Source organism: Plectropomus leopardus, chromosome 20, assembly GCF_026936395.1.
Source record: "Plectropomus leopardus strain MGB_pleo_1.0 chromosome 20, ASM2693639v1, whole genome shotgun sequence".
NCBI lineage: Eukaryota > Metazoa > Chordata > Actinopteri > Perciformes > Serranidae > Plectropomus > Plectropomus leopardus.
Window position 1 is genome coordinate 7,536,787 of NC_142195.1, and position 288,358 is coordinate 7,825,144.

At 39.0% G+C, this 288,358-nt stretch overlaps 1 protein-coding gene across 3 annotated transcripts; it reads right to left on the bottom strand.

Annotated features, from left to right (window-relative positions):
- Positions 1-2,199: 2,199 nt before the first annotated feature.
- Positions 2,200-151,355, bottom strand: fibcd1b (fibrinogen C domain containing 1b). Of its 3 annotated transcripts, none has more exons than XM_042509842.2 (8): positions 151,270-151,355; positions 113,306-113,389; positions 106,494-106,973; positions 92,147-92,306; positions 80,187-80,323; positions 49,543-49,639; positions 10,294-10,473; positions 2,200-5,826 (listed from the first exon to the last, which is right to left on the bottom strand). In XM_042509842.2, exons 3-8 carry the CDS (start codon positions 106,968-106,970, stop codon positions 5,561-5,563), a joined length of 1,317 nt encoding a protein of 438 aa, XP_042365776.1. In that variant the 5' UTR covers positions 106,971-106,973; positions 113,306-113,389; positions 151,270-151,355; the 3' UTR covers positions 2,200-5,560. The 3 variants fall into 3 exon arrangements, with proteins under 3 accessions (XP_042365776.1, XP_042365774.1, XP_042365775.1); XM_042509840.2 differs by lacking the exon at positions 151,270-151,355 and adding an exon at positions 148,969-149,914; XM_042509841.2 differs by lacking the exons at positions 113,306-113,389; positions 151,270-151,355 and adding an exon at positions 148,969-149,914.
- Positions 151,356-288,358: the final 137,003 nt, after the last annotated feature.

The following is a 288,358-nucleotide window of genomic DNA, read 5'->3' on the forward strand; positions in this document are numbered from 1 at the left end:
AGATGACGTATGTGACAAGTATGTGCAGGAGTTCACTTTGTTCCTTTGAAATTTGATCTTTTCGGGAGATAGATTTCCTGCTCCACAAAGGAGACAGAGCAAGTGTCGCCTTCTACTAATCTTGAAAGAATTGCAGATAAATTTACATCCAACAATTCATTGCATTCAATATTTTATCCACTATTATTTTTATAATTGACAGACTACCTGCTGTTTTTTTAGGAACCCTGTTTTCAGCCCGATCGAGTAAAGAAAGAGATTCAAACATTTTTAGATTTAAAATTAAGGAATAAAAAAAAAACTTCTTTCACTCCTAAAAACATCACATTCCTAACAAGCCTTTGTGTTTGCTATTTCAGTTGAAGATCAATGTTCTGAAGTCAATTATATTAATATAAGTTGCTTGGATCAATAATCAAATCAAGTATAAGCTCATTCAGTGCTATGATTTATAACTTCTACCAATTGCCTCAGTTTTTAATAAAAAACCCCATAAAAAACCTTAGATTTGCTGTTATGCAGACATTGAATATGCAAGGAGTGCTTTCACACAAATATAAATATCAATCAAAACTTACCCAGATCTGCATTTCAAAAAGCAGCAATAGAAGAAGCTGTATCCATGTCGCTACACATCAGCAGGGCCAAGGCACATTATCTGTGGAAATTAAGATAGAACATGATTTAAGAGAAAGCTAATTAAAAGTTAATTAATTTCCTCTGATATCTCTACCTTATTTTATTTTTATTCAAATAAACTGCCGATTTCTCAGTATACAGTAGTGCTGTGTAATCAAGTTCTTGCTGATAAAAGCTCCAAAGCAAAAGAAAATTCCAAATTATATATATATATATTTTTAGAGTAAATCAGAGAAAACTCAACAGTTCTGTGGGAGATCCAAAGTAACTGGGACATTGCTTGTGCAGGGACATGTTACTGCTGAGTTTATTTCTTTCAAATTGTAATTTGTTTCAATGAAATTCTTTGGCGCCATAAATAAAATTCAGTTGACCTCTACTGAGCTCTGTTGGCAGCAGAAACCATGTTTTGTACATTCTGAGTCTGTTTACCTTTTACTCTAAGCTGCATATTCTATTCATAGACTCTGTGAAAAGAGATGTCCTCCACCAAAACACAAAATTAACCACCCATATTCAATTTTTTCTGTTGTTGTTGCTGATAGGCAGCGAGCTCAAGTGGCCATGTATTTCAGAAATCAGGCGACGTAGTGTAACAAGTGAGACAGTCAGCTTAGGGTGAGAGGCAGGGGATGTATATGGGTCAAACAAACACAGGACTTCAATCTAGGAGATCAGTGGTTATGTCCTGTGTGCAACCAAAAGTCAATGTGGAATATTTTAACAACCGAATATAGAATGTTGATGTCACTTCTTGTCACATATGTCAAATAAAATATGCTAACAAACCTACTTATTTTTTGGCTAAACAAAAATTTCTAAACTTAACTTTCTAAATGTAGCCACGTAGTTTAGGTGCAGCTGCGTTTGTTTCACAACATCACAAGTGTTTAAAACTGTGACTGTTTATGGTCATACAAGGTATTCAATTCAGGACATACAACTTATGCATTTGTATGGGCTGAAGGACTTGTTGTATAAAAATAATGGTGGCAGCCAGTGTGACTTCTGTTTTGAAGCCTCAAGTTCAGCATTTTGGCCATTGCCATATTGCTTTTTTGTAGCCAGAAGTGACCATTTTTGGATGACAGGATGGAGCTATGGAGATGAGAGGGGTGACTTTGACTGACTGAGAGCCTGAGGACACTATCATCATAAATTATGTAGAACTTTAAGCGTTAATAAAATGTTAACTGGTGAGTTATATAAAAAAATTATCCCTCACACGGTTGTCATGCATGTTCAAATTAGCTATAGAGACTTAAACAGTTTTTGACTGAAAAATGTTTATTTCTGCTGTAAAGTTGGGTATTTTAACGTGTGGGTCTATGAGGATGTACTCACTCTTGGAGCCAGCCTCAAGTGGCCATTAGAGGAACTGCAATTGGTCATAATTCAGTGTTGGCTCCATTTTTTCAGCATTGGTGGCTTCAGCTATTGAATCATTACTTATTTTAATTCTGTCTGATCAAATCCGATTAAAACATAAAATCACAATTACCACCCACACTGCTACAAGCATGCACAGATGCACCGAGAAAACCCCGACACACTTCCGGGTGTTCCCCATTTATAAAATGTGAATGTTTATTAAATGTTGACAAGAACATTAAAACACAGTATCAAGATTCAGCAAAACAATCTATAGTACTTCACCAAAAAGAAAAGAAAAAAGAAAACAGAGTTAGTTCTGCGCTGGGACTGAAGGAACGGGAGAACTGAGGGCCGGGGCAGAGCAGAGTGGGGCAAAAAGCAGAGCAATAAAGAGGCAAGGAGTCGGGGGCCGGGGAAGAGAAGAGAGGAGAATTTAGGAGCTATGGAGTGAGAGGGAATTGGCAGCAGAGGCTAAGGCAATTAAGGAGGTACACAGTAAGAAAGATAGAAGGTTTGGGGACCTGGGGGATCGATCAGGGGGTTGCTGATGCACTGTAATGAGCGGGATAACTGGGAATGATTAGAACCTCTGATTTCACTCTTTTATCATCTCTTCCATTGGAGACTTAGCAAGCTGCAGCAGAGAGAGTGACTATAAAGGCATTCACTCAACAAAAACACAGAAAGGGGGGCATGGCAAATAATACTTTACATTTTAATAACAAGGGGCGACATAGCATTAACATATACAGTGAGCACAACGTCGTGTCGAGGCGAAGGTAGAAGATTTTCGGGTTCTCGGGGAGGTGGGGGGGGGTTAAGGGTACGAGCGCAGTTTCAACACAGTACCAGAAGGTGGTGTCCACTCTCATGGGTTCACAATCACAATAAGTAATAGTTCGTTATAATTATGTAAATCTCTCTGTTATCGACACAAATAGCAGGGGGAGGCGAGTTGTACATAAGCATCACATTACTTCAAAATTCCACAGAGACGCACTCCCGCTCTGTCGTCTGGCTCATGCACATGGGCATGTACAAACCGAAGCATGTGCATATACACACAGAGACACCGTAGACGCGCACACACACACACACACGCACACACACACCCTCTGTCTAGCACAGAGACACACATTTGCATACGTTCTCGCACGCCAGTCCCTTCTCCTTGAGTCACCTCTTTCCAACTTATTTTATCCTCTGACATTATCAAACCTCAAACTCTGTGCCATTGTAACATCACTTGTAACACGTGTCTGTGCTTTGATGCTGAAGAGAGGTGGCAGCAGTCCGCCGAGACATGACGTATAGCTGCAGAGATAGCAAAGGGAGATCCTTCCCTTTGACAGAAAAACTCACAGCTGTTCCAGTGTCAGAGGTATCCGGTGCAACGTTTGCTGAGTGCTGCACGTTAACCCTCTGTAAGCTGGGGCAACACCCTCCAGCACACTTTCCATACTGTCTCCCAGTGCCACGGGGCTTTCCAAAGCCGAGAAAGATCACATATGTCCAGCGAAGGCAGCTAAAGAGGTTTCAAATCTTTCTCATATTTTTGTGCCTTCATAAAAAGATTTATATTTGTGCTGCAGATTTGAACGGGCATGTGCTTTTAGGGGTAATCACATTCTTCCCCTCGTAGCCGACTTCCGGAGCAGCACTCCGGCTTTTTGTTCAAGCAGAGGAGGGGAAAAAGTTCTGTAAATACTTTTTTTTTCTTGTCATTTTAAATCGGTGGATTTTGTGAAGTCCATGTGCTTGAGTACTCTTTGTGTTTTAGCATAGTAAGAAAACAGCTTCACATGCTCTAAAAGTCATACACACTGTACAATAAAATCTACAGATCATTTTTTAAAGCTTTTAGTACATCCAAACAAACTCGGTGAAAAGGGAGAAAAGTTCACCGATAAATAAAATAAAATAAAATAAAAAAGAAAAAATTAGGATTGCACTATAATCTGCCCACAGTTTGCCTTTGTGTTTTTTCTTCATCACATTTTTTTTCTTTTTTTGTTATTCTTTTTTTTTGTTTTGCTTTAGGCAATTTAGTTTTTGCCATAACATGTTGCAGAATTCCTACTCAGGAGAAAAAAAGACAGTGGTTGAGAGTGTCAGATCTTACTTCACAGCTCCCTTTGCATGACGAGGAACCGTGTCACACGAACAAATCCACCTAGGAGAAAAAAACAAACAAAACAAGAGACAAACCAAAGAGGTGGGAATGTTGGGGGGCAAAAATGTAGCATTTCCTCAACAGGTCTGAGAACACAAGATCAACAAGGAAAGGCATGACAGTCTGATTCCTCTTTAATCCTGTGATCCCGTCGGTCTCCTTAATTTCCTTTAACGTCTTTTTCTTCCTGTCACATGTACATACATTACAGGCTTTGTTATTGATGTTAACTTCCTAAATGGAGAGTGAAAGGTACGCCAGCCATGCATCACGTCTGCGCTAAACATTGTAGTAGGTCGAGACGCTCTACTGAACTCATGACAGGAAATTGATAATGTTAGAGAACTCTGACTGTCTCTCTCTGCCTTCAACACACACACATACACACACACGCACATACACACAAAGTGCTGGGTTACCATCTGTGAGTGCTGCATCAGTTGGCCAGTACTCAGCTGGCAGGCAGATCAGACAAAGTGCCCAATATGCTCCCTAATGGCCCAAGTCAGATGAATGAGATCCTCCGTTGTCTCTTTCTTTTTCCCATTTCTCTTTCTCATCCTTTTTGCACCTCCTCTCCTTGCACTTCCTCTCTCACCTTTGATCCACCCCGCCCCTCCTTTTTTCCTTTCGACTAATTTAACTCTTGTCAAATTGTTTCCCTGTTCTCTCCGTCTCTGTTTCCGTCCAATTATCTGAGGCCCGACACTTCTCGCCACTACCCTGCTGGGTCTCATTCACACAGATCAAGGATGTAAATGTGACATAGTGTACCACTGCGCTCTCCCTTCTCACTGCTGGACTTCCTTTGCAGATGGGGAAAAAGAAGGATTTCTAGCTCCTTTTCATATTTTTTGCAAAGAGTTTGTCTGTTTCTATTATATTTAACTTCTTCACTCACAGATTTTACAGCAATGGGCAGTGAGACTGAACCACAATCAAAGTGCCATGTCAGCACAGATGGGAGGTCAGAGTTACATGTCAGGGACGAATTACTGGTGTGTGATCCTGCAGGCGATGCTTGGCCCACCATGTCAGATTGAGTAAAGCTAGCGCAGTGGGCTGTGAGCTCTGGTATGTGTGATCTGAATGATCAAAAATATGCATGATGATGGTTACTTTTTGTTTTCAAGAAAGGGACCGAGGGGAATGGTAGCTGGCATGGCACGAGCAGCTGAGTGATGGAGAAGGGGAGCAAAAAGGGAGTGAGACATCGGGAGGCAAACAGCAGAGTCAACTAAACTCAAAGAGGTATGTTTTTTTTTTTTTTTAGTGAATAAACAATATCAAGACAAGTAACTCCGCCTAACTGTCAGAAACAGTGGTTTGTAATGTTTCAAAAAACTTTTGTCGCCTTTTTTTCTTTTGTCTTTCTCATTTATTCTCGGGGTCGCGGGTAGGTCGGATCTTCATCTCGGAGAACTTGAGGGAGTACTGCCAGCCAGTCCACGAGGACCACTCGATGCCATCGGCGTAGGAGGTGTGCTGGCCGCGCAGGTACTGGCCGTTAAGGTTGGAGGTGTGGCAGTTGCGGTACCACCAGGCACCGTGGTAGAAGGAGGCGCAGTTGTTCTCTGAGTGGTCGTTGTCCCGGTCTTTGGTGGTGAACTTCATCCCGTTGTGCTTCAGCAGAGAGTCACCTAGGGCATTAAAGATGTCAAAATTTGAATGTGTTAGTACATACAGTAGATAAAAATGCAACATGCTCCATCCCAAGTTGTCACATATTACCGCTTTGCAGTGGAGTTCTGCACCTACATACTAAGCCCTAGGTGTCCGTCTATGCCTGCTGTTCAAGTTCTGGGTTGCTGCTACCGTGATTTCAAAACAAGCACATGGTGGGATGACGCGGCATGTGGTTATGTTTAGGCAATAACAACAGCACATGGCCAGGGACATCAGCAAATGCACATGCTGGCACAGATGGTCAGGATTAGGGGAAGAAGGCAAATGGTAAGGTGTAGAAAAAAAACATCCCATTTAGTCAGGAAGCGAACACTGGACTTCCGCATAAATGTCAAGGGTTTGTTGGACCCATCCACTGCCCCTCGCATTCCTTATATTACATTGTTGGCACAGTGTTTTAACCTGAGGGCGTCCTGCTGTGTTAGGATAAAGAAGCACATTTTTGCTACCAACTTGTCAAATGCCGATGTTTGGTCTGCAGCTGTACACATCAAACTACGATGCTCTGTAGCCCTCTAGCATCAATTTTGGACACTCGGGGACAGCATATCAATTTACGCTCGTTACATGTAATTGGTCTTTTTTAAAATAAACTTTGATTTTCACAGGTAATGTCCAGTTTCCACAAATGCATAGTCTTCTTTAAAAAAACATCTTAGAACCTGGTGAAAACTTTTGCTTTTGGGTTTACTTCCTCTGCCTGTCGCAACACTGCATTCCCATATGAAGCCATCTAGTGACAGCAAAAGCACATTACACCAATGCATGTAAAAACAAAAGAGTGTCCATCACTGCAAGGTCAGCCTACAGCTGATGCTGACACAAAAGGTACAAAAAGAGTTTCTTTGTGATTAATAACATCTGCAGTTTGGTATTAAATATGCATTTGACCAATTTTAGCAATAGTAATGATATAAAATGCTGTAAGTGAAGAAGTACTTATTTAAAGACTTTAAAGACTTAGGATTTTATTCACAAATTATCGCAGAATTTCACACAGCACACTGCATTATTGTTAAAATCACTAAAATCACTTTTAAGTTCAACTGTTAAGTTTTGTTTTTACATGGAGCATGAATAGTGGTCTCCAGAGTGAAAGTCCAGGGTTTGTTTAACCCACCCACCTTCCCTCCCAATTGCACTCTGCGGACTTTCTTGCTCTTTACACTACAGCAGTGGCTGCTAGCATCAAAATGCTGCCACTTGGTGCGTCTCACACTGCAGCTAAAGGGTGCCTCCCTGCGTTGGTATCTCACACCGACTGACCCCTGACCAAACATCTGTATTTGACGAGTTGGACTGGATAAAGATATAGATTTATTCAAAAAAATAATGAAACAAGTTCTCATAAACAAGAGGAGCCTGGAGATAAAAAAAAACACATCTTTTTTCTTTCTTTCTTCTTACAGCAACAGCTATTGCATCTCCTTTGTAGCTTACCCCAAAATATTCTTGGATCTGAAACCAATAATTAGACACATCCACATGAGATTAACTTCAAAATAGTAGAGGACCTTTCAATTAATCATTTCTATGAACAGCGGTGGATGATAGAATCAAAAATAAAGCTCCACAGCTCTCCAGAGTATTGCTTCTCATTATCTGAAGCAGGAGGTCAGACAGCTTCGTAGCCAATTTATCAAAGGCACCGTGGTGACCTTTTTATCTTCCTCTTTTTAATAACACACCCCCAAAGGTTTGTCAATCAGTGGGCAGAAGACAGAGTTGACGGACTTCACCACACACATACATATGTCAGTCTTCACTCTTTCTTGTTACATCAGTGTTAATCCTGTGGGTATTTTTATCACTGCAACTTATTTCTTGAAACGCATACATCGTCAACGAGGGGGCAATATTTCCTGCAACCTGTGATCGTGAGTATGATAATGATGCACTATGTGGCACAGGCAAGTTAAATCACCAAAGTGCCCTTAATCATGCTCTCCATTTTAAGTTTGATCTGCACGATTAAATTACTGAGCTAAAAACACCTACTCACAATATAAATATGTCGATAATTGCTTTTCAAGCCATTGCTCGAAGAGGCTTACAAGTAAAATGAAAGCAATGTTCTGGCAGAAACCGCGCCAGACAAAAAGTTTTCAGCAAATGGATGTTCAAACAGATCGTAATGTTCAATAAACTCCCCCCCAGCTCCCCTGCGCTCCCTGTCCTCTTCCTTTCTCTCCAAAGCAAGCTTCACACTGTGACCAGAAGTGGATAGAAGGATAAAGCCGAGAGCGGAATGAAAGACCGCTCACCAGTCATCAGGTGATGGCTAACAGCTCGTCAGGGCATCAAACAACCCTTAATTGCTCAGAATGTGGCCGCCTGGCTCCTTACCCTCACACTGTGTCCCACTCTCTCCATTTTGATATTACCATGGTAACCAGTCAGCTGGAAAAATAATCTGACAGGCATGTCTGGTATTCATGTTGTGTGCTGCTCGACATTAGCAGGAAAAAGACAGTGGGGAAGAAAAAGAAGCAGCTCGATGGCGTCGACGATGGGATGATGTCCAGGGGATGTAGTAAAGAGGAGAGAGGGGGAGAAAAAATAAAACAAAACAGAAGCACTTAAAGGCTCATTTGCAAGGCACTTGATGTCACCTTGGTGGCTGGGGGCCGGCAGCCTCCTTTGATGCCCATTAAGATCCAGCTGCTCACAGCCCAAATGAGCACCTGTCAGCTGATCGGAGAGCAGCCACAGCAGAGCAAAATACTCCTAATAATAATAACAGTGGCAGCCTAGAGGGAGGTGAGTGTCCTGGGAGAGTTTGAGTACGCTTAATTTGACCGGATTCAAATGACCAACAGGCGGATGAGTTCAAGGTCAGGCCGTGCTGAGGAAAAGTCAGGTGCATTACAAATCTGGGGAAAAAGCTGTTTCATAAACAAGACTTTTTTGGGCTGCTCCTTGAAAGTAAAAGATTTGAGTCATCAGTTGGAGACCCCTCAGCCGACTGAGATTTCATCAATTAGAGCATTTGTTGGGTTATTTTTGCTTGTAAGTGTGCTGTGCAATGTACCTTTGGGGACGTTTTGGTCCCCAAAATTTTGCTGCACAGTGAGTGCTCTTGACTTTCATACTACTCTTTGATACAAGCAGTTGCGGACATGCAGGCAACACCACGGAGGGAGAGAGCATAGATGTATTAAGAAAACCTGGATACAGTGGCGGTGGGGCCCTATTTATTCCTATGAGAGCTGTTCAATAGTGCATGAAGCAAAAAACCTGCTATTTCCGGGGTATGAAAGTACCTGCAATTTCTGTATTTTGGGGCCCATAGTACATGAGCATAGAAACTTGGCAGCTAAGTGTGCCCAAGCGGATAACTTCCGCTGGCAGAGTGACTGACTTCCAGCGCAACGCTTCGCTAGCTCGAATAGCGATCAAATAATTTAAGCTTGCCGCTCTCTTTTTGGCATTCCAAATGAACTGAATGGATTAAATCTAGATATTAATACAAGTCATTTTGTAGGGGTTTTGACGCTCACCAAAATATATTGACTGATTGATGGAAGTCTCTTTCCCAATGTAAGTCAAAAGTCTTTCTGGGCCCTATGGCATCACGTGATGGACTCAGATGGTGTAATTGTACTTCTGGCCACTATGTAAAATTTGCTTCAAAGCCTGGTGCTGTTTCTGAGGGCGAAGGAAAGAGAGAAAGCAACATGGGGGGGGGGATGAATTTACAGCTAATAGCAACTTAATATGATACAGTCTCAGGCTTTTGTTTGATATCTGGTGCAAAAATGTTGTTGTACATTTGCAAATAGGTGCTGAGCCCGTTTATATTTTAAAACTTTATAAAACAAACTGTCTAATATTTGTATTGAACTGCTGAATTTGATTTGGCTCACATAATTCTGAATTGGCTACAGCCCTATTTTTTTTTACTCCTCTGTCCCTTAGATACCTCTATCCTCATTTTTATTTACCTTTCTTCCTTTTCTTCTTTTGCACCTGTCTCCTTCGTTCCTCCATCCCAGTTTCTTCCAGCCCTCCTTCCTTTCTTGCCCCTTCTTTTTCCTTGCTCCATCTCTCATATCTGTCCTCATTCTCTCCTGTGTTCTTGGAGCAGCGCTCCCCAAAGGTTCTTTAAATTGCTTCTTCATTTCAACGGCGGGGTTTTTGTTTACGCTGCAGGTCAAGCAGTGCAATTAATTGGCAGTAATTTAATCAAGGTGACAGGTAGCTGGCTTGGATCTGATGGTTGGGGAGCAGAGGCGCAGACACTAGCTGTCCCTCTCCATGTGCAACTGCCTTAACAAGTGGACACACCTACTGCACTGTAAAAAAATAATATTATTTCAAGGCAGCGTGCACTTGAAAATAAAAAATAGTGTGTACCAATCAGAATACAAGCACAGCAAATAGTGCAACCAAAGTCTAAGTAGTTCACTGAGCATACGCACCTGCATTGCCAGAATAGTCTCCCACAGTCAAAGGATATCCATCATCATCAGGGTCGACTGAGAAGAGGCCTACTCCAAAGGTTCCATACTGGGCATAAGCGGTGCTATTTTCAAAGTCCTCCAAGTCAATACGTAGCTCATAGTTCCCCTGGATGGACAGGGCATGGATCTGCTTCAGCCCTGCAGGGAAAAAGAGCGAGACACAGACCAAAACAATCCATTACAAAGTACTATCGTTGTTCTCAGCAAACAGTTTAAAGCTATTTCAGAAGCCTCTCAAGGCCGAACATTTTCTGGAAATAAGATGTAACATGGTTTTTGTGCCATTTAGTTTCCTTGTGCATGTGTAGGATTTCTTTCCAAAATCAGATTAAGAGTTTCTTTTCAAAAGTGCCAAAAGTGTCTGCTTCTCACAGAACTGTTTGCAGTGAAGACGGTGAGACCAGCTAAAAAACAATATATGGGATATTAAATGAAGTAATGACTATGAGCGAAGCATCACACAATGGGTTTCTGGGCACAGATACACATCACGATCAACAGGTTAACGCTGACAGCCCTAATTTAAAGATATTGAACATTTTATAAAATATGGTTCAGGAGTGGAAATGTAAGTAAAATGCACATGTAACAACAGTGATTAGTAGACTGACTGAGTTTAAGGCATGTTGTTGAAATTATTTTTTTTTTAAAGCAATCTCATCATCTATTTTGTAGACTGGTGAATGATTTAAAAAATACATTTGACAAATACATTTTGGAGGTGTTGTTATCTATAGGTTATTATGCAGTGGTTTTATTGGCCTCGGCCCACTTGGGATCAAATTGTATGTAGCCTCATGAACTGATACGACAACGCCTGCATTAGAGCATCAACACTGTAACACAACTGTTGGATATCAACTATGTTTGGCATGTTTTAAAGATATTATTTTATTTAAATCTGGCAGAAATAACCTCTCCTCTCTCGCCCGTCTTGGCCTCAGTACTACTGGGTTACAGCTCATGCATAACCAACCCTGACTGTAAAAGATTGTAAATTTGACTGTAATTGCTTTGGACTCTTCATGACAAGGTGGAGTGTCCTGAATAAAGGAGATGGTGTAAAATTATTGAATCTGTCCATGCACTACATGAGAGGTGGACAAAAAACAAAACATGTTTGTTTTATATATATATATATATATATATATATATATATATATATATATATATATATATATATACAGAAGTTAGAAAAAAAATATGAAAAGAACAAGTTCAAAAGGAATTTCTGGACTATTCCTTCAGAGACTTAAGTATTTCTTTAACTAGAAAAGCTGAATTTTCTATTGTGACATACAATATAAAGCCTCACAGACCTATCCATGAAGGTGAATTGCTTTTTTGAATCAACTCATTCTCATTCATTCAAATGAAAAGGCATCTATTACTATAATGCAAAATCAACATCAATTCCCCACTCTGTCTCAAATCATGAAAGACAGTCCTCCAACACCTCGAGGATATTGGTCTCAATACAAAAGTTAGTTTTAATATCAAAAACTGAGCAAGGTCAACAGCATCACGCTGCCTCGTGGTAATGGAAAAATGCACAGTATTTTGAAGTCAAGTGTAGTCTGAACTCTGTAAATTGTGTGTTTTAAATGGACTTGAGCTGCATTCAAAAACACACTGATAAAAGTGTTTCAGCTCTCACTACAGTATTAATGCGATCTTTTAATTTGCCTTCAAGCTGCTGTGCTCTCATGCTGTATATTTTATGCTGTTCATGCTGTATTGTATATTATAACAGCCAGATAAAGGCTAAATAGGCTAATTTGATATACTGCCAGAGCAGGCGTTACCAAAAAAACAGGTGTAACATGTCATTGGTACAATTGTGCAGGAAAAGGTGTGTGACCTTGTTCAAGAGTGTTCTAGTTTTTAAGGTAAAAATAATACATTTCCCATCTAAGTCCCCTCTAAGTCTTCATTAACTTTGGATTTTGCACATGTGATTAAGCATTCCAGCTAATTAATGTGTTTTATTTGCCACAAATAAAAATGTAAATTTATTATATTAGCATCACTACTTTTACCATAAAAGGCCAACTCATACAGGTGCTTGAGACAGTGAAAGAATCAAACTTGCAATTTTTTTTTGATTAAATCTACTACTAATACTTTTAACATCACAATTTATAACAAAAGTTAAATACGTTTTCAGGCTAAATATTGTGCCAGAGTGCATAAAGAAGAAAGAGCTTTGTCCATTGAAATGGAGAACTACACCAGCCTACTGAGGCCGAGGCTAAACCCCCAAAATCCTCATATCCTAGAAATGCTCCTGATTACTTGTGACAAAGTCCCTTCTGAAGACCATTTTATAAATGAAGACACATCACATCCACCTGTCTCAGCTATTTCAGATTCAAACCTGCCATCACTTCATCAGATGCCCCCAAACTGATCTTTTTAATTGTTGCTCAATCCTTCGGAGAGAGTGTGCAAGACAGAAAGTGCCAGGAGGAAAAAAGGGTTTCCATCCCTTCTTCCTTGCCCCCTCCTGCCCTATATTTCCCCCTGCTGTGTTGGAGTGATGGCGCATCCCAGGGCAAGTTTTCCTCTGAGTTGATCAAAGGTACGAGAGGAACAGCGTGTCAGGCGGAGAGAGGCAGGAGGAACGCAACTTGGGTCCCTTGAACGCAAAATTCAAGGTAGGAAGACAAACAAAAGTGAACTCAAGAACTCCGTTAAACAGCCTTCCTCCTTGCATATAAATGCAGTCTATGCACTGTTTATTCAGGAGGCAAATAAGAAAATGAAATAACATTGGAAAGATGATGGAGAAGCTTCAAAGGTTCCGTGGTTAAGACTGAGGGTCGGATTTCAAGCATGTAGAGGAAGCTGCAGGCTGCAATTGCCGGTTGAAGGTTTGTGTCTTCCATAATGTGACTCACCATTAAAAGCAGCGGCGCCACAGGAAGGAAGATGTTTTCATGAACTCGGAAAGCCGTCATTTTACCTCCTACTGCAATCATCGCCCTTGCAAATGAAGCTCATTCTCCCCTTTTTAAAGCTTACAAACCTCAAACTGACTTTGCCTAATTTGAATTCCGTCGTTGTCAAGAATTGCACTCTGAGAGCGCCTCGTCTGAAGTAGAGGGCTAATTTGATGACAAACACAGCTGAAAGAACCCATTATTATTCAGAGACAGAAGCTTGCAGTCTGGGCCCAGGCACTTAGTTTGGATTTAATCTTGCCCAATGGGAGGTTGATCCCGCTCTTTTCGTTTTCACAGTGGATCAGAAATTTGGAGGTGGAGAATCAGTCATTAATATGTCCATGGGCAGGTAACTCCGAGCATATCAGTTTCCTGTTAATTCTCACACAAGTACGCATGGTGGAAACACACACAAAATGCAACACATTTTCACATTCAGAGAAACAAAAAAAAAAAAATCTCATTTGCAGAAATAAGTTTTCATGTCGTAGCCCCTTTGAGAAAAAGTATCAATCCACACAAACACCTAAGGGAATAGCACCCTGAGGCGATTTGACAAACTTCAAAAGAAAGACTTAGGATGTTTTCTCTTTCAGAAAAAAAGAAAATAAAATACCAGATGCAACACAACTCTATTTAAAGACTCTGCGGCTTCCAACTGTATTTACATAACTTTAATTCAGTCCCTAATTAAAGCCCCAGAGAATCTCAGCGAGACTCTAATTCAGAATAATTAAAGAGGAAGACAAGTGAAATAACAACAGAGACTCCTTTGGTTCAAATCTAAATGCTCAGGTGTAACTCTCTGTTAATTAAATGCTATTGTTAGGTTATTCAAAATGGGCTCTAAAATACAAGGGAGAACTTTGAGGTGTTTTGCTTCAGTATTAACATGCTGATTGCTCCACTGAGGAGAGACTCTTCTCTCTTCTCACTGATTTGCCATTTAAGGGGAGTTTAGCAGAGAGTAAAAAAAAAAAGAAAAAAAAAGAAAAAAAAAAAAAACTTCTGTCCCCCCGTTGGCTTTAGATGGGCAATTAGGTTATGCTTTCTTTATTCTCTGTGTTCTGACTGGTTTAAATTTGGGCCATATTTAGGTACATTATTCTTTAATTGTGTTTGTTTGTATTGTCTACTTTGTTTTTTACTCTGAAGGACAAAATAATAATAATCATTACTAGTATTATTACTGTTTCATTTTTTCTGAAAGTGAAAATAATAAAGTCTTTTTTTTGAAGTTTGTCACAACCCTCCAGGGGACTATTCCCTCAGGCATTCATGTGGATCGGTACGTTTTCTCAAAGGACTACAACACGAAAGTTATTTCTGCAAATGAGTCATTTTTGTTTCTCTGTATGCATGTGAAAGGTAGTTGCACTTGTGCTTATCTCAGTGTGTGTCTGTTTCCTGCATATGTAACAAGACCAATAGTCTGCAGCGTTGCAAGTGGCTCTGGGTGTCTGTAGGCTGCTTGGGCACAGTGTCTCTTTGAGCTAAATGCTAAATATAGCATGCCAGTGTACTGACAGTAACAGTGTCAACACGCTGATGCTCAGCAAGTTCAACATTTACATTTGTCACCATCTTAGTCCAGCATGTTAGTATGCCAACACCGGCATTAAACACAAAATACAGCTAGGGTTGTTGTCATTAACTTAATGCTTATTTAGTAGGGGTTTATTCCTTTGAAACTTGAGGAAATTGGCTTGATTTCACTCAAAAACATGAAAAGACGGCAACAGAAGAAGAAATTACCCAAAAATGAGTAAGAATTAGTGAAAACGTCCAAGAAAATTACCTCAAAATTAGGAAATGACCTGGGGAAAGTGCTTAAAAATACAATTTAATTTCTAACCTAGTTTCATTAGTAACTATTATTATTATTATTATTAAGAATACAGTTTTTCCCTAGCTTTTTTCTTTTTACCCTAGACATTTTTTTCCTTTAAAAAATGATTTTCGAAATCTACTAGTTTCTTGTAATTTGCGGAACTTTGACCCACCAGTTTGTTCAGAGGTTAAAGGTTTAAATACGTGTGATAGGGAACTGAAACCAGCACTGGAAAAGTTATGTCGCTCCAGGTTTTAAAGGCTTGAATCACAAGTTTCATCACAATATGATGGCATACTGAATTGTTGGGCAACGATACAGTACTTGCGGATATGACAAAATCTGCCATAATACGACTGGATTCAATTCAGGTGCCAGAGACTGATATGAGAAAATATCAGTAAATATTAAGGCAGCCTCTGAAAGCTGAAGAAGTCGGAAACTCAGCAGCAGAGATTCCTTAAGTCAAAGTAAAAAACGTTGTTGCATACGTTCAATTGTTAGCAAAGTCAGCATGCATAAGCTCAGAGAGCTAACTTTGTTACATTAACACAAACGTCCTAAAAATGTCAATAAAGGAACAAACAGCCAAGTCTGAGTCAAATACAGCACTTAATATCCTCATTTTACTTTTTCATTCTTGCTGCCTAGCACTGGCTGGCTAGCACTATTTAAATGTTTAGGGAACGATGTTTGCTTAATTGTTAATGGTGCCACAGACCTGCCGTGGGAATTTCAAAATAAAGGCATATCTTAAAAATAATGTCATAGATCAATGTTTTCTCTTTGCATGAAAATATTGGATTTTTGATGATTGAATCAATATCAAAGACTGCATAAATAATGGATGTAGTGTAACAGCTGTGACGTCACCCACTGGTTAGTGGACTGGCATTTTGAAGCCTCGAGTCTTACCAAAGATCCTCATTTGGCCATTGCCGTCTTGTATTTCTCAATGTCACTCAGTTGGCTCCAACTTTAAAGTTGCCTAATTTTGGGCCCTAATAACATGTAAACAAATGAGTTCCTCACAGTTGGAAGTAATGTTGAAATTAACTATAAAAAAAACCCAACATGTTTCTGCTGTAACGGGCAACTTTTGGCACTTGGCTTCTGCATTGGCTTAATTTCTCAGCCTTTGAGGTTGCAACTCAATATATTGATCCAATTTTGTTCATTTCAGCCCTAGTATTAAGTCATAAACCAATATTGGACAAGTTACAAATTTGACCATATAACAACACTAGATTAAAAGTCAGGGAATCACCAAAAAAGATCCACAGCTTATTGCCCCCCCCCATACTATCCAACACGTTAAATACATTATGAATGGATAGCAATCTTCTTTAAACTTCTTTTGACGGATAAATCTCCATATTACACAAGCAGCACTATACAGGAATAATTACTCAATGTCATCTACAAAGAAGATAAATAATGCTGGCAAAATCAGCATCTCATTTTCAACAATCAATGTGTTTACTGATAAGGAATCTCATTTGGAGTGTGCCTGATTAACAAAAACGTCGATGGGACAAAAATCTTTAAGCGTTCTTTGGCATTAAATCATCCATGTCATTAGTCTCCTTTACAACGTCTGCTACAGTAACACCAGAGCACAGAGCTGAGAGGCTATAAAGTGCAGGACCTTCCATGGTGTCCACTGAGGGCTAAATATTATCTCCGTTATGTCCATTGTTATGAATATTGGTGGCAAAAATACATAAAAATCCCTCTTCTCCATATGGAAAACAGGCCAATTTTAAATTTAGAACTCACTAATACATGTGGGAGCCAACTATTGGTCATTTTCTATAACAAATCTATGAAAAATGACAATAAAAATGATATATATCTGCAATTACCTCATTAAACTGGGTCATGGTAATCCATAACTCATTTTCCCATCTCTGAGGTTTATGGGAAAGAGGATAAATTTAGCTTGTTTAGAACATGAAGACAGTAATTTGTCATTTTTATCTTTTATTCATTCTGAGAGGGCATGCTGTGCTCTCCAAAAACTAGAGAAGAAACAAAGTTTAAGCTCCTCCTGACATTGATTAAACCGTTACCACCAGAGATTCCAGCTCCTTAAACGTGATTTTACAGTTAATGAGACTGACATCAATGACTTGATTAAAAATGTAGCAGACCTCCGTGAGATGTCTCCGTGATTCTGCTAAAAGGCCCAAATATTAATGATTTATTTGCTTTTATTTGAAAAGTATGTAGGGGGGGATGTATTGGATGCTTTTAGGGGACGGGGTTACAGTCTCAGCGTAGTGCAGCACTACAGGGCATGAAGGAAAAAGAATAAAAAACAGATCTCTAAACCCAACAGAGAAATGATTACACTTCTCTGTGCCGCTTGTGACATTTCTCAAAGTTAATTATTCATCATGCTTTTCTCCCTCTGTTGCTGGGGGGCAGCTCCTGAGACTGTTTCGGCTGAAAAGGAGAAAAGGAGCAGCACTCTTCCGTCTCCTCCTCCCCCGCTTCCTCCCATCATAACTCAACCCCTCCTTCGTTTTGTCTCTCTTTTTCTGTTTTTTTCTCCATCTCTCCCTCTTGCTTAATATCCCTGTCAAGCTGTTTTACTCTGCACAGATTGTGGATGGGGAGGAGTTAGAAGCGGACGGGCTATTTCCATCGCTGCGAGGACACACGCCGTGCCCTTTAGCCTCGGGGGCTCGGCTAGTTGAAGGGGGCCTGTGAACATGCGTCTGCTGAAAAGCTTGCTGTCGCCCGCTCTTAGGGAATAGAGAAAGGTCCGCCATCGTCGGCTTTCCCCTTGTCATCAAAAGAAAGGAGCGCCGGGAGAAAAACAGGGACAGGTGTGCGCTGAACTCTTGCCGCTCCCCCTGGAGCCCACGGTGACATTTGGTGGGACAGAAAGCAAAAAATAATTTAAAGATTAACTGTCACACCTCTGACACATCTACGGCTGTTTGCACGTTTCCTCTTCCTAAGAACTGTATGTTATGTATCATATACTCTTAGACAGAAAGGGTTCCAAAAATATTCTACCAAAAGGACTGAGGTTCTACCCAGAACCCTTTGCTTCTGGAGAATGACTACGGATTCCATTGAGAACCAATTTTCATTCAAAAACCTCTTTTTGGAAGAAAGAGTTTTTCAAGGAGCGCTGAAAGTATGGGTGTTAAAAAATCCCCACTCTCAAATATTCCAATGTATCCTATGAATTAGCAGCCCACTATCGATGTCCGTCCTTCATGTAAAGTTACATAATTAACATAAAGTTATGGAAGTTAGGTTTAGGAATTAGAATTAAAGTTTCTGTGACTGGGTTTAGGAAGAGCAATATGGTGAGGACGAACCTTAAAATCCCTCAAAGTTCACACAGTCCCCAACACGTGTCTTCATGGGAAAGTTGTAAGGCAGAAACAGTGCAAAAAAAACCAGAACCCAAAAAAGTTGGTTCTCAGCTGTAAACAAAAGATAACAGGTTTTCCTTGACCTGACAGCGTGAACTGTGACAACATCAGTGGGCGTATCAGCCCATTCTACACGGTGGAAAGAGGGTTGAGATGCCGACAGTGGAGAAATCAACAGAACATTTGTCAGACAAAAAAGAGCATGCAAACGTCTAATTAATAGTTGGCTCAAGATTGTCTTTTGGGTAAAAACAAATATCTGTAACAACAGAACAAAAGTTTAGAGGAAATCATGTAATCTGCACTTTTTCTTCCACTGTTTACTTCTTTTGAGCATTGTGTAATGCCCTCCGTTTATTACACATCCTTGATTACTATGATTCCAGGCAAAACTGGTGGAAATACAGGCTGATTTGCAAGATGGGAACAAGGTTCCAAGATTTTTGAATGGAACCGGTTCAAGAACCAGAGCTAATTTGAAGGAAAATAGGTAAAAGGAGGTCTGGGGTGGAACCTTTTACAGATGGTTCTGCGTATAAGCCCTTATGTCAGGTACTTGGCAGAACCATTTGAAAGGGTTCCAGGGAACTAAAGAGGGCTCTGCAAAAGGGATAAGCCAAAGAACCTTGTATGATTCTAGTAAGCGCCTTCATTTCTAAGAGTGTAAAGAGGAAGATACTATATGTATGATTTTTAATCCCTGGTGACAGACTTTGATTTCTAATGTTGGCTATAGGGAGGGATATACTACTTTTAATATGTTTTCTGCTGTATGCTTTGAAGTATAAGCTGCTGATCCCCCTCGTACAAATATACAAAACTTGGAAAGTGCAAATCCTTTAACCCTTCCCACTCACTTTTCACTTTGAATGGTGAATGTTCAGACTGGCTGTAGATCAAACCAGATATGGTCCAAATTTTTTCATGCTTGTTGAGGAATAGAAAAGGAGTGTGGGGGCTGCACTTTCTGGCGTGCTTGGTTACACTCATGCACACACAAGCGCCCTCCGTTTGGCAGACAGAAGCAGTGCATAAGAGGCTGATTCCACTATATTCAAAAGCATTTCTAGACTGAATATTCTTTAACTGAATGAACATTTTGGCGGTACTATTTGTTCAGCGGCAAACACACGGTGCTGTTCCCCAGGCTGAGTCTAACTTGGGAATAATGATCTTGGGAGTGTTTGTTCACTTTGCCCACAGCGCCCTCATTACTGCTCTCAGGAGTCACTTGCTTCATCTTTGAAGATAGATACATTTAGCAATATATTATTAATACATATTGTTTCCTTTGAATCCTTGTGGGTTTCTGAGCAGACAAAAGCTTGCTCAGTCGCATTTTTCAGACCTGCAGCATTTTCACTAAATTAAATCCATCGTCTTTAATGGCAGTTACCCTTACAGTGCCATCGATGGAGGCGACTCAGCATGACTGCAGGTGTGAAGATGCTCCTCCGTAGATCCGATGAAAGAGTGTAGGATGACAACATGAAGGAGGAATTATACGACAAATCTGTGACTCCTCTTTCATTTTGCAAACCCACCACACACAAAAATGTTAATACTGTAATCATGCGAGCAGTATGACATATCTAAATCAAATTCTAAGCTTGGGCTGTTGTTTGTTATTATTTCATAGTCAAAAGTCATATTTAAGTGGCCAGTGTGTGCACACAAAGCTATAGAGGTTCACAAAGGCAAACAGTGACTGAAAGCAAAGCTGTTTTTGTAGCAATCCAGTGGAGCTTTTAAATGACAGAGAGCCAGAGAGAAAGTTATTATGCTGCTGTTCTAATGTAAGGTATAATTAAATGTTAATCCAGCATAAAACACGTGTACACTGCACTTTAAAATTCTGTTTCTCCATCAGGGACAGCTCCAACTGCAATAAAATGATTTTAAGTAGCAGACGTATTTTGGTGTTTTTTTTATTGGCTTAAAGCAACAAAATACCATATTTTAGCTGCCTCACTGCAGTGAGTGAAGGCCATGTAAATCAGAAGGGGTCTGGAGGCTGTAGTGATCAATATCAGTAGAGCCAATATTAGGCTATCTCAATGATTTTTAAGCTTTCAGGTCTTCTTAAATGTCCATATTGGTAGGAATGCCCTTTAACACTTCCAAACTCAGCCCCTGAGCTAGCCGCTCATACAGGTGGTTGTAAAAGCAAAGAGTTTCATACAAGTGAGCAATATAAAATATTATGTTCAAAACTTTTGTACTAATAATATATCAATATTTAGCCATTTGTCCATTGCATGTTTTTCAACAATTTACTTTCAGCAAACTTTTTCCACCAACTCTATGTTAGCTTTTTCAGCATTTTGTAATTAGGCCTAACTTTAAACTAGCCAACTATTTTAACTCTGAAGTTAAGTTTTGCTAGGCTTTATTTTAAACACGTATCAAGGCTGATTAGCTATCTAAAATCGTTTACCTGACAGGTGTGGCATATCAAGATGCTAAATAAACAGTATGATTACAGCAGGTTCAAGGTTGCCTTCATATGTAGTTTGATCACACAACACAATGCTATAGATGCCACAGGTTTGAGTGTGTTATTGGCATGCTGACTGCTGGCTAAACTTTCATTTCACGACCATAAGACATCTCCATTCTTATTCCCCTGAAATTGGCAGTATATCCAATCAGCCGAATAACCACATAAGTTGGTTCCGATGTCAAACTAACAGATCAAGAACCTAATAACAACGATTGGTATGTGGAAGAGCTTCGCTGAGACAGTTTCTGGAGGTTTGTGCAGAAATTCTTCAGTTGTGAAATCCAACTGTTGCATCAGCTGTTCGGCTGACTGGGATATGGTTGGATGTACTGCCAAATTAACAGAAGCAACACTGGAGACTGCTTATGGTTGTGAAATGCATGACTGCAGGAATTTAGATGAACTTTGGCAATATGTTATGTGATCAAACTTTGCATTTTAGAGTGGCCTTTAATCATGACAGGCACACCTGTGTAGAAGTATATCTATTGAGTACATGAAATAGTCTATGATCTTTAACTTAAACCTGTAAAGAAAAAAACAAAAGTGTTGTGCTTAATTTTTTGTTTAGGATATTTCAACAGTTTGTCCATTACTTTTTAACTTCTTCAACCATTCGTTGTCATATATTTACATAGCTTTTAATTTAACTCATTATTTGCAGCTGTCTTTCAGCCGTTTATTCATTACTTCCAGCCAGTTGTTTAGTATCCCATAATTGAGAACTAAAAGACATGTTCAGTGTTGAACTCATACAGAATGTATTTTGTCATGAATTTTTGAGAATCAGTTCAGTGCAAATCTATGGGATAGAAATATTAAAAGATTAGACTATAAAGACAGGGTGATTTGTTTCCCCCTGATCTGTCATCCCTCAGCCTGCCTGTCACTTTAGTTCTACTACTCAAACGTCCCTATGATACGCAGAAAATGTAACCAATGGCAACATATCAGCTTTGTCTACCAGGGGGTAAAAATATAAAAAGATTGAAGAAAAACAGAGGCAGAATTTAGTCATATGGTCCAATAACCCCAACCCCCAACTCCCACCTAAGCCTTGAGGTTTTATGTCTAAAACGATCAGTCGCGTAACATTCAGTTTACATAAATACTAAAGTCCTGGGAGATGTAGTTGGTTTGTCTCAGTCACTCACAGGTCAATATTAGCCTTGATCCTGTAGATTAGATGGAGCTGTGGGCTGTGGCTAACCATGTACTTAGACCAACAGTGACTTTGTGGGTGTGTACAACTAGAAAGTTGTGCATATCTGTAATATCTGAGAAAGTACAGTAACCATAGCAGTTACAGCACTGCTAAATTGAGAATCTAAAGATGTTTTCATGTTTTTTTCTATGATCTTTGCAGATAATGAGGTGTCTGTGACTACACCTTGTCTCTGCTCATTTAAAATTGAACCTGCTTGGCTTGCTGCTGTCGCCGAATCACTGAAATATCTCAGCCAGCTGTCACTCCCTTCTCTGTAGCACCACGTCTCCCAACACTCATTTGAAATGAATGAGTGCCGGTCACTTTGTCTGTTGTTGCTGCTGCCAGTGAGAGCTCACAGCGAGACGCGGAGGAGGTGACAAGTTCGCTCATGTTGCTTGTAATGTAGCTTGAACAATTTAATCTCATGTTTGCACTGGATGGTGAGCTAGTGAGCTTGATCTCCTTCAACACAGGCCCTTATCTGTTTAAAAACCTCTCCATCCCCCTTCTTGCATTTTTCTGTCATGATTATTATTAATGAGCAGGTATGTTATGTCAAAAGATCTGGACAGACAGTGGTTGTCATGACAGAAATTGCAAAGCTAATTGGTAGGTTTCATTGATGTATAGTAGTGATGATTAAAACTATTGCATTAACCCCTCCAACTAACATTTCTACCACAGTTTAATTGTTCAGATTTTTAGAAATTGTGTCATATAGGTTAGACTACTTATAGTCTGTGTATTACATCAGGCTGTTCTCACAAACTGTTTGTACATTTTCCAACAAAAGTAATAGGCCCAAATTTGTACATATGCCAAGTATTTTGAAATATTTGAAATTTGAAATGTGCTGATGGGAGTAAACAAGGAAGCAGTCCCAAGCCGTCTCGTAAGAGAGAAGGTTGTTGTTGTGGATGGGTCGAAAAATCTGGACTTTTTTCCCTGGGACTGTGCTGTTAAAATGCGCGTTCATAACTGAGCAAACTTTGAATGAAATTTGAGTCATCTTAAGGTACGTCCTCTTCATGTTTCTTTTCCTAAACCTAACCCTAGTAACTTTACATGCCAAAACCTTAAGACACCCAACTACGTTTTTTTCCTTAACCTAAACATTGTAAGTATACTTGCCTTGAGCTCTCCTCCACAGACTTATGTTAATTATGTAACTATATGGTAAGGATATAATGTCATTTGTGGGCCACTGATTCAAAGGATATCATACAAACTGTTGTATGTACACCTTCATAGGATACCGTGCGAACCGTTCCATGAGGATACATTGACACAGCAGATTTGTGTCAGAATGCCCCTAGTTCAAAGAAGGAACAGGAGTGCTGACACAGACGTATTAGCCACAAAAAAAAAGAAATCCCACCCCAAAAAGTCTGTAACAATGTATGCTATATTGATAGTATTTTCATTGCTTGCTTTTAGGTGGGACTTTTTTCAGTGGCTAAAATAACATTTTTTCTGTAGCACCCGTCCACAGATGCAGATTGCTAAGCTCCAAACCAGGGGCAATGCTGACCGCAGTCTACTGTATGTAATTCACTGACTATGGATAAGCATCTAACACAACCCCACTTCAAAACATCCAAACTATCCCTTTAAAAACGCAACCACTGCTACCAATAATACATCAAGAACACACACTTATTTCACTTCAACGCTGACTCCCTCCATGTTTATTTCCTTCTCATCATTTGAGCATTTCACCGGTAAGATCCACGTGGAATTTCCTCGTGTATCGAGGTCCTGTTATGATATATTATGCATAAAACATTGCCTTTGCTCTAAGAATAATTCATGCAGACATAATTGAGCACAGAGGAGGAAGTCCAAATGTCTGCTATGACTATGCAGGCGACAGTGATTACGAATGGTTATTATATTGCACGTGCAGGTTGGGTTCACATGTTGACAAATGAGTAGGAGAATGAATATTGCCTGTAAAGGCATGCATAATTTTTTTTTTTTTTTTTTTTATATATATGTAGCTGGCTCTTTTCTATACTGATTTTAATAAGACAATCATTGAAAAGTACACTGCACTTCCTTGCAGTTGTGTTGTCTGTTTAAGCCCTGGAGCGACATCACTTTCTTTTCTGCTTTAAGATGCATTTCACAAGTATTTAAACCTTTGATGTCATTTAAAAACCTGTTAAGAAAAGTTCCACAAATTGCACAGCATTAGTAGATCAAGCAAATTATTATTAAGTATCTAGGGAGAATGGAAAAAAAGAGAAAGCTAGGTAAAATCTACATTTATATTATCATCATGACATATTTAAAATTATGCTCTAAAACAATTACATTTTAGGCACCTTCTCCAGGAAGCTTTTCTTTTCTATTGCTATTATTATTTTTTTTTCATTTTTTCTTATTCTTTTTATTATTTTTTGGATAAATTCCTTGGGTCATTTCTTATTTTGTTGCTCATTGCCTTCTTCCCATATTTTTGAGAGAAATCAAGCCACTTTGTTCAGGTTTCAAAGGGTCAAACATTTTGTATCAGCTTTGATTTCTCAGAGCGCTTCACGAGTGCACCTCATCATTTGGATAACACCATGTGTGGGCAAGTGGGCCAGATGTCATCCTACTGGTCCACTCCAGACGCTCTTCAAAAGCAGCAATGTGCCGAAGTCAGAAATCATTGAAACTGCTGCTGAAGTCTGAGATATAGCCAAACCAGCTCGCTCGTTAATCCTGATCACCCAGGATTCATTTGTTAGTGATAACAAGGACACGTAAGACTCAGCACACAGCAAATTTAAATCCCCGAGGTCATGCAGATTCCAATGTTGGCTAACATCACATAAGATTAATCTATGGGATGCCAGACGGCTCAGATTGATGTCAGTATTAGATTTCAGGTTAGCTTTCAACCTCTCGCCTTTGTGAAACTAAAAGCTTCCAAATGCCATCCACCGGGCAAAATAAAGGAAGGGATTTTGCTCAAGTGGCAGGATTTGAGTCATAAAATCGTGAGAGAGAAGAATGAGAGCCAACAAGCCATCACATCTGATATCATCAGAAATTAACCTTCGGGGTGGAAAGACTGAGCCAAGAGTGGCGATGGGAGATACAGAGAGAGAAAGAGAGAGGCAGGTACAAATGCTGAGGGAGTTGGCAGGCCTGTGAGGCTGTAATTCAGGGAGAAGACCACATTAATATTTAGAGGCGCTCTCAGGTAAAACAAAATGAGCAGAGCAGGCCCAGCTTGACAGGAAGGACTGGCAATAGTCAGGGCATAAAGATCCACTGTGCAGCAGTTACACACAGACACATAGCTTCAAGGTCTAGCAGTAGAAGACAATTGTCTCAGACAGTAAGTACATTTACATCAAAAAATGGGAACTTAACAATAACAGGCCATAGCACATCCACAAAGGAGGTCTTCACAGCTCTAAAATTTTGAACCTGATCTGAAACACACCCTTCGAAACCAATCTGGACCCAAATGCGCTTAAATAATATGCATAAAAACCCCAAAACAGTAAGAACTGATCCAAAATAGACCACAATTAATCCAAAAAACTGTCGACCCAAAAAGACCAAAATAAAGAGAGAACACAAACAGTGGTAGCAGTATGACATTAATTAACTACCAGCTATGGTTAAAAAAAAAGTAGCAATGCATGTCATTTTTTAGGCGACCAATTGGTGTGCCACTTCAGTTCAGACTGAAATATCTCTGCAAGGATTGCCATGGAAATTTGTACAGACATTGCTGGTCTGAGAGGATAAATCTTACTGACTTTGGTGGTCCTCTGACTTTTTGTCCCCAAGGTTGACATTTGTGGTACTGGGTAAAATTTCTTGACAACTATTGGATTGATTGCTATGAAAGTTTGTGCACAAAATCATGTTGCCCTCAGGATGAATTATAAAAAGTTTGGTAACCCTAGGACTTTTTATCTAGAGCTATCAACAGCTCCAAACTTTAGCCTATGACCAAATACATGTAAAACTTATGACTTTCCCATCAGTCTCAGTTGTCTGTTGTATGTCATTTGATAATGGCTAAATGGGGGGGGGCACTCATTGCCCCAGGCCCCTATGGGAGGGGGGCACAAGAAAAGTTTGAAATGAAAAGCTTTGCTTGCATTTTTTATTTCTAAGTAAACTGACACAAAACTGTATTCAAATTGGCTGATTGAGGGACTGAAACACTAAACTTTGAATAAAAAAGGCTCCTCTCACACCTTAAAGGCACACAGCTATCTATCGTGACATCAGACCCCCTTCTTAAAGCACCAAATTAATAATGGAAATGATCAAAAAAATGAACACTTGAACAGACATCAGCATGATAAAAACTACCTCACTGATACAAACAATCTTTGGGAAATAATTTACCTGACATGTACTTTGATGTTTTAGTTTGGCCCATGTCCTATCTGCCATCATGTTAGGGGCAAGGGTTTTGACCCTCTGCCAATCCATAAAGAGAAACAGTAAAAGCCTCTACCATATTCCTTTTAATCTTCCCTGATGGGAAGAGTCATTGAAGGTGTAAAATGGTAAAAATGTGAAATGCATTAAAAGGATTGCTGAGCAGCAAATCTAACTGAGCAGAGAGAATGTGAAGTGTGAGAAAGAGAGACACAGAGAGAGGGAGAAAAGGATGACAGCATCGACATTGTGCAAGGCATGATGAGCATGGAGTAGAACATAGAAACAGCGCAAAGACTTTGATCACGGGCACATGACACCATTAAAGCTGGGCAAGGACAGTGTGATGGTCTTGCTAAGCCCCTCCTCCTATTCCAGGGTCAAAGTAATGAGGGGCTTGAGAGACAGAGAGAGACAGAGAGAGTCTCCGAGGGGATACACATCTTCAAACCCTTTGGCATTGTTTGCCTGTAATGAGGTTGCTGAGAGTTCAGCGCTAATTAAGCGTCATCAGGATTCTCTGACTTTCTTTAAAAAGTCATGACACTCTACTTCAAATATTAATATGATCAACAGAAACGCTTTATCTGACCAGTTAGTTTACTAAACATATCATTTTGACATTCTGACATTTCGAATGAATTGAGAATGAAATAAAAGCCAGGTTGCAGTATTTAAAAAGAGGAAAAAGACATTGGATAATAGCATGGCCTAAGGAACAACAGTGTTATGGGTACACAAATGTTCCCAAGACTGTGCTCAAGCGTGGAATGAGGATAAAATTCTCATCATGAGCTTCCCAAAGAGGTAGTAACACTTACAATGTTAAATTGCACTGGGGTAAGAGAAGTCTGACAAACATGCTTTTGACTGTGACCTCGCCTTACCCCTGTGCTCATGTTAGCGCAGAGGAGTTGAGACAGCCTTAGAAATGATGAATTGTTAAATTATGTTGTTCTTCTGTTGTCTAATGTCTGACCAAGCATGAACAATGTGGCAAAGCACTGAAAAAGTGATGTGTATCTGTTAATTAAAGGCCCTTGAAAGGACTTCTTTGCTAATTTTCAACCAGCTCTATGTTGCTCAATGTAAGGAGTGTGTACAGATGAATGGATTTAAGACACCCCCATGCTGACAACTTCCCAAACTCCATGCCCATGCGCCAACCAAAAACTGGCACAAAATGGCACTTTTTGCCTCACCTGACAATCTTTTTTTCAAGACACAAGCATGAAGTTGCTTCTAAAGTCAGAGGACAAATTGTTCATCTGCACAAACTCGCCACACCACAGTTACACAGAGCTGGTTGAAAATCTGCAAAGTTTCCACCTGACAGGTATACCATGCAGGATTTTCCTAAAAGAACATTGTACAGACTCAAACAAAAGTACTCGCTCTCAATCATCACTTATGACCAACTAAAAGTGTGTAATTATCTCCAGAGACTCAGCCCAATGCGTGTATTTTGGGACTTTCCTGGGCACAATGCACAGGGATTTCATAAAATGGTAGCAAACAGGTGCCAGATTGTAAGCAGCACATATCTAAGAGAAGCTACAAAAATTGTGAAAACAGCCCTGAAAAAACACAATTACACTGAGGCAAAATGCCAGGTGGACAAAGCTTGTTCCACTCTCACTTTTACCGTCAATATTGTTTACAAAGTGTAACCGACAATTCCTTTATAGTATACCTTTAAGAAATCCCAGATGAGTGATGAAATGGATCATTAAGTGAAACAATATAGAAAGGGAATTATGTGGCGAGAAGCTGGGTCTTTGACATAAGGACTTTTCTGCCACTGTCATTGGGAGATCTGTTCAATCATTCTTCAATCAAATTTTCAATCACCCCATCTGTGCTCGTTCAACATTCTTTTATGAGAAGATTCTGCTCATAAACTTTAACATCTTCAGGAAAATAAAATCCCTTCGCCTTTTAAAGAGCCTTTTCTCCAGCATGAGAACAAACCAGACTTTGGGGCTTGCACAAGTAGAGAGATGTAGGAATATACCTGTAGGCTGGTGATGAGAGGCATCAAATAAAGTACCCGGGCCTTGTGGAGAGGGCTTCGAATTGCTCTGGTCCTCATACATATCGAAATTACTGGCAGAATTGCTGCAAATTGCAGCTATCTCCACTCCAGCAGTGCAATCTAGTGCAGATGGAGTGTCTGCCAGGCTAGAGCCACACCAATCAGAGACAGCATACCCTCCTGAAGGAAACAGGGGCTGAGCCGAGGGCTGAGGCATCATTGTGTCAGCATCAGGGCCTGATTGGCAAGACCTCAGCTGGCTGGCTGACTGGATCCCTGGACAGCCAGCATCAGTGTGTCAGACTGACTGAGGAGGAATCACACTGCTGAATAATTGAGTGGATATGAATGCAGTATTGGAGGAGCTTTAACTGAAAACACTTACATGTGTTCTAAATAATTGATTGCAGGGGATTCAAGTCCTGGGAGGTATTGTAGTTGATATTTCTCTTTGTCCTGCAGGATATGGTATCATATCATATGTTCTTGTATTCCCTGGCAGCTGAGTTGGACTCTCGTCTAAATAAGTTCCCCTGACATATTTTGATTTGCACTCTGGAGCTGGTACTTTAATCAGCATATTAGGTGCATTTGAAGGTTCAGGATTTACGGGAATATAATGGCCGAAATAAAATATATTAAAATAAATTTTAATTTTTTCTTATGTGTATTATCAACTGAAATTAAGAATCATTCAGTTGTCGTTGCCTTAGAATGAGATCTTTATATGACCATGTTTCTACAATACCACTCGCTTTTTTACTTCAGCCAACGTAGTTAGCGGCCCATCCAGGGCAAGCAGTCTTGGTAAAACATTATTTTCTAACATAAAACTGCACTGTTCTATGTTTTTACTGACTTAAATCACATGGTCCAATTATTTTTGGAGTGGTGGAGACAGTGATAATTTGAAATTCTGGATCTTAAGCTATCACAGAAAAAAGTTGAGCACACTTTAACAGGTGTTGGGCTAGAGGCCCGTCTGTGACAAGGTGAACAGCATTGGAGAAACACTTGTAACGTGAGACTGCTTAATTTAGGGTTTTTACCAGTTTAAATCACCTGGTCCATTTGTTTCAAAGATGAAGATACTCCGGGTGATAATTCAGCTCCTGGTTAAAACCTCCTGAATAATGAACGCTGAAGGAATTCTAATTAGGAGAAGTTTCAGCTCATTGCAATCTGCAGTCCTCATCACTAGATGCCACAAAATCTCCCCAAATCTTACACACTGGACCTTTAATGCATATGCTCACATGTAATTGCATCTAAATTCTATAAACTGTGGTAGTTAGTGTGTGTGTTGTGGATACATGTAACACAGCATGGAGAAAATCACATTTCACAGAACTTTTGACCAAATACTATATTGATTTCAATATTGTGATAATCATTGTGGTGCTGACTATTGGTACTTTCTGGAAATATTTTCACAATAACATTTTTGACAAATAATCTCTCATGCAGAAATAATAACTTAGTGGGAAAAACTCTATTGTTGCTTTGCAAATACAACAGCTAAACTCTCTAGTAAGATCAGAAAATTAAATCACTTCACTAACTTATGCAGAGAGATATTATGTTTTGATGTTTGTAGGGAAAAATGATCAGTCATAAATATGATTATGAATTGGTTCAGTGAGAAGCGGGAGGCTACAATGACAATGCATAACACCCACTCACCCACACTGAGAGACACTTGTCACTGACCTCAGAGAGACATCATTTATCTTCTATATGCATTGATAATGCAGAGCATTATACTTTTCTTAGAATTTTGCTAACTAATAACTAAGTAGTCAGGGACAAATGCAATACAGAAATTTCATGAAACCCTTTTCATGTGGAGTCAGTTATTATTGCAATTGTATGAACAACTCACTGTCATAGTGAGGAATTAAACACAGTGTTAGCAAACTGCTGTGGTTGTACTACCCCATGAAATGGTTTTCTGGGTTATAATTATCTGTGGGTACGGCTGGAGGGAAATCTGCAGGGTAGAGAGCCAACAGGCAGTATGAGCCACATGGGTACAGTGCGTGGGCACACAGCAACTGTAAAGAGCTGCACAAGGCACTAAAAAAACAATTGTTTCCCTGATGTTAGGGTCATCTCTAGGTGATCACAATAAGCATTGTTTTGCTTTAGTGCAATATGTTGTAATTTTGTTGTGAAAGGTTCGATGCATTATGGAATGATACTAAAAAAAGGGGCATTTTTCACAGTGGCTGCACGTTGGATTATAGATATAGTATAATTGTGGACTGAGCAGGGAAATACAATGAATACATTATAGTCCTGGCTGTAAAATGAAGTGGCTTGGACAATAATTTGTCAGTGCAACTGTTGGCAGTATGCACAGAATTCTCCAAGTCAATTAAATGATGTACTTAGTATTTTGCCAAAATAATGACTGATTTACTGTCATGCTAATTTTTATGTTGACTGAATTTGAGAAGACAAGTTGAGTCCTCACAAAATAACCACCTCTATAATGCAGTCAACTTAAATTTTAAGGCAGCTCAGACACTAGCTTTTTGTAGTTAAAACAATTGGTTTCTTTTTACACTGACAAATAGTCTTCAAAACACACTGTAAAAAAGGTTTTATTTTAACTTTGAAAGTAAATGTCCAGGCTGCCCTAATATTTGAAGTTGACTGAATGTGAGAAGATAAGCTGAATCATCGTAAAATTGCCTCAGCTTTTCTTCTCAAATTCAGACAACTTAAAATGTAAAGGCAGCCTGGACACTAACTTTGTAAGTAAAAATACACACTTTGTTCCAACAGTGGAAACATTTCTTGTGAAAAATATTTGATTTTGGTACGAGCTGTCTCTTTAAAGCACAACCAAGCGCCATAAGGCATGGCCTTAAATTGAACAATGGACAAACGACAACTAACATTGTGAGAGCCAGTTAAAAAGCCCAATAATTCTTTCAATGTGGTCATGGGGACTATTGTGAGGCGCAGACAGAATTAAAGGTTTTAACAGCAATGTGATAGGATGGGAAACAATGGAAGCGACACACAGGGATGGATGGTGAGCACCTGGCGGAATAATGAGGCTATTTATTCCCCCTAACAGGAATGGAGGGAGTTCAGGGGAGACTGTGTCGAGCCTCGTGGAGAGTTTCTGTGAGCTGTGACCTTCCTGCAAGGTAGCAGCCTTTACTGACTCTACACCAAATCAGCCCCTTATGCACATTGTGGCTGTGCATGTATATAAGCTTGTGCATACTTGGACTTGGTGAATGTATCTTATACAAAAGTCCTAGCAGGAATATCCATTCATGCAGTTTTGTAATTGAAAAATACCATTTATGAAGTCCTAAAAAATATGCGGTAGTTTCATAAACTTGTTATGAATGAAAATATAGAATATACCTATTACCATATTTCCGCTTCTCTTCCTTCCTAACAACCTATTGGATTTTTTTCCCTACCTAAACACCACTTCTCCCTCTCTTACGCCATCTTAAGCACTAACAAATCCTTGCTAAAGTTGCACATCTATTTCCTTCCAGTTTCCAGCGACCTCACCAATTTTTCTGCACTCATCATCTCTCCCACTTTTTCAGCTGTCCTCTCTGTCTAACAGTCTTTATGTCTCGATATATAATGCATTTCCACAAGCCGTACGGACATTGGCAAGCTGTGCGGATGCCTTTAAATGAGGCAGGAGCATCACCCATCTATTAGAGACTGGAGTAATAAATCTCCCAGAGAACAATCGATGAGCACTCCATCCCCCTCTTTTCACTAACCTGTAAGGGCTGAGAGGCCTGACCCTTGACCTCGCTGCTGCTGTCAGTGATGCCGCTGCCAAGCTGGGAGAAGACGCAGCAACACATGATTGGAGCACTTGGCAGATTTTCACAGATAAACCATTGACAGGGTCAAGGCTTGTCCGGCACAATTGTTTTAGCAGCGTGCTGTTACTCCTCTATCTCTCGGAACAGATATGCTTTCAGAGTAATCAGTGCCGCTGTCTGGCACGGACACCTCTGAAGGTTTGTGACGCAATTCCATCTTCGACTTCAGGTTTATGACAGGTGAAGAAGAGGGGGGAAGCTTATGAATGGTCCCAATGAGTATGATCAAATGTTTATTCAAACCCTTCTCCCTTCCTCTCCTGGCTATGCCGACCTTCTTATTTCAACTGCACAAAATTTAAGTGTCCACAGACGGGATAATTGAAAAAAAAAGAAAAAAAGAAAAAAAGGAACTCAAAGAAAGGCGAAATGGGCCGTCATTCTCACAGGAATTGTGATGTTCTTTGATTTGTGCTCTCTTTTGTAGATACAGTCCTCTTTAGATTTCTCCGCTGCGTGACAAGAGTACAAATACAAGCCTCAGGATGCTGCATTGTGGTGGAGGCAAGCTGCGAAGGATAAATGTGTGTAAGGACGTGTTTATGCATGTGTCCCTGGGAAAGAAAAAGATTAGGAGGAATGGGGAAAGAAATAAAGAAATAGCTGCATAAGGTAAACATGTGGAGTGACTGTTCAGTACGTCTACATTGCTACATTTAAATGTATGAATCAGGAGACGCTCTTGCTGTTCTCGGATGCTGGCGAGTGGCGTGTCTGTAAATGCCTTGTTCTGTTTAGGTGCTGTTTGTCCTTAAGAGCCCTTCATAATAGGGAATGTGGTTGTGTGCCGTGCAGTGTGGTCGAAGTCAAACAAGAATCAACAGCCTTGACATTGGTGGCTTGAAGAACCTCTAGCAATGGCAGCAAAATGGCTGCATTATTCTGATTTTTTTTGATGGTTCATATGGTTCAACAACACAAGGCTGGAACCCTTCAATGCCCTGCTTCTCTTTTTCTCACGATTCAACAGAAAAACATTAATCAACAGAGTACATTTGCATCTATGCAGAGAACATTATATTGATAAAAGAATAAATGTGCTCTTTTAGAAGTAGTGTGTAGCATTTAGTGGCATCTAACAGTGAGGACTGCAACCTGCAACCAGCTGAAACTTCTGAAACGTGCCATGTGTGAACTCCTGGTTAGGATTCTTCCAGTGTTCAGTGCGGAGATTTTTACTGGTAGCCATATTATTCGCTATCTGTCCAAAAACAAACCATGTGATTAAAACCAGTAAAATACTGTAGGAAAGAAAGCAGCTTCACTTTGTAAATCAGAGTTTTTCCAATTCTGTCTCGCTTGTCACAAATGGACAAATAGCTCAGCACCTGCTAATATGTGCTCACTTTCTTTCTCTGGTAACTCAGGATCCAGGAGGTTTTTACTAAGAGCCGAATTACACACAGAAGTTTTACTCCCTAAAACAAACAGAGCTGGTGATTTAAACTTGTAAAAACACACCAAAAAAAGCAGTTTAAAAGTAAAAATCTGTGTTTTTCCAAAGCAAGCCCAGCACCTGATCCTGCCTGCTCACCTATTTTCTCTAATAACTAAAGTTCAAAACCTTCAGGAGGTTTTCACTGAGAGCTGGATTGTCTACAGAGGTCTCTCACTATTTATAACAAATGGACCCTGCGATTTAAACATGTAGAAATATAAAATAAAGCATCACGATAAAAAAAAACAGGGCTTTTCTGTCATTCTTCGACATTCCCTGATGGACTGCTAGCCAAGCACTCATTTTTTTTCTAATAACTTAAGCCAAACAGAGCAGATTATCTGCAGAGGTCTCTTCCTCTCCAAAACAAATTGACCCAGTGATTTAAACTGGTAAAAAACCTGAATAAAGTAATTTCACGTGAAAAATCAGTGTGTTTCAGTGTGCTCACCTTTGTTCTCTGATAACTTCAGAGCCAGACTTTCAGGAGGTTTTTGCGGGGGAGCTGAATTATCTGCAGGAGCTCTCCCTCTCCAGAACAAACAGACCAGGTGGATTTAAACTGATAAAAACCTTGACTAGAGCGGTTTTACATGTTTTTTTCAATGCTATTTGGCTTGTTGTGAAGGGGCTGCTAACTACAATAGCCAATGCAAAAACTTGAATGGCTCTATTTAGAGAGTTTGACCCCTCTGGGCTACCAAGCAGCAACCTCCAGGACTGAAAAATTAAACCAACATGGATGTGCTAAAAACAACACAAACAAACATGTTTACAACCTGGTACAAAAAACAATTTTGGTCTCTATAGCTAATTTCTCCTGTTCATGACAACTGTAGGGAGGGAACTTTTATTCAACTGACTGGTTACATTTTGTCAAGGCTTAAAGCAACGCATTATTAAGGGCAGGACTGTTGATAGTGTCCTTGGCTTCACAATCAGAACCATGCCTTGCTGTTCCGTAGAGCCAGCACTGAAATATTGTCACCTCTAGCTCTAAATAACTAAAATGGCGATGGCCAAACTGCCAAACTTGAGGCTTCAGAATAGTCAACAAACCAATGAGTGATGTCCATGAGCCCTTTATTTTCACAGTCAATCTGGGATACTGTAGAAAAATTGAGGTGCAACATGGTGAACTCCATGGATGAGCACCCACCTCCTATCTACTGTAGCTACAATGACTCATTCTAAGGTAACAAAAATACTATGATTCTTTTTTTTTCCAGGTGATTTTACACAACAGAAAACATTTTATAGTATATTCCATTTCTACCAATATATCCCTCTAAATCTTTCACACTGGACCTTGAAGCATTTTCTTTTCATCACATCTATTCTTTTGGCCCTATTGTATGTGTGTACGGACAGCATGTTCTCTCCAGACTGAAGATGAATGGGCTCCCCTGCTGTGTGTGGCTCCTCTGCTTCTCTAAGCTCTGAGTAGTTCTACAGGCTGGGAGTTAATTGCCACAGACTCTGTGCTGTTTCACACTGATCTGAGAAACATGGGTAAATTTCCTTCCAGAAAAAGGAGACAAAGATACCAAGGATGGGAGAGAGATGAAGGGAATTAAAGTCAGACATTTTTTGGCAATTACACAGTATACCTATTGGTTTACCATGTGTATTTGTGTCAGTGCAGATGGGCGTGGGTGTGTTTGTCGCTGTATTTCATGGTGTCTCTTCCATCATTGTTACTCAGTGAGCATCAGTGAAGATGTGGTTAAATTTTTTTTTGTGTACGCTTTGCTTTAACGTTTCCTGACAATTTCTATACACTGATTTCTCTCCTCTTTGACTCCTCTGACTACCCTTACGATGTGAAGTGGACCTCTCTCGCTGAGGACTGAAACAGACAGCCAAGTCCGTCAAACGCCCATCTCCAAATTATAGTCATCCCCCCGCCTGGCTCCCATCTGCACCCTCACTTTGGCATAAACACACACAAAACACGACAAATGTCTTATTCTTTGTAGCTCACCTCCCTATAATCACAAGAGCTTACAATACTCAGGTCGGGTTAAGAGCTCAATTACAGCACTCATGCATGCCCCACTCATTAAAGGTGAGCGGTATGTAAAGTGGTTAGCACCGCAATTTTCTGCAGAATTTTGTGCAATTTCACTGACAGGCGGGAGAAAAGACTGTTGAGGAGGAAAACAAGGGTTTGCTTTTCTATTTCTTCTCAGTGGCAGCTGTAAGTGTATCTTTAATGAGGCAGTGAGCCGAGGAGCGTTAGATCACGGCGAGGCACTCGTCAGATAGAGGACAACTTCCAGGCACAGCAGTCAAGACACATGGGTCTTATTACACTGTTCCCTCTCTCATACTGCTGGGAACCATCACAAAAAAAGATGATGATATGACATGCTCTGAGCATCCTTGGTAAAAAGAGAATCACTAAATACTTGAAGGGAAAAATGATGCTGTCATATATTGTTAGGTGCTGAAATGTTATAATAGAGAAATAATGTCAGTTGCTTTAGTTAGTTTATGTTACATTTTTATATTACTATGTAGCGGATTCATTAAACTTTAAATATCACAATGCTGTGTTAAACATGTGGTTAAGTTTAGGCACAAAAAACACTTGGTCATGGTTAGGGGTTAAGGGTTAGGGGTTGTGCCACTTTCCCAGCATGAAACGCAGCAATGTCTCGACAGAAAACAACACCTTTTTGCTGCATAATCCTGCCAGGACACGCAGCATTGTATTAAAAAAAAAAAACAACAACTTTTTCAACACTTTCCCTGCAGAAAATGCAGCAATGCCTTAGTAAAAAACAACCGCTTTTAATGGCAATTTCTCTGCAGCAAATGCAGCAATGTCTTAGTGAAAATCAACCGCTTTTTGTCGCATTATCCCTAGGTAAAAAAAAAAAATATTCTTGGCATTATTTTGGCAGGAAAAACAGAAATGTCTGGCCAAAAAATGACCACTTTTTGCCAAACCATCCTGGCAGGAATGCAAGAATGTCAGAGGGAAGACAACTGCTTTTCTTGTCACTGTTTTGGCAGGAATGGCAGCAATGTCTCGGTAAACAACCACTTTTGCTTGCACTATCACGCTAGGAAACGCATCAATGTCTCTGTAAAAAACAACCATTGCTCTGCACTATCCTGACAGGAAATGCAGTGATGGTAGTCTTGGTATAAAAACAACCACTTTTCATGGCACTATCCTTGGTAGTAAAACTTGCTAAAAACCCCCAACATGTTTGCTACATTAGAAGCCACTGGAAAAATGGCAATGACTCACTAAAACCCAGTCAGTTTGATGGTCTACAGCTTCACAGTTGTCTCATCTAGGTGACCTGCCATCCACCTTCCCCTCCACCTACCCTCTGATGACAAAATCTGCTCATATATCATGTACTACAACTTTAGAAATGATGATGTGATATAATGAAACATGCAAGTGTAACTTATTCATTGTTTGCAGAAACGTACAAAGGCAACAGACTGAGCTGAACACATATAGGGTTACGTAAACTGTAAATACAGACTCTGGTCTCGTATTGTACATACAGGAAGTATGAGTGCAAAAGGGGTCTAAATAAATAATAACATGTAATCAATAATGTGACTGTGCTGTGTTTTGTATGCCGCTGTAAGCGTAGAACAATGGCTTAGTGCTGCAAAGCAAGTTGGGTGTTATGTGCAGAGTGGATGGCACCGCACAGCTATTGAGCAGATATTGTTATGAGACATCATGTGGCTGAGTTATCTGTTCATTACTGTAAAAACACCTGGAAAGAAATTGTGTTGGTGCCTGTTTGTTTCAGTGCACGGTGATGTGAATTAGTGGAGCTGCAACAGAAACACGAGCAGATCTGTTTACCCAGTCATCATTATGAGCGCTGGATGAAAGTCCATACATGGAAATATGAGAGCATCCAAACATGGCACCAAATGGAGTTTCGGCTCAGTTTCTCTGTTGTTCACCTCGCTTTCCCTTGCTCATTCCGTACAGAAGTTATGCATTTGGATTCATACATTTTGTGCAGACATCAGTAAGCCTAAGCCAAATCTGATCTGAAACAATAACACTGCCACTGCTGTTCTGAAGTCTCACATTAGAGCATCTGGTTTGCCTCTCACGCTATGGGAAATGACAAACTGTCAGAGAAACAAGGACACAGTCCATAACATTTTTATCCACTTTTTGTCCCTATTGCCTCAGGCTAAATTTTTTTTTTTTTAAAAGAAATTTAATTAGGCTTATTCTCAGTTCACGTCTCCTACAGCTGGCTTATTAAACAGTTGAGTAACTGTATTAGCATTTTTTGTTTTTAGATTAAAAAACAATCCATAATGGCTACACTTGGATTATGTTTCCCACAGTAGAGTACAGACAGATTTTCAACAGAATATATAGGAATGTGGGCGACAAAAATCAGGATCACATGAACTTGCCAGCAGGTTGGAGTTTAATAAGTCCAGGCAAGGGTTAAGGGGGTCTGCAAAACTTTTGCTGACTCAGGTGGTGTACAAGTCCTTGAGGGCAGGCAGGTTGGTGCCAATGATCATTTCATCAGTTTGGACCATCTGCTTTGGCCTGTTGTTTTCCTATTTTGTGGCCAAACCAAAGTACACAGCCAAAACACCCAACCTAAGTGTGTGTAATTAAAGTAACTGCAACTTTCAGCTGGCATAGGAAGAATACTCTAGTCTGGGCCTTTTCACAAAGCTTGGTGTAAATCTGAAAACTTCCCTGGCATCCTTGATGTGAGTATGGTGAGGGAGGTGGTGTGCGGAGTAGAGTGTCAGATAAGGGTATCCCAGGTAGCCAAAAGTACCTGGCCCAGGATTGGCCCAGCATTGGCCCAAACTTGGTGCACTGGAAGAAATAAATTGGGCTGCGTCCTCTTGGCCAACTCAGCTTAGACTCGGAATAAATGATGCCCCGGAATTGGGCCAAATAAAGTGACCCCATACTGGCTACCGACACTGCTTCCACTGGGCCGTTATTAAAACTGACCTGGCCTAACTTGGCATGCCAGGAGAAATAAATTGGGTCGTATCTGGTTGCCAAACTAGGCTGAGACGTGAGATGTCTGACGTCCAAGAAGTGAGTGAAATAGACTGGCCTGATTTGGGCTGCTGACACTGCCATCCCTTGACTGTTATCAAGAATGACCTGGTCGTGGCACCCACTTGCTTACACCTGGCAGAGCAGGCGCCCCATGTTCAAAGGCTGTGTTCTTGCCATAGCAGCTGCAGGTTCTATTCCACCCTTGCCCCTTTGCTGCATGTCAACCCCCCCCCTTTAATACAATAACTGTACTGTCTAACAAAGGCCAACAATGTCTAAAAAAAAACTTAAAAAAGACCTGGCAAAGCACTGGCCCAAACTCACTGGAAGAAATTAGTTTGACCACATTGGTTGCTGAACTTGAGAGATTGAGCATAGATAATGCTCATAAAATGGGCCAAATAAACTGACCCGATTAAGTCTGCTGACATTGTCAACACTGGACCATTATCAAAAATTACCTTGCCCAGCACTGGCCCAAACTCAGCATGCTAGAAGAAATAAATTGGGCTGCATCCAGTTGCCCAACAAGGCTGCAATTCGGGATGAATGATGCTCCAGAATCAGGCAATCAAATAAGCCTGATTCTAGCTGCTGACATTGCCATCAGTGGGCCATTATCAAATATGACCTGACCCAGCATTGGCCCAAAAAAGCATGCCAAAGAAGAAAGTCAGCCCACATGCTTGACTCGGCTCAGACTCAGGATGAATAACACCCCAGAATCAGCCACATAAACTGGCCCGATTCTGGCTGCCAACACTGCCATCACTGGGCTGTGTTCAAGTCTCCCCATTTTCTCCTGTTGCTTTCTATCCTCCAGGAAGCTGGTGATTCACTGGTAGAAGTCCATTACTGCATTTGAGTTAAGTGAGTGAGTTTTCAGCCGAGGAGTTCCAGGACAAGAACAAAGATCCTTGCATGCGGTAACTCTCCATTAAAGATGTTTCAGTGTAGCGTGCAGTGCCATAATGACTGCTTCATTAACCAACGTGTTTGCCTGGTAGGCAAACTGCAGGGAATCCAGCAGGGGGCCTGTGATGTGCTTCAGGTGGGCCAAAGCTAGTTTTTCAAAGAACTTTTGTGATCACAGATGTGAAGAAAATCATGCCTGTAGTCATTGTTCCCGTCATGCAAGCTTTATGGGGAGAACACGAGCATTTGAAACAGGAGGGACGCAAGTTGAGTGATCTGCTTAAGATCTGTGTGAAGACAGGAGCCAGTTGGTCACCACAGGCCATCAGAAAGAAGTGTTAGACGCCATCTGGGCCTGGGGCTTTCCCCGTCTTTTGTCTGTGAAGTTGCAAGACATGCAGGTTGGATGGCAGAAGAGAAGGGTGATGGGAAATCAATTGGAATTTTAGGCTGTGGAGTAAAGGGGTTGAGGCTTTGTTTTTTAGCTTTTCAGTGTTGCCTCTTTCCTCTGCTTTCAATTTCTTTGCCACTGCTCTGGCAGGGGTGTGTCTGGCGGGTGGCCTAAGGTGGCACGGGCCATCCCTGTAATCTGATCGTCCCCCCAAGGTGGCACCCCATTATGATTGGCTATCTGCCCAGTCAGTTTGAACAGTTTGAAAAGTAAACTGAATTTTTGTTTACAGGTAAAATTCAGCGTTAAACCTGAGAGCCAGTAATGTGCCACAGCAGTGTCTAATCATGTAATTTCACAGATAAATTGATACAACTGTTAAAAGGTATGTTCAAGCAGTTATTTCTGGACACTTAAAATTTGTCTGCTCTTTATACTTGCTATTTACTTTCGGAGGAACCATTTATTTAATCAAATATGGACGCTTTATTTTACATTTGTGCGGTGTCACTGTGTTGTAATTGGTAGGTCATTTTGTCTTTTAGACTAAACTATAAAAAGGAATGTAAGTCACTGCAACGTTAGTAACTGTAAATTACCACTATTCCAACACATTTTCCCGCAGCAGTGTTTGTACCTCCTGCCGCCCCTGCATAAGTCAGTTTCCCACTCGGGCCCCCCAGTAAAAAGTCTGGACATGTCACTGAGCTTGGGACCTCACTGTTGGCCTGACAAAGCTGCCTGAATTTGGCAATAAAACTATTTTAATTGCTTTATTTTAAGCAAATTTTGGTGAACATGTGTTCAGTCCATCTGCACTGACACCTAACAGTATTGCAGTTATATCAGCTCATCTTTCAACAATATCTACCACAGGCTTTCAGATTTTGTAGAAGATGAGTGATCAGAGGGCCCAAAAGCTGCATGAGGGCCACAAAAGTAAGCATCCTTTAATACAGTGTGACAGTGTGTTTTTATTCCTGGTGGGATGCTTAATATACTTTCCATATTTGTGCAGTTCATGGCTGAGGTTTTGTCAAAATCCCCCCAGAATAATGAGATGGGACTCTGGGTGTTCTTGCTCCATACTGGTTATCTGGTTAGCCAAGCATTGCGGCGCCTCGCTCACACAGGCTCGAGGCGGGATGTAAACACTGGCCAGAATAAAGGAGGAAAACTCCTGTGGTGAATAAAACGGCTTACGGTTAATGAAAGGAGCTTGAAGGTGAGGGCAACAGATTTTCTTTAGCACCGTGACATCAATACACCAACCGTCCCTGATATAAAAGCAGATTCTGCCTCCCCTAATTTTCCCTGATACACCGGCTCTGATGTGAGGTCCAGTCTTCAGAGTGGAAAAACAGGCAGATATAATGCGATGTCCTGGGTGGATTCACCTCGCCAGGTTTACGTGACTCAAAGTGCAACAGAGAGGGAGCAGTGCTTGCTGTAACAGTTTGTCTATCTTATTGCCCAGAGAGCAAAGAGTCATCAGACGTGCACTCGTGAGCAGACTCTGAAAACACCATCTCTGGAGCTTTAGCAGTACTATCATGTTTTCTCTGCTGCTGCTCAAACAAGAACAGCAATAAAACTTGCTATGTGAGAGAAAAATTAATATTGGAATGATAAGGTTTTTTCCCTTAATGCTTCAAAAATTAGAGTGCAGTGTCTGTTGCTCATTTTGCTGAAAAAAAGATGAGGAAATTGACTTTACCTCTAAGTTTGGGTTTTTCTCTGTTAGATTATTCACACAATTCTTGCACATGTATATTGATTACATTAAAAAAATCACTGCAAACTGACTGCAATATGAATAAAATGCAAAAAACTGAGGAGGACAGCATTTTCCCCCCTGTTGCAAGTAAATAAATGGATGACAGGAGTCCAATGCAGCACTTTGTATGACAAAAAAAATCATATTAATTCCTAATATTCAGAGCTACCAGAAAACAAAAATTCAATTTAGAGGTATTGATTAAGCTGTTAATGCTCCACTGATTAACAAAATTAAGTACTGCTGAAGAATATTAAGTTTTTCTGTTTTTCACATAGAAAAGGAAGCAAAAACACTTCTTCGATTTAGAATAAATCTGACTTTAAAACTTGAGTCTTTTAGTTTATTTTAAAGGAACAGGTTAGCCAAAATGTAAATATTTTTTCCTTTTACCTGTTGTTCTATTTATCAATCCAAATTCTAGGTCCTCAAGTGTAGGTCTGCCTCCTCTATGGGGTCCTCAGAGTTATTGCAGGGGGGTCATCAGTTTTTTATGTTTTTAATCAGGACTGTCTGAATATACACATTAACATAAATCCAACAGTCTCTCAGCAAAGATAAGTTTGTCAATTCATGACCTAACTTGTTTAATTTTGTACAAAACCTTTATTATAGAATAACTTTTACCCAAGTCTCCTGGTACAATCATGTGAGCAATCTAATGCTAATAAAAATGACTTTGCATTCTCCTTTTTTTTCCAGATATCTTTCCACAGCCTACAAACTGCATCACCATGCAGTAGGAGGAATGCATCTATTGCTAGCTCACCTAGCATCACTAAGCAAGAAAAAAAATATGCATTTCGATTTGGAGAGAACCAGCCCTTTAAGTTAATCAGTTAGAGGTTGTGTCTTTGCCGCAGCAGCTGTGTGCTTGATTCTGGCCTCGGCCCACATGTCGCCTCCCCCCTCTCTCCCCCTTTCACACTCAAAACTGTCCTGTCAAATAAAGGCAATAAAAGCCAAAAATATAATCTTAAAGTTAATCCGTTGGACTTATGTTGAAACAATAAGTGTGCAATTCCAAAAGTGCGTCCTCAGGGTTTTTTCTACAGTCATACCTTCATACAGCAGCCAGCATGAGCTAAAACTACCACTAAACTAAGAGCAAAACTTTCAGGCTTCAAAACACTTTGGAAACATTTCTGCTGAATGTCACTCCCCTGATGATGGGTTTCACTAAAAGAGAAGACAAAATGTCACAGGAAATTGGTTGCAGCAACTTTAGGCTGGGATCCAATAATTCTACAATACATACTAGCTAAAGTGACAGCTTTGACTTTTTGTTATAATATTTTGTTTACACAAGTATAAATTATAGCGGCAGTTTAAAGACGAGGAGCCTGGAGAGAGGACATGAATATGACAATAGACAATTTGTCTCTCCCTTTTCTGCTGGATTTAAGTGCTGCTTTCTACACTTATACAGACCGAGGTACGTTATTGTAATAGGCCATCTGGAAAACTAGGTTACTCTCTTTGGGACTGCATTAAACTGTTTCAGGACCTACATTACAGGTAGACAAGTCTACATCAGCCTCAGAGACCAGGTGTCTAATAGATTTGATGGCAACAATGGAATTGCCTTGACCCAGTTTCATCGTCCTTTGGGAGAGATTATTCAGCAATATGTTAGTTTTTACAGTTACACACAGCATGCAGAAATTATAACAGAGCCATAGGCCCGGAATTCGATTTACTGTCTTTTTTGGCATAAACTGTACCCAAACAACTGCAGATGTGTGATGCATGATGTCCTTTAAGTTAAAGGAGAGAACTAGAATTACTCAGAATTACTCACAGCTGTATGCCTCTGCAAACAGTTTACAACCGTGTCTGGGAAAACATGAATGCTACACACACATCTTAAACTAGCAGCACAGAGGATCTATACAATCGGCACAATTCCAAGGTGTACATTTAAGATTAGTTTCACCAATTCAGTATGTAACCAAATGTCTGGAATTTTTGCCATAATGGCGTATGGATTCTTGAGTTATGGTCAAAAACATGTGTGAGGTCACAGTGACCTTGAGCTTTGACCATCAAATTGTAATCAGTTCATTCTTCAGTCCAAGTCGATGTTTGTGTCAAATTTGAAGAAATTCCCTTCAAGCCCTTCCTCAGATACTGTGTTAATAAGAGTGACACATATATAAGGTCATGGTGAACTTTACCTTTGACCACCAAATTCTTATCAGTTCAGCGTTGAGTCTAAGTGGATGTTTGTGCTATATATGGAGAAATTTCTTTACCATTTATATGATATCACATTCACAATAATGAGACAGGTGAGATCAAAGTGACCCTGGCCCTTGAATTATGACCACCAAAATCTGGAGTACATCATTGAGGTCGGGGAGGGCATCTGTGCCAAATGTGAAGAAATTCTCTCAAGGTTATCTTGAGATATCGCATTCAAGAGAATGGCACAGATGGAGGACAAATAGACGGACACACAGTTTGAGAACATAATGCCTCCTGCCAAGGCTATTGCCAGCGCGGAGGCATAAAAATAGGTCCCAAATCAAAGACTCCTGCTTTACATCAAAGCAGGCAACCTTTTGCAAATAAATGAAAACTGCTGTTGCTGACCAAATCATTCCCTTCACCATTAACAACAAATTCAGACTGTCTTAAATCAAAGTGACACCCTACTGTGGCAGTTTTGTAATAAAAATAAGTAAAACAAATCCTTTTCTAAGTGGGAAAGATTATTGCAAGAATTCTCAACAAGAATTGACATCCCAGTTAAATCCATGGTCATTCCAACCAATTGACACCTAAACTGCCAAACTGTCAAATGATCAAATGTCAAATATTTCCTGTTTGATTTATCCAGAACAAGTGGTGCTAAAATGAGTTTAGATCAATTATCACCTGCATGTGGTAGCAACCAAAAGTGCCAGAATCTTCTCACAAGTGTGACTGTGTCATCCTGCACACACACAACTCTAGATGAGTGAAGGGGGCCACTTTCAAAAATAACCACTGAATGCACAATATGTTAACTCTGACTGGCTGTCTTACTCTTCAATAAATGTAGCGAAATTTCTAAATTAAATCAGAAACTTGCTGCATATTACGATATTGTGAAATGTACAGATCTTCAGAGATGGAGGGGGGCAATAGTGAGCAATATTTTCTGGTGTTGGTAACTGCAATGAATTTCTTTCTATAGGCTGCAGGCAAGCATGAATCCATTTTTCATTTTTTGCCCTGAGGGTAATCGATGATGGGGGTGACGAGACAACAGCACACCCTGAATGAGCAAGGGTACTCTGAAAGGTTCAAAGTAGCCTGCTGGGCTCATTGAAATTCAGCCTGCTAAATCCTGAGCTTTCCATATTCTCACCATGCTCCTACAGTGTACCATAGGGAGATCTAGCTGGCACTCTAACCACGTTTTTTTTATTAAGGCCTGCACTCTGTAATGGCCTCGGGTCAGCAAAGAGACCTAGATCTCCATTAATTCACATAAACTCTGCAAACGCTACAGTATATACAAGCACTCCTATGTCCAGCAAGGACTCGGAGTGGTGAAGGTGGCGAAGAAATCGAAACCATGCAGATCCACCTAATATTATACAATTAGAGAGCAGCAGACCCAGATGTTTGAGATATGCTGATCTGGGCCTATAGTCCAACTTATTTACATATTGTGAATTACTAATTACTGATGCTCATTACTGATGGACAGGTGCCGGAAATAGTTTTGTGTTAATTTTCTGATCTATAAATTATTTAATTTGTGGGAAATATTAGTTGAACAACACTACCAAACTCATAAAAGAGCAGCTACATAAAAACAATAACTGCGGCTGTGCTACTCTTTGCCTGCAGGTGGCACTAGTGTTAAATTTGGCACAGCTTTGCAGAAATGCTATCTGCAACGCAGTGGCAATTTTCTTTTCTACTATCACCAACATTAAATGTTTTCTTAATCTGATTGTAACAAACGTGAGCCATCAAATCAAACAAATCCTTTACCGTATAGAATATTTGCCCCATCAAGTAACTTCTTTTTTTTTAAATTAATTTTCTCAAAATTCAAGTTTTAATTATTAAAAATGACAAAGTAAATACTGTAATGCATTTCAAATATTCAGTTTTTTAAGTCTGGAGGTAAGAAAGGCATGCAGGGATACTGCCACAGAGGCTTAGCAATGACCTGCTGTGCATGGGGCAGAAGCAATATGTATTCTAGCTACCTAAAGAGAGGTCCCACCTAAACAAGACAAAAAAGGAGAACATTTTCACCACCTTACCTTGCTACCAGATAGCACTTTTCAATGGGAAATTGCTCTTTTCCAAGCCATTAGACCCCATTGACAAAAACAGCAATTTTACCTCTCATCTGAACACAGGAGTGTCTGGTCCACAGCTGCCTTGATCAGTGGTTTGTTTGTGGTACTTTGGTTAATCCAAACCAACTATTAAAAACACTATAGTCACACAATAACACAAACATTTTTTTTGGTAAATAGACTCTGGTTTTGAAGAAAGCATGTAGATAAGTATCACTTTCACTACAGTTACCTGTGGGAAAGGGCTGTGCAATGAAAAAAGTAGTGAAAATATCCTTAATATAGTATACACTTGACTGACAGATGTTTTTTTTAGATAGGACTTTTTTTTGGGTTGCTAAAATACTTTTTTGGTGTTGACCCCAATCCACAGCAGTACATCGCTTAGCTTCCACGTGGTGCTCCTACCTGCCTCTCTAAACTCATGGCATGCTGACCGCCACAGACTGTAGGTAACACACTGATTTTAAATAAGAACCTCATATAACCCCGCTTCAAAAAAGTCTGAACTATCCCTTTAATGTCCACAGTATCACTCCTAAAGTGAATGTGTGTGAGAGCGTTTTAATCAGTAGTGCTGATTAGAGAGTATCTCAGCTGTGGTATGGCACGTCCATAACCTTGACCATGACCAAGTGTGTGTTTTTACAGAAATAGACCTCTTTAAGCTCCACTTACTCCACCAGTCTGATCTCTTACACACTGTGATGAGGGCTTTTAAAGACACATGCAGACGAACCATGGTGATAGCTCATTAACACTGCGGCTCAATCCAAATTTCCTCAGGAAAAAACATTTCTGCAAATGCTTCGCGCTTTTGGGATTGGTGATTTTGTGTAAGCAGACCAGATATGGTGATTAGTAATGCACCCACAAGAACACGAAAAACAGCTTACTATCCCAATATTTTCCCCATGAATGCTGATTGGGCAGTGAACTGTCTTGTTTAATGACAGGTTAGATTGAGTTTATAAGTTGTTTTCACATCACCTTTGTTTGATGTGATGAATCATCACTGGTGGGCATCTGGCCAGCGCTGTAGTGTTGCCACCATCACAGTTTCAGTTTTCAGTTAGGCATGAATCACAGTGCAGTCACAGTATGTAGGACATGTGGTAAGTGGGAGAACAGTAAAGCCCTGAAGGTTCTGGAGTCAGGACTAAAAGAGTGAGTCCTTGAATGATGGCTAATGGTTAAAAAAAAGCAGCACTCAAGTACAGGCCCACCCAAGGTCATGCTCTCAACAACAGCATTTAAAGGTCAAGCGTGTAGGATTCAGGGGGATACATTGGTAGAAATTGAAAATAACACAATAAGTATGACTTTTAGTGTATTATCACCCAGAAATAGGAATTTTTGTGTTTCTGCTACCTTAGGCTAGTGGTCAGTCTTCAATATGCCAAACAGCATAAGAAAAACATTGATTTTATAATGTGCCAGTACTTTATTCAGTGTTTTTAAAGGTTTAAACTACCAAATCCATTTTTTTGGAAAGGAGGGTACCTCTCCAAATAATTCGGCTCCCCATAAAAAAAAACGCCTGAGTATCTTGAGCTTAGGCAATCAGAGAAAAAAAGTGAGAGCACACATCAGCAGGTGCTGGGCTAGAGTCCTGTCTCCAAAATGCCAAACCGCATTGGAAAAACGATGATTTGTAACATGAAACTGTTTTATTCAGTGTTTTCACCCGTTTTAATCACCTGCTTCATTTGTTTTGGAGATTTAGAGACTTCTGTGGATAATTCGGCTTCCAGTTAAAAAATCTTGAACATTGAACACTGAAGGAATCCTATCAGGAGAAGTTCAGTCTGCAATCCTCACGCTGTGCCACGAAATCTTACACACTGGTTCTTTAAAGAACGGAGGTCTCTCACCTATGAAGGACCTCCTTTCACGGTTCTCGCTGGTTTTATTTTTCTGTTGCATGTTAATGGCACTACACAGTTTATCTCTACATGTAGACCGTAGGTGTTAAACATAAAATAACAACATAGCATTGAGGCATGGTGGTTGACATTATGTAGTGATTAGACACCCAGAGAGATGCTGATTGGATGTTGCTACAGTTTTCCACTCTGCAGCTGCAGTTGTTTATAGTTAAGTCACATGTCTTGTATCCACCCTCACGTGAGCCTTATTTGGTTGTCAATTATCATGCTTAACAACTGATGTGAGAAACTTTCTTTAATGCTCTGTCTCGTGCTTTCCCGCTACCTGAAGAAATGTCAGGCCAATTAAAAAGAAGCTACAAAGGCCACTCTGTGATGGAAAGAACTGGCTGTCTATTTCTTTACCCTATCGAGCCTCTATGAGGTGTATTTTTTTTACATGTTAGAGTATGAATGTAAACAAATGTTTGAGGCCACAAGAATGGCCACGACGGAGCTGAAGAGTATCCCTCCAAGACGAAATATTTTGGTACGTTTAATGACAAGTGGTGTGAAGACGAGAGGGAACTTGGCTTCGGAAAAGTTGATAATTTCACAGTTGAATTCATTCTTCGCTGGCATTCTTCTCCCTGTCAAATTTGAGGGGAGGCATGGGCTAATGTGTCACGCTGCCAGCAAGAAATAAAAAGGATTTGGACAAGCACGCTCTGTAAAATACAAATTCGAAGCAGAAGGCGACCGTCGAAAAGCTGCAAGGTTAAAAAAACAATGAAATTATACTGTTGTTGTGTTTGTCAAGTGAGAATAAAAAATATTGTAATTGAATCGCTGGTCTTTTGGCTTGTGTTGTGGTGCTGAACAGACCATGAAGTGCACTTTACGCGTCTTGTAATTCGCTGCGATAGTCTTTGTTGCAGCCACTGAAGTGGCTTTCATTACTGAACTCTTATGATATGAAGGGCCAAAGTCGTCTAATCTCTCGCTGTCTGCCTCTCTTTGGGTGTCTTTTTATCTTGCTCCATGACTGACTGCAAGTGAGTTTCTTTCTTCTTCATGCTTTGAGTTCAAGTACTTCATCTCATAGTGGCTGTCATTGTGTTGTTGATATGGTGATAGTTTTATGGAGTAATCAAGATAATACCACCGAGGTTGTATAAAAATCTACTTTCCATTTGGCTTGGCATGACAAAGCAGGCCACAATCCACATATGCATGAGTCAGACATTGCCAAACACACACACTCACACCTGAGCCACTTACCGAGCCAGTGTTCACCAGTGATCTTGCCAAATCCCTCACGATATGACTCCCATGCTCTGAAGAAGTTGACTGAGCCGTCCTCCCTGCGCTGGATCACCTACACAGCCGAGACAGCGAGACGACAGGTTAGGGAGGTCAGATGAGATTCATCTCGCACAGTGTCTCATCCTCCTCCTGTGATGAGTCATTCCAAGTCCCACAGTTGGTCGCTAAGCTCATCTCGAAACTAAACTAAATGAACTCACAAATGCTCGGCTCTTTCACAAATGAATAATGCAAACGCTCTTCCCTCTAAAAAGGCAATTTGTCGGGAGCTAATAAAAGGAATCCATTAAATCTTGACTGACTTTGACTCAAATCGCTATGGAATCTGCATCCTTAATTGAAATCCCAGGAAAGAGATGATATTCATAAAACAATAATCCTAAATACACGGAGAGATATTTCTCCTCTTCCTCTGTACCATGAATCATGAAATTCTATGAAGCATTGCGTGTGGAGAAATTATGTGGTGGCAACCCTTACAATACGAGAAACAAAGGAAATATTGGCAAATAGCAGATGATAGCTTTGTGTGTGTGTGCATCTGTGTCATCCTACGAAATACGCTATGCATTAAAAATGCTGACATTCCAAGTGCCAGGTTGAGAATGAACGGAAATTGGAAATCTGCTCCCGAAGAGGAAATGCATGCAGATGGAAAATGCAGCTGGAAGCCTATGTTAGTGTTGAAATGACAAAAGGAAATTCCTTGAGACAGTTTATGTTCAGCGTGACTAATCCCCTAATATACCATAAGGTACCAGATGGCACCAACAGCTATATTTGCTTTTAACATCAATGCAGACAAAGAACAAAATCTTGCAGAGCAACGGCAAAATCTTCATCCTAATCATTTTCATCCTCATAATAGTCTTCATTGTAATCGTCTTAATCATGATTACTGTATAATCATTGCTTATCAGCAGCATCTAAGCATTGTAGGGATTCTCTCTACATCCTTAAAGAAATGCGCTGCCTCATCTCCTCATTCAGAGTGCTCTGTATTCCTCTAATATAAATCCAGAGATTGATTTCCTCCCTCATTCCAGAGATATGATCATCAAACCCAGATTTTTTTGTCAGATTCCAGGTCCTTTCTCTCATCAGTTCTCTCAGCAGTGTTCTTTCTATAGGAACTTCAAATGTCCTGCATTTCCAAAGTAAAAGTTTCCAAAGATACCAGGCCTGTTGCATAAGACTAGTCCCTTGCAGTCATTATATCCAAGTTAGACAGGACAGCAGCAAAAACTCCTTTAATGATAAGTCTGGTCATTTCAAATATTTTCAGACTGTAAGCTATAGCCCAACCATAAGCTGTATGATCAGCAACATGTTCTCATCCCAAGCTGTCACATATTTCCGCTTTGCAGTGGACTTCTGTGTCTACATATTATGTTCCAGGTATCCTTTTGCATCTTCTCTTTACGTTCCGGGATGCCGCTGCTGTGATGTCAACACAAGCACATCGCTTCATGTGGTTATGCTTAGGCAACAACAGCAAAAGTCAACCAATGCCAAGATGTCAACAAATGCACATGCTTGCACAGATGGTTAGGATTAGGCAACAAAGTAACAAATTATTAGGATAAGGGAAAGGAGGCACATGGCAAGGGGTAGAAAACGACATCACATTCAGACTGGAAGCAAATACCAGACTCCCGTGCAAAAGTCCGAGGTTTGCTGGACCCACCCACCACCCCTCCTGCCTGCCCTATAGGCCCCCTCGTGCTGCTTACATTTCGTGGTAACTGGCAGTGTTTCAATGTGACGCAGCAGGTGCTTTCAAGCCATATGACAGCGTATAATAACCGCGATTATGCCTGGCCATTTTCTCACCTGACGCTGTCCAGTGCCACTTCATGCGGTTACACAAGGTGGCTTTTGGAGTTGTGCTCTTACGCCAAAAGCACTGCCAGAGCGGAAGTTCAGAATGAGAGTGGGCTGAATAAATTGAGTAACATGACAGTTCTCCAAAAGTGAAGCCATTTCTCCCTGGTGGCTGGATGCAGTACAGGTCATAAACCCCGCCCGCTTTTTGATGTTGAAGGTGACATGGGGCAGTAAAAAAAACAAAACAAAACACAGAAACAAAGTATACATCAAATGCATCTGATGTTTTTTTTCTCATTTTAGGTAGTTGTTATCACTCTGCTGTATGTTAATATATTTATTTTGTGATAAGTTTGGGTTCAATTACTTATGTGATGCTATAAAAAGTGGGGTTGACATCATGACTGATTGTGTGCCAATTAATGTACTCACGTTCAATGGCGCTGCTCAGGATTGGTCAGAGGGGTGTATGGGCAGAAAGTCAATACCCCAAAGATCACTATTATGCAGGCTCTTGCTCCAAATAACATCAATAATGCAAGGTGACAGTGGCCGCATCTCGGATATTTTAGATTAATTTTTGCACCGTGGGAGGAACTGAAGACCTGTCATCCATCTTTATATACAGTCTATTAGCTTGACCAATACAGAATATTTGAGGCCAATACAAATATTGACACTTAGGAGTTCTAGACATTGAACATATATTGGCCATAGGGCTGGGTGATAAGGAGTTAATCAAATATCACTATATTTTTCCACTAATAATCTTGACAGAGGTCCAGAGGGATCGAAATGTTAGTACAATCAATAAACTGTGATGCTGAGTGCGAGCAATATGTGGGATATTCTTTGATCATTAAATACCTTGAAATTAATATTGCAAACATATAAAAGGTTGACTACTGGTGCTGTTACATTATATTTACAGTATTCGATTTTTGATAAATTATCATTAGTAACGTTGATACAAAGTGGGTAGAGGCAAATAATAGAACAGTTAAGACAGTCTGGTAAGTTCAGAAAATGACATGACTTTTCTTCATTGCAGCCTTTGAATCCGGAAAGACATTTCCTGTAAACTGTGACCAAGATACATACTGAGCAGAACATTTTACAGGGTAAAAATCAAAATGCCAACACCCTGTGGTGGACAAACAATGAAATTATGACATTGTTTGCGAATAACTGCAAACCTATTTTGCCATTTCTGTACTGCAGTTTACTATGTACTGTATATCAAGATAAAAATGACTTAAAAATAAATATGAAAAATACACTTTAAAAAAGGTTAAATAATTGCCAAAACAGTTGAGGACTGTAGTTTTTAGCAAATGTTACTCAAACAGGAGTAAATAATGCATTCATTGGTATCTGTTTTCAGCTATTTCCACATTATTCCCATATACGCAGTCCTGCTGTTGTAAATACTCGAGTGGCTTTGTTTGTCAGTAATAACAGAACATGCCAGCCATGTAACAGAGTAGCTCAATTATGTGTTTTGGACAACAATGGCACAGAGTGACAAGATATATACAGCACTGGTTACACAGGCAATACTTGTCTTTTCATTTGATGACTGACAATAACAAATATATAACATCACCTCATCTGTTTACCTCATTACAGTCTCTTAAGTGAAACCAAACACACGTTTGAAAATTATGTCTTCTGCTTCTGAACACCCCATGCATGTACTGTAACCCTATGGCATTCTTATTTCAATGAGACCTGAGAGGTCATAGCTTGTCAAGTGCTGCGTGAAGCTGTCAGCTAAACATAACGAAACAAAGGGATTTGTATCAGCTGTTGCATAAGATCCTCACAAGCTTTGCCTCAGTCACGCTGCATTAGTGTGGTGTCCCAGTTATCTGGAGTGATGACACTGATTATACTTCTTAACTTCCTTTAGCTGCCACGGAAATCTAATTCGACAGTTCAACAGAACTTGACTCCTTGTATTCAATCTAAATCAGAGGCCAAACCAAATAATGTGACTGTTATCAGCATGAGTAATAGTTTACTATAGTGCTGTGTTACTCATTTACAAATGATTTTACAAGAAACTGTATCCCCCGGTTACAGATTTGACACTGCAGCACAACATATATATTTTTCTATCTGTATCTGTCTATTGGGTAGATGTTTATTGCTGCAGACTTCAATATTAATGGATGATATAAAGTCTATATAAATAATGCAATAATTCATTCATAAATAGGGCTGGAGGGTAGCTCATTTTCACATTCCAAGTGTAATGCTACAGAACAGCTTAACGCACAGATGGAGTGGTGTCAACTTCACAGTAATTCAATTAATAATACAGTATAGAAATATTTCATGTGTGTCAGAGTGTTATTGTACTTAACACAAGGCGTCAATTGTTCTCACTGAAAGTGGTATGACAGCTGAAGAGGATACACACAATGAAAAAAGATATTAGAGATTCCAGGGATATTTTAGACATACATATTGTGATTTGTTTTTTGAGTTAGAAAATACACATAAATAATAATAAAACAATGAATAACTGTGTTTTAGAGGCTGTAGTGACTGAGGTGTAAAGCTAGAGTGATGACACTGATAGCATATGAAACCAGAAGACCTAAGAAATCCAGTGGTACCAAACATGTGATTTCACTATCAGCAAGTGGGCTAAATTATGCTTTAAAGTTAGGTTAAATTTAGGCAAGAGGAAACTGGCACAGCCATTTTCAGAGGTCCTTTGACCTCTCACCTCAGGATAACTTCATGAAAGTATGTTGCATTGATACCCACAAGTTTGCCTTTTACAGATAAGCCCACCTTATGCTCGTTTCATGCAGGACTTAAACCATGCAGGTTTTTTTTCATGCGGTGAATGTGTTATTTTTGCCTATTGTATTTGAATATTTCTGCATACGGAGGTATTCAAACATCTGAGATTCTTATGGATTCAATGTGCCAAGTTGTATTCATGTTTGATGATGTTAGCACCCACAGTAGCCATTTCTTTGTAGTGATACCATTTCTTTGAATATTGTAAAAAATGACCTTTTGTGACCTCTAGGATAATCACAGCCCCATGAACCTTTACATCACAAGTAGAGGCCTCAGTTGATGTATGGCTACAATAGTTACATTGGTGATGAGGGGGTTTCCAAAACAGGTGCTTACCATCGAATCACCGAAAAACGCAATTCTTTGAAAATTCTCCAGATGTGAGTGTGTGTGTTTATTCAGTCATTACACATAATACAATAGTATGTAAGCTTTAACAATACAAATAGTATACACAAAATCAACAGACTGTGTTTAAAGCAGTGACTGAAAAGGCTCAGGCCGAAGCAAAAGCTTACATAAGCCTGTCCTTAATTCTGAACAATTAAAGCTAGCCTCCAAGAATAATAATAATAATAATAATTTTTAAAAAAAAATCACCCTGACATGTCAAAAGTTTTTTATACCAAATCATAGTATGGATTTTTTTTACGATGTTTCTTAGTGTCTGGGTGTCTTCATGTGGTATTTTGGAGGATTTTTGACCATTTTTATCAATTCTTGAATGGTAAAACTTGAGCACCAATACTGTCTAACAAATAGTATCAAACCAAAACTTACTGCAACAGCTCACGAGACATAACTGAGCATGGGAATGGCCATCATATACTTCCATCATAATGTTCTAAGCCTCTATACACTCGAAACTTCGAAAGTTTGATTGGGCACCTAACCAAAACACAATGCTGTTACAGATTTATGAAAAAGAAAAACTTGACACACAGTGCTGAGCTGCAGCTTAAATGAATCTTCATGTTCCCTGTATCCAGATGATGTATACCACTTCACTGTGCCATACTGTTGACCTTATCTACCCCTAAAGACGTCCTGCCCCTCTCAAACAGTAAAACAATGGCTCTATTTGGGTCTCAGAGGGTTATTTATCTATAGTATGAGTATTTTGTTGAGAGCCCTTCTTACTTTCTTTCTGTGCTCCAGTGTTCACTAATGCCTGAGTGATTTTACATTTTCATCCAATGGTTGACACACTAGCTCATAATAAAATATGAACTCTGGAAAAAGGATGTAGTTTACCTCAATGAAATCTTTTCATGGTCATATTAAATGATATTATGTGTGACTCACAGGGGCCAATAACCTGTTAATAAGGCTATTACTGCAATGATGTCCTGATTAGACTAATCAAAAGCCCTTGGAAAAAGGCTTTGGCATTTGACAGTGCAAACAATGCACCGTCATCATGTTACTGATATGTCGGCAGGGCACTCAAGGACTGTGAGGGAGCCGGCCCCTGTTGTGTTTTCCACTGATTGCCTGGGGTAACTGGTGAGATTTATGTCAACGGTTTGTGCGAAAACCAACTCTCTGGTCAAGGCACTGCAGAAAAGCACTGCTGGCTTGAATGTGGAGGCCAACTGCTGGTTGGAAAAAAAATGACACCGTTCATGTCACTAAATCCTCCTTGAAATAATGACCTTCCAGCTTTCTTATCTCACTCCCTCCTTCCTCTTACCCCTCCTCGTCCCTACATCCAAATTAGCTGAAATAGAGAAGACTCCAAATTGATAACGCGGTTAAAAATGAGGTAGAGGTTTTCCTTTTCATCCATCCCTAATTGTATTTTTTCTCTCCCCTGGCACTCACAGAGTTAGCAGCACTTGAGGAGGAAAGAAAATTGCAAAAAGTGCCCCTCAACTCAATATATCACAAGAAACTTCAGAAAAAAAATCCCAAAACCAAAGAATGTCAAACTGATATGTTGGACTACAGTCAGTCTTTTTGAATAGATTTAGGCTATGATATCTCAAACCCCTAATTTCTATTCAAATTGTCCATGGCCTTTTAGAAAAATGTATTGTTCGTATTATCACAGCTCTGAAAAAAATCAAAGCCTGTCTGGCTGCATACGTACTGTAGAGCCACCTGACAAAGACACATGACAAAGATGTCTGATAAAATGAAGATGGAAATAATAGCATGATTATCGCTATGCTCTCATATTAGCTTTGTTCCAGTGACACAGATAAATCCCAACCACAAGCACAACTAGGAGACAATGCATTTTAGATTAAAGGGGAACTATTAAGCTCAATTACAGGGTTCACATTTGTATTTAGGTTTTCACTACAGCAGGTTAAAATGCTTTTATTTAAAAAAAAAAACCAAAACTTTATTACCCCCATACTGTCTGGACTGGGACACCTATATTCACCCTCTGGCTGAGACACTCTGCTTAAGCACCTGTTTTTTTAAAGGTCCTCATCCAGAAAAAAGTCCAGTCTGCTCTGACTGGCCAGCATTTCCAAGTATTCCACATTTTGGCATCTCTGCATCCTCATTGCAGCTGGTGAATAGCAGCATTTTCTACTGTGAAAAAATCACAAGTAAAAGCTTCTAAACCACTCACAAACGCACATGTTCCAGCAGGAATATGATGTGAAATTTGGGAGAAATGAACAACATCAACATGGCATTTGCATGTACCTACATGTAGCTCTGTACTCAATGACTGCAAGCATAGCTACACATTCTACTCAAAAAAATTACATATATGTGTATAGTGCTAAATCACAAGGTCTGGACCATGTCTTTATTCAATTAAATAAATGAAATATGCCTATATTATTCATCTAATTTAAGTGTCAGTCTCTACTGCATCACTTACTGAGTATACTGGCACTTTCGCTGGGCAAAATCACCAATAACATTTTCGAAACCAAAATCCTCACAGTTTGACATATTTCAGCAAGAATATAATCCAAAATCGAACAGAAATTAACAACTTCAGCAACCAAAAATACATGCTCAGCTTGAAGCTACATGCAGCCAGGAAATGACTGTTAATGAGTAGCAGCATTTTCTTCCCTGAAAAATGATCAGTAAAAGCTTCTTAACCGATATCTTCACAAAGGGACGAGCTTTAGTGGAAATATCATCCAAAATCACGCAACAAAAAGAGATAAAATTGTCAACCAACTTAATAAATTAACTTGACATCAGCTTGTATTTATACGTAGCAGTGAACTTGCAACCAGGGAATGACTGTGACAGAGTATAGTCGCACTTTCCAAAATGAAAAATCTCATTTATAAGACTCTAACCATAATCAGACATGATTCAGCAGGAATAAGAATCAAAATGACACGTTTACGTGACTTAAGCATGTAGCTACATGTAGAAGTGTGGACTGCATGTAATTACTTGCAGTAGTGTGCCTGAAGCAGAAGGCCGTCAAGAAATCTGAAAAAAGAGGTAACTTTGGAAACTTGGGCCACATCTAATATGAACTTCTGACATTGTAACATTGGTTTATATACGTAACAGAATTCTTTTTAAAAAGCACAATTAAATCCCTTTAAATTCAGGTTTAGTGTTCAGTCTGGTAGCTGTGGTATTTTAGGTCAGCAGACATCCTTGAAGCTGGCTTTCGTGACACACCTGACATCTCTCCCTAATGCTGCTCTGATAGAAAACCCGAGACACCGGAGCACCTGCAGTACCTGCTACTGTGAATCACTGCGGCGGTGAGAAACTGGCCAATGGTCACATGAAGCGGCACTCTACAGCAGCAGGTTAACCAGCACGCAATTCAGTTCAGATTAGGGTTAACACTCTTGTCTTTCTGGCTCTGCCTCCTTCCACGTCTAGCATCCTTGTAAGACTGGAGAGCTCCTCTGAGGTTTAATTACATGTTGACCCTAAAGGTCAGTATCTCTGCGCGCGTTCCCTGGAGACATGGAGCTCACAGAGACTCCAATCATTTTCTTTCACATTTCAAGAGGGAGAAGTGGTCGTCAAAAGCGGAAGGTGGAGGGACGGTTAAGTTGTTGACGAAATGCGTGCGATACATACAAGCGTTTCTATACATTGCTTGTGTGTATGTGCTCAGTTATGTGCATTCTTGTATATGTTTGCATGTGTTTGTGCAAAAAGCCAGAAACTTCATATTCACTTAAATTCCCGCATGTGCACTTCTCAACTGTTGGTATGTATTTTTATGATTACGCATCCTCCATAGTTAGTTTGAGACTCTATGTCTACCTCAAGGAAGACCTACCTATATATGGTGAAGTGTGCCTGCAAGTTGACCATGGATACCTGAGCTGGACCAGTAAATTTAGCAACACAAATAAATGCCTCATTCACGCTTGTCTTTGTTGTACTTGTCCTCATTTGTAGTCTTCGTTTTAGTTTGTCATTGTACTCATCTTCATTTATGTTGTACTCGTTTATTGTACTCATATTTGTTGTGATTGTATACTAATACTTTTACTCATATTAAACATGTGCTGACTGAAGCTTCAACAGGTGTCTCCATCCTTCAGAAGTCATGATAGAAAACTCATACTATCACAAACCTGTGCACTATACCTGTGTGTGTGTGTGTGTGTGTGTGTGTGTAACTGTATATTGGTACTGAACATGCAGTGTTGTATAAGTGTGTGGGTGTAAAATATTAATGTTGAAGTTTGTGGGCACCATAACAAAGTTCTGTTGCTTCTGGCTTTTTATCACTGATAACATGTGAGTGAAAATCATGCAGAAATATGCAGCCGAAAGGCAGATAAGCACACAGTACGATCTGCTCTGTATCTTACATTATGCTTTCTCGTAAAGGACTCCCAACACTGGTCAGCACACGGGCAGAAGAGACAGGGTAAAAAGGATTTTAGAAGACTGCATAACAACAGCTTTTCAATTTCACCTTTAAAGAAACAAAAGTCAACAGCCCATTTCAGAGCGTATTTGCCTATAAATGTGAATGAATGCCCTTTTACAGTTGCACATGTTTATAGTGTGGATCAAATGCTTGTGTTTTATAGAGCCTCGACTACTGTGTCACCTCACCACACCCCCCACACACAGACACAAACACAGTTTCCACTGGGACGCAGCTTAACATCCCGACTGACAAATCCTCACACACAATGTCTGGCTAGAGGGCAGTGCCTGACATCAAAGATGTTTCTGCCAAGGTCAGAAGCTGACAGAATTGTTGCATTTGGGTGTGGGGGCAGGTGATGCTCTTGCCATACACACACTGGGAACTGCAGTTGAGATGCGGCAGACATTTTATTGAAGGGTCGAGCTATGTCTCTTTGTTTCATAACATAAAGTACACAATGATCCAAAAACTGACTGACAAAATCAATCCTAAATGCAACCTGTTTCCACATTAGTATATTGGCAGCAAACACAATAATAATAGCTAATGGAACCCTGTGCAGTCATACTTATTGAGTTCTAGACATTGCAAATGTATTTTTTTTTCTGGAAAAAAAACCAACTCTCCATTAGGTGTATCTGCATTCCACTGCACATGCAAGTGGAAATTGTGTCCAAGTGAAATAATTATTTGGGAACACTAGTGAGTGACTCTGAGTTGTGACAGTGACAGTGAGCAAAATGCACTGAGCTAAGCTACGATGCAAATAGGGCTGTCCCGAATGCATTTTTTTGGCTCTGGAGCTTCAGTAGCCAGAGGGTGGGGGCATTGGGAGGACAGCTACACGTTTCTCCATTCTCCGCTGAGATGGACAACTCAGCACTGCAATATGTCTTTTTTTTTTTTTTTTTTTTTCCATTTTGATCAAAAACATTAATATTTAGGGATCATGTTATTCTACAGAATTGTTTGTATTTTTTGTTAATAGAAACACTGAAAAGCTTTGGGGTCTTATTTGCATGTTTTTAATTCCAAGGGGTTTGTTTGAACGAGGTTTATATCTATGCACTTTTTGTGGCATCATCACAGCTTCTGACAGTTTTTCTTATCGTGGATAAATTATAAACCTACAAAAATTATTCTAATTTTAGGCTCTGAATCCAAGACAATGCCTGACAAAACAGAAGTGCAGAAACAAAATACTAGCTCAGGCTTTTAACATGCACTGTTTTTAGGTTTTTACACACTAAAATGTGTACATTTTTACATTTGAACAGTCATTTGTGTGTAACCCTGGTATTTAGGAAGGCTGGGATCATGTGACACATGTGCTGATGGGAATAAAGAAGGAAGTACACTGCATATGAAGGCAGGTTGAGGTGGTGGATGGGTCACAAAACACAGGACTTTCAACAGGAGACTGGTGTTTGGAATCATGTGTACTTTGAGCATTTGTTATCATGTGTTTACAGTGATCCGAACACAAGAACACAAGAGTGGCGAACGATAGTCATTTGTTGCGTTCCACCTCACAGCATGCCGCATAGATGCAAAACAAAACCGGCTCAATAAAGTTCATGTGTTGTAATGATGAGAGTTTGCAGTGAAGTCGGCTTATTTCAGTGGCTTGACCTCATTTACCGCATTCACCCTGGGACTTTTGTCCTTACATAAATGATGTATTTTGGGTTCAAAACAGCGATTTTCGCCAAAGACAAGTTTGCACCCATGACAATGGATGGTCATGCAAAACTTTGCATCTAATATGACAAAAAAATGGGTCAGTTATAGAGCATCTTCAAAACAACCGCTGCGTCAGTACTGATGACAATCCCTGCTGGAGAGGCATCAGGACACAATAGCATTTACATTACAAAAGAAACATGGTCAAAGGCATCCCAGACTACTTCGCCAACTGGTTTGAGTGATCAGCTCACAATGCATCATAGTAGTCGTTTACATCTGTATTTAGCGCTGTTCACTTGCGTTCAGGTGTAAACAGGACCTCTGAGTCATTTTCAGGTACATCATCAACATTTTTATTTTCCTAAACCTAACCACAGTAACTTTACTTCCCCAAACCGAAAGATGCTCAACCATATTTCTCCTTGTACCCTAACCACAGTAACTTTACTTGCCTGAACCTAACCTCCATTACTTTACTGGAAATGTTATCTTAAGTACGCAAGAACCATTGTATGAGGACACGCTGACTAACTCAATTATATTGTAAATATTCATTTACAATTTATTTGTTTTCATTAAGAAAAAAATCTGAATCCAAAATTAAAAAAACAGAACAACTAACACCAACCCAACAAACAAATTTTCAGGTCCAGCCTTCCAAAGAATTACTTGCAAAGAGCAGTGTAGAAAACATGCAGCTGCAAACTGTTGCTTTCACCTAAGCAGTTGATTCTCCCAGTCACATTTCAACTTATATCTTATCAATAATTTAAGCTTCAAAATAATCTCTAGTGTTTTGATCAAATACTGTACAAGAAAAATAAGGTGTATAAGAGAAAGAACTCTACAGTTGTTGTTTCAGCCAGTCAGATACATTTTTAATCAACAGGCCAGAAAAAAAAAAAAACAAAACTTGATGTGGACATTTAATACCCACAGAATTTAATCAACACTTTTCTTGTTTTATTTCTAGTGTATTGTATTGCAAAACATTTTTTGTGTGTGTGTTCTCCATCTCTACAGCGAAATAAAGAATGATTCTGGGACGGTTATACTTTCAGCTTGTTCTCATCTTGTCGCTCTGGCACTCTCCATCAGTCTTTCTCCATATTGCAGTGTTTTTTACTTTATCCCTTCTCCTTGCAGCTCTTAGGTAATTAATTCTTTATACACGCTGATCTACATGCTCCACAAAGCCCAAACAACTCATCTCTCAGAGGAAACTTTTTTTCAGAATTACCACTGCCATTTCTGCAGCAGCAGATATTTACTGCAAGAAAATGCATCAGAGAAAACATTGGACACAGGGAATTTGTTCAAATGCGGTAACTCACAATATGGTGGCTGTTGTTTATGAGTTAGACAAGAAATCAATCTACAAGAAGCAGCTGGCAAGCCAGAAATTACTAAAAATATCCTATACTTTTGCCTTGTTTATCTTTCACTTCAATAACTACCTTTTCTTTACCTAAACATTTAAAAGTCAGCACAGACATTATAGTAAACATCCTCCTTTTGGGGTTCAACAGATGCAGAAAATTATCTTCATTGGAAGAAAATATGAAATTTTGAATGTGAAAAAAAAAACAACAAAATTTCTCTTACTGTTCCCACTGAATCTAAAAGTTGCCAAGTTGTACAGCTAAAGTTGATCACACAGCTTTGTTTCTTCGAACAATTTTTCATTTCTGATGCAGCACAGTACAGCACAAAAACAGACAGGCCGTACAGTTGAAGGAAAGTACCTTTGAGGGGAAGAGCGGCTGCTGTAACATGTTATGTCAGAGTGTCTGTGTCAGCAATGCGCCATAAACTAAGTATTGGCAGTTAAAGCCTCATGTACTCTTCCTTCCCAGTCAAGGGAACTCTGTGACAGTTCGCCTAAAAGAGTGAGACCCATGTTCCAAAACTGCAACCCCAGTGCAGCCTGTCAGGAAGAAAAAAAAAAACAAAACAGAAAAAACCTCAATTGTATGCAGTAAAGAATCAGAAAAACAGCCTGCCATATAAATGTATGTATAAATAAAAGCACTCACCATACACCAGTGCTGTACCTAACACATTTTGTGCCCTAGGCAAACTTCCCCTGCTTCAAGGTACATGTGTGAAAAGTAGCTAATAAACAAAAGTAATAAATAACAAACAATAAGAAAACACGCTATGTGCAAATTTGTCTTACTGTTTTGTTTTGTGCCCTGGGTGGCGTAAAAGATACAAATTAAATTAAATTAAATTAAATGAATGTTGGTAGTAGTCATCTGCTTTAGGCCTGCTACTGCAAGTGTTTACATTATGTAGCCTAGAGTGCTATGTGTAGCTCGATGCTAATTTGAGGTAAACTATAATCTGCAGATCTGAAACATGTTGTTGTCCCCAGTTTCAGATTATATTTCTGCTGGAACATGTCCGGTTGTTTTTTAAAAACTTCTATTGATTATTTTTGACTGTGAGAAATGCTGCTATACTCTGTTTGCCATGATCATGACACTGTTAAAGTCAATCTCTGGCTGCAAGTACAATGGTACATGTAGCTACATGCTAATGTCAAGTGAACATATTATCTTGGTTGCTAAATTGTTAACTTCTCCCCAACTTTGGTTCATACTTCCGTTGAAACATGTTCGGTTGTGAAGATTTCAGTCGAAAAAAACTTCAACTGGTAATTGTTCACAATAGAAAGTGCCACTATACTCTGTATCAGTCATTCCATGGTTGCAAGTACAATGCTACATCTCACATCAGCTTGTGGTAGATTTCTATATTGTTATCTGATCCAAGTGCATAACTGCAAGTGTTTCCATTTTGCTGCTACATGTTCAGGAAAACATCTCAGATAATATTTCTGCTGGAACATGTCCAATTGTTTTAAAGCTTTTACTGGTGATTTTTCACAATAGAAAGTGCTGCTATACTCTGGTAATCTTGGTTGCCAATATTGTTCGTGTCTTTCTGGGTCATATTGCTGCTGAAACATACAGTTATAAAGATTTTGATTTAGAAGCTTTTACTGGTGATTGAAGTGCCACTGTACTCCAAAACAGTTTTTCCTAAGCTGTAGATACTGCTACATGTAGCTACGAGCTAAGAACAGGCAAACAATCTTGTTTGCTGATGCTGTTAGTTTCTCCCCATTTTTAAAACCATCTACCTGCTGAAACATGTCTTGTTGTAAGGATTTTGTTTTCAAAGCTTCTACTAGTGATTTTTCATCGTAGAAAGTGCCACGATACTCTATAACAGCCGTTCCTTGGCTGCGGGTACACTGTTAAATTTAGCTATAGGCTAATAACAAGTAAAGATGTAATATTGATTGCTGATGTTGTTAGTTTCTCCCCGGTTTTGGAGCATATTTCTGCTGAAACATGTATTGTCTTAAAGATTTTGATTTCAAAGCTTTTACCGTTGATTTTTCCCAGTAGAAAGTGCTGCTATAAACAGTTAGTCTTCCCCCCAGCTACCATGAAGACCCAGAAACGCTGACCAATTAGAGCAGCCTCGGCTTTTTCGGGAGGGGGGACTTACAGAGACTGTTGCTTAAGCACAGCATGTCACACAGAGGGTGAATACAGGTATTCCAGCACAGACAGTATAAGTAAAATGAAGTTTGTTTTTTTATATTAAAGAATTTAAACATGTTCTAGTAGAAACTGTATTGCAGCACACCAAAGTGCAGCTATTCAACCCACAAACAATAACGCCAGGTAAAATAGCCAAATAGAGTTAACAAGAAAATCTCTGATCCTTCACCATCTCACCCAGCACTTGCCAAAGGGCTAGCATTGGCATGATCACATTAAACTCCCTGTAATCTCTGCAGTAGATGAAGGCTACTTAACAAGCTGCCTTAAGCTCTTCAGCAAGCTTTCTGTCAACTACTGGGAGCCCACAGCGTGCACAGACGGACACCCTGACTGACAGACCAGAACACAGCGAAGAATAAACAGAGGCACTCTGAAGCTGATTGCGGGAGATTTACAATCTGGCATGTGACTGGGTGGAACATCGGAACTGTGCCAATAGCTTGTTAGCTGCTGGCATGTACACACTGTGCACACTCTATGTTTATATGTTTGGTGCTTTGGCAGCAGATGTCACTTGGTACCGCTGCTCTATACTGACTAACCGAAGATAATTTGTAACATCTTCAGAGAGTGATTAATGAGAGATAGTATTACACAGAGAGAAAAATACTTGAATAAATATAGAAATAAAGAAAAAACGTGCGTTGAGGCTAATAGAATCCGCCCTGAAAGCCGCCTCCTTTCATAGATTTAAGATAGATTAAAACAGACAGGCGGAGGAATTGCTAACAATTTTCATTACATTGTTAAGAATATTGATGATATGGTGACAAATTCAGTACTGTCTGATGAAAGCACTCATAAATCCACAGCAGTCTGCGGAATTGCTATCTTCAAAGGGGACTGCAAACATCTGTTGGTGAATGTTTTATAATCCTATCAGAAAGACAGATGTGTTCTGGACACAGCAGCAGCAAACAAGAACAGAAGGAGAAACACAGCCATCCACAAACACTCTTTCTCTCTCTCTCACACACACACTCCCTCTCACACATGTAAACACAATTTCTGCATTTACATGTACTTAAGTAAAAAGATTATTCCTGGCTTTCAGCAGTAACCTGATTTTTCATACACCATAGAAAACAAGAAACCAGGTTTTCCTTATTGGGTTACAGGATTTAGGGAAGCCAGATTAACACAGGTAGATTTCTGCTAAAGCTTTTTAAACATTTTTTAAAAACCTGCCACGGGAATGACAAAGACCCAGTGCAGGGGAAGACTTAGTATCACACTGGTAGCAGTGTGGCAGGACAAAAGAAAAGATCACAACTGATAGGCATAATTAGAATTATATTAATCACATGAAACTCCAACTGAAACTAAATTTAACCACTAAATCATTAATCTCATTAACTGATTGCAGGTTGGTAAAATTTAAAATTTAACTAATGCATAGGATTTAGTAGCATTTAGGGGTGAGGTTGCAGAACTGAAACTTCTCTCATGTGCTATATGTGTAACTACAGTGGTCAAAATGAAAACATAAAAATAAAAGTAGCCCTAGGCTGTCCACTCTGGGCTACACAACATGGCAGACTCCATGGGAGAGGACCAGCTCCTAAGGTAACACAAACACAACAGATCTTATTTTCAGGCGATAATAAACTAATTAAAGCACAGTTACACTGTAAAAAGAAACTTTTTGTTATATCTTGAAACAGTCAGTATCTGGTCTGCCTTAAAATTTTTAAACTGACTGAATTTGAAAAAACAAGTTGAATCAATAAAAAATTATCTCAACTTGTCTTCTCAAATTCAGTCAACTTAAAATTTAAGGTAGCATTGACACAAACCTTTTTGAAGTCAAAACAAATATTTCTTTATATATACAATTGCTACGTATAGATGCCCCCAAATCCTTCACACTGGATCTTTAAGAGAGATTCTCCAGCCATGCTAGCAGCTCTGTGACACAGTAGTTCTTTGAGTTAAATACTTATGCCAACACGCTAAAAAGATCACATTGACAAAGCTAATATGCTGATGTTTAGCAATGTGACTTGGTTTGGAGAGGTACTTGTCTATACTTTGTAGAACTCTTAGAGTCCTTAGCTCAAGATCAGGGTGAAGATCATGGAGAGGTGTGGCATCACTGTTGACTGTAGACTTGTGACAAACGTTTTGCTCAAAAAGCATCTCATCCTTCTGAGATGGCAAGTCTATGTCAAGACATTGCTGAACCATGTCTCTGGAGGTTTCAGCACCACTATAAGCAGAGGCATGAGTACTGGGGCCAGAGCAAATTACTAATAGTAATTTGTACTCATATGGTTTCTCATCCAAAGTTGGGGTAGAGCACCAGTCTTCAGACTCACTTTCCAAAGCCACTGGCTGTTTTTTTTCCACTTATATCACCACCATCTTAGTTTAGCATGTTAGCATGCTAATGTTTGCTAATTAGCACAGCTGAAACTGATGGCTGATCTCATTATGAAAGCTAGGAAAGTAAACGGAGTATTAATTATAATTACCAAAGATGTAAATGTCTGTAACACATTTTATAGCAATTTTTATACCAATAATTGTCAAAACATTCACTCAAAAATACAGATATAAGCCTCATTGTGGAACTACAAGATAAGTCAGGGGATGACCAAAGTCAGTAGGCATCTTTTTTGGGGGACCATATATGAAATTTGGTACAATCCATCCAGTGTATGTTGAGATATTTCCCTGGATAAGCAAAATTTTGACTGGCTAGTGGTGCTAGAGGAAAAATTAACGGCTCAAAAAAGGCATTTGGGTTCATCCCCTGGGCAACATGATTGTCCCTACACAACCTCATGGAAATTTCTTCACCAGGAGCTGAGATAGGTCAGTCAGGACTGAAGTTGGGAAACGGCCATCTGATATTGTCATACCTATAGCTAAGCTAGCAAAATAAATAAATAAAAACACTAAAAATGTCAATTCTAAACCAAATATCTGATTAAAAAATGTGGTCGCTAGCAGAGCAGAAATTGGAGTATTTACTATCTGCATGTAAAATGGGGCTTAGGCAGAATTGCACCAATTTAGCACTTACAATATATTGTAAAAACCTGAGTTGTCATAGTAACAGGGATTCTTTGGCATGCCAATATAATGACTTAAACTGCTTAATCTTTTACTAGGCAACATATAATGGGATATAATAACCCAAACATAAATATGGGCCCAACCGCAGTGACATTAGTGGGAGTCCTATTAGTGTGCTTACACATGAACCAGAGACTAAATCAGTAAATCCTAGAAGTAGCCGCCACACAGCTGTAACCTTTCCTTACATAAAATCCGCCTAATGCCTTTAATATCCTAAAGGACATGTCTGACACTACCTGTCATAATGCTACTGATAGACAGTCATGCTGTCTCTCTGCAATAATATGGCTCCTTATATCAGTCAATGAGACCACAAATGGACCTTCTAGTCCAGACAGTGAATTAAAAAGTTACAAAAAAAATAACTAAAAAAAACCAAAAAAAAACATCCACACAATACACTGAATCTAAACATTATAAAAACAATTATGTTCTGAACAAAACTTAGATTGGTCTCTGAAGTTTTCAATTTCCCTGCCTTACAAAACATTTACAGATAAGATGCAACTGCAAAAACAGCCATTCTGAATTTCTTTTTTTTTTCCAAACCAATAAACTAACAGAGATAAAATATTGAAGAGCCTGTGGGCCAGATAGAGATACTGAAAAGCCCATACCCATACACTCTGAAATGCTCAAAAGGCACTCTGAGCCTCTAAAGGAGGAATACAACATGCACACAATCGTACATTCAATCTAAAACTTTTACATTTCAGTTCTTAGCTGAATTGAATATTTGAGAGTGATTGCAGTACTCCCTATAAAAGCACCATTTGATAATGCAGCCCCACACTGCACTCTGATCTACTTTCATTCATTATTTATGTCATGGTCATTTTTAGTCCCTTCCTTTTAACAAATAAAATAGTAATAATAGAAGACATTACCAAAAGCCGTGAGGCTGTGTTTAAATGGCATTGGAAATCTCCCTTTGCCAAAACAGGTAGGCCACACGCCCCCCCCCAACGGATTACTTTATCTGAGTGAGGGGTTCGTGTGTGTATACATATTTTAGTATGTGTGTGTGATTGAGTGGGTCTGTAAAGCACATATGAACACATATTTACTGTGTGTAGACATGTATGCTTCAACTTTATCGATTTTTTTTCATGCTACAGTCCTATACTCTTCTCCGTTTGTGTTTTGTTTGTATGTGTGTTTAGAAAGGGCTTGGGGCCTTGTAATGACAGCTTTTTTTTCTTTTATTTCCTATCTGCCATCATCCCTCCTACCTCTGTGGTCACACAGGGCGTGAGTTATGGCCGTGGAGAAATACTGACCAATTTCCTCTTACAACCATCCACATCAACCTGTACTAATGTATCCTGTCTTCTCTCCGCTTCCTGTTTGTTCTTCAAATAGACTCTAAAGGACATATTATTGTAGTGGCTTAGACTGTATTGAAGTGAAAAGAATGCCCCCATCCTCTTTCACAAAATGCATAGCTTTTATATATATGTATACAGTACTGTGCAAATGTTTTTGTCAGGTGTGAACAAATGCTGTAAACTAAACATGCTTTCAAAAATGTAAATAATAATTGTTTATTTTTATCAATTTACAAAATGCAAAGTGAGCGAACAAAAGAAAAATCTAAATCAAATCAATATTTGGTCTTACTACGCTTTGCCTTCAAACCAGCATCAATTCTCATAGGTACACTTGCACAGAGTCAGGGATTTTGAAGGATTATAGTCAGGTGTATGATCAACCAATTATACCAAACAGGTGCTAATGATCATCAATTTCACTTGTAGGTTGAAAACAGTCAATAACTGAAACAGACACAGCTGTGTAGGAGGCTTAAAACTGGGTGAGAAACAGCCAAACTCTGCTCCCAAGGTGAGGTTGTGGATGACAGTTTCATGTCACAGGTCATACACCATGGCAGGACTGAGCACAGCAAGACACAAGGTAGTTATACTGCATCAGCAAGGTCTCTCCCAGACAAAAATTTCAAAGTTTCAAGATGTGCTGTTCAAGCACAAAGAGACGGGCAATGTTGAGGATCGTAGATGCAGTGGTTGGCTAAGGAAACAGCAGATGAAAAACACATCTGCAAGCTTAACTCCCTTCGAAATCGGAAGATGTCCAGCAGTGCCATCAGCTCAGAACTGGCAGAAACCAGTGGGACCCAGGTACATCCATCTACTGTCCGGAGAAGTCTGGCCAGAAGTGGTCTTCATGGAAGAGTTGCAGCCAGAAAGCCATACCTCTGACATGGAAACAAGGCCAAGCGACTCAACTATGCACAAAAACATAGGACCTGGGCTGCAGAAAACTGCCAGCAGGTGCTTTGGACTGATGAGTCAAAATTTTAAATATTTGGCTGTAGCAGAAGGCAATTTGTTTGCCGAAGGGCTGGAGAGTGGTAGAGTAATGAGTGTCTGCAGGCAACAGTGAAGCATGGTGGAGGTTCCTTGCAAATTTAGGGCTGCATTTCTGCAAATGGAGTTGGAGATTTGGTCAGGATTAATGGTGTCCTCGAAATACAGGCACATACTTATCTATCATGCAATACCATTTGGGAGGCGTATGATTGGCACAAAATTGAATCTGCAGCAGGAAAACGAACCCAAACATACCGCCAATGTCATTAAGAACTATCTTCAGCGTAAAGAAGAACAAGAAGTCCTGGAAGTGATGGTATGGCCCCCACAGAGCCCTGATCTTAACATAATCGAGTCTGTCTGGTATTATATGAAAAGACAGAAGGATTTGAGGAAGCCTACATCCACAGGAGATCTTCGGTTAGTTCTCCAAGATGTTTGGGACAACCTTTCAGCTGAGTTCCTTCAAAAACTGTGTGCAAGTGTACCTAGAAGAATTGGTGCTGTTTTGAAGGCAAAGTGTGGTCACACCAAATAATGATTTGATTTAGATTTCACTTCTGTTCATTCACTGTATTTTGTTAATTAATGAAAATAAACAATTAACACTTACATTTTTGAAAGCATTCTCAGTTTACAGCATTTTTTCACACCTGCCTAAAACTTTTGCACAGTACTGCATATATATATATATATATATATATATATATATATATATATATATATATATATATATATATATATATATATATATAAACATGTATAAATGGGGTTTATCATGCTACAGCTATTGTTTTATCAATTAAATTGTGATAACATAACCATACTGTATTTCACTACATTTGAATACTCATTTGACACTTTATTACAATTGAGAAAACAACTGCCTCACATGAGATAACACTTCAGTTAAAAACAAAAAATTCAAAAAAAAATCCCAAAGGTTCCTAAGAACAACAATTTCAAATGTTACAGGTTTCCATACAACCTCACTCTCCTCTATGTCTGCGCAGATAATTTTACCTTGTGGGACTGCATGATTCATAAAATCACGCGAGAATCGAAAAATCACGTGAGAATACAGCCCTACACAGTTTTCCCCAGGCCCCCAAGGAAGGGTGCTGGGCTTTTAAGTAAAGTTTTGTCGTGGCCAAACAGTGGAATTACAACTCTGGAGTTTAACGTAGTTTAGAGGAGATTTTAAAATAACGAAATATATAATGTATACGATTAAGCCTAAAAAAAAAAAAATCATGATATTGTTTTAAAGCCACGTCACACAGCCCTAATTACATGACCCACTGAGCAACTTTCATAAGAACGAGCAGGGTCCCACCTATAACGCTGTATCCAGGTGTCTTAATACATCCATGAGTCCCCAAAAGGTTCCCTGAAATGCACATTTCTATTTCTTAAGATAGTGAAGGCATGACTCGCCTCCACTCTCTCTGATTGGCTAGAACTTGTTGGTTGGGTTGGTTAGGTTCAGGCCAGAGGTGTTGAGGTATGATATAGGGGTGTTGGTTAGGGTTAGGGTAAGAATATCGAAGTAAGCCAACCAAAGGCAGAGTAGGGAAACTGAATAGTTCCCTCCAGTAGAAATGCTATCGCCAAATCTCAACCAGTGGACACATTTCTTCCATCACACAACATATACTGTCACTGAATGCACTCACTAATGTCAGTTACATAGCACCCATCTAAATAAGCTAACATTACTCACCAGTCATACCAGATCAAGGAAAGCTGCAGTGGCAAAACACCTGAGAGCACTGAATTGAGAAATGATGCATTTTAATGCTAATGAATTCAGCTTTTATTTAAATGAAGGAGATTGTCTTATTTCTTCATCCGAAAGTTACACAGTCTCGCTTTGAGGAGGGTTTTTGTTAAGGGTCATGTTTGCTTTGATTGACAGGATGGTGATTACAGCTCACTCCACCCACCAAACTCTACTCAGGATGCACAGCTGTGCCCGCATTTGAATTTCCTGACTCCCAACAGCTGACAAAATGACTGTGAGCTTAAATTCAATCTCCATATTTTACTATATGCCATGGTATTTGTTGTCTCTGTGCTTGGCTGGCTCCATAAAGCAAACGCTGTGCACGAAGCAAAATGTATGATCTGGCACACCTTATGGGCCCATAATAAACACCTGGCACTGTGTTTGAAGAAGTTAGAGCTAGGAAAAAAATAGCCAAAGAGTTTCTTAGAAACCTCTACTGTGTCCTCTCGTTTATCTTCACATGAAAAAGGGAAAAAATAGACACACATTTATATATGATCTATGAGTCATTATGCCCTGGAGGAAGTACTTCCCTATGTTCCTGTGACTTCTTTGATGTCAGCGGCACCTACATCACCAGTATACGTATCCCTACAGCCAAGAAAAGTCAGGTAGCACACGAAACTCATTACTGCAGATTTGTCTTTGTTATCCCCTTACTCTACAACATACAAGCATGCATTTACCTCACACTGTATTTTTCTTTCTCTCTATGAAGGAACCTTAATTATTACCTTCTGAACCCAGGGAGAAACAGTTCTATCTTTAAATCATTCAGCAAAAACTATTGATGAGGAACCGCTATCATTTGTGCAGAAATATGGCATTGAGTAATTTATAGAATGGATAGTCGCATGAGATAGCTACTACTTCGGCTTTATTATTCAGTGTGTAGTTTTTTACTCAAATCGCCTGGTTTTAAAAGCTAATTTCTTATTCATAAACTTAGAAACTGTGCCATTTGTGGGAGGCCGGGTTGGGTTGGTTTATACTGTTTGATTATGCATCATGTAGAGCATCATGGAGAATAGTTTCTTTGATAACAGAAAATGGATGCCTTTTTTTAAATAGCAGATTAACTCTGATGGATTTTTTAGAGGTAAAGTAAATCTTGTTGTTAAAATGAAACATAAACCCTGTATATGAATCCATACATTAACACACCCACATATGCAAAACAAAAGTCCAGTGAGCACCAGTGGATTTGGATACTGTATAAAGACGTGGACCATGCGATTTCATGCAGATCATTATATGAGGTTACTTTGCCTAATGATACACTAACATCCTCTAAGGAATAAACGTAGTTATGTAAACCAAAAATTTCATCTGTACTGAACCTGAAAAAGTAGTTTTTGGTGCAAGCCTAAACCCAACTGTGCCACACTATTCCTAACAAACATAATAATAAAATAAAATATTTTTTTAGCAGGAAAGCACAATCTTTTCCAAACTTAACGGAGCAGTTTTGGTGCCTATATGCATAAGAAGACCTTGCAGCCACTAACATTACAAGTGTAGTCATTAAGACAGAGAAACAGTTTTTTCTTAACATAAAGGAATTTTGGTGCCCAAACCCAACTGCCACTTGCATATAACAAAAGGATTTTTATTTTATTTTTTTTTTAGCCTAAAACACAATCTTTTACTAAACTTAATCAAGCAATTTTGGTGCCTAAATGCCTAAACCCAACTGTGCCGCCTCAAACTTAACAAATGTTGTTATTTCGACCAACAATCTTCTTCTTAACTTAACCGAGCAGTTTGGTGCCTCAATGCCTAAACCCAATCATGCGACCACATATGTAACAAAAGTAGTTATTTTAACTAAAAAACACAATCTTTTACTGAATTTAACCAAGCAGTTTGGGTGCTTAAAGACCTAAACCCAATTGTGCCAACCTGTATGTCAAAAACATAGTTATTTTAACTGAAAACACAATCTTTTTAAACCTAAACCCAACAGTGCCCATACCATGTAATGTGGTGTTCAGAGGTCATGACCATGACCATTTCATGTATTTCTGTGAGATTACGCTGATGTAGACATATGAAAAGATATATATAAACACAACATCCTCCTAAAGGTCATCACTGACCGATGCTACAGTTCTGCTGATGGACATCTTAATCTATCTGTCTCCTCCTGTCACCATTACTTTAGATGTCTGCATTATCCCAGAGGCTTCCTGAGGGCTACCTTTTCACTGCAAATACAATAGAACACAAAGATGTAATCACAGCCCATATCTGAATTAATCCATTTCAGAGTATGGGAGGAAAAAAGAAAATTGCTGTTCCCCTATTGTGTCTTTTATCTATAGGGCATGTCTCATTCCCTCTCTCTCCACATCTAATGTTTTCACTGGGCACTCTCTCTTCTTTGTCTCCTCGGAGTCCCACTCTCTCCTCCCCTCTGTTCTCCTCCCCTCTTCTGAGTAACCCGCTCATCTCTCAGTCTGTCTGCAGCAGCCTCTGCAACAGTGCTACGGTATGTCAAAGTATGCTAATGAGGTGGCGGCATATGGCTCATTCCTTATTTAAGCTCAGCCGTCAGACAGACAGTAAGCCACTCAACTCACCAGGCATTTCGTCTCCCTACCTGTCCCTGCTGGATCACACCACGCTGATCTCTTAATGAGGCTCAAGCGTTATCGCAATCAGCTCAACACACCAGGCAGGATCAGTAACTGCTGCATTATCACTCCAATCTGAGCTGCTATGTAAATCCTTTTATAGGACAATATGCAAAGAGCCGTTACTTAACACTTGTGCGTCGCGTGAAAAGGGAACGCGGCTTGGATATAAAAGCATGCTCGCACTCAGAAGCTATTTCTGTATAGGTGCACGCACTTTGGCACACACACACACACACACACACATACAAACACACACACAAGCATTTACCCACTGACAGTCTGGTATGTAGCTCTGTTCCATCATGCTGTGCTAAGCACTCTGTCACTCTGACAGTCTCGTTTTATTTGATGATAGGAGGGTACGACCTTGCCTATCTCACACAGTTAGTCACCGATTTACAAGTGCACACACATACACACACACAACTCACTGTCATGACTTGAGTTAAAGTTTGATATGTGCGTTAGAAGTGGAGGTGCAATATAAAGTGGGCAGAATCAGGACATTTTTTGCCTTTTTTGCCTCTTTCTAGATAAATGATTATACTTGACAATACCTTTTATAGAAGCATGAATGGTAGCACAACGGTGTTAAAAGTCCAGAACAGTAGAGCGCACACACAAATACATTTGCATGTGTTTTGCAGACAAAGATTGCTTGCAAAGCTGTTTACAGATTTGAGAAATCATTGTCATTGAAAATATGGAGATGTTTTTTACACCTTTCCAGCATTTTCACACATTCAAGGGAGGAAGCCTTTAAACGGCCATCCAGAGTAGGTTTAAAATATCCATGAAAATGATGTCAAAACCACAGCATCACACACTCAAGATGAAAGAAGATAGCAGATTTTATTTTATAACTATATGAAGTTGGTTTACTTATTCCCTTAACCCTTTGAACTCTATAATAGAAATGGTGCACCAGTGCCTACAATGGTATTTTTGCTTACTGTGATGTAATTTCTTGGAGTTCAATGTTTCCTACAAAAGGACAGTGTAAGTGTGGCAGCAGCAGACAACTTTTTATTTTCTTTTTTAAAATCATTATCATATAATCATATTATTCTGTGTTTTCACTCTATAATCTGACATCTTTGCGGGTTAGTGAACACAGCATTACAGGCAGAGTTTTCATGGATTCTTTTTTTCCCTCTGCAGCAGTTTTTCACTCATGGATAATTGATCTTTTGATCTGTTCACATCTGATCTCATCAATAGACAAGAGGAGCTATTTTGCAGCTGTTTGTGAAGTGAGGGCAAAGTTTTAGACTAAGCAGAATTAACAGTTAAGTTATATTTTCTATGCCCCTACCATAAAAGGTGGCTTTTGGCGTCGGTACATTACACCAAAATCACTAACAAAGTGGCGCTGTTCGAATACTTTGGAAGTAGAATAACGATTGATAAAAGCACTGAAATTGTGTCTGAGGCTTTACAAAATAAAAACATAAAACATATTAATCTAAAAGACTTTTAAAATGTTGAAACATAATAACAAATAAAATATTTCTTCACACTCAATATGTTATTTGAACTATATACAATTTTTAGTTTTAGAGATAATTTTAGGAGGAGAGTGCAAAAGCATTGTGACTGATTCATTATTCATTCCTCTGGCGCCACTGCGCGTTTTTGAACCACACATAACATAGCCCATTGGCGTCATTATGAGTGTACAGCACAATGTCACCGAAAAACAGAAGCCTGTAGTAAAAGAATGAATGCTCTAGCTGTTATGGTTTTTATGTGATATCGATATATATAGGGTTATGCAAACAGTGATCTCCTGCAGCCATTGCAGGGACCTTCCTGGGGAAATTCTGATTATTGTGAAATACTACTCACTAGCACTGCAGGTGCTAATGAAGTAGCAGGTAACATTGTGTAATGACCTACAGTGAAGATAGACGCCTTGGCTTTCTGCTGAAAAAAAAGGAAATCGGCGAAAATGAATTTTAGCTAATATGGTTTTTATTTTAGATTGATGTGTATACAGGTTTATGCAAACAATGATCACCTGCGGCCATTACTGGCATAATCATGGCAAAATACACCATTTTATTGCCATATAAGGTAAGTTAACTTAAGGTCATCACATGGTGGCAGCAGAGACAGGAGCTTTCTGCTGCAAAAAGAATGAATGCTCTTGCTATTATGGTTCTCATTTTAGATGTATTCAAACAGAATCATGCAGCTAATGTTTTTAAAGGATTAAAGCATGATTTCGTGCAGCTTGTATCACTTTGCATGACTTTAAAAGAAACAGAGAAGATTCCCAAAACAGTTCACTGTACAGAACTTGCAAATCAATCCCTGAATACGCTTGGACAGATGCCAAAATCAGCCCCTAGATACTAAAATGCATCACAACCTGTAAATAAATAAATAAATAAAATAGCTGTGATGGATCCATGTAGCTGAAATTTCAAACTGCTTAAGAGTTACAAGGCCTTCTCTATTAAGAATCGCTCCTCTCTCCCAGAGGACTGCTACAGTATACTTCACAACAAAGGGAAATAAATGGCTCTAACCAGTAAGATGATGTGTGCGTATATGTGTCTGTGTGTGTGTGTGTGCACTCTCACAGTAAAATACATCTAAACCACACTTCCAAATATAACTTCAAACAGCTCCATGTCAATGTTTGTTCACCTCGCTGTCTCTCACTCCCAAAAGACACAGCGCTTCCAGTATACAGTCTCACTTAAACAACTATGTTTGCTTTAGCAAGGCCAGACAACTGACAGATGTTTGATCAAGGGGAAAAAAACCCCACAAACACTTTAAGCAACTCTAACTATCTCTTTCCGTTTTGCCTTTTTCAAGAATCCAAAATCCTCTCAAAATCATATTACACAAAAGAGATTTACAAAGGCAAAATATAAACAGCTCAGACATTTGCAAACTATAATGAAAACACTTTTTTCTTGAGTTTGAAGCACGATGACAACTTGGTTTGTACGCAAAATGCAAGCTGTCTATCTATGAGCTGCCTGTACGGTTTGAATTTGCCTAAAAAGTGCTGTGATTCATCCAATCGCTATATCAGGAAAGACATCTCAGCATCAGCACTTAAATTAGATTTCCATTATTTAGTTATGCGATGCCATCAGTTGTCACCGTAAAAGCTTAACACTGGATTCTCCACCTTTGTGATTAGGGCATCATTTTTGCTTGATATCAGACAATAATGTCAACTCGTTACTCTGTGTCCATCTTCAGTCTGATATTGCATTCACTTTCACTGATTTACATTCATTAGAGACCATATCTGCCTGCATTTAACGTTTAAGTCCACACTGATCTGTAGCCATGCAAACATACTGGTTTTGCTGGGGTTTTAGAGTGGAGCTGAGAGAAGTAAATCAAACTACAGAGTCGGGAGATATTGAAAAGATATGTAGATTAAGACTAGCCTTGATTGCAGCATATTTCATATCTGCAGTGGTCACCATCATGGTTTACAATTGCCAGCACTGGTAGTTGTCCAGCATATGGAAATATCAATGGCCAAAATGCCTGATGGGTGTTATGCCAAATAATAAATAGCTTATTAAATAGTTTAATTGTGTCACATGTAAGAAATATGGCCAAGATTACTTATTATGTACTTATTCAGAACTAATGCAGACCATATTTTAAGATTTTAATCACGGTGGATATTAATCCGCTGAAGCCATACAAAGTGCCTCTTTAGAGCACGCGCCACATCCGTGGCAGTCACTGGGTGCATTCTGATTCGCATACTTTATGGCTGCCCTGGCAAAGTATGTACTGCTGCATGCAGTATGTACACAATCAGGACATACTACTTCTTCATTACACTGCACCCTGAACTTTGACCTTCTTTCTCATATAACTGTTACCATGGAGATAAAACAAATTGCCATTCGCCAAACTCAACAGAGACGGTTGGTTAACCCGGAGAGCTCTGCTATAATTACTTAACAATGTTTAACTTTTGTATTATAACTGCATACATTGTGGATTGTAACATTATATATTCATTTTATTAGCCTGTATATGCATTCCTCTGTCATTATTTCCATTTATTTTTGTTGGTGGTTATCTGTATGATTTATCCTGTCACTTAAACAATATATATTGCTATTATTACCATGTGACTGGTCATCGGTCCTTTGATTGCACTGTCATTCAGTCAGCTGTCACCCAGCTGTCAAGATGTAACAAAGCTGCAGCTGCGCAGAGGATTGTGGGTAAGAATAGCCATAAAAGCAAGCTGGCTTGCATACTGCAAAACTTCAGTTTTCTGCCCAAAACTAACCAATCCAACTAATGAAGGCAACAAGCACTAGCCAATCACAGGGAGAGTAGGGCGGGTCATCCCTTCCTATCCTGGGGTTTGCAAATTTGCCTCCAGGAAAACCTTCAACACATGCAGGTCTCACCATAGATCAGACCGGAAGATTCGTTTCACTCTACCACAGCAACCAGACAGCTGATAGCGGGCTTGGTGATTTCCTGGATACATTTGTTGGGAACTTCACAGTGACGCTTGAGTTCTTTTCCTCTGAGAACAAACCTCTGCTTAGTGATCCTGATAAATAATATTCATTTAACTTTTTTTCAAGTTCTTAAATTTGAAGTTTCTTTTTATTTCCGTCTAAATGCAGGCTCTTACACGGCTATTTAAATCTTATGTCTGGTATTTGTTCTATATGGCTGGAATTCTTGAATATTAATAGCCATATTGGCCTTAGAAAAAAAAGTCTAACATGATCACTGTACTGCATTCAGCCCTGATAAAACTGAACAAATTTAAACAGAAACAGTGGTGCGCCAAAAGCCCTGTTGTGTTATTCAGGAGCACTGCCTTTTAATACGGCAGGGTTGAATTCACTTTAATTCAAAGGGGCTTTGGCCAGAGGAACATACAGTGCATTGCCAAAGTAAGTGAATTAAAAACGAGATCTATGTAAAATTATTAAAAATCAACCAGAATGTATTTGATAAACTTACCGCTGCTGATTGAGTTCACTTCTGACACCGAACAAGAGAAAACGCACTTTGCCTCAAGCCTGTTGCATACTATTACACCATTTTCAAGAAACATGTCAATTTATCAGGAAAACACAGCGATAAGGTGCACTCTGTTTTGAGACTGAACTAGCTTCTCGTCACCATTTTTGTTATCACTCCTCATAGTTTCCGGCACGCTGCTCGACAACAGTGTTATTCCAGCCTGCGGCATTAATTGGCTGATAGTGCCCCCGCAGCGCCCATTGGCTGTTTTTCCATTTCAACCAAGAAACTGATTTTTCATGTCATAATGCCAGACAAATCGGCCATTATGAACTCAGAGGTGTAGGCGAATCCAAAGGTCTGGACCCAGGCAAACACCATTCAATTAGCCTACTTAACAAATCACCATTCATTCCAAACACTTCAGTTTTGTTGCATCTCTCGCTGCTCTGTTTCATTAGCTTTCTTTGCCTGGCTCCTTTTCATTCATTTTCCTTTCAGCACAACCTGATGATATTCTCACTTAGATGTAACTAATTAGGATTGCAAAATGGAAAAAAAAGAAGGAAAAAAAAACAGTGGAGTGTTTTCAAACGGGTCCACTTGAAACTTGTGCTTAAGATCTTCCTTGCCGTTCTCTGATAAAACTTTGATGAGACCTTTTCAGATTGATACATGAGATTCCTAAGGCGGTACAACTGTAATCACAGCAGGCGCCTAGAAAAACAGTATAGGACCTCTTGTACCGCACGACTGTGATTTGAATGGAACCGATGCTGCAGTTAGAGAGATTCATGCTCAGTGATTCCTTTCTTTCAGTTGAGGTTATTTAGTAAATAAAAGCAGATTTGTAAAAAGCAGATAGTGAAAAGGCCTTTAGCTCCCTTTCATTCGCGCTTTCATTTTCATCTTGATTATAACCCTGGGTGAATGTTTCTATTTTAGGGTAGATGCAGCTTATGTGCTTTATGTGTGTGTTTAAATGCATGTGTGTTTTATCCTCTGACTCACCGTCCAGCCTCCTCCGTCTGTGGTCATGTCGCAGTAGACCTGGAAGCCTGAGGGGTGGTGAATAGGGAACACGGAGTAGATCCCGTCCTCTCTCTGACCACTGGCATACAGATCACCGCAGTCACGGGGACGTGAGCCTAGGGAGAGGTGAAAGTAGGGAGACATGAAATAAATTAGCTCCAATATAGCAAAGGGAAAGACTGCTTGGAGCGGTAAATCAGCAATAAAGAGAAGATGAGGAAAAACATGAGATAACTGTCTGCAGACAGGCGGAGAGGCAAAGAAAAGAACAGCGAACATGAAGGAGCAGCCCTGGTACTATGTTGTGAAGTCATCCTGTCAAAGTGAGACCTCAAAGTGTTGGCTTACCCAATTATTTTCGAAAAGGATGGCTCTTGAAAAGGACAGATAGAGCTATGAGGAGGTAGCGAATGGCTGTGTGGAGAGGGAGGACACAAAAAAGATAGATGGTGAGATGGATGGGGCGGGTGATAGATGACACAGTGGGACAACGGAGTCTTAAGTGCGGCAGAGATAAAAACGTGAAAAAAGACGAGCAGGTCGGAATGAAGACAGAAAGACACAAGGGTGGAGCGCGGACGTGATGCTACGAAGGAGACGCAGATATATGGCACACAGATTTGAGATAACACAAGTTGGCACAAGAAAAAAACAAAAGAATTTATCCCTTTAAAAGCCTCACTGATAAAACAGCAATGGAATTTTCAAATTTCTTTGGGGTTATAAAAGAAAATATCAACTTTTTTTTTAACAGACCCTATAGGTTTTTTTTTAGATACAGGCCTCTACCTGATGATTAATGGTAATGTACCAAGTCTAAACATACCAACATATATCAATTGTGACCATAGAATTAGTAGTATTATTAGTACACATGATTTCCATGTATTTATTCTAGATATTTACTAGAACTTATTACTAGTTACTTATTACACTACTTTGAAAATGTCTCAGACATGGTAAAAAAATCATATTGTTCTTCTTTCATCAAATATATAATAAAATATCATTAAATAAATGGTATTACAACAGCAAATATTCATCCTTTTTTATTTCCTAAAGAAATGTGAATTTATTATCTAAGCATCACTACCATGACCATAAAAGGCCAATTCAATGACTAAAACATTGCTGTAAACAGTGAAAAAAAAACATGCATACTAAATTATTTCACCATAAATATCACGGATAACACTGTATAATTTAAGTAATGATCAGTAGATGTTTTTTTTTTATATTTCTTAGCAAATAGTCAAATTTAATGGCATTAGTTTCACCTCACTGCTTTTACCGACAGAACAAAATGACAGAACAATTAAGCTGTTTGGTAAATGACCAAAAAAATTACCTTAATAAATAGATTAAATCAATTAAAAGAAATCAAACTAATTCTCTCTGGTTTCAGAGTTTTAAATGCTTGTTTGTATGCATGACTAAAAAAACTGTCAATCCAGGTGTGAAAGGGTTAAATTCAACACATTTTTAATTAACATATAGTGACTCAAAACATGCTCTTCATAAGAGCTGGGCAGGATGTTGAGGGGGGAGAATGAAGAAGTGTGGCTTAGTGATGAGATATACGCTGTACATTTGAGCGAAACAGACAAAGAGACAGGAAGAGTGGAGAATATAACAGAGAGACAGAAAGGGAATTCAGGAGAAAAAGTTAGTGCAGAGACAGAAGAGACAGCGACGGGAGCTTGTAAGCTACAGCAGAGCAGAACAGGAGCACCCTTGAGAAACCCGCTTTTACACAGGGGATACAAAATCTATTCCCCAGGAAGCAGGAGAGGAACTCTGTGATGAGGACGGTCATAGATTATGCATGCCAGCCTTCACTGGGTCAGACCCCGAAGTTTAAAACAGCCAGGAGAGTTCTTGAAAAGGCCATACAAGATTTTTTCGCAGTCCCTACATGATACGGAATGTTTGGTCTCCCTGAAGCTTTTCCGTTTCTTCGTGTAAGCCTTGACTGCTGAGCTCCGGCTTTCATCATCATCACACATAAATGGTAACATTTCCCAGTTCTTCTTTTCATTACAGGAAGACGAAGCTGTCTGGGTTCCATGGGACATTAAAAAAAGAGACTCATCATTATTTAAGAATTTGGTGCTCTGTTACAAGAGCTTTCAAAGTTTTTCGGTTTAATGATCCCTTACAGCGCAGAATTTTTTATTCCAAGGACCCCCCTCACTTTGGTGCTAATACTCCAGGTCCACTTCAACTTCACAACTTGGGCACACATAATTAAACACAGATGTAGAATTTTTGGTTGTCTATTGTGTGCATATTATTTCACAATCCACACATTTCTCATCCAGTTACATGTAACCTGGCAATTTAACTGACATGACGTGTCACAAAAAGTTTATTTTCAAGGAAACAACCAGTTGGGGGATTGTCTTTCCCTTTTTATTTCCTGTCTGTGTGTCATTGTATATGAGTGTGTCCGCTGGCTATATTTGGAGGTATTTGTTTGTCCATGAATGCAGTGCAGGCAGAGCTCTTCTTTATTTCCCTCTGTAGCATTCTGTGGTGTTTTGAGTCAACCCAATCAGAGCTGGATGAGACCAATCGATGGATGAGGGAAGCAGTGTTTGTGAGTGAATGTATACTATCAGACCCAGCAGAATGAATGCTTAAGTTGAACTTTTATTGCACAAGACGTTCTGCTGCTGTCTGTACCCAGAGTGCTCCACACTCTGAGAATGCCATGCAATGAATAGAGTGCCCCAACAAAAAACCAATGGGAATTTTCCATTGGATTTTGGATTATTGTAGAAAATAAGCTCTGTAGTTAACAAAAGTTTATGATACTTACACCTTTTGTTCAGCAACATAATCTTCACTAATAAACACCATTTTCAGGATTTTTGAAGCCAAAATGTATTCACCAGAAGTAAAAAGCTTTTGACTGGCTAACACAAATTACACTTCAGTTGCAGCTCCACCGCTCAAGGCTGTAAAGCCAGGTTTGGCATGGTTGATGAGTTCTGTAGTTTCATTTAGCCACTTGTAAGCAATCACCATGATAAAGACACAAAAAAAGGTTCACAGTTTAGAGTGGGGTATTTACTGACATAATGTTGACAGAAAATGAATGTCCCTTGAGCTTGTGTTTACTACAGAACTTACTTCAGACTTCCTACCAAAATAAGCCATTTAAAAACCCTTTGACGGTAAGATGAGGGAACCAGAGGTGCTGAAATTCTAATGGATTTCTGGGTTTTAAGACTCATTACTGGGGTTGTCTTTAACCGAACGGTATACATATACTTATATATATTCCAACAGCGCACCTAATGAATAAATAGAAAATCAAAACCTAGCAGCAGATATTTTAATTGTGGCAGGCTGCCACAAATAAATAAATATGTGGGAAACCCTGGACCAATACAAAAATATTGATACTTACTACACAATACTATATTTTTGTTTTGAAGACTGATTCCACATGTTATGAATGAAGTGTTGTGTGTACTCAAAAAACATATGGGTGTGCAATACATGGTCACACGCACCTTAACTAGTTTAATCAGACTCATAATTGCAGTGATGGCTGAACAAAAGAGGAAAAAACCTTGACAAAGAGAACTTGGAGCTCTAACAGAAAAGAAGGGAGGAGGAGAAAATGCCTCAGCCTCCAGATGGCTGACACAGAGACAATGAGAGACAATGTTCACTGGCAGGCACTTTTCAGAGAGGAAGAATCTAGGAATATCCAGGTTGCAGAGAAATTCTTTTAGTCAAACCGGATCTTCAGCAGTGGTTAATATTACATTTCCAGGGTACCATTACTAACAAGTAAATGCTAGAGACAGATCATTAGCTGTCAAGGTGATAATGTGGGTATTGCTGGCTATAATGCAAATGAAAACCTAGCTTGCTAACAAATGCAGGAAAATATGATGTTATTTGTACATTTTCCATTTCTTACATTCCGTGCCTGTCTACCAACTCAATCTCTGATGAAAGGGCAGTTTGTATTTTTCATTGCCAATAGAGTGTCTCAGGGATGTAGTTTTTTCCGAAGGCCATCACAGAAGTTGCCGTTGCCCTGGTTTCCCTGTCAAAAAGCCTACGGCATTTTTCTACTTCATTTTGAATCGTTGTCGAAAATAAGCTCTGTGGCAAACAACAGTTTATCATACTTACACGTTTTGTTCAGCAGGGTAGGGATAAGTAAAAAGCTTACGTTTGGCTATAAAAAAACCTCACCATGGTTGCATGACTTAACGTAACAACCACAATAAGGATATAAAGCCGGATTTGGTGTAATGACATTCTATAGTCTTATTGAACCACTTGCTAGCAACTTCCATTTTTAAGACATGTAAAAGCTTCAAAATTCATGAGTGGGGTATTTATGTACGCATTTTATGTCATAGAACAAGATGTAAAAGTCTCTTTAGCTTGTGTTAATCCTGGACAATATTTCAAGCATCTAACCAAAAACAAATTTACCTTGAGACGAGTGAATTGGAAGTGCCAAAATGCTAACTCATTTCCAGGTTTTAGAAGTCATCCCTGGGGCACTTTATATCATAAAACATCAACTGGTTTGACTAGGCAACAATGTTTCCAACACACAAACTCAGTTGCTATTGATTGAGGCTGTGACCTCGCTAGTCAAAAGTTTACCCAAATTGAACTTCGTAGGATGCAAAAACACACATTTGTGATGAAGGTTTTTCTCCCCCCCTTTGCTTGTAATGATTGGAAGTGAACAGAGCCGACTATTTGCGAAAGTTAATTTTGTTCACGAGTGACTGTACCCTAAAATTGTAATTGGTCATCATTAGCTGCCACTGTAGAAGACTGATTATTCAAGTTTATACACTGCTCTCCCAAATATGAAAGTACATAAGCCACCTTTAGTCATAACAAGGTAATGTGATTGGTATCTGTGATTCTGGCCTTGTATTACTTGATAACGGATCGAAACCAAATTTTAGGCTGGTCAAATCCACAATTCATATCGTCCTCAAGCTGATTTTCTGCAGACTTAGCTTGGGGTGCAGACTTCACCTGACTGATTTAACTACCCACGGTGCTTTGCAACACAGAAGTGATGTTGTAAATGTCCCAATTTGCATACTAAAATAAAATAAATAAGAAACAAACTTATTACGAATGTGTAAAACTGTACTAAAAGTTACTGGAATCATGTAGACCACAAAAATATTCAACCACATCACGTCTTCTGTAGAATATAGACTATAGAGGTATGTAAAATGCCTATTATAATTAAAGCCTACCCCATATAAGCTGTGCGGCATAATATAGTCTAAATATAGAGTAAGGACAGTGATTACACAGGCAAATCCTGCAGCAATCACCATGTTCATGATTGTAGTTGTTGCTCGGTTTCCACATTAACAGGTGTAACAGACTTGAGGCTGGCCAAATAGTGACTGTTTTACATTCTCATCCCCTTGCAGACTAAAACTGGTGACTGTAAACATGTTGCAGTACATAGACCAAACACCGCTGGGGCTCAGTGTGCAATTTCAGAGGGTTGACATCTGGATTAAATTCCCAATCTCACCTGTGCACCGCTTACCAGTCCCCAATGCAGCTTCTGCTTATTGCTGCATGTCTATTATAACCATTGTGGATTTTATGGTCAAATTTATTCTAGAATTTTCTTACTGTCAAAAACCAAGCCAACAATGTGCCCTTCTCTCAATACTTCCTGGCATTCTGAATGTTTTGGCTTCTACTGAAATTTAATTTCTTTCAAAAAAGAAGAAATGAACCAAAAAAGAGCAAGGAATTAGTATGAAGTATAAGTAAATTGCCTGAAAATGAGTTTAACCCTAAGTTTAACCCCTAAGCAACAGTGGAAGTCAATGGAATTCCAAGCTATCAGGCTTTGGATTCACAAACAATAATTGGCAATAAGATCATTCATTGATGGCTTTTGTCTTTTCATTTGATGACAGTAAAAAAGTGTAGAACCAGAACTTATCCTTTCAAGGAGACATTTAGTTTCTAATGATGTGTGTTTGGTGTGGTTGGCGCGTGTGTTAGTGCCAGGATGGGACCTTTGAGGAGCGTATCTGTTCTGAATCTCATCTGTTTGGCGGCAAAATCCGTAGTCGCATAAACCCTTCAAAGTAAATCACTCTGACATTGCCGGCACCGCACAGTAGGAGCTGAACTCATTTAAATGCACCCTGTCCTCACATCTCCAGCTAACACTGCTCATCTGTGGCAGCCATTATAGTCGTTCCCGACCATGCACGTCTCCAATCTAACTTTTCCTATTTATGTTCTGTCTTTCTCTTTTGTTTTAAAATGCAATATCCATACAGCTGAATAATTAATGTGGCAGGAAAAAAATTAATAAAGAAATCTTACAAATGCCAAGCCAATGCTTGCATATTTTCTGTGGTAAAGCCACTGTGCAACAAAGTCAGGCAGACCACGAACTGAAAAGTAGGACTTCTACAGTGGTTTTGCACAGCTCCTGCTACCGTCTGAGCTGAGAGGGGCTTTACTGCTGTCAGGTTTGGATTCATACAACTTTGAAAATCTAATATGCTCTTATGGGAATCCAATGCAAACAGTATAGAGATGAATACTTCAAATATCCACAGGCACAGTGGGACAGACAGCCAGTCAAAGATATTCACGGTGGTGCCCCAGACTTAAACATATATGCACAAAGTTGTGACAGAGCCAGACATAAAATATTGAAAACTAACTGTTGCGCATATGTGCATACAATTTTTTTAAAAATTTATTTATCTATCATTGTGCCTTAGTAAGACCACTTATACAAAAGATGTTCAGTGTCTGCAACACATGCCAGAAGTCACACAGAATTACAAATAGATACAAAAGTGTTAGTGGCATTTATTATTAATTAGACTTGTATATACATCAACTATCTTTACACCACACTGCTAATAATAAGAGCTGTGCTTTCTAAACACATATACAGAAAGCCAAAAGCAATATAGCCACACAAAAGAGCCATAAGAACAAAAACAAGCATAAATTGCATAATCAATAAAAATGGGCATATAGAGACGATGTATATGTCGTGCAGCAGTTTTGAACAGAATTGATGTTTTTGTTGTTTTTCTAGCTGTTTTCTACTTCAATGTAGATGTCTTTGATGAAATGTCAAGACTGCGCTCCACAAAAACACTGACTTGCCCCTGGGTGCTTGGTTGTAGTTTGTTCTGACTGTGGCTCTGAGGAGCAGACAGAATGGAAACCATCACGGAACTACAAGAAGGTTTGGGTGGACTTCATTTGGAGTGTATATATTTGTGCAATAACATTATTAAATACTTGACTTTTTTTGCTTTGTGTGTTAAGCCAAAATATATTACTTATTTAAAAAAAGTCTTTTTTACATTTGCTATCACATAGTACAGTATTTTACAGCAATACAGGGTGCTTTAAAGAATCTTCAAGCAGAGAATATATAAGGCGCTATCCATGCTGTTGAACCTTAGTGCTGAACCTTTTAGTCTGACTGTTGTACAGCTTTGCTCTTGACATTTAGGTAGCTTTAGGATATCTAGGCTTTAAATGGGTCAGTGCAAAGCACTCTTTAGACACTAACATGAAACACACCAGAGTTTAATTTGCCGATCCATTATAAATCAAACAGAGAAACGTTTCCTGAAACCTTATTGGTGTCGTCACTGCAAAATAGTTATCACAGCCTAATCTATTCTAATACGCTAACTCCTGGCTCCATTTAAACAGCAAAAGCTACAAATTGAGCCACAAAAGGGGAGTAGGGTAATATTTCCTTCTACGACAGTATTGGCCTATTGTCAGGTCAGGTACATCTGCTGTAAACTTTGTTGTAGTCAAGACCACTTCAACTAAGACCAAGTCATGACCAAGACTAAAGTGTCTCGAGACTGAGTTGAGACACGACCGGTGCAAGGTCCCACACTGTAGGTCAAACTTAATTAAATGTAGAACATGCAAGCCACAGGCACTCCTAAAATTGACACAGAAACTAAATGAGGATTCCTATCCATTCAATTTTATAATATATACTGTATATAATATAATAATATACTGTCTGTGTGTTTGTATAAGTGCATTATGAAAAGGTGTATTGATAAAATAAGGTAACGGCAGTACAGAGATGAATTGTATGTGTGGGGATTTAACCTTTTGTTTTGTTTTTAACACTAAGGAGCTTATCCATCTTTTTTCCAACACTCCCATTTTTGCACAAGCAATTTAGTGATTTTCCCTCAGTGTAGGACCTGATTGGTTTTTGACTAAAATCCTGAATCATTTGGACTGAGACCAAGACAAGACCAAGTAAAAATGTGGACTCGAGTCCTCCAACACTGGCTAGGATGACAGGGTTGGGTAAAAATGTTGCTTGACAGATTCAGCTCTATGGAAAGGGTGAACATATGAAATGAATGCTAAATTTGGTTTTAAGTTCTTTCTGTATGTTGTCTGCCCTTGAAGAGAACATACAGAAATACAGGTAATTCTCTAGCTGCTCACATTAAATGAAAAATAGAGTAAACTCTCCTCAATTCTCTCATTGTAGTGTTTCTGTACTTTTGGGTGTCACAAAGTAAAGTTAATTCAAGCCTTTAGCATGAAGTGCATCCCAAAGTCCAGTGTGCTGCTGCTAAATCTGCTTTGTATAGTCGCTAATGAATAGGTCTGCATATTTCAGTAATCCCAAATTCCCCAAAAGCAAAAGAAAATTGTTTTTACTCACTAATTTGTGAACATTTCATTTTCTTTCAAACTTTAAAACTAGCTAAAAATGAACTTTTAAAAATACATCAGTTTTAGTGAAACTCTTCATCTAGAAACATGACTCATAATGAGCTGAAATCTCTGAAAGACAGCTGACTGAACTGGACACCTGTTTCCAAGATGGTCACTATGAAATAATGAGAGCAGAAGCTGATTATGAGCCAAACTCCTGCAGAAACAACAGGGCAGATGTAATCATCGTTACAACCTTGTTCTGGCTGCTGACTTTACCATGTTGTGCAGGAATGGATTTTGTAAATACACAGAGCTCATACATAATTATTCCTTATTATGAACACTTTAGAAGACATTTTCCCAAATAGCATTACAACACAAACACATGTATAATCTAATGCAATGCAAAACAATAGCTTTGCATTAAATATTACCTCATAAAATTCATTCTCTTTGGAGTTTTTGAGAACAGTGATGTTGCTTCACATCAGGTTGCATCACATTGTAATTGTGTTCTCCCCATACAAGTGCATGCAGCGGGGGATGCTATGCAGCTCATAAATTGACTAATGATTGCCTTAGCAATGGGAGACAATGTTGTTTCTGTCTCTGTCGCTGTTACCATTAATATACTGTAGAGCCAGGAGACAACAAATTAAAATAAAGCTCCAAGAAATTATTCCACAATTGAGTTATAAAACCTGCTGTGAGATAACATTTCTGCTAAGATCTGAGGGATCATTTCTCTAACAATTAATTCATACTTTATTGCCACCCAGGATTCTGCGGTGTTTGTCCTAACTGTTTACTGATTGCCTCAGATAATCTGGTTTAGGCAGGAAAATTCTGGAAGGTTTTTTCAGGCATGACACTGTGTGAAACAGATGGCTGAACCTGCAGTGCAAAAGTTCAGCACCACGGACAGAGCTTCAGCCACAATTGTCAATTTTTCTAATTTAAGTCACATTTTAAATCACATTGGAAATACATGGTTTCTGTTGGACAATTTGCTATATTAATTGTTGGTGTAAATGTTTGGTTGGTCTTGATCCATCTTTAAGTGTACTGTGCATTATATAGTATTAGTGTAAATTAGTGCTGGGCAGTATGACCAAAAGTTTGCATCACAATATTTTTTCAGATTCTGACAGTTTAATATATATCGCGGTATGTATTTATTATTTTGTAAACATTGAATAAATAAATGAATAAATAATGACATCATACAAGGGGGTCACAATTCTCTAAATACATGATTTGATTAGACTTTAGATCTTTAGGTAACCATTCAGTTTGATTTAATTTTGATCAATTTTTTAAAAATTTTTTTTATGTAAAAAACAAATTTCAGCACAGATCACTTGTTTCATGTCCTGAAAACTGTCACTTACGCCCGAAAGATATTATATAAAAAATAGGCAACACGTTATCAAGTTTGATATAACTGCTATATTTTTGTGGGAGAATGTAATAAAATGTAAAAATAAAATGTAATAAATAACAATAACTTATCCCACCAGTCTTGAACAAACTGTGAGACATCAAAAGAAAAACCACTGCGATATGGCAAAAGGTGACAACATCACCAGCTTGAATTTCCTCTTAGCACAGCTTGCAGACTGTAGTTTTTCTGTCAACAACGCATTCGTTGTTTACATAACTCACGGAGTAGGCAACATGTAGCCACACCGCTGACCTCAAGGACGCAAGAGAATTTTCCACATCTGTTGTTTCTCTGTCACCACTGCAATCTCTATCTATTTCTAATAAAGTGCACCTGCCTTGTAATGTTGCCAGTAAACTAAGCCGGATTTTTAAAACCAAAAAGTCTTCCACAGAGCAGACACAGCTCCTCTTGTCTGCGAGTGCCTCTCCGCTCTCTTTCTTAATCTTCCATCTGTGTTTTCTAATCTCAGATCTACTGTAGCAATGGAGCCTCTCACAGCTGTTATGCTAACACTAGCTAATACTAATACTAGCTTGCAGACTGACCCAGCGTGTCATTCAGCGGTTTAAGTTTGTAAATATACAATTATTTTTGTTACAAACTGGTTGTGTGTCACACATTGGTTGTGTGCCTGGGTGTTGCCGAGTTGGAGAGTTAGTTGTGACATATTAGTTATAAAGTTAGTAAGAGGGAGGGTGTGCAGTGACATGTAATGTGGGTCCCTGAGCTATACACTCTTTGCAGCTTGCCCCCACTATAGTGCTATTTGCAGAGAACACTGTAATATATTTTGCTGTCTGTTGAACCGTTGCAGCTATGCTCCAGCTATGCACCGGTATGACCGTGTATGAAAAATTCATATTGTACAGTAATTAAAAAGCAGTATTGCAAATTCAAGAATTTCTATACTGTAATATAAAGCATATAATAAGAACATTGGCTACATCTAAATTTGAAAGCGTGGTTCAGTTTGAAAATGTGGTTATTAATGCAGCTAAAATTAGAGGATTCAATAATTCTTATTACTATATTAAATGAATGACAACAAAACAGACAGAGGCACATTGAAGCTAATTGCTCAGTTAAATCTATTAAGCTGATGATGTCACAAGCTTAAACTGTTTGTAAGGTTGGATATTAATTGATAGAACACCCACTGTGTCATGTGAAGCGCTCCAGTTCCTGAGAGCAAAAGTTAAAGCACATGCCTGTGCCCTCATGTTTGCAAATTTATGAGCCGTCTTCCACATTCTCAAGCCGTGCTGCTCACACAGGAGGAACGTGAACACTGCAAGGCGAATCCAACAAGGGAATGCCACTGGGTATACTGTGCCTGTTTGAAAGCCTTCCAATGGGATGATGCCTCGGGCCCTTCACTGCCTCTCAGCAACACAGCCCAGTGGACATGCTAGTCATTTCTCATGTACAGTAAAAAAATCCACATCTCTACCAAGGCCACTGGATAATGTGGATGAGATGTAGCCCAGGGAAACATACTGGTATCACCGGGAGAGGTTGACTTGAATGAATATGTGGTGAGATGGATGACAGATCACACTGGAATATCATTTCACAAAATAGTGGAGTCGGGCTGACAGGGGGATGAGATCACGACACGGCGCAGAAGGTCAAACGTATAGGTAGCCAGAGATGTGTGAATAATATATACAGAGACAGAGGGATAAATTGAATATCAGACAGACAAATGCACAAAGAAAGGATCCAATCTCACCAGGCAGGTACAGATAGTCAAGCCACGCCTCATTTCTCTTACCATTGGCGCAGCCCTTGAAACGGGCCCCTCTGACTGGCGCCCTCTGCAAGTCGGCCTTGACACGCGCCTTCAGGCCCACGTTCTCCTTTTGCATGGCGTTGAGTGCATCGCTCACTGAGTTCACTACCTTCACCATGTTGATCTGGCTGTCCGACAGCAGCTGTAAAACACACACAAATACACAATAATAATACACATTACGCTTACATTTATTCATTAAAGATAGTAATACAAGCTGTATATATTACCTCTAAAAGGGTTTTTACAACCTTCCAGGAAGTCTGTAATTTCCATTTATGTCACTTCATTATAGAAATTATCTATGAGACGTGTTAAATGCTCTAAGAGTAATAGTCACTAACATATCGATTATATTAAACCTCATTTTCGATAACTATTTATGGCTAGCTTTTATTCCACTGTAGGCATTAACCATTTGACCTCCTCAATAGAAATGTCCCACCAGTGCCTTCATTGGTGTTTTTGCTTTTTGTGATGTCATTTCTTAGAGTATCTTCAACAGCTATAAACGCCTAAAATCTGCAAAACCTAGGCTAAACCGCTATGTGAGTCAATAAAACTTAATAATTGATAAATTATTAAGTTTTATTTAAATTATTAAAACTGCTGTTGTTTTTTTTTAATCAGATTTCAGAAAATAAAAGCACAAAAGATATTGATCCACTAGGGAGACACTAGGGATGCATGTGTTCATTTCTATTTATCTATCTATATCTATCCATCCATACAGACAGACAGAGAGATACTGATATATGGATAGAAATTGACAGATATCAACAGAGGTCATAAACCTGATAACAGGAAAGACTGAAGTCTAGCTTTCTGTTGCCAAGACAATTAATGTTTTAGCTATTGTGCCTTTTATTTTAAGTTGATATATACAGGATTATGCAAACAACAGTCTCCCAAGGCCATTATGTGAAGGGCCATTACAGGCAAACACTGGCGTAATTGCTGAGAAATACCATATTTACACGGCATGTAAGGTAATGTAACGTCAGGTCATAATGTGATGACAGGGAAGACAAAAGCCCTTGCTTTTTCCTGCAAAACAGAATGAATGTTCTAGCTACAATGGTTCTTATTTTGATTGATATGTTCGTGGTTATGCAAGCAGCAATGTCCTACAGCCATTACATGGAAATGCTGGTGTAATTGTGGCAAAATGCCACATTTAACGGCATGTGAGACATCGTGAGCAGATGCAGATGTGAATTAGCTCTTAGCTATAATCTGGTACAGTGTATCAAATGGTTACATTTACGTATTTAAACTGTACATGGTCCCTTGTAAATAAAACATATAAATAGTGGCGATGACATAATTACAGGCAAGACAAAAGCCTTATTTTTCTGCTGCAAAGCAATGAATCCTCTTGCTATCGTGGTTCTTATTTCAGAACGATTAATTAAGAATAATGTAAACAATAATCCCCCAAAGTCATTATGGGGAAATACCGGTGTAATTACAGAAAAATACCATGTTTTCAGTGCACATAAGGTAATGTAACTTGATAATGGTGCAAAAGCCTTATCTTTCTGCTGCAAAAAGAATGCATGCTCGAGCTATTGTGGTTCTTATTTTAGATCTATTTAAACAGGATCAAAAAAGCAATGGTCTCCCCAGTCATGGAGGATCATTTTCTAAGGGTTAAAATTCATAGTCTACTCTCCATGCATTTGTCTGGAGTTTGATTTAAGGAAAATGAAGCAAGCATGTACTATACAAAAAAAATGTCATTTTTGCATTACTCATTTAATGATGAAATTTGGATTAGTAGTATAGTCAGTCCCATGCATTTTGAATTGGAAAGATTTCTGGATCTGTAGCAACAAAGATAGACATAATAATCAATAATAATTTTTATTATGACCGATCAGCTAAGGAAATACTTTGCTAGTGTTCCTCACTTGTATTTCTTTACATTTCTTTTCCCCCAGTCATTTGGAACGGACTGTTTGGGATTTGTATTGTTAAGAACTACTTAGCGTTATCACCAGTAAGCACAGGTGCAGCCAAATCAACCAGAACTGGAAGCTTACGGATTATGACTTTAAGATAAGCAATCCAAAAACACTTTTTTTGCCTTTGATTTTGTCAGAGTTACATCACATAGTGATGCACCTGCAAGAAGAGACTTAAAACTCCCTCCTCTGTAGAGTGCTCAAGGATGATCCTCCATCTGACGTTTTAGAGCACGGTGACAAATCTTTATAATAGAAGACAAATTCACTTGATCTGTTTCACAACGTAATGTTTGTCTCCTGGGTTTGAGTTCATGTTCATAGCTTGCGGATGCTGCACTCAGATGTCAGAGCATCCTTGAACATACCAGCAAGGACAGCTTGCAGAGTGGCTTCAATTGCATGTGATGACAATGTGACTTTGAAAAAAATAAATTGAAGGGAGGGACAAAGTTGTGCATATTGACTCTCTGAAAAGCTTTTTCGGAAAATGAATGTACTCAATTTGTAGTTAATCATACAGTCACTCACCTATATAACCACTGCTACAATAATGTCCTTAAGGAGTTTCCACAAAGACACAAGTACAAAGACTAGCTTGTGCAGCAAAGCACCACATGATACCCTATCCCATAATGCACCCTGGTGAGTGCTGTGAGATTCAAAGCGCCCAGTGGGAAGGTTGGTGATGAATGTATGTGCCGGGCGTGGCAGGGACCACGGTAACCTCTCTGATCTGCTCCAGTCACAATCTTACCCGCAGCCCTTTATACACTGTTCATTGCCAAAAGGTCGTTTTAACATTTTGGCCTAGTTAGCCAAGACTTAAGCCCAGCCAGGTGTTCGGGCCTCATATGTGTGTGTGTATATATATATATATACACACACACACACACACACACACACACACACACACACACACACACACACACACTATACTTTTGCAGCTCATTTTAAAAAACTAGTTTCTGGGCTGCCGAACAATTTTAATATGACTAAACTTTGGAAGACAAGTTGAGGTAATTTTGTTATGATTCAACTTGTCAACTTAAAAATTTGAGGTCACCCATACACTAACTCTTCTTGCTCTTCCTTAACCCTATGAAACCTGGATCAACATGAGTTTTCTTGTGCTGTATTCAAATACTTTTCACAAGCTATTTAAATGTATTAAACATGAGGGAAAAGGCAATGACCAACTTGGCAAGAAATGTCCCACAAATTACAAGAAATTGGTAAAAGGTGACCTAAAAACATTTTAAAAAACAGGAGATGATTACTAGGAAATTATCCCAAAAAATAATAGGGAAAAATATCCAGAAAATTATCTTTATAATTATAATTTCATATTAAAATGTATGTGATATAAGAAATAATAAAATGAACACAAACAACTATTTGAAGGTCATTTTCTTTTTATCTTTTATTTTCAGGTAGTTTTTTTGCTTTTTGCTTACTTTTAGATCATGTCTTGTCAAGTTGCTTGTTGCCTTTCCCCCGTGTTTTCAAAAGAAATCAAACCAGTTAAGAACTAATTGTTTTAACCTAAAAAAAAACCCCCAACCAACTGGTGTCTAAGTTGCCTTAAAACTTTAAATTGACTGAATTTGAGAGGACAAGTTAGGACAGTGTATTCTTGCTCTTCATTACACTCCCAGACTAACACTAAAAAGAAGCTAATTGTTCAACTTAACAAACTTAAAAAAGCTAGTGTCTGCACTGCCTTAAAAATTTAAGTTGACTGAATTTGAGAGGACAGGTTGAAGTAATGTTGTAAGGATTCAACTTCTAAAGTTCTAAAATTCAGTGGTTTGAAAAATTCAAGGCAGCACGTACACTAACTTTGACTTTAAAACAAATAGTTTATTTTACAGTCTCTCTCTCTCTCCTTTTTTCCTCCAGTTTGTCCATCATCCACACACACAAACACACAGAAAGACCTGCAGTGCTGAAAGTCATATATATAAGGGCGTCAGAGTCTTCTATCAAAGGTGTGTGTGTGCAGCTACTTTCAGGTGTTAAAACTGCATTAGACAGAAACCCCCATTGGCCTTTCCCTGGCCTCAATAACTATGCAACACACCTCTGAGGCACAGCGAGCAGCATTGCAATCATATTACATGGGCACTGGGGCTTTAACCCACACACACATTCATAACCAACAACAGCACATTTACGTACCCACATGCAAGTACAAAGGAAACCACACGCGCATGCACACTCTACAGTGATGACCCATTGTACAGCTGGGCAGAATGCAGCAAAGACGAGTGGGTTATCTGCTTTGTGAATGTACAACTGTTCACTTTGAGTGTGTGTGTGTATGTGTGCTGGTGGAGGGAAAATGTTGCTTTTTTACAGGTTTTAAAATTACAGAAAAAAACAGCTCACCTGGGATCAGATTAAGAGGTGCTATACACTGGATGAAGAAAAAAGCATTTGCACACTTGAAAGTGCAAAAAAACTTTTTAATTAGCAAGCTTTTGGTCAGAGACCTTCCTCATCGCATGAGCGGGTAGCAAGTGAATGAAGCAGTAGAAATGGTAAAAGAACATCACTTGATTAGCCTTAATGCAAAACACTTGTACGTATCAATCAGTTGAACCTGTGTGGCTAAACATCAAGCCCTGAGTACAGTTGTGCAGGAAACGTTTTTAAATTTATTTGATAAATGAGTTTTTGCCTGAAAGTGTAGTGTACTCCCAGTTTTGTAATATTATTTTAGTATACACTGACTGCATGTTCTGTTTTTGTGTCTGTTCAAGGGGAGAGACAAAAGCAGAGGAGTGCCTGCAGTCTTCATTTTAAGCTTTGACTGACACATCAATTAGGATCATGATGTAATTATCTCTCATTAGGCAGCCTTTCCATTGGCTCGCACAATCAGTCACACCACAGCACTTAACACAGGGAGCTTGTTTTTGTGTGTCGAGCTTTAAACACAAGCAAATGGGGTCTTTTTTCTTCTTGTATTCACATCTGTGGCGGACTCATCAAAGGGGTTAAATTATTTTTTTCAAAAGAGGTCCTTTTTAAATCTCAACATGATTTGCACGATAATGTGGGGCCTGCCTTCAAAATCAAGCTTTTTGATTGTTTGAATCCAGTTTTGTTCAGAGTGTGACCCGTGGGCCAGAGAAACATTTTGTGTGTGCCCTCGCACATGACGTGAGATGCTTGTGTTAATCATCCACAGTCAGGGCTTTTACTTTCAATATCTTTCCTTTAACACACTTCTTGGCTACTGCGTTAGACTGCACCCCCCTGACAGGCGTCTGTTAGGTTAGGAGCGACAACTTGTATTGAGCTGCTGGTGGCTTAGTAACTAGTGGCACCCTGTGAGTGTCACAAGAACTACATTTGGCCATCAGTGCTAGAGCTGTAAACTAAAGTGAGATGGAAAAGCCACCAGAGAAAAAACTCCTGCATTGTTGAGGAGAAAAAGGAGTTTCAGGAACTAGAATTAGTGCCTTGGGATTGTAGGCCTCCACACACCAGTCAAGTTGCACTTGCAGTTCCAGTTCCCCTTGGCAGCACAGAAGATCTATACAATCAGCACAGTTTCAAGGTGGACACCCAAAATTAGTGCCACCAATTTAGCACCTGACCAAATGCCTTCACCTCTGTTCATGACATTTGACATTGAAAAATGGACAGAAAAGTGTTTTTTTTCCACACAGTATTGTAATATCAGGGTTCCCAGTAGCTCAGTTGGTAGAGCGGGCGCCCCATATACAAAGGCTGCATCATTGCCACAGCGGCAGGACTCCAACTTGCGGTCCTTTGCTGCATGTCATCCCCACTCTCCCTCTTTCACACTTACCCTGCCCTATCAAATAAAGAGAAAACCCCAAAAACAATAATGAAAATACATTACTGTTATAATGTCACAGTGAACAGTTGACCTTTGACCTTTGACCTTTTGGATATAAGATGTCATCACTTGATCATTTTATCGTGTTAGACATTTGTGTAAGATGTTATGATAATTAGCATAAACATTCTTGAGTTACTGCCCAAAACATGTTTTGTGCGGTCACTGACCTTCACCTTTGACCTCTGATTACCAAATTCTAATCAGTTCATACTTTACTACAAGTGGACATTTGTGCCAAATTTGGGGAAAGTCCCTCAAGGCCTTCTTGAGACATGCAAGGTCACACTGACCTTGATTTCTGACCACTAAAATCTAAACAGTTTATCAATGAGTCAAAGTGGATGTTTGTGCAAAATTGAAAAAAAATCCCTCAAGGCCTTCTTGAAATGTCGCATTCACAAGAATGAGACGAACGTAAGGTCACAGTGACCTTGACCTTCAACTACCAAAAGTCTTACTTGTTTATTGTTGAGTCCAAGCGAACGTTTGTGCTAAATTTGAAGTAAAATTCCATTCATGGGAATGGGACAGATGGATGAATGGAAACCACAAAAACACAATGTCTTGATTCATTCTTAATCGATTGGACCTCGGGGGAAAGATGAATTGATTTTTTTTTTCAGCAAACAGTTGAATTTGGCGCTAAAGGAGTTTATTATTAAAAGCCGTTTTCAGACCAATCGCATATCCTACGACAAATTCATGGATGAAGAGTGCAAGGTTTAACATTTCAAACAAGATTTATCTGACCAATATTCAGTCTTTACAAATCTTGTGAAAAGGATTAAATGTGTTACACAGGTGAGCTATGAGGTGGCTCACTAAAAATACTATGCTAGAGAGTTTGTGTGGGACTGCTTATCGAAAGTGACCAACATTGTATGTCCTAAACCTATGTGGTCCATCAATCATATGCTGGTTACTGAAATTGGCATTCAGTTACCAAAACTTTGAGCACCTCTGGTTAAACTTTAATGTTTGTCTGATTTGTTCAAATTTGACTGCACGGAACATAATTGCATTGTTATTGCTAAAATATACAACAAAGATACGCTTTTGTTGGCCTTAATCAGATGTTCCATATGGCGAGACATATTCTCTGTGGGGCGAAGTCACAGAGAGGAGTTTCAAGACTGGAACAGGCGAGTTTAAAAAAAGTAATTCAGACACCATCTGCCTAATACTACGTCTTCACCTCACAGACAGCAGCTGTCCAGTCAACTGGAGCCTGGAGGAGCAAATGGGAGAAGTGAGAGGAGCCATCAAAAAGTCGCCCACTCTTTCCTACTCAACTGGTGTAGCCGTTGCAAGTTCAAAATAATTTAAACCCGCCGGCACATTCCATGACTTCACTTATAAACCCAAGTAACCAATAGGTTTGAAATGTAATGAGAAAAACTTCAAACAACTGTACTTTGCTGGACCCCTAGCAATCAGTGCTTTGAGAGGACGAGTAAACATACCTTAAAATGATGCTTTGTGAATTCTAAATGATGTGTGGTTCTTATTTCTTTAGAAATATCCCTCGACTGAAAAGTTATCAAAGAGCACAGAGTGTAATTTCAATATTGTAAAATTTATTCTCAGAGACTCAGAGGCATCCCACTGGAGCTGAAACAATTGGGCAATTGATGGATTAGTCCATCGACAGAAAAAGTAATCTACAGCTATTATTATAATTTGACGTAATTACAGTATGTAGTAATGATTTCTTGTTTCAGTCATTTTTAAGCTTTGACAGCTTTTCCAGTGTGAGAATTTACTGTTCACTTCTGTTCTATATCATTATAAAGTGAACATCTTGTGGTTTTGGTCGGGACGCATGATATTGGATTTTTTGCCGATATCTGATATGCTGATATATAACAACTCAATTAGCTGATAACCAATGCCAGTATCGGTATGTACTTTTTCCCCCACCTAATTTTGGTGTTCATTGATTATCCTCTGCGGTGGAAATAACATAATATTATGCATAATGTTACCCTGATGGCACAACAGCAGATGAAGACATAAAATACAATATTTTTCAATGTATGTAATATTAATTATTGTGCTAACTATGTAAAATACTTCAATTTAGGGTTGATGTTTTGTAAATGTTAACTTAATCAGTGAAAAAGAAAACTAAAAAATCGGCAGAAATCTGCACGTTGTCTGATGCCAATATTTCATTGTAAAGGCAAAATCTGCTGCTACCAATGTCGTGCTGGTATTATCGTGCATTCCTGGACAAAAAAAATATATATTGACACTATCTTTGGTCAATTTATAAACTAAAATAAAATCAAAATACTGAGCAGATTAATCGATGATGAAAACATTCATGCAGCCGTGCATCCTACAAAAGCAAAGAGAGGCAACAAAGAGCAGATAGTGGAAATAAATCCTGCCAAATGCTGAGTTTGTAAAACATATTCATGAAGTTGATACCACATCAGATGCCCACAGGGTACAGTCAAAAGCGAATTGTTAACCCCAGCCTTTGTTAGTGCATTGCACTTTGCCAGCCGTGTAGCTCTGAGCCACCTTTCTGCTCAAATGTTGCTACGTGCTTCATGTTAGAGAACTCCCCATCTTTTTCATCTTTTGGCAGCTTTGTTCCATCCGACTCCACCTCCTCCTCGAGAGCATCTGGGTGGCTAATTGTTTTCTCTGTGCGTTGTTTTTCTGATGCCAATAAGCTGCAGCCGGAGTTTTTCTTTTTTCAAAGAAAATACATGTTTTGAATCTAAAAAGTAAAGAATGGATACTATCCTGGATTAACAAGACAAAATGCTATGCATGTTCTACACTAACATGCATTATGTTCTTTATGTCCTACCCTACAAGATGTGCATGTTATTGACTATCAATACAATACACTATCAAACTCTGCCTCACTCACTGTATCCTCCTGACTAAACAGTAATCAGAAATCCTAGACATATCAGAGGCCTTTAAAGCAGAGAAACAATGAATAAAAGATTACCTGAATGATGGACAGAACTTTCACACATAAAGGGAATGTTTTCATAGCAAATATGACTCATATCATACAGAGAGTCTCTGCTTTTTGATCAGGCTTTTGATATAATCCATGTGTGGTTTGGTGTAGAGGTGGGTGGCCAATGAGCCCAGCTGTGCAATTTAATCATTATTAATGAAATAAAGTTGAGAGATGCCAGTTTAAAGGAATACCTTACCCTCAAAATGGTCTTTTGTGTATTAATTATTCAACCCATGTTAGGTTGAATTCATGAAGAAAATGTTTTTCTCGCATGCCCCAAATGAAGAATCCCAAATTGGAAGACAATCCTTGATGAATTAGAGTAAAAGGGGTGCACAGCATAACTATATTGAAACTCTCACACAACTCGAGCAGTGTAATACAAGTCTATACTTTTGCATACAAGTATGCAATTTAAATACTTGTGCTTGCTTAGGCATGCTGGTCACCCATGTGTAAACCTGTTTATGCAGAACTATTTTAAACAGTAACGTTTTAGTGAAAATGTGCGAGTTTGTGAAGTGCTGAGCATATATAAATGAGATATGGCTTATATTGCATGGGTTGTGTAAGAGTTTTTAAACAGATGCTTTAATATAGTTGTACTGTTTTTTTGACGCAGCTCCCTATGACTTCAATTCATCAAGAATTTACTTGTGTCTGAATGATTAATTCACCACTGAAGCAAACGAGAAAAATGTTTTCTTCACAAATTCAGTATAACAGCGTAATTAAATTAATTCAAAAATGTGAATGCCATGGGTGTAGTATCACTTTAAAGTGTAACTTCACCCCAGGTCTGAGCCTAAATCCAGCCACTGCATTATTCTGACAAATGCAAAAAAATGTGAGTAATAGACTTAGAGGTGGGAGGGGAGAGGGGCATGGAAGTTGGAGACAGTTGGTTTGGAAATAATACTAGTACTGGTAATGATACCAATTCAATAGTAACAATCTGCTATATATTGGCATACTAACATGTTAGAAACATTATAACAGTTTTTTCTTTCTGTTTTACTGTTACCATGAAGGGCCTTCTCAACCATTTGGTAGAGGCCTATATTTACAAAACTATGGGGTCTGTTAAAAAAAAACATTGATTTTTGTTATTAGACGCCCAAAGGAAATAAAAAACGCAAAGAAAAAAAATGTGCTTCTTTCTTAGTGAGGATTTTACAGGGATATGTCTCTCTTGAGCAAAACTGCCCCATTTATATGACATTTTTTGTCTCACAAAGTGCTGCCACAGTTTTGACAAATGTATGTAATTGTACCACTTGCTGTTTACATCTTGTTTATTTCCAATGCATCATTAAATGAAACAAAAACAATATTCATTTTCTCCTTTTTATATTGCTTTAGTCTCTAAAGCATATTGTTCATGGTTTGGGCAAATAGCTTACTGATTTTTTTCCCCTGTAATTATAATATCACATGTTTGGGGTGTTTTTAAGTGCCTTTGCATTAAAAAAATGCTGCATCCATTACATGGACATTGGTTTGTCTGATAACACTGATTTTTTGACTCTCTTAAAACCGTTTGCTAACCATCTGCTTAATTAAATTCAAATTGCACAATTTATACGACTTTTATCACTGTCCAGTCTCACTAAGGCTTTGAAGTTAGTTGTATCACACCCCTGGCTGAAATGCTGCAACAAGAACTCTGAATTTTACTTTTTCATGTCCTCAAAGGACTTTGTGTCGAGCAGAATGAACATCTTGAGGCAGCGTGGTTCTCTATTCTGCAGCAGCAGAGGTTTGCTCCAAGATCCTAACCAAAGGTTGTGGGTGTCACTTGTCCAAAACATTAATATTCCGCAGGCATAGAATTCATTTTAAACTGTGACCTGAGGTTCAAGGAAAGCACTAAGTCATGCTCTTTCTCGCAGCCTTGCAGTCTTTTTTGCAGTCAGAAAATGTGCAAAACTGAATGTCAAGCCAGTTGAATATGTGAACTACATTATATGTCAGTTGGACTTCTGCTATGGGAAATCTAGGCCTTCCATTTTTTTGGTGAAGGGTTGTATGAGTGCAGGTCACAAAACCTCCAGCTAGTGACCAGCAGCGGCCATTAAACATGGCTGCCTAAATTGTGTCTGCATGCGGCTGCCACTGCTGGTCAGAGCTAAAACAATTGGCTTGATTTCTTTCTCAAATAATTAAAGAAGTCAACAAGCAACTTAACAAGAAATTCCAAAAAAAAATAGCAAGAAATTAGTACAAAGTTGCAAGAATATTACCAAGAAACAGACAAACAAATATACATGTTTTTCTGTATCCTAATTTTAAATATATAATCATAACAATTATATAGTTTTCCTGATATTTCTTCCAAGTTAATGATTCTTTCTCTCACTCTCTCTTTCTCTCTGTCTTTCTCTCATTATTATTATTATTACCATTATTATTATTATTATTATTTAGATAAGTTTCAGGTTATTTTCTTGTCACTTTTTACTTTGCTTTTGAAAAAAATTGCTTAAGTTTCAACGGTTTAAATACTTGTGAACGGCATCTGAATGCTGTACAAGGAAAGCATTTTAGCTAAAGGTTTCAAAGGGTTAAAAACTTTTATTGACACAAGTTTGCACTTGTAACCATAAGAGAGATCAATGTAGCCAGCAGCATGAGGGCCATTGAGGAAACTGTACTAAGACAGTTTCTTTAGATTTAGAGGTGTTCAAAGAAAGAAAGAAATGTTAGACTTTAAGTACTTTGGGACTTGTGTAATTTTGTGTTGGAAATTTTGCTTGAATTTACATAAACTTTGATCCTGACATCGTGTTCTTCTTTGTAAACAGAGCGGCACCGTTCTGTTACTGTCAACAAGAGCAAAGAAAACAGCCCACTCTTCATTTTTTTAGACTTTGGCAGACAACTCTGTCAGTGAGCAAGGCGGAGACAGGCTAATATTTGGGTTTTGCTTCATTAGTTTTCTAGTTTTCCAAAGGGGATAACTATCAACAACAACTTTTTCTAAAAGTTTCTAGTTTTCTAAAGGGGATAACTATCATCAACATCTTTTGCTACTTTAAATCAATTGTTTTAAATGCTTACATGTGGTAGGCACACACCATCATGGCGCACAAGCTTTCCAAAGCGCCTGTTTTTCAGGGCACAGCAGCTATGCCCTGAGATAAACAAAGTTCAACTTTTGAAAGGCAGCAGCTCACAAGACCTGTCACGTGGCATAAAAAAACAACAATCAAAATTTTCCTTTCGTCCATAAATATTAGTCTATGATAAACATGCAGAAGTTCGAGCTTTTGAAACATGAGCAAATTGGTTTGAGTTCTTTAAAAAGCATGGGAAGAAGGAAATGAGCGACTTAACAAGATATTGCAAAAAATTAGCAAGAAATTAGTAAAGAGTTACAAGAAAAGTAAAAAAACAAAAAACAAAAAATGTGCAGAAAATTAAAAAAGTATATATGTATTTTTTTCTTTAAAATAATATTAAACATAGAATTGTGATTCAAAATATAGTTTTTGAAAATTTTCCGTAATTTTATCTTTGACAAATTTCTTGCAATTTGTAGGACATTTCTTGCCAAGCTGGTCATTGCATTTTTCCCAATGTTTTTGAAATCAAACCAATTTGCTGAGGTTTCCAAGAGTTAAATAGCTTAAATAAGGTATCTGAATGCAGCACAAGAAAACTGATATCAGACCAAGAACATCTGTATTTTTGACAATATTGAAAAAACATAGCATAAAATCTTGATCTGCCTAATTGCCTTTATCATATGGAAGTTTTGACTTAGAGCAAACACTAGCAACATGCTGCCTCCTGTCCATCATTCTGAGGCCTAACCATTAGTTTAATGTATGTTTATCTTCCTATTTTTCGCTAGTCCCATCAGTGTGATTTTTTGGGATGCAAAAGTGTACCTTTCTATTTCAGTCTGTAAGCAGCCACTGTGAAAAATGTGCATGTTGTCTTGAGAAAAATCAAAACAAATTGCTCCTAAGCCCACTGCAATCAGATTCTCCTGCTTATCTCCTCGGGGGCATGTGAAAGGGTTTCTCACTATATGGCAGGGTGAAACTGTTCTTCAGGGGGCTGCAGTGCACACAGAGCCATTACTAACACTGGCACAGTCAGCTTTGTGTCATCGTATAAATCAGAAGTCCTGGCCACAGGTGGCCCATAGATCACACAGTCACACCATGGTGTCAGGCAGAAACAGCGGATGTGCACACCACATGCCTTGCCTCCAAAGAGGAAATCAATCACCTGGAGTGTCTGGGATGCCAGCACCACCTCCACTTAGCCCCAGTGTCCAGCGCGCTGTGCCACCTACACCACATCAACAGCAGCAGGGACGAGCCCTCACTATGCCTCTATTGTACTACCAATCAGCACCCATGGTTTCTCAGCCCACGGAGGCAAAGCAAACCAATCCAGTGAGTTTTTGAGTGATTTCAAAACAATGCTGAACCCTGAGCTAAAGAGAGCTGGCTTAAAGAAAGGATTGGCAGAAGCAGAAAGCATTCAGTTGTTTGAGCTGTGTGGCTGGCAGCTATGAAATCTATTTACTGCAGAATAGAGAGACGGAGTCTGATGGGCCAAAATTATAAGAGCATGTGGTGTGAAGATTTTCCACGCACATTTAGGAAATGCATCGTCAATAAATCAATGTGGACAGTGCGAGACTAAAGGGGGTCTAATCATGTTTTCATCCAATGTGGAGTCTGTCCTACACATCTAGGGGAAACATTTTGTTATCTTATTGAATTAATGTGCAACTTGCTCTGTTTCTTGAAACATGATGGACATTTCTTCCCCTATGACCTCATCCTCAAACACTACACTGAGCTGGTTCTATTCAGAGGAGCATGAACCCTATTTGCACTTTAATTTAGCTGTTATTGGGCTTGCTTACTGTAAAGAGAAATTAAAATAGTCCAGTTGGCATTGGCTTAGTGAATGATGGTATTTTGATTTTTGCAGTCAGGAAAAGGAAGGGACTAAATGAGACCAACTGCAAGTCCAATTAGCTGTCACACATCTTAAGGTGGTTTCACAATCAATATATATTGATAGGTGTTTCACAATCCAGTCCTTGAGCGCCTCTGTACAGTACTTAAAGTCATGACTCCAGTAGTGAGTCTGGCACACTGGATTTAGTTCATCTATTTACTGCTCAACCAATCAGCTTCTTGTTCAACCATAAATGCAAAAAAAAAAAAAAAAGCAAAAAAAGCACTTGGCTTTTGTATGTTTAATACGTTTAATTTTCTAAAATCATAGAAGTACCACCTTTAATTTTTTTCAGTATTCGCAATTTCAGTCCTATTCATTTACTTTTGGCATTTCATCTGTAATAGATATTGTTTTTTTGAAAGCTATGATTGAGATTTTATTATTACTGTTTCTTTTTGTGTTATATTGTGCCTCAATCACTACTCTAACCTGGATGGGGTTCTGTTTGACCTTACAAGAACTTGTAATGTGTCTTTGTGTGTATGTGTGTTTGTATGTGTGTCTCACCTGTATGAGGCGTCCCTGCTCTGTCTGCAGTGTGTTGAGGTCTTGCCCCAGGCTGCCTTGCCCCCTGCGCAAGGATTCATAGTCCATCTTCAGTTGCCCTGCGTGGGCTGACAGCTTAGCTACCTCCTCCGCCAGACTGACAAGAAGAGCCCGATCCTGGCCTTTCACTGACTTCAGGTCCGAGTCATGGTCGGTTAGCGAGTGGAGCAGGGACGTCTGCACGCCCTCGAGGCGCAAAAAGTTACTGTTGTAGTCGGGACAATTGGGGTCGATGAAGATGTTGATTCGAGAGCCGTCGCCTCTCTCGACAGTGACCAGGGCGTTGGCTTCATCTTGATTGGTGGAGATGTGTGGCAGGCCATCGGACATGGGCGGGGCCTGGTAGTGATTCATAAAAAGGATGGTGCCAGTTACAGTGACAGCCAGCAATACAGCCACGAAGAGAAGGATAGTGCAGAGCAGGTAGCTGCAGCTCATCCTCTGTAGGTAGGAAGGAAGGAGGGGACAGGGAGGAGAGAAAAAGTAGGTGTTAGGATCAAAGTTGCTAGAACACAAAAACTTATGGCAAATTAGAATTACTGCCGTACGGTCGTATGCCTCCTCACGCCAGTCAAGTTGCACTTCCAGTTTACATTCATGTCTGTAAAAACATGTATGCGTCACATAAATCTTCACCAGTTCGTTAGTGTCACCAGTTCAGCATCTGACCAAAAGTCTCTCCCTCTGTTTCTGAGATATTATGTCGAGCAATGGCCGAAAAATTTTTTGCAGCACATTATGACGTCACACTAAAGTTGACCTTTGACCTTGTCAGCACAATATATAATATAAATAATATAAAATTTTATCCTCTTACACGTGTGTGAAATTTTAGTATATGAATTCCTGATGGCTAAAAAACATGTTTTATGAGGTCACAGTGACCTTGGCCTTTGACCACCAAATTCTCTCTATCAGTTCATTCTTGAGTCCAAGTAGATGTCTGTGCCATATTTGAGCAAACTTCCTCTTAGTCTTATTAAGATATTGTATTCACGAGAATGAGACGTCTGCATAGTCACATTGACATTTGACAACCAAAATCCAATCAGTTCATCCAGTCCAAGTGGGCTCCCTCATGAGAATGAGATGGACAATGTCACAGTGACCTTGACCTTTGACCACCAAATTTTCATAAATTCATTGTTAAGACCACGTGGACATTTGTGCCACATTTGAAAAAAATCCCTTAAGACATTCTTGAAACAACATGTTGATGAGAATGAGACAGACAAGGTCACAGTGACATTGACCTCTGACCAACAAAATCTGAGATTGAGATTTAGTTGACAATAAAGGGATGTACCACAAGTACATACAAATGGACAGATGAACCGACAACCTGGACACATATTGCCTCGGGCCATGACTATCGCCCGTGCAGAGGCATAAATTGTGTTTTTCAAAAAGAAATGACTTTTATCCATCACTGGGGATATTTTGAATGCCAGATGCTCAATATTCAGTACTATAAACACATTCCCATCTGTCAGAATGTAGTTTTGAATGATTTATGTTGCAACATAATGTAGATTCCTTCGACTGCCAGTACTTTTGAAAATCAAAATCCTGTAACATCCCTTAAATGTCAAAGTGGTGCAGTAAAGGGAGGACGCTAGTCTGAGACACCTCTGGTCAATGCACCAACTTTCCATTTTAGAGGCAGGAAAGAAAACAATAAAAACTCGAAACAACGATCACCAGGAAGAGAAAGTAAAACAAAAAGAGACTCAGACAGCCTATAGAATTTAAATGAATGAACAGAGAATAGAATCCTCTTAGAGGAAAAAGCCAGACCCCTACCAGTAACATGGTCTCCATTAACTGGACTATAAAAGGCCAGTATGATGGCCCCTTTATGATCCGGCTACATTTTTCCACTCAGGTCAAGAGAACTAGCAATAGGAGCGAGCAATATGGCCCACCTATGCATGATTATTGATGCCTGACTCCCAAATATCTTCCTCCAAATGAATCAGCGTATGATCTCTTTACTGATTTTTGCACTGGAGAATGTTCTCTTGGTGAGAATATGTGGGCAGGTGTATGAGCGTGTGTTTGTATGTGGACGTGTCAGTGAGCGCAAGCTCATTAATATGTAAATTGCCTGCACAAGCAAAGTGAAGCACACTAATAGACAGCTAATGGTCTGCTTTACGAGGAAGGTTTATGGTTTCTTTAATGTGAAGAAAATCAATTGTGTTGTGCAGGAAATACTCCTATCTGCCGCGTTTACCAACAATAAAAGAAGTTGTAACTCCTCCGACAACTTGTCCAACCAAAATATGGGCTCTGTGGGTGGCAGGTGGCAACCATGTGAGCTTTTAATTATTATCCCACATAGTATTGACACAAAAAAGGTGTCCTATTTGAGGTCTGAGGATGTTTTTTCTCATGGGCCACAATTGTAGCCTTCCTTGGTCCAATCATGAGCCAAAGTAAATGCACACAAAAGGGGTTGATGCGGTGCCTGAGGATGGTTTTTTCGCATGGGTCCCATTTGTAACCCCCTGGCTTCATTCACAACTCACATGGGCAGACACATATGGGGCCCGGAGCCAGTGAGCACATTTTGCTGGGCCTGGCGAGTCCCTCCTGGATGCTTCTGTGCTTCACAAAAAATATATTTTAGCTTTGATTTTAAAAATCTATCCCTCAACACAAACATCAAGCAAACATGGACTTGGTGAATAGCACAAAAGATGAGTTTGGTAGGTAATTGCATTTAAAAAAAGAACTGTATTGGGGCAAAATTGGAGAGGACAAGCTGTTTCACCAATGAGGGTGTGATTGGAAAATGACTACTTTTGTCACGTGTTGCATGTTTTATTGATTTGTTATTTTTACTCATGTAATACAAAAATCCATTTGGTAGATACACACTGAGAACATTGATTAAATTAATGCATAATAGTTTTTCTGCAGAGGCCAACTAGCACCGCTAGCATCTATAGAAACACTAACTACCCCTAGGCTCTATTTGTCCAAATGGGTTGGAAACAGTGCACACATGCATGCGCAAAACACACATAATTTGCACAGAGCACATTCTACCAAATACTTGAAGACAGGCAAGCACATGCACATATTGCACATTAATAAAAACTGGATTACTTTGTCAGAACCTTCCCACTTCTTCCTGTTTTTTCACCCCAAATGCATCATCACAGAAAAGAGCTCCGGGAAAGCATTGCCGCACATAACATTTTTTTTGTCTAATTTAACATGTAGACCCTGACTGCATGATGAAATCTCTCTTTGCATGTCAAATAGTTTTTTTTCCCTCCCCTGTGTGTTTGAGTGCAGGTGCAGCTGAGCGATTATGACCGTGCTTGGCTCAGTGTGTATGTGTGTGTGTGTGTGTGTCAGGGTGTCGTCTGTGCTGTACATGATGTGTATAATGGCCTCACGCTGCAGAATGGCTGCAGTGTAACACTAGAACAGTTTCACTGAGCTCTATCGCCAGCGGGCCAAAACATCAGTGGAAACCATCATGGCCACTGCACTAAATATTCATTGCTGGCATACTGATTGTTAACTTAACATCCAGGAGATATATGATGGCCCCCATTACAATGACGGCGAGTCACACACAGCTGACAGACAACTATAAAAACACATTTACAGCAGCAGTGCATGTTAAGAACCTCTTTTGCAGATATATCGTAACAGGCACATAATGATAACCCCATTTGTTTACCTTTTAGGCACCTAGGTATAAAGTAGCTTCAGAGTTTAAATCTATACAAATCATTCCACTGGAACTGAAAGTAAATAGAAGTCAATTAACAGCCAAGTCACCAGAAGAAAATATTCTTAAAAAAATTGCATACCGTGGATACGTTTCGTACGTATCATTTTAGTGTTTCTAAAGTGACGTAATAACATGAGCGAATTTTCTCATCTGAAGGTGGTGGCAAAGGTGAATGGCTTGACAGGTAGTAGAGATGACTTCAAAGGTGCAGACCAGCCTGTTCTCAATCTGAAGTCACCAAATACTGTTACTTTGTCAGTGATTTTGGCTTCATCTACAACACAAGCCACCTTTCATGGCGGTATCATAAACAGGCGGACGGCATCAGTGTATATTGCTGCTGGTAGCATCCTTTGGCAGTATGATACACCGGAAAGCAATGATCGCGGCCATATGATATGTCTGCTACATACCACAGTAAAAACATAATGTATCCAGATTTTGCGGACACACACAAAGCCAACATTTATTCTGGCAATCGTGCTGTAGTTAAGGTACCACATTGATTCTAGCACCTAAACTAGCACAGGAGTAAAAGCAAGCTGCTGGATTATACTATTTCTAGGAAGGGGAAGGTTTCACACTGACCCAGCAACAAGCTTAATACAATTATACACCGCTTGATCTGAGGTCAGACTCAGATGAAGTCAGAGGAAATGGCTTTAAGGTAGAAAAAGTCAGCATGATAATGACATGCTACGAGGTTCTGCTACTGCCTGTTTTTTTCCCCAGTGGTCAATAAAAAATAAAAGAGCAACCTGCTTCATGTCCCAACGGAATATATGGTTTTTAAACTCAGCTCAAGAGTAGAGGGAGGGCAATGACACTGAGAATGGTGCGCAAGCAGCCTCTAAACGCTGTTTTTTCGTTGGTTTTTTTTGTAAATGATTCTCTCAATCTCACAGCAGGAGCTCTCTTTGTGATTAGTAACTGACTTTGGGATCCTCTCCTGTCTCCACTCATGCCACACCATGGGATTAGAGAGGAAAACAGTGGAATTCTGATGGAGGGACAGAAAAGGAGAGGCAACAAATGAGAGAGAATTCTTCTCTATGAAAATGATGTTGTCCTCCCACACAGGAACATTGGCAGACAGTTCTTGGACGAAAGGCTTTGTCTGCTCATTAGATAAGCAGGAAACCAGCAGGAGTCTTGCATGCTCTCTCCCTCTCACTTTCTGTCTCCCCTTCAAATACACACATACATACACACATACATACTGATGCATACAAGGGAAGAATTTCACATTGAAGCAACCAGCTCACACAGAAAGGAACAAACACCTCTAAGTGCTCAACTGGCACAGGTATGCATAGCAATTTTTAATAGAGGATTTTCACATCTTCCATTCCATTCACATTCACCTGAATCTTGAATGACACTTTCACATCAGTATTCAGCTCATACCCTCTTTCTGAAATTCTACCATGCAATCAAGCTCCTTTTCCTGGTGCAGCCATGATCACTACGCCGAGTTCAAAGCATCCGCAGGGCCCGATCCTGTATAATACTTGTGTGTTTGGTATTTGAGCTGAGGCTGTGGCACCGCTGCTGCGCGGTGGCAAAATGTAACGTGTAATGTGTAATAATCCTTCGCACTGCCATCACCAAAGCAGGGAGAAAGCGGATTGTGATGAAAAGTGTCGTCAATGACACCTAATCCCCTCCGCAGGTGAGCAAGTCACTATTCACAGTGTGCCCTGGTTTTCACCGGAACGTAGATGTTGGAATATATGCAAGAGGATATACAGTGTATACATAAAGCAGTAAAGGGATTTTTTTTATAGAAGCCATTGCTTTTCTTACTTTGAATCATTCACGTCTATCTTGTTCAATGTTTATCCTGTACCAAGTCACAATACGCAGTTTGACACCTTCAGAAATTTAAAGTCAGATTTAGTGCTGACACAATGAGCCAATTAATTGACCAATTAATCACTGCTTCTATCAGTGTTTATGTAAAGCATGTCCCCTAATGATGACGCAAATGCCAGCTTCAGGCGATTACATTTGGTATTGCATGACTCCTTGTTTACATTTCTTGGTCTTAGGGCCAAAGTGTGGGCTCACTTTAAAAAAGATACAGCTAAATTCAATACATGTAAAAAAAAAAGTAGTTGCATGTAAAAGGGTGAAACAACGAACACCATGTAGTGACGGCTTTGATAGCTTCGTTTTTTTGGCTGAGCTCGACCAAAAAGATTTGGTTGAAACAGACCGCTAATGCTGTTTTGCCCTTGTTGTTCTCCGTTTAGTTTGCTCCCTGTGCGTTTTTTGTGGAGCAGGGCTTTGCACCAGACCCTGTTTTAAAAAATAGCCATGTGTATGCTACACTCCTATAAGCAACCAGTCACACAGTAACTTAGGAGGCAATTTGACCCTGTGTGCTCTGAATAATTCGGTATGCGCTTAACACTTAATTAACTTAATAATTTTGTTTGAATGAAAACTCAACTCCTGGCTTTTTTCTGATCTTCTTCACCATTGGAGTAAATAACGGGAGTAACAGGCGAACCGGCTTTTCATAAGTGCTGTGTGGGGAATCTAATTTACACCAATATGCAATATGAGTTGTTCATGTGGATTTTGAAAAGGGCCTGATATATACTTGAGAAAAAATAACTTAGAGAGAGACTTTTAAAAAGTGTTAAATTGAGAATGGAATTAGGTGTGGTGGTTGGCCTGGACAATTATTGGGAAAGCACTTGCATAAGTCAGACACCCAAGTTCAAACCAAAAAATAACTGTTGAACCTTTTAATCTTTTAACATTTTTTCAATTCAGGTCCTTATTTGTTTTGCACCAAATAATGGAGAGTAGTATCACTACAAATAATGATAAGTACTGTTATCATAAACATTATGATTATCACTACCGGTTTCAATAAATGCCAATGATACCCGACCCTAATTATAATCTCAAACAACCCATTAAGAAAAAAGCATTTGCTGGTGTGCTTGTGCATGTCTATCTGCCCGCGTGTGCATGTACACAGTCTGTTGTGGTGACAGGGCCTTACCTTGGCCGGGGTCTCCCTGGCAGTTTCTGAGTCTGACCAGCGATGTTTGAGCTGGGAGGAGCTGGGCACACACTCACAGAACGTCTGCATGGGACAAACAGACAGGGCCACCAGTGTTGGCGTTTGTTCAAGTCACATGTGCAATCAAGCATGCAAGCACATGGGCGCAAACACGCACACACACGAGCATGCACACACATATACTGCACAGAGGGTTTTGGATCTGTATTTAAATAACATAAAAATCTAAATAGTGGGCGCACATTTCCAAGCCAAAGCTCTCAAATCTAATATAAAATCATTGTTAAGAGATAAATGGTGCTGGCGCTGATAAACTACAACCACCTACACACATAACTGCACACTGACATAGACAGATCCAAACAGGCATCTGTACATCTCAAAGGTATGCCTGAATTCAATAGTTTATGACAGGCTCTATGCGTCTTCCCTGGGATGGCTTTGCAAGATTCTCAGTACACAGTTTCCTCCTACTCCAGATACTAAAGATAAAGAATGAAAAGGAGAATTTCATTGAGTGCAAGTGGGTACAGAGTGTATGCAGAAGGACGCTTTCACATATGCAGGTGAACGTGGGTGTTTGTATACAATATCTGAACATAACATGCTTCAGCGTATGTGCCGCTTGTGCTTGTGTGCATCTGGGAGTAGTTGTAGCTGCTGCACAGATAAAAGCAGAGTAATTATGAAAGTGGGGGCTTTCTAACTGCTCCAGGAGAGCACGTTGTTCCGTGACCGTAAACCCCGTTGATCCCACTGTGGAATTGCTCAATTACTCTAGGACAATAACACCGACACAAAAACACACACACACGTGGGCACACATGCACACACAAATGCCTACTTAAGAACGGATGAAGCAAACATTAGCAATTAATGTCTCAGAATGTTTTCTCCATCCAAGCACAATGTTTTAAGACTGTATGTGTGTGTGTGAGTTTAAATGTACGTGACTGAGACTAAATGTGCTCTTTACACTTGTTATGACACTGTATGTTTTAATAACATCAGCAGCAGCATAACAGAACTACATTAAAGCTGATCTCATCCATTTTAAACCACTAGGGGGAAGAAAAACACAAAAACAAGCTTGATTTGCAGAAACTAACATTAGTTTGGTTAGCAATTTAGCAAAAAAAAAAAAACTACTTTCACACATAGCTGACATCAAGCAACTTTGGGCTGGGCAATATATTAATACTATATTGATACATTGACTCGATATTGCCATTGAAAAAAAAAGAAAATAAAACATTGCATTAAGATCTTTTTTTAAATTTAAATATTAAAGTGGCAATATGAATTAAAAATTCTAGTGGGTATGGTCATTTCTGCATATGATTTTCACTGAAAAAATATGTTAAAAGGACTGTGATTTTTGCTGGGGTCTAAGCAAGCAGCCTAGCCTGACGTCTAGAATTTGATATACAGGCCAGGGCATCTCTGTACCACGCTTCATTTAAAGTAGCATACTGGGACTATGGTTGTCACCATACTAGAATTTCTAGCCAACTCCCAGAAAAACACTCAATGCCCGATACCATTTTCAATACCACAAGGAGAAAAAAAAGTCAAAATTATATTTTATATCGTTATATATTATGATATATTTATCGTTCATTTAATTGACCAATGATCAATTAAGGAAAGTGCTTTCAATGTGTAACCCTAATTCCTGGTAAAATAAGTACAACAGAAACAGTTATCTAACAGGCCTGCTGTGATATTTGATTTTCTCAATTTCGCCCAGCCCTAGAGCAACTTCAGCATTTCTTTGGAGCTGTGTTGATGTCTACCTGACGAAATCCAAGTTCAATATTCACTCTCCTTTTACCTCTCTTTCCAACTCTGACAACGCTTGAGAAAAATATGCTTTTTTTTTGCAGGTAATTGCTCAGCTTTCTTCACCCAGTTAGCCACTTTTGTCTGACTGCCATTGGTTGTCTTTGTGTGTGTTTTGGCAGTTGTCAGTAAGTGTGAATTGCTGTGTATGCAGCTCACAGAAACATTGTTATGATGGCTGACCAATAGTTCACCTCTAAGCTCTAAGCATTCTCTTCCAATGTGTACTACAGCGAGAGAGAAGGGGGAAAAAGATGGCAGAAATACAGAAAAAAAGTAAAGCGGGTGGTTGTGTGTGTGTGTGTGTGTGTGTGTGTGAGGGGGGTGGGGGTTGGGGGGGGTGGAGGGAGATTTGGGAGAGGTGTGCTGAATTCTAATGAGCAGCCTTAGGGTCAGCGATAGAAATCTGTCTGTTCTGCCTAAAACATTGCAGCTGTCTGTGCTCGCCGTACACAGAGGAGCTACAGAGCTACCATTACTAAATAAACACTGACTCCACAGTGATGCGGCTAAACAAACTAACAAGTCAGCTACACAGTAAAGTAAATTGGAATGAATTCCTATGTTAAAAAACCCACAAATAAAAATAGACGCCAATGCAGAAGTTCACAGGTGCGCGTGTGCACCAACAGATGCAAAGGCGTGCTCTCGCTTCGTTGCAGACGGGCCATGAGAGAGAGAAAACCACGTATGAACACACGAAAACAGAACAAAGGTTGTGTGTTGCAGCTGCAACCCACTCAGATCCCTGACACAGTCTTCCCATTACTCTGAGCAGCACGTATCAGAGCTTTAGTTTGTTCATCCCCCTGCCTGCTAATGCTCACATCGGGGTTCTTTGCTGCCTGCGCACACAAACACGCACACGCGGTGACACGGCAATATCTGTGGGGCTTCTTGTTGGCAGTGGTCCCGGTGTGGGCACGCCTGCTTGGCAGTGTTTGTCTAGTCCTAATCTGACTCCACAAGCTCCACCAGCGGAGAGGATTTACACTTAATAGAATATTTGGGCTTTTTATTGGTTGGACCTTACATGCTGAATCCTATCTGATGGGCCGCGTCTTAGAAGACAGGAAGGGCTCAGACTTATCCTGCGTGTGACTGGAAGTGTACGTGCTGTCTTTTAGAATGAGCGCGCCTACGTGTTTGCATGAGTGTATGTGAGGACATATATCTTCAAGACCAGAGTCCCTGCAACTATCTAAGAATTGTTTGGATGTGTTGTTCTTGGAATGTACTTGCTCACTCTGCAGAATACCTTTACTTGTGCGTGCGTGCGTGCATGCGTGTGTGTGTAAGAGAGAAACAGGGACTTTTGCAAGGTGTGTTTAAACCTCACTGCTCGCTAAGCCGATGGAGTGGAAGAGGCTTTGCATATATTCACTTGTGGGCTTACTAATCATTTAACGGGACTTGCAGACTGCTAAATGAAGGGACTGAGACTGACAGAATGATGTGGGAAAAAGGAGGAGTGGAAAAAAAGGGGGAGCAGGAAGCAGAATTAAAAGCACATTGTGTGCACAGTTCGTCAGTGGTAGCCTACATATAGGAGATTATCTTCTAAACTATGTATTATCCATAGCCATGAAGAAAGAGAAGGTGAATGAATGGATGAATGAATTAAACTGTGACACCCTGAATAAAATTTGGGAACAAATGCTGAGGATTTCTCACCTGCCTTTAGAAATTAAGAAGATAAATGATGGAACATACACACACGATGAAGCTTTATCTTACCCTTACGTCGCATTTTGATAACTTAACACAGAATTAAAAAAAAAAATATATATATATGTATATATATATATATAGTTCTTCTGCAAAAGATCCAACCAATTGCCTTTGAAATGCATACATACAGTACAACATAATCATTCAAACTCTTGGATGATGATTCCGCTAATGCAGAGCAAATAACCATTTAGAAGTGGGCGTTAATGTAAATGCACATTGAATTTGACAGTTAAAATCTTTTCCTGAGCATTCTGTCTCTGGTACATTATTCATGAACTAATGAACTACTGTATAATGATGCATTAAATCCTGAACTAATGACGTACTCCCAACAAAAAGTCAGTACCTACTTGTAAGTTGAGTCGGATGATGTGCTATTTCACTCGAGGAGACACAACTGATAGTTAATCTGGAATGATTAGACTCACAGATATTTGGAAACTAGATCTTTAAACTCATTAGATCCTGGATCATTGGCATAATGCTCCAGTATCTTGTCATCATCATTATAGTCTTTAACTCAGAGTTATTCAAGAGCTGCTTATTTGCTACGTATTGATTAGCAGTTAGTCTCTGGCGTTTTTCTTACTTGATAATTACTCAGGATTTTGTGACGCTTATTGGAGAGTTTGTGTTGTGTGTTTAGTCAAGGAAAGAAAGTAAAATGTTATTTCAAAAAACACTGTTTGTCCACCACACACAAACATACACACACACAAACACAAACACACACTCACTCGAGCTGCAACGATTATGCAATTAATTGACTAGCAGATCACAAAAGATTGATTGGCAACTGTTTTGATAATCAAATAATCATTTTAGGGATTTTTAAGCAGAGAAGCCAAACATTTTCTGGTTTCGTAGTTCATAAATGTGAGAATTTGTTGCTTTTCTACGTGATAATGAACTGAACAGATTTGGATTTTTGGACTGTTGGTGGGATAAAACAAACTGATGGAAGATGTCATTACCCCTGGGTAATGACACGGTGCATTTTTTAATATTTTTTTGACATTTTATTGACAAAACAATTAATTGATTAAATGGCTAAATAATGGGCAGATGAATCGATAAAAATAACCGTTTCATCCCTAAAACACATGCGCTGACTGTAGAGCAGTGCGCCCCAACTGGTCCAGTCATGAGGTCTAAATTTCTCCTTAGTTCAAGGTACACACATTATAAATGACCAAATATTCAATTTTGTCTCACAAAATATAAATATGTTGGCTTAGAACACAGAAATAAAACATGTTGCAAGAATAAACAGAAACTATGCTTCAAAAATAAAAACTTTGTCCCAGAAATTCACTGTATTTCAAAATAAAGTAAAATAAAGTTTTGTTTTGTTTTTTTACAAACTTGACACGATCACGAGTCACTTGCGGCCCATTCAGAATGTACCCTTGACCCACTTTTGATACACAACCCACCAGTTGGGAACAACTGCTGTAGGGAAAGGAGGCTTGAGGAACCTTGGAGACCTTCTTAGTGTCCTATCCAATCTGCTAACCCAACAAAATTTCTTTCAAAACTTATTTTTATACATCTGATGTACAATATTTTAAGCATTGAAATATAGCAGTTTTGTTCCTATTTCAGAAAAAGTATTGCTAATCGCAAACTACTTTGCAAAAGAGCAGTTATATGGCTCGGTGTAAAGTTTGGATGGTAGCTGGTAGATTATCATTATCAGTGCCAATACTCATACTTCCACACTATTTTGTACACCAGAAATTTAGTATGTCCCATTACAAAGTATGTCAAAAGTAGTATACCAAAGATACCAGGATGTTCAAATGCATCTGGTCACATTTTATACAATGCAAGTTAACATTCTTTTCATGGCTATTCAATTCTCTGTCAAGCAAAAGATCCGTCACATTAACTGAGCTGCAGACAGTTGAGAGCAATGTGTGCAGGTATAACTTAAAAGGAGAAACTACTACATTGTAAAGTAACAGCAGAAAATCTCCAGGTTGACCTTTGTCTCTGAAGAGCTCGACAATTGGTGTTTTGTTGTATCTCCAAGGTAACATCAAGTGATAATGTTGAGATCCGCTGCATTCCAAATCGAATACTTTTTCTTTGGATTTCAAACTTTGTGCGGCAAATGTGCGACAGATATATGAGCAAGAGGGCCAAAGTTCAAGGCGCAATCTTTTGACGAAGTAGTATGTCCCATTTGTATGCATACTCCAGATTCTTTGTAAGGCCAGCTGCAGTATGTGCTGAATGTAAAAAGTGGTTTGGAACATAGTCCCTGGCCTTTACCAAAAAAAGAAAAAGTTATAAAGAAAAAGAATTGATTTGCACTAGATATGGTTTGCAAAAAACTGATGACACATTTATGCACACACATTTTAGACAAAATATTGTTCTAACCTTCCCTGCCTCCTGCATAAAACAAACTGGAATCCAGTCGCAACCAGAAGACCGTTGCATGGACTGCTGAATATGATGAGAAAGGTGTTTACCTTGCCAGCCTATATACTGTTCTGCAGACTACAGAGATTTGGGTCTGGATATTTTAGAGGACACTGCCACAGTGGATGTGATGGGCGGCATAGCAGCTTTTACAGACTTCAAAGGGACTATTCCCTGTACAGCTGATGGCTGATGACAGTGCTGGACACTTTTTGGGATTACTTTGCCACTGGCATATAAATAATGGTTATACGGGGGACCAGGAGGGACACTGCTGTGATTTGGTAGCAATTCTAAGTATATGAGGCAATATGAGACATACTACAGCATAAAAGCAGGTCAGTCATTGGTCCATTTTTCATGCCTTCAGTCCAAATTATACTCATACTGACTTTTCAGCAGATTTTTAGCTTAATAGCAAATTACTATGGAAGAGCTGTCTGTGAGTGTTTTTATGAGGCTGTTTTTGCCCGTTTCTACATTCAGAAGATTTCTTCCTCCTTTGCTGATTGGTTGCATCTGCTCAGAGATTAGCTTTTTCAGAGGTGTAAACAAAATATTCTTTCAACACACCTAACAAGACTGCCCTCTGGCCAAAAGACAACAAACACATCTAAACACACCACAGTTAGAACAAACAGACAGCTGAGAGACCCACATCAGAGAGAGATGCACTTAGTGAGCTGATGCTTAATGTTTGTGTTGTAAACTAGAGTCCTATTGCTTTTAATAGAGAGTTCTGTGTTTATGTTAAATAATCAAAAATCCAAGAAGATATATACACTAAAAGTACACTTCATTAGGCACACTTGTGCAATCCATAGTCATGCAATACAAAAGCTTCTGCAAAAATAATAATGCAGTTTTGAAGGGCACTTTTAGAGAGATATTGATTTAACTACATGTTTATTGTTAAGGCTGTAGTTTGCAGTGGTGCTGAACTGGGCTGCATTATATCAAGAGGTGTTTCAAATTTTTTGCCCACGCCATTTGCACACAAGAGTCAGTAATATTAGTGACACCTTTCAGTATAATGCAATCCAGTACGACACAAACACCCACTGTGACCTCAGTAATAAACATAAAGTAGAATTATTACCTTTTCAACAGAGTCATCAAAAGCTGGAAAATTTAATCTTTGCAAAAGTAGAAATCATGGCAGATCTTTTGTATTGGATTGCATTACATTGTGGTACAGGTGTAACTAATGAGGTGGTCGATTGGTCTATATACACTAAGTGGCACTGTATTTGTACTATACTCTCTGCTCCATTGGCCAAAATAACTCAAGGGAAATTCATGGATTTTATTTTCTCGCTTTTTTTTATAGGGGTGTAAAAACCCATCCACCCGGGTCAATATATCATTTTAGTGATCAACAATCCAATATCATCGACGTAAGAGTGATTCATTTCATCATCTTTAAGATAAAACTTAAATTGGAATTTCTGTATCACTGTCAAACAGTGTTAGCTCTCGGCAGATAATGACAAAGCAGACAAAAAAAAAGACGATAAGGATATTTACTGCACTTCCGGGAATGAATCAACGGTTTGGAAATGTTTTGGATTTTTGAGAAAATATGGGTCATCAGACAAAGAATGTGCCACGGGCAAAGTATGTCCTTGTGAGATAAAAATTCTCTGGTAACATGACAAACCAGGTCACTTGGCTATAACTTGTTGCTCTTAGTAGTGCGTAGTCGCACTGCTGAAAAAAAGTGCATACAGGCTGATATTCAACCATATTGCTCTGTCTGGAAATGCAGTGACTTAAATAAATGGTGAGTAGCAAAAATTATGAGTTCTACATGTAATATGCTAAGCTATGTGTAGGGGAAAACTCTAGCCTCTACTTTAATATATATAATACAAAATGCTATAACCTTAATCTAATAATAGAGCCTCAACAGTTATTACTGAGCCAAATTTTGTACCTGTGTTAAATGTTAAGTTTATGCTTTAGTGGAGTCATTTTAAAGTCTACCGCACAATTACTTGCAATAAGTTATTGGGATTTTCTTTGTTTTTATATTCAAGAAAGAAAGGGATGGCAGCTTCTTTGTGTAAAGAGATTTATGCTATAGTCTCATTCCAATCGCATGCCCCTGAATTGATCCAAATTGCAGTCGTATCGTGGCAGACTTTGTGATATCAGTAAATATCGTATTGTCATCCAAAGAATTGACCTAATATTGTATTGTGCTGACACAATCTATATGACACAATCATGAATCTGTATGTCTTCTCTGTGTATAAACGTGTCCTCGAGTACGAACTGCACTGTGCAAGTTCACAAAACATAATCAACTGCATCAGCTAAAACAGATGCATGCAAACACTGAGAGAAATGCTCTTCACCTTCAAAATAAGACAGCATGCAGAGACAGAAGAGGGAGCAGAGGCCTGCGGGAGACCAGGGAGATGAGTTCAATCCTAAGAGACAAATCACCCGCTCTACCCTCCACTGCTTGTCCTTGGCGCTCGCGCCGCAATCGGCCACACACAGGGAGTGAGTCTGTCACCCACTGTCCCCGAGGCGCACGCACACACTGGAATGCAAAAACATATCACCGCAGCCGCTATTATAAAGCACACAATCAATGTGAGGTCAGAACGGCTGCTTTGTGAGCGTGAAGTGAAACGGCGAGATTGAAAGAGGGCTTTCAATTTCGTATGGGTGTTATGGCTTATATTGTTAGCTTTTTTCTCTCAGGACACAGATGATCTGAGACTGCTTTTGCTTGTGCTCCCTTGTCTGCTAGTTCATTTATTAAGAACCCAAATACATGTGAAAGTTCAACCATCCAACCATCTGCATATTTCTTGTAATTGTTACAACTTCAAGTTTTAATTTTCTTTAAGGCGGATGCTATTTACACCAAAGTGTATGCGGCTGGTAATGCTTTCTGCACCCACTGTAGGATAGCCAACTTGGCTAGTTACACCCATAGTATGTTCCTGAGTTTTGTCGCAAGGTCCAAATATGACGATAAAATGAAGGGATCTATTCAGCTATTCCTTGAAAGTTTAGTGTTTGGAAAAAATATAGGTCATCCGAAAAAGCATGTGCCATGTGCAAATAACGCTGTTACAACATAAAATTTTCAGGAAACAAGACAAACCCAACAATTTCGCTAACTTGTTACTCTTAACAAGGCAACATTAGCAGCTGTTTTATTTAAAGGCTAAAAAAATCCAGTAAATACTACTAATAAAGTCTAGAAACCCCCTCACAATTGAATCATTTTATCCCTGTTTAAGTTAATGGAGCACTAAACCAGCAGTAGCTGGCTCTATTAGCCGCACAGTATGAAGCAGTACAGATCATCTGGGTAGTTTTATACATGGGGCAGTTGAAGTATTTTGGCTTCTTGTGTCACTGAGCAACTCTCAAAGGAATGAAAAGGCACCACCTCCAGTGATGTATCCATTTCTTTTTATATATCCAAGGTCTTCATAGGGCTTGAACGGTTGCTTCTGTGGGATGGATGACTCCTTTACACATTAAATGTGAGATTGGGCTATACTGATAGACTTGAAGTTGCAAAATTTCATCATGACTGCAGACAACACCACATGACTCAGAAGTGTTGAGACATGCATCACTCCTGCCACAGTAAAAACATTATTAATACACAGCGAGGGTACTCATCAGCAGAACGGCCGCCTTGCTGATGCAGCTTCAACACAAAAGCCCAGAGATATCTGCTTTAAAGCAACACTGTCATTCTTACAGGACACAGCAAGGAGGTAATTATGATGCCATGCGCTTTACCTTTGTCGGGAATAATCAAAATGTTTCTCATCAAGGACGCCTCACATTTTAACTTTACTGGCTCACATCTCTTTCTACCTCCTTTCCAGTTCCCACTTCAATTTCTCTTTTTTGAAATTGCAGGCCACTTACAGTCCTGATTGCGGTTGCAAGCACAGCTAAGTGCACCGGCACAATCACACATGCACACGAACCACACATGCCTGGGTGCGCAAACACATTCAAACACCCTTATGCGCACACACGCACTGATGCCATTAAAAGAAAAGATGGATCTCCGCCCCACAGCCTTGCTATTTTAATAGCAGAGGTGATAAGAAGGCAGGCACTTCTTCTAACAGGCAGAAATGAAGAGCCGCCTTTCCTTAATGTATACATTTGCATACATCGCCATGTGCAAACCGAACAAGCGCTCATAAATAATACATGCATGTTATGGATACTGGTGTCGACACTTCATGGTACAGCTACCTTGCAGGATGACTTATGGTTGTAGCTCAAGTGGTACATCATGGTGTTGTGTGCGCCACTATCTGTCTGTCTCCTCTTGTCAGTCTATCTTTTTGTGTATGTCTATGTCTGTGACTGTGTTTATTTGCTCGGGATACCCTAAATCTTGACGGTTTGACCTTGGCAAAGAGCTCAGATTTGGATGCTGATGGTGCGAGACGAATGTGGTGTTTGCTCCTTTACTCACACTGTTGGTAGATATATGTGTGTGTGTGTGCAGTACTTCATTTATGTGATAAACTGCAGGTATTTGTATTAGTGTGTGTATGTGCGTGCATGTGTGTTGCACTGCGTGACTAAAGGATATGTTGGGTGAGTGCTATCGGGTGGTAAGTGCTGCCTGTTCATTCTCTCCCTAAGGGGAGGTCGTGCCGCAGTGGATATTGGTCTTCTAAAGTCATGGGTTTCTATACGAAATCAACTTTCCTATCATGCACCCAAGTTACGGTATGACAAACAAACAAACACTTCCCTTAACCTGTCAAGTGCAATATCTACCCTCTCAATGCGGAGGAAGATGGAGCATGACACAAAAAATGAAGAAAAAGAAATAGAATAACCTTGTTCTCCCTACTCAGCAGGGTCAGAAGACTAACAAGGTTTTGTTCATTAAGGTCAATGGGTGGCATTTTCCTTCTACAAGTCCTTAACCTGACTTCCTGCACTTAAAAGTGAATGTGACAGTATTGTTTCTGGTTAGCCAGCGGTTGCAAAGGTACCAAGCGTGCCAGCAGTGCAGTGCTACTACTTGTAGTGGCACTACTCATAAATACAAAAGCAATTTTCTCAAAAGGGAACTTCACTATGATGAAAGCATTCTAAATTTCTGTGCAGAATAACCCTTCAAAGGCAATGGTCAATGAGTGCAGCACATACTGCAGAATGGGGGTATGAGCGCATCATGAAGGGGCCTCTCGATGCAGAGTGTGAGGGTTTGATCGCTGCCTTTTCGAGAGGCAGAATCAGCAACAGGGAAATGTTTATGAAATTGTTGAAAATGAGAGTCCCAATGTGAGTGTGATTGTATGTTTAGTATTTAATTTATAAGAATAATAGACACACGGATATAGACAACAACTCTTACTACATTTACATAGTAAAGCCATGCCTGAGCAAGCGGTCAAAACTAAGAACGTAAAAAAGAGAGAGGAGGTTATGCATATGACATTGATAATACCACTAATAGAAATAAGTAAATAAAAGATCCTTGAAAGTTACATGCACTGCTTTCCATTCCATCAGGAAGCGGCAACGCAAAACCACCTTTGAGGAAACTATTATTGCCAAAAGTGTGAAATTAAGTACCAGGCAGGGCAAGTACACACACTTAAGGAATGTTTCATGCAGAATGAATAATCTTTTCTATTCTTTTCACATTCTTTTAAATATTATTTTTTTGCTTTTCCCTTACAAGGGGCGCTAATTAAAATAATTATGTACTTTTTTTCAGGTCAACGCTTTGCTATCTTTTTTAATTTCGAGCTTTTTGTTTGTTTTTTCTTTGTAGGGGGGTTGCTAATTTTCAAGTAGTTTTTTTGTACTTTTTATTAATTTCTTGCTCATTTCTGGGTAATCTTCTTAAGTTGCTTAGTGTCTTCTTCCCGCATTTTTCAAAGAAATCAAGCCAATTGGCCCAGGTTTCAAAGGGTTTAAGTATCCAAAATCAAGTGTTTCATGCCAATGCCAACTTGACAGAAAATAACAACATTTAGTCAAAATCTATGGAGAACAAAACCCAATGTGTGGAAAGGCTATAATGAACTCAAAATGTGAAATTCTAATGTGGTTAGACATTAAAAATGCTGTTAACCCGATTTTCATTCCAACCAAAATTTACTGTGTGTCTGATGTGACACTGATGTTCGATGCCAGCTGGGTCTGGGCCCAGATAGACACATAAACACCTGACAAAGTGCTCAAAACTGCTTCTGTGGTAGTTCCCGCTACAGAGGGTTTCACCAGGACCACATTTTGCCAATATAACACACACAGAGACTCACAAATTTAAAACTATCTCAGCTGTTACAGTGTTGTGGCTGCTGGTAATAATGTGGTCCTTGTATATAAAGAAAAGTTTTTCATTTACTAAATAGGGGCACATCCAGTTAATGTACCTTCCAAACGTGGCGTCATTCCGACCTGTGGCTGACGAGACGATTGTTTCACCCTTTTTTCCTGCAGTTGTTCAGATCATGAATTTAATGAGTTCTGGTGGCAAAAAGTCTTTAGTTTGTTCCGACACATGCAAGCTTCACATTTTCTCACCCTTGTTGAATGGAACATTGTGGTTACAATATCCAGAAATGATGCAGCAATTTCATACAGCTATTCTTACATTTCAACAGACTGGGAGAGATAATGTAGCATATTTCTTTTCGAAAAGCTGCGACATTAACAACAGACGAAGACAGAGTTAATGCAGTCCAGATTGTAACCTTGCATAAAGCATCATACTTCACTTGAACGCTATTGTCCAAAATAAGAAAAGAACCCTGCCAGCTTTATTGAAACACAAGAGGAGTGTAGGAGTGAGATGTAAAACGGAGGTACACTGTATTCTGAAAAGCTAAAATCTTAAGTCAACAGCCTGAATCCTCAGGACTCAGGAGCTGGTAAATATGAGAGCAGAAGCAGTGGCTTGCTCTCTGGCTGTTCGTAAAAGGAACTGCCACAACTGTCATTTTCCCATGAATGCCGTAGAGCAATGTCAAAGAAAATGTAATCCAAATGAACACTCTGAGGAAGGCGACGACTAAATCAAAGTGAAGTGACTGCATAAATAGACCAGTTGAGTGTGGTTAGCCGGTGCTAAACATCAGTCACGCTCTGGAAGTAACAGACAAGCTATTCACTATATTTACCCAACTGAAACTATAAATTAACTCAAACTCACTTCATGACTGACAGGTTTTCACACCAACTTGTCACAATGTTTAGGTTCAATAAGCTAGGGGTCAAAATAAGAGTGTGTTATGATTTTTCTGCATTAAAATGACAACATCCGATGAGCAGATCAGTAAGACGTGGCTTAGATTAAATATGGTGACAGATGAGCTTGTCCCAATTGGTGATCGGATCTCTATCGACTGTTTTTTCCAAAGGCAATTTTGACTAACCTACTTTCAGAACTCAGATGTTATAGAAATGAATCTCGAAAATCTGCACCCCACTGTGAATTTACACATGTTTATGGTGGAACGGCATGTCCGCCAGCTGAACCCCGCTTATCAGCACAAGTCACAAGTACATTTTAAAGCCTTCATTACAAACCAATTTAAGCTGAGGATAACCAGTTTACATTGTGAATATGATTTGGATTAACGATAAGATTACAATGTTAAACGCAGCAGGGTGCTGTAATATTGTTGCACCAAGCACTGATACATGAACTTTTAAAAGTCAAGTTTTGTTTAAATCGAGACAACATTGCTATTTAAATGTTTTTTCTTTTTAAACGGTTAAATATTTTAATAAGAATTTTTCACAGATGTTGCATTTTTCAGTGACCCTAAGTCTTATTCAGACTGCAGGCACATCCTACTTGTCTCTCAAATCAGGTTCTTGAGACAGACTGTGTGCTTTGTTATTTGCCAGTAATCAGATCAGATTTGTCTGTCCAGTTTGCGCCAACTAGCCTGCATGGGTTGCTGTAGTATGACAAAGGTGTCAGTAACTGTCTAGCTCACTTGTTACTGACTTTCCAAAGCAGAAACATGAGAAATGAAGGCCAAGACCATGACTGTTTTCTACACAGAAAAATGGATAAATCATCACATAGAACACCATTATGGATTCAATTCAATTCAATTCAATTTTATTTATAAAGCCCATTATCACAAAACTCAATTTGCCCCAGAGGGCTTAACAACATATGACATCCCTCCATCCTTAGACCCTCACATCGCCTAAGGAAAAACTCCCCCCACCCCCCCACCCCCCAAAAAAAACCTGTAACAGGGAGAAAAAAAAGGAAGAAACCTCAAGAAGAGTGGCTGAGGAGGGATCCCTCTTCCAAGATGGACAGACGTGCAATAGATGTTGTAAATAACAATTACAAAGACTCCAAGAAGACACGGCAGTTCAAGACTGGACTTCAAAGCTTCTGATAGGGATATGATTTTACCGGAGCCTTTTTTCAAACAGGTGGACAGCTAATATTAGTTTAGCATGCAGTGTTCCACAAATATTTTATGATATCAACTTTATGTCACATAGGACATCGTCAACTCCTTTAACCCCTGTAGCCCCTGTAGTTAACTTCTACAGTGTCTAGTATGTCAATTGTTTCTCATTTCAGTGTCCCATTCAACACTTAGTGGTAAGACAGATCAGCACATTCACAAATTTAGCAATATGGTGTTTATTTTCAGATGTAGTTTTATTTTGCATCACATTTCCTTTTCACTTGTGTAATAAGCCAACTGTACGAGGTACTCCACTTGCCCAAAAACCAAGTTGACTTGCCTTATAGGCGTTGAAATCACAGCACTCTGCTAGCAGCAGCACAGATTTAAGATTTGATGTTGTTGTTGTATGTTGCGTCACGTCGGACTAAAAAGTCTTTGAAATCAGATATGAGCAGCAAGAGTGTCTGGACTGAGTCACATCTATAAAAAATCTGATTGGATTAGAATAACATTTCACTCCACCTTCAAATGTTATTTGGATTTGATATGTCAAAATTGTTTTTTTATGCACTTTATCTGCTGTCCAGACTTTTCAAAATCAATGTGGGTATAATTTGAATATACCAAAAAAATGAATTTGGGCTAAACAAGGCAAAAATCGTCCATGCTCGCATTTCATTAGCATGCTGTGACATAACTTCCCCCACCCCTTTCTACCTCCACAGCCCCCTGGAGATCTCGAGTAAGCACGACTGGACGACACGAAAATAGAAACAACTGCCCAACCATAGTGACAAACTAGATTTGTGTCGATTCACAGAGTTGGTTAAAGTTGCAAACTGGAAATCAATCAAATGACAAACTGCATTTGTTTCATTTTGACTAATCAACACGTTTCCCCCAGAACACATGCGAATCAAAGCACCGTGCCAATTCTACATGAGTCACGAAGCAACAGTGAGTGATGCCAAACATGTTTATATGGTTAGGGCCCATTCTGAAAATGTGGGAACTTTAAAACAAATGCGCACAAGAACTTAATTAATGCAGTCCTCTGCAGACAGTTCCTCTGGAGTTACGAGATTAAACCACTTCATTAGTGTCTAGAGAGACAACAGACAAGAGATGAGAAAGGCAGAGCTTGGGGAGAGAGGGATGGGGAGCCGGAGAAAGAGTAAGAGCCTGCTTTGTTAGTGTTCGAAAGAGACACTTTCAAGGCAGTAATTATGACGCAGAAAGAATGTAATTATTTTCCCAGAATGCCAGAGGGCTCCGAGTGTCTCCTGATAGTGATGGGTGACAATCTAATAGACCATAGATGTAAGTGGTGCATGGGGCTTAATTGGTGTTTAAACGCAAGTAGCTTGTCTGAACACATCCAGGCTCATTCCTAAACGTGTCGGCGGTGCCTCCACCCTGTGATCCTGCCTGGCATGATGTGACAAATTTGATCAGAGAAAAGCGGTGTCACCGTGCATCTCACACAATCTGACAGCTTGCAGTAATAAGCCTGAGGTGTCGGGAGTATTTTAAAACTGTCACGTTTCGCACTTCCCCAGGACCCTCAAACTGTTTCATACCAAATCCGCAATTAGAGGGAGAGACTCCATCTGAATAAAGATTGCCATGGGTGACTTGAGGATGCTTGGATGCAGACTGCACCACTACACTATGGGGATGAGTACAAAGTAAGAAAACAGTACAATCACAGCTGTTTTACTTGACATTATTCGGCTGAGTAACTTTTCCAAATTAATCAACGGTGATTTTGAGAGATGGTTTTGGTACTTCTGCTTTACAAGACGGTAAACAGCGTGGAGAGGGATCTCACTCAAAATGACTTTTCTCACATGGGCAAAAGTGACAGAATAAATTATCCACCATAATGGAGAAACCACTTTGCACCTTGTTGCAGCTTTTCCCATGGTACCAGTGTGAACACGACTTTATGGGAAATGAAACATTCTCTGTATAACTCCTGCGGGAGAGCTGATGAGTTAAAACGTCTGGACTCCTAATGGAAGGCTCGGTCGTGAGAACAAACCACAAAGGTTTTTTCTTTTCTTTTTTTGCCTCTGTCAGCTCACATTTGCGCACTCTCCTCACACAGTCATTTCCTCTCCTCGCCACTCAGCCAAAAAAAGTCAATTCAAGAAGCTTAGCGTTCTGATTGAAATCATAAATCCATTTTATTCATTTCTAGATTTTTCATTTTGTAAGATCTATTATTAAAGAGAAAAAAAAGGCTATTGAAAGCTCAATACGCACAGCTTGCGTTGACATTTCCAGTAAGTCACGGCAACAAAGTGATGGAGCTGGTAGCATCAGATGTCTGAGCGCAGGTTGTGTGACTAATGTGACAGATAAGCAAGCTGAACTTTATTCTAATGAACGGGGGTTACGTTTGTAACCACCCCCAATGCTCTGATCAGTGTTTGACCGTTGACCCAGCTCACAGCCAACTTCTAATTGTGACAAGGCACATATGGCGGATAATTATTCTGAATAATCTGTTGCCATGGCAATGGCTGACCCTGATTGCTGGTGATGCACCCTCTTCATGTCCAGCTCTGTGGTTGGAGGCAGTTTTGCCTCTTTGCCCTCTTAAAGTGCTGGGGATTAGAGATGTACATTATCACTTTAATCTCCTCTTTAACCCCTTCAATCAGCCTTGCGGCCCCCGCTGAGAGAGGGGCCACAGCTGCTCTGCTGAGCTGCATTATAGTCGCCGACAGACGTATGTTTTACTGCTCGTGTATGTTATGAAAGCCTAATATAAATAAGATTTCATTCTCTCAGTGGCGCTGCCCTATCTCCGTAATCCACTTCAATCCTCATCTCCATCAGCCCCCTTCAGTATCTCTAACTGTATGCCCATGATATAAATACACAAAGCTACCACTGAGCGCTTACTTACTCTGTGTCCCCTTCTGACAGCCATCTTCTCCAAAACGGATAAACAAGCCTTTCACTCTCGAGATGTAGGAAATAGAAAACAAAATTTACTGGCGATGCAGCCCTCCAGATATCCCCCCTGAGCTGTGTGAGCATGAAATATGAAATTGCTCTGAGTCATAATTGAGTGGCAACGGCAAGATAATTTGTTTTGAGTTAAAAAAAATGTTAAGATTGAAAGTGACTCAAATAAATAACAACAGTCAAAAAGCCATTACAAAATGCATTAGGTACAAATTACCACTTTAATATGGTAATCATTTAGTTCAGAAAACAGCAGGCATTTTTTTAAAGATATGCCACGTTTTAACAGTGATACTGACACCCATGAATCATAGGCACAGTTAAAAAGTGGAAAGTCAAAATTTGAAGTAGATTACAGCACAAAGGTGAGTCACACATACCAGTTAGGGATGGGATGACATAGGATTTTATCGAAGATCACAATATAAAACACAATGATTCTGGTGAATTTCTATTATCGAGATATTCATGAATATCATGTCTAGTAGCCCCCAAAGACACTGCAGGGCAACCAACAATAAATGAGACTGCTAAAACAAGCTATATGCACCAACCTCGATCAACCCAAAATATCCTACTCAGTGTTTCAAACTGAAAAATATGCCCTTTGAAATAGTTGAAAAGCCTGGCTTTTTGAAGGGATACTTGGCCAATTTCTACCAGCTTTGTGTCATAACAATGCAGATAGTATGTGTGCATGAACTGTAGTAACCTTCCCTACATCTTCCCAACAGCTTCCAGATCTCCCGGCTCATTTGCAAGCCAAAATCTGCCAGATTATTGCTCAAACACACTAAAGAATAGAACAGTGGATCAAAAGAGAGACCAGAACAATCTCCAATCAAATAATAAAACTAGGTAGTACTGATTAGAAGTACAACTAAGATTATGTTACTGTATTGCCTTTTTACTAAAATGTTTTCAAAAATATATTTTAGAATGTAATACTAATAATATTACCTGTAATATGAGAGTGTCTGAACAAGAGAGCACCATACTGTGAAGAGGCTGAAAAACCTCAGATCAAATGTTAAAAAACTAAGCAGCGCTGATCAAATATAAACCAAGATTCTGTTAATGTGTTTCCTATTATTTCATACCAATTGACTGTAATATGCGATTGTTTGTTACCAATCAGCTGCCATATTGTTTCCTTGTGAAAAACCCATGAGCGAGAACGTTTTTTGGTCTGGTGCAGCACAGTGCATTGTGGTAGTAGGAAAAGCGAAAGCCACAGTGCTTTTTTCTTATTTTCTCTAGTCATGTAGCACCAATTTTCGAAAGTATTTGCCTCTAAGTCGTCTTAAATACTCTGAATCCTAATTTTTTAAGCCTGGATATTGAAATTTTCATATCATCCCATGCCTATTAGCAGTGGTTTCAACACACAAAATAGGACAACATAAAATACACATAAGTAAGTAATACAAGTACGTTGTCTTTCTGTTAGTAAGGTTGGTGTAGTGATAGCATCGAATGGGAATCCAAGCTGCCACCATCTCTGTAACCCCTGACCCCTCCCTGCACAGGGGCTGACAGCAGCTGTCATGCTCCACGTACTGGAAAACCACTGCACACAGCAAACACATCACAGCCATCTAAAACATAAAACACATTATCATCATTTTCTCTGCCCGGCTGTCTGATGATAGACAGTGCGTTGACCCCTAGGTGAACAATGTCAGCCTATCAAAACAAAGGTCAGCCAACCAAGATCCCTCCTCTTTCCTCGCCCCTCCTCTAATCCAAGACCTGTCACCGTGTCCTCATCCCCTCTCATCCACTCCCCTTGACCACCCTGCCCCACAGTGCTAAAGAGTTTCTCTCTTCATCTTCAACACATTTGCAATAAATCAATGTGAGCTGAGGGGCTGTAGAAATACTGTGAGTCTGATTGATTTCTTATGTTAGCACATTACTGAAGCCTGTGAGGAGGCTGCCAGATTCCATTCCCAGAGTGAGAGAAGCTGAGAGAGAGAGCATGAGTTTAACATGCCGGTACGATTAAAAACAGACACTGTATGAACCAAAACAATGCATAAGAACAATTTTCAAGATATGTCTACGATTATGTGACAACTACTCTTTCCGTCTCATCACAAATCCAGTTTTGGAGAAGAAAAAAAAAGGAGCAGCTCAGTTTTATTTTTTAACTTTTATCTACAAGATACTCCAAGACATACTGCTCTCAAAAATCTCTGGACATCACACATTCTTTTTTCAAATAAGTTCTCTCACACTCTCTGTAGTCCATCCCCCATCTCCTGCAAACTTCATCTATTAGTCATTCCATCTGTAAGGGAGATTTGACTAAAGGTGGCAGACAAATGGCTGAGGCTGTGCTGTGCTGACAGGCTCTATAAGGGCTTTTTACAATACCAGACTAACTTAGTCTGGAACTACAAGTACCTGATTATCTGACAGTGTAGCCAGTCAATTTTCCATTTAAGATTTTCAATAGAAAGTGAGGATGAAAGTGAAGTGTTGTATTGCGGAAGAAAAGGTTTTTTAAGGCTATATTTTAACTGTTGCTCTCAGTGTGCATTCACAGGATTTTACATAATATCTCACCAACTGATAAAATATTCCAAAAACACAAGGATGCACAGATGGAGGAAAAATAATGACTCTGATTTTAACAGCATGAATGGGTGTCCTGATTGGCAAAGCATGCTATGCTTTAATAATCTCCTTATTGTCTGGGTGAGGCTGTATATATTGATGATATATATAACTATGAATGTTGCAATTATGACTGTATTGTGATCAAATCAATAATACTGTTTTTTTCCCCCTTTAAATGCCTAGAACAACACTGGGTAAAATGGTGGTTTCTTGGGGGTGCTAACTGTGTCCTTGTACCTCAAAACTTACCTATAATGTTTATACTTAATGCTTATTTATACTCCGCTGTATACTGAAACTTGGCAATCCACTTCCAATACTGCAGGTCATTGTTTCAAAAGCTGTTCCCGAACTGCGTATCTTTGCCAAGATTTAATGGAACTTGTACATTTCCAGACAGATCTTATATGACACCTCAATGTTTTGAACAAGTTTGTCCAAAAAGAGAATATACGAGTGAACAGGAAACACTGGAACTGGACAAGCTGTACTGTACCTTGCTTTTGATAAATGATACAGACACCACACTTGATCTTCTTACTTTTATTTTTACACCCCTAAAGCTACCTTGTTTTAGCAAATATGATATAAAGTTTTAGAACTGTAACGTTATCCTGACAGTAGTACATGAGGCTGAGGCCTCCTCATAGTGCTATTAATGGCATTTTCAACAATCACAAAAACAACCAATCAGAGCCAACGAAATTCTAACACAGCTGTCAATCCTGTAAATCACTGCTCATCAACTGCAGTCAAACTAGGCTGATCAAATGCAAATCAAGACTCTGTTACTGCATTGCTATTTCTCACCTCAAATGTTTTCAGGAACATTATTTAGTGTACTGTAGTGTACTGGCAGTCGAGTCACATAGTTTCTCATTTTACAGTTAAACTGTACACTAAAATATGTTTCTGAAACCTTTTGGGGTGAGAAATAGGCAATATAGTGACAGAATCTTGATTCATATTCAATCAGTGCTGACAAGTTTGACAGTTTGACTGCAGTTCATGAGCAGTGATTGACATAACTGACAACTACTCTCTCTCTAAAAATGCTCTATGATTAGTGTATCACATCACAAGCTAGATTTTCCAAAGCCTGAAAACAGCCAAGTCGAGTGTTGTGTCAGACCTCTTGAAATACAATATGCTCAACATTTAAAATGGGATTTCAGCCCAATGATGCCACAATCATTGGAAACTGCCAACCAAAGCTTTTATATAAAGCATGGGCTTGGAGAACACAGACGTTTGCTGAATGTTTGGGATTTTTGACAGCAAGATACTTAAAAAACAGAAGACAACCAGTAAGTCTGACTTTTATTATCGGCCAAAGTTTCAGAGGTTTTGAGAGACTTGAGCTTCCATTTTGCAATTTATTGGATACCATTGCATTGTACTGATCTAATTGCAGCACTTGACGATACAATGGACAATAAGCCAAGTGACTGAAAACTGCAGTGTTTGTGCAATATGTAAGCCAAGTCCTGGGATTAAATGACACAAACAATTGCAGTCAAATCAACATCATATGAGGCTTTAACAAATTCTATAGAGTTAAATAGGTACTCCCCAGACACTATCTTAACAAAACATTAACAGGCTTAATGTATGACAACTGCTGACACTTCTTACCACTATGTAAAATAAAGTACACTACATATTGTATTATACAGGTAGTTATTATGCCTGCATCAACTTTAAGCTAAACAGCATTTCAAAAAAAAAAAAATAGTGCTGACATTTCACTAACCAACACTGTCAACTGCTCTATTTATTGTGTTTGTACTGTCTTACTCGTTTAACCACAATACCGCTTATGGGACAGCAGTGTCCACAGTCAGTCCACCACTATAGTCCAATATTTCAACAACTCTTGGATGGAAACCAATTAACTGGTAGATTTCACAACAGAAAACCTTTATTTAAAGCATTTATTAGTGAAATGCAATGATGCATACAAAGCATTCAGCATTCTACAAACCCCAAAGCCTCTAAGACTGAAATGTATACATTTTTTTATCATCTGAACTGTGCAGTGACCAGCAGCACATGTGATGGTGATGTATACTACATTGGAAGTGGTTATGTCATTAGGAGATGTTTGTCATATTTAATGCTCACTGAATTATTATAGGCCTCATGGAGTTATTGGCAACACTTATTAATATGGTCATGTGGAGTTTGATTGTGCATAGGTGAAAGTCACGCTGTGTACAGATTAATGTCAATTGTTGTATGTTTCAGTGTCATATTGTTTGTGCTGTTAAGTCTGGTGCAGGGACTGTGGAGCATGCACAGAAGGCTTAAGCTACTTCAGGTCCAATTGAGGTATATAGATAAAAGAGTAAATTGGCCCCCAACTGCATTATCTAGATGGGTTAGTCCTACTTTAAAAAATTTGACTTAGTACAATTTCAGTCGGACTAATATGTTTACATGTATTTTAAAAGTCAAGTGTTAGTCGGATTAACACATGACTTTCTCTAACATCATGTAATCGTGCTATGTGTGGTGCAATAAATAAATGAGTGGTGTATATATTCCAACAGCACTCCTAATGAACGGTCCAGCTTAAAAAATTAAATAATTAATTTGTGGCAGCAGATGTTTTGATCATCTTGGCTGCCACAAAAAAAATAAATATGAGGGAACCCCTGTAACGTTAAGCTCTTTGGTTAAAGCCTTACAGAGCCACTAAGTGTGACTGCAGACTCTACCATCACACTTGTTATTACTGTTCATCATATCATTGCACAACTACACAGTTCAAAAATCCCTACCACGCTTTAAATATGTACTTTTTTACTGTGGTTGCTTTTTCTGTAATGTACTCCATTTACTGACGAGTATATGTGTGCATGTGTCATGTGTCAGGTTTCATGTGTCTGCTTTGCACAGAGGTGTCTGTACACCCGAGTGTGTGTTTCTCTAAGGAATATGTCCTGTTCTCCATGCTGCCAAGTTCCACAACATCAGCAGAAACTACTGGTCTGCAGTACTCTACATTTCCATATCCAATCTCATTCAGACTTAGGTACTGCCGAGAGGTGCAGAATTTCACCAGAGGAAACAAGGCAAACCAAATGTAGTAAATATGAGCTTGTCTACTGCAGACATAGCAGGGGGTCAGAAACGCCGCTGAAATGAGATGCAAGTTGAAATGTGCAGAAAACATAATGTCTCCTCTCCTGCTAATGAAAAACACGAGCCAGATGGTGTTCGACAGAGCCACTTCCAACACATTTGATAAGTTCGATTCTATTTTAAATGGGCCAAGAACAATTAAATGTTTCTTCCCAAGGATATAATAAATCCAGCGATGTGAGTTAGCGAAGGGAATTTTTTCCCAATATCAATCCATCTCCTGAATTTTTTTGATTGATTTAACATTTGAATAATTTAAAGGGAGGGTTTTTTGGAACAACAAGCCATGGGAGTGAGTCATACAATTCCTCATTTATTCAAATGTGCCACTTTCCCCCAGCACATCTGAATAATGGCACACAGTCTGCCAGATTGAATTTTTGATGATGAATAAATAATGGATGTTGGTGGATAAGTCTGTTAATATATTAGCCATGAGTTTGTCATAACTGTTTAATGGGATAGCTGCAATAAATACATCTCTGCATCTCTTTGTGCCTCCTTCTCTATCTGTCTCGTTGCGAATATTTTTCATGCATCATTCAATTTTTTATCTCTCCTAAAACTATCCTCACTCCAAATGCTTTTCTCATCCTCATATCAGTCGCGTGGAGTTTTCGTCTCACTTGGCTTATCACGGATGCAAAAACAAATCAAATTTTTGTTTCAGCTGAGTGAACATACTGTTTGCTGCATTTATTTATACTGCATTTATGATGACCAAAAGCTATATCTTGTGGTCAGTATCGCCCTTACAGACAATGTTACATAGTCTGAAAAGAAGGAATTTTAGGGGAGAACGGGGTTGGTTGTCCCATGGGCAGGTTGTCACATTGGATGTTGCTCCATAGTGGGTGCCTTTAAATTATGTTGGTACTGAAATTAATAAAATAAAATTAATTAAATAAATAAATAAATAAATAAATAAAAAGTAGGGACCACCAAAGAAAAGAAAAGATGGTCTTTTCATGAAACTCAGCTATCTATTCAGTAGAAAGATGCAAATACTTTTGAAATTGGTGCAAAATAAACAGAGAAAAGGGACTGTAGCATTTTCTTTTTCTCAAAAGGTAGAGAACCTAACTACCAGAATGCACTGTACCCCCATGGATAAATGCACATGCTGTTAGGTGGTATAATGAGAACTGGCAACAATCTCGTATTACAGATAAAAAGTACGCCAAAACATTTTTTCTGAAAACATATGACGCAAGAAATAGGCAATATTGTCACAGAATCTTGGTTTATGTTACACAAGCACTGGTTAGTTTTACCATTTGATCTCTGTTTTAACTGTACAGCAAACAATATGGCGCCCACCTCTTGGTCACAAAACTCTTGCTATTACAGCCAAACAGGGCACTAAAACACTTTTCTGAAAACATTTTAGGCAAGAAACAGGCAGTGAAGGGAGACCTAGGCACTGTTTAGATGGAGGGAAGTTTACCAGAGTTAATTTACACGTACTACCAGCATCACAGCATACCAGGGTATTTTGCAGTCCCGAAAGCATGTTTTTCAAGTCATTGTATGTAGTGCAAAGCATGCACCATAATGGCTCAGTCTCCAGTCTATACTGGTGGAACAGGACTGAAAGACATCGTGACACCTAGTTGTGGAGGGACTCTAAACAGCTGGTGGCCAGTATAATCAGCGAGGGACCATGGAGAATAACCGCACACCACTGCACACTTATACCATCACATGCCGTATACCCTGGTGAAATCTTAGGAAGGTATTTAATATAAAATATTACATATTACATACTGCCGAGCCTAATATAAAGCTCACTCCATTCCTACCTGACACTGTAGGCTTCCATTACACATTAAAAGTCAACCAACCCTGTTCTCCCCCCCATTTCTTTCCCTTTTTTGGTGCAGGATCTCATCAATTCACATTCCATGTTTGGCTTATTAAAAGCAAAGCCCCTGCCCGTGAACCTGAAAATATATATGTGAAAATGATGCAGTCGCTGAGGGTTTTCTGGCATCAGATAACGAGGCAATCTTTCAATTTTTTGCCTGCAATCCACTGATGACAAATACTACTTAATGGGGACAGCAAGGATCCCTCAGCCTTCATCCTTTTACTCAATTAATGCTGCTATTAACCTTGAGACACCTGATGGTGCCTGGCCCATAATGATGCTATTATGTTTTCAACATTAGCTTAAGCAAGTCGTTAGCAGGTAAATATATGAAGTCAGTTTGCTAAGGAAATGACTCCATTTGGCTCAGAGGAGATCCAATAATGTGATTTCAGAGTATGAGAGAGCTAGAGAGCAACATAGCTCAATCACTTGCACGTTGGCAGTTTAACACCAAGATAAAAAGCTAGCAGTCAAAACAGATGCCGCACTCCAATATCACTATTTTAACAACCATCTCTGGCAAGCTGCCAGGCATTCTCTGCATTCAAGCAGTTTTAACTGATTGTGTATAACTGGCTTAGTCGAAAATGTATTCTCATCCTCGTCCTTCTCTCCTGTGATATTCTTCTGCTCCAGATGCAGTGGCCAGAGTAGATTGATTGCTTGATTAAACTTTTCCATTTATCATAAATTATTCACTGGATTTTCAGAGTCTAATTAATTCCCTTATTATTTACTGTTCCATCTGCATTCTTAGTCAGACACGTAACCCATCACATAAGGGACTTGCGAGTGTACGTGATTTGTCGTGCTTGCGCGCTCGCATGCATGAGCATTGATTAATGACAAACCGAGGGAACAAAAAGGGGGAAAAATAGCCATTATGTTGTAGGAAGTATGTTCCCTTTAAAGCAGGACTCTAATCTCACATCTGTATTTGACCAGCGTCACATGAACGGAGCTCTTTAACTCTTAGATTGAGATCGCCAGGAGGAAATTGGACACTTCCCACTGCAAATATGGAGATGGAGTCCAATCTGTCAGTGGAATGGGCCTGGCTAGTTGTCCATCAAGATGAGTGAACTCTATAACACGTGCACACACTGAGTCTCTCTCATCCCTCACTCCACCACTCTGCCTCATTTCCAGCCCACTCTTTTCCCTCCACCTGCACACCTCTCATCTGCCTCTCACTGGTGATTTCCAATGCATTTTTAATGATGATTTAGCAGGGAAGTGAATGATAAATTTCAGAATGGCGATATTAGAGTCTCCCAGAGTAAAATAATGGGGTGAATATACGCATTTATCTTTCTTTCGAAGTGTTTTTTTCTCCCCACCTTAATGACCCTTCTTGGCACACACACGCAAACATGCACTAGGGGCTGAATCGTGCAGATGGAAATCTAATGCCGTAGCCTGCCCTGTCTCCTTCTCTCTTTCACTCTCTCTCACTCTTTTAGCTCTTCTACTGTGAAACCCTTCCCATCAGGTCAGCTTGCTGACACATCTGTCAATACATGCTCTGGGAGGTAGAGTATAACCTTGCCCTGCGGTACCTTCCTAATGTTTCCTACTCAGCATTGCTTTCTTCACATCCATTCAAAGGCACAAAGACAAGGAAGGAAACCTTTAAAATGACCGAGTGCATTATGCTCTCCAAGGGCACTCCCAAGAGGGGGCCATGGCCACAATTTAGAAAACATGGACAGAATGGAGGAATTTGACAATACAAATATGATCAGTTGTAAAATGCATAAAATTGGAATTTGCCAAAATGTGGATGTCTTTCACTCTGCTCTGCCTCATTCTGTCGGATGGTTTGACAAAACAAATACTAGAGACAGCTAACATTAGCTTGACTGCAGATCATTTTTCTGTCAGCCATGTTCGGAACCAAACCTCCTGTGCCTCTCTAGTGGAGAAGCAGCAGCAATGTTTCTGCATCAAGCCAGCAATCACTCACATCTTCATGTTTAAACTACCTGTAAATGCACTGAAATGTTCCAGGATACACTTAGGACTATGTCCGCTTTTCTAAATAAGAAAATAAGTTTAATTAGAATCTGCTTGCAGGAAGTTAAAACACATTACCTGCATTCCTTAGAAATTACTAAATCCCATTGCAATATGAGGGAAATCACTTAATTCCTGTGGAATTTGTCTCTAACTGCTAACTTTAGAGCAGAGCAATGTGAAGCTCAGATGTGAAGCAAATTATTTTACAAAAGGATGGAATATTTCATTTTAAAACTATACTGAAGCACTTTCTTTCATTTAAAAAAATAGTGCAATGTTTTATTGCACCAACTTCATTGGTACTCATTTAATTGGAAAGTTATTATTTAAGTGATGCAATTGTATTTACAATGAATCGCCTAACAGAAGCAGATACATTAAAATAGGATTATTGTGGAACTCAAAATACTAACTGTTCCAATATTAGTCCTTCGTACATCAGATAATTAGTAATATTACCTGTCAAAAAAAAATAAATAAATATATCGGAATATGCTTCCTTAACTCTAACACTGACACTATCCTATACACTTTTAACAACATAAAGGACTTCCTGAAATTCAGTCATGGCTTTGGTTTTTGTGTGCCACCCCAAGATTTTAAGTGGCCCCCATCTGGCCAACCCTACAAAAAAAATGCCTGGGAGTGCCACCATTGCTTGCCCACACACACATGCTGACATGTAGATACATGCGTGCGCGCGCACACACACACACACACACACACAAAGCATGTGTACTGTACAGAATCAACACAATTACCGAGAATCACCAATGAATTAGGCACAATTACTTTCTATTGCAGCTGTTGAGTTGGATGCAAGCGAGCCCTCGGTGATGCTTTGGGGCTTCCGTGATGAGCCCTGTAACTGATCCAGGAGACGAGCAGGAAAAAAAACAAAAAAGACTGTCTCTCCTCCAACAGTGTGTGGTATATCTGATAACAGCCCTTTGTTGGAGGTATGTGGGATTTTGAGCAGCTGGAATATATCTGCGTCATCTCACAGAAGGTACATGTGCCCCAAGCTAGCCTGCTCAACGCTGACTGGGACCGACTGTGATTCATACTTTCCAACCCTCCTGTGTCCTTTTTACTCTACTCTGGGTTACTCTTTTGGTTCTCTACTCCGGCTCTTATTTTTCTTCTTCTTATGCTTTTATCAACTCCTGTTTTCATTCTGTCCTTCCTTGCCTTACCCTCTTTTTCCCTCTTAAGGCCTCCTGGCCACCTTGCAGCACTTGAAATCTGATATTGAAATGTCCCGTCCCTTTATGTCAGCAAGAGATATAGAAAGGGGGAAAATGAGAAAAAGACATTGAAGGGTCAGATAACAAAGGCGGATAGAGGAAGGCCATAAGCACATGGGACAGCTGCCGTCATTTATAACCTTCAGACGAGCAAAGCCCTCGGTTTCATGAGACTACTGTACATGTTACCCAAAATGGCTCCATCTGTCTGCAGCAGAAACCTAAACAAACGCCGCTCCATTAAGGCATTAAATCAGTTCCTATGCAAGAAGCACTCTTCACTTACGTAACGACTTGACAGTAATGGCTCGTTACCGCTTTGATCCACCAACACACACTCCTCTCACACATTCATACCTTTATTCTAACAATAGGCCCACACTCCTGCAAAACCACTTAGGTTTTGATCCCACAATTCAACTATGGGTTTCAACTATACAAAGCCTGTACAGTATAAATGTGTCCGAAGCTAAAGAGAAAATTATGTTATCATTACAATGATTTAAAAAAAAAGAGAGAGATCCAAAATGAAGAGAAAGGATTGAGGAGAACATGCATACTGGAAGGAGAAAAATACACTGCAACATTAAGGCACTGAAATTCATTATAGTTCATGCCAATAGAAAGGCGGCATTGTTATGAAGAGCAGTACCAAAGTGAAATCAATGACACCGAGGGATTGTTTTTTCTTGATAAATTGAATAGCTCTCCCTCTGCTCACACCCCCATACTTTTGTTTAAAAAAGAACAATGGATTGATGTGAGCACGTGATCACACAAGTACAGCTTGAGCAGACCCACGCAAATCAAGCTGCCTTTTTTTTTAAATAAATACACAACTGTTAAATACATACAGCAGCAAACACACAGACTGACATGACCCAATTTGATCAATCTCTCCTCGGAGATAATTAACTTCTTCCAGCAGGGATCTATGTATAGCTGGATGTGCAAATAAAAAGCAATATGTGCACACACTTGCCAAACAGAAATGCTTTGCAATCGTGTCAAACCGTCACATTACACGTGTTAAAAAAAAACCCTCTTGCAGTCCCTTTTGTGAGAGTTTGTACAGACAAAGGCATACATAAACCGACAGTAAAAAAACAAAAAAAGACACTGTACAAAGAGTTTAAATGCCCCAATTTCCACATGCTGAACTTGTCTGAGTGCACAATTTGTACATATCAATGTGCCTGCCGTCTGCTGTGTGTTCTGGTGTGTGATCTGACAAATGGATGAAATACTTTTGGGGGCCTTGAAAACTTTTGCTGGCAGGCGTTTCCTCGAAGCCACCCTGAGCGGGGCGGGACGAGACAGAAGCCGAGGTTGTTAGAGTTGCACCGCTGCCATAGCGGGACCCCCCACAGGGAAATCACAGGCCCACTGAACCAGGGAACTCTCTCTGCTTTGCTCTGCTCCACTCCACACTGCCTCCTATACCTCCAGCCAGCTCAGCAGGTTCATTAGTTCGACAAGGATACCCTGAAAACCAGCCAGCCCATCATCTCACACAGCTCAAAGCTCGTGTCCACCTCTTCTCTTTTGATTGAAAAGTCACTCCTCATTTTAGCTGTACCTAACAACAAGAAACACACACTTTTTTTTTTAGTTCTAATCGTGCAGAGGTATATATTTAACATGTATCACGCTTATAACCGCAATTCAAAAGGTTGCAATTTACAAATCGCAAGAGCTGCCATTTTATTTCAAATTTACATAACTGTGTCTTAACGAGCAGCAGCCAGCGCAAGTTGAGGCCGGCAGCTGTTGATTTCATCAGTTATAATGACAACATGCAAATTTAGTCAGTTATAATTAATTAACGTTAATTCTTTGAGTTGGCATAACAACAAAAAAAGCAGTCTTGGCTGTTGTGTGGTAAATATGCTCGCTCTTGGCATGCTGGTGTCTGTAAATTTAAACTTGGCCACAGATGCTTTTTAGGAAGAAGGAGCACCACTCTGTATCTTTTTTTTATGTTTGAGAAAAATAAAGAGTGGCCTGTGTTTTTATTGTCTATAAAATAAAATAAAAAATCTATAAATCTGGACCTCCAGGGTTCAGAGCTTCAGTCTGTGAAGCTAATGTTAGCTTAACCAGAGTGCAGTGCTGAAACATTTTGCATGTCAGTCTGATAAAGTCACTTGCAAATTCCCAACAGTTTGTCTTTTTCAACCATGCAGCTGTTACCAATAAATGTGATTTCACTTTGAATTTCTGAATTATCCTGTAGTTGGTAACTTTCAGGAAAATAACTGTCATTATATCCTCACAGTAGTACATGAGACAGATAATCTGTAAAAAAAAAAAAGAAAAAAAATCATATTCCTCTGTCTCCTCGTAATACTTCTAATGGCATTTGCTAGAATCTAACACAGCCGTTGGTAAACAACCAATCAGAGCACAGGAGTCTCTGACACAGCTGTCAATCATGTAAATCACTGCTCGTGAACTTTGGTCAAACTCTCCAGATAGGCTGCACTTATCAAATATGAATCAAGATTGTGTTACTGCATTGCCAGTTTCTCACATTAAATGTTTTTGTAAACACATTTTAGTGTACTCTTTAGCTGTAAAATGAGAACATTTGCTCTGGCCGGTGGGCGGTGCTTGGTTTCGCTCTACTGCTGTTAACATGGCGGCAGGGTCTGAAACTTTCATTTCATTTTGCAGCTTTACAGTACAATAAAATATGTTTACAAAAATGTTTGGTACATGTCTCGTGAACTACTATCAGGATATAGTGACAGTTCCAGCAAATATAATTAAAAGTTAATTTTATAAAAGTTACCAACTCCAGCTTTAACAAAGAATACTTGGTAAGTGTTGACATAGACAATCAGGCAAGTTTACTTGTCTGACTGGTTTGTAGAAAAACAACATCCTCAACATCAAACAACTGCGTTATCCTATGGGATTCTATTAATGTAAAAACAAGATGAGCTTGTGATTATGTTTGGTACCATCTTGTTTACTTTAAAGAAGATAATCCAAATTTACATGGCAATACTGGTCAGGAAAATTCCAATTAGACATTTTTCACAAACTTTTCAGTCCTAATAATAAAGATATGCAGAGAGATGCATACATGAAGGATGGTCAAGCCTTTGGGGTTCTGTCTGATGTGCCACAGTAACCACATGTGGGGGCGAGGAGTATTAAAGTGAGTTAGTGCAGACTGATAAATCCTGGCACAGACTTTAGTGTGTGTGTGGCATGGCTGTCATGCAAGCCTGATATAATTTCTGAGCTGGGCTGCTGCCGAGTGTGTTTTTGATAGATGTGGGCCTGCAGTGTGTGTGCTGTCAAGGCAAACCTTCCTCCTCTTTACAGCTTTGTCGCCAATGTGTCGGAGATACATAAACATGCTATCTATAGTTTGGTGATTTGCTAACTTATTGATGTGATTCCGTGACTTTGAAGTGTTCGTGTTGGTTCATGGTTTGAAAGTAAAGCTCAGGCTGTAAGAATCCAACACGTCTATAAAATATATATATATGTCTTTTAGTGCAATGTGTGTGTATGTGCATGTCAATGTGTGAGCTGGCAAGGTACAGCTGTACTCTGTGGTATTCTACTCATATACAAACAGTCCTCTCAGTGCTTTGGAAAGTTTGGACTTCTCAGAGTGTTATTGATTGCCGACAGTCCGAGTGGGCAACCCCATTGGGCCTCACAGACTTCTCAGCTATACTTTGTGTATGTTTGTGTGTCTATGCATGGGCCATGTGATGTAAAAAAAAAAAAAAAAAAGAGAGAGAACGAAACAGACTGTAGAGCTGTGAAATGTGTGCATGCATGCATATATCACATCTAGGATTTTGCATTAGGACCAAGACAAGTTCCTCAAACTGCAGCTCACGGATGATGTAAGAATGATGCCATGGAAACAGCTATAGCAAACGGCCCTAAAAGAACTCTAGCTAGCGTTCCCCGAAAATCAATATTGGTGTTTTTACAGCACAATATTACATCCCTTGATGTTTGTTTCTTGTGTGGAATTACATTTTTCTTCCAGAGCAATTTTGGAGAGAAAAAAAGCATTTTCTATATGAACTTTAACACAATTTTACACCCTTCAGTTCAGAGGTTATAGCAACCTTGACTCATCTCAGCTTTCTTTCCATTTCATTACAAAAATATACATGATAGTTCACTGTTGTCTCTACTCATGATATTGTAACTCATGGAAGCCATTTTGTATCTTTCAAATGTCTTAATTTTAAAAAACACAAGTTGATAGTGTTTCATCATGTATAACATCTGCCTCTGCCACGTATTACCCAGCATGTTAGATCTCAAGGCTGATTTTAAGCTGCACTCGAATCCGCGTTTTACTCTAACCGGCCTCCATCTGTTGCAAAAGGGCACGGGTGACAGCTCACCTACAGCAACAAATCAAATATGCAGAGTTACCAGACAAATACTGGGGCCACATTTTGTAATATCAAAACAAACACAGACCACAAGAGATCTCTATTACCCGATCCCTCCCCCCACTGGGTCTGAAATGACTGTGTCAATAGCACCAAGGCTGGAGATAAAGGTTTGGTGTTGCCGCTCAAGATTACAGAGAGAGACAGGCCGACACGCAGAGAGAGAGAGAGAGAGAGAGAGAGAGAGAGAGAGAGAGAGAGAGAGAGAGAGAGAGTATTTATGTGTGTCTGCGTGTGATAGCGAAATAACAAGCACAGAAGAAGGAGACAGATAGATGTAGGGAGGAGAAAGACAGATAGCAGCATTAGCCATCCCCATTTCCCACAACCTCTCATCTCATCCAACACCCCCCCTTTCCCCCCTGATGCTGTCTGATCCGGGGCGAGTGTTGGGGTTGTGGGACATGCTTTGCCTTTTCATCCTCTAGGCTTACAACTTGGCATATCAGAGCTTCATTTAGTCACTTAGATTTCTTTCTCCACAAACACAGAAATTAATAAGACTCAAAAATTTTATATAATTTTCCTTGCACAGAATCTTTTGTTTTTACTGGCCAGTTTACTGATCTGAGACAGATTCTGGTATTTTATCATCATATTAAAACCAGGCATATTTGCTATTTGCATGACTTTTAAGTGGATATTAAAGAGGCACTGGTCATAAACTCTTAGTCACTGATCTTCTCCACCTCAGAAGTTCAGAGGTTACATCAGCAAACTGTGTAAAAAATGAAACGCAGGCTTTTATTAATGGATGCTGCTAATGTAATTATACAGTAGAGGCCCAGTCCAGAGCGTCACCATGTAAATGACTCAGCCTGAGCCATGAAATCTACTGAGGCACAACACAGGAAGACACTTATCATCTGACTGCCAAGCTTTGTCAATTACAAGAAATGTGCCACAAGCATGCTTCCGTCAAACTAATAGCTTTGGAATGACACATCCCACGTATTTGATATTAGTTTAAAGCAAAGGAACAACTAACAGCAAAGACGTGTGTTTAAGTGAGCCGTTTCGCTGGAGTACACAAGGTGATGAACACTGTAAAATCCGACAAGTGAATCCTACTTAAAAACAGCTAGGAAGCCGGCTGCCTTGAGAAATGTAAGTAAATATAACTTTTAGTCTTAACTTGTGTTGAATTTATATCTAATTGTTAAATTTACTTAAAATGTAGTGATATTTACTTAATTTTGTGAAGTTGCTGCAATTTAAAAATGACAAGTCTAATTAAATATTTTTAGGTTTTAGCGACATACCAATTTTACTGTGCTTATATGTCTGTATTTTGCTGGTTGCAAACTAGTCAGTCATATTTGTATTTTCTTAAACATGTTGACAAAACAGAACTCCTAGATCTCTAATATTCATCAATGGCAAAATCCTCTTTGTTATAATCAAGTTAAGTCAGACTAACCTTGGTTTCCTGCTAACACTTAGGTAGAACAATGTAATTTCACTTGTCATTTTTAAGTTGCAACAACTTCACAAAATGTAGTAAATGCAGCTACATTTTCATTAAAGTTAACAGTTAGATATATAGTAAACATAAATAAAGATTAATAGCTATATTCACTTTCCTTTCACAAAATCGTTCACAAAAATTATTTTAAGTAAGAGCAACTTGTCAGATTTAACAGTGGAGGGGCGGGAAAGCGAACAACTTTTCTTTTAATAGGAAGTATAGAGTATGAGGAGATTTATGTTCCATGCTGCTACCTTTTTTAATATCAGGTATATGAATTGGTCATAGGTGTAGATTTTGGGGCGGGGAAGCAGGGAACACATTTGCCCCAGTAAAAACAAGGAAGCAAAGGACTTTCATTTTGACACAGCTAAAGACATTTACACCTTAAATTGATGCAGAACAGGTACAAATTGGTGCCTGAAACTTCACCAGATTGCAGGAAATTATTTTTTTAATGCTTAACATTTTCTGTTACAGCAATGCCCCCCCCCCCCTTAAACTCCACCCTCAGTGCTGAAACGAAACCCACGCCCTTGTAATTTGTACATTACAGCAAATGAACCTGCTCACTCATTAAAAAGTGTAAGTTACAAAAATGCAACATCCTTGATTATTTCCCCATGTGTCAAAATATTGTGCAATTGCTCTGATGAAGTTTTCACATCCTTTCATTTTTCACTGATGTCGCATAATAACCAAATCCATCCTCACAGGTAAGAGGATAAGAAGGCTAATTCACTGTGTGTGTTTCCAAAGGCGCCAAGCCTTCTCGCTGCCCCGAAATCCGATTCTGTGTGTTCCTGGGGAGCCCTCTCCCTCATGGGCTGTCAATAGCCCTCCACTGACCTTGTGAAACATTGACTATTCCCCAAAGTGAGCTTGCCTGGCTGCAACACAACGCACGTCCGCTCCCGTCTCAATTCATCCGACTGGCCTAAAGAGCTCTGGAGTGTTAACAGCTATTGGAGAATGTCTGCGTGCCATGTTTGAACACTCTAAACAACACAAATGAGATTTACAGACATTTAACTCAAGCACAGCCCAGACCTATGGGAGGGAAATTTAAGAATTTCTCGGGAAGGTGCTGCTCAGATGCGCAACTATCAGCCTTCTCACACTCCTGTCGTGATTTCGCCAATATTCCCGTCATTTCTATCCCAAAGAAACTAACACATTGAAGCCGTCCTGTCATGCTAAACACAAGTCGCCACGGGGACTGTGTGATCTGCGGGTGGGTTCAGACATTATGACAGGAACAGAAGTGCCAGTGCCCGGGGAGACGGAGAGAAAAAGCTCATGTGCAGCGACTGTCTCTACAGTGCAGAGATTCGCCCGAGAGCCACATTATCAAACTCGGCGTGGTAACACTGCGCCAAGCAGATGCACCACTCCTCATAAACCCGATGCAATGTGTGAACATACCTGGTTTTTATGCCGAGTCCCATCTTCGAGTTCAGAAGAGCTGTTCATGATTCCCCATTGGTCATTTACCATCCTACGGAGAATCTGCGCATCAGATCCGCCTGTTTGTTCCAGGCGACAAAGAATAAACCCACTCCTTTTTTGAAAAAAATAAGTCTTTTTCCTATGATATAGCCTACTCCATTGGGAAAAAACGGGGTATTTAACGTAAGAAGAGAAGGGAGGCACAACTACTTCTGCGGCTCGGCAACCGCACACACCGCACAAATTACGCACCAAAATTCCTCCCGAGAGTCTCCTGATTATCTCCCGGTTATTCCACTTAAAAAGAATAAAAAAGCAGTGTCTACAGGCTCCAAGGTCTGTAACTTGACTCACAAACGCGTCACAATTATGTTGGATCTCACGAAATAAAAAATAACCCCCAAATAGGATCCCGAAAGCAACCGGCGCAGTCCTTTTACTCCATAAAAAGAGACCGACAAAATCTTCTTTGGCTCAGATTGCAAAGTGCAACCTGACCTTTTTGTCCATCCGCTATCGCGTCCAGGATACTTTGAGACGCCAGGTTAGCCAACACTGTGTCCAGTTTTCACCGAACAGGTAAAGACGGGATGGGATAGTGTGCAGAACAGCCGCGTTCCTTTTTTTTTCTCGTTTATTCGGCGACAAGACTCCAAAACACCGAGCCCAGGGGATGGATACAGCCTCCTTTATCTGCGCCAGGCTGATCTGGCTGGTATTTCACAGAGATGCCTTTCACAAGACGGGTACGGGGAGATTAGCGTGCTCCGCTTGTGTGCCGCACGAGGCGCTCCGTGCCTCCGACTGTCAATCAACGCGTCCCCTCGGTACGCACGCCGCGCTCCAAGGCAGCGTTGCTTCCCTGTGCCGCCCTGCCCTCGACTGCTGTGCCTGTGCCACCCCGCCTGCTACTTCACATCCACCGCACCGTGGACCCTCCTATTCCACCGCAACACAAACAGCAGCAGATTGTGGCAAATTTAGACTACATACTGTGTAATGGGTTAATGTAACATAATCCCGTATGCCAGACTGCTCAGAAAATCCTCCTGCAGGAACAAAAACGTGTGTAAATCAACTACAGACTGCAAGAAACTGTAAAGATCTCCTTGTTACAGTGTGTACACACAGGTGATTATCTTTGAGTCTTAATGACTGGGTGTAATCAAGGCTGTGTCTGAACATTTAACAGCCCTCAGCAGCACCATACAAGGGCCCCCCCAAACCCAAACCACCACCATCACGGGCGTAGACACCATTTCAGAAGTGAGGGGGGCAGCTGACTTTTATTGAATGATTTATCATCCTCTGACATTCAATTGCGCCTCTCCTTAGCGGCTAAAAAAAACAAATAACCACAAAAAGCCACAGTATGGCACCCGAGGACCAACTCAAGTTCTTTAAAATGATCAAAATCATATACTATCAAAATCAAAAGTTTGAGCTGCCCAGCTCTGGTTGTGTTTACACCTGTGTCAACTCAACCAGAGCTTGGGATTCTGTAGAATGACCCTTAAGCATCTACAAGCTAAGTAGCCAGATAATTAAGTGCCAAGTGACAACACTGCACATGACAAGTTCAGTAATAAGTCAGAGTCACTCTTATCGTATAGACATGTCTTTAGACAGTTATAATCTCTCCTCACCTGTGAAGCCTCAGGCTGATGGTCAGTGCTGCAGCCTGCTCTCTGTCCTGACTGCTGCCTGCTGCTTTCTATCTACTGCAAAAATACAGATTTAAAAAAATATGTGCAAACTGCAAAGCAAATATTTTAAATATAAATGAGAATAGTAGTTGTGAGATGGCTGAGGAAATTAATCTCAAAGTCACTCTTATGCTATAGATTTATTTCTGCAACCAGTTATAATCTCTCCTCACCCGTGAAGCCTCTCCAAGACTGTCAGTGCAGCAGCCTGCTTTCTGTCCTGACCACTGCCTGCTGCCTTCTCCCTGCTCTGTCTATTGCAATAATACAATGAAAAACAAATAAGAATAGTAGTTGTTCATGACCGTCAGTGTTGCCTTCTGCTCCACTTCCTCCCTCCTGCTCTTTCTATTGTAGCAACAAACATTTTTGAAAAAAGTGCTGAACAACAGTGAGCACAAATTCTGCGCAGAAATTAATGCTTGCTGGCTAGCTAGCTTCATGCTATTCCCGGCATGAAGCTAGCTAGCCAGCCAAAGGTAACAATGACGTTGATATTCTTGTTCGCATCTAATTAATTTGACATCATTTAGCTCACATTATCGTCAGGCAACAGCTTTACTCAACTTACACGGTGTATTTTGAAGGAGTGCAGGGTTTTTTTTGCCTCTTGTTGGTGGGTTTGCCATACATTGTTTGCGGTACTTTGGTTAAAACTGACAGTTGTGGGCGGGTGCTGCCCGCGCACGTCCTTAACGTGTCACGTGACCACAACAAGCCGGCGTGTGTACGCAATGGTGTGTTTCAAGACCGCTCGGAAAAACGACATAAGACATGTTACAAATGAATTGAATGGTTGTAAAAAGTGCAGGGGACAGAGGGCACAGATGCGGAAAGTGCAGGGGACGTGTTCCATGTGTACCCCACGTCCACCACGCGCCTGACCACCACCCCTCAGTCTACAGCCTCATTATAACAGGGGTGTTTCTAGGATTTGAGGACATGGGGGGTTCTAAGTATCTTAAGTAACATAAAACGGCGGACCATGACGAGGGAATGTTCTTGTGGCAAGAAAATTAAGCAAAGCGTTCTGGCATATTGAAATGAAGAAGATGATAGGAAACGACGTGTAAGGTAAGACACCTTTATATATTTAATTTTACAGTGTATTTGTATTCTCAAATTGCCTTCTACTGGTACTATACATAGCTATATACTACTATATATATAGCTTACAAACGCTACTATAGCATTGCTGTACCAACACATAATGTTAAGTAAATTCTTCCATTCTTTATATTTCATAAAAATATTTTGCTGTCATGCTTTTAGATTTATTAATAATCGAATTTCTCAAATCTTGGTGAAGCCGGGCTAGATTTTCTTCTCCGACTCTCTGAGTCGGAGCTCTGACTTCAGTGGCCGTTCCAGTGCACTTTTTCAACTCGGGAGTCGGATCTTTCCGACTTCCGAGTTGACTGGAACACAGCATTAGCCCAGACCTCTGTAGGGTGGTCCAGGGTGATCATCCCTCAGAATTTGTTATTATAAACAAGCCCTATTTGATGCTTTTTATGCACTCTGGCACATTATTTACCCTTAAAACACTTTTTTTCTTTCCAAACAATTAGGACTTTTGATGTTAAAAATATTAATCACTGAGTAACTGAGTAAAAGTGGAATACTTCACAATCACCAACCGAGCCCCCTGTTACCGTAGGCCGCCGCTCTCTCACCAACTGACAACTTTGTTTGTCTGTGGCAGGGAGGTACTGTGGATCGGAAACACCATTAGGTGACTGGGCGTGTCTTAGCCTCCCTCCTAGCCCTGCCCATTTGAGACTTTTTTTCATACACATTCCAGGGAGGCCTATTCTTATTTTTAAAACATATATATATGCCACATATCTGAGGGTACTTATAAAACATCTTGGGCTGAAGCCCTTGGATGTCCAGGCCTAATTAGACAATTTAATATCAGTGGCTGAAAATGAATGACTATGCATACTTTATTATTAATAAAGAGTTAAATTAACAAATAAAGCACAATCTTTATTCATGAGGACGGACAAGAAAAAATTTAAGAAAAGAAAACTGCACAAACAATAGTTAATTAGAAGGATGTGAAATGGCCCTCTGTGTGACTTCACCCATCCTTTCTAATTTGAGTGACGGCCTTTAGAAGTCAGACTGCTTGTTTAAAGCAGAGGAACCTCACTATAGTAGAAAAAAAGATGAAACGGAATATTAAACCCCTTTATTTTTTATCTACCCTTCATTTTGGAATTTATTGCACGGAAGTCAGATTTTAAACCAGAGTCCTTTCCTAGATGTACAAAAGTTTATCTGAGTTGAGCCCTGACATTATTGGACATTGTGTAAAATAAAACATCAAGAATTAATGTGAAAGGACATCGCAAGATATACAGTGAACATTTACTAAACCATAATCTAAGCAAGGCAAAGCAGAATAACTAAATGAGCTAAGACTGAAAAAAACAAGGAATAGCAGTGTTAGAAAATGCACCATGCTGTTGTGTTTTTTTTTTTTGTTTTTTTTTTTTACAAGTTTGTGTCTCAGAAGACTTCTCAATCAGGAAGTGCTGTCAACCACTGATTATTACAATTTTCAGTGTACTCCGTTCCCCTTGACAGGCAGCACAGCAGCACACAAAGACCCCCCCCCCACACACACACACACACACACACCTTTCTCTTAAACACAGAGTCATTACTGTCAATAATGTGGTCCACAAGAGTGGTCATGTTTTTGCTTAGTAAAGGTAGTTTGATAGACAGATGATCAGAGGTGTAATCAGTGGCGCAGGGACCAAGACACGAGTGAGATTACTCATCCCTGTGATGAACCTACACTCACACAGGGGGAGGGGTAATGCAAAATAGGGTCACTGCGACACAATGTGTGTTGTCAGCAGGTCTTGCATCCACCAGTGGATTGAGGGTATGTTGTTAAGGTGGAATAGTTTTTCATGGATGACAGCCCATAGAGGCACAAAAATAATTAAATGTTATGACATACAGTGTCAAACTTATTTGAAAATTTTGTGATTTGGTATCTCTCTGGTATCTCTTTGGTTCAGCACACAGGGTCTTGATGAGAGAGACTTAGTGTTACCATGCAGATTTTCACCTGCTAAATTATGCACTTCAGCGATAATAATACTGCACAAGTATTCTTTAAAACACCCGAAAACCTGATTTCAAATTGTAAGAATTTCTCAATATTGTTCAAGTTTTGCAGAAAAACAACTGTTTGCTATTATTCTCTGTCCCCTCTCTGAATTTGGAGGTTTTTATAAGTCCATGAATAAAGCACAGGCAGAGCTCTCCATGAGTTCTTTGTTTTTCCTCAGCAGCAGTTTGTGACTTGCAGGGTGGACAATTGATCTGTCGATCTGTTCATGGCTGATGAGATCAGATCAATGGATGAGAGGAGCAGCTGCTGTGAGTGAAAGGCATTTAGACCCAGCAGAATGACTGGTTAAGTTTCAATGTGCCTGCTGTTCGGCTGCCGTGTGCTCTGCGCTCCGACAATGTGGTGACATAAATAACAAAATGGTATATATATTTCAATAGCATTCCTAATGAATGGTTTAGTTTCAAAAATAGAAAATCTTATATGGCAGCAAATGTTTTAATCGTAGCGGGCCGCCACAAATAAAGTAAAGTGTGGGTAACCCTGCACATGTGTATCTTACTGGCAGCTCACTGGCACCTCTGCACTGCACTTACACAACAGTTAACGCTGACATTGAGATAGCGTCATTGCGGAAATTTAGTGCCCTTCCAGTGACCCACTGGTCACCACCGTTATCTCTTTTAGCACTGTTGCTGATGTTCAGCGCTGTTTATAGAGTTAGCACCATGAGTTGCTAGCTGCTGGCTCAGCCACTTACATGTGGAGGACAGTGTCCAGATAACTTGTGCACTCTGAATTTTCCATCAAGCCCCTTTTAGGATCAAGGATCAAAGTTTAAAAAATGAACAATAAATCTACCTTACCTTACCTTTAAGCTTCAATACATTAATAAACTGCGTATGACTACAACCTGCGCATTAAACAAACATTGATGCTTAATCCTGATTGGATCAGGAAAGTATGTGACATCACCTGAGTCCATTTTAAACTAGGGTGGCACAGTAAAAATATCTCTCATTGGAAATAACTTAAACATTTGTTACTCTGCTCATATAGGAGGCATTGCTCAACATAAAAAACTGACTGAAAATAGGTTTTCAGGGCCTTTAAGATTGGCTTTATTAGTCACTGATGTGGGATTGAGTTTTCCATTAACAAATTATCTTAAAAAGCCATTGTGCTGACCCAGTTTCATGAAAGTTTTGTTGAGAATAATTATCAGTGGCACACATTCCTTCCTTCAACATAAGGCATCATAGGTTGATGAAAGGAATCAATATCCTGACCTGAGAACATAAGAAGTCAACTAAAGATTACCAAAAAGGGCTGGAAAGAAAAGATATGCAGCTTGTCATTGATGTTATACAATGTATACAACTTATACTGTACTGTGTGTGTACAAGTGTATATGCAATATTTCTTTGATGTGATTTATGTGCATATTCACACTTTTTTGCACATATATATTAACATTTTTCATAGATTAGTTTGTCTTTCACGTTTTGTTGCTTTGCCTCCCTCATTGTAAAAAGTTCTCTTGACATGCAAATTATAGAGACCTGTCATGTCTGCTAAATCACCAATTTTTAGGGATTTATATTTGTATGAATTATACTTGTAGTGAATCAGACAAAGTTGATATATGAATTCATTTGCAGAAGTTCATCAAAACTTCTAACTGATCACATATCATATGTGAAAATAGACACACTGACTTTTGCTTGCTTGAACAAAAGGCAGTTAACACCAAATGTCTTTATGCCCCGAGGTCGTAGTTGGTGTTTGATGAAAAAGGAGAAATGTGCAAACATTGCACATTTGAGACAAACTGCAGGCGTATTGAATTTAGTCAATATCCTTCCAGGCATTTGAAAATATTGTAATAATAAAGTGATTTCCTTCACAATGAATGAGCCATAACTTCAATATCAAAGGAGTAGGTAAAAGAAAGCACTGCCAAATATAAAGCAAGGCAAACCATTGTAGGTGAAACCTTGTCTTTTGTCTGGTTGCTTGCAGGTGTGTGTGCACACATTCTGGCTCCATCTTTGAATGTCACTGAAACCTGATCAGCCAAAGACATTCAGAGAAAAGGGAGAAGTCTCCCAGGAAGAGCTGTTTATCTCTACAATTAACCCAAACAATACAGCCTTTTATTGGATTTGCTGTTTTATATGTCCTCATATCCAAACAAGCGTGTGTGTGTGTTTTGTGTGACACTCAAGCTCTGTTCTTGGTTCAGTGTTGCTCTCTGAGATTTTTTCCCCTTGGCTGTGTTTTTCGGGGAGAATTTTCATGCATGGAGTGGCAGTAGGACAAATGCATAGAACTGTGAAGAACCAACAGGGTGAACTGCCCTTCCCAAAATGCCAAGCCTGTAATTTGCAAAATCACAAAGTTGCAAAAAAAAGGAAGAAAGAAAAGAAAAGACAAGAAAGGAGGAAAGAAGAAAAATATCCAAATGAAGTATGGTAAAGAATATGAGTAAGAACAGTCCAGAATGCCATTGAGTTTGTTATGTTATAATATATTGTCAGAGAGGTCTACTTTAGGCTCGTACTTGTGACAGCGTGAGTTGTAAACATTAATAGCATTTTAGGTATCCTTCTGCATCTGCTGTATACACACGTTAGGATGCCGCTACCATGATGTCTCTACCGTGATCAAGAAATGCACATGCTGGCATAGATGGTTAGGTTTAGGGGAAAAGTCACATGGTAAGGTGGAGAAAAAAAACATCACATTCAGACAGAAAGTGAACACTGATTCTCTGTTGTTTGTGGGACCCATCCAGCATCCCTCATTGCTTCCCTATATTAAATTGTTATTGGCAACATTTCAACCTGACGCTGTCCTGCTGCACACATGACAGATTTTGTTGGGCTGCATTCTGTATTAATGTAGCCTGTGTGCGTATCACTTGTATGCAACAGGTCCCGTCTGGCCATCCACCAGTGTATAATTACAATGCAACTGGTTCTGTCTGGCCGCATTCTCACCTTAAGCTGTCCAGTGGCATCATGCACTTACGCCAAAAGCACTGACTAAGCGGCACTATTTTAAGAGTTCGGAATGAGAACGGGCTGCTTCAAAACAAGGTCTGTAATTTCTCTTGAGTAACTCGGCCATGATTTCTCAAAAGAGACATTGCTGTTTAGGTTTTCATATTTCTCAGGACCCTTTAACCACAAGCCGAATGCTACTTGGTTCCATTATTTTTGAGAGATAGCAGATGCATCAATGGTCAGTAACTCCAACACCAAGCAATTTACACTAAAACAATCCAGACTGATAAACAGCACAAGTAAGAGGAAAACATTTTGATTTGAGGGTGAACTGTCCCTTTAAATCTAGTGAGTGACATTATGCACATTTACAGTAGATACACACTGTGCAAAAGTAAATCTATTCTACATTGGCACACATCCACACACCCACGTGCACGCCCAAACCCACACCGAATAACGGTAAACGTAATCAAAGTGTCAGTCCCTATACTCTCATCAAAAGAATTCAGCAAAAAATCAATAGGGGACACAAACAGAGGCTGTGCTGGCTAAGGGAGAAGTCTCTGGTGTTATTAATGTATAATGATGGTCTTTCTCAAGAATCTCCAGAGGAGGGGCAAAGCGCTTGCACCTCTGAAGTGCAAAGTCAAAGGCAGTGTTGCATCTCTCCCCGGCTGCTCTGTTAATTCCCTAACTTAGCCCGAGGTTAGCCATAGGTGTGGGACATGATTGAGGTTACTGATACATCAGATTCTTTGCAGAGCTCTTCGCTCTGCCCTCTCCCTTTTTCAGTTAGAATATCAACCCTGTGGGGCAAAGCTATTTCATCAAACACTGCACACATTCTTGCAAACACACATTCTTGAGCGGCGAGGGTGCAGTGAGTACACTGAGTCTGCTTGCACACTCACAGAGGTGACATTTACTAATGAGAGTAATTAGACATACAGTAAATCTGGGAGATGGAATTCTGTAAGTGATGGTGGGGCTGATGATGATCACAAAAGTGATTGTAATGATTATGAGCTTGAAAATATGGTGGGTGTTTCAAACACTTTATGACCAGCATACCCTCTTCTTTACTGTCTTCATTACTGTCTTCCAGCTACTAAGTATGATTATGTTCTCTGTCTGTGATAGTTAACAGCATTTATAGGATGGATTATATTCTGAGCTCGTCTGCTGTCGTCTCCTTTCCTCAGTGAGTCAGGTGTTTCTTTGTTGCCTTTGCAACCCCGATCCGTGTTTCCAATCTGATGTTGCATGACTCATGTACTCCCATGTTTTGTCGTCTCCGTCTCGTTACAGTTCTATTTGCCTCTTGGCTCACCGTCAGGATGTCTCCGTGAGCCGCCGAGCTGTGTTTGTCGAATGGTTTGTAATTATCCGCGGGCCTCCCTCGGGCAATGCTCCTGGGCTCCTCTGCAAGTATATACTGTAGTGCTCCACCCCCAATGAACCCTTTCTTACGGCGCTATGAGAGCAGCAGGAGGACTAGGAATGCATGCATCATAAAATAAAGGTGCAAGTCAGTAGACGAGGCTTAAAAAAACATGCAAGCAGTGGAAACCTGCAACCTCATCTTCCTCTACAACCGTCACTCTGTTTCACTCATTTCTTCCTAAGTTTGTCAGAAAATTTCACTATGCTTGAGTATCTCGATATTATGTTTTGCGATAGTGTGTCAGTTTTTCACAAATTGTTTCCATGCAAAGATTTGTGGCAGTGTTCCAGTATGTGTTGTGTTGAAACCTCACCAGATTCTTCAGTGTTGTAATCTGTCGTCAGTCATTTGACTCTCAAACATGACAAAAAATCGCTAGTGTTAACACAAAGAACACAGCTCTACGAAACAGGCAGGGTCATTAATCATGCACTGCTAGCATTAAAAGTTTTCCTAAAATTGTTATTTTTTTTTAAATTGCAATATATCACCTTGCTTGTATTATCCAACCCATCTCGTTCCCCGTTCATTAAATATGGATGCCTTGTCACGCCCCTCAGCGTCTCATTGCGATGCATGGGGCACCCTTTAGCCTATCTATGTAATGCACTGAAATACGTTTTAAATGTTAATTGTGTGAAATAGTTGCAGTTTGCTTTAGTCATCCAAACTGCTTTATTACTTTACATTTGTTACATAACATAACGGGACGTAATCCATCATGTAACTTTTCATGATAACCATAGTTCAATTGTGTATTGTAACATTAAAACAACATTGACTTTTGGTTTCATATGAAAAGTAGGCATGTAAGTAAAATAATGTTACATTTAAACTACATTGTCTGTTGGTTACACATAGGACATAGGTACCTCGGTACGTAAGTGGCATAACATTATGTTAAAACAACAGTGACGTTTGGTTCCCCATGCTGCATACATACATAAGTCCGAAAGTAACATAATGTTACGTTTAAACAACATCGACTTTTGGTTTCCCATGCTGCATACGTACACAAGTGAGATAACATTATGTTAATACAACACTGACTTGGGGTGGCTTAGTTTACTGCGTTTGTGCTCCCTATATAGGCTGCGTCCTGTCATGTCAACTAATTCTCTCTCTCTCTCTCTCTCTCTCTCTGTCCCCTTTCCTGTCACACTTAAGCTGCTGTAACACAGAGGCCATGAAAGCCCCCCACAATGATAATAATAATAATAATAATGATAATGATAATGATAATAATAATAATAATAATGATAATGATAATAATAATAATAATAATAATAATAATAATATAACATCATTGACTTTTGGTTTTACACAGGACACAAACTCTGGTCTCCTGGGTGAAAATCCAGTTTCGTTTCACATTCACCTCCTCACCTGCCCACGCTATATGAACTTTAACATTATTAATACCATGGCAGTTTCTCTCAGTGTCAAGTATTACTGCAGATGAGTTAGAGTTAGCTGGCAGTCCTGCATATCTCATGAAGAAGTTTTATTGTGCCTATGGCATTAATATCTCACACTAAGGGGCTTGACAAAATGTCAGTTTTTTATACCCTGGAAATGAGAACGGGCTGCATTAACGCAATATATTTAATAGTAACCACTGTATCATGATACGTATCGAATCATCAGATTTTTGCCAATACACAACCCTTTCTTTCAGTTGCACAGCATGGCATTGAACAAGCTTGCCTGTCAGTAACCCACAAGTATGTCATCCTACTGCACTCTAAAGGAATATAAAGTCTTAAATGCAGTATTTCATGTAGGGCTGCACCCCCACGGTGATTTAAATCCAATCTATACCTCTTTGGTGGATTGGGAATTAAGTAGGAAGGCGGTAATCCAAAAATACTTGTTCTTGTAATGTCTTATAATTCCATTAAGACTCTTTACCCCCTACTGGGACATTCCTGTACCTGTGGTGTAGCCCAACCCTTTTCATTAAATCTCCTTGCAGCTCCAAACCACACATATTTGTCAGTTCTCCTCTTTGGCCTTGACTATATACACGATCAGACTTTTTTTTTCAATGGAAAACCTTGCAAATCCGTCTCCTACTTCCCTCTTATGGTGACATGTTACACATACAATTGAAGCTTGATGTTTATTTACATCTTGCAATAGTGAAAGGACACCTCATCTTACACTGCATACAAGGCACGTCATAGCTCCTGGGTAAGAGAGCATGACTCACTAAGTTTTTATTCTCTGAACTCCACAGAGAGTGTAACCTGCACAAAGTGAAAGATGCACAAAATGGTGCAAGTGTTTTCTCAATGCTGAAGGGTCATTATGTTCTGAAAGATAATGTTTCCCTTTTAAATAACAAATAAGTGTTTTACAGGAAGAGGAATATGTAGAGCTTCACACTGTGTGCTTTAGCTTGTGGCTTGAATCAAGGTATAATGAAAACATTGTCTAGGTAACCATCAACACTTCAGTGATGTAAACAGCTAGCATGTACCAGCCAGTGACAGTCCTGTCAGCGCATTCTTTACACCTGTGGACCACATACGCTATAAAGTGTGTGAGCTGGTCGCAAAAAGATATTCAGTTGCCTGCCTTCCACTCTCTCATAATCAGCCTTCAAATCATGGAGGAGGAACGTAATGTGTACATAATTTGTGTCTCCAGCATGTAATCTGCATTTGAAAGTTTGTGATCATTTCACAGAATTTTACGGGACTGCACAGTGTGACCCCCGAGCTCTGGAAAAAGATCAGTTGGGAGTATGCGAGACAGAGGGAGAGAGTGTCTCCTGTGGTGCCATGCAGTAATGTGTGTGAAAATACCAAAGACGGGGAGATGAAATTCAACTCCCGTGTCGGTGCACTTTCAGGTGAAACCGAGGAGACGGAACCAAAGAGAAGAATGAAAATGATATGTAATAATCATAATATCACAGTCTTGCAGCTTGAAATAACGCAGCTATTGGAGTCGATGGCGCATAGGCAGGACAGATGTCGAGATATTGAATCCATTCCTGGCTAGACAGTAAGGTAAAAACGTATCTTGATAGAAGGGGAATGTGTAGGTTGAGTGGACATGGATGAAAGAGACTCCAACTCTTTCATCTTTGTTTCTAGTTTTAAAAAAGAGAGAGACGAAAAAAGAAATCAATCAGTGTACAAATACCGTAAATTATTGAGTTGGGGAGCAGGCCAAAGGTGAAAGGATCTGCTCTCCAAAAAGCATTGACTCCCCTCAATATATCTGGCCTTCTATTTTGAACCTTTTTCTAACAACAATGCCAACAAAGGATATACAACTGTTGAATAATTGATGCTAGGCTAAACAGACTGGATAATATTTGTTTGTAGTTTAGCCTTGCCATAAATCAGTGACTACTACTCTCTAAATTTGGAGCCATTGTTTCTCCTAAGAATTCTGCTCAAATGTGACTGATTTGCGTGAGCTCAATACCTTATGTTCGGGGAGTGGGAACATAAAACTGCCAAGATCAGCAATATGGTCTTATTAAACATATCTGAAAATGGTATGTTTATGTAGGTTTTCCATTGAATGAATCTGCAAAATGTTCACTTTTATTCAAAAAGTTCATTTTTTCTCAGTATCCAGCCCACTAATTTTGAACTTTTTTTCCCTACACCTCAAGATGTGCCTCCATCTTCACCTAATCATAACCATCACCTTTGGTGCCTAGTCCTAACCATCTGTGCCAGTATGTGCATTTGTTGTTGTCCCAGCATTGGTTTCTATGTGCTGTTGTTGTTGCCCAAACATAACCATGTGCAGTGTAATCCCACCATGTGCTTAAGTTGACACCACTGCAGCAGCATCCCGTAATGTAAAGAGCAGACACAGAGGGATACATGAGACTTATATATGTAGATGCAGAAGGTGACTGCAAAGCAATGTCTGCAAACCCATGTATTTTTAGGTCATTCTCACTCCGAACTCGTCAAATAGCACTGCTCTATTAGTGCTTTCGGCCTATAAGCATGACGCCAAAAGCTGCCTTCAGCATCCAACCAGAATGCGGCAAGACGGTGTCAGATGAGAACACACTTGGACAGAACTGGGGGCATTTCTGTCATACGCTGACAGACGACTGGATGGCACCAGGCGTGTCCATATGCAACATGCACATTAGAACGCGGGCGCATGCGTAGGAAACGCTGAAGGACATTGCAGGTAATAACGCTTCCAGTAACATCGCAATATAAAGAGCACAAGTGCTCTTATCAGACAGATGGGTGGTGGATGGGTCCCACAAACAAACGACTTTCGTGCAGGAGTCTGGAATTCACTTCCTGTGTGCTTCCATGTGCCTCTCTTGCGTCAACCTAACTATCTGTGATTTTGTTGCCTGATCACAACCATTGTGACAGTCTTCACAGTTGTGTAAACATAAGAACCATGCTGCATCATCCCATCATGTGCATTTGTTGACATCACAGTAACGGCATCCCGGAGGGTAGGTCCCACCATGGGACAAGTTGGGGGGAGAACGTGTTGGTATTTTGGAAGGCTGCGTACATGTGACCAATGTTCTGACAGCAGTAAAGAAGGAAGTGATTCAGAATGGTCTAGTTATAAGAAAGGCTGGGGCAGTGGATGGGTCACAAAACACAGGACTTTCCCCAGGAGGCCGGTGTTCAGAACTGTGTGAACTTTGAGTAAACTTTAAGATATGTCATTTTAAGATACGTCATCATAATAATTCCTTTACTAAACATAACCACAGTAACTTAACTTGTTCAAACCTAAAGACACCCAACCATGTTTCTTCCCGAAGCCTAACCACAGTAACTTTTATTGCCTAAACACAACCCTAAACTTTACGTTAATTTTGTAACTTTATGTTAAAGACGTAACATAATTTTTGGGGTGCTAATTTGTATGATATACAAACCATTGTATAAGGATAAAGTGAAGTAAAATAAACGTAATGATGGTCATATTTATGGAACTAAAGCACGTGGTTAGGACAAACATCATGAAGAAATAAGGAGATGCAATACTTGTAAGCATATATAGAAAAATATAGCTCTATTCATTTATTAAACATGACGTTTCAGCCAAGGGCCTTCGTAATTCATATAGTCGTACCAAAAAAACATTAAGTACTATTGTAACAGCTAAAAATGTATTCTGTTTGATTGAAAAGGACTTCCTGATTGCAAATGCATTAGGATGAAGGAATTTTCATAATTTAAGAAGGGGCATAAGGTAGTAACAGGTAGAGTCTACAATAACCATCCAAGGCTTCGGCCTATTCAAGAAAGAAAGGATTGATATAAACCAGGATCAACAAAAGGGCATCACTGCAAGAAATGTAACATTAACAGCCCATGATTAGGGCTATGGAAATAAAATAGGTCAGTGGTCCTGTAGCTATGAATAAGTATATCTGAATGTGTGAAAACATTTTGTACATTCGAATGTGTGAATGTGTTCAAAAAATTTTAATTAAATTAATTTAAATGTCTGAATGTGTAAAAAATTATCTGAACAAAAGAAGTAATATTTGAGGAGATCTACAGCTGTGTATTGTGCACAAATGAATGAAATGTTGAACGCATTCACACGTTCAGATAAGGTGATATACAGCTAAATACTTTTGACGCTTTGTTTCCATAAAACTAGCTATAGGCTATTATCAAAACATTTAATCTATCACTATGCGTACTAAATGACTTTATAATGCCAATGTTTTGACCACATTTGGTCCTTCTCACAATCATGCACAATAGCAGGGCTGACACATAGTTTAGAATTGTGAAAAGTTGAAGTTATATGTTTAAAAACAAAAAAAAAGTCACAACAAAAGCTGTGTCAAAAACAAAAGATTTCAATTAGGCTTATCTATTGGCAACAAAAAAAAAAGAAAGTTTCCTCACATCCAATTTTGACTCCTTAGGAATCAATGTGCAAAGGCACAATAAAGATACAGGAATGCAACACTGGCTATGAGCCAGCTCTTGGCAGTCATCCAATTAACGCCTTAGTCTGGGTTAATTTATTGTCATGCCCCTTTGACAACCTGCAATTGAGGATTGTTGTTGCAGTGACTACACCAATAAACACAACGCTCCTTTGTACAAAATAAAAAGAACACCCCTCTTCCTGAAGCTGATATCATGTTATGTTCTTAGGATGTAATGATGTTCATTTAGTGCACCTATTTTAAATGACATTCTTTTACACTTCATCATGCTTTGAAGTGTAAACACACGCCATTATTAAGAAGACAGAGTTGAATAGTGGGGATGAATTGCTTTTCTAAACTGACATCATGCCCATTACCTCCTGCTGGACTACACCACTAGCCCTTGGGTGTTTTTTAAAAGTAATTTAAAAAAGTAAAAAATAGAAATGCATAAATGAATTACAGTGGAATTTCTGCAATTATTGGATTTGCTTGCTGGGTTGAATAAATCTGTGCATATTTTTCATGTCCAGTTTGGTGACCTGTGAATTTGCATGATTGATTTGCATGATTGACAAATTGACAAAATATGTTTGTTTGAATGCTCAAAAAAGAACTGAGCCAAATTTAATTTAAGATACTGTAAACAAAATGAGGTAATATCGACTTAAGGATTCATACTGTCTATGAAGCCAGAAAGGACAAGGGACAAGCGTTGTTCCTTGTCACCGATTCTGTTAATGATATTCATGGACATGATCTCAAGGTGCAGCCATGGGGCAGAAGGGGTCCAATTTGAGGACCTCAGAATTGCATCTCTGCTATTTGCAGATGATGTGGTTCTGTTGGCTTGTGACCTCCAGCATGCACTGAGGCGGTTTGCAGCCGAGAGTGAAGCAGTCAGGATGAGAGTCAGCACATCCGAGTCTGAGGCCATGGCCCTCTGCTGGAAAATGGTGGATTGCTCTCCGGATTGAGAGAGAGTTACTGCCCCAAGTGAAAAAGTATCTCGGGCGATTGTTCATGACTGAGGGTAGAATGGAGCCTGAGATGGACAGGCGATTTGATGTGGCGTCAGCAGTAATGCGGGAGTTGAAAGGGACCATAGTGGTTAAGAGGGAGCTGAGTCAGAAGGCAGACTCCCAACCCTCAGAGAGATTGCATATACAAATGGCCAAAATTAGTTACCTCCGTAGGGTAACTGGGCTCAATCATAGAGATAGGGTGAGGAGCTCAGACATCCAGAGGTAGCTTGGAGTAGAGCTGCTGCTCCTTTGCATCTAGAGTTGAGTTACTCTGGGCATCTGATCAGGATGCCTTCTGGTCACCTCCCATAAAAGGTTTTCCATGCATGTCCAACTGGTAGAAGGGCCTGGGGTAGTACCAGAACACATTATAGGGATTATATATCTTATCTGGCCTGGGAACACACAGGGGCCCTCCAGGAGGAGCTGGAAAGTGTTTCTGGGGAGAGGGATATCCGGAGTGCCTTGCTAAGCCTGCTGGCCTCGTGACCAGACACTCGATAAGCAGATGAAATGGATGAATGGATGAATGGATAAATGTATGGTGCTAGAACATATGGTGCACTGCTTCATCCTGGATTAGCAAATCAGTCTTCAAATTGGGTTGCTTTTAATTAGCTGAATGAGAATAAATTGGATTATTTGCTCATAGTTCTTCCAGCATCTATCCAAAGTCTACAATCCTTTGTCTTTTTCACAATGACCTGAGTATGGTTCACAACACATCGCTCAACCAAGCTGTCCACCAGGTCCCTGTATGCAGACTCCTGCTCAGCTCTGACACAACTGCAGAGTCATCTGAGGCTTTCTGACAAAGACATGATGACTCCAGGTTGTATTTGAAGTCTGCAGTGTACAGTGCAAACATGAAAGGAGACAGCACTGTTCCCCGTGGGGCTGCAGAACTACATACCAGCTGTTCGGGTGCACAGTGCCACAGCTGCAGAAACCAGGATCTGCCAGTTAGTTAGGTATTATTATTGTGTTACTGGACCTATGGGGATAAAATTATTTTAATCTAAACTGAATATGTGCAATAAACCTGTGGAGGAAGTGAGAAATATTTTCCATGATACAATGTGTCTTAATAATAAGAGTTGTCAGTCAATGCAGGTGAAAATATACCTGTGTATAGTCCCTGAGCTGAAGTGTTTGACAGGATTTAAATAAAATGACCACAGTATGGGTGTGATTACTGTCAATGAAATTACAGCAACTGCACGTACCGGAGGCTACATTAATTAATTTATTATACTCAGTTTTATATATTTATTCAAGTTCTTTAATGTGTTTTGAGTGAAAATATGCAGTCATCTGATTAAACAAAGTGGTGATGGAAAATTGAAAATGAATTACAGGAGACTGTGCAAAAGAAGAAAAAAAAATCTAAAAATAGTGGTGATTATGATGCTTGGGGAGGATAAAAGATCCATTTCAACTGTTAAGAGCAGATTTGGGAGGGGGGGCTTTCATAAACTGTCATTTGCCAGAGCTCATTTTATCACAGGTAAAGTTACAAACAGCTCTGTCCTCTTGTTAAATGCTTTTTCAGAAGGACAGAATGAGCACACGCTGTCTTGTATCATCTGTATTTTGCTTTCTTACTTCTTTTTTTTTCTCGTGAGAGCAAATTAAAGCAAAATGGTCTCTCTCCAGTCACGGACATAAGCCCGAGAAGACCGGATGACAGATGAAAACCACAATATCCACTGCAATTGTTTTTGCTTGATCAGTCAGCCCTCCTTAATGTGTGCCAGAGCTGTACTTTGCTGGCTGGAAAGATGTCTGATATGTGTAAGACAGCAGCCAGTAACTAAGATGATGGTTTTTTTTCCCAGCAATCTCGACATCCATCATGACAACATGATTTAAATAAGTATGAGCTACAGGGGTGTAATATGTGTGCACTCCATATAAAGAGAGTTTAATTGTGTAGTCAAAGTAGCTTATTTTTCCTGTACAGTTTTACTTAGATTTTAAGTAAACTACCTTACTACCTTACTTTGTAAGCCTTATGTTGTAATTTGTAGGGGCATCATATTTTTGAGCCTAAATCGAGACTTGATTGAAATTACATGAACATTTCCATCAGCAAAATCAAGACATGGAAAGTCGTACACATGAACTAATGAACTCGGAGGGCTCAAAAAATTTAGACTTACAATGTCATGAATACCTCACTAGGGGGGGCCAGACTGTAAACATGTTTATTTCTGCTGTAGAGTTGGGCATTCTAACATGTTGGATCCATGGCAATTGACTCTGTTCTGTAGTCAGCCTCAAGTGGCTATCAGAGGAACTGTAGTTTTTAGCACTTCTGGATTGGCTTAGTTTTTTAGTCTTGGAGGTGCTGCCTGGTTAGGAAAAATTTGCATGTATCAAACATATTTGATTGGAAAAAGAACACTGATGCAATAGTTGTTGTACCCAACTAACTGGGGATAAAAGTTTATATCGTTACATTTTAAATAAATTGCTTAAATTTAATCAGATGGCATTACTGTAGCATGTTCCAAAAATAATGCAGTTATATCAAACTTAAAACATGTGGAATATATGTATATGTTTTTATTTTACTGTTTATATATATATATATATATATATATATATATATATATATATATATATATATATTTTAATTAAATTATATAAATATTTTTAATATCTGTGTATGTAGCGTGGAGGAAGTTACAGCTCCTTCTAGGAGGACACTTTAAATGCCTTAAGAGATGCAAATGAATGCAAAGAGAAACAAAATAACAAAACTACCACAAATTACTAAAAGGGGAAAAATATCTCAAAAAGACACAATAACCACATGCAAGACTACCACAAAGCGGAAAGCACAAATAACCAAACAACAAAAAGATGAATAATGAGTATAAACAGACATTAAATAATTAAATTATAGAGAACAACACAGAAAGTCTTTGTGTCTTGCTCTTATGCAGGGAAGCTTATGGGGCCTTTTCCATATCTGTGCCCAGGGGACCATTATCTCATATTCCGCCCATGGAAGTGTTGCATGAGAGCCTGTGAAAAGTGTCAGTTACATGGCGGCTGGCAGCCTTGCAATTAGAACTGGGGACACTTCAGGGGACAGCATTAGCTGGGGACAGGCCACCAAAAACGGAGACTATCCCTGGAAAACATTTATGTTTGGTCATTTGATATATTGTGCGAGAGTCATCTTAAAGATGGATATAAAATTAACTTTTATTAACTAATGTTACCTGAATTGTTTAAACTTTTAACAGTTACTGAACTGACTGATGTTACTATGCCAATTGCCCTGCTGCATTATTTTGTGAAAAAATACTTTCATTTTTAGGTCAGTGATACTTATAGCTGTTTAAAGTCTAGTTCTTGGCAAATAGATGGTCTGTAGTTTACCAGTGACCAGATAAAGTTGGGAGTTGATTAGCTAAGTATTTTCAGCCTTGTGGTTGACCAGCTGCACAGAGGTAAGTTTTTTTTTCCTCACACACCAGCAGCTAATTATGAGTGATTAGAGGGGGAGCAGTGAACCAAGTGACAGTGAACAAATAGTAAAGCCCAGACAATGAGCTGAAAGACACTGCGCAGCTCCACAGAGCTGCAAAATTATCTGTGGGTTATTAGTGTGTGTCACTACAAGTGACAGCTTCTGCATTATTATTTTTGCCAATATTATAATATTATTAAAATATTGATTACAGCTGGTTCAATATTTTGGATTGGAGAAGGTGATACAGGATGTCTAACCTTGACACTTTGTATGGATAACACTGCCTTGCCCAGAATCAACACTATAGACAGAAAAATCTTAATCCCTGTGTATGCAAATTTGAGGTACTTGAGGTAAACAGAATGCCAAACTGTATGCTCCTGTTCTCTCACTTTTTATCCAATTCACTCCACAGTGGGGAGGAGAGGTGAGGGAGTGCAGGAGCTGATGGTCTACTGCTGACAAGGCTGTTGCACAGCCAAATTGCTGTAATGTACCATCAGTCTGACAAAAAGGGAAGTGAAATTAAAGAACATAAAGAATAACTTTGCAGAGACAAATATTCTTGGGCAGCCAAGTATCTGAACACACCATGAAGACTTTGACAACAGAGTAACGAAACAACAATTATCCAACTTTTACATTCATCTGCTTAAAGTTAAATGAACTAAACCGGCCACAAAACAACCACACATTTCAAAAATGTGTTTCTACACGGATTATAGATATCAGCATTACAGTATAAGAGAACTGGCAGAAAAAAATGGGGAGACAAACATCACAAAAATGTTGGTCACATCTTGGCCTTTCTAGACTTTGATTTTTAATGAGGAGAGAATTATTGCAGGCACTAGTTTGTAGGGTCATGAGTTATGCCCCCCTGATTTTTTAAAATCCAAATAATCATCTAATATTATAACCACCATTAAAATATATATAAAAATTGCAAAACTGACCAAAAACGTTTGGAAAATCACACTTTTATGATTTTTACCAGTGCCTTATATGATTCACACAATTATAATTGGAGAGAATTTGACTGTCATCAGTGTATAAGCATGCTTGTCCCATCCCATTTAATGGCAGGTCTTCCTCATTATCCCAAACTAATTTGTATCTAAACTGAATTGCACCAACAGTCCATCCCCTGTCACTCTGCTGAGAGGTTTTCAATGAGTACAGCACAAGCACGAGTGCCAGTTTGTGAAAATGATTCTGTCAGCACAGAATTAGAAACCTATTACTCTGCCAGATATTGTTTCCAATATTTTAAAAGTATAGACCTAATACCCATCTAACTCCTCCAACTAAGAATAATTTCTGAAAACACAGAGATGTCGTTGCCCCCAAGGAAGGGACCATAGCCTCTGATACAGCTGCTGACAGCTGCTATTTTGGAACATTTGTAAGATATTAGGACATTTCTAGACTTTAAGGGCTTTTTATGAGGGATTTTAGGATGTGTCTCAGATTTTAAAACATCTAAAGGATTTTAGGACATTTCCATCATTTTTGGACAAATTCTAGGATTTTAGGATATTTCAAGGACTTCTAGATGTTTCTAGGATTTTAGTACATTTCTAGGATTTTAGGACATTAGGGGCTTGGCTAGGATCTCTGTCTGGGGGTGCGAGGGATCCTCGACTCGCCATTTTTTTTTTTTAGAAAATCAAGCTCTTTTTGATGCTGTGTTATGCACTATGTGACCTTGAAATGTGAAGTGACCTTGAAATGAAAAGTACAAAACAATTCCCAGTGTGAATCACTTGATTTTTATTGTGAGTTAGAAAATGGTTGCAGGGGTCACCCAGAACACTATCAGGGGCCAGATTTGGCCTGCATGCCTTAAGATGAAAATCAATGTCTTATTGGTTAAAACTGCTCAAATGAATCAGCAAGAAGCCATGTAAAAATATAGTTTTGGTAATTCATTTAAAGTCTGCTTGCATTATTCCAAATTGGATCATACAGTGTAGAATATGTAGGAATTTTTCTACGGGGACAAAACAAACAACGCCTACATGAACAAGGATTTCATTATCATTTCATTGTACAGCAGTCTGATATGAGGAATGTTACTTTGTAAGCAGTCTACCCACCAATTACTGTAAATTAAACATCTTTGAAGAGAAGTTACAGGAGCCCGTTTGAAACCTAAGTGGATATAACAAAAACTGCCCACGTACAGGCAGTTTTTGCACAGCCCCCATCAAGGCCCGAATCGCATCATCAAATCAAAGAAAACAGGCAGAAAACAATCTTGCACCCAAACAAGCAGTCCAGTAAATAAAATAGTCTGACGCATGGAATGAGCTGCCTTGGGACGGTGAAAATCAATTAAGTCAGGGGTCCGCTGGGTGTTTGGGGGGTATGTCAGCTGTTCCTTCCTGATAAGAACATTTCTGTGCTTGATTTGGTTATGCCAAGAGAAGATTATCGCCTGGCAGGAGCAGCAGTAGGCCTTACTCATTAAGTGGTGGGTTACTGCCAGTCCTTCAACACCAGAGCCAAGGTTTTAGTACATTGTAATAGGGGCTGGGTAAACACTCAAACACGCTGGGAATCTTGTCCTGCTTTAGTTTTGCAAAACTAAATTGCCTGTTTTGTAAGGGATTAGTTATTAACCTTGATCTTATTTGAATGGCAGAGGTACTTCTTTGGACGTGCAGTGCCTGGACATGTGGTGATGCTGCAGTGAAGGTATGGATTTTACAAAAGAGTGAAAAGAGGCATCTGTTCATCCTGTAAAAAGAAGGAGACATGGGTCATTACATTGGCTTCCCTGCTGCTGTTAGCTATTGTATCCTTTAAAATGATTTGTGGGATTTGGGGATTTTTTTTTGTTTGAATCAGCAGAGAACTCATGGATGAATTGCAACACCAAACAAGCTGCCCATTTGTGGTTCAAGATGATAATTGGTCTCACATGAGGCAACAGTAGCTGAGTGATACTTTTCTGTGAATTATATCATTTCATGTTAACACATTTTGGCCTTAGTGTGCTGTAAAAATATACTCTGAGGGACAAATTGAGGAGAGAGTGGCTGTGAAACAGACTTTTGCAAACTTTCACGAAAGCCCCAAAACTAAAACTTGAAGGCATAGTCCGGATTTTCTAAAGTGCGTTGTATGAGGCACTTATTCATATTCAACGTGTTGAATTCAGTCGATGTCACTCGGGACATCTGCAGTTTTGAGAAGCAGGCTGCAGTCAAACACAGAAGCTAAGTAAGTAATGCATTGCTGTAGATGGGGTTCAGCAACAAACATATTTTAGCCACCCAGTTCAGTTCAACACAAAATAGTCAAAATTAGTTTGATGAAGTGGCATCACCTTTTTTGCTGGTTTTGTATGCCTTTTACAGGTATTTAAACCTTGAAACAAATTGGTGTGATTTCCTGTAAAAACACGGGGAAAAGGCAATGAGCAACTTCCACAACGTGCATCAAATTAGGAGTTTTAGAAAATTATTTTTAAAAAGCTAGGGTAAAATGTTTAGGGAAAAAGGAAAAAAACAGGGAAAAATAATTTAGAGCTAACTTTTATCAGTGCATATATAAAATGATGTTACAGAATTATTATATTATGTAATTTTTCCACTTCCTTTCCTCATTTATATATTCATTATTCTACTAGTGTTTACGCACTTTTCTTGTCCTTTTTCACCATTTTCTTGCAAATTTTTGAGTAATTTCTCCTTGTCATTGCTAATTGCCTTCCTCCTATGTTTTTGTAGGAAAATGAGCCCATTTGTTCAGATTTCAAAGAGTTAAATATGTGCTACATTGACAGTTTATTTTTTTGCTTTTTCGTTTGGTTAGTTTGTGTTATTGTGACTTTGGTGAATCCAAACAAACCTGTTAAAACACAAAAAATCACACAATAACACAAACCATCAGACTGATTGAGGCCGCTGCTGTATTAAGTAATAATATCATAAATCATTGTTTTTCTCAATGGAATCTGTCTATACCAGCTTTATTTTCCACTTGGAAATGACTGTCCGACAGCAGGTTAAAGCAATGAAAATATTCTAAATAAAGCGTACACTTAAACTGATTCTGATGCTCTTAGGTGGGAATTTATTAGATGGCTAAAATATATTTTTTGCTGACCCCATCAGTAAGTTGCTTAGCTTCAATGTCAGATTCCCATCAGCTTCTCCAAACTGTATGAAATATAGTGCCCCATGCAACCCCACTTCAAACAATTTGGACTATCCCTTTAACTCCAAACTCCAATGTAATCGAGTTATTGCAACAACAAAAACTTTTGGGCTTCATTAAGGGAATATTTACCTGAAACCCCATAGGTATGTTGCTGGTTTGCCCTTGAACATGTTTGGTAGAGAGCTTTCAATAACGATACAACCGCACCACCCAAGGTCCCAGAAATGAAAAAAGCCTGTCATGTGTAATTGGTGTGTGTAGCATTGTGCTGAGCCACTGGGACCCAGAGTAAATATAACCTGACAGTGTGAAAAAAAGCGAGAGAAAAGGCTCTTTTGATCCCTTATTCATCTCTCCCCTGTCACTGATAAGGCTTGCGGGGTTGGACGATGGAAGGATGATTTTCCCCGAGGAGAGCACGAGGCTCCACTACAGTGTCATAATACAGACTTGCAGAGGCAGAGACAGACGCGCAAGGGGTGGATGGCGGGGGGGCTGAAATCGAAGAATGACGCTAAATATGAGCGATTATAAAAGCATTTTCCTGTGGAAACGGAGGGCAAAGTAAGAGAGGATGAACTATCTCTCCTATTGAATTCACACGCTGGATATATGTGTGAGGGGCCTCTGCAGTTTTTGTTCTCTTCCCTCATCTGACTGAGGCGTATAAAATAAATACTCTAAATCTCAAAATTTGACAGTAATGCTTTCTTCTTTTCTCATATGTGCCCCAACGGTGCTGAATGTATTTAATGTGCAAACAGCTTTCTGGAAATGAAAATTGGAAGAAGTGAGAGTGTGTGTATGTGTGTGTGTTAAGATAGAAAAAAAAGACAGAAGGAGAGAAAAGGGAGAAGTGGAGAGACACGGCTGTTCATTCAAGCATAATTTCATTACAGTTGGTGGCTGCTGTGAAGAGGAACCATTAGAGGTGTAATCAGGATGGATGGATAGGGATGAGGACAGAGACGATGAACAAGGGGAGATTTACAGCTGGTGCTAGGTGATTGAGCCATAGCCTATGACCCATAACCCCACAGCAGGGAGAGACTATAAGAGAATGAAATGACACCTGTCAGTGAGGGTAATAATGATGTCACACCTCTTGCTTTCTTCTCCCCTACTGTTTGTTTTGTGTTGTTCCCGCTCTCTCCGTCTGCCATCTCCTGCCACTCAGTCACCAGAAAACATGTTGGCATTTCTGCAAATGGCGGGTACATTACATTTGTATATTATTATGTCATTGGTATAGTAAAACGTTACATTTATTTACATTTAAAAAAAACACTGTAGTTAAGCATTTGGCGATGGTTAGCTAAAAGTCATGTTTTGGCTCAAAATACCTGGTTTTTAAGGGCGCAATTCCTGCTGAAATGCAGTGAGTGGGAAAACAACACCACAAATGCTTTTTGTGGCACAATCCCAGCAGGAAACTCAGTGATGTCTTGGGGAAAAAAAACAAAAAAAACAAAACACTTTTTATGGTGCTATCTCAGCAGGATGTGCAGCTCTGTCTTGGTTAAAAAAAAACCCAGAAAACCAAAAACAAAACAGCCTTTTGTGGCGCTATCCTGGCAATAACCCCCCCAAAAAAACAGCTTTCAAGCATTATTCAGGCAGTAAATGCAGCAATGACTCAATAAAACACAACCACCTTTAGTGGCGAGATTCCTGCTTTAAACACAGCAATATTTCAAGATCGTAAGACACAAGTGCTTTTTGTGGCTCTGTCCTGGGAGGGCACTCAGCAATGTCTTGGTAAAAAAAAAAAAAAAAAAAAAAAGTGTTTCATGGCACTATCTCAGCAAGAAATCCAACAATTAAAAAAAAAAACTTTTGTGGTGCTATCCTGGCAGGAAACGCAACAATGTCTTGGTAGAAAAAAACAGTAGCTCTTTAAAAAATATGGTGCTGGAGTAAATGCACATAGTTTTGCTCATTCATTCTAAAAACATGATTCTGTCCTCTAAAATGCCATTCAGCATTCATCAAGACTCAGCACATATTTACTGGTAGGTAGAAGAGAAGATAAGATAATAATAGTGATATTTATATTGAAAAACTTAATAGCTGTATTTCATAAAAAGCAGGTTATGAAACATAAAAGCAGGGAAGGCAAAAGATATCTTTCTCTATTATGCTGAAATTAATCATATCACTGAAAGACACAGAACTACACTGCGGATCATTTTCAAAAATCTGTCCAAAAATAGCTGTTTTTCTGAACAGCTCAACAATGTATCATCCAGACAAAGAATACAACACCTCAAACTAAACCTGTCGGTAAATTTCAGCTGTATAGCCAATATTCAACACGTGAAAAGACCTTGACTTTCCCCTTACATCGCGGGGAGGGTAAAGCAAGATGATGTATGTTAAAAGCAATCACTTCACAAAAATGTAGACCCCTCAGCTTTCTCCCCAGGACATAGTGCTGAATCTGAACTAAAGCTGTGGTTATTTGATGCAAGAGGATGAGTTTGCTTGGTAGCCTGTAGTGCTTCTAGAGAACTAGCTCTATATGTAGAAGTCCAGCCAGGTCAGGCATTATATTCATGATTAAATTCACATGTTACTAAGGGGTTCAGGTGATTATATTCCCCAGGTGTCACTGTTTGTTTCGTGAACAGAAAGCTGGTTGATGAATGCTAATTGTGCAGTTATTTGTACTACTTCCTGCCTCCATCTGAGTAGCATGTTGGGGGGTAAAACGGGTATTCATGGTTTCTATTAAAATGCTTGAGTGACAATTAGGCCAAATTGAAATACAATCAACCAAGCAGCTGAGGCCTCTCAAGGCATTACAAAGAATGTAGTTATGGGAAATGAATAATTATCAAGGTAGTGCCAGAGTTAATTGGGTAACTAAAACCCTTGGTTAACCCTTTGAAACTTGGATTGACATCAGTTTTCATGTGCTGCATTCAGTTGCCTTTCAGAGGCTGTTTGATTCTTTGAAACCTGGGGGTAAAAGGCAATGACTAACTTGGCAAGAAAGATCCCACAAATTGCAATTAACTAGTAAAAGATGACAAGAAAATTAACTAAAAACTAAGTTTAAAAAGAGGGGTGAATTTCAGAAAATGATCCCCAAAAAATGGGGAAAATGTCCAGACAACTACATTTGTAATTCAAATATTAAATTGATTGCTTAAATATATCTGAAATTTTGTTACATAAAATGAATAAAATATATTAATTTTTTTTTTGTTTGTTTTTAGGACTTTTTAGGTCACTTTCTTTTTTACATATTTTGCATGTTTTCAGGTCATTTTTTGTTAATTTTAACTTTAACCAATTTGCTTGTTTTTTAACGGTTTAGATGTGCCCTGTGGAGTTACCAAAGAAGATTTCTGTTCACATTCACTTTCCCACATTCACTTCACATTTTGTGTTTCCCGGATCTAAAAAGCTAATTGAATGAACTTTACTTCACATGAAAGATTTGGAAAGTATTTTTTTATGTCTTTTGAAACTTGCATTGATGCTTTTCATTGTATTTGCTGGCAGTCTTGTTCTTCTCTATTTTTGCTGGTACGTCACACCCCCTGTACCTCAGCTTGAATAGTGTGAAACCATTGTCAGAAATGTGTGAGACATGACCTGTGCACCCTTGAAAAAAAAAAAAAACAGACTTTGTTCCATAGTGTTGCTATAACCAAAAACCTACCATAAAGATTAGGCAGGAGTGGAGTTTTGGCTACAAAGGAAAGAAGCTTTTTGAGCACATTCTTCCCCAGCCAGGTGCAGTGCTCCACGTTAGGTAATGCAGGACACCTGGGCAGATCCACAGAGGGAAAAGGGACAACAGCACAGAGCACATACAGCCCTAACAGCCGGGTGGTGCTTCATATCAGTGATTATAAGCCATTCTTCCACTCCGAAGTTTGGATTCATCTGCCACAAAGGCTTGAAAAGGTACAGTCAGATGTCTGAGAAGACTGCTTTATATTTTTTTAATGTTCTGTCATGCATTTAGGTTGTAGAAACTCCTCTTTACGCATAGATATTGTTTTTTAATTCAGGGTACATAGAGAACAAAACGCTGTTTTGGTTCAACTAGACTGACAAATGAAAAGACAAAAAGAGACAAATGAGTAACAGCTGAATAAGAGTAGAAGAAATCACCAGTCATTGCTAGAAGAAACTGCATTAAAATGTGTGCAGATTTAAATAGGCATAAGTTCCTGTTTCAGTGTCAAGTGCACAAAAATGCCTATGAGAAGCACAGATGAACAGGAGTGTTGCATTAGCAGGGCTGTTTTGAAAACTTGGTGCTCATTTGTGAAGGTCAGTCTAGGGCATGGGTAGGCAACCTTTGGCTCTGGAGCCACATGTGGCTCTTTAGCCCCTCTCTAGTGGCTTCCAGTGGCTTTGACACAAAAAAGAACAAAAAAAAAGGAATCATGGAGATTAATTTTTTTTCTGTTCTAGGTCTAAATAAATGCTTACATTTCCTACCTTTAGAAACCTCACTGAATAATTAAACATGTTAAAAATTTGTGTCATACATGTATGGCCTGGAACCTTTCCTTCTAAATGTTGCCAAACCTCAATGACAGTGGCTTGTCTGGACTTTCCCTCACTAGGCTAGTTATGTACTACAAATCCAAAAGTCTCGGAGGAAAATAGAGCATTTAACAGTGTGTAAAAACATTTGTTTGCTTTAACTGCCAACTCTAGAAAGTTAAAGTATCAAATAATCATAAATAGCCCACTAAAGAGTAGCCACATTGTTGTAAAACATATTAATAAATAATTATTTAGACAAATTATGTTGATAGACTTATTTAGACTTAAATGGCTGCGTTACATTAACTATAAGGCTCAAATATGTTTTGCTGCCCCAGGCAGGTTTTTAAAATAATTTTAGTCAAAAATGGCTCTTTTGATTGTTAAGGTTGCTGACCTCTGGTCTACGGTTAGCACTACTGGAATTTGATCAATGAATATCAGCTGAACATACTATGGACTGAAAAAACACACTATTTAATCCTGTTCAATCTCACCACTGAGAAGACAAAGGAGAGCTAAAAGAAAAATGGCTTCCCAAGCCCACTTTCACTGTTTTGGTTCAATAACGATAATCACTTTTCTGTGCAACATTGTGGGGGCATTAACTTAACTTATGACTATGACAAGGTACAAAAATCAGTGACCACTAGGATTTTGGGATGCTACAATCAGTAAACGTGGAAATATTAAAATACCTATGAGCAATGTTACAAGTACTAACTAACTAAGTACTCATTCAACCTTGTACTTATGAGAGCTTTAAAATCAGGCAGAGAGACCAGTCATCTTCGTTTCAAATCCTTTTGTAGAGTTTTTCCAAGTGAGGAGAGCAGAGCACATAAGAGCTTCCTTTCCCAGCCCAGAATGTACACAAGGGACAGACAACAAAACTAAATCTTGAGATTGCAGACTATAGCTACAGCCAGATTTCTGCACAATCAAATTGCAAATGTCTGAGGTAGTTTACCCAGTAAGGCTTCATAAATGAACAAATATCAGTGACTGAGCTTCTGAGAGGTCAAAGATGGCCTTCCAGCACCATGATGTGCAGTATCTAACATAAGCAAGTAATATGTAGATGCATTCATATAGTTGAGGTTAGCCAACTAAAACATTCGATTAAGGTCAGGGAAACTTCTTAGTCCAGTGTCCTGCATGAAAGTCAAACGACCTCCACTGCGACCTTCACACTCTTATTTTCTGCCTTGCAATGGCACAAAATGCATTGGATGTAAACCGTGATGTGTGGAATGGTCCAACACGGACGTAATGCCTTGGGGTACTGGGCCGGTGCACAGACAGACAAATATGGATTAAAGGTGAAGGTGTTTCAAGTATAGACGCTTACACTGTGACTGATTCATGTGAGGATGTCAGTCCAGTGGCTGTCCACAAAGCTTCGGCTGGGGGGTACACAAGCATCGATACCAGATGACTCATTCTCAGCTGGCAACGGAGCCATGAACAAAGTGGTAGCTGGGTAGTGGGCAGAGTTACTTGGTGCTGTTTTCCACCACAGACTGACTCATTTGGCTGTAATCCACTGCTCCAGGGCAGCTGTCTTATCTTCACGAATTGATGAGTTCTACTCACATCTAATCACATTTGCAAAGAATTACTGTCTGACAGTGAATAAGGAGTTTGGGATAAACACACACACACACACACACACACACACACACACACACACATGCACACACAAACTGTGTTCATGTTTATATGGAAACCTACCTGCATGTGCACAATGAACGCATGAGGACCAGGACCATATAATGTGAACACAGAAACACAGTATGTTGAGTCACCACATGCATAATAATGATAAATAGAATGCATGATAAATGCCTCCCATTTGATAGTAGGATGAAAGGAACACCAGACGCCGTTGTCTAATGTCATGACATATTAATGACACGCTAATGCACATTCTTAATAAGCTACAGAAATTATGCAGTGCAGAGTGGAGTGGAAAAATCTATTATTTGATTTGATGGCAAGTAAATATTCATGAATCCTAACAAATAGCTAATGTTTGGATTCATCTTTAACCTCAGAGTCCCAATGAAAGAAAAGACTGATGAAAGATACTGGTTAATAAAGTGTGACTCAGTGAAGATGCATTGCCCTAATGCACTGTATTGTTGGACCTTGATGCATTATGATTCAGTTATGAAGCATATTTACACACTATCCACTTAATTCAGATAAAAGGCACTGGGCTCATCTTTTTTTATTGTAACTTAAAATGAAAATGCGGTACAAACAACCTCTTTCCACTTAATGATACACCACATTCTGTATATTCAAGGCAGAAACATAATTATGATTTACAGAAAAACAGTTGGATGGGAGTGTTTCTGCTAAGTGCTTGGCATATAATTTAATGGCTGGATTCTTCTACCCGATAAGCTTTAAACAGAGAGAAGCTTTTAAATAGTCATACCATGCAGCTTCATATAAACGCTAGGTATACTAAATATGAACATAAAGTGAAAGAAATGACAAACTGTTCAGATTTTCTTATTTGGCAGCCCACTGGAAAACAAAAGCCATTTTTATATGTATGAAATGTGTCTAAATTATTCACATTTGTCTTACAGGCGTAGTATTTGGGGGGATATATTGGCAGAAATAGTAACGTAACGTAACATAATGTAATGTAATCAGTATGTCTTTCTTTAGTGCATAATAAAATTTAAAATCATTGTGTTTCCGTTACCTTTGACTGAGCCGTTTATATCCACATAGGGAGTGGGTCCTTGTTTATGGTTTCTGTCATGTTGCACCACCATGTAAGCCCAGAACAAACCAAACACTTGTTCTAGATAAGGCCATTCACATCTTTGCATTAATAATGGTTGTTAGCAGCTCCTCCATGATAGGAAATACACAGATTTTTTTAGAGCCTAAAACTGCTTTATTCAGTGTTTTGACTGGTTTCTTATCTGTTTGATTGAGTACCCCAGGAGTGAGTCCTAAAACCTGGATATGAGTCAGCATTTCGGCGCCTCAGGTTTCCTCTTCTTGAAGTAAATGGGTTTTTTGGAATTGGGTTTTGGTTAGATGCCTAAAATAAGCTCTGTGGTTATAATACAAGCTTAAGGGATTTTCACATTTTGTTCTATGACATAAAATACGCCAGTAAATACCCCACTCACGAACTCTGAAGCGTTTATGGGTCCTAAAAAAGGTGGTTAAATAAGCCTACAGAACATCATCACATCAAACACTGCTTTACAGCCTCATTGTGGTAGGACTACACCATGGGGTAGTTTATTTATAGCCTAACATTAACTTTTTACTTACTACATGTAAGTATCATAAATGCTTGTTTGCCACAGAGCTTATTTTCTGCAAAAATATAAAATCCAATAGAAAAATCCCACTGGCTTTATGATGAGGGCTGTGCTAACTTTCTTGTCGGCTGACAGAAAAACGTCATCTCTGGAGAACTCTATCTGGGGAGAAAGAGACCTCTGTAGATAATTCGGCTCCCAGTAAAAATCTCATCAGTGTCTTAGTTATCAAAGATGTTGCATGGGATAAACACTGATTTGTAGCATGTAACTGCTGTATTCTGTGTACTTGCTGTTTTGGAGAAGAAGAGACCTCTGTGGATAATTTGGCTCCTGGTAAAAACTTCCTGAACAATGAACACTGAAGAAAATCCCTACAGGAGAAATATTAATTGGTTGCAACTTACAAACCTCACAAGATGACACTAAATTCCGTTAAATGTTAAACAGTTCTCTAAAATGTGTCATTTTTTTATAAATATATCACTCAAATCTGTGGCTTGTTAAGCATAGCTTGCATTTTACATTGCTGCTATTGTTTGCACTTTTATGCCTACAGGCTTTTTTTTTTTCTCCAATGGGTTGGTGCAATTTTATACTTAAATTGAGGCGAAATGGACCTTCATTCTTCTTTCTGAAATGCTCGCAGTATGTCTGTGTAATTTGCTCTTCAGAGTCTGATACCAACCCAAAATTGAAATGACAACATTCTTGCTTAGAAAAACATTTTTTCTCAACGCCCAATATCTTCAACTTGACTCCAGGGCTTTGCTATGCCTAATTCATTTCAGTGAACAATGTTACTTGCGGAAAAGATTATTCCTCCCTCGGTATTGTAGGTACTTGCTGCTGTTTGCAGCTCAGAGTGTAAGTGGGAAAGAATTTGTGGCTGCTGTCATGGCTGTGGTTGCAGAAAGGAAAAAAATCACATTCACAGACATGTAGTTTTTAGTATTTCACATCCTTTCCTCCTCTCAAAAAATCTGATGAAGGATCAGCCAGATGTCAAGTTTTAGTTTTATTTTATGAAAAAGTAGTCCATTGGGTTGTAGTGATTGGCACATAACGCACACCTCCACTCTTTCAGGGTTATCAAGGGGGAACCCTAGTAGGCCTTGCAAGCCAAAAACTCTCAGAAACAGCCACATTTATAATATAACAGAACATTTATAAATATTTAAGACTGTGGGAATATGAAGCACTCTTAAAATCAAGCCAAGCCTATTATGAGAGATTATTTGTTATAAGCAAACAGTGCTTTCCTTTGTGATTTGACATGGACCAAAGTGATATTCATTCCTTGGCGTGAATTTGTTGGAATTCATATTTTATGAAACCTACTGCTGATCAAAATGTACCTCTGTTGGACTATTTCCCATTGCAGCTACTTGTTGCTTATGAGTCCTTGATCCCAGATAGCAGCTGAGCCTCATGCTGTGTGGATAGTGGTTATTTCACTCGGGTAGGGATAGGGCTCACCTAACAAAAGGTCAAAGTTATTAACACAGTGGGACTCAATAGATCACAGTGGTCCTTGAGACAATTATAAAGGTTGACCTGTCTAAGCCACCTGTCCAACACTCTCATCACAATCGGTGTGTTCAGCCGTGGTGAGTCGTTGAAAGTTTTTAGTATCTTTCAGTGTCTTTGTACAGCCCAGTCATTAGAAGAACATGTTGTCATTGTACACTGTTGTAAACCACGATTACATTGTATTTATACATTTCATATGTATCATATCAACGTTTCCAAAATGATACAGTATATGAGCTAACTATGTCATTGAGAGGTGAAGAGGGTGACAATGTGAATACAACCCATGTAATTATTACCCAGTAATTTGTGTATAATTGATGTAATCTGGAGATAAGACTGCACTCATGTGACCAGTGTGCTGACGGTAATAAAGAAGGAAATAGTTTAAAGATGGAGAGTCTGCATACAGGTGCAGGTTAGAGGGATAAATTGGTCAAACAACACAGGACTTTCCCCCAGAAGACTAGTGTTCGGGACTGTGTGAAACCAAGTGAACTTTGAATAATTTTAAGGTATGTCTTTACCATGTTTCTTTTCCTAAACCTAAACCTTGAAACATTACTTACCTAAACCTAATCTTTACATTAAAGCCTGTAACTTTACATTAAAAATGCAACTTTACATTAAGTACGTAATATAATCCTGGGGTGCTAATTTATTGGATATACAAAACTTAATATGTGCACATTTTTAGAGTAACCAAAACCACAAACATGTTTTTTTTTTTTCAGTTAAAAATTAATATATATGGTTATTTAGTGTCGTTGACCGATTCAGAATCTACATATTGTGATATAAATATGCAAAGTGGCTTCCCTTTAAAGGCTGAAGCCTGGTTATTGCAATTGGATTTTGCTATTGGGTGATCCTGGTTGCAGGAGCCTGTTATCATCACCAACCCAGCCCATGTTGCAACCCCGTTGGTGCCCTCTCACCAACCAACTACTTTATGTGTGTGCAGCGGGCAGGGAGGTGCTCTGCATCGAGAGGTGGCGAGATTGGGTGCATGTCCACCCATACCTACCCATTTTTTGACTTTTTCACATTCCGAGGAGGAGGCACTCAAACCAGCAGCAGTGGGTTTAGTTACTCTTTGAAGTATCGTACAAACTGTTGTATGGGGATGGCTGTGAGAAGCAGCTGTTTTTCGTTGCATTTCCAGATGGTATTTTGCTACCAGAACAGGGTATTGTCTTAACATTATCTTCTCCTAACCATTCCCAAGTGTTTTTTTTTTTTGTGCCTAAACCTAACCACATACACCTTAACCACAGCACTTCCGAAATATAAAGTATCTGATACTAACATGCAAATGAAAAAATCCTTGGTTGCAGAAAACCACAATGCCCACATTTATTCTAGTGACTAGGTTGCTTCTGTCAGACTTACACAGAAGATGAGTCTGCATTCTTCAAACATCCCATGCTTTGATGCATTGGGGTATTATAGGATCCCCGTATGGAGTTTATTTGTTGTTACAAGTTCTTCACTGTGAGTGATCTGCGTACTTAAATCTGTATCTGTGGCCAGCAAAGTGTGGCACTGCAGCATACAAGCTTCATTCATCATTTAAAAAGGTATCAGCTGGCTCGTGATGGGCTGAAATCTGTTCAGTAATTGGATGCTGCAGCTGATCTGATGGGACTGTAAAAGAATAAAATTGAGCCAGTGAAAGTCAAGGGCAATTTTTATATGCATGAATTTTAATGAAACAACATGCCTACCTAAAAGGTTCATTGTTGGATGGCTGCAGCCTTCTGTAATACATTATAACTATCCAAGCATTTCAAACATATTTGATAATTTAATGAAATGTTGGATATCACATATCTGTTTGGAAATCTGTGAGATATTACACATTTGCGACACAACAGCTGGGCAACATGTTAGCATATTAGCTGGACTGACTACCAACTGACCAGTGATGTCCCATTTGAGAAACACATGTCACAATGATTCCCTGTCCTTACATCTCATTCATGTATTCTCTCCTTACATTGTAAGTGTGGGCTTTTAAAGAGGGTGAAAATGCACTCATAGTGTGTACACAAAATGCACTTACACTATGATGCATTTGGCTTCCAAGGAAACAGCTTCTTATAAATAACAACTTTTCCTATCCACTCAACTGACTAATCATAGTAATTAGAATTTGATACATGATGGAGATAAATTTAATAATTGTTATTTGCTATTCCATCAATTAATGAGTCTGGTGTTTTTGTTAACTAAACTCATGAAAAACCATCAATTTCTTAGTCTGTCTCAATATTTTCTGACAACTAAATACATAAATCCTAAAAAAAGTATAGTTTAATTTAATAATTGATTAATTCATGTCCTGAAATAGCTGGACACTGTATGTGACAGAAGTAGCTCAAACAGTAAATAGTACTTAGTGCTCTTGGGGACTGTTTTCAGATGTGGATAAATACATTTGGTATCATAGTGAGTAGTTATGGCAGCAGGGCAGTATGGACAGGACTGTATGTGTGAGACTGATTCAAAACCAGCCCATCCTCATGCCCAGATCATGAAATACCAGTGTTTTGTCACTTCCCTTAGCATCTGATTTTGACACCGAGGGCACCCTTTGGTGTCTTTATGACATTTTACGGGCTTTCAATTAACTTAGAAGACCTGGAAGAGCGCGATAGTTCGCATAGAGTGGGATAATAGGAGGTGGGCTTGGTCAAACAAACACAGGCTTTTACCCAGGAGACCACTGTTTGTGTTCCATGTGAAACTACAAGACAGTGCTGTATAAACGTAAGGTTGTGTAACTATCCCTCCCTCTGTCATGTACTTACATCCCTCACATGACATATTTATGTGCCATTATGTACCTATTATAACCCAAAACATGTTTTTTTTCTGAACCTAACCAGGTAGTTTTGTTGCCTAAACCTGACTGCGACCATTTAACAGTGTTATACACGTGTTACGAATTTCACCCAGGCACCTTTGGCATCCTTATCACATGCCAAGGGGTGTGAGAAAGTTTTGGTATTTGATGAATTGGAATGAGAACTTGTTGTCCAAAACAATGCCAGTGTTCATTGTAATAAGGAACATGCATTTCAAAATTCTCTAAAATAATATTAAAATTTGCTTTTTTTTTCTAACTGCTTCCATAAAAAGTGAGGAATCTCTGCCAATGCAACACCTTTCCAAAACACTGAGTGTAATAGTGTAATTACGAGGAGACAAAGACATTTCAGGCAGGCCATAACTGTCCCAATGCTTTGATTTCACTTTCATACAAAGTGTTATTTGTTGTCTCCTTTCTGTTACTGTCACAACATACACTGTAATGTGATACAGCACTTCAGCTGGAGAGATCTGCTCAAGTGCCCCTAATGGTAAGCATTTCAACCAGCTGAAATATGCTTGAACAAGAAAATGGACCTCATATTCTGTGATCAATTTCACAATCTGTAAAACAGCACTATGGTTGAATTAATAATATGGTTTCTTTATAAAATAATGCATGAACCTCTGCACAAAAAAAGGGTAATGGTAACATGAAGGTGAAAAACAGGCTACACTGGAGCACCACTAAATCCCATTCCCATCATTACAAATCATGCAGAATGGACGTTTGGTAGGGATTAGAAAACATTTTATGTCTGTGTGTGTGTGTGTGTGTGTGTGTGTGTGTGATCATGTGTGTGTGGTCATGTGTATGCGCTTATTTTGTATGTTGTTTTTCTATGACCTGAAACATGCTCTGGAGAGCTGCAGCAACCGTATATTCAGTGATGCCCTGCGGCCCTGAGCCTAATTGGTCTCAGAGCCCATGTCACTTCACAAATTTCGACGTAATTTACACTGGCTGCTCCCTCAAAAGGCCTTTGGGGGGAGCATGAGAAGGGACACGCTCCCCTCATTTTGTCACTGTTAGTATTTGCCTTTGATTTAGTTTGAAACCTTCTGACCTCTCATTTCCCAGCGTCACATTCTGATCAATATAGAAGACAAATGTTGATAACCTTGGCTCGACCTCCTCTGATCTGGCCAGCTGGACATAACTGTGGATGCACTGTACAGTGTGTGTATGTGTGTGTGTTAGGTTGGAGGAGCATGATGATATACCCTGAAGTGTATTTTATGTGATGCTGGCTTGCTTGGCTACTCAATGGTACAAGATATTAATAGACATAGTCTACTACAGCAATTGGGTAATGCTTCCAGTGTCCACTGCAGTCAAAAATGCCTTTGTTATGTTTGCATCTTACTTTCCATGCCCTAAAATTTCACAAATAATGTATACTGTGCTAGTTTTAAATGTGAATTATTAATTTCCCATGCTTGACATGCATACATATTTAATTTTGTTAGAAAAACACATCTAATAGCATGACAATGCAATAATGATGTTATAATGTTTAAAGTTTTCCTAAATGGATTGAACCTATTCTGTATCATACTTGAGTGCCTGACAATTTTAATGCACAATGTTAAAAGATCTCTTCCACATTTTGAGATGGTTCCTGCTGGGCCACTGGCTCCATTTAGCATTAAGATGCATACAATAGCACATTTGGTTTGCAGCAAATGGTAATTCTGGTAGAATTTCATCAGTAGGACCGGCGGAGTTAGGTAATATTTTTCTGACCCCCATGGCGACACTGTGCTCTGCAGTTGACCCTTACTAATGGTGAATGGGCAGCTCTGAGGGACCTGCTCCAATTCTGAGGCAAGTGCCTTTGTAAATTGCAGTGGCAGGAGCAATGGCAGACTCCGGCTGCCTGAGGTGGCTATAATAAGCTATTATTTGACACATTTTGTTAGATTGTTTAAAAACCCTCTTTTATCATACATATAACCAATAAATAAACTCAAATGAGGGAAGATCAGCTCAAAATAAAAGACGAAGCTAAATTAAACAGGATGTAACAGGATAAACAATTAAAAGAGCTCTATATGATATTCAGAGTGTATCTATGATTCGGAGGTTGTCTGCACATGGCTCTCAACATGGAGGTGCCTGAGCTGGCAGCTAACAGTGTGAACAATTGCAACAATGCTTCCAGAGCTAATGATTTTAAGTAGCAAGGAACCAAAGGGTGAATGCTTCATCACAAATGCTGCTCTGATATCTGCCAAATGAGCACAGTGCAGCGCAGTGGCGAATAGCTAGCCAGTGGGATACACACATCGGACTCACATGCACTAATATGCACATGCAGCTAGATTGTGTAGGCTACTACAACAAAAGACAGAGAAGCTCAGATTACAACACACAGATGGAACATGATTTAATTCTCTGTTCAGAACATCATTGCTCCACCATATCTTACACAGCAAAAAAAAGTTGTTCTGCTGTATTAATGCTCTGAATGTTGTGTAGATCAATTCATTTATGAATTATTAAACTTAAATTTGATCTTTTGAAAAGCTTTAATCATTAAGGTTCACTGCATAATTTTTAGCCTAATGTGCAGATAAAGTTGACATGATCAACCTCCTTTTCACCTGCAGAGTCAGTTAGACAGCCTGCAGACTTAAACACGGCACATAAAGTAAAGAAATTACCAAAGCAGCCAAAAATGTCCCTCAGGCTAGCTTGAGCACATGGATTTAGATTCAGATTCAAAAACTTTATTGTCTGCCGTGACAGAAAATCGTCTTAGACATGGCTCAACATGCAAATTAAACTCAAAATCACAATATACTACCATGTGCAAAGTGGCATAGATGTACGGATCATTACCATTCATTTAAGATGTTTATGGCAGTTGTAATGAAGGGCTTTTTATATTTTCTATGTGTTTTTCTTGCCCAAGGGGACGTTATAGCGGCAACCTGATGGTAGTACCTAGAGAGACTTACGCAAAGGGTGAGTAGAATCTTTTATATTGTGATTACCTTTCCTTTCAACACTTTGGTATGAAGTTCTGACAATGGAGTTTGGGTTTCACCAGTTATTGTGCTTGCTTGGTCAATGATCCCGGAAAGCTATGAGATTGAGAATATTTATTTTTCATTATTTTCACATTGTTGTGTACTTAGATCATCTATGTCGGGGTCCAAACCCACATCTCCAGGTCCTCCATTGGTGTCCTTTACAACCAGATCATCTTTCTAGCCATTCAGCACAAAGAATCAGAAAAAAAAAAAGAAATATGCTCACACTGCAGCAAATTGATACAAAGTTCAGATAGCTTAGCTGGTAGAAAAAGACCTCAAAAGGTTGTAGGTTCAAATTCCTTTTGACCTGTTAGTGTTTTTCCATCAAACCCTCAAAGGACTGTTTCATAGTAGTTTCTTTTGTTGTGAGAAGCTTGTCTTGTATGGGTCAAACATCAGTCTATTTCATGAAGACCCTCGGAGCTGATCAAAGCCTGAATTTATCAAAACCTCTCAGAGGGAGTCAGTTTTCAGATGTCTGGTCCCTCTGTTAGGACAAAGAGTAAAAGCATTTTTGTCAACTTTCTTAACTTGTAAAGTGACTCATATCTTAGCTGAAATGTATCAGAGCTGCAGAGGAGTTTAAATCTGCCAGCAGCTGCTGATGGAGGTCACACTGATGTTTTGGAAACGCTTGATGACATTAAACCTTTTCAAAGATCTTTGGGACAAAAAGTAGAATAATGTTATTTATTTATCCACATCTTTGGAGTGAAGCCCCGAATTTAAATTTAATTTCTACCTTTGTTCATGAAATAGAAAAGAGGGAGAATAATCTCCTCACGTATTGCAGCATTCACCGGCCTGTAAAACAGCTACTCGGAATAAATCCAGCGCTGACAGTGACAATATGCCACTGAAATTAGGAAAGCCTTGTCAGGACTCGTCAGGTAGGGCATCTGTTTTAGCATAGATTTCAGAGGTAATGATTATCCTCTGATGATGCACAGCTGTGGGCCATTGTCATCACACCAATGCGGCGAAATCTCTACCCTAAACGAGGGAAAGAGAGAATCATCGCCGGCATCCGCAGAGTGAAGACATTCAGGATTCATTTCATCATAACATCACAAGCCATCAAATGAATACGGCTCTATAGACGAGCGCATGGGGGGTAACATCTGAGCGAGCCGTGGCCTGGCAGAGCGTGCGAGAGAGAAAAGACCTCAGGGAGCAGAGAAGAAAGGAAGAAAGCAAAAGGTGAAAGAAAGAGACAGAGGTTGTGACTACCTGCTGGTCAGGTGGAAGGGAAGTGGTCATTGTAATTAGTTATTGACCTTTTCACTGAATCACTCCTGTGTCATCTTTGAGTGGTCTAAGAACGTCTGTATATGACAGACTAAAAACTATCAACATGATCCCCGCTGAACAAATTGGCAAGCGGGAGAGATTTTCCTGTAACCGTATGTTTTAAGAGTTATGGAAGCTTTTAGTTCCGATAAAGCCCCGTTAGGTAGGAGCTAAAGGTCAAAAATAGTGAAAGGATGTAAGTTCACCACCAGGTTCTGAAGGTGACTTGGAGAGATGTGAGGAGAAAAAATTGAAATATGTTTTTTTCAATTTTTTTGGGATAATGATTAATGTGGTTACAGTGGTCCTTATTCAGTTACAAGTATAAAATCTGAATGTTGGAGTGTAATTTATATCACTGAGTCACTTTCCAACAGTATTATAGAAGCAGTGACAGAAAATACTGATTTTTTTAAAGGGTTACAAAGCTGTCAGTAAGTGTTATCACACCAGTCTTTTTGGTCTGAGTCAGCAGCATCTTTAGGAGAAAATGTTTTTTTTCCTCCCCTCGACCCTGAACAGGATGAGTGATTTAGAAAGTGGATGGATGGATTTTTATTCCTATCCATTTTGGTGATGCTTTAATCATAATATCACTTCAACCAGGCTACATCATCATCTACACTTCAGAAAACACAGACAGCTGTCAATCACGCCGGCAACTCGTTCAAAGCTTCCTGGACTGTTGCAGAGATAAGTGTGCTCATTCATGTCAGCGTACCGAATGAGACGCCCTCTCTGTTTCCTCTCCAGAAAGTCCTCAGCGCCGCATTTCTCTGTTTAATTAGTTCATAAATCATCTTCATCTGGTATAAAATCTTTCTGTATTCCATCCTCTTCGCTTTCACTCGTTTACAGGAAAAATCAGACTCTCACTGCATTTATAAATCATGCTGGAGTGGTATTCATATTGATATATGATCATGATCAGAGCTGGTGTGCCCTCTCCACACTGCACTGAAATATCTAGTTATGATCAATGAGTGTTGGGTGTTTCACTTATTTCACAGATCTCAAAAACATCTTATCACTCCACTTGCATTGCATGTTTAACCCTAATGCTCTATTTGGTTGTTCTGGAGACCCACGGCTCTTTTTAATGGCTCAAAAAAACACACTTAAAGGAATTTCTTCACCCGCAAAATATTAATCTGTATATCAATAATTTACCCTTTGTTACGCTGAATTCACAAAAAAAAACTTTGTTTTTCTCAAATGCCTCCACCGTGAACGAAGAATCCAAAAACTGACAAAATGTGTAATGAACTGAAGCCATTGGGGTCCATGTTAACAACAGAAAAGCAACATCAAAACATCAGTTTACAAACTCTCACACAACTTATGCAGTGTAAGCTAAGATTTATTTATCCACCCATATGCTAATTACTTCCCATTTTCACTAAAACCATTGTGTTTTAAATAGTTTTCATGAAAATTCTTGTGTGTGGGAAGTACTGAGCATTTGACTGGATAAATGGAACCTGTATTGTTGAACCTTGAAACCTCATGACTGATAGTAATAGTTCAGAGCTAATAGCTAAGCTTGTTTTAGAAATCTACAAAAGAAAATGACACAGTATTGGGTTTTTATATGCTCTATATTTTGTGATTTTTGTTACACAACATTTCAGGCAGCACTATTCCTCCTAGAGGCTACATTTATTTGAATATATCTTATTTGAGTTTTACTTTGCTATGAGGAGGTCTAATGGAGGGTTGACCTGTCTGGAATGTAATTGACTCCAAACATAAGGGACGTCACTGTGTAAGATAACAAACAGTTACATTTCTCTGTGTATTTATCACTTTCTGACAAAGGACTGCATGTTTATTCAGGCATAGACCATATGACATAGGAAAGGTGACATATCTATTCATGTGGTGCATAAACAATGCTTTTATAATCACATCTACAGTTTATTTGTCACCATCAAAATGTGCAAGTGCAGTTTATAGCAAAGAGAAGGGCCACTTCAATACTTCTGTGCACACAGTATTGGGTTTTAACAAGGTCAAAAGGAAAAGAAAAAACATTCACAGGGTCACAGATGGTGCTTTTCCTCTCCAATAAAACTGGTAGCTAGTTTAAGCCCCCTGAGACAAATTCTGTGTAGATCATAAATTAATGAGATTATAGAGAGCATGCTTTTGCATTAAGTCGCCCTAAGGAATCCAGCTGAAGAGAAGAATGCTGTAAGGTGAAGGGTGTCCTGACCAAATTGTTTGGACCTCCCACCATGCTGAATCTTAAAGCTGCTATGATCAATAAAGTGCAAAAACAACCTCGCAGGGATGAATTTTAATGGCAGTGAAATGTAGCACTAGAGGCCAGAGTGTGATTTCTTTTTTTGACTTTTGGGAAACTAGAATAAATGTGCATTTTGGGATTTAATAGTTGGTATCCAACCTCATTCACCTCTGTGTGAGATAAAGAAGATCTAAAGGTACGATGAAAACCTCTTCCTCATCTTTTTAGAACCCTTCCTTTGACATAAAAGGGAGACATGAATGCAACACTTCGCATTTCAGCTGCATCTCTGCTGACCTGCTGAGACATGGAAAGACAATTACAGGAGAAGAAGATGACAAGCTTGTCAGCATGACGGCTCACTGTGAATTCCATTTGTCCTCCGAGCCTTTATTCACCATGAGTCACACCTGATTGAACCTCCACAGGGGAATGAGGAGCAGACATTGTAGCAGACCTACTCTGCCTGTTCGCCTCACATCCACATTTTGTCATGCACACGTGCATATGTGCTTGAAATACAATGAATATAGGGTAGATGAAAACCTACATGTATAAACATGCCCATGAGCTCCAAACTAACTCCAATAACTCACACTGAAATGCAAACTCAAGATAAGCAGAAACACAAAAGAGAAACAATGCAGAGTGAACAAAGAGCGTCTTGGAGGAGGAAGAAAGAGAAACAACAGAAAACACTTGGGGGCAGTTTGCAATGAATGGATATGATAGATAAGGATTATGGAGCCATTTGTAATTGGTGACTCACAGATGGTGAGTCAGAGTGAGATGTAGTGTTTGGGGAGAGTTTGTGGGGAGGAAGTGGAGGTGAGGAAAGAAAGAGTGTTCAAAGCCATCATACAGGAAATCCATTTATTGACCAACATAAACAAACCTATGACACATCAGTTAGATATTCAGATTCATTTCACTGTCTTCATTAAATGGAATTCAATAAATTATTCTTGCAATATGCATATGTACTGTATGCGAACGTGAGGGGATTTGGCAGCAGGTTGGCTTGTCATTCACAGTATTTCTCAAAGGTAAAAATTAAACATGTAATGGGATTATTATTACTTGGAAAGAAATTAATTAATTAATTACAGTTGCCTGCAACGTATTAGTAATGATAAACAAGGGAAGATTATGGAGAAATATGGAAAGCAGGTGGTGGGCATGTGTTTGCAGGAGGTATGGGGTTAAATAATCAATTAACCTGCAGGGGTCCAAATTATAAAATCATATGTACTCAGTGACACAGTTTCATCACCAAAGGTCCGTCACAGCTTGCTTTCATGCATAGCCTTAAAGGGACAGTTCACTTCAAAATTAAAAATACATATTTTTGCTCTTAGCGGTAGTGCTAGTGGTAGTACAGTCTGAATTGAACTGCAGTGTTGGAGATACTGCCCATAGAAATGTCTGCATTCTTATGGACTGAAGGAATATGTACAATTTTTTCTTTGCATTACATTTTGTACGAAAAGATGTGATCAGTAAGTGATAACAGCCGGTACTTGGCTTGTGGTATTCAAAGTGGTACTCAAAGTGGTACTTAGTGTTGCAAGGTAAGCTAGTAGTTGATGTTTGCGTCATTCTACATGGTGATACAGTTAGCGGGTGTAGTTCTGTAGAAAGAAAATAGTTCCTAAATGATATTGCTTATAACATTACTCTAGATTATCTTGAGTGACTGGGTCATGATTTCTGAAAAGAGACATTGCTTTTGAGTTTTTAAAATGTATTATTTTGGGAATTTGTGCACCACAAGTCGAGTGCCATCTAGTTTCATTATACTGGATAGAAGTACGACATCCCTCCAGCGGACACCCTAACACTCAATAACTCACACCGAAACAATTTACAATGATAAATGGCACTACAGGTAAGGTGAAAAATATGTATTTATGATTCTGAGGTGAACTTAACCTTAAGAATGTATAGCATGAGTTCATGCAGTTTGATGGCTTGGAGCAAATCATTTATAGAATATTTCCAGTGAAATAATTCTTCGAGTGAATTAGCGATAGCATTAAATTTTAATTGTCTCCCTCCATAACTGTCAGCATTCAATGACCCAAACTTCAGACAGAGCAAGCATCTGTTATAAAATGAGCTTTAAATGCAATCAGTATTTTTTCGGATAACCAGCTTCACAACTGCCATGCAGTGATTGACGAGGGAAATGAGGCAAAATAAAGATCAATGTATGAAACTCAAGGATGTGTAACTGATAACCTCAGATTTATCCCGCACCAGCATTTTATTGGCTGTATTCTGTGCTGGGAGACACACCTTCAGTGCATATATTATAGATGTTTACAACAGAAGTGCACTCAGTCCCAAAAGCCTGCGGGCGTCTGCTATCCCAGTGGTTGCCATTGGGACAGATGTTCATATAAACTTAACAGGTGTTACCAGTCCCTACTGAGAGCCTCTCACTTTTTATACTGTCTATTTCTCCTTGTTTTCTTCTCTCCCTATTCAGGATGCCTAAACCATATTTTATTTCCATCATCCAATACAATGGATATCTTTCATCCAACTCAAACAGATCAGACAGGTAATAGTTAATTGGTCGATATACGATTTTATCGTATGTATTATTCTATAGGAGAACCATCAGACGAGCAGGACATGTTTTTTTAGTGAGTAGCCCATTAAGTTAAAGCATTAAGTATTAGAATTGTTGAAAAGCACAACTATGTCTCTAGATTCAGAATGTATTCCAATATGCATAATGCATTTCACAATTGAAATGTACAGGCAAGTGCAATGTGACAGTTCATCACATGAACCCTCAGGCACTTTAGCTCCATGCTGCACCTACAGCAGAATGCACAATGTGCAGCTTCAGCCCACAATACCGAAATTATTCATGGCAGTGGAGTGTCTGCGGCAATTTTTCTAATATTCCCAAATAAGAGACTGAATAGTCCTTAATATCTCTATATTTCAATCTGGGGGAAAATATAAAACAGTTTTAATAATTGGATTCACCTTTGCTACAGATTGCGTGCACCTTTATGAAGATCCATATGGGATAGAAAAGGTGATGATCTCTTGTTAACGCACAAGATCAGATTTAATTTCCTGTTTGATTTTATGTCCTGTATATCCTGCAGCTAAGTATTGAAGTGAATGTCAGTGCATCACAGGTCCTTCATTAATTGCTCTTTGTCAATTCTTAACAGCATCTTCTACAGGTGTTTTGTTAACCTTAAAAGAACTGTGTTTGGGGTTTCTCATTTTTTCTGTGTGAAAATAGACTTGACTGTCACTGCCGTCACTGCCCTCATACTACCATGTGCCCTTTATGTTGGTATAGATACATCCAAAAATCAAACCAGGTCAAAAGTTTCACGCAACGAAAGAGTAATATTATACCTTTTACATACCCACAGCATTGTGCAGCCCCTATATAAATCCCCCCATGTGGATGGAGATTTCTTTTCACTAATTTCACAATATATAATATTATTTATCAGCTAAAACTTCTTCTGTGTGCAAAGAATGAACTCCTGGTTAGGTTTCCTTCAGTGTGCTATTAACTTGAATCGAGTGGTTTTGCATTAAACACCAGTGTTCTTCTCCAACGCTGTATTGCTTACCTTTTGTCTCTTATAACTTCAGATCTTGATTTCGGGAGCTTTTTACCATGAGAAGAATTGTTCGCAGGGCTCTCTCTCTTCAAAACACATGGATGTGGTGATTTAAACTGCTTAAAACACTAAAAAAGCAGCTTCATGTTAAACCTGACTACGCTGGCCAACACAAAATTGAAAAATTGCAAATGGTCTTATCTAGAGGACAACCTGCTTCCTATGTAGATTTAAAAGGCTTTTTAGGTGATTATACACTGACGAAAACATACTTGCTTACTAACTTATGTGCCATTTCTCCCCCTAAATCCTACACACTAGATCTCTACTAAACTTTTTATCCCCAGCCATGTCAGAGCTATATAGAATATTACAACAAAGCGTCAAAAAATATTTATGCAATTTCAACTTCTGCTTCATTCAGGCAACTAAATCTGTTTGGTAAATGTAAAGGTTCTTGTCACCATTTAGAACAACAATTACAAGTTGCTTCTTGGAAATTAAAATAAATGTATACAGCCAACCAGGACACCCATCTTTTACACTATTATTTCCATGTCAGACCCCTATCTGTTCTTATTAATGCCATGTCCATATAATAGTATTTAAATGGAGCACCATATATAATCAGTTTTTGTGGCTCAAAGCACACATTTCATTTCACAAAATCCCCCCAAAACAGACTGAAGCACTTTAAAATGTTTTGCTCCTTGCATATATATCTCAGCATCAGGCAATATTTCTGTGTCTTGAATTGTATTTCGCCATTCTCATCGCTTCAGCCTAAAATTACATCCAGCCATCTGTTGCAAATTACTTTCCCAAAACAATATTTTATTGTATACGAATCATATTGAAACAACATTTTTTTTTTAGCAGAGGCTCATGATCTATATGTCTGTGTTTCCCAGGTTATTTGTTAGTGACAGCGGGAGAATACGTGTACTGTAAAGGTTATCTCTCATTTCCTAACGTTATTGTTTTGTATCAGGGAAAAAAAAAAGCTTGTTCTATGGTTACATACAGTAGATTGAACACAATATATCACATCAAATCCTCTTCCAAGCTATTGTTCCTAGAATGAAGCACTGTGTATTTCCAGCATGCAGAAGCAAACAATGTTGGCTCCGCCATCATATGCATGCATCATATTGCACTTCAGTTTGCAATCCTAGCCAACTATCCATTAAACTCTCCCCTATCTCTAACCCTGACCCTAACCCCAATAGTTCACATAATCTCAAGCCTACCTGTTCGAAGCAGGAATTTCATACCATTAATCAAGTCCATTCACAAAATCTAAAGTAATTATATATTGCTGCTTTGTCAGGGATTTGGGTGTGAGATACTAACGTCAAATACTTTCAGTGTGTTATGATACGCCGGCCGGTCGTCTGAACGGCAGCTGGCGCATCTGAATGAAGAGCCAAACCATGATGTTTTTACTCAAACCTTACCAGATACTTCTACATCACCTCCTGTGACGTTTGTTGCCTACTACTAACCATGTGCTTTTGTTGACTTCCTGGTGTTGGTAGCCTTGTGCTTTTGTTCCTATTCATGGAAATTCACTGACAAAGTGGCGTTATGTGACAACTCGGGATGAGATTGTTTTGGTTAATCCACCTTTGCATTCTCAATATAAGGTACAATTAAGGAATGGAGGGACACTTTTTAACTGGCAACGCAGGTAGTAACAGATGGATGTCAGCCAGCAGAACAGAATCAAAGATGGTACAAAAGGGTTGTTTTGATGGCATGTTATGCACCCACTGTGGGGGATTTAAAAAGCAGCTAGCAGCATTTACCACCTAACTCAAAGAAAAAGTACTGTGGACTTAAACGTATCAGGAAAACAATGGTTTTGGAGATCAGACGGCCTAAAACAGGGATGATAAATGAGTGTCTGTGTTATGCCATTGTTATTGTTTATAATAACAATGGCTAACATGTAGGCAGACACTGTTATTTTAAACGTCACACCCATCACCCCTCTTTTACTTTCTCAATGCTGGCATAATGTCTAAAATCACACACAGGGGCGGCATAATGCAAAGTGGCGTAAAGAAGGGACTTCAAAGCAGCACTACAGCACGATCTCTGTCTAAAAAGGGCTCTAGTCAGAGGTGGCGATACCCTTGAGAGAGGACAACCACTAACTGCTGTTTTAGTAAGTCTGTCAGTGAGCAGCAGAGAGGACATAAACATAGTATAATAAGAGGTCTTGTTGGGATGTCTTTTCTATATGCTCCACGTCTCCTACATCCTCAAATCCATAAATTAGGTATGAATATGGATGAGCTATGCTGCGTCTCAGATTAGTGTGTGAGTGTAGTACTAAATGGCCATTTTGTGAGTGTGTCCTCCTCCCTCAGTATTATAAAGAGTTTTTAGGAGCCTTGGGAAAAAGCCTATCAAGAGGTGTGCAGGAACCAGTCACTCAGACAAATAATTCAGTGCTTAACAGTTGTTGTTTGTCTTTTCAGATAAAGACAGGAGCAAAAGAAGTGAAAGGTTGGAAAAAGGGAAGAGAGTTGTAGAGGATTCTGATAAATTGTTTGGTTGTACTGGACTGTCAGAGAGCTGGGTAAAGAGGCTCTGGATTAAGTATTAAGATCAGAAAAGAGTTTTGTAATTGTATTTCCACCACTTGCAGCAGCTACCACTGCAGGAGGCATTAAGCTGCACAAAAAAAGCAGAAGGGAATGTTTCTTCAAAAATATGCTGAGTCAACGAAAAATTCTAATGAATAATCTGTTTCTGAATTTTATCTTTGGGAGGTGTCTGCAGGACAAACCATATTTTTTATACATGTTGGCACAATACTGTACAGTTTTGAATATTTGTAGTCTTCGAGTGACTGCTTCTTTGTGACACAAACACTGTGCAGTAAATGCACAAATGCATATCTGCGTTCTGCTTGATTTGGGACGGCTGGTGGAAACAGAAGCAGCATCTGTTAGATCCTGTAATCCATCCAGATTTCAGCCTTGGGAGCATCTGCTACCACCCACTGTAGGAGAGGGTCTGCACTGGAGAAAAGGCGAGAAGAGGACCTGCAGGATAGCAAAGGGAATGATAAGAAAGGAATTGATTTAAATGTATGGATGGCAAACACAAAAGATGATGAATAGAATGCCGGTAATAGTGCTTTTCGTCTCATGATTGATTTTACAAATCAAATTTCTGTACAATGCAGTGACCACGCGCTTACACAGCAAAGCCTGGTGCAACGAAACCTTCGCCATCCAGAGTAATGCTCATCACTGTGGCAGACACAGAAAACGAAAGGATCCAGCACACTTGTGTCTTCAAACACTACGATGCAAGCCTGTGCCATGGCAGCTGTTGTGGTCATTACAAGGTGCTGGCAGTGCCAACCTCTTGGTCAGCCAGCAGCTGCCTTAGCAATGTGGATCTCTCAGATTAAGCCTGGCTCCAATCTGCTCAGATCTATTCGAGGAAACAGATGATAATGAAGGGACAAACAACTAGAATCAGAGATAGCACAACTAATCCAGACAGCCATCACATCATCCACTAGAAGTCATCACAGGAAATTACTGCAAGTGCAGCAGATGCCTTTAATGTGGAGACGAAGCAATGAGCAATGTGTTCTTGGTTAATTTCACACATCTTTGAGAGTAATTTTGGGAATAGATAGCAATCATTACACCTGTTATCAGACAGGAAATGTGGAAGGTATTCATCCATCTTTGAAAAATCATTTTTTATACCTCAGTGGAGTCCATACCTGATCAGTAAACATCTTTCCTACAAACTTTAAAATCTATATACACAAACCAATAAATATTGGCATTGACATTTCTGCAAACCACACATTATGCTTAGCAATGTTTTCGTCAACGTTTTGGTAAGGTTCAGAAGCAAAAACCCCAGGTTAGGGAAACATCATGTTTTGGCTAAAGTACCTGGTTTTGTTGGCATAATACTGACTAGAAACCTGGTTAATAAAAATTTTTAAAAAAATTTAAAAATGCTTTTTGTGTTAATATCCCCCATAGAAACCCAGTGAGGGGTTGCTAAAAAACACTTAAGTTTAATGGCTAAAAAGCTGCAGAAAATACAATAATGGGCCTCATGTAGTAACGTTCTCTTAAATTTCTCTTATTTATTCTCTTTATTTTCTGGTAAGAAAAAAATATTAGAGGTCAGCTCCAGATGCACCAAACGTTCTTAACCTTCCAAATCTGCTCTTACCCAGGAGTGCTCAGTGATGAGTCCCACTTGATCCTAAGTGACCCTTTTAATGTAGGCAAAGACCTCTCAAAACTATATAAGGTTGTAAGAAGAAGAACTTCTGCAATATTGAAATCAATGTAGGCCTACTGTAAAATAAAATTAAAGTAAATGTGATTTCAGGGAAATATATTGAAGTATTAAAATTATAATTACGCATGCAAAAAGGTTTAAATTAATTCGATAAATCAAAATAATGAGAAAAAAAAGGAAGGGAAAAGGAAAAGCAACATGTTCTCATACATACTCATGAAGGCTGGGACCATGAAATGGTTTTTTTTGCATTAAAAAAATGGCTTGCACAATTATAAATATATTTGCAAATTTATTTCATTATTAACTGACTTATATTTTAGCTGCACTAGTATACTTTCATATGGTTTGTGTGCAAAAATCTTTATTTGTAATAGTTATCTAATAATAGTAGTGGAGTAAAAAGCACAATATTTCCCTGTGAAGTGTAGTCAACAAGTAGTGGAGAGGGGATGAGATTAAAATACTCAAGTAATGTCAGTTCCTCAGATTTGTACTTAAGTACAATACTTGGGTAAATGCACTTAGTTACATTCCAGCATTGGTCAGCAGAGGGATGCACAGTAACTGAAATTACATTGGAATCAATGCATCACATGTAGTTTTTTTTTTTTTTTTTTTACCCCTGAAATGTAACAATACAATCATTATAATTACTCTAAAACATTATATAAATTTGATTGGATGATAATCATACATCGTCCTCAAATGTAAAACTTATTTTTCTGTGAATTGGGCAACAATTTGTTGCCTGTGAAAACAAGATGTATTTATCTTATTGTAGTAGTGAGTGCTCTCAACAAAAATTTGTCTTACCTAAGAGAATAGAAAAAATAAGAAAACACTGGTGAATCCCAAACATCAGTGGGTATTAACCTAATTAGAACAAATCATGGAAAAGAACAAAAATAAGAGAAAATTAGTTGATATAACTGACTATTTAAGTTATAACTCCATTCATTGTGGATTCTAACATTAATATACATTTTATTAGCCTATATATGCGTTTCTCTATCATTGCTATTTTCATTTATTTTTCTTGGTGGTTATCTGTATGATTTATTCTGTTCACCTAAACAATATATATTGCTATTATTACCATGTGACTGATCATCAGTACCTTCATCATTGTGTGCTGTTACCCAGGTTTGTGGGTAAGAATAGCCAGAAAAGCATGCTGGCTTGCATACTGCAAAATGCTGGATGTAGCAGATCCTGGTATTTCTGGCCTACTGCATTTCACATACTTAGTATTGGGTCATACTAAATCTTTTTCTATCATACTAAATAGTATGGTAGTATGGGTATTGAAAGGCAAGGAAAGCTGATGACTTTAGAGTCTGTGATGACCCCACTGCTGATTGTTTTTTCATTCCAGAGCAGCAGACTTGATGAGCCCAATCGAGTGTCATGGGAAACACCTGGCCCCTGTGTGTCCCATGCCCATAAAAGCAGCAGCATCAGTCAGTCTTTGGCTGGCAGACCTCCTCACCACACCCTTGCCTTTTTGTTTTTGTAGCACAACACTGGTCATTTACTTCTTACATTATTGACTCGACAGGTTTCAACTAACTATTTGTGCAGCTTGATTGATTTTTTTTGGAATCATTTTTACTTGGAAGTACTTCTGCCAAGCTCAAAGATTAGTGTGTTATTAAAAAAAAACTGGTTCCACTTTGTTTGAACCAGTTTGACAGCATGCAAATCAAGTTACAGGAGAGAGTCATAAAGAACAATGTTATGTTAAAGCACCCATAGGTAAAAAAAGGAAGCCTACCAAAGATAATTTTGTGTGCTTACGAAAACTATGTGGTGATCAACAAGAAAGCCCAACTGTACTTTGCAAAGCATTCATGCTGATAATTATATATGGAGATGCCACAACTTCCAACAAACTAATTTTAACACACACACACACACATACACACACACACACACACACACACAAAATTAAAGAGAATTAACGATTTCTGGGAATTTACTATATAATTGCTCTCTTGCTGAAATGACATGAAATTTTGTGAAGAGAACATTATGACTTATTTAGGACTTGGAAATCAAAGTTTAGGACTAGGGACGACTTACGACTTACTTGTGACTTGCAAAACAATAACGCATATTTCTGCCTCCACCTCCTGATAAGTCAGCTCAGACACTACCTGACTTTCAAACTCCTAACCCCAGCACCTAACCCTAACCCTAACCCCTCGTCAAAACAAGTTTCTATTCCTAAACCTAACCACAGTTACTTTACTTAATTACCCAAACCTAACATATGTACCTTTATGTTATTTATGTAACGTTATGTTAAGCAAGTAATGTTCTTTTTGGGGTGTTAATTTGTAGGATATCATATGAATTGTTGTATGTCATAGGATATTAACCGTTATACGAGGATATGTTGATATGGTACATATGAAATAGCAAAAATAACGTGTCCATGGCTTGCAGAAATGTACAATGCCAACGTTTGTTTTCTGAGCTGATAAAGACAATCCTTTTTACCAAAAATTTGTATTTTAATGTGTGAAAGGGAGCTTTTATATGCTCCCTAGGCAGGTGGTGGCCACAATATTGTCATTTCCAGGAAATGCTCATCACTGAGACACAGAATATAAACAAGCAGCTGTGCAGCATCAGTTACATCTGTGTTTTTATTCTGAAACAATATTAAATAACATCTGGCTCTCACTTCCTCCAAATGATGAAATGAAACGTCCTGGGCCATCTCATGTACGTCCCTGGCTACTGTTTTGTCGGAGGATGGTACTATATCAACTTTCCCAGCAGCCTCATGGCACAGTATTCCCTGATTAATGGGTTTGGCAGCAGGTAGAATGAGATCTTCAATGACAGTGTGTGGTTTTTGTGTGTCCGAAACATGATATAGCTATAAAGACACCTTTTTTAGTTTTTTTGCTTAAATGCAGGCTGGCTCCCCTTTTTCTTTGCAGCAGTGAGGCGATATTTTTCTTTGAAAGCTTGGTGGCCTTGTGGTCTTTTCTCTGTCTTTTTTGCAGTTGAGAGAGAATCCTCTGTGCATTCATTAGGTGTTGTTTTTTAGAAACTTGGATACAGTGTTAGATCATCTGATCTGCTTGGTGGTGCAAAAAAAAAAAGATTTTTATAAAGAGAAAGACTGCAACTATCAAACTGATTTGTCCTACGTGTGCAATTTGACTGTGTGTGTGTCATAAAATGCTGTCTAGCTGCCAACATGTCAGTGATAGGAGTGTAATTAATCTTGTTGAATGCAAATAAGAATAACATTGCTGATTGGCAATCTGTAAATAAAGTCTCCATCTAAATGGATACCCGATAATACACTAACACCCAACATGGGATAGATGCACACACGGGGTCACCTTCACCAAAAATGATCAAATATAAATTCCTCTCTTTTGGCTGCTAAGAAGCTTGAATGTTTGCTTGCGCAGACGGGCATTAGAGGGGAACTCTGAGGGGAATACTAACAAGAATCAGTGGTTTATATAGGAAGTGAGTGGGAAGTGCAGAAATCAATCAAAACTCAGCTAGACTTGTATAGACAGTTGGCGCATCAATTTTAATATACAGCTGCCTGCTTTCACACCCTTAATGCAGCGGTTTCTAGAGGAGGGTTTAATGCTTGGTGATTTCAACACGTCCAAACGCCTCTGCTAACTCCTACCACTTCTGATACAGATGGCTTGTGCTCCAGTGTCACAGGCCACCAATGGATCAGCTGTAACTTGTGCGAGGGTAAAGTTCATTCCTGCGTGACACAAAGTCTTGCTGGGATCACACATACAAACATGGCTGGTAGGTGAAAGGCTAGGGGCAGACACATTAAGCGACAAGCACCCAGACTTCACAGCCCACTCTTTATTTAATAAGGCAAAGTCAGTGTGACATGATCCTGCCACTGTTTGAGAACATATGGTGTGGAATGAAGTGAGTAGGTACCTTTAACAGGCTCATGCTGTGAAAGGAAGTCTTGCTAAAAATAAAGCTCCCACATGCAGGATGTAACACTTGCTTTACAAGAAACTAAACAGGAATGATAAGGTAGTTAAGATAGTATGATAGACTTAGCAATAAAATATAGAACACTGAACTCATCTGCTGTAATAAATCTGATCTTTTCATTAAAAGTAAAGAGATTCTGATTGATCTTAATATCTAAGAATAAAAAATGTATGACCGAGATGTACTTAACTGCACACGTTGAAGACGGAATATTTAACTGGAAGGGGAGCAAAGCTGAGGGGGCTAATCTAACAAATATTGATCTTGAGGTGATCTACAGCAAATATTGAAGCCCCATTAAAAATGCAGTATGTGAGTCAGGAGCAAATTATAATCAAGAATTTTAAATGACAGTTTTGACTGGTTGAACTGCTCACTTTGCTGATAAAATATGCAGGTTATTACATAAATTTAATAAAATAAGTTGTGTTTTTTTCCCCCTGTAATTCAAGATAAGGCAAAATTGTGCTTGCAGACCATGAGGTACAATACAATCACATTTGGTTTCCTGTAGGCAAGCTTCCCCTGGGCCCCAGGCCACTCCTTCAAAACAAATTATTGGTTTTGTTTATATTTATTGTATTATTGCAAATGAAAACAAGAGCTTATTGAAAATCAACACAAGTAAACAACTAAGCTTTCAAAAAATAATTTGAGTTCATGTGTGTGATCTATGTTGTATAAAGTTAGTAAAATGGATATTAAGTTGCATGCAAGACCCTGGGTCTGTGTAAAGGGTGAACAAACAACATCAACTCAGCTTTGCTGAGCCCAACTACCAAATAACCTGGCATAAGTTAAACAGTCTTGCTTAGCCTGTACAATTGTACCAATGCTGTACCCATTTGTTATGTTACCAGGTTATGAATTGTGGGGGGAAAGATGCTGGTTCAGCATGGTGCTTTTTCAGCCAGTGGTGGTCCGTTGTGGATGAGCCTGGGTTAGAAGAGTAGGTTCCGATGCAGTCTTTGCTGCGCTGTATTCAAATGGTGCAGATAAGAGGAAACTGGTTACCCTTTGTCCTTACAGAGTTAGCAGTTCTGCACAAACTCAGCTTTGTTGCTTCTTAGCTTGAGTGTTCGATGGCAGACTTTGTGTCCTGCTGATGGTGCTAACTTGTTGAGCCTTCTGTGTCACTAAGAAGAGTTTGGTGTCTGCTCGGAGCAGGCCACATTCTGAAAGCCATTTTTGAGAAAAGTTTTTTTTTTTTCTGTGGGCAAGGTTTCACACAAAGGTGTGAAAATCAGAGGACTGTGGGAATCTGAGGCCATGTGCACACAGAGATAAGTTTCAGGTGATCTGCAAAAGATTTTTATCGTATGGACATTTTGTCCACACAGAATTGGTGTTTTGGGAGCCCAAATTCGCTAATTTTTGAAACCAGGTCCCAGAGTGAACAAATCTGAAGACACCACCCTTGCGTCTCCGTGTTTACAACCCATACGCATCTTTCCTGAACTGATGATGCCATAGCCCCACCTCTACCTTAACCCGCATGTGCTAACCCCGCAGACAACCACAACAACAATGGCAGATTACAGTGTTGCGTTCATGCTGCGTCTTGCAGTCGATTGTATCCCGAAGCAGAGGTTCTACCTTGTCGTCAGTCCACACAAATGTCTGCTTTCTAGCTCGATTCGTATTCTCCGCCATCTTCTTCTGCATCTATTTGTTTACATTGCACAAATTTTATGCACATGCTCCATGTCTTATTCTCTGTTTTTAGTGTATTTCTGTGGCAGCGTTACAACACCACTTACAGGCCTGGCATATATACTACAGCGTTTTCAGTGGTTTTATGTGGACACACACATTTCTTTAGACAATTCCGTGTTTACGGAAAGTTTTTTTAAAACGAAAAAGAAATAGATCGGTTCTGTCTCTGTGTGGACATGGCCTAAGTCCATACATGCTGTCCTTTGTCTGAAGATCAAAGGAGCTTCAGCTGCCATTTCGAGAGGGCTGAACTTAAGAATTACACGTTATAAACTGACACCACCCAGCATGGTATCATACCACTGCAAAAGATGCTCTTTGGTTTTCTCTGTCTAATGCCCAAATAACTGACCAAGCAGTGACATAGCAGAATATTTTTTAATTTCTCCTTATGGTGTTTTGTTCATTTACCCCTTTGTAATAGCCTACAATTTCTCCCTTAAGCTCCCGATGTTAAATAAGAAAGAACCAATGTGAGACAGAGACAAACACTCATCCATCACTTTACTGAGCTCAGTCCCCAGTCTGATCAGATTTATTTGGCAGCGATCATGTCCTCATTGCTGCACTATAGTGTCTCCTGCTGGTTATTTGGGATGTCAGTTGAGATAGGGGAGTTGGCTAGGATCTGGGGGGAAAGCGCTCCACACATCAACAGATCAATAGCTTGCACTTGATTCATTTTGGTGTCAAAATTCCATCTCCCCGGTGCAGAAATATTACCGATAAACCAGAAACCAAGAGGCAAAATCCACACATAATCACATGGTGCAGCAACAGATAACTGTGAGAAATAAAATACTACTAATAATAATGGTTGAAAATAAAAGTGTGCAAGCAATAATGAAGGTTTCTTTAAACGCGCACACTTTGAGCAGTGATTTTAAAGATGTCTATGATTCTGCTAGCCTCTTATCTTCAGGCAGGGAGTCTCAAAGCTGAGGGGTCCTGACTGCAAAAGCCCGGTCACCTTTAGTTTTGAGCCGTGACTTAAGAACAGCCAGCAGAGCTCTGCCTGTGAATCTGAGGCTGCGCTCTGGCTCATAGGGAAGTTGTGGACTCAGGCTGTTTGAGGGGCAGGGGCAAAAACATATAAATAGAAAGGGCACTAGCTTCATGCAGTGGGGCACCAGCATGTAGGAAGCTTTCTAGCAGGTAGGGCAGCCTTTGGACTAGCATCACATTTTCTCAGCTCTAAGGAGGAAGTCACTTGCATTGTTATTTTGTACATTTAAGGGGTTTAAGATGTTAAAAGTCCTTCAGTCAATTGTCTATTAAGGTGGAAGTTGCAAAGTTGTATATTTTTGAGGATTGCTATCCCTACAAATGGACCCATTTCAATGAAAGCATACATATGACTTATTAAAAACCCTTAATAAGGTAAGTTTACCGTAAAAAACATTATGCAGGTGAAAATCACACGATCAGCTACTTAAGTCAGTTGAATAGCCTGCAGACTAAAACACTGTATAGCTGACTTGACCACCTGGGCTCCAATGGATGACAAAAATCAGGAAATTCTCAAGTTGAAATTGAAAAATGGCTGAAATCTAGAAATGAATACAGGTTTTTATGAGACAAATAACCCCTTGCTCCAATCTCTCGTCCAAATATGGTCCCTTCTGGCTCCAGAAATCTAAGATGACTAAGGCTAGAACTCAAAATAGCAGTCCACAAACTAACAGGGGATAACATGGCTGCTACGTCCGTCATTTTTACAGTCTTTGGATCTCAGGTTGTCTCAGTCAGGGTTCAGTTCCATGTCTCCAGGTCTCTGGTCGATGTCCTTCACTGGTGGCTGGTCTCCACAGCCGATAAACACAAAGAAGCAGACAGAGATAGAAGATTACTTTCTAGCCAATGTTTGTATGTGGGGCCCATATGGGTAGTAAATGGGCTGAAAAATGGGTCCTATATGGGACTGTCAAGGGGTTCCATAATGGCCCCATGTCTACTGCCCACATGGGTGGGTTTACCCAAGTGGGTTGTTTATTTTCCTTCTGTCAGCACCCTAAGAGGACTTTTTTCATAAAGATGTCAGCATCATCACAAAAATGGGACCAGGATCAGTTTCTTTCATTTAGACATGCAGAGCTTATCATAGCTTGAATTTATGAAATAGTAGCCAGTAGAGTGTTTTCTAGCATGGAGGGCAGCCTACACAGCAGGTTTCTCCACTGTAAGGACCCCACAGGGGACACTGTCTCATATTTAATCTACCACAGGGGCGTCCAAGAGGACACTTTTGCAGTGTTTTCTTCAAACATGGGAGCACTCTGAGTCCACCGGCGCACTGGGGAGCAGCAACTTGGCAATGTAACTAGGAGCTAAACCATGAAGTGCTTTAAAGGTAATCAGTACAATCTTAAAATTTTAAAACTTAATGGTTTCAAGTGAAGAGATGCTAAAGCAGGAGTGATTTTATTTTGCACTCTAGTATTTGTTAAAAGCTGAGCAGCCTTTTGCACCATCTGAAGAGATAATTTCAGCGTTTAACCCTGAATACAATGAATTACAATAATCCCAACACGACTAGATCAAAGCATGTATGACCTTCCTCTGATCAGGTTGAGAGAGAAAAAAAAAAGATTTGTTAGATGCTCCTCAGTTGATAAAAACATGATTACTTGTTGTTTTTCAAGTGAAAGGTCAGAGCCAGGTATTAAACCCATTTCTAGCTGCAGGTTTGACATTTATAGACAGGGAGCTGAGATGTTGTTGTCAAATTGAGATAAACTTTAGAGGACCAAAATAATGTTTTGAGATTTCTTTTCATTTAGCTGGAGAAAGTTTTTGGTCTGGTTGGCACTTTATTTTTTGACAGAAAAGATGATGAAAACTGCATTCTTCACTGGTTTTTAATGGGACATAAATTTGGGTGTCATCGACAAGCTACATCAGCCACTCCGTCTCACCTACCAACAGCACACACTCTGTGTTGACCTGTGGCAACTGATATTCGCTGTCTGTCTAACAATGTTGGCTAGCAAAATACAGCAAGGGAATGTGATGAAATGTGTTTTTTTCCACACGATTAAACCCCACATGAACAAAATGTAAATTAATAAAACTGACTCATCTGCTTCATATCCTTTGAAATGCACCTGGGGAATCCCCATCTGCCAAGCTCGCTGATCAAGGTGCATCCATCCCACTCAGGAGACAGGTGAGCTGTTGGAAAGTAATCCTGCTGAGGGACCTTCTGTCTCCACTGACAAGATCAGGAAAGAGCACATTTGTGGATTTGTTATGATGAGTGGCCCTGTCAAATAAATCATATAGATACATTTAAAACATTATGACACATATTACATGAAAATGTTTTTTTTTAGATTTGATCTACAATGTAGACACAATGTAAAATGTTTCCTGTGGGTTCTTTTTAGCAATGCAAGTAGTAAAATATTGGTACAAGACAGTGAAAAAAAAATGTGTTTAAACCCAACACAAATAATTAAAACTGTACACTCACGAACTTGTGAACATGCAACCTTTACAATTTAATATAATAACTATAACCAGTAAAAAGGCTGTGTTGTAGTCTTGTGATAATTTCTGTTTTTCAAGAATTTTAAATATGTAAAAAAATTACAAAATTCTTTTTTTCAAGGGCTTTTCCTTTTCTCTTGCTAAAATGAATTTATCTACTAATTTCTTGTAATATGTGAAACATTTCTTACCAACTTGCTAATTGCCCCTTTCCCATGTATGTGAAAGAAATCACATCAATTTCCTCACGGTTCAAAGGCTTAAAAAAAAGTGGAAAGCATCTGGAAGCAACACAAGAAAAGTGATGTTGCTCCAGGTTTCATAGGGTTAAACCCATTTAAAAATTCAAATTTTCATATTGTGTATGATGCAAGGTATCAGGTTATGTAAGACTCTGTATTTAGCAAATTATTTAGCCAATCATATATCAGTATTAGCACAAGTCACAGCAGGAGCAGCACAGGTGTAAATCGTTAAATTAATGATGAATGAATTCTGTTTAGCTGCTTTCATTTTAGGATCCTTAATTGGATCCTGCATGTTTGCTTACTGTCACTGTCAGAATTGATTAGAACAGAGCCATCGTAGCACTATTAGTAACACCTGTGCTTATCCCACTACTGACAAGTCAAAATGTCTGCATTTGTGTGACTGCATTTGACGCTGGTGTTTACTCAAGTTTGAGTGGTTGTGTAGTGATACTTAACAAATAGCCTAAAAGCCTCACTGCAATCAGAAAACAGCTGTCTGTCTGAACGGCTGTTTTCTGATGGATGGACAGCTTTGAAGGGTGGATGGAACAAATACCTTGATGAATGACAGTGACATGATAAGAAATGTTGCTGGAGGCTTTTTCTCAACACAACTGAAACGATAGATCTGAAGTTTATGGTGTACTAACATACCCAACAGTTCACTCATTTCAGGCCCAGTTTTATATCTCATTAAAGAAATACTTCACCCCTCAAATGATCATTTCTATATCAATTACTCACTCCGTGTTCCACTGAATTTGAGATGAAAATGTTCTTCTCGCCTCCACTGTGAATGAAAAATCCCCAAACTGAGAAAATTCTTGATGAATTTAAGTCATAGCGGGCTATGTTTAATAGCAGCAAAAACCCTTCTCAAATTCTCACCCAACTCATGCAGTATAATCCAAGTCTCATATATCCAGTCACCTACTCAGTACTTCCAACACCTTTTCAACATGTTTTCAAGTGGTCAAATGTGTACCATACCGCCGTGAACAGTGGCTTCTGGCGTCAGTATCTTACGCCAAAATCAATGTCAAAGTGTTGGTATTTGACAGCTTTGGAATGAGAACAGGCTGGTACTTTGCAAACACATGTATTTTTGCTCAAACTGTAATATTTATAACAGTGCATAAACAGAGACAAGTAGCGTGCCTGCACTTTTGTTTTGTAAAAGTGTTTTAAATAGTAAGATTTATCCATGTAATAGAAGTACTGAGCATATGACTGCATGAATGAGACTTGGATTATACTGCACAAGTTGTGTGAGAGATGGTACATGGAAGGTTTGATATAGTTTTGGACTCCTATGACTTTAATTCATCAAAAATGGTATATTTTAAGATTCTTCCTTCACCACAAGCACGTGAGAAGATGTTTTCTTTACAAATTCAATGCAACATGGAGTGAATGATTGATATCCAAACGATCAATCTAAGAAGTTTAATATTTCTTTTAAGGCATAACACGATGTCCTATAGCTCACTGATAGTTACAGATAGTGTGCTGTGTATTGATAGCTACAGTAGTTGTAGGAAAACAGTAATCATATCAGAAGAACTAATAAACGCACGGATGGAGGAGAAACCAGCACAAGATTAAAAACTGATCCTAGATCAACAGTAGCTGGCAGAATGAGTGCCTGCTCCTCCTCTGTCAAACCAGATTAATGCCCTGCATCCAAATGTGCTTCGGTGCAACTCGGTCACACCTCCATCCATCACGCAGCAGGGAATCTCCAGACAGAGTTCACTATTTTACCCATCTGTCAATCAGCACCCACAGGCAGACAGCCCGGGCTCCTCCTGCCAGACCACACAACACCTGCCACCTCATTGCTCTGCCACAAACGCCCGGCCTTCCACCTGGCTCCATGCCCCGCAGCCCTCAGGTCTATCAAGAATCAAGCGTGAAGCATCTTGTGTTAGAGTCCAATTTTGAATTTGGTTTGTTGAAGACATCACAGCTCAATAACAAGTCAACAGCTTGAAAACAAATCACATGGACACACAAGTAGCTTATATGTTGTTTGTTAGCTGTGTTACTAACCTGCAGGGGATTGGATCAAAACAAATAACTTTTACAGCCTTGATAAATTCAGCTAAGTAAGATGGATTGGTCTATTTGCTGTCATTTACCTCCTCTGGTGTTCACACCAAGACAAAATGTAAGCAAAGAGTCAGGGAAGAGCTGTAAATGAATCCACTGTAGGACACTTTGTCAGTGAACCAGTCCAAGAAGCAGCATATGGAAGCATATACTAAGTGACTTTTTATAAATCATTCCTAATGAACTCTATTTGACTGCTAAGTGTCAGATAATAACTTAGAATCACTTTCTTAATATGGCCACTCTAGTTACTGTTCTTTTTATGTCCCCTAAGTTCAGCACTGCAAATGTTACTACAAATGGATCATTACTTATTGATTACTGGGACTGTGAATGACTTTTTATGTTCCTTTCAAATAATCCTACTCAACCAGCCCCAGTACTCTTTTGATTAACGAATCCTTATACGTAAATTTGTACGATATCTTACAAAGACGCACATACAAAAGTTTGTATGATATCAAACAAATTAGCACCTAACAAATGATCATACTTACTTAACATAAAATATGTTAGTTGCTTTAAGTTCTATTTTACACAGGCTTTACCCTCTTTTGAACTCTATTGGTAACACTCTCCTCTAATTATGAGCGCATATATTCCCACTGAAATTCATATAAATGTAGCCAGCCAATCAGAAGATACCTGCCCAAACATGTGGTACCCGAGGTAAAGGATAGGATCCATATAATGGTCTCAGCATCGTTTTAACTCTTCAGCGATTGGCGATTTGCCCACTAACCTTAAGCAGGTCATTCAATGGGCTCCATTTACCGTACCAACCTGTTCTCACTCTGAACTCGTCAAATAGCGCCGCTCTGTCAGTGCTTTATGAGCGTGATGCCAAAAGCGGCATTCCACATCCAACTGTAACGCAACTGGATAGCGTCAGATGAAACTGATCGTTTGCCCATGAAACAGTTTTGTTTGTGTTTCTTTGTTTTGTTTTTGTGCTAATTTTCAGATTATTTTGCTGTTCTTTTACCTATTTTCTTTGTGTATTTTGGGGTTATTTCTTCTTTTGTTACTCATTGACTTAGTCTGTTTTTGAAAGAAATCTCGCCAGTTTGCCCAGGTTTAAAGGAGTTAACCTAACCTATGTAACTTGACATAAAGTACAGAACTTTATGTTAATGTTATGTTAATGTTTACTTTATGTCTTTCGTTATTAGATATCATACCAGTAGATATTGTAAACTAGGGTTACAGTATTGTAAACTAAATTACTTAAATGGTGAGAAATTTGACAGAAAGAAATATGATAAAGAGATACCTTAAAATAACTCTTGTGAAGTGAACAGAAAGTGAACAGAAAGTCCTGTGCTGTTTGTACCATTCATAACCCCAACCTACATCAACGGCAAGCTTTCTGTCTTTATAATACCTCCTTCTTTACTCCCATCAGCACGTTGGTCGTGTGATCTCAGCCTTCCTGATTATGTAAATTATAGTTATTCTTTGGTTACTAATCAGGATATTGTGTATCTTTTTGTAAAGAACTACCAAAAACAGCTATTTAAGCAGTATGAATATGCAGTAACACATCCTTGACATCCCTACGGGCACTGCACACATGTTGACAACATTTTGAGAGCCTTCCGCACGTGACAATAATACTTAATTAAGCTTGAGATTCACAACAAAAGGCAATAAAAAAAAAGAAATGCAAGATAACTTATGTGCCTACTTGAAGTCCTTGCAAAGAATTTCTGCAAATTCTTTGGCCATTTCAGAATTTTTATATGAACGCCTTGGAACAACTATTACCAACCATGTCATCAAACTGACAGCTTGACTGACAGGTGAAATACCTATCTAATTTATAGATTGGTGGACATTAATTGGATTCTCACTGGCAAGTGAAATGGATTCATTATTGCTCAAGGCTCTGTGGCAGTTCAAGTTTATGAAGTTTAATAGATTTTACACCCAAGGTTCTGAATGCAGCTGCACTTCATGCTCAGACTTCTCTGTTAATGTAATGCATTGATTGTATGATGTGTTAAATGTACTGTATATTTTTGGTTTGAAGCGCAAATAATCCATCTGCTGTATACGATACAATATGTCATTCTCACACACACATGCATTGCAAGTAACAAGTGTAAAATATAATTGTCAAATTGTTGTTGGCACAGATGCTAATCTGTATGGGAGGCTGGATCTAAAACAATTGAAACAGCAGTACTTGTAATGGTTTTAGTATTTACAGTGTTGGCTACAATACATACTGATTAGCAATTTGCATTAATTGTAGGTATTTTTTTTACAGCTGAATATGAGCCATCACAGCCAGATGATTCCACCAAATGTCGAGCTTAAAGCAAAGCTCTTACAAAGCCACCACATGTGTGGAGTTACAAGAATAATCACATGGCTTTGCGGTATTTGCATCTGAAAGTCCTCATCATGGACTGGCAGGGACATGATGAGGACTTCAGTTTGTTTAGCTGTAAGTCTGTTTAGTCTTTATACTGATGGGAACTTCGGTCCATAGTCAGTACTTGTTTATGTCCAATCAATGCTGTCTCAGCTAACAAAGCTCTTATTTTTCTGCTCGCAGCTTCTGAATCGGCCATAAACACTTATCTAAAAGCGGCATTACGAACAAGATAAACCAAAGCAAACAAATCTACAGAAAATTACATTCTCATCCCAGTCCCTGCACTTGAGCCAAACTTTTTCTGTGAGCTACTGATTGTCAGGGGACTTAGTGTATGCTGTCTGGCTGCTGCTGTTCCCCACCTAGGGGATTTCAGGTCTAATCTGTCAGGTGCATGCCCAAGCATTTCTTTATCAACTTTATCAATAACAGTGCAGCATTGCCAGGGCAACAGAGAGAGAGAGAGAGAGGGGCAAACAACAGCCAATCCCTTGCTCTGGAGCAGACAATAATTACTGGCCCAAGGAGGGGTTGGAGCATGGCTGACCTACGACAAACTAAAACACATTTTGCCATTTTTCCTTGTATTGACATGGTTTCTTGCATGCTGCAATGTTTATTGTATATGATTGAAGATGTACAGTATACCATGGTGCTGTGGTCTCAAGAGGAATGTGAGTGACCACTGATCTCTAACTATTTTTATTACCATTGAAAAATATAAAAAGGACACCCTTGTGAACCTCGAGCCTGAAATTCCTTTTTAGATTTACAAATTTAAACTGCAGTGGATTTTGAAGATTACTGGGATAAATTACCATTTGTTTTATTGTTTTGTTTGTGTGTGACTTCAAATGTTTTTTTATGAAAAGGAAAAAGAAGTTGTTCTAAGGTGCTTACATGCTCAAATAAATTACATATTAATCTTTTTTTTCTCCAATGAACAAGGCAACAACATCAAAGCCTCATCTATTTCAATAATGTCACAGCCAAAATAATTTCTCTTGGCATCTTGACTTGTCATGGTATGTGAATGCCCTCTTCCACTGCATCTTGCCATCTGTTTATTAAAGCCAGTGTGCAGTTTTTAAACATTTCTGACCTGTAGTGGCACATAAATGTGGGTGGAACATGAAAACAATATTTTTTTTATGTTGAGTTCAATTAGTATATACTGAGAACGGTCAACAAAGTAGCCTCCTGGGGCGTCTCGCCATCATGTGAGGGTGCCTCTGTTTTTTCGTTGTCTGATGCAAACAGATAAATTTTGCTGAGGCGCTTTCTGGTGTAACAAGGCCTTTAGTTTAGTTGAATTACAATTCCAAGCTCAAAGCTCTGAACTCTAAGCTGGCTTCCAGTTCAGCTTTTATTAAACCAAACAAAAGCAAATTGGCCGCAGCGCATCTGTCGTGGGGCTCAACCAAAATATGGTACCTGTTTGAACATCCTGTCTGAACAAGACACTAAAACTACATCTGTTGTCCTTGAAGGAGAATGTGATCCTATGTGGGAGGGGCCTCATTACAGCAATTCAAACATCCCTGCAACATGCCGAAGGGTCGACATTTTTCCCTGGATTTCCATATCTTTGCATCACATTGTGACCTTTCACAGAGATGTGTCAGGCGTAGAAATCTCTATCAAATGGAATACATATGTTGACATGATAATCTCATGGGTACAAGGGAAATCAACGCTTGGGAGCCGATGTCAGTTGAAATGTGAGTTACAGGCTATATTATCATCTGACAGTGGTTCAGATGGCACAGCTTTCTGCACAACATCATGATGTAATTGTTTGCTCAGGGATAGAAGCACTACAAATACAATATGCATAATACAGTGTTATTCATGTATAGTCACACGCAGTGTGACAGCTCCATTTGACTGCAAGACTGTATCAATATGAAATGATAAATGTAATAACTTGAAGTCGAAAAAGGGCTATTTTGAAATTGTCCTTAGAGATTTTCTCTCGGTCCAAAAACATCATCCTGAAAAGACAAGAGCTCATTTGCAAACTGTAAAAAAAAATGTGGATGGTAATGCTTGTCCTCTCGTATCTAACTCAGCGTTGCAATAGTAGCCAACATGCATATGAATAAATTATCTCCCTTGATACATATTGTGAAAGGCAGCCATAAATTGATTTACTGGTTTTGTCACATCCATGATGCATCACATACAAGGTCCTGTTTGGTGCGTCGAGGAAATCTGAGGAAATGTGCATTTAATTTATGACTCAATAACAGGGGGCCTCTATTCATATTGGCTCTTTTGATCTATTGCTCGCAGATGATTGGATTGGCTACAATGGGAGTACAGTGAGCCAAATAAAGCATGAACACACACTGTCATGATGACAAAAAGCAGAACGCTAGTGACGAGATTTGTATTTTCTTCCCGTATAGTGAGCACAATTACACCAAAGATAGACTGGTACCTTGTAATGAAGCGCTAATGTCTCACAGGTAGCCATGACAACTATAAGCCCTTCACATCTCATTAAGAGGAAATGAAGAACAATGTTTTTAATACAATGAGAGAAACAGAAAAATTAATTTTACCTTTGCAAAAAAATAAAATAAAATACAGAAAAGCAAAGAAAATAATTGATTTGGAGAGGAACAAGGCGATTTGAACAGAAATTGGAGCACTGCATACAAAGAGAGGGAAAGCAGGAGAAAAGGACAGGAGAGTGAGGCAATGAGCTGGCGGGGTATCTCACTCTCCAGCTGCATGCTCAGGAAACTCTTTGGAACACAAAGGTAGGATGGTGGATGGTGAACAGCCTCAGGAAGTGTTACACCCAAATGCAGCCCAGTTGCCATATGAATTATTCCAGTCCCACTGTTTGCACAGGCTTTGGAAAACAACAAAAAGACTTTAAAGCAGGTTTGAAAGATGAGTGGATGAGTACTTGGATAAAAGGTGTAGGGAAAAATGATCTACAAAAACTCCAGCGGGTTGCAAACACAAACACAGCCCTCAGTCAAGGGAATGAAGGACAGAGGAGGATGAGAATCCCGCTGTCCCAATGTCCCCAGTTATTCATTTTTTTCAATAGTGTATGACTGATGCAACACAGAGAACAGAGATACACCAGACATGTGCAGGTGAGGTAAATAATTCTAGAGGGCCGGCAAAATTGCGACAGAGGAAAAACAAAAACAAAGCACAGCATCCATACAGTACAAACTATACTTTAAAGTCCAACATACAAGCTCTGGGTCATAGACCTTCGACAGGCAAACAGAAGTTGGAAGCCCTGCATCCCAAACACAAGATCTGAAAGCCTGTTGGGTATTGTAGTTTGATGGGTTATGTGGAGGTCGACCATAGACGTGAGGAGATACAATGTAGGAGAAAAAAAACAAACAGGTAATTATTTTTATAGTTTACAAATGAATTGATGAAATTAATGACATTGGACATGTTCTTGATCTGCAGATATGATCTTACACGTTTGAAATTCATACATCTGAAGATTAAAAGGCCTATTTAATGAGGTAATGAGTTCATTGGTTGTATAATAATTGGAAAAATTAGCTCCAGATTAGGAAGATTCACATGAACACTCCCTCTGATTGGATCAACTTCTTAGAAAATAGGCAGAGTTTTGGGTTCACAAGTTGCCAAGTTGAAATCTTGGTGGATGAAAGTGGTTGGTTATTTAAACTTTTAATTAATTTAAGTATTACATGTAAATTCACCTTATTTTAAGGGTTAGGGTTAGGGTAACCTGAGCCCAAGTTTGGAACCATTAGTTGCTGTCGATGACAAGAGACCTAGATTAGTTAGAAAAGTTATTTATTGTATATGATCCTGATAACAAATCATGTAAAGTGATTTTTCTTTTTAGGGAATATTTTTCTATTTACTAGTGAATATACTGGTACAACAACAAGTCTTGGGCAAAATCACTACGTAGTAACTGTAAACTGTTTCAGCCATCAATGCGTTGTTATAATTCTTTGAGTATTACATACAACACATCTTCTTAGTAGCATAATGTTTCCACATTACAACTTAAAAGCTCATTAATCAACACCAAAGTCGGAAGAGATACTTCTCAACTCTGCAAATGGGGCCATCCAAGGAGCATGTGAATACACTGAGTTACTTATGTCTGTGCACACACAGAGGTGCTTTGCATTGAGACTAATCACTGAAATGTTAACACCCAAGTGCTCTGCTGTTCTGTTTGCCTGTTTCTGAAAAGGATATGATAACAGGAGGGTGTTTGTTGGATTGCTACAATGGTGACAAAGTGGAAGCAATTCAAAGTAAGTTTCTAGAACGCAGCAATCTGGAGATAATCACAAATTTTTTTAAAACTGATTGCTTTGTTATGTATACAACATTGCTGACCTCAGGACTGAATGGCTTATTGTTACAGTTATTTATGTTTCAAATTTTAATGAAATTTCAGTTAAATTATGTTTTTGTCAGTACTTTCACAGTTCTGCATTACTGGATTCCTGCTCCTTAGCATCAGTCACGCCCACCTCATCAGAGCAACTCAGTTCACCTGTTCCTGATTACACAAAGTCAGTTTGTATATATACGTCTTACAGACACTCTTTGGTGGAAAGTTCTCCACCATTCCTTGCAAGTCTTTTCAGCGTTTACTCTTGGACTGATCCCTCATTGCTGACCCTGCCTGTTTCTGACTGACCTTCTTTGCCTGCTTCCTGGTAAACTCTCCAACCTTTAGTCCCGAACCACAAGCTCTGCTTCCGTGTTCTTTGTCTTTTCCTCTTGGCTATGCAGAGTTTTTCCCCTGAGGGCTCTACAACATGAGTTTGTCTGTTCATCCTCCTGTGCTAACCCGTGCCTCAAGAGACCCCAAGCCAGGGAATTGAGCTTTACAGTTGTTTCACTTACCTGCTCATTCTGTGTTCTGCTAAGAGGTGCTTTAAAGGCTATTACAAACTGTCATTTTTGTAAGTGGTGCTGCATCTGGGTTCAAACCACACCTGTTATGAATACATTTTTTAGGTCCTGTAGTGCTACTTCCCTGAGTTATGGAGGCCTCCAATAATTTTTGATCACTTTCACTAGAGAGGGCAATTGTATCAGGTTGGCTTTGGCCCCCCATCACCAACCCATTGCAACGCAACTTTGTATTAAATGGACAAAGTGCAGCTAGATTATGCAAAATTTCAGAGATGTGCAGCATATCTTCAAGCATAAACTACTGGATCTTAAATGGAATAAAAGCAACAAACAATCAGTACATCTGTATGACTGGAATACCAAGTGCCAAACTAACATTGTTAATCATTGCAACAAATTCAAATTCTGCAACAGTTCCTTTCATACTGTGTGAAGCCTAGAGCTCACCTCACGTGGTAAGAACTGAATATGAAGGCAGGACTCCATCCATCAAAGTCTGACAAAAGACCATCTGATACAACTTCATTCAAGTTTGACAAAGCATTAAATCAGGGCATTTCACCCAAACAACACAAGAGATATTAATGACACTCACACATGTCCGTCAGAAAGAGCTCCAACGTCTAATGAGCAATCATCTGTCCAAATATGACTGTGCCTAATTGCACTTTTAATTTACTTGATCAGCGGGCTCAGAGATAAATGCATTTCTAATTGTAATATTCTCAGTCAAATTATCTTTCCTTTTTCTGCCATCTTTTGATGTTGTGAAAATTGATTTTTTTTCATCATAACCCTGGAGATGCCTCTTTTAAAAACGCATCTAACAAAATGGCACTGCTTTTGTTAGTCAAATCCCAGGGAGGCTCTTATTCAGCACCATTAAGAGTTTCTTTTTTTTGCAACACAAAAGACTGTGAAGCTGCAATCCCTAAAAACCTGTCAGCTCAGAGGATTTATTAGTTTTCCACTGAGACATGTTTTAAAAAGTTCAACATCCCTCAGTATGGAGAGATCAATCAAACCTTACCTGCATCTTTGGTGAAAAAGAGTTACAATGATCAAACGCCTATGACTCAAAGTTTCTTTCAAGCCAGCTCATCAACTAAACATTAAAAACCATCTTGCAAATAAATCACAGACAGCAGAAACATGTGAACCTGCAAGTATCTATGCGGAAAGCCCTTTAATTTAGTATCTGTTCAAACGAACATTCATTGTCTCCAAGTGCCAAAAGACATGATGACATTAGCGCCAATTTATCTTCTTTGCACTGGCTGCCTGTTAGCTTAAGAATCAATTAGAAGATTTTATTGACCTTTAATTTCCCTAAGAGCCAGTCTTCTCTGTTCTCGCTGTGCAAAATGTACCAAAAAAAAAAAAGTGTCAAAATGTAAGACTGCTTGCAAATCTGCCACCATTTTTCAACATAGAATAATCCAGTACGCACTCGCTGTTAGGAAAGAAAAAGAAATCCTTCCTCAACCTAAGTTACCTTGCAGATATATGGGACTGTGGCTCTTAGTAACTCTGCTTGAGGTCTCTTCTCAGGCAGAGCGTACCCCAAGGCTGTGTCACCGTTAACAACTGGCACCAAACATCATGCCTTTTTTTTCTTTTAAAGACATGCCATTGTGCTTCTGGAGCAGGCCACGTGCTGCACTCTTAGAAAGGACCTCTAGTTGAAGTACCTTTCTGTTATGTCTTGCTGCCCCGAGAGAGCTGCATGTACTTGATCCAGCATTAGCCAAGCAGCCAGTAGAGATGAATGCACTGTAAAAAAAAACAAAGAAAGAAAACAATAAACTTAACAAGAAATGGTATTTGGAATTGTAAAGGTGACAAAGATTGTATAGAAGGACAAAATATTAGCGATGGGTGGACTGATTCTTTTCAGTGTCAGTTCTGTCAAGTTGCAACGCATCCTCATAGCAAAATTATTATGATTTCCTAAGAAATTGCATTATTGTTTTTTGATTTCCCTCAAATTAGCCGCCCACAATGATGTTGGGTCCTTGATTACTGAAACGTTGTTCTCTGAATAAAGGGAGGGTTTACAGGTAACTGGACAGTGTGCAGGAATTTGCCCTTTTTTGAATTCTATGTATGTTTTCCTCCAACACACCTGTCCACAAGTTTTTTGAAGGTGTGTTTGAGCCTCAACAGACCAAAGATCTGTCGTCCTTTGAGGAACAAAGAGCAGATGTTCCAGTTGATGCAGTGCAAACTTGTTTTTCATAGGACAGCAAAGGAATAGCCCGCCTTACTCTGTCATACTCTGCCTCTGATTGGCTTACTCTGATTTTTTTTTACCCTAACCCTAATCAGTCCCAGTCCTCTTGCCTTAACCTAACCAATCCAACTAATGAAGGCAGCAAGTACTAGCCAATCATAGGTAGTGTAGAGAAGGTCATTCCTTCACTTTACTAGGATTCACAATTTGCTACATTTGTAGCCTTGTGCTTATGTGGTGTTGGAAAAATAACAAATGAAAATGAGTTCCTGATCATATTTCCCACCTGATCCTTTTCCTTTGCTATTTGTTATCAATGTGTTGTTTAAATGTTTTGAGCAATAAAGTACAATACATGATCTTTGTAGCTTCCATGTTTTTTTCGACACTCAACTTAAAGCTCATGAACACAATGAAGTTTAAAGAATGACCATCTGAGGGGAACAAGAATGAACCATTGGCCTTGGCTGGTGAATTTCTTGATATGTTACTACACATTACAGTTTAATGAGCACTTAACAGGCTGACCCAGTAGGTTACCATTCAAAGAGATCTATTCATTTTTGCCCAAAAAACGTACAAGGGTTAAATAATCTCTGAGGAATAGGTAGGGAGCAACAAATTAACGAATATTATCAACAAGACTAGAGACTACACCCATGCAACTGTTCTGAGTGGCTGTATTTGGCCTCTCATGTGTACATGTGTACCAAATGTCTTGGCAAGCCAACATTTCACCGAAACCACAAATGTCAAATTCAGGGTGGGAAAATCAGAGCTTTTCTCCAAAGTCATTAGGATTTGTCCTTTGATGATTATGAGTGTCTGTACATTTTTTTTTGGAAATCCATCCAATAGTTGTTGAGATATTTCAGTGTGGACCAAAGAAGTGGGTCAAAGGAGTAACAGACATTGCCATCTCTGGAACCACACCAAAAGCACTGCTAAAAAAAATAATTAATTAAAATTTGAAAATGTAAAATGTATTTCTTGATGTAGTTTTCAGCTCTCAGTGGGCGGTATTGGCACTCTAAAGGAGTTACATGGCTGCTCTGACTTGGTGAGAACTTACCAATCACACCAAGGAAAAAGAGGATGAGAGGAGGGGTTGCAGGGTGACAGCACTGAGGTGAGATCTATAACTGTCGTATGATAGCAAAATTCAGGCTAAAGGCGAAAAGGGTGCCAACACCAGGTTTTTGAATTTGATATAACAAGCTCTAGGCAACCAGTGGAGGAAGTGAGCGAGCACTTGGGATAATTTGTTTAAGTTCAGTGAATTTTGAGAGGCTTAAGAGTATTTTGGGAGCCCAGCTAAGCAGAGGGAAGTGCAGATGGGAGATGACAAGAAGTTGGACAAAGTGCCGGAGGGTGTCCCTGATCCCTCAGGGGATGTCCTGCAACACAGGCCATGTTCAAAACGTGGTTGTTTAGGATTAAACAGTCTTGGATGTCTGGGTATGAGTCACAGCAGAGTTGTCACTGAGAATACGAGTCCTCTTCAAGTAAGAGAGTAAGAGAGAACTACTGCAAGGGAGTAGAGTGGGATATGTTGTAAAATAAATATTGATTTCCACACTGAAGAAAGTTCTAAAAGCAAGAGGACGCACGGGCAATGCTTATTATAGTATGGTATAATGGGGAATCTCAAAAAAACACTAGTTGGGATTAATTAAGGTTAATCGGTATTGTACTGCAGATGGAAGTAAAAATGAAAAAAAAAAAAAAAACAACAACAACTAATACTTCACTAAATGGAAAACTTGCAGTTGAGGTTTGAATGTGAATTTGAGGACAGAACTGCAGTGGCTGAAGTGTGTGAAAACAAACGAAAGACATAAGCATTTGAGATTTAACATAATACTTATTGAAAAGTAAACACCACTGAATTCATAGTATTGACATATTTTACTGTGAAAATCTGTATCTAGTTGTTCTGAATGCACCAGTTTAATTTCAAAACATTTTTTTTAAATGGTCATAAATTCAGATCCAAAAATTAAAGTTTCAGAATCTCAAAATGTTACTCTTAAATTTTTTAACCTCAATTTCTGGAGCTGAATTTGACCAGTCAAATCTGACTTTTCTATTTGAAATTGTTCAACTTATTGTTCAATTTTTTTTTAGAACAAAATTTCAAATCAAGAAATGTATTATTTTAATTTGAAATTCAGAACTAATAGATTCAAAAAAATGGTTTTCAAAGAAAAAATGTATCATGAATTCTATGAATTCAGTGCTGTTTTGATTCCAATATTAACTACTGAGTGGCTGTTAAAATTCAAATACTTATTTTTACTTTTTGCTTCCGCAGAAATCCTGTTGTACTGTTGTTAGGTATGTGGATTTTTTTTTTTTTTGGAGAAGCAGAGATATCAAAGACAAGCAACCAAGCACTTTAGCTCCCACAGTGTTGTTTGTCTGCTGTTTGTTTTTGTTCTTCTTTATTCAAGATCACAAAAAAGGGAGACTATCCGACTACATGATAGACTACACCACGTTCCTTCATCTTGGTTGTGTTCAGAGTAAACCGTTATTTGCCTCATTGGAAGATCAATGAGAAATAATTATATGAACTTGTAATGATGTTTTGTCATTTATCCTTCAGGCTGTTAAATGGTTATAATCTCGGTGATGAGCCTCATTGATTACATGGTGGTTTATTGGCACAAGCCATTACACTTGTAATGGTTTTGATCCAACAATGTCACTGACACCACGCACAACACCACTACAGACACAAACACCGGTTGTCACGAGACTGTCTCATCATGCAAAGTAGTGTTTGGAACAGACTCTGCTTGTGAAGTTAACGCTGGGTTTAATCCCCTGGTTTCCTGAATGCCATGCCAGTGCAGGGTGAGATGAAATGGCTGTCTGGCTAGGAGACAGCTTCCAGACGCCTCTCATGTCAGTTTGTCACAGCTTGTTTGATGGCGCTTCAGGTGACAGGTAGGCAGTCTGGGAGGAGTGAGCGCTGCCTCTTTTAAAGTGGCTTTGCAGCCATGGTGACACTTTGAGCTGATCTTACTAGCTTTAAATTTTAACGCTTCTTGATCTTCTCACCGTTGGAAAAGAATTAAACCCTATTCTCATGGGACTAGTTTTACCTGGGAACCTCTGGTAATATGTAATAATTGAAATGGTCACTTGTGATCTTAATCTTGTGAGAATCTGTCTTGTCCATGATTTGTCAACTAAAATTCCCAATGCTACCATATTCAGCCAAAGACTGAGGTCATGTGATAACATTAGTCCTAACCGAATCAGCGTAATATTAATATTTAATATTGTCCAGTGTGGTTTTACTAGGTCTCAAAGCCCAAGATAAATGGTATGTTGCTGCTTTGTCAGTGGACTTCTGCATCTACATATAACGAGATAAGTATCCCTCTGTGTCTGATAATTACATTACGGGATGCCGCTACCATCCCACCATGTGCATATGTCAACATATGCACATGGTGGGATGACACCATATGTGCCTATGTGTAGGCATCAACGGCACATGGCAACCCATGCTGGAATACCAACAAACACACATGCTGGCATCGGATGGTTGGATTTAGGCAACAAGGGCATGGATGGTTATGATTAGGGGAAGGAGGCACATGGTAAGGTGTAGAAAAAAAGCACTTTGGCTCTATTTTGTGATCTCAAAATGAAAATAGGCTGGAGGTCCCGATGGTGTAATGCTGACAAGACAGTAGTAGGCTATCATCCAAGGAGAAAGAAACAACGTCTGTAATTTTCTCTATGTAACATCACTGAATCCGAAATGCCTTGTGCATAATTATGAGATATCACAGGGACCACAAAAATCTTGCCAGAGTGCCAGTAACCATGATTTTTTGGGGAAAACAAACACACACAAATTTAGCATGCTGTTGCTGACTAGCTAACTTATTCTTAGCTCTGTACAGCCAAAAGTTGCACATTGATTGATGGGTGGATGTCTCGATAGTATTGGTTGAAACTGGTTTGCACTAGCTTTTGTAAGCATGTCATATTTTTGTTTTACAGGAGGAAAACATGTTTTTTGATATATATATATACATATATATATATGTATATATATATATATATATATATATATATATATATATATATACATATATATATATGTATATATATATGTGGCCATATAATGTGAAATATGGCTGCAGATGAGATCTAAAAGGGTCATTTCATCTCAAGATTTCTTAAACTAAATAATATTTAAAGTGATTTACCATTTAGAACTCTTAAATGTGTTCTTAAGACAACACTATTTTTAATACATTTTGTCAACTTTACATATCTCATGTGAACTATTTATTAGCAGTCCTCTCCTTTTCAGGAACAACATGTTCACACTCATACAATTTACACACATTCACACCTTGAAGCTGTCCAGTAGAGCCACAGCCTGATCTTTTGGCTACTGAGCGGCTCCGCTAGAGCAGTTGGAGGTTTATGGCCTTGCTCCAGGGCACCTCCGTGGCGGCAATCGCTGCTTCTTTGCTTTCCGCGCTCAGATCTATTCTGCCAGTGCATGGTCTGTGCCGGGATTCTTCCTTAACCTTCTCTAAGCCCCTGTGAGAACATGCTTCCTCTTCAATCGTTAAAATATGTTTTATTTTAGGTCATAAATGTGAACAGTAAGAAACTCCACAGTTGAAATTTGCATAAATTGTTAAGTGAGACCCAATTAGGCAAATAAACGATTTAAAATCACAAGGTGAGTTGTTTCTTTGTTTTACCAAGTAGCGATTCCAGACTCTGGAGGGCCGCAGGCAAAGAAGCCCATTGAGCCCCTCTACCCCAACCCCCACCTGCACAGGCCCTATGCCCCCTTGAAAAAAACATTTTGAGAACACAAAATGACATAAAAAATTAAAAGCTAACTCAACAACAATAATTTAACAAGTCAAATTATTGTTGTACTAATAAGAGCAAAATGCATTTTGATTTGGGATCAATACATGTCACCCTTAATCAGGGGAGACATGTATTGTCAGCGACCAGACATTTCTCTATAATCTGTTTGGGAATGGCTGAGATTACATGCAAAAACTAGTGTATTTTTTGCCCATAACAGCCTATATTTCACCTAAGCTGTTTACATGGGTAATGAAAATGCATAATTCGCTAATATCACATATTCCGCTCAAGGATGATCACATCAAAATGAAGAAAAAGTCATAGCTCTAGCCATGACTTCAGGTTTTCCTTGTGTTTCTTTCCCTGACTAACTGACTGTTTCCACCTCCCCTGTGTGTCTGTGTGTTGTGGGCGTGGCTTTCCCTCACCTGGCTCCTGATTTAACCTACACGCCTGTTGTCAATCATCTCAAGAACCTAAGGACTTCACTCATTCACTGCCAGATTGTTTGACCAGACTCTGTGGTATTAACATCTCAGCTGTGCTGTAGTTTGATACCAGAGTATTTCTCCTTGTGTTTTTGAGCCCGTTTTTGACAATTTTCTCCAGTGACAAATTTCTCAGATCCTCAGCCACCGCCTCCACACCATCTCATCACTTCCATCTGAAACTCCACACCCTGCCAAGCAAGCCCATCCAGTCATCTTCCTGCTTTTCACAGCCTCGTCCTCCCGTCAGACCTGTCTGCCCCTGCCATCTCCAACTTCCCATATTCCCCCCAGCTCTCTTCCCTAATAAACCCGCTATCATCATTTACCCATCTGTGTTTGAGTCTGCTTTTGGGTCCTAAAGAACACTAAGCCCTAACAGAAAAGTGGAACAGCTGGAGATGCTTTTCACTTCTTTGCATCAACATACGATCTTTTCAAAGTTTTCTATCAGTAGCAGACTTGTTGGACCGTATGAACACAGCCTCCCTCTTTCATTTCTGTAACAACTCTCCTGAAAAGGTCAGCATTTTGATATTTATGCATATCTAAAAACCCTACTGATATCCAACACTTTAATAAAGTTTAACAGAAGGTGTGACCTCAGTTTAGACATTCAAATGTGCAGTACATAAACCTAGAGAATACTATAAAAACGATACCAGTATATCCCACATCTTAATTTGAAAATTCTAAATTTGGCATATTTAAACAGATTATTCTGGAAATTGTCAAGAAATCTCTGTTGTCCCCCAAGGGGCAAATTCATATGCCCCAGGCAGTGTGGGGCCCATTTGTGTGGTAAATATGTCCTATATAGGATGATCAGTAGATTCCCTAATGGCCACATGCCAGTTGCCCACATGGGTGGGTTTGCCCAAGTGGGCCCCACATGGGTTTTGCTTGGGCAAGCTAAGTATCCTGTAAGTATGGGCCCAAAATGGGCATCTTTTGTTGGGCACACTTGGGTAAACCTGCATGTGGGCAATATGCATGGGGTTATTATGAAACTGGTGGACAATCCAATAATGGAATATTAGTGGTCATGTAAGCATAATTAATACGTGCAGGGACATGAATAGCCCTTTTTATGATCATGTTTTTGAGTATCCCATTTATTTTTTTGAGCATGTAAACACTATGTTCTGTTCATGAGAAACTGAATATGCTATCTGGAGTACTTTGAAAAAAACTGGGATGTATACACGGACTGTGACCATATCTCAAACATGATCATATCTGGGATAGGCCTCATAAACAGGTAATTCATGTACATGTTACTGCACTGAATGACAATGACTGGTCCACCCTAACAGTCCACCTTAAGTAAGTCTTGTCACATTCCATAGAAAGGCTAGCTTCGCTTAACAACTTCAGGGCTTACCTCTCTCACTTTAATCAGCAAGTGGCAAGCAAGATGTTGAAACTTGGCCTTGAGGAGTTGTAGCATTTATTCACTAAGAAATAGCAGCAGTAGTAGTAGTCATAGTTGTCACTGGCCTCTATTACCAATTTTTTTGGAAAATATATACCCTGTTTGTCTCTCTTGATAGTGCACCACTGGTTTTACCAACACATTACGGTAAAGGAAGGGATACTTTTTATTGTCATTTCTTAACAAAATTAGCTCTCTGACTTAGAATCTTTGAATGTGCATCTTATTTATTTGGGCTGTGTTTGCAGAGACCAGTGTTCTTTTTCTGAGTCTTTCTTGTAGTTGTTGGACCATTAGTTTCAAATGTGGGGATATTCGTTTGATTTAAAATGTGCGCATACAGTTTGACTCATAGGTTTTATGATTCCCACATGCACATAAACTGATGTACAGTTGCACACCTGAGGTTAATAGGCACTATGCGGCATGCTGCAGCAGCTTATGCCACTGAGGCTGGATGTGCGAAGGGTCTGAAGGGTGAGTATTTTCAAGGATAATTGGGCTGAGAAATGGCTGCAAATAAACAGCCTTTTCTCCAGTCACTTTCCAAAACATGCCATCACATGTTCTTTGTAGTGCGATTAAGATTTTAGTGAGTACCTTGAAGAAGGTATTTTGTGGAATAGAGCCTCAGGTGTGCAAAATAACTTTGGCATCTTGGCTTTAGTCAGCGGAGTTTAGAAGAAAAAAAAATCATGTATTTTCCTATCCAATAATGTTTCAGTGACTTGTCCCTTATTGTTACCCCAAAGGAAACATGTTATGAGGTTATGGAGTGCTTCTATACGTGACTTCTAACAATGAGCAAAATAATTAACCCATAGACCCTGCCATACATGGCACACCAAGACCTTTTGTGAGGGTCTTGCGAGATTATCGGATGAAAACAAGCAGATTCAGTGAGCTATGACTGATTGACAAGGTAATGATTTTCAGAGGTGAGGAATCATCAAAGTTTATTCCAGAAATTGAAGCCTTGTTTGCCTAAGCTGATTATTCTTTGTCTGGGAGACGCTGGTATAAACAAAGCCCCAGAGACAGTTTTGTTTATTCACTACAGCGAGGTCACTAGTTCAGTCACAACACGCTCATCAGGATGTTAACCATTTGGGTACTAATTTGCAAACCGGTCAGCTGTAAAAACAAAAAAGGTTGGCATGGACTGCAGCTCCTATTGCATTAATTCAAGCAAATTAATAAATTAACTGAGTAATGTTCAATGTAATTGATTCATTTGTCACTGAAAGAGGATGTGGTGTACAGCAATTTATATATATTGCCAGACTTGGATCAAATGAATGAACATTCATTCATTAGCTGCACTTTGTGTGATTATAATTGTCTTTTCTTTAGATGTTTTTTGCCAAACAAGGTAGTAGTGTGATGCAATGTTCTGATAAAGCAGCAAAAGTAGACATCCCAATGGTGGCTTTGTGTCAAAAGCATTTGACCTTGTAACCAGAAACCAAACTCTGCATCTCCTGCCAAAGTTTTTGTGTTACCATAATGATGATTTTTCCATAACCATGACCACAAAAAAGCTTTTGGAAGAAACTGACATCGTAGATGAGGTCAACATGGAATCTTAAACGTCATTGAGTAGACATGAGTATTCCAGTTATATCCCATTGTTGTGTATGAGATGTAAACACATAATGAACGTGGAAATGAAATGTAATGAAAAGTATTAGTTTCGCCCCTGGAGGCAAAAGAAATTCTTCCCTGTGCTTCCTGAACAGTCTTGAAGCTCGAATGTTTAACAGCATGTTTAATATTTGCTGTCACTCTTATCTCCCATTAGAGGAACATTTTTTGAAAACATCACAGGTGCTTGCACAAATAACATGCAATAACCGGAATACTATTATTTATAATGTGTATTGTGATAACAATAACTAGATTTCTCTGTTTTTCATGTAAACATCATATCCCAAATTTGATCAAAACCACAAAATCATCAAATCATAATCAGGATAGTCATGCCCATGTAAAGCGACCCAGCAACTTCTAACTCTTTGAAGGTAACATTTTGATTTTTAGCAATGCTAGCAAAATGGCTTTAAAGAAGAAATGGCAGATGCTATGAATATTTCTAGTACTGACGAATCCTCTCACTGTGTCAGAGTATTATGATATTGCAAGCTTTGCACTGTAAATATAGTAACTTTGAAGCACTTATTGCAATTTTTCATTTTAAACATTAAAAGAATGTTGTAATATAAAAAAAAGAAAAATCCCATTTAAAACTTTCAAAAACTTTCCTCAGTTTAACAAATTATAAAACTATGGTGTTACCCTGTAGATGTGTGTTGCCATTTGTTGGTGTCCATTGTGTGTGGCACTAATATCTTTTATTAATGTTCGTGTATATTGAAGTATGGGTGGCAGCTCCAGTATTTACTGCACCTCCATGAGATTGCTCTCATTAAAGACAAAATGCTGACCTTGGTATGACACAAATGGATCTTTAAGAGACAGGCTCTTCCATCACAGTGAAATGGAGCGCTCCCCATCTCGCAATACTGCTATTAAGTTTCATCAAGGCTCATTACATGCTGACTCTATGTCATCTCCTGAGCACTATAAAATCCCTTCCTGCAAACACACAAAGCCACAATAGGTATATTATCACGCACAGTCGCTATTGTTGTTCCTAGGTGTCTCTTACAATAGGAATTAATTCTTTTGAGGTTGCCAATATATTAATGTACAAGGAAATAGCCTCTAGCAGGGTGTATGACCCACTCATTAAAACTGTTCATAAATGCTATTCAGGGTGTCATCAGGAACACATCTGTTACAAACACAACACACAATATTTAATGGGAAAAAACTCCAGTACGGTGTTCATAACACAATGCAATAATCACAAAGCAAAATGGAGTTTTAATCTGTCATTGTTCATAATCAAATGTGGGCTATAATACATCAAATTGTATCTCATTCACCCTCTGATTGATGCCGGAACTAAATTATATTCATCGACTGCTACATTCAAGGCAAAATAGCCGGGCAGCACACCAGAGAGGGAAACAGAGAGGCTGAAATTGAGAGAGAGGGCAAGCGAGAGAGACAGGCAGGATGGTGGGCAGACATAGCAGCATGCTTATATGATCTTGACCCAGCAGTCGATAGGGAAGGGCGGTGAAACCTGATTACAGACAGCCCACATCCCAGCCTGCTGATTTCATTTCCCTCACTCTGCTCAGTTGGGTAAGAGACAGAGGTGTGATGTTCTGCACCAGTAGCCTGCACTGGCTTGATTAAACTTTAAGTTCTTTTTGCTCAGGTATGATGTTACCTGGGATGTGTACATCTGTTTTAACTGCCAGATACTATTTCCAATTCATTTCACATTAATGAAACAACAAGTGCAATTTTTGCCCATTTTATACTTTTACATTGGATTTCCCGACTGAAAGAACCAAATGTGCTGCATATTTTATCAAAGAGGGAATCAAGCTTTTGGTCGTGTCTGAGTGTGTGTATTTGTCTGTGTGCAGCTAATCTCACAAGCCTAATATTTTGTGTGCACATTTCTGACTATATGCACAATTGCCTTTAATTGTTGCAGTGATTCAAAATAGTTCAAAACCTGTTTTATTGATTGTTTAATTCTGTCATTAACTCCTTACTCCTCACTCCTGTTCTATCAAATAGGCCTGATTTCTTTCAAAAACATGGGAAGAAGGCAATGAGCAACTTAGGAGGAGAGGACTCAGATATTAGTTAAAAAAAGGAAAAGTATAGTAAAATTACCTGAAAATCTAAAATAAATTCACAAAAATCCTCAAAACAAAACAGTAAAGTCTGAAAAAACAAAACAAAACAAAAAAGAAACAAGGTAATGAACTGGAAAAAAAGTTTGAAAATGAATATTATCTGTAAATTTGTATTATGACTTCACTATTAATCTTTAAGATAATTCTAAAAATAAAATTATGATAATTAAAAAATATTTTTAATTTTCTTTAAAACAATCCTCTAAATTGACTTTTTACTAGCAATTTGCAGGACATTTCTTGCCAAGTTGATTATTCATTTTTCTTTGATACTTGTGCTTCTACCACAAGTAAGTGGGCTACGTAGGTTAATCTTTTCTTTTTTTCTGGGTGTATTTTAATTGTGTATATTGTTGTTATTTCTTACTTGGTTGTCCTGTACCCCACAGAATAAGTTAATGTCCTTAAAAGATCCAGTTATGATCAAATATATACATTTTTGTTAGTATGTTGTATTTATTTATTGTGCTTGTTAGCACGTTGGCTCTGAGCAACATACCTGTTCTATTTCCGATGGAGCCCCAGCGCGTTGCGCAGAGCAGTATTTTATCAGCTCCTGGGCTGCTTCTGTAACATGCTGCTGAGCATCTGTTGGAGAAAGAAGAATTGTCTAGAGTGGCCATGATCAGCATGGGTGGCTGCTTGAAGTAGATTTATACTGAGTGCAATTTGTGTTGTGTTATTTGTGTTTTCTGATGTTTATATGACACTGAAAAGTAGAGATTACACCTCAGTGGCTTAACAGATATTTTTAGGGATTCTTCTTAAATACAGGCTGCCACAGCATTCTGCTGCATTCTCTCAAATGGACATGAACAAGGTGATAAAGCAAGTGGAAGTCAAACAGCGTTTTTTAGACGGTTGTCCATCCAACAGCCCGACAATATTTGAATTAAGGCCCATCAAGTGCACTCTCCACACCTCAACTGCCTGCCTGGAGTGTCACACAATTGGTCTACCTCTGAGTCTTTTTCTCCTTGACTGCACAGCTTGTCGCCAGCTGGAAGACTATCTGCATCTTCTTTGTTTCAAGCTCTCTTGGCCTCTTCTTGTTACAATGGAGAACATGACATTAATTTTAACTTCTTTTTTTTGTCACACACTCCATGTGTTTGAGGTTATTTATACTTCTCTCTGCAGAAATGCACACGGCAGTCGGTCGTAGATAATGAGCTGTGATGCAGTCAAATGGAAATCAAATGTCCTTTTTTCCCACCACAAAGAGCTTTTTACCGAAGCTCAATGTTTTAATTATTCTTGCCCTGATCAACAGGACATCACTGAAATGTACTTATGCATGAGCCACTACTTTTCTGTTGAAAAACCTGCCACAACTCATATAAATATAAACATAAAATCTCCATTAGTATTTCTGCACAAGGGAGAGCCATCAATTACTGCAACACACACTGAATAAAAGAGTCTTACCCAGTGATACATGTTAATGTTATGGATAGTAACAAAAGCGCCCACTCGTTATGAGCCATAAAATGAGTGAGTGAATACAATTAATTTGAGGCCATCTAACTTTATATGCATGGACAAAATTCATATCTGAATAATTTTTTTTTTGTTTGTTTCATAGAGAAAACCAATTTTAATACCTCCAAAAAGACAAAGTGCCCTTGCATATTGCAGTCGATACTCTGACTGTATGACTCTCACGCTGTGGGCCTCCACAATGAAGTTTTGTTCCTCTCACTGACCAATTTCCTCCACTGGTCCTGCCTTGTTTGAGCTCTTTTACAGCATGATGATCTATCTTTCGAATTGTGGTTCCGTTTTGTTTTGCTTTGGCGTCCTGGCTGAAATTTCTTATTTCATTGTCATTGTCATTGTTTGTCTCCAGTAGAATGTCTTTCATATGTATATTGGGAACATCTGAATGCTTTCTGAGGACCAATTTGGCTCACATTTTAACAAAAGTGATGAAATGAAGGCAAATTCAGTGTGCCTTTATGTTGTTATTACCACTTGTAGCCACAGTAAAGGCTGTCTGAATAAAAGCTACCTACTCTTGATTTAAGTGGAGTGGGGGATACATGTTGTCACATGCAGCATTTAGCTAAATTTCCATGTCTAACACATATACTGCACAGTGGCTTGTTACTCTACCAGGCTTTCCCAACACAAGGAAAACACCACAAAAATAAAGGAATGGGAACTTATATCACCCACAGTCAATTTTCAGAACAGAAACAAATATCTGCTAAGCTATAGCTTTATGGAATATTTTAGTGTGAGAAAAGGATTCTCTTTGGAGCCAGAGATAACAATACAGATACTCTTTTATGCCAAACATATTTTTTTTAATTCAATATGTCAATGCACACAGTATTTAAAAAAATATTTATTTACATTTGGCTTTTATTTGTGCCTATACATATATTCTTTTCTATATTGTCATTCCCACAGCTGCTCATGATATTATTATGTAAAGCCCTTTTCTTTATTTATTTTCATATGATGGGGGGACTCTCGCCATGTTTGACTCATCCTGCTGGTAGATTAAGGCACAGGCATAACAATGCCAGTCAGGCAGGACCCCAGTTCAACAAGCATTTCCCCAAAGTGTGGACAAAATGTTGCCCAAAATTGATTCCAAAATACAGTGCAGAGTATATTTACTTTGGCAACTTTTGGACAGATTTAGAAGTACAATTTTGTCACAGAAAACAGAAATTCAAATGGTGTGTCACATAAAGGAGACTGGCTGAGTGAGTGTCAACACAACTTGGGCCTGAAAGTATGTGTCTAATACGCAGGTGATGGACCACTGCCTTGTAATTTTGAGCCACAGCGGGAAACTGAATTGTGGTGTGAGAAGACCCGGTGGAGAAGTCTGTGTCTTGGTGAGTGACTGCTGATATCTTCCCGTTGTGAAACATGTGTTCTCAAGGTCCTGAAATTATGCACCATGGACAAACAATAGCATGCAGAGTGGTGAAATTAAACAAACCAGTCCAAACAACAATGACCTTCCTCTCCTGGGTTTGCAGTGTGTTCGGGATGCATTAAGCATTTTTATAGAAATTGTGACTGAGTGGCTACAGTTTACACCTTGCATATTCTAATCTTAAAGGAAGGCTATTATGCATTCCCCTGTTTTCTGTCCTGAATATTGTTACCATGTTGAATATTTCTATCGAACGTGGCCACAGTTTCTAACAATGACATTAATGTGTAAAATTAATCCCTGTGAGCAAAAATCTTGAGGATTTTGACCTTCAAAAATCTTTTTTAGTAACATTTTTTTCTACTTTGACCTCAAGATGACACCAAAATGTGAAGAAAAAAGGCTTTTCACAATGACACTTACACTGCTAAAGGTTGCTACATGCCAACGTCACTGAAAAATTTAATCATGGTTGCTGCAGTAAATTTCTCCTTGATTTCAAATTTCTCCAAATAAAAAAAATGTCAGACTCACAGTAAAAACTAGCTGAACAATAAAACACTGAAGGAATTCTAACAGGAGAAGTTTCAGCTGCTTGCAATATGCAATCCTTGCCACTATATGCCACTAAATCTCCCTAAACCTTACACGCTGAACTTTTAATGGGAAAGGTTACAATCAGCATTCACTCTCAGGACTCACAGGTATTTATCAGTTTCAGCTCCGATCAGTAGTGATGGAAATATGACACCGGGGCATAATGCAGTGTAGGATGCCACAAAATATCATGCGCCTTTGTTCAAACAGTGCTTGAACTTAGAGAAATATAAAAACTGACATTTTCACTGGCTTCCATCCTGTTTTCAAGTGTTTATGAACCTTTTTTCCAGCCTGTTCAGAATGTCAAATGTGACTAATCTAAAAAAAAAGAGAGGAATACTCTTCCTCTTCCTCTTCCTCTACAGAGCCCTTAACTCAGCAGTATATTGCCTGTTTTTGACAGGTTTTCCCATGTTTAAAAAAAAGACATACATGCTAATTTGAGTAGACAAAGGGTCAATAAGGAAAACCTTTTTTTTAACCATTAAGATATATAAACATGTTCTTCTAGAAACCCAAAACATAAATACAGCCTGAAAATCAGCATAATAGGTCCCCTTTAAGGCAGGAAATTCAGCAACTGTAACACTGGGATTTTGCTTTGTGAATATCAAGTATGCTTCTTCAGACTTTATAAAATGTCATTAGTCAAACAAATCCTTCACGGAACCTGCTCTACTTCTGTGTTAGTGTTGTTTTTTTTTCTTTGGGAGAGTGGTTGTAGAGAAAATGGGTTTCCACAGTGCACACTTTGGATAATTAGGCAGGGTGAATGGCAGCCACCCCAACACCTCTGTCAAACCAGGAGGCTACTAATGAGGGGAGCATCACACTTTCACCTAGAATATATTAGCATCCCATATGAAGACACTGTCAGCTTTTGTTATCAATCAACCACTAGTGGGGCTCACAGGATGTAGATTGTGTGTATAAGCCTGCCATTGGTTGCCTAAGTCAGACAGCCAAGATTATTGAGATTAGTTTAAAGAAATACAAACAATCCAAATCTTTTTTTTCTTTATTACAGAATTATGATGGGTTCAGCCAGACCTTTTGCACTGCTGGAACAGCGTGAGATCGGTCAAGACCATGGACTGTGTATAAAGATGGACAACATGACAGTTCCCTCAAAGTGTAGCTTTTCAGTCATGATCGCCCCCTGGTGTCTGTCTGCAGTACAGGTCATAAAGCCCGCCCCTCCATGTTGGTGAGTGGGACATCGGCCAAACTAAAAACTCATGCCAAATACATTTTTCCCCAAAATGGTTTCTGTCACAGAAGGAAGTTCTCATCACCCTGATGTCTATTCAAGTGTTTGTTTTTATGATAAAATCGGTTTCAACAAGTTATTCAATTTTACAAAAAAATTTCCACCATGATTGACAGCTGTGTGTGCCAATCCATGCATTCACACTCAATGGAGCTGATTGCTTCTGGTTGGATGGGTGTTTTTATGGAAACTCCCCCACCATGGATATAGCTACTGTGCAGACATTTTAGCGTCACTTAAGCTTAGTTGGGGTGCGTTGTCCATCTTTGTACACAGTCTATGGTCGAGACCAATCGTTCACTACCACTGTCAAATATTGCCCCTATCTCTCCTCATCAATTTCTTTACATTCTCATCATTAGATGTGCTTTTTAAGCTTTCAGTCCTTCACAGGTGACTGTAGTAAAAATGGATGGGGAATTCCTCCCCACAGCATTATACTGCCGACTAATTTTGCACAATTATTAGGAAATCACACTACATCTTGTTGTCACTGCTGCTGAGAGATTTTTTTTTTCACTGTCAAATCATTGTGCTGCCAATATGAGTCTAAAATCTGATTATGACTCTGGTTACAAGAGGATCATCTTCACAAGTTCTCAGTTTTCGCTTCCATTTCCAAACACAATGCCATTGTAATCCATCTAAACAACCATAGTAATGCATCATATCAAGCAGAACAGCCGCTACATCTCCATAATCCACAAATCAATTAGGCTGATAAAGATAACCTGTTCTTAACATTCATCCTGTTACCTGCTTGGTTCCCAGTGCCTAACTCTTCCCATTATTGCAGTTCCAGCCACTCCCCTCGCCCTATAATAACCCCTTTGCCGCCTTTTTCCATCACCCCACCATCTCCGCCCATTTCCTCACCTGCTGCTCATTTCCCTGATTAGAACAGCACTATATATACCTACCAGATGGTTTGGTCTGATTTTGCCCAGATTTTCAGAGTCTCTCTGCCTTTTCTTAGCTCTCAGTTGTTGTCACTCTGAGCCTTCACACATTGCTTCAATTGCATTGGAAAGAGGGCACTCAACATCATTTCACAAAATGATCCTTGTTAGAAATGTGTGATCCACAGTAACTCGTTTTCTGCTCTGGATGTCTTGGAGATTGGACTCTAATTAGGATGCCAAAGAATCAGAAATATAATCATTTTAACAGCTTAGCTTCATTAAGATAACATCATTAAGAATATTGAACCACAGATTGTCTGGACAATACTTATGAGTATCTATTGTTAGCTATGTTTTATAACTTTTTTTTTTACTCCCAGTAGATATTAAATTAACCCTTTAACACCTGGGTTGACATTAGTTTTCTATGCTGCATTCAGTGGCATTTCACAAGTATTTAAACCTCTCAGACCTGAGAAAATTGGTTTGAAAAACAGAAGAAAAAAACAAAGCGCAACCTGGCATGAAATGAAAGTTGAGAAAAAGAAAATGGTGACAAGGATACGATCTGACAGTTAGCTACAAGAGATTATTAGATATTTTATCTCTTATCAAAAACAGGAGAAAATGTCTAGAAAACTATATTTGATATTTTCTTAAAATTATGTCACTGTAAAAAGAAAAAATATATTTTTTTCAGTTTTTTTCTTTCTTTTTTTCTCCTTTTTTAACAGGCAATTTTCTTGGGACTCTTTGCCAATTTCTTGCTATTTTTTTTAGTCAATTCTTGCTAAGTTGCTTATAGCTATCTTGGAATGTTTTTAAAAGAAATCTAGCTAATTTGTTCAGGAATGAAAGGGTTAATATCAATCACTAATAAAAGACGTGATGTATTTGAATTCCCGTGACAGAAAATATCCCATCATCAGTGCTATGGCCCCCTTATTCAAAAAACGGATGCCTCAATAATGTCTGATTTAGATCCAGCTCTGTAGAACATGTGGATAGTTATATTTGGAAAAGGACTATCTAAAGAATAATAGAAGAAATGTATGCTGTTGGTTTAATGCTTGTTCTCTGTGTTCACTAGCTGCTTGTTGTGTATTGTGTTGTTGCCTTATCTTACCCTGACTTCTCTCTTGTTTTATACCTGCCCAATATGTGCTCCATTCTCTGGTTTTACAGAGGAATAAAAAGAGGCAGTCGAAAAATGAACCTTCTGCCTCTGTGCCAAGCACTGTTTGTATCCAACAGAAAGTGTTAACCCCCTTTTTGTTGCCTGTTGGCCCACTCTGTGTCAGTATGGTTATGATATGGAATGAAAAAGAAAAGCTTTACTCTTTGTGCTGTTGGCAGGACTACTGTTTAACTGAGATTGTTAATAGTTCAAAAGCTGTTTGTGCTTCCTGGACTCAAAATGAGTTTGTGTGAGGAGCTCTTTGCATAGAAATACATGGAGACACACAAATCACACACATTTAAATGCTTTTATTGTCATGGCATGGTCACGTCAGACTAAAAACAAACTTTTTTAACATGACACAAAACGGCTTTAAGCCTTCAAATTTACTCCAACTATGTGACTTGATGCCAAAATGATTTAGAGATTGTTTTTAGTCTAATTCCTACCATACACCAGAAGACTAAGAAGAATTCAGACTTTCTAAATGTTTGATTTTGTCGTAGCACCAAGACAAGAAAACATCAAGTTTTATGACCACCTAACACTGAACTATTGAGATCACATCAAGGACACTGAGATTTTTGTTGCTTGCTGTAAGGCTGGCATAACAAAACCATGCCATGACAATACGGGCATTTTAATTGTTCAATTGTTTCAAGAGAGAGTGCCTTAGAGTTTTCTCTGGTTTTTGTTTTATTGGTTGCTAGAGATGCTCTGATAAGATGATTTTTTTGACTTTTCATTTTTATTTGTATATAAATAAAACCATAAAAAGAGAATCAGTGCTGGAGTTAGTGTTTCTTTAAAGAAAGTACTATCTGAATTAAAATAACAAAGACAATAGACAACAGACAGTAAAAGAACCATTCAAAAGCATGGCTGTGAATATGCTTTTTTTGAGCGTCTGGTCCAGATGGTTGCTTTCTTTTTTTCCCCCCTTTGTCTTTTGTACAATATGTTGTTGCATCAGTGGAGCACTTTGGTCCTGTTTTCAAAAAAAACCCCAACCAACTGTGTTTATCCACTTGTAACTATCATAAGTGTTTTGAAACTCAAATAAGAAATCAAAACATCCTCCCTTTAATTTGGATTCGATTAGACCACACTCGAGGGAAAGTTCCTGCTCACTTTTCAGTCAAAACTGACAACAACAATGTGGATTCTCTGTGTGAAAAAAATTGTATACAAAATTTTTGTAACCAACATCTGTCATTGATTAATTTCCCAATTTATGGTCAGGCTGTCAGGCATTTGCTTTTTTCTTAAATCTGTGATACTTCTTTCCTTTCCATTGTCTGCATGACTAAGCAAAAACTACAACACAACATTCATACAGACGTTCAATTCAAATTGCATTGTTGCTCGCAGCTGTAACCTAAGTAACACAGCCGAGACGCAACATAACATGTCGCTGTTATCACATATTGATTTGCTCTGCAGTTTGCCTCACATCATACATTTTCTACCTTATTGATCATATGTGACGAAAAACATAAAACATAAAGCATGTTTTTTTTCTGTAACCACAGACATACTGAGAGCAGTGAAAATCAATATGAATAATCTAGCTTTCAAAATACTTATCCTGTATATGTCTGAATCCTGGGATATACAAGTTAAGGTGAACAGCTGAACAGCAGCTTTTCGTGAGTCACAACACTTCTTTGCATTCAGTGATGAATAATAGATTTTCTTTTCTATACAAGCTTTAAAACGCAGCAGTAGTTGACAGTTATTGATTAGTAAATTCCATATTAAAGAATATTATGAACAGTATTTATAAGTGATAATAATCAGGTATTTTTCACATCATCAATATGCATATATTGTATACTGCTCTGCATTAGAACAACCAAGGACATATTGCTGCCAGGGAACAAAGAGGATGTGTTTGGGCCATTGAGAGTCTGCACATTCACCAGTCGTTGATGTAGTGACAAATTATTATTTGCTGCGTGGGTTCAGACAAAGCCCAGGGTCACTGCTTCCTCTCCTCCCTGCACTCCTCCAGCAGAGATTTGATTGCAGCCTTTACTAAAGAATGCCATTCACACTACACTTTATATGAGTTTCATTCATGCAAGACACATTTTTTTCTTTGAAATAATTATACTTTTTTTCTTTTTTTTTCCCAAGAGCTTGTCATGCCTATAAGGTCACTTTAGATGTAATATCTTTTTATAAAATTCTTTTAATAAAGAGAAAAATATGAAGCTTTGTTTAAGACTGGCTAATATGTTCTCTGATATTTGCAAAAAAAAATCAACTTCTCTATCTTAATTGCTTTTGAATATTTAATTGCATGGTTTTTCTGTTTTGTACTTTTTGTAGGAAAGGCAGTTATTTAGTTTTGATGTGAGACCATGCTCACAAATTAATAAACAGACCACGCTCACAAATTAATAAATTATGATTATTTGAAAAATGGACAATACTTGTCAAAGGTCCAGTTTGTAGAATTGAGTGGGCTTTATCAGCAGAAATGGAATCTAATGAAATAAATATCCGTGTTCAGTGTGTAATCACCTAAAAATAAGAGTCATTATGTTTTCTTTACCTTAAAATGAGCCATTTATATCTCTATCCGGAAAGGGTCCTTGTCCACATAGACACTGGCTCTAGACAGGACGATTTGCGTCTTTGCATTAACCACCGTAGTTGCCCCGCTGTGACCAGTAGCATCAGAAAAACACAGATTTTTCAGGTGAAGCTGCTTTTTTCACAGTTTTACTGCTTAAATCACTAAGTTTGTTTGTGTTAGAGAGAAAAACACCTTTTTGGATAATTCAGTTCCAAGTTAAAAGCTTCTGCATGTCTGGATCTAAGGCTATCAGAGAAAAAGGTGAGCACACATTAGCAGGTCCTGGACTAGTGGCCCGTCTGTTGCAAGATAAACAGAGCTGGAGAGACACTAATTTGTGACTTAAAACTCCATTTGCTATGGAGAAGAAAACTGTGGTTAATTCAGCTCCTGGTCAAAAACTCCTGCATGTCTGGAGCAGAAAAAAGATGAGCACACATTTTAAGGTGCTGGGCAAGCAGGCCATTGGCCAAATATCATTTAAAAAAGCGTATTTGGAAGAGGAAGATACATTTGAGGATAATTTGGCTCCCAGTAAGAACTTCCTGAACCATGAACACTGAAGGATTTCTAACCAGGAGTTTCAGCTGGTTGCAATCTGTAATCCTCACCACTAGATGGCTTTAAATCTCCTTAAATTTTACACATTGGACAGAAACAAATGAATAAATTCACATCCGTGTCATCAGCCAAATCAATGCTACAACATAGAAAACACAAAGAAGTGAAACTTCACAAGCAGACACAGTATTTTTAGGCTTTATTTAAGCAGATAAAAACCAACTGATATGAAATCTCTTTCTCTGCAATCTTTGCTCATCTTTACTGCAATTTGTATGGATTTCACATTATCATAATGGTTAAATAAAGGTTAAAAAAAACTGAAAACAAGAAGGACTGGGTGGTATTATATATTTACCTTGCTTTAATGGCTGCTGAGTCCCCACTGAAACCAATAATGCCATTGACTGAATTTCATTTAAACGCAATTGAAGGCTGTACTCCTGAATGACAAAAACTACAAATCAATAAGTGTTTGAATCTTTGCTCCGCAACTCACCAGGGTAGTAAACTAAAAATCTTTCTCCAATGGTGACAGGAGAAGCCATCCATAGTTATATTAGTCCAAGGTGACCTTATTTCCCCTCTCTAGTGCTGGAAGAACACCCTCCTAGACGCAACATTTCAGAATTATAGACACATTATAGGTTTGGCCTCTCTGCAGGCTCAACCCTTTTTCAAAATTACACACGTGGCAAGCCCTCGAAAGGTAGATGGAGCTATCTGAGCGTGACTGATGGGAGCTCAACCGGCCATAAGGGGCACACTCGGGCAAAAAAAAAAAAAACAAGTTCCCCTTTTCCACTATCATCCTATAAGAAAGACAATATTGCGGGCAGGAAAATGTTAGTCCTGACACACTCCAGTTGTCTCTGGAGAGGGAAGGAGTGCAGTGTGCAGTACTGAACCTCAGTGGAGCTGACTCTGACCCAAGGCTTGTGTGTCCAGGCTCAGATGTGTATGCAGTGTGTGTGGCAATGGGAACACACAGCGACATCAGTCAGGTTTGTGGGAGCAGAGAGTAAATGATAAACTGCAGAGAGCGGAACACGGAGGAAAGAGGCAGATCAGAGCAAATGTATTTTAGCAGCGGAGGGGCACCTTTTTGAATTTATTTCAAAGTTCTGACCAACTCTTTCATGGCCAGCGGCCTTGCTTTTTTTGAGAAGTACCTCAAGTTGAGAGAAAAAAAGCATGGAAAGTACAAAAAGCAGACAATATGAGAAGAAGTCTTTAATAGGGACATTTGTGGCCTCTCCCAATGTCTGAACCTGTCCTAGTCACTGTCTGAATACAAATGTCCACACTTCCCCTCAACTGCCCAGTACTGACCTCCAAGTCTATTGCATCAAAACTATTCACACCAGTGAATCAGTGATTTCCAACAATAGCAACACTTGCTCAATAAAAGGCTTGAATAGATTGGCAGCGGCTCCATGTTGAGGGGAAAAAAAGATGACAGTCCTTTTGAGGATGCTAGCGCTGCAACTGAGGAGGCAGAGGATCAACTGCTGGGATTGTGTTGACCTAAAGCAGCATCTGGCAGTCTGTCTGAGATAAGATGTTGTATAATATAAGCCAGTGATTCTTAAAAGGCTTTGGGGACCACCCTGGGTCGTTGGGGGAGTTCAAGAGGGTCCTCAGAAAAATGGGTAATAGTTTATCTTCACTATTTAATATATGTGTTTGTTTAGGTCTTACTATTTCAACTAGTCTGATTTTATCTTTTTCTATTAAGTGAAACTATTTTTATTACTTTTAATATTATGGAATTGTGAAATTAATTTTGTTGCGCCAATGCAAATGTTCGTATGTCTGATTTTATGTATGTAGCGGCTTTAGGTCCATAAAAAATTTCCCTGTAGAATATTAAAATATACCTTACCTTACCTTACAGAAGTGAGCCCAATGTCATTGAGTCATGAAAGTGACTACTCTGATCAATGGTTTTACTCTCTCTATGATTATTTCCTCAACCATAGATGACAAATATAAAATTCTGGTCTAAATCATACAAAGTCTATTTAAATGGAGGTCCCTGAAGCAAAAGCTTATTAAATGGGAGTCTGTCACCTAATGTATATTCATGTAGGAGCCTTTGTCATAAAAAGGTTGAGAACCATTGGCCTATGCCATTGTATTTATTTTTTATGTGAATTTGTGTTCCCTCTAAGTGGCAACCTTTAAGGTCGAAAGATGAAGCTACTTTGAATGGCCACTTGAGGCTGACCCCCATGTTAAAATGCCCAACTTTACACCAGAAAATAAAACATGTTTACAGCCTGGTACAGTATTTTTTTTTTTAAAAAAAAAGGTTCTTTTCTTTATCTATTAAGATAAAAAAACCACTGTGGTTGAAAACTAGACTGTTTACATTTGATTAGGGCTAAAATTACTTCGCTGGTCACTTTTGGATCAGAATTTTTTTAACAACAGCCAAAATTTCGAGCTCAAGGCTTTAAACGGATAGCCCACAAACCATTGGGTGATGTCCCGAATGCTACATCCATTATTTTGACTAACTATGGTTCCCTCTGATGAACTATTATGTAGTCGAGAGCTTTTAATGTAAGCGTTAAAAAACAAAAGGATGCACTGAGTCTGTCAAGGTTAAAAGGATTAATAAAGCTTGCCATCTTGGTTTAAACGCAAATCCTCCATGTTATTGTTGTTCAGCACAATGTGATTGGTTGATGCCTTTATACATGTTGCAGAAGCTCTGAAATTTTGCTTTTCCCCATGTAGAATTTGCTTTCTATGTGAAAGTATTCGTGAAAAAAAAAAGTTTGACAAAAATACATCGATGTGCATATAAATTGCATGTAGAATAATACTGCATGGTTCTATGAGTCTCTAGTCCTGGAAAAAAGCCACCCACAAAACAACAAAAACAAAACATAAAAAAAATCCACAACTACAAAAAAAAAATAAAGTTAAAGTTTTAAATGTACAATATTAGGACATTGTTTGGCTGTGTAAGTATATTTATGGGGGTTTAATATGCATATGGAAGTTTTTGGTCAACGCCAATATTTTTTCTAATTGAATTTGTATATGTTAATCTGCATGGTCACACAAGGAAACATTTATTTTCTCCTTAGTGCAAAAGCAATCTGGTCAGCTTTTTATGGGTGTGAGGCTCCTCCACTTTGGGTTTACTGTCAGTCTAGGATTAACAGCATTGTCAATTGTAAGCCATTTAAATTAATGGGAGATTTTACTATGCACATCAGACATTATACCATCACATAAATAAGACAATTGTGGCCAGAGAGCTGGATCTATGTGTTTCTAGGCAGCAGACTCTGCTACTGTATAGCACCCATAAATTAAATGAGTGGTTGAAAAATATTTGCATTACAGGTTTAAGATCATAGCACTGATAATATCAAATCTCATAGCCAGCTTAATAATCTTGAAGCTCAGCGCTCTTGCAGATGTGACAGGATCACTTCAGATATGTCACAGTATGTATGACTGAATTTCAAAGGCCTATTTCACAAATGCAGAGCGTTTCATATTTGGATTCAGTATCTGTGTTGTGCTTCTGAACCAGCTATTCCTCACCTGTTCACAAGGCAGCTTCTCTGTGTTTGCTGCTCTGTACATATCTGGCAAATCCTCTAGTCCAGCGTCCAGCCCCAACTGCTGCCTGCCTCCATAGCTGCTCCTCATCATATAAGTAGCTGTGTTTTTTGGGGAGTTTTTTTGGCTTAGGCTATGTCAGTTTGCTGCCAGCCTATTTGTTTATTATTAAACAAATACTTCATCCACAAAATGACTTTATTCATATGAATTAGTCATGATGTGTACATTATATCAAAAATATATGAGTACTCAGACAGTTGAATCCAGGTATGTCAAAAAAGACAGTATGTGAACTAGAATGACTGCCCTGCAGAATAGTATTTCTTGCAGAACAATATGATATCACAGTGAAGTTGACCTTTATACAAAATATTCACTTTATTATCTCACCCTATGAGACATTTGTGTAAAATTTTCCATTATCAGAATATGAATACCTGACCTATAGCCTACAACATGTTTTGGGAGGTCACAGTGACCTTGACCTTTGACCTTCGACCACCAAATTGTAGTCAGTTCATTCTTGAGTCCACGTGGAAATTTGTGTCAAATGTGGAAATTTCCTCCAGCCCTTCTTGAGATATCACATTCATGAAATGAGAGAGATGCATGTCACAGTGACTTTGGCCTTTCACCACCTAAGTCTGATCATTTTATCCTTGAGTCCAAGTCGATGTTTATGCCAAATTTGAAAAAATACAACAGATGGTCCTGAGATTATACATTCATTAAAAAGAGTAATACAAGGTCACAGTGACAATTGCCTTTGACCACCAAAATCTAATCCGATTAGATTCAAAAAATCCTTTATGGTGTTCTTGAGATACCCCGTTAAAGAGAATGGGACAGACGAAAGGTCACAGTGACCTTATTCTTTGACTACCAATGTCTAATCATTTCATCCTTGACTGAAGGTGGATGTTTGTGCCAAATTTGAAAAGAAAATCCCTCAAGATGTTCTTAAGACATTGTATTCATTAGAATGGGAGTAATTCAAGGTCACTGTGACCTTTGACCACCAAAATATAGTCAGTTCATCATTGAGTCAAGTGGAGGTTTGTGCAAAATAAGAGGAAATTCCCTCAAGGGTGGATGGACGGATCACCCAAAAACATAAAGCAATATTTTTTTTTCTAACATTAAAGCATGTAAATACGTTGTAGAAAAAAAACAACAAGTGTGAACCTGAAAATTACCATAACATGGGACCTTTGAGACATCTTTACCTGGTAATTTAATTTGTGCACTGGGCCTTTGCACTGCCGAGCATGCCTATGTGTGTGTGTCTGTGTGTATGTGTACATGTCTTTATTCTATTTCATACAAGAGAATGCATATTTGCACGTTTGCAATATTGATCCCCTGATACCGTAGTTTGACCTCATTCCATAAAAAGCCAAAAGGGGAAAGCCATTGTGAAGGGAAAGCAGCCATTACTACAAAGCTAAAGTGTACATGCATCAGTACATAAAGATCATTGGTCAAGGTTAATCGACCTTGTTATCATGTGCGTCTTCTGAGATCAACAGCTCAAGGCTGGAAGAAAAACACAACCTGCTCACCTTGGGCCTGGTTTTGTATGTGCTTCTGAAGCGGGAGGAAGATGGATCAGCAGGAGCGAGAGTACGGGGCAAGGACAAAGCTGTTAAGTGTTGATCCTTCTCCTCACATTTGTCCATAGTTACGTTTAAAGTACTTCATGTTGGTTTTGTGTGTACCAGCCAAGAATAACAATGAAGGAAAGATGGAAGCTTTCAACAGAGATGGACAGAAGGAGAGCAGAAAAATGAAAGGGAGGACAAAACTTATCAATAAGCAATTAATTCTCATAGCCAGTTTGAGGATGAATGCGTGCAAAATTAATCACAGATTCAGTATGTGCAATGAAGCGGGTGATGCAATAATCTCTTGGCTGTGTAGGAAGTTAAATTGTGGTCAAAATACTGTAAAACAAACTAATGAATACAGAATTCAGCCAAATGGTATTCAACAGATTCGAGCAGCAGCGAGTCGCTTAAATCTCTAGCTTCATTTATAACCTCGAAAAATGTTGATCCCCTTTCACACAGTTTCCTGTTTACAGACCTGTGGAGCAGTTGTTTATCTGCATTATGAGGAAGAGACAAAGTGCATTGTCATTCTAAAACACAGGGAATATCCTTTATTTATTCCATGGCCATGGAGAATATTCCATTTTAATTGGCCAGAGGGTGTGTATCCTTTTCGGATAACCACAGGGCTCTTTCATAGCGACCTCATCACCACTCTATTAATATTTCATATTTGTTTCATTGTACTCGACTGTTTAGGGATAAATTGACTATTGTGAGATCTGCAGCTGATGTTAAGGGAGTCTCTGCAGCCTCTAAAAAATTTCCACCACTTCAACACATTCAAGAAATGAAATGTTGCTGTTTGACCCAACCAAAGGCTGACTATGACATAAAATATTCACATTTATTTCAATTTTCCTGGCAGTTTCTTATCTTAGGGGTAGTTCATATTTTTTGAACTAGAGTTGTTTGCAGCATTTATTCATAGTGAATTTTTTTTCCTGCAGTAAATCCCCAGTTTGGAGAAGCAGACTGGAGTCCGACACAGAAGCTAAGCAGTGTAATGCTGTGGAAGGGGTCAGCAATTAAACATATTCTAGCCACCTAAAAAAATGTCCACCTAAAACAATCAATATCAGTTTAAAGAAGTATTTCACCAATATAAAGAGAGTTTTCACAGGGGATCTATGCAGTAGAAAGACACATCTTAATAAATAAGAGTAAGTGGACTGTGCATTGGACAAATAAATGCTCCCACTGGTGGATGATGTCATGCAAACTCGTTCGCTCAACACAATAGTGGCCAGATTACAGTTAAATTATAGATTATAGATTTTTTAAAAATCTGAATTATCTCTTTAACCAGCAATTACCTATACCTCCACCTTCTATTTATCCACTGGTAAATATGCTTATGTGCTATGGATCTGGGTGAAGGGGTACAGAAATTAGACGTGTCCCCAAAATAAGTGATCAGGCATGTCCAACACAGGTCCCATTTCAGTCTGTCAGCCAAATACAAGACAACATAACCTGCAGAAATCTATATAACAAAGTCCTTTTCAAATGCTAATGTAAATGAGAGAAGTACAGAATTTTAATGAGATTGTCTTTGCATTGTAACGGTTGCTCTTTTGTTACTGCTCTCCAGCACTGATAATTCATTAATTGCCCGTTTGGCTATAGCCGTGGTATTTAATTAGAAATTATGTGGGAATAAACGACTTTATCAATTACTTTGCAGTGTGTTAAGTGGATGCAAAAATTAGCAAATGCTGATGTGGCTGACTTACTCAACATTTACTTTCAGGTCTGACACCCACCAAAAAGGTGAGGGGATCAAGGTGGAAACCTCTCCATAAACTTCACATTTCCCAATGGATTCTCTCATTATTAGACATCATCTCTCTGATATGCTCTACAGCTCAAACCAGCAGTGTTAAGTCAAATACAAATGGCACATTGTCCAAGGCACTGGAGACATTTTAATTAAGTTATATAAACCCTGACAGTGAATTAATATCTAACTGTGTGAAATTTTCATGCTATGACCAAGATGTGGCACTTTTTGACATTCAGAAATTATGTTGCATTAATTTTATTTATAATAATAATGATAATAATAATAATAATAATAATAATAATAATAATAATAATAATACATTTTCCAACTATGAAATGTGAAAGTATCTGGTATGAAAAAGGTCTATTGTCTGTTCCTCCCCTGTCTGTCTGTGTGTGTGACTGTTTGTCTAGAGCTGGGCGGAGTCATGAAGTTTAGCACACTGATTATCCACACACCTTCAGTTCATCACTCACCTGCTGCTGATCATGCAATCAAGCCACCTACACTGCTGCAGGCTCATTCCTCCTCTCTCCGACAGATCGTCCGTTATCCACCAGTAGTGAACTGTCAGGCTCTCCTTTTGTTCTTACGCTCCTGTTGTGGTGGTTTAATGCAGCCAGCTCCTTGTGTCCCCGTCTCTGCAGTCCTCTGTCTTCCTGGAAACCTGCAAAAGCTCCAAGAAACCCCTAAACAACTTACCTGGATTTCCCCCTGCTCCTTCAAAAAACTCTCAGCGCCATACTCACATGAACGCAGTCCTGGAAATCTGTCACCTCACAAGGACAACCTGCAACACAGAAAACTCCTGCCCTGAAGTCTCTCTTGTTCCCCCAGAACCCAACTCTAGAACCCAGCCAAGCCCCTGCCCCCCTTAGAAACTCAGATTAAGTCAATAAATAACTCCTTGTTGCAACTTATCTGTTGTTTGCATGTCTCTGTCTGCATTGTGGTCAAGCTGAAAAACCTTTTTTATGACAATAATAAACTAATGAAAACATAGTGATCTGTAGCATATGCCATTTCTGCCCCTAAATCCTACACACTGTAGCTTTTATAAGGAAGGTTTACACTAAGTGGCAACCTGTATGGCTGAAAGGGGAAGCCAGTGTGAAAATGCCAAAAACTGCAGATCCTCTAATGGCCACATGAGGCTGGCTTAAGATCAAATTGAATCCCCATAGCTCCCCTGTTAAAAATGTCCAACTTTACAGCAAAAATAAACATGTTTACAGCCTGGAACAAAAGATGGTTTTGGTCTCTAATTTCAACATTCATGACATCTGAACGAGGGGCCAATTGTTTTTTAACTCACCTGTTTACATTTTATTTGAGTTACACATATTTAAAGGTAGGGCAGCTTGAGTGACAGGATGGCAATGGCCAAAATACCAAAAATCAAGGCTTCAAAACGGCAGTCCGCAAACCAGTGGGTGGCATCATGGCAGTCTTATCTATGATTCATACAGTGTATGGGTGGTGTGAATGTTTGTCATATAAATTGTATTCATACACTTCAAAGTTTCTGTTATGTTAATCAGTGGAAAACACTGGGTCACTTCACCCAAATCACACAGAAAAATGTTTCCCACTAACCCCCTGTGGTTTGTAGCAAAGCAGACAGTTTGTTTTTCTTTCAGAGATTTTGAGATATCAGGCAGTAAGTCCTCTGCTGTTGATGCAGGGGAATTAAGGTTTATTTGTGGCTCCCAGGGCAGTGCAAAATCTTTGCAAAAGATTTGCATTTTCTACCTTCTTACTGAAAAAGAAATATATTATCCTGGTCTAAAGTACTGGACTCATCTTTATTAATGGTGCATGTCTTTATTTTGTGCGCATGTCTGGACCTTAACATAGATTTAACCTTTCCACAAGCACGGCAATCTGTTAGACACTAAAGCATCCCACACCTGCTTGTGTGCATGCATCCAACTGGGTGTGCATGTATGTGAGTGTGTGGTTTTACCTATTGTAGCTGTCTGCACCAAGAAACTAGCTGTCACATCTGATCAGGAAGCATATCACTCATGTTTCCAAGATTTAATTAGCGGAGCCTGAGCAAAGCTGCCCTTGGGAAGCCAGTTTTCCTTTTTCTTAATTGGTGCATTAATTAGATCAGAAAAAGCACATTGTGTTTGCCCACTTGAAAGCTTGACACTATTGAAGCATCTTATGAGTGTAGGTGTGTCTCTGCATGTAATATGAAGGATAAGAGGAAAATAATTACACCCTCAAGATGGTGGGGGGTAGACGGGTGAGAGGGTGAAAGCAAGGTCTAATCCACAGGTTCCTCACGAGCTACAGGTGACAGGCAGAAATGAATGCGCACGCCCCATGCTGCATCCATTTCCTCTTATCTATTCTGCGCCTGGCCAAGCCATCACAAAAGGTAAACTTACTGTATGTTCTGGTTCTGTTCCCTTTCAGTTGTTCAGTATTCACAGATCTATGTGTTTGCCATATCTAATCATGCTCCGAAACCCAAACAGGATTACACTCTGTGAACCCACAGAGATAACAGCTCATGCTTTGCAGGGGCCCATTACATCCAGATGATAAAAGTCCACAAAAGTGCCAAGTGAAACCCATCTGTCTGTGCGCGTGCACACACACACACACACACACACACACAAACACACGCACACAAATGTCTGCTAACCTTTTCTTTCTTGAGTGAGTTAAATTTCCCACATAATATCTCCAGCAGAGGTTCTTGCCATCAAATTAGTTTCTATAATACAATCGGATTCTTTTTCTTGTCTTTCATTGTGATGTATGATAATACCAAAGTTGCCAGTTTCCTATCCCACTCAGCAGAATAAATGTCTGCAAACAGTTATGGAAATTATGGATACGTTACATTTGTTTGTTATTATGAAGTGGAAAAGTTAAACTTTATGTTTCAGTAACACTGCGGTTCAACACCACTTGGTTGTAATTAGGAAAACAATGTTTTGGCTTGAATTACCCTCTTTCAGTGTCTCAGTTGATAAAAATATGTATTCTTCTCTTAACTGTGATCAATACAGGTTTACTCTTTCTCTGCAAACCACAGTTATGGCCCCTGACCACATATAGGAGGTTTAGATCGTAGTGTTTTAAAATAATCTGTTCTTTCAATTCAATGCCCTCTTTACAGCTTTTTTCTAGTGATAGTTTTTGCTCCCCAACCCCCTCTTTATTTTGTTTTTTGGTCTTTGACTTGTCTTTAATTCTGTAGCAGATCTGTATTCTAGGGGAAGCTGATGTCCAGGGAGTAGATGTTGCATCCTGTAGTGGTAGAGGAGCTCTGGCATTGCTTCAGGGCAGCAAGAGTCTGTGCTTGCATCCAAAGAAATGTCTGCCCCTGCTTTTTTAGTTAGTTTAGACAATCCACCACTGGATGATGACATACAACATGTACAGTGCATGTATATGTGTCTGTTGGTGGCCACTTTTGTTCAAGCGTCTTTATTCTAATGCCTCTCCCCTCCTTTTTTTTTTTTTTTACTTCCACTGTATTAAATATGGGTAAAATGGAGGCTTAAGACATGCCTCAGTGCTCTCAGAGCCTTATCACTCATCCTGGAGCAAATTAAGCTCATTATAATCCATTAGTGAGCGTCTTAGGGTTCCCTGTAGGCTGAGGGAAAAGCATCTCTCATCTCAAACCTCAGCACAAGGCTGGTAGCATTCAGAAACATCTTGTGTTTTCTTCTTTTGCTTTTGAGGGTGTGAGAGCGGTGTTGCCACATTGCACAAAGAATAATCTATTCACTACCTTGGCGAGATGGAGGGCGAGAGTTAAAAGCACGTGGTTGTCTCCCAAGTTAACTCTTTAGAACTTAGCACCCAGACAGGCCTTCAACACACAACAGATAACACAGTCTCCTCTGAAGTGTTGTGGATTTACATGTAAAACATGAGCATTCAGCTGTCCTTCACACATACCCTTATAATTGACTCAATTAGCAATCCTCACTGTCCCAATTCTCAAGCCCGGGGACTGTTGGGAACTATGTTCAAGTTATTCCATCTAAACCTTTGCCCGCCTACAAAGGCAGACTGCCTGAAAACTGCCAAGAAATTAGTCCCAGTGCTGCGATCAAGCTACAGCTCAGCTGGAGAGAATAAGTGGAGATCCAACAGTCTTGTCATGTTCTATTTCATACTCCCCTACCCTCCTCTCCTCTCACTTCGTTTTAAAGTGCACCATGCCTGTAGCTGTCTAAAGCAATGCCTCATTATCAAGCGCACCCCCTATCTCCATCTCTGCTGTCAGTGTATTCATCACACAGCAGGCCCTATCCCCTGTTAACGGGGATGTACGATTTGGGAAATGTGGCTCAAACTCCGTTTTCCAGTTAAATAGCCTTGCACAAATTATCGCAGAGCAGTGTTTTCACCAAGAAGGTAGAAACGAGGAATAGAATAACTTGTAAAATCCCCAAATACACTTTGAAAAGAACACAAATGCTGAGAGAATTTTAAGTGTGATATTTGCATTGAAAACATTAGGTAAATTTTGACTTTTGCCTACAGGCAAGCAGGTAAAACTGCCTTGGAAAAAAACAGCCGAGTCCTGCTGAATTAAAAAAAAAAGAGTTGAAATATTTTCATATATAATTCTCCAGCCAGAGAAATGCAGAGTCTGTAATAGTGACTAATGCTTGACTCTTTTTCCTCAGCCTCACTAGTTGCATTTAGCCGGCGCATCAAGACATTGGCTTTTATAAAGTAGCCATACCAAGAATGTCATCCATAATAACAAGCACCATCAAGTCACTTAGCACCATATGTAGTGGTGGAACAGAACAAAAATTAAGATTTAAAAGTTTCAGTGAGGTTGCAAATGAGTTTTGGGACTTCAAAAAAGAGTTTTTCAGCACTGCGTACGCTTATCACACTCGCAATAAAAGCAGAATTGTTTCAGTACCATGGACAGAGACACAAAGAGGACTGAGTTTCAGAACCATGGAGAGAGACAGAGAGAGGGTCGTAATGTTTCAGCCTCATGGGAAAAACAGAAAAAACAGGTTAAATATGAGTAGCATTAAATAAATGGAAAAATCACTTATTATTACCCATACTGGAAGTGGTCATATAGATAATTGCAGTTGTAAGTTTAATCTTTCTGACGAAACAGGACCAGGTGGCCACATTTTGTCCACAAATCAGTGTCTAGTTTGATATTAGGTGTTTTCTGACCAAACAGTTGTGGGGTGTTTGTGGAACTGCTCCACTCAGGAGCTCCCCTGAGAACTAGATGTGCTCAGGGGCTTTTCTTGTGTGTATTTGTGCTGCTAAAAGGAACCCTGAGGTGATGTACTGTAAGCTGAGTAGCCTTTGTTAGAGCAACGTCACTTTTGCTTGAACCAGGCAAAACCGCGTTATATTTTTTCCTTTACAGATTGCCTGTTTATGGTATTTTTGAATTGTTTTGTACCCCCAGCTGGAGATCAAATGTCCCCTTGACGGACAATAAAAGCCAGGGCTGCATTTTCTGTGTTTGACTAATCAACGTACACTTGGGTCACTTGCGTTTGTGAAACTTGTGTTTCCAGAGTACCTCCTCTAAAAAAAATAAATAAATAAATAACTAAGCTAAAAAACTAAAGTGCCTCAAAATGGTGTACTAACAACTAGGATTGTCCCTAGATTCTGTGGTCGTAGACACAATAAAAATGTGGTTTTAGATGAAATTTCCGAAAACTATAACAAAGTTTTATCAGTCTGAAAATTGCTATTGTTAATTTCAGTTGCGAAGGTTGTTGAGATGCGTTGCAGTTCAGCCTAAGTGGCCATAAAAAAATTGTGTTTTCCACTGAGATAAAACAGCTTCATCTTTTGACAACATTATGGTTACTGTTTTGGCACAACAACAACTTGGTAAAGATTAGGAAGAGATCACAGTTTGTTGACTAATTATTACCATGTTAGGGCTATGGAAACCAATACAGACTTCTGGTAAGAAACAGGAAACAAACAGTGGTCTCCTTTGTTGAAGTCTGACATTATATTGGCCCATCCATCCACTCGAACCTCCTCCTTTGGCGAACACTCTACAATACCATTACCTGACCTCCTCCCTTTGCTTTCAGTGGACAACTGTCATAATTTCTACAGCCATTAAAGGGCTTTATAACTTGACCATAAACACAAGTAGTTTGGGGGTATTTACTGAAACAAAGGATGCTCTTGCTTTTCTTGGGGGGATGGTCTCATTTGCTTTACAGTGCTGTTGGATTTAAAATAAGCTATATAATTAGATTTCCGCTGTATTTTACTAATTAACAATCTCTGTGCAAGCTTAAAACAAAGTGGATTTTTTCCAAAATGTTCAAAAAGAGCATGCCTGTTGATGCCTCAAGGTAGATGGGAGTTAATTCTACTTTCTGATGACAGTGCACATAACTCCTGAAAGGCACAGGGCATCACAAATCTGATTACATCTAACAATGTGAGTGGAGTGATTGAAAGCTCATGAACATTTAGCTGTTTTCACAGGGAACTTGGGTCAGCACTCATTGTTGCAAACAGTCATTTGTTCATGGCTTCAGTGCAGAGGCCAGGCTGGAAGCAAAGGCAACCAGGCCAATCCTTTCAACTTGTGAACGATGGGCTGTTGACTCATTGAGTCGGTTCGTTAGTGGGGGTGTAATCTCTAGCTGGAGGCTCACATTTTGAGTACACTGAAACTCAGCTGTGACTTGTGAACATGTTCTGAAAAGCCAAATCCACACAAATTAGGCCTTCAAATATGAGTAATGTTGCTCTGAAGCTGACGGCCACCCTTTGACTTCATCCAACTAAGTAAATTATTTTGCTTATATCAAAGACTTTGTTCTTTGTAACAAACAATGACAATAAAAAAAAATTAGTCAGTGACCTTAAATGGCTGTCCATATCCTAATCATAATAAAATGTGATTTTTTGTTTTGTAAATGTCTCTTTGAAGCTGGAGTAGACCATTTTATTTTGGTGTCATTAAGCAAAAATCCTTAAATAAACTTTGAGCATATTGTAATTCAAGTGGACTGAGAGAAAAACTAGACCTCCGCACCTTCTCTTTTACAAGGTGCAAGGTAGATTTATTGGACATTTTTTAAAACATAGTTTAAAAAAATCAGATTAAATGTTCTCCTTGATCCTGCTATGTAGTCTGGAATCGAAAGAGGAGTCTTGGCTCTGTTTTCAGGTTTTAGAAAATCAGGGTTGTGCCGGGAGACTTTGGCCAATCACAGGTCATTTCAGAGACGTGGTCCTATTGGCTGCTCTCCTAGTTGCGCATACATGTCCCTTTGGTCAAAGCCTGATTTAATGGCTATTCCAGCATTGTCAACAACTGCCTACACTGCAAAGCAACCTAAAAAAGGAAGATGGACTTAAAAAAGAGAGTCTGACAACTAACTAAGTAAACCACGTGTCAAAATAAGCAAATCATTCTGCAAGTGTTTCAATGATGTAGATAACATGTTGTTAATAGTTTAGCCTTTCTGCTAACTAGAGCCAAAGGCTCATGGCCGTGGCTTCAAGTTCATGTTTATATAGCTGACATTTGCTAGAGCCTCAAATCACAGCATGTCTTCAGCCTCACTCCTAAAGACCATCTCACCAAAGGGAGTGCAGGCAACAGCACCACAGTCCCACCGCCAGTCAAAGGCCAAAGCAATGCAAATCCAGCCAGTACAAACCCCAGCTCCAGCTCCCTGACGGATCAGCAAACTTTCTGTTGCTGCCTTTACACAGGTCAGACGTGGTGCTGCTGCAAGCCACCAACCTGCTTCGACACCCGCTGCTGGTGGGGTCTGCACTGGCCATATTTGAGGTGCTATGGCCGCCGACCAAAGGTGCCTTTCCGGAGCTGCTGCCCACTCTCCATCAGGGAAGCAGTCCACGGTGGTGGCGAGCAAGGTGAAGGGACCATGGGGTGGTTAGCTCACTAATGAGAGAGAGTGAATGCAGGCAGTTCTACAATGAAATAATTCACTATATAGTTCACTATATGGGAAACACTGGGTCACTGTATGAAGCAAGTGCATATTTCTGTGGTCATCTTGTGGGAGGGGCTTAGGACAGAGCTGCAGGAGGATGGTGTATTTTCAAATTCTGTTGTTTTTTTTGTTTGTATGTTTTTTGTCTTTTCCAAATTTCTGCCTACCCCAACTTTAAAGGCTTTTCTGGTCAACTGAATCACACTATTACGCAGGAGCATGAGAATTTATTAACAGTATACCTCATATAGCAGATATACTAGGCATTTTTTGTGAGACACATTTAAGACAATAGTCAAAGAAAATGACTAAAACCTATTTTCTTCATTCATCTTTTTATGAACGGCATATTAAGCCTCTTTTTATTATCTTTTAATGCTGCTCCTCTCCAGAAATCAATAGTCCTTTAATGATTCATGTCTGGTCATATCAAAGAGACGTATAGCTTGCACAGAAAGTCAATGTGTCTTGCATGGCTGGCTTTGTAGCAATACTCCTGAATGTGAATATGCTCAAATCAAAGGTTATAAACATGCATCACCACATAGCTCCTTATCTCTCAACAAGGAATAGCTTAAGCCTCAGATGAAACATTGCTCTCATTCATCGGGACCTGGGAACAACATGATGTAAGCCCATAGTCACAGTTCATTCGGACCATGTGTCACTCATCTCATTTTTAAAGCTGAATTTGTTATTTAAATAACTTGCTTTTTTTATTCAGCTATCTCAGTAGTGTGCCAGTGGTGATGTTTTCAAAAAGTGATATAAATCTTGTATCACACTCTTGTACCATTCTGTGTACCACTGAAACTTGGTTACCACAACCACCCTGTCTGCCCTGAATGTTTTACTTACTAACTTACTTACTGTTTTTAATGCTCTAGAAATTTACTGTTGCTTCAGTCCTTGAGTCGCAATGAAAATCATTATCAAGAGACAGAAAGACAGAGAGAGCGAGAGAGAGAGAGAGAGAGAGAGAGAGAGAGAGAAACAAATTCCACTATAAAGATTGTAACATAATAGTGCTTTGTGGCCATGTTGCAGAGTTGATAACCAGTTCTGATTAATCAGCTGATTTGGCTGTTATCAGGCCATTTAATGGCTCTTATCAGTGGTGATAAACGTCATAGATATGGGTTAGTAGGGGCCTGCCATACCGGCCATTAAGTTGATGAGGCCATTGTCAGGCCATGAAATAAAATTCTCTGCCAGAAAGAGTTCGCATAGGGCTTTCACTAATGTATGAAAAATTCTGCATATGGAAAAGGAGAGGAGGGGGTGTATGAGTCAAACACAGGAATTTTACCCAGGAGATTGGTGTTCAAGTGCCATGTGAAATAAATATTTACGCTCTACCATGACTCATACTGTTTTGGTGCCAAAACTTAAGGAATATGAAAGTGAAACCTAATTAACAAGTAACTACGATTAAATGGGCTGGTAACAGCCCTCTGACAATACCAGAAGGTGTAGGAGGCCCATACGGACCCATAAGGCTTATAACCACAGATAACGACCATTTAATGGGCTGATAATATCCTGATCAACGAGTTCATTAAAGAGTTCCTCCCCGATGATGTGTTACAAATTGATAGCAAAGAGTTTGATATGACAGCATTTATCTGGAAGCTACAGCCTCATGAAATTAACAATTGAGTTGCGTTATGGGAAATGTAGTATCCATTGTTTTCGGAGCCTGACCCATATGAGAGACTAAAACTCAGGAGTTCGAGAACTAACAAGCCATGTGACTTTCTGGATGTGTGATGCTAAAATGCTGGAGAACCCGAAAAATATCCCCCTTTCAAGGGAGGCACCAGTAAAAGTATTTCATTTGTGATGGATGGTGTTGAGAAATAACTCATATCAATATTTCCATTGAAATCATTCAAATTTGTCATCAGTGAGTCACAAAAGTAGATCTGAGAGATTGTATACTGTTGTCTAAGTGACTGTCAGAATCCCTCTCATTTTTGTTTATCCACTGATGTTTTAGAGGTCCTGATAATAAGTGGTATGAACACCAGGAAGCAAAAACAATGGGGGCAGTTGACTGCAGGTTTTTAATTAGATTCCATTTGCTAAGTAATTGCATCAGGAATGCTCATAATGAACTCTAATTACTTGTGGAGATCTAAATGAGAAAATCAGTGGCGGGCAGTGGTGGGTAAGGGAGAGTTCAGGCATGCCGTAGGTGACTGTCCTTGGGGAAATTTGCATGACAAATGACTCAGTGTTCATGTTCACTTATCCATCCTCTAACAGGAAGAGAGTTCTGCACAACCACTGTCTGAAGCCATGTCGCATGGTGCTGCTATTTTACCTGCCTGTCTTTTCTGTTATTTTGCTTAGGTGTCATTTGTTTGGAATAGTAATTTACAGCATTATTCTTTTTGCTCCCTTCGTATATTGTCAGTCATTGTATTCCTTCACTTTACTTCTATGACTGTGAGTCTATATCCCGAGGCTAATGCCCTGCAGGGTTCCCAGGTTGGCCAGCTCCCTCCATCTCCTCAGGCTGTGTGTCTTGGTGTACTTTCAGCCTTGTTATGCTGTCAGAACAGGAGATTAGTCATTCAATCAGGCTGAAGAGGAGTCATTGGGCAGATAAGACCCGTGCTGAAGGACCTCCTTCTCCGTGCTGCCGCATATGTCGCCTGAGATTGGCTCCCTGCTTATCGGCGCAGGACATTTGCATCTTTCCCACTATTTTTCCCCCCTCTTTCTTTCTATCTCCCCATACCCTCCCTCAAACTCACCCTATCTCTTAGTTCCTCTCTGAACTATCAGAATTACATACTTATTTTCCTCCCTCTCCAACTGCTTCTCATTCCGCTCTCATACAACTATCTTCAACAAATGCTCCGTCAAATTCCACTTTTATCTAGCATTAGGGGTTAGAGATATAAAAGCTTTTTTTCTTGTCCTCCCTTTATTTGCTGCCAGTACAGTCAATTATATCTGTTATATATTCAGACATTCAAAAGACATAAGAGTGAAATTGTTGAGCCTGCAGCCATGCTTGCCCCCCCTCTGTGTATTATAAGCAGCCATTTTTGTCATAAGTGACTGCACAGCATGCCTCGGATATCCATGAGGGGGTAGACTGACAAATGCAAGTGACAGAAAATACATGTGTGCCTTGTGTGGAGACAAACATTTTAAACAGCAGAAAAAAAGAGCATATTTCAAAAGTATTGCAACGAAGACATTTTGGCTTATCTTTTTCCCGTGTAATATCACTGAGAGTGTACATATGCATCCTGTGAGTATGCACAGTCAGCTTATTAGGACTAAATCTGCATTAAGGCGAGACACTCTAGGTGAAACAAGTGTTCATTTTAGTTCAGATTTCTGTCCTGTAAATGTAACCAAAAGGAACATATTTACATTAGATAATGCCTCATTTGTGTATTTAAACATAACATTTCTGAAAAATTGTCATACAAAAATAGTTGTCTTAAGTTTCATGGTGCTATCTGTTTAGTAAAATATTAACCAGTCTCTTATTTTTGTCTATGAATGTCTAAAATTCTGCAAACCATTTTCTCAAAATGAGGGGGGTATGAAATGATTTATAGAGATATACAAACCACCCCCCTGTACAAAAGCTTTGACACTACTATAACCAAAAAGTGAAACAAGAATTTTGAAACTTAAAATTAAGTTCTAGAAATATATTTTAAAAGTACATTTTTAATTAGAAAATTCATAATTTAAATATATTCAAACATATAATTTCAGAAAACTTGTAATACCAAAATTAATGGTCTTACTGTGAGTAATTAAGTAAGGATGTTTAATGGTGATATCTGTTAATTAAAACTTTTAACCTAGTGTCTTATTTTTTATCCAAAAAATGTATGGGATTTTACAATACGTATATCAAAAGGCTGTTTTTTTCAAAAGTAGCACCAATATACACCAAACTTTCCAGTTGCATTCCTTTCTATATTCTTAAAGTTTTTACAGAAGGGTTTGAATGGGCTGATAATGACCATCTGTACCTATCAGAAGGTGTAGCAGGCCCCTATACTGACCATATCTATGAGGCTTATAAACAAAGATAATATCTGTTTAATGAGCTGATAACATCCGGATTGACAAGTCTATTAAAATGTTCCTCCCTGATGATTTCATCAGGTTGTCCAGTGTTGGACTTCAGAATTTTATTTTTATTTTTTTAACAAAAAAAAAAACATGTCTGACAAATTAAAGACAAGAGTTTAAAAACAGAATGGAGCCTAATGATAGACTCTACTGAGGTGCATTATGGGATTTAATTAGAATGTGCCTAATTTGCATATTTAATATAAAATTCCAGATAACTTGTAATACAAAATAAAATTGTCTTAATGTAATTAAATAAGTGGCAAAGTTGCATGGTGATATCTTTTGATTAAACATTTTATGTAAAAAGAATGATGGAATTTTACAAAATACATCTTTAAAGGCTGTTTCTTCAAAATAAGTTTTTTTTTCTTATACTTCTTATACTCTAAGCAGAAAATATCAACTTCAGTACATACACTATACTCTCCAGTCTTACCCCAACTATTTTCTGAAGGGTTTTACAGAGGGGTTTGTTCATACATCATTCATAGCCTGATTTATGTAACATTTTATTCCTAAAACATGGCAAAATTGATTTTTTAAGGCTGTTGATGGAAAGATTAAAAAGAGAGAGAGAGGGAGAGAGAGAGAGAGAGAGAGATCCAAAGTTGCCCCTGTAAAAAAGCTGAAACTCTTAAATATATGCAAATCAGCACATATTTAACTAGATCATGCTTCATTGCTTATTTAAACATATTTTTAGAGTTTCAACCCATTGTTGGTTGTTTTTTTTTTAGTTTTAAGAGTCTTAGAATAAACATATTTTTGAGAGGGCTGCCTCATAAGGTGTATCTTATTGTGAAATGACAGCTGCATAAAGACAGTTGGAGCTGATCAGATAAGTCTAAACAATTCTCCTAAAAGCATAGAACTAAACATAGAGCTTGAACCCCAAACCCTCATTTCAAACCTCAGTCAATTAACCACTCATCTGCCAACCCCATCAGTGCAGAGAGGGATATCAATATGACTTTTCTTAGCTGTTTGGCTTTAATTTGTGAGTTCTCTTCCCTTGTAAATTTACACGTTTAACCTTGTACTATTATGACAGTTTTTGAAATTTAAAAATATATTCTCAGTTTTTCTATTGTTTTTCAATATGGCTCAAATCCTCCTTCATAGATGGACGCACAAATACTGACCTGTCAGCTGTTCCCTCCATACTGGTCAATAGTGGAAGTTTCTAAGTTGAAATCAACGTAAAATTAAGTTTTTCAAAGTTTCCACTTGTTGCCTATCATGTCTTGAAGAAGGTCTCATACCAAATATACAGTAAACATTGAAACACTGATTTGAGTGTGCCGTTGCACTTTTTTTCACTATTGTTTTTGGACTCAGTTTCAGCAAAAAACAGCACCATGAACAGTTGATCAGATCCAAATCTTTACGTGGGTTATCAGGGGTCATACAAGTAAAGACAGAAAAATCTGTTCAGGGAAATTACATGAGAAATAAATTCCAGAAATCCAAGCAGAGACAAAAAACAGGGACTCAAACAGCAGAAAAAGGTTGGAGAGCATCAACACACAACAACCACAATAACAATCTGGCAACTGAATGGGGTAAACATTGGGCCTTAAGGCTGTTTTCTTAAAGTGACTTTTGTCTCCACATCACTCAAATTCAGAAACACTTGCATACATCACACTTTCCAATCTTACTCCTGCCTAGATTCTTAAGATTTTTACAGAGTTTGTTCATATATCATTTAATATATATATAGCGTTTTATTCTAACATTTTTTACAACATTTTATTTGTAAAAATGTGTCACAACTTTTCATGGCATAACAGTATTTTCTGTTTCATGAAGTGATTAAAAAATTTAATTAAATTAAATTAAGAATTTTGAACCCAGCTTTATCCAATATTCAGATTTTTGCTCTGGATATGTATTTACTAAATGCCTCATTTTCATATTCAAGAATAAAACGTTTAATCTAAAAAGTAATTGTCTTTCTGCAAGTAATCAACCGGGAACGTTTCATGGTGATATCTATTAGTAAAACCTTTTATCCTGTTGTGTCTCCTTATATGCCAGAATGTAAGCCATCAAGTAACATCTGCCGATATGCCAGCATCGAATCACTGATTGAGGTTAGAGATTTCAAGCATACACATATTTTTAGTTTTTTGTCATCATCCTCACATGCTGTGGTGGTCTTCACAAACACAGTTGGGGCAACTAGCGTATTTTGTTTGCTAATGAAAATAAAATTGGTGGCTCCAGTCAGAGGGACATAAATTAGACGGTTTTATTGGTGATCATAAATAGCAGTTGATGGCCGACATGATTCTTTCATCCCACACCGAATGAAGCCGTCTTGCAAATGAAAGGCAGGGGAAGCCGCAGCCAACAGTTCTGTCTGTTCACATCTAATACTCACCCACTCAAGGATATTCATTAAGCTCACATTTTGGCAAAGCAAGCATTACCTATAAATATGAAACAACAGTGGCTTTAAAAATGTGCTTTTTAGGGATCATCTTTATTATACAAACCATCCACAATGGACTTAATATGTTTATCAAATATCCGTGGGATGTGCATGGCAACAGGTGGGACTTAGTGGATTAGGAAGGGTGTCAGGGTGGATAGATGAGCCCCGAGGTGAGGAGCTCTGGCTTTAGCCCTAAAATTCTCACTCCAGACACACAACCGATCACCATCACATATGTGCACATCATTCCTCCCCTTTCCTCTGTTCCTCCTCCTCCTCCTTCCCCTTGCTATATTCCTTTTAGATCTCCTCCTTACTTTCAAGCCCTCCCCATCTCCCTCTTGGGCTGTGTGGCATGAAATATGATCTGGTGTGCAGAGAAAGGCCCAAACAGGCCAATTTATCAGAGTTAGAGACATACAGGACTAAGGCACAGAGAGTACAGCCCAAACAGCCACCTGAATAGACCCCACCACTGAAAGTAATCAGTGGTATCACAGCGTAATTTCTGTTTGTTATACTGCATCTCAAAATGACTCGTCCATTAGAGAGGGTTGTACATGTTCGATAAAGACCTATAGACACACGTGTGCATATATCCAAGCGCTGCCTCTCCTTCTTGTATATACCATCCACTTCTCTCATCGCCTGTCTCTTTCTCTCTCACTCTCACTTAGTCTTTATCTCTTCATCTCCCTGTTTCTTTGTTTACTTTCCCCGGCCTGCCCTGTCTATCTCCAGAACCCTTTCTGTTTTCCCTTCTGAGTCTCTGTCCCCTCTGATCTTTATTTCCTGGCATCCTCCGTCTGCGCTGCCAGTCCAGAGTACACAAATATACCAGTCTGCCTAAACAAAACACAAGTAGCCTAAAGACCAAGTGGTTTACTCCTGCCCCTGTGTGCTCTATTGCTCATATGTGTCCATATTACCCCATATACCCTCTAACAAATATGAAACAAGCTGTTAATTCAACTGAATTGTTTGTTTTGTTCCAGCCTCTTAACATAACCTCTCTGGGCTGTGTATTGAAAAAATACTATATAGAGAATTTAGTTGTATTTGCCAAGTCTGACAAAAAAGAAAAGATTATATGAATGGCTGAAGGTCAAAAGGTTGAAAGTTAATGAACAAAATACCAAAATTAAGTATACCAAGACAATAACAACGGTCTATAAACTAATGTCAGCATGCGAACATGCTCAGAGTAATAATGATAACCTGGCCATGTTTACCAGGCAATGTTTATCATGTCTAACATCACAGTATTAGGATACTACAGCCCGTTCTTATTCCCACATCATCAAATAGTGATGCTTTGTCACACGCCCCAAGGCACCCATTAGCACATTTATGAGAGGCAAAAATTCCAATATAAACTCTTCCATGGCAATACTTGACACTGAAAACAACTGACATAGTAAAAAGAGCGAGAAAGTAAGCACAGACTATTGTGTAATTTTCCGTAATATGACATAACATATGTACATATGTCCTATGTGATACTAAAAGTCACTGTTGTTTTATCATTTGCATGCACTGATGCCATTCATGTGACTTTCTTATGTCACATTGTGTAACAAACCTACATATCTTAACCCAAAACTTCATCTTTTTTTTAAACTAACTATTGTTGCCTAAACCTAACCTGTCATTTCACAACATTAACCATGTTCCAATGTGTTCCACCTGTGCGTCACATAAAGATGTCAAAGGGTTCCCTCTGCCTTGTTATCAGATGCTGAGCAGTATGACGAAGCGTTGGTATATGAGGACCTGGGAGTGAGAAAGGGTTGCAAACTAACATGTGCTCATTAGCACTAAACCAAAAGTACAGCTGAAACTATTGGGTAATAGTTCAGAGACAGCAAAGCAATCGGTGCCCGGAAGCCTATAGATTCCCAATTTATCAAAATATCATTGCTGACACATTCACACTTTGAACCAGCGATGGTGCTAGACTTAAAGTCAGGCAATGACCAAAGTCATTGGAATTCATCCTCTAAACCACCATGAATGCCTGCACCACAATCCATGGCAAACCATCCAATAGTTAATACATTTCCTTTAAAAAACAAAACTGTCAAGAGAGAAAAAAGTCAAGGTATCACCAAAGTAGGTGTAAAAATTTTATAAAAACCCATCCAATAGTTGTTGAGATATTTGAGTCTGGAATAAATATCAATAAGTCATGATAAGTTGTTTTATGTATTCAGCTGTACAATTTATTTCATTTTGCACAAGTGGTGTTTAAAGCATTTGTGATTTTTTCTTGAACATGAACTAAAATCCATTTAAGCATGTCTTAGTCCATGCTCCACTTGGCAACCACCCAAATGTGATTTGTGTCATACTCAGACTGGAAACTAATTCACTTTGAGTTGATACCGAGTCCAGTTTCTATGACAGCAATGAATATTTCCAAAGAATGACGTGCGGAAGGCCACATCTCTGTTCTTCTTTCTGCCTGCAGCCTTTTTTTTCTAAAAATGTGTTGGACACACAATATACATAAATGTATATCTTGTTACCATAGCAACAAATGCAGATGATGCCGTCACATGCAATTCAACTTGACAGCTTGCAAATTACAGTGTGGACAGTCAGTCTGAAAGGTCAAATTTGAGAAACAAATTGGATTTGCCAGAGGCAAATACACATGGTAATTTGTCTAATATTCATGACAGAATGTTTAAAGAAATATGCTTGACAAGTCAGCTACTGGAAACTGTTTATGTCAAGCAGAGCAATTAGTTTTGATCTCAGAATTGCACTTGAGATCTCATTGTTCTATGGCTGTTGTTTTCAAGAAATACAGAAATTTCTCATCGTTTTCACCCTGCAACATCAACTCCAAGACACAGACAGCCATGAGCATTCACACCAACAGAGCCCACTGATCACACCGCTGAAGCTAGGAATGGTTTGAAGTGTTAAATCTGCACTGCAGTGCTAATCACAGACTGAATAAAAGAAGTTAAAGTTGTACCCACTGTGGCATCACCCGCAGGTTTCTGGACTACTGTTTTAGCCTTAAATTTTGAGGAAGGTTAGCTGCGGCTTGAGCAGCTACTTGACCCACTGACCAGATATTTGACTCGCTGACTGCACTTACATGCCAGTCCACCATCAGTCCCTTTCACTCCTTGATCTGGACGAATAAGCCCTGGGGAAAAGCTAAGTGATATCAGAGAACTGGCTGCAATGAAAGCTGCTGCTATATCGCCTCAAGTCGCCTCCATCTCAGCCAAAAAGTTGCGCATAAAAACATCCCAAAGACTACAGCCCATGGCCAACAAGCATGCATGCTCTGTGCCTACATAGAAGAAAATACCCCTCTATACCAGCAGACAGCAGTAGTCTGTAATCTTCATTCAAAAAGGGGAAACTGGAAAACCATCTTGATGTTAGTTAGGCAGTTTGCACAATAATAACACTATCACATGTTGAAACAGCAAAGAATATTTATCGCGTGCCAATGAACAACAACTGAAACCGCCATAAAGTTTCTGCCAAAGAGCTCAATGGCTGCAGAAAAACAATGTTACAAGTTTGTTTTGATATCACTCCCTCTTGACTTCAGCAATTTGTTTACAGTGAATTTCATTCACCAACGGGCTCCTCCATCACCACATGAATCAAAGAAAAAAAAGCTGACTAGCACTGATGGTGCAGGGCACACTGCAGTGATTAGCGCAATGGACGGTCACTGACAGCCCAAAATTGACGAACAGTCAACCATCGGCTTGGTGCATCACAGCCTTAAGGATTACATCTTATTAGTTGAGAGGTACTTATAAGGAATTACATCATCATTTATAAATAATTATAAAGTGGATTATTGCTATATTTTACCTCATATTCAACGTCCATAGTAAAATTGTTTAAATAACCATCATGTTACTGGACTCTTCTTACTGGTGTAAGGTCCAGACAAAAATAATTCAACTATACATGTCTGTCAAGGTTAGCATTTTAACCATCGCAATATTGTTTTTCTTGTGGACAAACAAAGGATTGCTCTAACTGAGATGATGACACCATCATGGTAGTGACTTGTCAATCACAAGGGAACCATGCTCCAAAGCATACCCTACCGTATTATCCTTTTTACTCTAAATGGGACTATATTTTACAAAATGAACATCATGCTGTATTGAAGAAGACTTGAAGCAAGCGAGTGAGACCATGAACTCATTGGAAAATGTCTTCAGAGGTAATGAATTAAGTGAAAAGTATGGTCATTTACTTCTGTACAGTTAGACTACCTTTTGCAACCAGCGGAGACGCCTCCTGTTGGTCATTAGACAGAATGCAGGTTTAAGACACATTGGTTACACTTTTCAGACCTGAAGATTACTCATTGGTGCTAATCCGCAGCGATTACATGTGCAGCCTGCTTGTAATCGAGACTAATTACCTGGCAAGAGAAAAAGGTGGTCCAAAGTATCATCAACCATTTAGCCTAATGGTGCCTCCCTTAACCCAATGTCTCACTTGTGTCAGACTAATCTTATGTGCACTCTCATTGTAATCAATGCTGACAAAACCGTGTTCAAGAAAGTGTTACGTTTCATGCAATAGGACAGTGGGAAGCATGTGTAATCTATATGAACATATTCATCCATCAAAGTCATTTGGTGTGTGTGTGTGTGGGGGGGGGGTGCACACCATCCCCAAAAGGGCACTTCTGCATGGATTTTGTGCTGTTGTGGAAGGAAATCGGCTAATGAATCTCAATGACTTGCAATTACAGCTGCTGTAGTTACATGCCAGAATCTGCCGAGCATGTCGAGGAGCGAGGCAAGCTGCTGTTTCTGCAGTGGGACTCCTTCCCCAGGTGCTGTGCTGCATTGTGTGGAGACTTGGGCTGTTATTGATTCCACTGGAAACAGCTTCTTTATTAAAACCTGCATCTCAACCATCTGGTGTAAGGATCCTAGAGGTGTCTGTACAAACTACATGAAAATTTAATCAGCAGTGTCTGTCCAAAGTGACTGCACTTACCCCCTGAATACAACATACAGTGTATTATTTATTCATGCACGCTCCCCAATATCCGTCATGTTGACCTTTGAATCACCAGTCCCTTCTTGTGAATAGACAAAACTGACATTGGAAATATGATTCGGCACTGCACAATACTGCTGACCTTATGGTGCACTGAATATATAGCGGATGTTTACCAAGGTCATTTACTGCCAACAGAAACAAATGTGCCATATTGCTTTCATTTATCTTTACAGACATGCCCATATGGAATATGTCATGTTCCAACTATACTGTGATTTAAACATCCTTGAGCTTGCACACATTTGCATGTGCGTTAACACATGCAAAGGACCCAAATGTATACTGTCCATTGGATGAGGTTTAAATAAGGTTTGGAATTAATGCCATAACTTTAGCACCTGGGCTAATTACTTGGTGCATCAATGCCACACACACGCTCATACATCAAAGAATGTTATCATATAGATAGTTTTTCTGCTCATTACTGTCCACCTTGTGTGAAACAGCCAAACCCAGGCTATGTCAGTAATGAGGCCAGAAATGGTCATTTGACTGTAATTGAGTGAAAACTCTTTTGCAAAATCACAGCAATTCTATTTCATCTTTAAGATATGTAGGTGCTGAAAGGCAGATTCGTTAGACTATTTTGTTGCCAAGGATGCCAGTGAAGCCAAATTGTCTTTGCTGATCAAACATCTGCAAGCTAAGCTGGGGGCTGAGGAATATCACAGTGCAAGCAAAATGAAGGGTTTTAAATGCTTTTTAGTGCTTTTTATAAATGTCATTGTTTTCATCATTCATTCCATTTATTTAATTTAATGTCAGCTGCCTTTGTTAACTTTCTCTATGTTTGATTTTTCTTTCAGTACAAGTACATACCACATAGCTGAAGTCAACTTCATGAGACAGTAGATTTATATAATCGATGTCCTCTGTAGATCTACTTAAATAGTATGAATAATACAAAAGCTACTGACATTAAATTGCTGAATATAGGCGTAAGAAAAAAAAAGAACACATTCATCTGAAACACTGCCCATGGCTTCATTTGCATATGGATGGTAGGGACATGTCTCGACCAATATCTTGGTTTTGAGTAAACTCATCTGCATTATCATCATTGTAACACTTCTGTGCACAAAAATATGGGACAATTTGTGGCTTGTATTAATTCAGTAAAGGACAGAGCTTTTCTTTTTTCAGTATAGGACAAAAGACACAAAGGGGAATGGAAAAGTAGAATACGTATGTGTTGACCCAGAAGAGATAATATTCAATGAGAAAAGTTGTTTTACAGGAGAATCAATATTTGAAAGCAATGGAAAATACTTCATTATATTTTTAGATTTTAAAATTTTGCATTTTTCTTTTATAAATACAGACATTTTCACCATAAATTGGTGTATAACCCTTCAGCAGAATACGGGGAATGAATTGTTGGATGTACTGCCAAATTCAAGTAAACAACATTCGAGACAGCTTATGAAATGAACATTTACAGCTTTGGTGGACATTGCTGCAGTCAGGATGCCAATGGCATGCTCCCTGAAAAATTGCAAATCTGTGGCTTTGTGTTGAGTAGTAAAACTGCACATTTTAGAGTGTCCTTTAATTGTGACCAGTCCAAGACACACCTGTGAGGTAATGATGCTGTTTAATCAGCATCTTGGTAGGCCACACCTGTCACTCAAAGGGATTATCTTGGAAAAGGAGAAGTGCTCACTAAAACAGATTAAAAGAAATTGATACCAAAATTTGATAGAACTATATCAATTGAGATGACCAAAAAAAACGTCTTAGATCCTAGATCTAACTTTAACTGGGGAAAAATGGGAGCAGAAACAAGTGTGCATTTCAATTTCTGTTCAGTATAGTTCTATTATATTGGAAAGAAGGCACATCTCTACTGCCGCTGTCTCAAACCATCAACAACTCACACCAAAATGATCTAAACTGGTAAACAGCATTACAGATTAAGAAGAAATATTTGTTTCTGATATGGAGGTGAATTTTCCTTTTTTGTGCTCAGCCTAGTTTAGTCACTTTAGATTGAATGCTGTGTGCATCAGGCTGAACTAGCAGAGTGTATCTATTTAAAAAAAAGAGGAAAAAAAACACACCTCCTATCAAGGCTGTCAGAGAGTCAATACAGACTAGAAGGGCAGCCAAGGGTATGTTGTGTGCACTCATAATGCATATATACACGGTTGATCACAATTCAAAACACAAACTTAGAGACTTGATAAATGGTTCAGCTTTGATTTCAGATGCATGCATTTTATATATTATATATTCCTTGATGATATGCTGCACAATTGCAAGCAAAGAGCATCCACATGACTGCAACCACACTGCAAAATTAAATTTTATTTTCTTATATATTATTAAGGTTGTGACAGACATGAGTTAGTTCTGATGAGATTTTTTTGAACCCAGTACAAAGAATGGACATTACCTTTTATATCAACAAAGCAGGTTGTTCAGAGCGAAGGACATTTTTATGTTCACCGTTACCTTTGGAAACATTATAGCGGGTTTTGTATAATTTCCAGTATAAATAAACCCTCTCAAGTCATAAAAATAATGAGGTGAGGCTTTGCAGTAATGGTAAAACCAGGTGGTTATATTTCACTTGGTTTCTTTGTGTGTTGTTTTCTGACTCTGCTGTCATTTCAAACCCTGTCACTCCCATTGCCGGCCCTCATCAGTAGATCCACTCCAACTGCTGATCTTACTCACCTGTTCCTCATTCCCCCATTAGCTCTTTAGTATATATACTGCTCCACTTTCACTAGCTCGCTGCCTGACTCTCTTTTTGTACCATACCTTGGCTTTCCAGCGTTTCTTATCTGTATTGTGCCCTTGCCTGTATTTTGGATTCTGTCTCAGCCCGTCCCCTTGTTAATTTGTGAATTGCCTGGATCATTTTGCATCATTGTACTTCTATTTTAAATTTTTATTCATTTTTTGCTCAATAAAGGCTCTGCTTTGTTCATCTGCATTCTGAACCATGCTCTTGGGTTTTCGTCTTTGAACTGTAACAATATACTACAAGTTAAAGTTGCATGTGCTACTGAAAGTGAACAAAATTAAACATTAGTTTCTGATACATGCTTAAACTTCTGAAACGTATGCAAATTTGCTTGACTAAACATGGAAAGAAGGCAATGAGCAGAGAAAAAAAGAAATGTCCCAAAAATTAGCTAGAAATTAGTTAATAAGTACTACAAGTAAACTACAACAAAACAAGTTTAAAAAATATTAATGTATAAAAAAGGAAACAATGTGGAAAAAATGCTTAAAAATATTTATATAATTTTGGAACATAATTTAAATGTGCAATTATGAAAATTATTTTTTTTTTTCCCTTTTTGAAATAAGTTTCCAAACGTACCACTGTTTTTGCAATGTGTGAATCATTTATTCCTAAGTTGCTCATTGCCTTTTTTCAGGAAAAAAAACATCACTTTGCTTGATTTTTCTCAGGGTTCAAAGGTTCAAATACTCCAGCCCATATTTGCATGTGGAACATAGGATGGATTACAAAACACCATAACCTAAGGCATGGCTAGGTTACTACTGGGTTTAAATGATGTTTTTCCTAGATCCCACTCAGATGCACACCATAAAAGTTGACATGGCAAATGTGAATGTGTAAAATGAAATAAGTGATAATGACATTTCTGTCAGAGCCATTTTTGAGTTAGCCAAGCTTAGCAGCAGGACAGAACTGAACAAAGACATATAGGGGGTTTTGTGGAATGATAATACAGAGAAAGTTGGCAAAATGACTGGAGAAAAAAAGGTCAGAAGGAGAAGCCGAGGAGGAGAGGAGAATGTGAACAAGATTGAAAGAGAGGGGGAAAAAACTAGACAGAGGAAAAAAGAGATTCACCAGGATCTGCACTGGCCCAGCAGCAGCTGTCACTACACTTGCGCCACTCCCCACAGCGCCACAACTGAGTCCAATGAGGAATAATGAGCTTTAGAAATCCACAAAGGTCACTCACTGCAAAGATCTCCCTCCTCGCTGCAGCCCAATCAGAAATGCCACCACCAGAGCTCAAAAAGAAAATTCTATAGTTAGGAGATGCAGGTGCAAAAAGAGGGAAAATTTAAGAAAAAAAAAACCTAAAGAGGGAGAAAAGCAGAGCCAGGCATTCTAAAGAAGATCTTCACCTTTATCTGACATCCTGAGAGCAGAGGAGCAGTAGGGGGGCTGCAGCGGGAGATGAGAGAGGAAAACAGAAGAGGGAAGGAAGAAAGGAAGGAAATAAAAGTAGAGGAGGAAAGGAAAACATTAGGTATGACGCAGGGAGATTGTGTACTGAAAGGAAGGCAGAGATTGTTGAACTGAGACATTAAGGCCTGGGTCACAGGGCAGAGAGAAAGAGAGATATGATAGGATTGGAATCATTAGAGAGAGAGCAGGGCAAGAGCGAAAATGTGCTATAAAGCCTTAGTGTGTGAAAGAGGGCAATATCATACACGCAGAGCTTCTTTAATCCTGGGTAAGTGTGCTGGCCTTCCACTCGTTCACCCGCTCACACTCAGTGGGGATGGGCAAGGAAGAAAAAGAGAGGGAGGAACGAATATATTATCTCTACCCAGCAACACATCCTTCAGGAACATATGGCACTTAATTGTCTCACTTGAACTTTACAGCCGTTGAACTATTCAACACCATAATAATGTACTTCATTTTAAAGCTCCAATATGCAATTAATGTACATTGCTGTTTCTACACAACCGTGAATGTGCATGCGGCCTGCATTCCAATGGCAGCTAATTTGGTGGAGTCCACATTGTCTGCATAATACCTGGAAATGCCATTTGATTGTAGCAAAGTGCATACAATCTGACATTTTGCATGTTTAGAGCCCGGTGGTACCAGCAATCTGTTTGAGAAAATGAATAAAAAGTATGGAATAGCTTAGCATAAAGACTCTTAGTAGAGAAAGATAGCAGGCCTGGATGTGTCCAAGCCTTGAAAAATGTTCATACCAGCCCATGTAAAGAATTGCAGTACTACTATTGTAGTATAACTTTGGACAGAGCCACGTTAACAGTTTTCCCCGTTTCCATTTTTTTGCCAAGCTGAGATAGTTTTCTGCTGGCTTTAGCTGCATATTGACCATACACAAATCTGAATTTCGTAGCAGGCATGATCCTCTCTAATCTCCCTCTGATTGGCTAGTTTCTTGTATCCCAAAATGTTGAATTATTCCTTTAAATCAAAATGGCAGACTTGCAACTTTATCTTATAGATAAAACATGCAACGGCCAAAATACATGTGGCAGAGATACAGCATGTCTGCAACAGCATACCGGTAGCAGAGCACATCCATTATAATCAAGTGAGGCTGTTTTACGAACCTCGGAAGCATTACACAGCTGGCCAACACAGAAAATCTTCATGGAGCTGTGTATAAAATGTATACAATCTGTTTAAAAAGAATTCCCCAGTGTACTAAAGGCAATGCACAGCAGCAGAGTAACCATGTGTGTGTGTGTTTTTACAGTTAACATGAAAATAAATCCATAAAATCAATGTAACCTGTAATTAAAAGAATTCAGTTAATTAATTCAGTACCTTAGTACTGAACTACTTTAGTTCATTTATTTCTTTTTATTTATTTACATTGGATCCCCATTAGTTGTTACCTTAGCATAAACTATTCCTCCTGGGGTCCACACAAACAAGACAAAACATACATACAAATTAGGTCATGGTCTAAAAGATCAAAAGCTCAACTAAAAACCAGTAGTACAGTAGCTACTTATAACTTTATGTCTATATGTTTAAGCCAATCAACTGTTAATTGTGTTAGAGTGGTGCATGTTGAATGACCCTCCCTATATGCATGTTGAAATTCATAATTTAACCCATTCTTTGTGAAATAAAATTAAATTTGTTTGAATGCAATACCTTCCATTAGTTTGCTTAAAGTACTAATAGGTCAACAATTTGGTGCTGTAATTGGCTCCCTGCTATTTTTTGGTAAAGGTGCAATCTTTGCTGTTTTCCACATTTGTGGAAAAACACCTTCCATCAGACTTAATTTAGAAATATGTGGTGCAAAGTGGTTTTGCAATAGTCCTTGCTGACATCTGTAGCAGTTTAACATCCAAATTTTCATAGTCAAAGGGTTATCACACCCAGTTAATATAACTTGTACACATTCAAACTGTGTAGTACCAACTTAACAATCAATATGCACACAGTGAAAATGACAGCAACCAAGTCATGCCACCACAAAGACAGAGTCTGTGAAACAGGTAAAAAAAAAAATTAATAAACTTTTTTAAAAAATGGGTCCTGACTATGTGATACATCTCATCTGTTCCCCAATATATTTCAGCTGTAAATGACCTAAATTTGACAAATACACAATATTCCTATTCTTTGTTCAATTTGCATGGCTGCAATCAATCAGATGAGGGTCCAGGTCAGAGCTGAAACCAATATGAGACTAGTGTACTGTTGCAAATATATAGACCATGACACAGGTAGCCATATGCACAGTGTACCTCCTTTAGTGTTACATTATTAGAAAAATGGCCCAATTTAATCACAACTAGACTGATAGCTTGTTAGAAGCTTTTAAAACTAGTCACTAGAGATGTCACCTGTAAGTATGACTGCATGGTATTTTTTCTGCCGCTTTAAATTGACTTAGAAAAAAACTATGAGAAATCAAATGAGTCCACCATGTTTAGGTAGTTTGGAAACTGGAGGCAAAGACCAGCGACAGCCCGGTGAGTGGTGCATTTGTCCAATCAAGTGTAGGAAGGGCTCATTTTTGATGACTGAGTGAAGGACAGAAGTGTCAATTATCTAATGTATTAACTCCTTGAAATGTTTGTCTCATGCTAAGTCATCCATGGTGCTTGCCAAACCACAGTGAGGGAGGCAAAAATTGTGGATGGCTGTCCCAGATCACCTCTGTGTGAAAACTCAACAGGCCTCCACACTAATAATTCTCTATACTTCTAGTATAGAGTAATAGTTATGTCCTGCAGATGTTTCAGTTTCACAATAAAGCTGCACTCGACAGTGCAATGAGTTTTTATCTGCATGCATAGGATATGTCTATTTGTTGCTCGAACATGATAGAGAATTGACAGGATCCGTCATAAACTTTGGCTGAAGTTTATGGAGAAAGTTACATTAAATTCAATATATTGAACCTATGATGAGTCCATTATATTTGCATTCAATCCCAAACAATGTTTGAGAAGCAAGATGAAATAAAGACAAGGCAAATGCAATAAAATGTCCACATGTAGCTCTAAAAAAAAAACAAAAAAAAAACGATTCCACAAGCCAACTTGTTCACATTGATGAAAATAACTATGCTCAGTAAAAACAGCTAAATCTCAGCGAGGTAGGAAGAAGAGGGGATGTACTCTGCCTTAATACTTAATGTAAAGTATGACATCAATATTAGATAAGTGTGCATTTCTCATCCTGTTTGCCGGGGCCATTTAACTGGCTGTGCTGCTTCAATCTGCTTCACTCTCGAACTCTGATTCAACTCCTTTGTTCCTCTGCCTCCCCCGGATAGTGCCGTACCTGGTTATCATTTGACTCATCATGTACGTAGTTTAGAGTGAGTCTTAGTTAGTATGACTACTTCAGTCCCTGTTTTAGATCCTTGCCGTTTTAAAGTTTTCCCTTCACCCTCACCCATGAAAGGCAGTGGTATCTTGGTACAAAACTTCAGCCTCTGAAGCAGCAATTTCTACCCATTGTACTTGGCATTGAGGGCGATCTATTACGCCTTGTGAAGTTGAAGTGATTTAAGTCTGGGCTTAAAGGCAAAGGCTGTCTCAGCATACATTTCAGGTCGTGATGGTTGTCCTCTTCATCATGCCATGGTAAAATCTTTTCAGGCTGCCTCCACCAAAACATCAAAGCTAGAAAACGCTTTCATAAAGAGATGGTGTCAGTAAAATACTGGGACCACTATTATCTCTCCCAAATGAGGAAGACAAGATTGCCATTTTCTGCATTGTAATTATGCTTAATTTTCTACACATAACTTTAAACACATAAATTTATGATTTGTGATACTGAGGTATTTAAATAGAATTGGCTTGAGCTGACATGAGGTCAGCAGAAGAATGGCTGTCCAGAGGATACATGAGAGTCACTGCTAAACGTTATGTCCGTGTCTTGTAACAGTGTAGTCGAGGGTGAGAACATTGCTGAAGATTTCAGAAATGTCTCACAGACAGTGCCAAAATGTAATTAAGTACATTTATAAAAGCACTCTACTTAAATACAGTTTAAGGCACCAATACCTTACTTGAAAATTTCTATTTTATGCTACTTTTCACTTCTACTCCATTACATTTTGTCTTAGCAAGCGTGAAATATTACCAAACAAAGTGGAAGTTGAATCTGATGGCTCCGATGATGCTTATAAAAAGATTTGCCACTGGATACTAATATCAGTCAGTGCATCCATAGAATACACCCCCTAAAATATGGCATAATAGCGCCTGATTGGGCCTCAAGTGCATTTGTCATAGCATTTGTGGCTTTATACCCATTTTTTGTGTCACATTGATTGATACTCACTTCAATCCCTTGGACACAAAAGAAAAGTCAATCAATTATAGTTTAAGCACAGAAACATTAGAGGTGTGTCAGCCAGGGTCAAGGCTCTTAGTATGCAATATTTGGATAGGTATAATACACACACAAAATACATCATTTACATAATAGGTTATGTTCTGAATGAAGGAAAAGGTGAGGGTGTACAACCTGATTAGTCAGAAAGAGACGGATGAAGTGAAGAAAAGGCGAGTACAGCGGGGTGGAATAATAATGAATTACTGTCGATGGCCGAGAACGAGGATACACACTGATATATGCTGAGGCATGTACTGTCCTCCAGTTGAGTTCAGGATGACTTTTTCCGATGGTACACTGCAGCATCCTTAATGATTCAAGCTACAGAAGTGCTGAGATCATCACAAGTGCGCTTTTACACAAAACACTCATGCAAAGTTTGCACCGACTAAAAACACCCACGACACCCACGACACCCACAGACCACATGAGTCGACACAATACTGACATACGGTTTTCAAAAGAATCCTCATCGAGCTGGGCTTTGAAATGTCACTATGTGAAATGGATGACCTCGCTGTAAAAATCGAAAATATTTACTTGCAGCTCTTATTGTACCTCAGGTCTCCAATGACAGAGGCAGGATAGTGAGTCTCATTGAGGCATTTTTTTCTCACTAGTACAACAGAAATTGTCGGGTTAAAGATCATTTCTCAACTTTGTCTATAAATTACGCAATTCATGCAGGTCTTTAAGTACAAATCATGGATAATAGCACCACACTTTGTCTGAGTGAAAACACTTTGTGCCACTGGAACAGTTTCACCTTAGCAAAGATTCTTAAACTATGAATGTGATCAACACCAGTCTTCTAAATCTCTTATTTGGTGTGTGGATGATGGTGGTGGAGATTTGCAGTAGGGCTACTCCAGAGAGATTTTCTTAATCAATACAGTTTATTTTAATTCTAGGAGACAGCTATGTTTGTTTATAGATCTCAGAGGTCATCATAGAGCATATGTAAATTTGGTTTCAGTGTGGATTGCCAGGTTAAAGGTTCATGCTTGTAGATTTTTTAGTTAAGCTTAATTTATTCTGGCAGTCTCCCCAAGATCAACATGAGGGAACTCAGAACAAATTACATGCGCCCAGGATCGCAATTAAAGATGAGTAAATCACACAAAACAGTAATTGTACATACAAATACTAATTAAAACAAACACAAATACAACTGCAAGTGCAATTTAAGAAATGTTCAGAGTAATGAGAGTCTCTAACTGCAAGATACTTTGCTTTTCATTTTAGTTGTGAGGTAAGCAATTTACTTTTCTGTGAAAGAAAAAAATGGAGAAACAACCTTTGTTCTGTTATAATTATGTTACTTCATGAACAAGATGTTTATTGTGTATGAAAACAAATAAGAGACAACAGTATTTTAAAAGTTATTGACTGCTTGTTAAATGTAAACACCACTGAACTCAATGCACTAATATATATTTTACTTTGAAAGTCATTTATCTGAATTTATTTGTTATGAATTCACCTCTTTGTGTGTCTTGATTTGCATGGCAAAAAGCTGAATTTGAATAAACATCATTTTCAATCATCAAATTAAGATCCCAAACTTAAATTTCCAGAATTTCAAAAAACTAAAAATGAAAAATAAAAAATAAACTCAGGTTGCTCAAATTCAGCTGGTCAGATTAGGATGCAAGAATTTAAGTCAAAAAAACTCTCTCTCTCTCTGTCTCTCTCTCTCTCTCTCTCTCTCTCTCTCTCTCGCTCTCGCTCTCTTTAATTGCGAAACTTGAATTTGAATTTGAGTATATTCAGATCACTTAATCAAATTGCAAATCAAGAAATGACAGTTTTCAAGAAATTCTATCATGTCAGTGGTGTTTAAATTTTTGTATTAAATACTTAGTAGTTGTTAAAATTAAAATGCTTTTGTCCCCTTTTTGCTTCTACAATTGTGACTTATGTATTTGCTAAAGTGCAATGCATTTACAATTGTTGTATATCCATCATCATTGATTACACACACTTAGTATTTCTGCACTTTTCACAACTTTTGAATTAATCAGGCCATTGAAGGGAGACCATAACCTGGGAAAGACCTGATTTCCTGTATTATCGGCATAAAGGTGAACATTAAAGTGCTGAATTTGAAAAAAAAATATTGACTACATAGCGCAGTAGCCAACTTTGATACTTGAGGGACACCTGGAACTGCAAGGATTCAAAATATGGGTTTTTAGCTTTTTTTTCCAAGTCAAAATAAAAATCTTTTTCAAAATTTCTTTCTGTAATAGGCATTGCCTGACTTTTAATGTTTTTGCAATTTCTGACACAAATTATAGTGACGCAGTCCCTGGTAACAAATTAGAAAAATGTTTTAGATTTAGCAACATGTGACATTTGATCTGGTTTGTTTAGACATCAGCTGGGTTACATTTATTTATTTATTTCAAGACTAAGCTCTTTGAGCTTTTCTGAAATGGTTGAAAACCAGTAAAGATAAGAGATGCATATGTTTACCACTAAGCCCTAATCTTCTCCTGAGAACCATTAATTGTAGGGCTCAACAAGGGGTTAATACCAATAGTATCAGTGATGTGACCATTCCCTGTAACACATGCATTCAGAGCATAAGCCACATTCATTAGGCACCAAAGAGTTAAGTAGACATGCAATAAAGCAGTTCTTTACATAAATCAATACACCGCCTCCTCTTCCTTTTCTCTTACATATAAACAAGGTAGGCTATATTGAGCAACAGTTATGTCTGGAGCATGGGCACTGAGCCAGGTTTCTGTGGGAATTAAAAAATCTTAGTTTCACTTTAACACATATAGAAGACTTTCTATTTTTACTTTGTACATGCATGAAAACAGTCATGTGCAACCCCTGGAGTCCCTAAGTGGTCGGATTTATTTTCTTTATCAACACCCACCATAAGTGCTGTGCAGTTTACAGAAGAGGTTACATGTGCATACAAGTGCATACAGTGCAAATCAAAGTTACATTTCTGCCAAGAGTTCCTTGGTTAAAACTAAAATATATAGCAAGCAACTCACAGAATTAAGGCACCCGGGAAGGGTCATGGAAGGAAAAATACAAAACATAACAAAGATAAACTTCTGAGTGATCTCACAAAACTTTTCAGGTTGAAAAAAAAGGGTCAGTGTACTTCTGGGTCAGTATGACTCCATGGAAAGCAGAGTTCACACACTGGTGAGAGAGGTTCATTGAATTTTATTTAGAGATTGGTCTAAAAAATCTTTATATTTGAGGCCAGTCTCTTGCATTAAATAAGGGTTTGGCAGGAGGCACCATTTTCACATAAGTAGGAGACAAGAGAATATTAAGTGCGAGGGGACACTCCCATTGCAAAGTGTTCTCAGACCTGGTGGCTGTAACAATATGCCCACTTCCTTATGACAAAAACCCTTGACCACTGCGTTTCCATGGAAACTACACTCATGCAGGTCCCTCAAAAAATGTACAGTAGCTTGGAAAATAGCAATATAGAACACTGAATTTACTTTTTATCAGGTCACAAATGAGAAAAAATAAGCACACTGGAAGATTACTTCAGAGATGAACATTGATTTGGCATCCGTAGAAACTCGAGTTCAGCCAGTGCTCACCCATGTGTCAGACTGTATAAAAATAATGGACATAGCCACCATGGTATCACCAGCTGGTTCATGGTCCCATTTTGAATTCCCTAAGTTTGGCATTTCTGCTGTTTCCATCTTGGATTTTTGGATCCCAAAGTGTCATGAGGTGGTCATGTTTGACAAGAGAGTGGCACTGTGGAGGACAAGGAGTGGAACTGGTAGTGTGACTTTGCAGACAGTGCGTCACTCAACAAGGTCCACCCTTAATTATGCAGAACTTTAAGCCCTAATAAAATGTATACTGGTGAGTTATTTCTAAATTCATCCCACATACAGTTACCATAAAGATGAACATTAGCTACAGAGATCAAAACTGTTTTTCATACCAAGCTGAAAACATGTTAATTTCTGCTGTGAAGTTCTTTATTATATCATGTGGGTCTATGGGAATTTACTCACTTTTGGAGCCAGCCTCAAGTGGCCATTTGAGGAACTGCAGCTTTGGTAAGTTTAGTGCTGGCTTTATTTTTCAGCCGCTTGGTTGCCCCTTGACTCTAAAGGCAGCAACAGAAAGTTTGCTATGATCAGCAGACTTTCTGTTGCTGCAGTTACACAGGTTATGCCCATAGCAGAACTGCTACAGCTGCTATTTGAAGGACCGTCCAGGGAGCTTCTGCCCACTCTCCTCTGTGCAAGTAGTCATGTTGCAGCAGGAAGTAAAAAGAGATTGCAGGGTGCACTAAGTATTCTCTTCACATGTCTCCCACATATATGAAAACCATGCCTACTGCCTATTACAGAGCTTGGGAGTAATATTCATAGCTATCTACAACCAAGGACAGGTGCCCTAAGCAGGTGGCTCTGGAATGAATGACTCAGCTTGCCAAAATTATTTAATTATTTAATTTGTGCCCACGATTTAATCAAAATTTGGGAACACTGCACCTGCCTTACAGTAAAGCTAGCGTATTAACAATTTTGTGACCGTGCAACCTGTAATAAGATGTGCTATGCCAACATCAAGTGGGCCTTGGCTGATAGGTCAGTTTTTCCCCACACTGCTATTGGTGGCCTTGCAGCCCACAAGGTGAACCGGCACATCAGGCATTTGCCAGTATTGCCAGTTTGTCAGTCTGAGCCTTGGTTTGATTACACCACCAAGTAGGAACATCTGCATGCATTATCACCTTCGAGCTACTCATCACACCCAAGGCACTTCCAAAATACGCTGTATTTTTAACACAACATGTGTGCGCACAGGTGCAGACTAACACACACACACAGATATTCTCTCACCAAGCAGAGAAGGATGGAAGGAGAGACTGAAGATGTGCCCAGACCAAACCGTGTCAGGTCAACCATGCAGAACAAAATTTCAGGAGGAAGTAGAGAGTAAAAATAGGACAGTAATGTGTGGAAAAGAGGAAAATTAGCAGCTGGACTCCGCATTATTTTTCCACGGGAGTGATCACAGCCATCACACAGAGATAAGCCTCGGAGAGGTCAATAAGGAAAACCATTAGCTGACAAATGGCCTCCACTATAATGTCATTATAAACTAGGCCTGTAGGAATCGCATATCAACACATGGAAAGGAATAACAACAGCCTGGACATTAAGACTAATGCTTCCCAGTGATAATCCCTCACTTCTTACTTTGGAATGATCATTAAGTTGCACCACTCAGATGTAAATGGGACATTTCCGTCATTTCAGCGCTTTAATTTATGCTTCTAAACTCTAATCCTCCGTACTGTTCAGGCTCAGAGATCAGGCGCTCTCACTTACGGGATTGGACATTGGACGAGGACGGCACCGGGCAAAATGATTTCCCCCTCTCACTTTCTGTGTCGTTTCATCTCTTGCTTGTGTCATAATAAAAAGAAAACTGAAAAATAACATTGGGCAGAAGTGAGGTCTTCCTATTATTCAGACCGCCGTGGCCTTGTTTACACATACACCTTCTCACCCTTCAGTGATAGCCCTGATGTGGGATTAATGTTGTCATTTGCACCTATTGTTCACACACACACACCCCCACACACACATCTTCTTCTGCATCCATATGTCCGATCCCCTTGCGTCGCAGTTTTTGCTGTAGCCTCCAGTCTTTCACCACCTCCTCCTAGCTTGCTTCTTCTCCTCCCTCTGCTGACTTTTAAATGAGCAGAGCACCCAATGGATATATCACTAACTCCATTAAGCAGACACTGTTAGCCTTAAGGTGCAGCCTTGTGTGTGAGTATGTGCCTCGTGTGTTTGTGTGTTTGTGTGTACAGTATGTGCATGGGAAGGAGAGAAGGAGAAAAAGGAGGGAAAGGGATGGAGGTGTGCAATGTGTGTGAATTAACTGCATGTGTGGGTGGGCTGCAGTCACATACCACTGAGGTCAAATTTGCAAAGATTGAACATAAGCACCTGCAGTCCCCTTTTCCATTCGTCTAAGGTGGAACAGCCATTAAATTAATGACCTGGTCTCGCCGCCTGGATGTGTGTACGAGCCTGTATATGTGTAAATAATGTGTGTGGGTAGAAAGGAGCACAAACAACAACCTCAAATAATGTAAATGAATACATGAAAGATGAGCAGGGATAAAGGGAGAGCAGACACCGGTAAGCTGTTTGTTCTCAAAACAGCTCCTGGTCTAGCTTTTAATCATAAGAGAACCATGTTTATGTGTCACAATAGACATGCCACATTAGTTATAGGTGTGGGACTGGATAGTAATCAGCTTTGTGTGTTTTATCTCAGTTTCTTGAGAATTCTACACAATTGCATGTATATAGTTAAAAAGATTTAACACTGTGGATCTGGAGCAATGATGTTAAACATCACAATATTCCTCCAATCATTTCAGATCAATATTAGTGCTAACGACTAACTTGTTATCTCAATTGTGGAGTAAGAGATTTGATGGATGCATTATGGGTAGGATGTGTCGAATGAGGAAGTGTAACATTAGTCGGAACTATGGGAATCATCAGACTTTCAATGCTTTTGAGAGCTGTTATAAAATAATCGGTGAAACTGACATACTGAAGTGGTTATATGATGATATATCATGATGATAGATATTTTATTTGTTTTAAGTTGTGTTGTTAAATAACCAAAATCCATCTTCAAAATGGCTCATGCCGACGTCACCTTGATGTAGAATTACGACATTTAGCCACAGGGTGTGTAGAGCGAAACCCAACATCTGCAAATTGCCATTATGTTAACATCCTTGTTACGTGAAATGTTATCACACTGATTTCATATGAATCAAAAGTTCTGTTACTGCATTACCTACTTCTTCCCTTAAATGCTTTCAGAAATATATTTTAGTGTACTGTTTAGCTGTAAAATTAGAAAGTTTTTGACCAGGCCACCATGTTAAAACTATCAAGCCAAAATCAACAGCACCCACCAGCTGGAGCAAACACTCTCATTTTACAATTAAACAGTACACTAAAATATGTTTCTGAAAACATTTGAGGCAAGAAATAGACAATGCATTAAAACAATCTTGGTTTATATTTGATCTGCGCTGCCTAGTTTGACAGCTCGACTGCAGTTCAGTGATTAACATGACTGACTCAGCCATGGTGGATTCTTGCAATTGCCATTAGAAGAATGATGAGGAGGCAGAGGAAAATAATTTTTTTTGTACAGTCAAGATATAGTGACAGTTTCATCAATTATGACATAAAGTTATTTTTATAGAAGTTACCAGCTACAGCTTTAAGTGAGTTCACTCTGAAGTACTTAATCTTGAATCTTGAAGGAGAATTTGTGTCCTTTATAGTCGCATCTCCCAGGAAGCCAAAGGATCCCTCTTACTCTCAGTGCATCCTTTCCAGAAGGTCATTTGAAGACTTTTATTGGTGTGCCAAACTGCAAATAAACTTTTTTTTAAAACATAGATGATGATTTGAATACTTGTTTTTTTCCTGTACCCAAGGTGAGTGTGAGTGCTGATTCACTTTCTAAGCCTCCTGATAAAAAAGGAGCAAAATAATTTGCTTTCACCTTGTTTGTTGTTTTTGTATTTAAGGCCACCAATTTGTGAATTTTATTTTTGGTTATAATGTGCAGTGAATGAATTTTTGCAAATTAGTATGCTCCACGTTTTTCAATGAGAGAGAAGGAGTACATGTAATTTGAAGAGTTTTAAACTAGGTAACTGAACTTTTTCATAGAAAAACCATATCACACACAAATCATTGCTCCAAGGAGAGTCATTTTTGATCTCATAAATAATGTCTAAAGGGGATCTTAAAATAGTAACTACAGTCTTTGTAGACTTGGAATATATTACCTCATGTTTTTGTGTCTGAGTGACTAATAAGTACAACAATTTTTGAAATTGGTCAAGTATTGAGCAGAATGCTGCTATCAGTAGTGGCAAAATGGGCCGTGATATTACCAATTGTGGCATTTGTACACCGTCAATTTATATCCACTAAAACTGCCTATCACTATCATCAAACCAACCAGAAATTTTTTTTCATTGCAAAACACATCTTGTTTAAAGTGAGCAAAAAACAAAATAAAAATCACAAAAGTTGTATTGGTTTGTCTTTCAACTGTTTCAAAACTCCTCAGCTCTGGTTTAGTTGAGATAAATCCATAATTCACAGAGTTACATGTGAAAATATGCTAGCTGTATACATGCTAAAACTACTTGTTTAAATGGATTCTGGTGAGTTTGGCAACGGTGATTTTGGGGCTGTTTCTCTAACTCTTTAAATAAAAGTCTATGAAGTCTCAGTAAGGATCCTTTCCATATTGTTGTCAGACACTTAGAATAATGATCTGAGCCTGTCAGTAGAAAAAACAAGCACTTTAAGGCCACGTTTACATGAGAATAACCCTACTAAAAATAGAGAAATCTTGCCTTTGCATTTAAAAAAAATGCATTCATATAACAACATGAGAATGAGTATGATCCTCATGAACACAGAGCCGCAAAAACAACTGAAAACGCTGTAGTATGCATGCCAGGCCAGTAGGCGGCAGTGTAACTGTTTAATGACACACCATAGACGAACACCATGCGCATGTGCAAAGTGCGGCTGTGACGTCACCGTTCTCACAGGATCCACGCATTGCCAGTTTACAAGGCAACAGAGGGGGTTGTGTTTTCAAAAATTATACTCTGGAACCCAGTTTCAAAAGTTTGTGTTATCCTGCCCCCAAAACACTGTTGTCGCGTGAATGACAGGTCAAATCGGAATAAAAGTTTGATGTTTCATCCAAGAACTGTTGCCGTGTAAGTGGCCCCTTAAATTGATAGTGCACAAATGCCCTTAGTGGTTACTTTGCAGCCTGTTTTGTAGCTTCCTTGTGCTGCGCTCTGCTCAAAACTGGACCAATTTGAAAAAGTGTTGTTCCCATTAGTCACCTAGACACCAAAACATGGGTCAAAAGGATTGAAAAAAAAATAGTGAAGTTACCCTTTAAATGATGGATTATCAAATAAGGCACCCAGCTTGCAGTTTCACCCTTTACCCATCCTTTCCTTTGCTCTACTCCTCCCCTTCATTCCCTCCATGGTGTTCTACCTCCTAGGAAGGTAGAACAGTAGTGAGGGAGGGGAGGAAATAAACAATATGGAAAATGAGCTTTGGTATGCGGCATGAAAGTTGTTTGTCTTCACCCTTTCAAACCTGTGGGGTCCCACAGTCAGTCACACACAAATGGGAGGGCAGAACATTGGTTCCACTTACAAACCAACTCAAGCACGAACCAGCTTTGTCCAATTATGGGAGGCACAAATTAAAAGTGCAAATTGCAGTGTAAAAATCTCAGAGTCAAATTTAAATGTAAAACTTGAAACCAGGGTGCGTGGAGCATTCTAATGAAGCCATTGAAGGGGATTAATATGCTGGGTAATTGCCGGATCTCTCCTTTCTCTCTAAAGCCCTTTTTTAATCAACAGTCAACTAATTACTAAACCCAGGGATGTTGAGAATAAAAAACACTGTTGGTTTCAAGAAGATGGGTGGACAGAGAGATAAGAAAATGTGGCCTTCCCTGCATGGAAAAAAAAAGAAAAGTAAAAAAGAAAAGAGAAGGAATGATGCAAAAGCCGAAGCGATGCTGCAAATTCTGGGCCTCTGACAACAGCTTAACAACAGCTCAGACACAATAAATATCTACAATCCCTGGTTTGTTACAGGGCCTTTGTCCAGCTCTGGGCCTTCTAAATCATTCAAATGACTTCTCTCCTCGATGGCACCCTTGTGCAAAAGTGTCATATTACCATGTTTGCAGGTCTTAGGAAACTTTGAAACTGTTTTGGAGAGCAGTTTCTGAATCGATCAGTATATTCTGTTGTGTTCCCAACGCTGTAATGGCAAATTCTTTTCATAACAACCTTGGAAGCTGACAAATCACCCTGAAAGGAAGACTCGGAGTGAACTTCGACTATATGGAGCAGCAAAGTGGAGTGAGTATTCAGCAGCCACAGAGGTAAGGGGTACAAGGCTTCTGCAATGCATGGCTCACATTGGCATGGCCACAACATGTTGTTGTGAAATTAGTAGCAGTGTTTGGCTGCTTATTGGCACAAGTCAAATATACAAAAATGTGTGAATCAAAACTCAAGTAAAGATATTAAATACAAGTCTCATTGAGCACAGCAACTGATGACCCAGCTTAAAATTCAGTCTACTGTTCTACTAATGGAGGGTTTACAGTCAGAGGTTTAAGCTTTATGGAGCTCATTAAATACATTCAGCCGTAGATAAGCACAGTTTGAGTCGGAACGGGCGAGTAATTTGCAGACACACAAAAAAGCATATACTTAAAATAAAAGATAATTGTGGTTATTTCCAACCTGTGGGTCATGCTTTCTAGACAGTGTTTCTCCAGTGTTGCTGGCATGCATTACAAATCTCTCTTGTAATTTTTGACCCTGCTTCTCTCATCTGCCCACCAAATCAACATTTGGTGGGCAGAACAACAACAGTCAACATTTTTCACACCCTAGCATGCTGTGTATGGTAGCAAACCAGAGACGTAACTATTTGTATTTTAAGAGCCACTGAATTCTTAACACTGACATTTAAACACCACTGAATTCTCAAATTGGAAATATTTTACTTTGAAAACCATGCATCCAAATTATTAACTCTGACTTCACTTCTTTGAAATTCGAATATTGAATATTAAAATATTACATGCAAAACTTGAAACAGAAAAATCTGTCAAATTTTATTAGTGAAATTTAGCTCCATAACTTGAGGTCAAAAAATATCATACACTAACGTCCGGGCTACCCTGCCTATCCTGGCCTTAGAAGTCGAAATGTTGCTATTTCAAGTTATAAATAAATTTAGATTAGTAACTGAGTTAACTAAGTTTTTGGAGCTAAATTTGGCATCATCATATTTAACTGATTTTTCAATTTAAACTCTTTCCACTTGACTTCTTTGATTGAAATTGCACATCGAGAAATGTCATATTCTGATTTCAAATTGGTTAATTGGACAAATAAATTCAGATATATAGTTTCCAAAGTAAAATATTCTAATGTTATAAATTCAGTGGCTGTTAAAATTCTAAGATTTTTGTTTCTTATTTAATGCCACAGTTGGACAAATTTCTTGAAAAATGTCATATATTGTTTGTTTTTTTAACACCTGTAGCAACAGACAAGACATTATGGTATGTTTTGGATGTATTTGCTGACTATCAACAGCTAGCTTAAAGTTAGCCACAGTGCAACCAAAGCAGCTTTCCAGATGCGCAACTCAGCTGGTTGATCCTTTAACGCATGCTTACTTGCAGCTAACATTAGCAGGCCAGCTAATAAGAGACACCATGTAATTAAAACACTTTGGAGTTTAGTCTCCCCACACCTTCAGCCACTGTGCCTAGCTAAAACAGAGCAACCGACCTGATGTCACCATCCACCACACAAGCTGAACACCACATTGTTGAAGAAATAGAGCATCACTGGGATTATTAACTGTATGGACGGGTTTCCAAGCAACATCAGGTGGTAGAAAACAAACCGGAATGACTGACAGCTAATGAGGAGGTTGTCATAAAAAGTTGTTTTTGTGCCATAAACTGCACAAAGCGCAAATGTAATGGTTGGGAAATGTTCATTATATCGATAAGAAAACCTCCTGCCTGGTTTGCTCAGAGTGCATAATTAGCTAGTTAGTATCTAGCAATCTGACTGAGACTTTAATAAGGTACCGAAACTGCAGGAGGAAATGCAGGATTTAAGGTACAACAGCTATCACTTTTACTGCATGTGTATGGTTTTATGTATTTACCATTGCAAACCATTATCAGCCTCTATTATCAATGCTTGTTGATCAGTTTGACATGCATTTAGTGGCAGTGTGCAAGTTGGTGACAGCCAACAGAGGTGCCAACTGATAGTTTTGAATGGAAAATGCATCACATTATTATGCTTATATTTTTTGCAGGATAAAAATT

What these genes read in the sequence shown, in the direction of transcription:
- fibcd1b (XM_042509840.2), bottom strand. Translation starts at nt 149,040, where the DNA reads ATGGTAAATGACCAATGGGGAATCATGAACAGCTCTTCTGAACTCGAA. An exon ending in GGACTCGGCATAAAAACCAG is followed by an intron (nt 113,390 to 148,968) that starts GTATGTTCACAC and finishes TGTCCCATGCAG; the next exon opens with ACGTTCTGTGAGTGTGTGCC. An exon ending in AGACTATTCTGGCAATGCAG is followed by an intron (nt 5,827 to 10,293) that starts GTGCGTATGCTC and finishes TTAATGCCCTAG; the next exon opens with GTGACTCTCTGCTGAAGCAC.